This window comes from Aptenodytes patagonicus, chromosome Z (assembly GCF_965638725.1).
Source record: "Aptenodytes patagonicus chromosome Z, bAptPat1.pri.cur, whole genome shotgun sequence".
In the NCBI taxonomy this organism is placed as follows: domain Eukaryota; kingdom Metazoa; phylum Chordata; class Aves; order Sphenisciformes; family Spheniscidae; genus Aptenodytes; species Aptenodytes patagonicus.
In genome coordinates this window covers 24,341,261-24,544,965 of record NC_134982.1, presented here as the reverse complement: position 1 = coordinate 24,544,965, position 203,705 = coordinate 24,341,261, and the positions used below count along the sequence as shown (strand labels likewise).

General features: G+C 37.9%; 2 protein-coding genes across 2 annotated transcripts; one reads left to right on the top strand and one right to left on the bottom strand.

Moving 5' to 3' along the window:
* Positions 1–49,030: 49,030 nt before the first annotated feature.
* On the bottom strand, positions 49,031–172,230 carry CWC27 (CWC27 spliceosome associated cyclophilin). The gene is made up of 14 exons (XM_076363008.1): positions 171,934–172,230; positions 170,890–170,986; positions 169,159–169,271; positions 167,599–167,742; positions 166,764–166,862; positions 166,479–166,582; positions 165,347–165,416; positions 161,509–161,588; positions 158,354–158,387; positions 154,187–154,362; positions 85,977–86,074; positions 70,976–71,085; positions 68,040–68,143; positions 49,031–49,447 (listed from the first exon to the last, which is right to left on the bottom strand). The coding sequence occupies exons 1-14, from the start codon at positions 171,973–171,975 to the stop codon at positions 49,285–49,287; spliced, it is 1,434 nt and encodes a 477-aa protein (XP_076219123.1). The 5' UTR covers positions 171,976–172,230; the 3' UTR covers positions 49,031–49,284.
* Positions 172,231–172,313: 83 nt separating this feature from the next.
* Positions 172,314–189,106, top strand: SREK1IP1 (SREK1 interacting protein 1). Its single transcript, XM_076363009.1, has 5 exons — positions 172,314–172,395; positions 180,594–180,641; positions 182,250–182,390; positions 184,497–184,575; positions 186,054–189,106. The coding sequence occupies exons 1-5, from the start codon at positions 172,383–172,385 to the stop codon at positions 186,241–186,243; spliced, it is 471 nt and encodes a 156-aa protein (XP_076219124.1). The 5' UTR covers positions 172,314–172,382; the 3' UTR covers positions 186,244–189,106.
* Positions 189,107–203,705: the final 14,599 nt, after the last annotated feature.

The window sequence follows — 203,705 nt, the reverse complement described above, 5'->3', positions numbered from 1 at the left end:
TAGCCCACGTATTCATGACCATCAGATTCCTGTCATCTGCTACCTCTTGCCAGTATTTTCACTTCGTACGCCTGTGACCAGTGGAATTCATTTTCAGTTGGCTTGCGTGTATTCACATATGCTTATCTGCTGCTCTCATCACCATGTAAACAACTCCTGTTAAAACTGACACCAGTAGACAAAAAAACCCTAATCTTTGGGAGTTGCACATAGGGATTAAGGGCAGTATGTAGTCCTTCTCTGTTAAGTGAATCGATTTTCTGTATCCTTTTGACAAAACACCTTGGTGCTAGCATGCCCTGGCTAGGTCAAAAATACGATGAAAGGGAAAGGGATTGCTGTGGCATTCCTTAAGCAAGAGGCCTCTTTGTATCAGGGTCTGGTTTTCTCCAGGGCATGATTTTGTTTATCAGCTAATGTGTCTTTTCAGCTAACAAGAAAAGGGTTTTCTAGGTATTCAAAAGAAACCTTTTTTTTTTTACCTCACTTAGGACATGAAAATTGTAAGGAGCGTTTCCAAAGACACATTTTGCTCTCTTACTGGTGCTAGAACACTAGGGAGTCTGATGTTTACTCTGCAACATAACAGCACTGAGGTTGGGATTTAAAGAACTCCCTGGAGCAATGTTGAATTGTATTGTTAAAGGGAACAAAACACAGAATGTATGTGGATTTACAAACTAAGCAACGCTTCAGACTAAGACCGAAAAATGAAACCTAATATAAAGAAAAATAATTGGTTTCCACAGCACAGTTCATTGCTGCTGCTACACTGTAGCCATCTATATAATCTAAGCTAAATAGCGTTATATTCCTAAATAGTGACAAAAGGACTATTTGTATAGGCTATAAATACGACAGGCCTAGAATCAAACAGTAGAATACAAAATGCAGAAATCAATCTGGTGCCAGTACTTCCACTGAGCAATACTATCAGCTGAAGAAGATTAAAACAGAAAGAAAAATCTAGAGATTAACCCCTCAAGGTGTATACACCCAAAAATAGTCCATTTCGTTAGGAACTTTGTAATGGAGTGAATGTCACATAGGTATCCTTAATAATACAGACTGAAATTACCTTTGTATTATTGTGATTAGTTGCTTATTATTTTATACTCAGTATTAATGTGGTACACTGTTACTTTATTATTATTATTTTTGCTTTTGTAAATTATATTCTAATTTATTGTCATGTTTCTTAACACTCGTTCTACATGCATTCTCCTGCTTGTAATGAAAACAAAAATATTGTAACACTTGATGCAGTGAAATTCCACACCAGGCACAGATTTGTTTTTAACATAGATAATTTAGTAAAATAAAACTGCAGCTTTTAAGAATGATACCCATGGTACAGTTGTCTATTCCCTGACTTACAGTTACTGAATTCTGTATGCTTAACGTTTGCTTTGTCAGATGCATCAAAATATGTATAAGATGTTTTCTTTCAAGTAACATCTATATGTTACACTAGAATCCTGTCCTTGGCAGCAGTGGTTTGTCATATATAAGCAAAACAATAAGGAAAAGGACAAGTCAAGAACGTGGTCATGTACATTATTAGATAATACTTTAGCCTAAGCAATAATGTAGATCAAGAATGAAATTAATGGCAGCAAAAATATCCTGTACTTCTTGGAATGATTTCATTAACAGCCAGTCAATAATAACAATAACAATAAAATGTCCTTCTTGCATTGAGCTTTTAAGGTTTTATCTGAAGTTTATGTGAAGCCATGATGTTTTTAAAGATAAAGAAGAAAGTCATTTCAGCAGACTTGGTGCTTAGGTCACTGTTGCTGAGAGATGCTTCTTTTCTTACCTGGTACAGTAAAGATACCTTGTATGGAAATCTCTGATCCAGTCCTACGAAGTATTTCTTGTTTCTCAGTTAAAATCTAGTTTCTGGTTTAATGAAAATAATCACGCTGCTATTACGAGTAAGATGTTGAAGAAAGTACAGAGAACCTTAAATATTTTGATGAGGCGTTTACTAATTTTGGTTATTCTTTTTTATTCTATTTACAAATGAAGATTCAAAAAACAATTGCCTGTTTTAAAGGTATGGTTATTTCTACCTGTGTTCTATCACGAAGTTTTATTGCCCTACAGATCAGAAGTCAAAGATGGAATAGTCTTAGTAAATAACACAGTCTAATAACAGTTTTCTCTGTCATTCCAAAACTCTGTTGACTTTCCTCCCATACATTCACACTACAAGTTATTACCTGATAGGTTTCCCACTATTGTTCAGTTTTGAGTATTATTCTTCCTCCTTGGAGTGTTTGTGTTTTTGATTATAATGACAAACTGGGTACGCTGAAACAGATGCTCTTGTGTTTCCCTCTCTTTTTCTCCTCCTGCTCCCTTAAACCTAACATCACCCATACTGATTACAGAATTCCTGGCACACAAAATTCCCTTCAGTCTTCTTAAAATGCACTCTTCCTGCACCTCAACTTTCTTCTGGAGCCAACCCTGCTATTAGAATTCTCTGTTACACTTTTTCAGTTTATTTCTTGAGGAAATGGACACCATTTTTACCTGAGATACTTGCTTTTCCTTTCTCTGATTTCCCTTGCTATACCTCACAACTGTTCCTTCATCAGTAAACTCCCTATTCTCTCTGAAGCTCTCTGATCTACAAGGACTTTTAAATATCCTCTGTAGAATGCTGAGCAGGCCTTGGTTAATTTGCTGACTTTTTAATGATTTTTTTTTTTTTATTACTAGGAGCTAAGATCCAGGACTCTTCTGTGGAGGTTTACTGCAATAGACGTTGGGTGAGTCCTGAGCGCCTCATCTGGAGTCAGTCAGTCATCAATCTAAGAGTCTTAAGAGAAGACCATTACTAAGCTGAGGCTGTCACTCTGTGAGAAGTGGCACCCTATCTGGCCGTCTTCCCTTCCCCACAAACAACAATTGGGTGGAAGGGATGGATCATTGCTTCTGTGTGGTCCCTCTAATCTTTGTCCTAGACAAAATGGTGTAAGAGCATTTGCATGCAGTAATCAGGATGGAATCCCAAACAGATTTATAATGGCTCAGTCAGCCACAGAACAAGGTTCACTACAGCACTAGCAACTTGGTGGTTTCCCAAGTATATTTGGCCCAGCTAAAGGGGGAGTTCATGTCCAGTTTAGGAAACCGAGCCACTCAGACTGCGGTATGGTGTGCATTTAAGGATACTGCATCCCTTAAACTGGCATATCACCTAAGCACCACACATCATTTATTTTCTTCTATTTCTGCACAGGACTGACATTTTCATTCAGCTGGACAGGCTACAGGATACATAGTTTATGCTCAGAGGTCATATAGCTGCCAGTCAGAAAATTACTGAAATCTGACCTGGGAAGGATGTAAGTATGTATTTCTGCATTAAGAGTGAGAAGATGCCATTTCTATAAACAGGAAGACCTTTTCAGAGAAGACTTAGAAAGATCACTAGATAAACAATCTCACTTCTTTGTAATCCTGTTTGGAACAAATTCATTGGATCACAGCTTGACATAGAAAAGGAAGTGTTTTGGAAGCTGGAAGTGAAGGCTCAGCCAGATAATGCTCCAGGCTTTGGTTGCTATGACCACCCAGAGGGATCAGATTTGGCCTAGCTGATAAGGGATAAGCCATGGCTTTTGGAAATTGGATTTCTTCAATGCTAAGCACATCAAAATCAGTGTATTTGTTTACTCTTCTCCCCACCCACCCCTTGACATCAAAGCCTTTATAACAGTGCACACTCTTGCGATGTTTATGACATAACAAAATTATTGTTCACATTGTTTGAAAACCCATCTCACAATATGATTTATCTTTTGCAATGAATATCGGTCTTCTGTGTAGGATTCAAGATCTCCCTCCCCTTGGAAGCAGATTGGTACTAAGTAACGCTTCGTGTGCAAGTAAGCTGAGGTAACAGTTCTGCATGTGTGGGAAGGTCTTTCAGTTACATCTTTATGGAAAGACACGGACCCTCGAGTTAACTGGAATTCCAGGAGACAAACTTGAGTTCTTATTTTAAGTTCTTATTGCCACATTTGTTCTGAGGTCAGCTATGCTTTATAAAACAAATAATTTTACAGAAGTGCAGTGCACTTAATAGAGTCACTGCCTTCTAACGTCTTTCAGTACTGATCAGAGGCAGGGTGAGGGCTTCACACACACACAACGTGTGTTTGAAAAGTTTGCAGTCCATTTCCAGGACACTCTCTCATTCCTCAGAATCCACACACTGGGACAGGACTTCTCTTCTCTCCATCATCTTCTCCCCCCTGGTGACTGCTTCTCCTCTTTCTCACTGCTTTCACATGCCTGTGGATCTCATATTCGGTGTACAGTACTGCTGTCTTTGGTCTGATATTTTAATGTGAATGTTATTAAGAGTTTTCACATCTGTAACTTAACACTGTTGTATGTTAAAAATGCTAATTTTAGGCTGGTTTTGTGAATTATTTATTGAAGTGTAAAAATGAATATAAAATCTAAGTAAGAGTTTAAGGAAACAAATGCTAGATATGCATTAAATTTTTTTTTTCAAATATGATACCAGATAAAGATGATTTTTCACATTTTTTTCTACCGCAATAATTAAAGACCCCCTCAAGATGCTTTTTCCTATTATGAAAAACACTGACTTAGGAGCAAATATAAACACGGAACTGAGCCTCTCTTTTGGTCTCTCAGATTCTCTTTCACATTTAGCCTTTGCTATTGAAATGCACTATCAAAACAAGACCTTCTGCAGCAAAAAGGAATCTCAAACATCTCATTTGGCCTTTCTGGCTCAAAGTTTCCTTAGAAGTTTATTTACCTAAGATAAGATTACATTGTTGAAACCATCCTGTCAATTAGCAGATAACATTTGACTTCAGATGTATTATTCTTCACAAGCATTTTGTCAAGGATAGGACTGGTAACTGAGTTTCTAGGGAGGAGGGGAGGTGATGGCTGTAATTACACGTATGGATTAACTACATCTTGCTCAGAGTCCTTGTGAAACAGAGTGCAGAACAGCCTATTTAAATAAAAGGGGAAAAGAATTTAAGTTGCATTTTGTACCAGCCACAAAGGAAAAATACAAGGGAAGAATATTCCATCTCGGGATTATCAGTGAGGATTAAGAAGTTGGCTCAGCTTTGGTTGCTCACTGCAATCCTTGGTAAAATGTTTGTAAAGCTAAAGGATGGCCTGAATTCTATTAACATGGATTTTTTTTTTTTATTTTTCTTATCCTAATCAGCCTAAGAAAGGTCTCAAACATTAAGACAAACATCCTTCTGTAAAGTATCTGCCCCCCCAATTTGTGAAGTTGCTATGCTGTTTTTGCCACTTCTTGCAGTCGTGATGATCACAAATTTTAATGAAAGAAAAATTTCTGAGAACTATGGGTTTGGGGCCTTGGTTGCATGGCTCCGGATGTGTCCCCTCACTCCCTTTCTCCTCTAGATGGAAAACTCTGCCATGTGGCCCCTCTTTCCCCCAGTATGAGCAAAACACGTTTCTGGCACCACAGACTCGCCGGCTGCTCCTCGGCACTCCCAGGCTGTGGGCTGGGAGTACTGAGCTGTGGGCTCAGTAAAACGGATGGATGTGGCTTCAGACATTGCAGGTGCCTCTGCCTGTGGCACCTTGGACAGCACTGCATCAAATCAGTTTCCGTGGGACGTGGCCTTCCTGTCACCTGGCACACACGGCGGGGACAGGCTGCACTCAAGAAACACGCTCTTTCCAGGACATCTTTCAAATTCAGCCAGCAGCCTCCTCTTAGCCTTCCTGCATACAGCACTGGGTGTCCCTCAGCCCTTTTTAGGAGCCCAGCTGTGGCCCGTGGCAGCTCAGAGCTGTGGCCCGTGGCAGCTCAGAGCTGCAGCCAGGACAGGCTGCTGGTGTGCGCAAGCTTGTCACGGGGCCTGGCTGGGGCTGGGGGTTTCCCTGGTCCCTTGTGTGCGGTGTGGAGAGCTGCTGAGCTCCAAGCTGTGATGGGTCTCCTCCACTGGCAGCTGGCACCCGAGGGGAGGCTGAGAGCTGCACATGGGTCAGCTTCACATGGGGAAGCCCCGGGTCTGGGGAGCACCCTGGGTAAGGAGCGCTCCTGGCCCTTGCCGGCTGCCTGGGCCAGGCTGAGCAGCAACTGTCACCTGGCCTCCGGCTCACAGCAGCTGCCTCCTCACCTGGAGAAGTGAAGGGGATGCCGCAGTGAGCAGCCACACAGCTCCAAAGGGAGAAGTCCCCGCCTGTGAGCAGGAGGGCTCGAGCTGAGGTGGAAGGCTGATGGGCTGGGGGAGCCACGGTGGGGCCGTGGCTCTGGGGCAGGCGCATCGGTGGGCCCGCTCAGTGAGGGAGGGGTGCCGCCGGGCTGGGAAAGCTGCAGAGGGGCCAGGGGGTGGGGAGGGCGAGTGGGACCATGAGATGGAGTAGGGGAGCTGGGAGGGTGTGAGGGGCTGAGGAAATCTCAAGTAGCGGGGGGATCCCGGGGCAAGGGTTGGATGAATTGGTGGAGACCACAGGTCCCAGCCAGAGGTGCCCGTACAGCGGAGAGGAGATGGCTCCTGTGGGTAGATGGAGTGTGCAAGAAACTTGTAGAAAAGTCTTGAGCTCAGAGAGGCCAAGGGGACTTCCCTTGCAGAAGCTCAGTCCTCAGGATGGAGAGTAGAGGGCCCATGCAGGGACTGTAGAGACAGGGAGACCCTTGGTTAGTTTAATCCCTTCAGTGAACTCCTGAAATGCTATATATACTATTAAAAGAAAGAAGCCGTGACTCTCCCGGTGACTTGCAGCAGTGAGCTGAACTTTATGCCTCTTTGGATAGCCTGTTTTAATTGGCTATGCTGTATTTAGCAGATGAGTGAACTGCAAATGATCACGAAAAGTAGCGGTTGCAAAAATGATGTCCATAAATCTGCCTGCCGCAAAGACAGCAGCATTCTCGAATGCCAGATGCTCACTGGGTCCTGTGTAATTCTGCTGAGCTGATGAACAAATGCTTACAGCGTGTGTTGACTCTCAGCTGGTCATCAGGATAGTGAAGAGCTGCCAAGAGGTATGTTGCTTGTTAACAGTCTGAGACTTAAAGCCTTCAAAACAATGAACCTTGAATCTCCTTTAAAAATAAAAGGGTAAGAGAGTGGTAACATGTTTTGGTAAACTTTGGACTGAAATTTTGATCATTCCTCTGTGGCTTGAGCAACTTGATTGCAAAAGCAGTCACCTTGCATAGGGTGCCCAGAGTTGTGCAATGGAGTGCTGTGGTTACATGTAAAATGTCAGCTTGGTTTTGCTTGTGTTTTTCTTATCATACCGTGTGTGTCATTCAACAGTATATGTTTATCTTTATTTTGACCAAGTTCATGCTGTTCTTGGACGTTGCTTTTAATGGCCCGTACTTACCTGGACTTAGTCTATGGAAGTTTGAAAAAGGATGCACAGATGAATAGTCAGCCTACTGCTCAAAAATCTTGAGCTAGGATTTGAAAAAAATCATGAAACTGTCTTTGGGAAAAAAAACCCCACCAAACCAAAACCAAACTTCTGAGTTACTATTCTCTTATTAGCCTTTTTTTAAGCCTTGTGGTTTACTTGTTTCACATTTTTCCTGCTCTGTATGCTGAGGAAAGCTAGAAAATTACTTTTTTAAGGGTCAGAGGAAGGGTAGGAAACTCAACAGCTGGATTCATGTCATTGCAGTAGTCTTTCAGTAGAAAACAGAAATACTTTCAGACGTTATAAAATTACAAGGGCTAGCAGGATAAATATCTCATTCTGATTAAGAATGGAATGCTCACTACACTTTTTAGGAAGTATCAGTTATCTTTCTCATTGAAGGCAACTGTTTTATAAAATTTTAAACTTTGATCCCCATTTTATAAAAATAATGACCTGACTTAGTGAAATGCTGCTTCCTTCTGGGTCATTTCAAGGGATTGTCTTCCAGGTGGAAACTGCCAGAGCCCAGGGGTATTCTGCCCACATTCTCTTTGTCTCTAACATCTGTGATCTGCTAGGGAAGACAAGGATGCAATACCAGCTCTGTACTAATTAGTAAACCCTCAACAACAATCTAGCAGCATCCTGTCTTACTTACATTACTTTTTTCATGAAAGTGCCCAGTGAACCTGAACTTGCGGTCTGCCTAAGGACTCCTCAGAGAGTACGAAGGTAATGTTGTCTTCATCCTACAACAGCCTTGCTCTGCCAGAGAATGTGAATCTGGCACAAAGTCAGAAACCTGATAATTCATAACCAGCTTTGAGCGCACATACATAAAACCAGTGCCTTTGGCTTCCTGATGTTACCTCTCTATTGATACTAGCCAAAGCTGCTTGGACAGTCAATTGTACAAATTCCCATTTGGGCTGTCCTTTTTTCTTGTCCAGATACTTACTTTCTGAAATGAAGGATGCAAAAGGTGGCTGCCTTTGTCTTGGTACCACAGTATCAGAATATAGTACATCACAATATAATAATCCTCCTCAGAGACTCAGTCAAGGGCTCAGTTAATTACATCGTAGAAATTTGCCCAGTTGAGACTGTAGATGAATCTGCTATAAATACTTGCAGAGCAGCATGAAGCCGACATAGCATTGTTCCCGATCAATTTTTAATCTGAAAAATGTACTTTTTATTAAAAGATTGAGAAACAGTGAATTCTTGGACATCAGTAAATGTAATGAGTAAAGTATGTATAACTAATTATAGTAGAGTATTTATTACAATGCAACTGCTAAAAATCTTGAGAAAATAAAAAAAAAAAATCACAAAGGCACAATTTAAAATAATTTCTAGTAAATAAGCATGGAAAAAGCCCCTCAAACTAAAACATCTTTTGCTGTTTAGAGGCAGATAATCCATTCTTAGTCCAGTGCACAAATTTGATTTACAGTGCATTTCAAAATATTTATCTTCTTTTTAGGGTTTCCATCACTGCCTAAGCCAATAACCTGCTGTGTTTGAAAATGTCTGGGCAGTAATTGTCATTGTTTGCAAAGCTATTTTGGAAAATAGTGAGCTTCATGGCATTTTGTAGATTTAAGGAATGCAATTACCAACATTGTATACATAATCCAAGTGACCTTTTGGCTTCAGAAGCTCAAACCCTCAGAAAAAAAAGTTTCACAGCAAAACATTTGTTTAATTTTTCTTCTGTAGTTGGTCAGTCATAGGTGGATTATGTTACAGCCAGTTTGGCAAAAGTATGATTAGTTTAACAATTCCATATAAGTACATAGCAATGTTGAAGTAAACATACAAGGAAGAGTATGATTTTTCTTACAATTTCATATGTAAGTATTTGATGAAGGACTATGCTGATACAATGGTATCTGAGTGCTCCTGTGAATTTATATTTTTCTGAAAACTTAACAAAAAGGAATATGTTGAACTCTTTATCTTATATGTGAAAGTGTTAGATAAAGGACTGAGTTTCCTTCGGTGGTGTTAGTTACAAACTGACAGAGACCTCTCCCAAATTAAGTATTTTGTCTCCTTTTTCTTCTGCTTAAGATTCTTTTGCAACCTACCATGTGGTTACAGAGTGAATATACTTATCTGATAGGCAGCTGTTGAAGAAGTGATGGGGGTAAGGAGATTTGAAGAATGTCTTGGAATTTCCATTCAAATTTCAAAAAAAAAAAGAGCACAAACACCATTTCTGACTCAGAAGAAAGATTACAAGTAAGTCTTTAAAACCTATTAGCAGTCTTCTTTAAAAATGTATACATGCACTAGGAAAAATACTCACAAAACACTGTTTGGAGAAACAATTTTGAAATGAAAAATTTTTCACCATGACCCATATATTGCATAACTAACATGCAATTGCAGTTTATTGACAGTAGAAAAATGTAAAACACACTTACGGTCTCCCTTCAGTCCTCCCTTCTTTCCTCCTTGACTGATTTTACTCTTGGCTCACTCTGTTCTTTAGTGGATCTTGATGCATTTTACAGAAATCAGTTAATGTTTCAGAAAGTTCACCAGCGTTCTCAAGATCATGTGTAAATAAGCGTACCCAGGCAGCAAGGTATTTATTCACTGATGGTCACATAAGCATTGCATCCACGTTACAAACAACCTTTGGGAATTTCCAGCTGTATCTTATGCTACCTTGTCACAGGTATATTTTTCTGTTAAAGAGGAATTTTTTGAAAAGCAGCTTGGGAATGATTTTGTGCCAGAAGTTACCTCTCACTCCCTTTTTGAAAACTGGCCATTAGCAATCATATTTAAACCTTAAAAGCTATAAGCATTTTATTCCATTACTACTTGGAACCAAGTGCCAAATTATGTAAGTTGCATGTTATGACATCTATTTTAACATTCTCCTCTCTTCAGACTAGTTACAAGTTTCCTGGTGATTAGCAAGAACCAATACAGTGTCATAAGGTGCGTTTACACTGCTTTCTGGTTAATGTGAAATACATTTTTTTGGACAAATATTTTTTAATAGAACTACTTTGTCACAGAATGAGCTCATTTTAAAATAGTTCTTTAACTATTCTGGGCTTTGTGACACATGATGAATCTCAAGGTAGTCAAATCAATGAGTTCAGACTGGGTCACGCATGTGACTGCCTGTTCCTATGTCTGGACAGGTTTTTTTCTCTATACTTTCAAGTTCAACTCTGGATCATCCCTTCTCCCTAGAAAGAAACAAATCTCACTCCTGATGCAGCTTTAAAAGGTCTCTATCAGTATTGAGCTCACCTTCCTGTTCTGTGTAATCCACAGCAACTCCTCTGTTACCTTGATGATGAACCTGCTCTGGGCAAGGCGTAACTCTTACTTTTGTGCTGTGTTCCTTATGGTTAGAAGTTGGCAGGGGCAGACACAGGGGCAGTGATGCCACAGAAAGGAGGGAATGCACTTGCTGACTTGGCTTGCAGTGGAGGGGTTTCAGCACAAAACCGGTTGTGTGAAGCTCTGAGATAGTAATTCTATATGACTAACCCAAAAGGCATATGGGAAGTGAATTGATAATACATGTGAGATACAGTACCGTATTTGCTTAATTGACAAACACTTAAGATGTTGCACTGAAATAGTCTCTCTGATGTATTACTCTCCCTGGTTTGGTGCTGCCATTCCAGCTGTGAGAAATGCCATATACAGATAGATTTTGGACTGTATACAAACAAAGTCAAGTACTTGTACATTTGGGAATGAGAGACTCCAAAATGCTTGAGCAACAGAAGTAGAGTTAGAATTTCTTCCCCTTGAGGTCCTGTAGGTGCTTCCTCTGCTACTTCGGGTGTATTAGGGAACTGACTTCTTCATTGCCACTCATCCTCCAGCTAGGCACTGGAAACACAGAAACGTTTGAAAGAGTTTGGAAATTGCCTGTGAACCCTTTGCTGAGAGTTTTGAGAAACCGTTAGTCCTAGGTAACCCCAGGCACTTTCTAAAACTAACAGAAGTAGCTATCAGGCTGTGAAGTGGGCTGATCCACAGCTCTTACAGTTCCTCTCAAAACTGCCTTTAGGTGGCTGTCCCTGTTGGGAGGCTTCTGAAGAGGAGGTTAAGGAGGGTTGTCAATAGGCTCTTTGATGCTTCCTTTGTGGTTTGGAAGGGTGTTTCTGGAGTCGCCGCTGGAGCAATTCTGTCTGAAGGAAAGCTGAACCTCTTGGTGGTGTTCCTGTGACTTGGAGCTGGAGCATACAATTCTAGTGAATGGGAAGTTGCTCCCAAATCTTTTTCAGGAAGTCTTTGTGCTGCTCTCATGAGTTGACTTCTTGAAGTGATAAAGTGGTCCATAGGGATGCTTGGATTTCCCAGGGGATGCCTGATATCTGGAGCTGTGAAAAGCAGCAAATCCATGGAGCTGATGGGGCTTTGTGTGGAGCAAGTGACCACGTTTAGTCAATTCTAGGCATTCTGTGTTACTCAGTGAAGTTGCATGAGGGCAAATAGGAAGGCACACAGGCAGACCCCAGGCTGGGCATGGTGTTGCGGAGTCTTATAACCTATGATACATATATATTTTTTATATATATATACATAAAAATATATAAAATTTTAACAATCTCTTACCCTGTGGGGCATTCAATAAAGGGCTAAGATATAGGGGATGGTTGCTGTTTGTAATCCATTTCAAAGGTTAGAAGAAAAAGTTCTTTATCGCTGATGGAGAGTAACACTTTTTCCCTAGCAAGTTAATCGTTTCTTAGATCTCTGCTTAGAACAAAGACGTAGTAAAACAGGCCTGGTCTGATAATCCCCTAGTACTGGGAATTTGTTACTAAGCCTGCCAGCAGTCAGAACACCTTCAATACTGATGGTGCCAAAGCAGTCAGAGCCAACAACTCCTTTGGCGCTACAGTGATTAGAGCTGAGATACTTGTTTTTCAGGTAGTTAGTGCAGTTTTACTGATGTTGCTTTGCAGGGTGGCAAGGGAAGTCACTTCACTGCTGTGAGAGGCAGCAAGTATTTGGTATCTGGTAATTTGGTGAAAATGTACCTTTCAGAGGTTGTAGCTCATGCAGACACTAGCAGGGTAAGAATAAGCAGAGATTTGGTCTCTTGACCTGACTAACTAGGTCTGATGATGCATGCCTGCTTTCAGAAGATACAGTGTCAATCTGACTGAGTCTTTGCTTTGAAATCAAGCAGTGCTCTGGCATGTGTGCACATTAAGAGGCAATTCAAATGGTCATCACTGAGCTTTGTTACAGTCTAGGAGAGTTAGATTCTGCATTCATGTCATTAGCTATTTTGAGCCCTGTTAGCAGGGATAGACAGACAGAAACTCTTTAATACTCTGCCTTCATATAGGTATTAAATTACTTTTTTTTAAACAGCTGGTAATAAATTGAAGGAGCAACAGCTCGAATGTTGTTAGGTTTAATCTCAGTTACTGGATTCTTGGAGGTCAAAGAATTGTAGATGCTGCAAGCCCAGGTAGTAAAAAGAAACTGAGAAGTATTTAAAGCTGCTGCCTTGCCGAGTAGCTAATCACCTGAGGAGCAGGGCGTTATAAAAGAAAAAATCTAGTAAGCTTAATAACAAGCATTGCTACCAGTCAAGCTTATGCTGTGTTGGTTAGAAAAAAGCAATTATGGATTCTTTTTTCCCTATCTCAGGGAATCATAGGCCAAAGTCATTAAAGTGAGATTCCCCTCCTTGCCTGTTTATAATCTGTTCATTGGCCTCCCCATTAATATGAAGCCAAAAATCCTTTAGTATTATATTTACTGAATTTATACTATGTTACTGAACTTTGTCTTATTCTAAAAGCAGAGGTACCTGCTGTTTGTGCCAGAACTTATGACCTCTAGAAAAAAAATTAAACACTTGGCTCTAATCAGACTCTCTGTGTCCAAGTGTGGTTTCACAATGGCAGTATTTGAAACCCATGGTCAGAGTGTGTATTTATCCCATCTAATGCTAGTACTTATCACCATGTATCTGTCACTTGCTATGTGATGTTGAAACAGGCACAAATTTTATGAAAAGATGAAGCTAAGCATTAGATAAGCTCGGGAAAAATATAGCTCAGTGTGTTCAAAATATAAGTCTTCTAAGATCTGCTGAGCAAAGCAGAACTATGATGAGACAAAAAAAAAAAGGTGCAAAACCAGATGCAACTTTCATTTTTAAATACTACTTTATCTTCACGTTAGTTCCTTTGGTTCCACCAGTGCTTTTGTAACTGTCAGTCATTACAGCTTGAGACTGTAAGGATAAATGGAAAGCTTAAATCAGAAAGCTTAAATTATAAATAACCATTTTCTAGATGTCTTATGACTCTGAATAGCATCCTTAAAAATGATTTTTTTTTTCAAAATTATTTGCCTATTTCTTTATTTTTAAATCTAAGTGGTAGGTTATGTGATAAAACACCCAGAAGGGAGCTCAGAGAGACAATGGCAGGAGGGGTGGCCAAATAATATCCTGCCAAGCCCATCACAGGAGCCAGCAGCTCACTAAAGGCCCATCTGCACAAGCCCAGAGGAGCTCAGGGACGCACAAAGGCAGGCAGAAACCCAAATCAAGTACTCCTGAGGAATGACCACCTTGTCCGGTCCCCTCCCAAAAAATGGAAAAAATTAAGTGGAAGGGGAGGACCAGAACTATGTAAGGAGTAGTCTCACAGTGTGGTTTGGCTTGATTCAACTTTCCATGTAGACATGGCAGACAGAAAAACAGGACTTTTCTGGATTATTCCTGATGAAGTGGAAATCTGCACTCTTAATAAGCTCCTGCTAAACTGAAATTGTCTTATATTAGTTTAAACTGGAGGGAGAGTTTTTTATTTCAGAGCTGTGAAAATTAGGCAAAGTTGTGTTTTCATCAGCTGTCTCATAAAAAGGTGGCTCCTTTGCAAGATGAGATCTGTCTGAATATGAATCTTTGGTGCAGATTCATCTGGCCTCTACCTAAATACCTACATGCCTACGTTCTACCTAAGCGTTCCACCTAGATGCCTGTACCTGGTGCTTGTACAGCCTTTGATCAACTGCCGTGGCCTTGGTAGTCACCTACCTAGCCAGTAAGAAATATGTCACAAAAATTTAGATGGGATTTAATCTCTGTAAATCTGGGTCTATCATTGTCCCTTGATCTTTGGTTTCTAGTTTAGGGAGAAACAAGCTGTGCAGATATGCCCAGGATAAGAACAATGAAGCAGCAATATTATTACTTCATTTGTAAATGAGAGACCAAAACTTCATCAAAATTATTTTGATTTTATTTCTCTTTATCTTGTGATTCATATATGCAGATACTCTTAATCGGTGACATAGTGTACCTATTTTTTATTTCTTGTTTACCTTGGACCGAGGTGAATACTTCTATAACATACTACACTGTGTTATAAATCAAGACATATTTTGGGACTGAACATCTGTAAATGATCTGTCTACCATATATTTTAGAGCTGTTCTCCATACGTTAAAGCAGTAGCATTGCTGATTTTGCCAACACAGAGAAAGCTTCTGTTTAAGGAGCATTTACTGAAATACAGCTTTCTACATTCAGAACTAGCCACCTGGATTTTTACATATTTGTTTACTATGTTTTCTTCCTATGCCTTGAGGAAGGGAGGCAGCCCACTGGCAAACATGGATACGTAGGTTTTGAGGATTGGGAGGAAACAAAAAAGGAGTCCAGTACAACCCTGTTAGCCAGATGTTTACCTCCATGCTATGAAGTAACATCTGCAGATAAAACACTGTCCTGTGATTAAAACCAATTACCAAAGTATGCAAAACTGAGAGATGAAGAGCTATGTCTTAGTCAGGGATGTTTTGCACAGGTTTCTTATACCACCAAATTTGAAGAACTAGCCTGTACTTTAACCCACAGGCTTAAGGCACCAAAATAAAACACCCCAGTTTTTATATCTGTCTTTTGATATAAAGGTGAAATTTAAAATATACCAATATTGAATGACTTTTAAGCTCTGTGCAGATTAGAAAGCAATCTGATGGCTCTTAGTTTTTGAGGTGTAATCAATGTGCATTACATTTATTTAGCTCTTTACTGAAACCATTCGGTACCCCAGCTAACCAATCTCAATCACCTTGTTAGTGGAAAAACAATGTCAGCACCTAAAATGGCCAAGAACACCCCTTCCTCAAATGACCTTAAAGCTCTCCTATATATCCCACCTGGTCTGAGCAAACAACACCGTAGAGATTTCTCTGTTCCTCTTTAAACAGTTTTGACCCATCTCTTATCTTTCCTTGCTCTGGCTGCAGTATCCCAAAGTAACCTAATGGATAGAAAATAACTAGCACAATTAAGTTCTATTGTTATTCAAAATAGGGGCTTTATAACAGAGAGTCTTCTTTTCAGTATCTCACTAAAGTCTAGCCTGCAAGGTATGCTTCATCCTCCATCCTAGCCTGGCACAAGCGAAGTGTGTTCTTTGACTATGGTGATATATTTTTGATCATATATAACTATTCTAGCAATTTGAGGCTTTGACTAATAGAGAAAATAATACTCTGTAACTGTCAATGATCATAATGAGTCAGGAAGGGTCTTTGTAATTAAACAGCTTTTGAAGTTCTGTAAAGTGCAGTCATATAAAAATACTATTTTTGGAAGTACCTGCATTAAGCATGCATCAGGTTGCACAAGCTCTTTCAATGGTTATAGGAAATTTGAACTGTAAAGAGACTAAGAAAGAACAAACTTATCACTTGCTTTAATATTTTTGCTCAAAGTCTGCATCCAGACCGTATTCCATGCTGTGAGACTTGGCAATCTTCAGTTTTGGAATAGGTCTACCCTCCTGTTCATAAATTAGCACAGGATGTTGTAGTTGTGTGGCCAAACTTTCACATTTTAACAAAATTATTTAATCTATTGTGCCTTTTGTTTAAATAAAGCCTGAATTTCAGGTCTAATTTGGATAGTCAATGACTTTGCTATTTTTAAACGGAGAAAAAGTCCTGGATCCAGATTTGTTTATTGATATATGAATATCAATTGATATATCAATTGACTCTTACCATCATCTCTGAGATGATTAGATATCTCTTTAGTAAGAGGATTTAGGTAATAGTTAAGCTAAAACAGAAGAAAAAAAGAACAAGCTTTTTTATTATTACCTTCAGAGAGCTTGAGGGTATGGACAAAAATGTTTAACTGTTCATTTGCTAGATGCTGTCCTGTGTAAGCCACTGGAGATAACTGAATGTATGACAGACTTTTCCTATTCTACTTCTTTTATAAAAAAGCAGGAAAGGAAGGAGGAGTGGGAGTGGAAATAGTTGTACAACAATAACAGATCATTGCCTACACTTCCTCCTCCATTTGGTGGGCCTGTCTGTTCCGCTTAATTGCATCTTGTGGTCTGTATCTAATCTTTGATAAGCAGAGTCTTGGGGGCAGGAAGTTATAAAAACATTCGCTCTTGCTGTGGGATGTTTAGAAATCTCACTGTGTTCCATCATGTGGAAAAAGCCTCCTAAGATCCCTTGAAGACCTGGAAGATCTTGGTTACAACGGATCCTTAATGAAAAGGGGGACCCAACATCTCTAAGATTGTGAACAAACATCTGTAAGAAGGACCTTCCAGCTCCTCAGGCAACATGACCAGCCTTTATGTTTTGTTACTCCTGTAATTCTGGGATTTTGTTGGGACAAAAGCTATTTACATTATCCAAGCTGTGGGGCTAGACCAATATGGATACTTAACAAACAGCTAGGACCCACATTGGATAAATGGTCACCTGTGGACTTCTGAAGAAAAGGATGTGAAAGAAGGAAAAAGCAAGAATATGAATGTTCATAGTCTAGCTTGAGTGAATGGATATAATTTTGTATCACAAATTATTACAAAGTATTTATAGACTTTCTTTCCTTAGTCAGGATTTGGGTCTGCTACTTGAGACATAGAATCATAGAATCATAGAATAGTTTGGGTTGGAAGGGACCTCTAAAGGTCATCTAGTCCAAGCCCCCTGCCATGGGCAGGGACATCTTCAACTAGATCAGGTTGCTCAGAGCCCCGTCCAGCCTGACCTCAAATGTTTCCAGGGATGGGGCACCCACCACCTCTCTGGGCAACCTCTGCCAGTGCTTCACCACCCTCAGCATAAAAAATTTCTTCCTTATATCTAGTCTGAATCTACCCCCCTTTAGTTTAAAGCCATTCCCCCTTGTCCTGTCGCAACAGGCCCTACTAAAAGTCTGTCCCCATCTTTCTTGTAAGCCCCGTTTAAGTATTGAAATGCTGCAATAAGGTCTCCTGAAGCCTTCTCTTGTCCAGGCTGAACAACCCCAACGCTCTCAGCCTTTCCCCATAGGAGAGGTGTTCCATCCCCATGATCATTTTCGTGGCCCTCTTCTGGACCCGCTCCAACAGGTCCGTGTCTTTCCTGTACTGAGGGCTCCAGAGCTGGACGCAGTACTCCAGGTGGGGTCTCACCAGAGCAGAGCAGAGGGACAGAATCACCTCCCTCGACCTGCTGGCCACACTTCTTTGGATGCAGCCCAGGATACGGTTGGCCTTCTGGGCTGCGAGCGCATGTTGCTGGCTCATGTCCAGCTTTTCCTCCACCAGTACCCCCAAGTCCTTCTCGGCAGGGCTGCTCTCAATCCCTTCATCCCCCAGCCTGTATTGATACCGGGGGTTGCCCTGACCCAGGTGCAGGACCTTGCCCTTGGCCTTGTTGAACCTCATGAGGTTCAACATGGGCCCACTTCTCGAGCTTGTCCAGGTCCCTCTGGATGGCCTCCCATCCCTCAGGCTTATCAACCGCGCTGCTCAGCTTGGTGTCATCTGCAAACTTGCTGAGGGTGCACTCGATCCCACTGTCTATGGCATTGATGAAGATATTGAACAGTACCAGTCCCAATATGGACCCCTGCGGGACACCACTCGTCACCAATCTCCATCTGGATATTGAGCCATTGACCACTACCCTCTGGATGTGACCACCTAACAATTCCTCACCCACCGGACAGTCCACCCATCAAATCCACACCTCTCCAGTTGAGAGAGAAGGATGTTGTGGGGGACCGTGCCAAAGGCCTGACAGAGGTCCAGATAGATGACTTCCTTTGTCCACTGATGTAGTCACTCCATCATGGAAGGCCACTGGGTTAGTCAGGCAGGACTTGCCCTTGGTGAAGCCATGCTGGCATCACCTCCCTGTCCTCCGTGTGCCTTAGCATAGCTTCCAGGAGGATCTGTTCCATGATCTTCCCAGGCACAGAGGTGAGGCTGACAGGTCGGAAGTTCCCAGGGTCCTCCTTTCTACCCTTTGTAAAAATGGGTGCAATGTTTCACTTTTTCCTGTCACCGGGGACTGCACCTGACTGCCATGACTCTTCAAATATCATGGATAGTGGCTTGGCAACTACATCAGCCAATTCCCCCAGGACTCTGGGATGCATTTCGTCAGGTCCCATGCACTTATGTATGTTCAGGTTCCTCAGGTGGTCTCGAACCTGGCCTTCTCTTACAGTGGGAGGGACTTTGCCCCCCCAGTCCCTGTCTTGCTGTCCATCCACTCGAGAGGTGTGGGAAGTGAGGTTGCAATCTGTAGCTCTTCTAATCTTCCTTCACAAAGTGAACTCCTTTCAGGCTGTTTTTCTTTTATTTCATTTGATTTGTCAGTATTTTTTTTAAGGGATCAGTACTAATAACCAGGACAATGTTCTGACGAAGACATTAAAAATTGCATTTCCTTTCCATTTTCAACAGCCACAAAAGAACATGTGGGTGATCACCTGCTAGTCAATGAGAGACCCATCTCAACAGTTTACTTTAGGAAAAAGTAAGGGATTAAATAATACTTTATGGAAATTGTTAATATCCTTTTAGTGTGCAAAGTTATTCTATACAGTTGTTCATGCTGTGAGGAATTATCTGACTTTGAATTACTCTATATATTGCAGTGAAATAACGCTATAAACTTGATGCCCAGAGGGTTGCTCATTTCTTCTTCCTTTCAGTAACTTCTGCTGCTTTCTTTGACAGCCATGATGGCGATTACTTCAGCCAATAGATGACAACAAGGCATTTGTTTCCTTTCTGTTAATGACTTATGGAATTGCAGCCTCAAGGTATGTCCATCAAAATATGCCACACAGGTTACATTCTCGAATTCCTGACGACATTTGCTACACAGTAAATGGGAAGAGGTTTGAAGAAGCTGAGAATCTCTTATTATGTAATGGTAGGAATCCTCTCCTGACAACACATTTGGACAAAACCTAAAAAGATTATACAAAATCTTAGATGTGACAGAATGTTATTTTTCTTAATATTAATTTGCTTGAATTTTTAATGGGATCTTTCCAACAGTTAAACTATTCCATTATACTTCATTCTCAGCACCTGCAAAATATTTCCATGCTATGGTTAAAATCTCTCCTTTTGCTGGCATGAAACAGGATTAAAGATCTGTGCATAGTTTATCTGTACAGATACAATGGATTTGCTTTTTCAAGGCAAATTTATATGTAACATGGAATTTGTAATCGATTTTTCTGGAAATAATAAAAAAAAATTGGTACGCATTGTCATTTGCCTAGAAAGTCAAATCTAACCTCAGATATTCAAAAGAAGATTAAAAATAAGATACTTTCAAATATGAAATATGGATATATATGCCCGTTAAATACTATCATGCTAAATGTCATATTCCAGCATATGCTTAAAAGCTTCTGAGTATATGATAATAACTTCTGAGCAATGAAGAAACATACTAAATAGTAAATAATCTCATAAACCTTGGAACAAGTTTGCCATTATGTGCAGTCTAAAAGAACTTTTTTCTCTTAATCTAAGCCATAACAATGATATTTGCCCAGAAAAAATAATTTATGTACCTTATATGTATCAAATTGTTCCTCTTGACCATGGGTATGGGGGCTTGATTTTTTTACTGCCTGATACAATTATGGTAATTAGGATGTACTTCAGTCTAGACTCAGCAAGAAGCTTCTCAGAATCTTTAGTGTTACCACTACCAGGCATAGTAACAAAAACAAACAAGACACACTTCACTTTCTCTCAATTTTTAGGGAGAGTTTTCTGAATTATGGGCAACCTGGAGTTTAGTGTTAGAGCAGAAACTTTCTTTCTCCCAGATCTAGTCCAAAAAAGAAAGCAAGGAAGGTATGAAGTGTCAAGTAAGCATAACATTGCAGGAGAAGAAACCAATTCATTTTAAGATTAATCCATGTAGAAAAACCACAATTTGTCTGTGAAGAGGAGTAAAATCACAAGTTAATTGTTTAGTATTTTGCAATGATTTTGGAATATATCTAGCCTGAAGTCCTGTGGTCTAACCAGTATCAGCTGAAGGCAGTTTATAACAAAGAAAAAGGGAAAAAAAAAAATCTTTTTTTGACCTTGTAATTACTTGTCAATTTTTGTAATAGCGTTCTCTGTATTTTACAGGCCACAAAGAAGGAATTCAGTCCTGAGAAATAAGCTTTACTGCAGACTGCTGAGTTCCTTCTATTTAACATTACTTTTCTAAAAAGTTTTACATTTTAGAAAGATTTAAAGACTTCTTCTGTGAATCCTTGGAAAAGGAGCAGGCCTCTAAGTAGTATTTCCTTAGTTTGAGCAACTTCATTAATGAAGTTCTATAACAAAGTGTAAAAATGTAAATTTAGTTTTCTGTGTTTAAGATGAAGAAGATCATCTTAGATGCTTTAGAGTTTCAGAAGCTTTGCACAGAATAAGAGAAAGTGGTCTCTTTCTCATCTTCCTCTAACACTTTTTGTGTTAATGATGGTATAAAAAATAAGACCTTCCTCCCCAGATCTGCTGTTGCTTTTCTATTTTTGAAATTTAATCATACCTAACCAGGGTGACTGTGGCAACAGCAAAACTGTTCAGAATTCTGGATTGTTGTTAACAAAACTCAACATTTTTAAACAGGTTCTTAATGCAATGTGTAGTAGTTTTGCATATAGGGTCAAATATATTATGCTACCTTTATTTGCTGTGCTACTTCTGTATACCATAACTGATCATGAAATAACAAGCAATTCAATGTCTAAATTTGACCATATTCACTGTGCTTTCTTAAAATTATACTAACTAAGCAGATTTATTAACTTCCTGATGCTTTCTTATGTGGAAGTTGCTACAATGGTATCTAAGCATTCTCAAATACTAATCAGGTATGACTAATATTTTCAGAACACTTTTAGCAGGTTAAAAGGCCTCATATTTCACAATTTAATAGATTAGAATTAAATCTTGCAATTCAATGCTATAACCCACTTTGGGTGTCCAGCTTCAGAAGCCTTGGAATGATTTTTTTCTATGGGTTTTTTTTCCCCCATGTACTTGGCATTGTATAGCACTAACTAAAATTAAAAGAAAAGTGTTATGCAGGGACAGGTCCAGAGAGAAATGCTCCAAGTTATCACTTATCAGCCTTGACTATGAAACAAGACTCTTCTTTCTGCAGTTCTGGCTTCATTCAAATTTTTCTTCCAGCTTTTTGGCCAAACTGAGTACTTGCAGAAGACAGCCTTTTGTACTGCATGTGCAACCTTGACTCATCCTCCAAGCCTGGAACATACAGAATGGGGCAGAGGTCATTCAAGAAAAATTGTTTTGTGATCATTAAAGTATGCAACATAACATCATGGACAGATGAGGGGAGTGAGGGAGTGTTGCAGACTCATAGGGAGTGTCCTGAGGTTCAGGCTCTCCCTGCTGAAATGCTGTACTTCCCTCAGTTTTAGGAATTGCCACGTTCACAGGAAAGGAATGCAGTGGTGTTTGGTCTCTTAGACTGGAATCAACATTTACACAAGAAAATGTTAGACAAGTAAGTAAATAGCTATTTACCCAACCTCAGTATTAACTCAGTATTAACTCCATAGTTACAAAGTTAACTTAGATGAATCCCTGAAGGATTTTTTCCTCTTTCATCTGGTGAGGACTTTCATACTTCACATCAAAACTAAGATTCAATCCTTTTGCAAAACCTGTCTTGGATATAAAATGATACATGTAATACTGAACTTCTCCTGAGGTTTTGTTCGGATTCTGCCTCCTCTCTTACTAATACAAGCACATTCAGAATTTAATGTTAGGCTTCACACTTCTGCTGGTGGATTGTTCACAACCCCTACCTGCCTTAAACTAGAAGGACCCTTGGGCAAGGCTCAGACTCCCAACAGTAAGCAGAAATTTTTAATGACTGCCCTGCTCCTGAAATATATACAAACTGCTACCCTGTTGTGAGGGGAATGTCAGACTGGTGGTTTGGGATTTGGCTCTAAGTGCACATATAATTGCTTTACACACCAACACCTATTTTTCATATAGGCAAACTGAAAATTCCAAAAGCATGCACAAACCATTGCTACTTCTTAACTGAAACTAGACAGGATGGTCGTAAGTAACTTTCTGGATGGTAATCATTTTGCAGTGAATATTACTAGCTCTGGCTTTGAGAATTGTCTTTGTAGAAGGCTGGTGTCCTTGTAGCTCCCTTCCCTGTTAGATCTGACCTGACCATATATAAACAGGTAGTTGAATTAATGTTGCATAAGCAGGTCTTAGTTTCAATCCTTTATTACTCGAGTGCTTGATTTTAGAAATCATACTACTTTTTTTAGGGTGCTTTTTTGGTTCTAAATAGACTGAAATCTTTGGTCTATCATACAGAAGCAAATCCTTTGAAGTAAGCAAGTAATTGGCAGTGAGAGTAGGTTGCTGTTCTCTGTGTGAATCTTGGATGTTTTAGCAGTGGTTTTCATAGATCTTGTTGTTAGCAAGGGAACAGGAAAGTTAAAGATGATAAATATTTTCATTAAGATCATGACTTTTTTTTAAGCTTTGCGTTTTTTCTAACCTTTTTCTCAGAAACATCTAGATCATTTTGACTGGCACATTAACCATGGCCTGCTTGTCTGCAGAACTGCTCCTCCCAGATCTCAGATTGCATTACTGTCTTGCAAAAAGCTGTAAAACAAATTGGCAAGGTGTGTGTCTTTTCCCCCTGCAGATAGGGACACAAAATGAAAGCCAGTCCTTTATTACTACCATTAGCTCAAGTCCTAGGGAAGTGCTACAGAGGAAAATTCCTAATCTTGCTATTTAATATATTGCAAGTAGGCATTTTTGGTTTTAATATAGTTAAACAGTGAAAAGTTAAGAAATGCCAGCATTTAAAGTTGCATACTGCTGAGCAGAGTTTATCATTGGAGGCTCAATGATGTGCTAAATGCAACAGTATGGCTTTTCATTCAGAGCTGGCATGTATCCTGCTGGCTCAGTTTGAGTGGAATTCTCATGTGCCTGCCTGCAAAAATGCCATGTAAACAAACGCTGTGGGGGGAATTTCCAAGAGTGTGTAATGGCTAGATGCACAAGAGGATGTTGTGTCAGTGTAATGGGCTATCTCCCGTTAGGCACATGTCTTCACCCCTTGCTTAAGGTATCCCATAGCTTGGTGTTTGGGAGGCGAGGGGTGGGGGGGGTGGGGGGAAAGCATAGGTGAGGTCTGGATTCTAATCCCCAAGGAAGATAAGGGCACTAAACCCTGATCTCCCACATCCTAGACGACAGTCTTAATCACAGGGTAGGAGATAATGATGATATTTCCTTTGTCTTGTTTGGACATATATGTGGTCTGAGCACATATACCCACAAGTGAGAAAGATTCAACATCTCTATTCTGTGAATAAGGAATAACTTAGCCCCCCTCTGCCTAATGCATCTAAAGTGGTATGCATTTAGGTACGTACAAAAACCTAAGTGTAGTTCCTTAGTAACTTTGCTAACTAGTTATTTACAGGCATAGGTGGGGGGGTTCAGGAACTAGGTTTTGATGAGCATCTAAATGGATGCAAGTCTTGAGCTTCCTTATGAGCCTAATATATTGACTTCCCCTGCCCTGATAGTAGCCATAAAATACTTCTGTTTGTTTGCCTGAAGGTCAGCCTTATAGCATTTTCCTGTGCTTATGCTAATTAAATGAGATCATGAATGAGAAAAAAAATCTGTTTTACTGTATTGGAGAGGTGAATGTTCTTGGAAAACTTATGCTGCATTCGAATAATGCCAGAAATGTTTTAACAGGGATAAATCCTGAGGATAAGCATTGTTTTGTATAGTTTTTGACTAGCCGGAATATAGTAGCTGGGTTTTTTTTCTTCTGCTTCTTTTGTTTTATTTTGGTTTGTTTGTTTGTTATGATCTTCCAAGTGTCTCTCAGCCTCTCTCCCCTCTGGGGTAAGCTATGCACTTTGGAAGCTTGGAGAGGAACAGTAAGATTTGATGCATGTTTATACAAAACAATTCATTTAATAGCTGAAGAGGATAGTTCTGTAGAAGTAGCATGATTTATAAAGCACAGGGTCAGCTTTGGAGTTTTTGAAGCCTTAAGCAATGGATGATTACAGTGCACCAAAGGGGATCAGAGATAGCATAGTTTGCACCTGCAGTTGCTTTTTCAACCTTTGTACTCTGTGCCATTAATTGCTCAGAGGCCCCTGAGGCTGTCCAAGATTATACGGTCTGACCTGGTAAAATGAAAAGTCATTTTGTTTTACCTGATGGTAAAAACAAAAGAGCAAAGAAAAATTGTCTGGGCAGAGAAGGTGTGTCAGAAGTTGAATTAGCAGCTAGCTATACTCTGTTGAGTCAAAAAACATTACTGCTCTTATTTGTTTTTCATCTTACTGTATATAACCAGCAAGTGTGCTCCTGACTGTTGTATAGCACTTTCAATGCCAGCTGTGTTAATTTCTTTGTCCAATTGATGCTTTGAAAGGCAGTGAGAAAATGGTATGAATAAAGAGTGGAGAGCCAGTCCTTAGATTCTTAGCTTCTAGTAAGGTTAACTGTCTAGTTGTGAATACACAGATACTAAATGACAGATGATGACTGTTCAGAATGGAGCTACAAAGAGCTGTCCTTATAAAATATTGGAGATGCTAATATGGCTATTTTTTTGTTTCTCTTCTCACAGCCTTTACATTTAAAAATCAGTTATTTTGAACTTCCAGTATTCCTCTTACCTATGTGTCCCAACTTTCCTAATTCAGTGCACTTAATCCTTTTTCCATTGCTGCTTTTGCTATCCTATATTTCAAGAATTCTTTTTGGTAAATGTAGTTCTGCTGATTTTGTGTGTTATTTGATATGTGACCTTATTATGAAATCTCTTGCTGTGATCTTGGTACATGGATTTAGTACACAAATACTTTAAGCACTTTTTAGAAGACAAATAAAACATGAGGTCTGACTCTAGTGTGGTACCAGCTTCTAATTTGTTGGTGCTTGTATAAGCATTTTGAGCTGCATGGCAAACCTTTCTTCAGTTTTGGATTTTCTTTTCCTCAGTGAATCCAGCCATTTCTCATCCCTGTTGTTACTCTTGGGATAATGTATATGTTGCAAGCTTATTTTAGTTTTCTGGTGACCAGAAATGTTGGCCATAAGAAGAGGTAGACATGTTGATTAGGACAGCTAGAAGTGCCACTTAATGAACTAATAATCTCACCAAAACTAAAAATAGTAGTATTTCTTTAAATTGTTTCACACTGATGAAGTGTGACAGTCTTTTAACAGCACTTCCCACAGAAACTCTTTCGCTCCTTAGAAAAGATAAATTGTGTGACAAACCCTGGACAAGAGTGTGCACAGGCTTGCTGATAAGAAAGATGAAGGCCTTTGAAGATTGTACATTTATTTAAGTATAAAGGCTGCCTTGTGGCTCTGCCTCTTCCCATAACCATGGTTATGCTTTTATAAGCTTGATTTTGTTGGAAATGTTCATACTTCTGGTTTTGAAAAATATCCTCAGTGTATTGATTGTATAGTACTTTTCTCAACTTGTAATGTGAAGTGGTACGTGTGAAGAATTTTAAAGGAGTTAGTGGGCTAACTGACTAGCTGACTCTCAGCTCCATGTGCCAAATCACATTATGGCAAGAAAATTAGTATTTGGAGTATTTTTAAATTTGGCAGTTCTAATTTTGCCCTCAAGAATCTAAGTGCACAAATAGAAAGGATTAAGTAGGCATTTTTGACCTTCTGATCCTAGAGATTTTGCTTTTTCTGAAGCTAGTAATTCTTTATGAATAGAAAGTACAAATTAAAAGTACAAATTAATGTCCAGAGTAAATTAACAGCTTAATTTAGAGGGATGAATTTGGCAGAGTGTTTGGAGGAGAAAGGGAAGGGATTACAAGCATCCACTTACTGCTTTTCGTGTTTTGACTTAAATCAAATTAATCTTTTTAATGTTTTCCCCTTATATCTTGCCTTGACCATGCAAATAATTTCAAATTGTGCTGTCTGCACTTATAAAAGCACTTACTTATTAAGGGCACTTCTGAAAGTGTCCCTTCAGTGTTGAGTTGTGACTCATATGTCTTTCAGTGCTGTTCTGCTGCCACTCTGTAGTCTCTGAAAGATTATTTACATGTCTTCATGCCTTGTGGCACTTTTGAAATTGCTCTTAAGTGGTCAAATATGTCTGCCAGGTTATTCAATTAACTTCTGTTTCTGTGAGGTTGGAGCCTGCTGCTGGAATGAACACGTTTATGCTCCACTGACTGATGCAGCTGCCTGTGCTGGATCCTTTATCAGGAAGAACTGCTCTCTTTGACTAACAACCATGAATGCAGATCTGGGGGAGACTGTCTCTGGCTGCACACTACATTCTTGCCTCAAACCCAGATAAATGGCCATTACTACATATGCCCTTTCCTAGTGCTAGGTGATCAATACTGAAGGTGAACAGATATCCGAAGAAACCAAAAATAATGAGTTTTGCAAATGTGTCTTCCCTGTCCTCACTTTCTCCTCATTATTTCCATATCTCATCTCAGCCTCATACAATTTTTTTTGTCTTTCCTAGTGAGTATTTCCTATATCTGTGCTTATGGCTGAACACATTTGTTCCCTGGCTCCTTTCCTCTACTAAATGTGGTAACTGCATCAATTCTTTCTCCAGCCTGTTAGTAAAACCCTGTTCTCAGTAAGCTGTCATAAATCTTTTCTATAAGGTTTCCAGTTCCCCTTTCTTCCGCTTTCATAATTTGGGGATTTAAGTCATCTGGGTCTAGTGCTTTGTTGGCTTTCAGTAGTTCTAATTGCCTTCTTATCTGCTTTATGAAGAGGGTAAAGCCTTTCAACGATTCACTCCCCCAAGCCTAGAAAAACATGCCTCAGTCCCTAGGATGTTATCTTCTTTCCTTTTGTGTGTACTGTCATGAAAAAATAATTTAGACCTGCAGGATATTAACCATCTATCACTAGTTTTCTTCTTTGATCCTCTAGTATTCTTCTTGTATCTTTTCTTTTTCTTTTGATAGCATGCTTCCCCCCCCCCCCCCCCCCCCCTTCTGTTGTTTTTCCATTTAGGCACTTTTATTTACATGTTTCATTGTTTTGGTTTTATCCTGTATCTATTTATTTATTCATTTCCTTCTCTGGGAAATACGAATTTCTGACAACCTGCTCCCCTTCTCCCTTGCTCATCCTGCAGATTCTGCTTTTTTCCAGAATTTTATGTTTCACTGCTGCATGTTTTTTTGCAAAATAACACACATAAAGGCAACTTCTCCTCATGCAACTAAATGGGGATCTATAAAATTCCACCTGTAGCTATTTCAGTAATTCTAAATATGCATTTCCTTGCCAAGTGAATATTGTTGCTATGTTTTAAAATCTCTCTTTACTAACTGCCTCGAACTGTAGGGCTTAGCCAAAAATCCTATTGTTCCTATCACTATCCAAACAAAAAGGCAATCGCATTGCTTGCAATTTTAAAAGCTCTTACTGCATGCTCTAAAATTGGTGTGTGGTGTGGTTTGTTTGATTTTGGTTTTTTGGAGTTGTTTTTTTTTAATTTTACAATGGCACTGGTGCTTTTCCTTGGTGTATGGTAGCTCATTACTCGGTCTGGGAGGGGGAATGGAATGAAAATTGGCTGAGTACAAATGAATCCCACAGGAGAGTGGGAAATGTGAAATCAATCTAAATGATCAGATCCGATTTAGGCATATGAAAATGAACTCTAGGTAAAAGCATGAATTGTAAAAGGTTTAGTTATACTTGCTGTTTCCCTCTGAGTTCTATCAAATGATGAATAGAAATCTGCCACTTGCAGGTGAAACAAAACGATTTGATTTCCAGACACTTTCAGTAACATATCCCCTTCCATAAGTGCTTAGCATCTACATAGATTCTGCACCCTTTCAGAGTTTGCTTTTCCAGCCTCTACTGCAATTTTTTTGTAATCATACTCTTTGGACTGACATCCTAAAATCCCTCTACTCTTCCTCAAGAGAGACATAAGTTTGACCATGGGTGAGCTGTCCTGTGAAGGCACTGACATGGCCTCCCAGAGGTTTAATCTTTCTGTCTGTTTATCCTGTCCCAACCTTAGGACACTGTGAGAGCACCCGTATGCTTACATGGAGCAAGGATGAAGCTGTGGCAACCGAACTGTGCTTACCGAGTCTACCCACATGCAGTTTGTGCAGCCTTCACTGGAGAGCTCCCTGTATTCACAGTGTACAGCAGGTGTGGCTGGTTGCACCAGCACACTCACATGTTGTGTTGCCAGCACTTCATAAAACACCTCTTCAAAGTCAGTGGCACAGACATAACGCAGAAGCCTCTTCTTTGGTTCATATGGTACTGAAGTGCCCATCCTATTGTGTTCATGCACTTACCGCTTGGTGAGGAGAAAAGAGAGGCACAGCATGGCCCCATACAAAGCAAGTATACAATTTCAGGAAGGCATGTAGACCACTGCCCAGAGGGCCCAGCTGGGATTGGAGACCACTTTGTTGGAAAAAAAAGTCTAAAATGAACTGCTGAAGAACAGTCTCTCCAAGGTAGAGAATAGTAACCTCTTATTGCCCTTCTCCTAGACTTGAGATGGCATCAGGAGGGCTGGAGGAAAAATGTCACTGCTCACCCTGTGACTCCGAAAAACACCATCTTTGTAGGGTGAGAAAAATCCCTTGTCACCTGCTGGGGAGGGGAGGAAAAGCATCCTCATGCTGCCTGCAGCATGGATGATGGTGAGACTCGCTGCTGCCTCTTAGCCATGCTGGTTGTGTGTTAAGATTACTCTGTGGTGGTGGTAGGATGGCCTCTCTTCCAACTAGGTGTGTTTGGTATGGGTTACTGCCCACCAGGTACTAGAAAGACTCACAGGCACCTCCTTTAAGGCTGTCTGGCAGCATGCATAACTCGCTCCGTGAGCACTCAGACTCCTACTGGATTTGCCAGGTGTCTGCCATGGGGCATTTGGGGAGTTTCAGTGGGGAGTCCAAGGATCCTACCATAGCCCACACAGGGGAGATGCTGTTTTGAGGTTAGGCCTGGAATTGAACTTCACAGTGACCTTCATCGTCCGCTGGGCATTAGGGTAGGGACAAAATATAGGACAGGGCCACCACCATGGGAACTGCTGTCCATCTATACATTTCAGCAAACTACCTTTCCCAGCAACTGCATGTACATGCAGAAAGGTCCTTTGGCCAGAAGGGCACAGTAGTAAAAATCAGCAAGGCAGATTCTATGTTTTCTTGAGAGAGTCATCTTGCAGACCACTCCAAGGAGCTTGTGTCAGCTGGGTTGTGGTTGATGATGTCTCTCTGAGGGAGAAAATCTGTGCTAAGTGTTACATCTAGGAATGCTGCTGCTTCTGCAAAGACTGTGGGGAATGCAAGAACTACCCAGGATTGGGAGCAGAGGGTCAAACACAAGCATTCTTTTTTGGGAGAGCTGTCCCACCCTCCCATTTTTGGGTTCATGCTCCTGTGAACAGCTGAAAGGGTGAGTTGTCCTACCAGTGTCAGCACTTAGAAACCCAGTGACGCTACCTGAGAAAAAGGCACCTACTGGGTGAAGTCACTGGACTGGTACCTGCAGATGGTGGGAGTGAGTAGCTGCTTGTTGTTGGAACCTGCAGAAACACTCAGGGACATGAGGTTGCATCTCCTTTTTTTGTTGCTTTCTATTGTTCAAAAGAACTTGTCCCCTCCCCAAAGGTGGAACACCTTGTTTATATCACTCTGGAGACCGTGATAATGAATGGGTTTCATTTGAGATTCCTAGTTAAAAAGCAAAAAGGGCTTTTGGCCCTGACTGGTTTATTGTACTTCTGTAGCAGATTTGGTGTTAAAGGGGCATCTTTTATTTCTCAGATGTGTCTAATGGTCCTTGTTTATGTTCTGTGTCCTTTCTGAGTTATGTCCCACTGCCCAAATCCATTAGGGGGGCTGTAGAGGTCCTTTATTCTGGATGGATGATGAAGGATTGTAGATGATTCCATAAAAAGGGTCCTTTATCTCAGTGTTTGCGACTAGACTGTACCTAACCTGAGCTGGTCCTCATAAGCCAAGGTGATCCTCCTAGGAATAATGACTAGCTGTGAATTCTTCCCATTTTGAAATGGCTTAACTAGAAGGAAACTGGCCCATCCCTATGCATTTTGGTGCTACTCTGACCAGTGTGAACTAGTCTCAATGAGGAGGTGGGGCTGTAAATAATACAAAATCTCCCGATTTGGCTGTTTTACAAACAAAATGTATAGAATTATATTATATCTCACTTCACAGCAGCTGCTGTATGTGAAGCCTTTGCCATTAGCTTGCACTAAACAATATGGAAAAAGGCACATACTGAAATGCAAACGTGTGTCTGATTTCTTGTCTTAATTCTCTTACAGGAAAGCTGAATATGCTTGTACCCTGACATGGGTATCATCCAACTCATCTTGTCCCCAAATTGGCAGCAAGCCTGGAGCCTCCCACAGAAGAGAAGCCAGCTGAGGCTGTATGCCAAGGAGGCAGGGGAAGGGTAACTGTTTGGAGGCCTTTACTTGGCCTTTTCAGTAATGTGTGGTGTATGGGCTGGCTTGTCCTTAAACAGCCCCTGGCCAGGAGCTACAGTGGTGATATAACTAAGGGAGAAGGTCTGACAGATGGTGAGGTGGGATATGAGAATGCAGTTATGATTAGCAAAGGGTTGTTGCTTGCCCCAGCAGTGTCCTGGGATTTTTTTACCTTTTTTTTTTTTTTTGTGAGGAAGAAAGAGGTTTTCTACCTTTGTAGCCAGATGTAAAAGACTTAGCAAAGAGGCAGAGGGGAAAGTACACAGGAGTCACAGAAGTCAGCTGGAGTCAGGCTGCTATGTTTAACTGCAGCAAGAGAAGACAAGCATGTGGCTTGCCATGAGAAAGGATAGAATCATAGAATCATAGAATCATTTAGGTTGGAAAGTACCATTCAGTTCATTGAGTCCAACCATTAACCTAACACTACCAAGTCCACCACTAAACCATGGCCCTAAGTGCCTCATCTCCATGTTTCTTAAATACTTCCAGGGATGGGGACTCCACCACTTCCCTGGGCAGCCTGTTCCAATGCTTGACAACCCTTTCGGTGAAGGAATCTTTCCTCACATCCAATCTAAACCTCCCCTGGTGCAACTTGAAGCCATTTCCTCTCGTCCTATCACTTGTTACTTGGGAGAAGAGACCGGCACCCACCTCGCTACAACCTCCTTTCAGGTAGTTGCAGAGAGTGATAAGGTCTCCCCTCAGCCTCCTTTTCTCCAGGCTAAACAATCCCAGTTCCCTCAGCTGTTCCTCATAAAACTTGTGCTCTAGACCCTTCACCAGCTTTGTTGCTCTTCTTTGGACACACTCCAGCACCTCAGTATCTTTCTTGTAGTGAGGGGCCCAAAACTGAACACAGTATTTGAGGTGCGGCCTCACCAGTGCTGAGTACAGGGGCACGATCACTTCCCTACTCCTGCTGGCCACACTAGTTCTGATACAAGCCAGGATGCCATTGGCCTTCTTGGCCACCTGGGCACACTGCTGGCTCGTATTCAGCTGGTTGTCAACCAACATGCCCAGGTCCTTTTCCACCAGGCAGCTTTCCAGCCACTCTTCCCCAAGCCTGTAGCATTGCACGGGGTTGTTATGACCCAAGAGCAGCACCCAGCACTTAGTATTGTTGAACCTCATACAGTTGACCTCGGCCCATTGATCCAGCCTGTCCAGATCCCTCCTTTCTACCCTCAAGCAGATCAACACTCCCGCCCAACTTGGTGTCGTCTGCAAACTTACTGAGTGTGCACTCGATTCCCTCATCCAGATCGTTGATAAAGTTATTAAACAGAACTGGCCCCAAAACTGAGCCCTGGGGAACACCACTTGTGACGGGCCACCAACTGGATTTAACTCCATTCACCACAACTCTTTGGGCCAGGCCATCCAGCCAGTTTTTTGCACAGGGAAGAGTACGCCCATCCAAGCCATGAGCAGCCAGTTTCTCCAAAAGAATGCTGTGGGAAATGGTGTCAAAGGCTTTACTAAAGTCCAGGTAGACCACATCCACAGCCTTTCCCTCATCCACTAAGCAGGTCATCTTGTCATAGAAAGAGATCAAGTTGGTCAAGCAGGACCTGCCTTTCATAAACCCGTGCTGGCTGGGCCTGATCACCTGGTTGTCCTGTACATGCTGCGTGATGGCACTCAAGATGATCTGCTCCATAACCTTCCCTGGCACTGAGGTCAGACTGACAGGCCTGTAGTTCCCTGGATCCTCCTTCTGGCCCTTCTTGTAGATGGGCATCATATTTGCTAACCTCCAGTCAACTGGGACCTCCCCAGTTAGCCAGGACTGCTGATAAATGATTGAAAGTGGCTGAAAAAAGAAATAGAAGCAACCTATTTTAAAATAAGGAAGACTGAGGGGAAAGGGGCTTTTAAAGAAACTCCAGAAAGGTGGAAGGAGAGAGAGAAAATGAGGGAGAAACTGAGCTGTGTAATGTATTTGGTTTTTTTCCCCTCATATTGGTTCCTTTTCTTGCTTCTGAGTGCTATATATAACTCTAAATAGACCTTTTATACCATAAAGAAATCCAGTAATGACTCCAGAATTGAGAGTATGATGAAAATTATTTTGAAAGAATGACTAAGACTTATTTCATAACGTAATTTTTTTATCTCATGCAGTAATTATGTTTAAAGGCTAGGAATGAAGTTTGTTCCTCAGTGACTCCTTGGAGGGGAGCTGACTTTCCATTCAACAATTTCTAATAAGATAGAGAGAGAGAATGACTCTTCTACAGAAGCAATACTTTTTTTTAGCACAAATGTAGCTGGAAGGTTGATTTACATGAGGACACATTGTGTAAGCCCTTAGTGGGATTTTTCTGTACCACTAGGTTTTAAACATGTTTTTATTTTATTAAACATGCTTTTATTTCACTTCAGAGAGAAAACATTCATCTGCCTTACAGTTCAAAACTAATTTTTATGCAACACTGAGTACTAAATCTGTGATCTTGCTGTAATATGTTGATTGTGGAGAGGAGGGGAAAGCTTTCTGTAATCTGCCCAGGGACTGTTTCTTCAGCAATCTCCAAGCTTGCTGTTTGATGATACTTTTCAGATAGTTCGTGAATGAAGCAAATCCATCTTAATCTATTTTAATGGTATTTGCATTCAATCCATTTTATGAAATGGATTGAATCACATCAAATTTAAGTCAAATGGGTTTGCTCCATAAAAATCTTCCCAGAACTCTGTTGAAAGGGAATTCAGAAAACAGCCTCTAAACACTGCCATAATGCATGATTTTTTTTTTTCTCAAGGTTAAAAAGTGTAGTTAAATGTTTACAGTTTTCAAGACTCTGTCAGTTTTGAAAATCCTATGATGTACTTTAGAATGGCTTTTATGTCTCTAACTAGTCTAAAACTAAAGTCCTGAGCTTGAGAGCTGGTCTCCTTGAAATACCGGGTCAGTACTCAATATCTGAGACTTCCCATAGTTCTACATGGAAGTGAAAAACAACCAGGGTCCAAGTACTGAGCAGGGATATGTTCTCTTTGGATTCCAGGGGAATGAAATGCTGTCTTCAAGCACTTCATTTAATTTTTGTTTGTGAGCACAGGCCAATGTAGCAAGAGACTACAGCTGCATTATTTTGGAGGTGAGTTGAATTGCTTTCAAATAGCATTGTCACTGTCTGTCTTCTGCCTCCCCAGCCTAAGAGTAAGTTTGGCATGGGTGCTACGGAAAAACACTTGTAAAGTGAAAAATGTGACATTAGTAAAATCCATGCAATAAGACGGAAGGTCTAAAATATGCTTTTCTGTTTGGTCTTCCTCCAAGACAGTTTTTGGCCAAAAAAGAAACCCCAAACCAAATGTAGCTACTTGGTAACAGTAACTTCTAATATCAAGTAAGTAAAAATAATATCATATTAGGTAAAAGAGAAGCAACTGTGCTGGTGCAACCAGTGTATAAAGAAGTAGTGCTCTCTATTTCTGACACCTAGTGTTTTGCTCTAACAAGAAAACAATTTTTTTTTTCAATGCACAGCATCAAAGCAGAAATGAGGTGCAAGCAGACAGAGGAGATAAGTTAGCACTGTGTTTGAAGCAGCATGCAAGTGTTTCCAGCTGAGACAGACTGAGCTTCCCTAATGTGTTTCTCAGAAGCACAGCCCAGACTGCAGTGCTTGGTCATGGCCATGTTTTGCCCAATAGGTTCTAAGCTCTGCTTGGGAGGGGAGAGGCTGGTGGTACAGTCTGACTCCAGCTCAACCCTGATGCAGGACTGCTTTCATTCATTATGAAAAGATGAATATTTAATCTTTCGCTTTAGACCTGAAAAGAGGTTGTTTTCTGTGGATCCTACTGTGGAGAGCTTCAGCCTTGCTTGTCATGTTAAAAATCTTCTCATTTCAGAAAAAAGAGTCTAGTGTGTGCCTTTTGTAGGGGGTGTATCCCTGACTGTTGTTTGACCAGCTGTTTCTTACTGTCCTGGGAACAAAAATTTGGAGATCTAAGGCACAAACTACTCTTATCATAGCCACATCTGTTCTGATTAGATAATGCCCACTGAAAAGGAGTTGTTGAAGAAATGCAGAAGTGTTCATTTAGTCAGATGATATCGTATTTGGGTCTGAGGAAAGCAGTGGCTCTGTTCAAGAAGTACCTGTTTTAAGAATGCTCAACATTTTGTGCATGGGATGGGATAGTCCTACAGAAAACATCAACAGCAGAGCACTAAGGACTGTGTTGATACCAACAAGTAACCACGTTCTAGTACCAGTATCTCCCAGGAAACAACTGTCACTCTTTTTCACTTGTACCTTGTAATGGATCACTCTACTAATTCCCCGGATTAGAGCAGTATATGGAAACACTACTCCCCTAAACTGTACTGGTATGCCAGCAGGAACAAGAAAAGGCAATTGCTTTGCAGTTCAACAGACTTTTCAAGACAATATGTATTGTTTTTCTTGGATTCTGTTTAATGAACTATCAGGCCCCATTCACAAAAATATGTTCTTTGATCCTGAGAAGATAGCCAAATCAAGCTACCTAAGGTCTCACTAATACGCAGAGGAAAATCAAGATGCCAGAATCAAGGGCTAGATGATAGCAAAGACTGCACTGCACAAGACAGATATATTTGGACCTGCTTAGTTACAACAATTCAAATAGAAGATGCATCTTGATTATGTGTCCAATATTTCAGAAGATAAAGACAAGATGTTCACCCTCAGCCTGACCACTGACAGATTCTGTTTTCACATGCAAGGCTGGGGGTCTTCTCAGAGAACAACCCATTATCTCACCCTAAGCCCAGTTGGCTTTCACAATGTGAAATGCTGTTTTACATTCACAGTCACCACTAAGTATTTCACACACTTAACATCTCCCTTATCTTCCTTCTCTGTAGCATGTGGGCTTCCTCTCAGTGGCAGTACACTTGACTAAAGTGTAAAGAACCATGTGGAAATCAGTCTAAAAACAATTGCTGGAGGTGTTTCACTTCCTTTGTGCAGACATGGCAAATCAGTTATCAAATGACAGATGAGAACAGTTGTCCTGACACTTTAATTCTTTGCCATGTCACCTTTTTCCTCCGTAAGAAGAATTATAACCATTCATATGATGACATATAGGAAATGAAATTGTTTTAGTTACTGTGTCTAGATGACACAATTTGCCATGTCAACACAAGGAAGAAGGCTCTACAAATTCCTTTTTTTCAGAAGGAGCTCCGTACCTTTGCTGGCATAAAAAGAATAAGAAAACTTGGTAGTGCTTACCTCCATCATTCCATCTGTTCAGACTCAGAGCTGGGTTTTGGTTCAGTTTCGCACATTCATCCAGTCTAAAGGACTTGAGACTTGGGGTATGCATATTCTTGCAATTTGCAGCCAGAGGTTATATTGCTACTGTTCGTGACACACCTGGAGAAAAGAAATACCTGTGACTGAATGGCTAATCAGGCTTTAAGCCTCAACTCTGTGTTAACTTGGTTCATGCTGCTGGATGTAGTGAACTATGAAAAGCATTCTTTGTCTTACACTGACTATATCATATTAAGGATAAATTGCATTTCAACAAATATTTTTGTTCCAAGGAGTAGATTTTTTCACTTCATATTGTCCTTCAGAACATGATGGAATTCCACTTAGCTTTGGTAGCATGAATTTACTTTGATTACCTAATTCCCTTCTAGTGTATGGTAACAGAGCTTGCAGATAGCAGAGAAGTAATGTAAGTTTAATCGTTTGATAGTTTGACCTGTCTCATTTGGCATTCTGATAAGTAATCTAGGAAGTATTGCCTTAGGCAAAACTACAGCTAGAAGGGCCTGCAAGCATGCTGGAGAATAAAACTAGAATTCATAATGATTACAACTAATTGAAAAAACATCCCCCCAAAAACAGTGTGCAGTTCAATTCAGATGAATACAAAATACCACTCTTGTGAATAATCAATTGCTAAAATAAAAAGTAACTGCTAACCAGTAGGTTACTAGCAAAGGATTTGAGAATTATAATGGTTCAGAAGATGAACATCATTAAAAAAATTGGAGAAGGGGAAGCAAAGCCCATGCTTGCGTGAATAGACAGGGGTATTGTAAGTTAAGATTCATTCCTCTCTTCTTAGCACTAGGAAGGCTTTAGCTAGACTGCTGTGTCCAGCCTTCTTTAGGTACCACAGGTAGAGAAGAATGCAGGCCAGCAGGGAGAAAAGCTGGAGAAGATCAGTAGGAATGATTTAGAGACATACGAAACATGACTGTTAAGGAAAGAACTAAAAATTTGGGATTGTTTATTCTAGAGAAGAAAAAGTTGAGAGGAGACATGAGAAATCTTCCAATACATAAAATATTGCTGCAGAGAGGAAAAGGTTATTCGTTCAGAGTGGTACAAGAAGTTATAGGCTTAACTACAGCAAGGGAGATTTAGGTAAGATTCTAGGAAAATATTTCTGAAGACAAGAATGGCCATGCTTTGGAAAAGACCATGTTGGAAAGTGTGGAGTATTGAGGGAGAGAGGTTAAACAAACCTCTCTCTTAAATTATGCAGGTACATTTGACTATGTCCTGTCTGTTCTGACCTGAAATCATGCTTAGTGGCTATGTAACTGTTATTTGGAAAACTCAGTAAAAAGAGGGTGCTCTGTGTAAGCACAGAGCCAAGAAATCATGAAAAGAGAACCTTCAGGAATATTTGTGTCATACAAAGCCCCACTCGCTGTGGGTGTAGCTCTGGTACTAAAGGTTCTTGATTAATTCACTACTGTTAAATGCGTTTAGACTTAACTTTTGTTCAGTAAGGTTTGACCTTTGTACAATATCATCCTTTTTTCCCATGATTAGAGTTGCTGCCTGTATTCTCCCTTCCTAATGTTGCCTATATTTCTAGAGGAGTATAGTGCATATTTATTCACTAGTCTGTGACTAATACCACCTCAGCCTCCAAGCTCTCTTTTTAGATGCATTCATACCATTCAGAAAATGTGTACTTTAGGTATTCAAGATAGAAATCAATAGATAACTTGAGGCACTGAGTCTTTGTGCGAGATGTCTTTGGACTTGCCCTTCAGCTGAGTACTCTGACATATTTTTCTTCTAAAACTACATTCCACACAGGGTGACCAGGAGCCACACGCTGTCTGTCCATAGCTGTGTGATATTATACTGGCTTGCGCAAATAGATCTGAATGCTTGCAGTTTTCTGTGGTCACAGGGGGCCACTACTCCAAAAGCCACATGGTATTATTGTGGAAATAGCAAATAATCTGTCACTATCAAAGCTTTTTCCTTGCCTCTTTCCCTCCTGTTTGGAACCTGAACTAAACCTGTGATCTGACAACTGAAAGGCCAGCTGGTATTTGTGAAATATAGATCAGACCTTAACACTAGAATGGCCAGATGTGGAGAGCAACACCTCACTGTCTGCTGCCAGTCTTGGTAATGTAGCTGCTTTGACTAACAGTTCACAAAAAGCATTCTCAAAATAAAAAAAATGGTTGCTTACACTTCTGTAGTTTTTCTCATACGGTAAAAAGTCCCAAATTTCTGCATGTTTTGATGCTGTCAAAAAGCATGGACTTAAATGGCACCGTAACAGAGTATTGTGGTTTAACCTCAGCTGGCAACTGAGCACCACACAGCCGCTCGCTCACTTCCCCCCCCCCCCGCCCCCCGGTGGGATGGGGGAGAGAATAGGAAGGGTAAAAGTCAGAAAACTCATGGGTTGAGATAAAAACAGTTTAATAATTGAAATAAAATAATAACAATAAAAGAATATACAAAGCAAGTGATGCACAATGCAATTGCTCACCACCCACCGACCGATGCCCAGCCACTCCCCGAGCAGTGATCACCCCCTGCCCCGGCCAGCTTTCCCCCAGTTTATATACTGAGCATGACATCACATGGTATGGAATGTCCCTTTGGCCAGTTTGGCTGTGCCCCCTCCCAGCTTCTTGTGCACCTCCAGCCTTCTCAGTCAATAGAGCATGGGAAACCAAAAGTCCTTGGCTAGTGTAAGCACTACCTAGCAACAACTGAAACATCGGTGTGTTACCAACATTGTTCTCATCCTAAATCCAAAACACAGCACTGTACCAGATGCTAGGAAGAAAATTAACTCTATCCCAGCCGAAACCAGGACACGGAGGAAGAATGGCAGCTATTCCACAGTTCTGTAGGGTAAAGAAACATTAATTTTCTATATTGAAAGCAGAACTATCATAGAATATTACGTAGTGGATGTATTATGTGTCGTGAAGCCTCTTATGCCAAGCACTTTTACACAAAATGCCTGGGTTTTCCCATGCCTATGAACCACGGTTGCCCTGCTAAGATCCTTACACAGTTGTAGTACTTTTCCAGCTCCTTCCTCCACCTGTGGGGTCTCCTCTCATGCTTCTGTTCCTCCAAATCTTACTTATGCTATCCTAATGAGTCTGATGCACTGGTATTGTTTGTATGCCAGCTGATTTTCCAGTGCTGTAATATTCTGGTGCATATGGCAGTGCTTGTCTGGTATGAATTTTGTAATCTCAGTCACTCACAGCATGAGAATCAGGATCCTTCTTGGCACACTGAAGAGATTCTGACAGCGGGCAAGTGGCTTTCTTTAAGGAATAATGCCAGTGTCCTTGATAAGAATGATAGAGTCACAGGAACAAACACTTTTTCCAGTTTTTAAGTGTTGAGCTTCATGAATAGATAAGTATTCAATGAGAACTCCTGTTATTGCCATATAATGCCATACTTCCTGAATGAATTAGCCTTTTAAACAGCACAGGTTACAAGAATCAGTACTTATATCTAGACAGATTTCATACCATTAAAATATATTGCATTCTCACCATAATTTTAGTCAGTAACAATGATGAATTTGCAGTGCAGGTTTCAGCCCCTGAAGTGTAGTTTACCAGAAAAACTGTTACAAATTGACTAGAAATAAAGTCCATGGATGAAGCCTGTCTTCTAAGAACAGAGCTTGAGAAGAAACGTGCTTGTTTTACTTTACCTTCTAATTGCCTTCTGAAACACTTGGTCTGGTACTAATTTGGCTATGAAGACTGTATTGTCTTCACCTCAGTATTTCTAAAAAGCTTTTTATCAGAGTTCCTGACACTCCTCTCTTGTCCATTCCCTGTTCTAAGACTGTAGCTGAGAATATGCTGTCTTGTCTGCTTGTAAAAAGTCATATGCCTGTGTTACAAACTCTCTTTTGAAAAATGTCTTTTGCATTTTGAATGTCCAGGTAGCTACTGAATTCAGATGTATTTCTCACTTCTGCATTCGTATTTCTGGTTAAGCTCAGGAATTCCAAAAATAATATCAGAGAGGAAAACTCAAAAGCTCATTGCTTTTGTGGCTTTTTCCACTGAGGCCAGTTTTAGGCCTTATTGCCAATGATCAGTCTGTACTCTTTAGTTCTGTATTATATACATAAGCTGTGTGTGCAACAAATGATGTTTTCTTAGCCTTTCCATATAGCCTATTAAACAGTAGTTGGAATAATTCCATCCCTAAAGCGAAACCTTTGGCATAAATAATATTGTCATTTGGATAGGCTAGACATACTTTTGCAAAGTGACCTTGTAAAAATATTGTCTGAGGTATGACAGAGCCTAAATTATATGACAGTGAGGTAGTATATTCTGGTCCCTCTGGTATACGAGGTCTCATCTTGTAGTAGTGAAACCACCTGAAATTAAACAAAAAACAGTAGTGTGTGTCAGATTTAGAGGCTGAAGTAAGCTGGTTTTGTTTGTTTTTTTTTTTTTTTAGTAGCAGACATTTATCTTTGTTTGGCAGAGGCAAACATTGCTTACTGTGGTTTTTCTGTCTGATGATTTTTGTCTTCCTAAAATAAAATATGAAACACTGGAAGGAGACTCTTCTACCTACTTTATGAACACAAGTAAGTCTGGAATAGTTGGGTCAGAATTATTTTTTCTCTTTTATAGCTCTCAAATGTTTTTCTGTGTCATTCAGGGACAACATGATTGTTTGGGTGCTCTAGATGACAACATCCTGCTCTCTATTAAAACATGCGTATTTCTGTTTCCCCTCAAGGGTCAATCATCTTAAAAACTGTCTTCCTAGTCTGTAGGGCAGGGATGGATATTATAGTTGACTATCCCATTTACCAGCTCATCCCCCTGAATCGTTACTCAGGTGTTCATGCTTACTATACCATGTTGCCAAGTCTATTCCAGTTCATAAGAACAAATGGGACCAACCCATACTCCATCATTAGAAATAATTCTTGTGCTTAATGTGTAAACTTTTTGGTTTGTATATTCTGTAAATGTAAGGGAGAATATGGTGTAGCTGTAATGGAAATCTTTTTTAAAATGACTATACATATACTGACTGTTATTCTCTGCCATTCCAGTGAAATAACTTTAGAGATGGAAGGGTGCAATACCCGATAATACAGGTCAGATCATAGAGGCTGTTCACACAGTGAACCTGCAAAAAATGGGAAAAATACAAGGTCACTTGTGAATCGGTGTCTCTCACTGCTTGCCAAGAACGTAGAGAGGCACTCAGTCCAAGCAGGTGAAAGAAGTATCCTTCGAGTGCAATGTTGTATTAAAATGTTTGACTCAGAAGTTACTTCTGAAGAAGAGCGTACATGATTTTTGGAGCCAAGTTTTCAATAGCTGCTGCAAAATGTGATCTTGCAGTCTGTGTTCAACATAAAGAGCTTCAGCTTTTAATGCTTTATTGCTGCCAGAATGAAGCTGCCAAAGCTAAAGGCTATCCTAGGGCTGTTCTGTAACTGTGCCCTTTTACTACTACAAACAAATCATAAAGGGGAACAAGTGTACAGCTTAAATAACCTTATGAATATTGGACTGGACTTTCAAGTTCGTGACTCCTATTGACTGAGGAATATGACTGTTGTATCTTGCTTTGTTCCTCAGCCAGTGCATTTCATAAATTAAAAATAGGAACCATAGTAGAAGCTCTTTATACCAGGAGCTGTTTTCTCCTCCATGTGATCTTCTAAGTCAAGAACAGTAGATTTTCCCCTTTACCTTCCCCATACTGCAAAATTCCTTCATTTAGATTTGGAGAGTTTATTCATAAAAATGCAACTTCTTTTCTGATGCATTGAGGTTTAAGAACTGATTTTTTTTTTTTTAGAAGGTGCTGTCTTGTTTGTAGTCTCCTTTCATGTCTGTAACTTTAGAGTTGTAAACGTAGGGTCCTTGTGCTTTTTTTTAACAGTGCTTTAGGAGTAGAAGGTTACTATCAACCAATTTCTATTTAAAAAAACGGAAAAGGATAGGGTTGAATTTTTCTCCCCAAAATTAGCTTTCAGACTTTTGTACTGCTTTGGAGGAGTACCAGATACCAGTTGTAGGTTACAGTCAAAGTTCCTCATTCTGTGGTCAGATTTTTCTGAGTAGCAGACACTTCTTACTTAGTCAAGTAATGTCAGTTTAGTGTAATAGTCTGGCATATTAGGTATTTGTAGCAGCTTCCAGCTTTTATCCTTTATGTATGACTTAAAGGTAGGAGCAAGAGTGAACAGAGAAGGCACTTTTGTTACAATGCTATTTCGGTATGTGTTTCAGGAATTAAAAAAGAGAGATATACAGAGAAAGTGTTTTAAACATAATAAGTTAAAATATCAATATGTGTACTCACTGAAGCTTTGACTTTAGGTTTTCTGCATTTGTGGTATGTACAGAAACTACACATGCACATCATAAAATAAAATGCAGCTTCAGCTTAAGTGGCTTTTCTAAGGGTGTACAGTTTCTCCAGCTCTGCATTGGGAAGCCAAGCACACAGAGACATACAGATAGTTTGAAAGGACAGTGGGGCAGACCCTGGCTATAAATGTAATAATAGCTATCAATTTCAAAATGGGGGGGAGGAGGAGGGTATAAATCCTTCCTCTGGCTCTTCATTAATAGTGGCTGACAGGGAAGGCATGATGACAAGAGAGTGTGGTGATGAAGTCTGGGTAGGCAAAAAGCAATTCTTACACATCTGTGTGAGGACCTGCATAAGTGTGCAGTAGCTTTTTAAACATACCCATCCAATCTGTGTCTTATAAATGAAACCTGTGCCGTGTGAGAGGGTTCTAATAAAAAAAAAAAAAAAGGTATGAAATCAAATGGAAAACCCCATCTGTGATGGATACTGAAGTGGAAGAGAAATCCTGTCAACAAAACCAAGTATTTGTTTCACAGTACTGTGAAAGAGCAAATGAATTCAGAAAGTTATTCTGTTGTGACAGCAGCTGAGGTGCACAGGCTGTTGGCCACTGACCTACTGGGTGCCACCTGCACTGGATGCCTTGTAGATTTTGTGACCAAAGGTTATTGATCAGAGAGCTCCATCGTGGGTATGAGGTTTCTGCCTGTCTGCATGAGGAATTTGTGACTAGCAAGCTGGAATGTGGCATCTCTGACCAGGATAACTGAAGGGGAATCACTTTATGGCATTAGACTGAGATATGACGAGCTTATGGTACTGGCAGGGCAGGACTGTGTTATCAAAGGATGATCATCTACATTCAAAAATGAGATGAGAGTTGATGGACATGAGCATGCACTCACCAGGGGACTTTTTGGTCCAAGGTGCTGCCTGAGAAGGAAGGTAAATTAGCTGTTGAGCTGAGCCTGGGTAATGTAGCTGCTGGAAGAGGAGGCCACAGGAGCAGCAACAGCACTGCAGTAAGGCAGTTCCTCCTACCCAGCCTGAACGACTTCACATGTATGCTGAATAGCAGGGAGAAGCAGGGAGCTGGAGGCTGCACTTCAGGGCAGTGATGGATATTTGTCACCAGTGCTCCCAGTCCTCCTCAAGGAACTTCAGTGTCATCTCTTCCCAATGTATGTCCTGGCTATATAATGCACTCAGCCTCTTGTGTTTAATTGGTGACATTTGGTAGATATTCGTGCTTGGTCTAACACTACACCAGGATAAGAAACATCAGGAGACGTGGTCTCACTTTTCAGTTTACATCCTCCGTGCTGTATATACTTCAGCAGGAACCTTATAAGTGTAGCCACTGTATGATCCGCTCATGTTTTGTTACAGTGAAAGATGTAAGCAAATATCTACATCTTTTATTAAGAATACACACATATGAGTCCCCTCATCTTCTAAAGGCCCAAGTCTGTCATCATTTAAGTAATGACAGACGCACGTCTCTGCCAGAATGAGGCAGAGTCTGGAGCTATCCATTCTGTCTGAGGCTAGTTTTATGTTGCCAAAACATAACTGTGTCTCCTGCAAACTTGAGATCCTTTAGACAAAAGCAGACAACATTGGTGTGCAGTTATTTTAACCCTTAGAGTTCAGATGCCCTTCTACTGGGGAAGGGAGACAGTACGGGAACAACCTCTTCCCAAACCTGCTCATGCTGTAAGGAGCTCAGGGAAAGCTACGTAATGTGGCATTGCAGACTACACCCCTAGCAGCCTATGTGTAGTGGCTATTTGGCAGAAATAAACCAGCTTCAGTTGTACTTCAGGGTTTTTTTAGCTCCAAAGCAGAAAGGGCACATTGTACTCGCTGTTGGCATCACCGTCAGGATTCGTGAGGCAAGCCTTTAAGCTGTTCTTGAGGATCTTGCTATTACCAGATGTGGCCTAGAAGGACCTTATCTACTTGAAATCCAGTTGGTCTGGAGACAAAAATGTCAACTTTACCAACAAAATGCTCTGTGCAGGAACGTAAGACTTTCCCCCCACCCTTTCTTTTCATTTAGGAAAGTTAAATTCCCTCTAATGAAATGAAAAGCCCCATTACATGGAAGGCAGGCATGACTGGAAGGACTCTTTGTCTCACAGACTGTTTGTTGACACTGGCCCACTGTGTTGGCAGCAAAGATAACGTATTGAAATTGCAATTTAGGGGCCACTAAAAATAGGTAGCCCTGACATTTGTGCTCTAACTCAAAATTCAGTCATAGTTTGGACTTACACCATTTTTAGCTTATTGAAATGAGTAATCAAAAAAGCAGGTGGAGGTGGTGGGGAAGTGGAGCATACGCTGCAATTTTAAACAGTGACTTTTTCACAAAAATTTACATACCAGCACTGCGGTGTGCATCTTCACGCTGGGTGATCTGTGCATATAATTAGCATCTTTTAGGAAGGAAAACTTCACAAGTGTCAAAACACTGGTTTTGTATTAGTAGTGCAGAGACGAATGTTCCTAGCTATATGTTACAACTATGTAGAAATTATGCTCACGTTTATATAGATAGGTGAGGTCCTAGCCACCAGGGTGGAACATGGGAGCTGCTTAATAAGATTCAAGAAAATATATTCAGTGAAAAATCTCACTGCCACAGAGCAAATTCTTTCTTTAGCCACAAAACCAATTGTTCTTTCAGTTTTCAGCCACCAAACTAGCACAAGACTTCTGCTTCATCGAGAGGGGGACACCTGCCCACATTGCATTTCCCACTTGCTTTTCAGTATTGACAAATAAAAGGTGTAACTCTGAGCATATGTATTTCATGGTCTATAAAAAATACTGCAATCCTGTAGCATTCAACATTTCATGTAACTATAGCAACCTTAAATGATGAATGAAATAGGTCTGAGTTAAAAGATGCTTCTGCCAGCTTAGCACTATGGGAACCAGGCAGGATTGTTACTGGCAGCATGGGAACTAGCTGTGACATTGCAAACTAGTTGCTTCAGAGATCTGTCATCATTTCAACCTCTTTCTTCGAGGTTCTTACTTTTTGGTGTTGGGTTTAAGGACAGTTACTTGAGTGTGCTTCTGACATCAGCTTTTCATAACTTTGCTCCAGACGTCTCCTAAATGAAATGCAGAACTACTTTTGCCTTAGTGAAATGAATAAAATTTAGACACTTTAGCCCATTTCTAAGTCATTCTTGATTGATCAGCTGAGATCATCTGTCTGCTAGTTTCAAAACGTTTCTAATGTTCTCATCGTGTAGTGTATGTCAGTCCGTAGTGCTAGGAAAGTTTTGTCACTGGGTTGAATGAAGACAAAATAAGAACAGGGATGCCTATTAAAATTGCCTTCCTTAAAAATGGAAGGTAACTTTACTGCATAGGTGTGGTTTCTTTCCTACAAGCATAGTTTTGCTCTTTCCCTAGGGAAGGAATAAAGGCAGATCCTTTCTTTTCTTGAAGAAATACTGATTAATTAATACAGATGAACTGAGAACTCTGAGAGCTTATTCAATGAACACTGTGAAATACTGTGCAAGGCTGATTAGCCCTGAAGACTAGTATCACTTGTAACAATCACTTGCAATTATTAAAAACTGTTTAAAGGCTCTATGTTTCTGGGAAATAAGTATTATAAAATATTTTTATCACATAGAATTGACAACCAAAAAATGCTTGAATTCATTTATTTGTAGCATTTCTCATCCATGCTCCCTCATGGCGAGTTCTGCCTGCACAAGGCTCCGTGCCAAGCTCCTGTGGCACAGGACTGATTTTAGACAGAAGTAGTCCAAGTATCTTCACAAAGCATCCAGGGCCTGGCACTTCCAGCTGTCCCCATCAAGGTAAAGTGGATTTTCTATTCACAATCACAATAAAACTGAATGATTTTAATCCAAATATCCTTAGCCTTATGTATGGGTTTGGTACAGAGCAAAATGCAAACTGCCAGGGAAGTTGGTCGCAACTCTCATTAAAAAAAAAAAACCCTGAAACCAAACCCCACTTCCTTTCCAAAAGCCTGTCCTCTTTTGTACCCAGATAACCAGCCTTAGTGCAAAGCGCATGCCAGCTTACTACTGGGAACCTGGGCTTAATGCAGTAAATGTCCATTACACCCGAAGTGATATTCATTAGACATAGGAAAGACAGCTGCTTGGGGTAAGCATCCTTCCACTGGGGCCAACCCTTGCGCTCTCCGAGCACAAAGCGTTAACAGTGTAGTATTTAGAATTAGCTTAAACAGGCAACACATTTGGTTTCAAGTGTAGCATTAATTACATATTATCTCTGAAAAATGTTTATTGATTTTCAATACACACTTCACTTATCAAGAAAATGTCAGCATTGTTCTTGTGATATTATCAGTCCTGTGTATGCAAGGTCCAGCCTTTCAGACCTCTTCCCACTGAGCAGAGCCCTAAACCCCGAGTTAAGCTTTTCTCCCTGTGCTTGTCCAGTGCTTAAAAATGGGAATGATCTAATACAGCACACACAGAGTTGCTGCAGGTAGTCGGCAAAAAGATTCAGCTAAAAGGGGTGTTAGTCAATTTGCCCATTCATTGACTCATGCATCCTACTTTAGCTTACAGGAAAAATATGTAATTAGAACATTTTTCTATTACAGAAGCAGTAGCTGTCTCCCGGAATTGACGCTCAAGTTTCTTTCTAGATCTAGCCCTCACTTTTCCCATGCTGACCTCCTCTGCCAACACGCACACACACACTTACTGTCTTTTCCGCCCTCCTGTCCCCATCAGAATGGGGGTTTGATATGCTCATTTCCTGTAATGACTGTTTTAAAATTTTCTCCACAAACTAAGCAATGAATAAAGATAACAGCATGTGACATTAGATGTTCTTGATTTTGCCAATAGCAGCCTGACAGTTAAATGACTTAATGATTAAAAAAATTTGACTCACTAGTTTATGAATGGCCACGTTTAAGAATGTAACCCCTCTTAACTTCTTTACACCATGGTACAGCATAATTCACTCAGCCTAAGAGGAGGATAATGACAGTTTTATACAGGATCTCACATCACACCTCCAAGTTTTCTTCTTATCTCAAAGGTTGCACCGCGCATTAAAGCAATAGTCTGCATTAATCTAACCTCTGACATTTGGGCCATATTAACCCACCGATGCAGGTTTATGTATCTCACACCTCAGACCCTATCAAGAAATTTGGCAGTGGCAGCTTGATAAGGACACCATACCTTACTGAACTTGTTCTAAAAACAACATCAGCAAAACACTCCTCTGGTTGCACTTTTTAATGACCTTGCTCACTTGTGCTCACTCTTCTTTAGCTATTGTCCATATGGGTAGTCCATGCTTCTGCGGCATCAGAAATGCTGTAAGGAAGGAGCACTGAATATTCCCATTTTTCTGTAAAAATATTAGCAGCTGGGCGGAAAAAATCTGTTGAAAGTCTATAAACTGGAAACTTGAGCTGTTCATTTTTTAGATGGTAAAGTAATTGTTAAAAACAGGGTTATGTTTTTAATGAGACTGATCACATTTTTTTCATTTCTGTACTGGACTAATTAACAAACCAGTCTTCATTACCTGCTACTTTACAGTGAAAATTCTACCACAGGGATGTTTTTGGTATTGCAACAGTTTAAGCAACCACTACAGTACGTTCAGATTCTTTTTTTGCTCATGTGGTACAGATAGTGAAATATCACTCCCCAAATTGTGTATTATCCCAGCTTCCCAAGCTGGGATCTGCAGTGGAATAAGTATTTCTAAAGAAGGAGAAAATAACGAAATTCTCAAATTAAACTTAGTTTGTTTCAAGAAAGCTGGGATCATTCTAAGGAGTTCTGCAAGTGCATCATCTTAATTCTGCAACGGAGTGGTTCAGGCAGGCAGCGTTTACTGCTGGAATGTTTATATACCTTTTCAAAAAATAAAAATAATTAAAACTACACTTTCAGAAAATCTTAAAGCCTGCAGATGGGGTTTCTATCTTCTAATTTCACCCTTAGACAAATTCTCATTCGTTTTGTTGAAAACTTTTTGATTACCATATGTTGATTAAACAATGATGGCGACTATCGTAATTAAAGTACAGACAAAAGTCAAGTCAGCTGTTTTATTAAATACGTAATTCTAAAAACCTTTAGAGAAGTTGGATAATGAATGCACTGAAGAGCACTTGACTGCACAACTTAAGAAACAAATGATAGCTCTGCTTCAAAACTGCACAACAGGTTCTTGAGAGATTCCTTTTCACACTTGCCCAGTGATATTTTTAGGAACTACAGTTTACAAAAGAGCCAGCACTTTATTGCAGTCACTTTTCAAGGCAGCTCTGGCTAGCCTTACATTCGTTTTATCTCCTTTCCTTTTTTTCTCTCATTATCTTCTTGCTTTCTTCTCTTCTCCTCTTAGTTACAGGATTCCGTGGATCATAGATCTCAAAAGTGTCTTCATCCTGCATGCTTGCATCTTTCACCTTTCTGCTTCTATCTTCAAATTGGAGTACATGTGACATCCTACAAAAATAAAACATAGCTCAAACTCAGTGAAAGAACAGAAAGTTATGATTTGTAATTATGATATGCATGGCAAGATTTTAGCACTGTGACTTATCTTTGTGCATAACAAAAAAGATCCAAGTTTTGTTGGTTTTTTTTTGTTGTTGTTTTTGTTTGCTTGTTTTTTTCTTTCCTAGTAGACCCTAACATTATAGGGTAACCACTTTTGTGAAGACCCATTTTGAAAAATACAGCCAGAGTTTGCTCTGCTGGATTTTATTTCACGTACTGAACTCTCTTGTCTTGCCTTTTTCTATTTAACATATCTTCCCAAATGTACTGAATAATTTTCCCAGGAACAGGGAGTGTTTCTCAAGTTTTCCTATTAGTCACTTTGGACTTCCTTTCACTGTTAGGGTTTTACAAAAGGGGGGAAGGGCTTGCATGGAAAACGCTTGAAGTAGGTACACAGAAGATCAAAAAGGGAATGCTTCACATCCTGCTGCTCCATCTTACGGTTCAGACCATGCTTTTTAATTCTTTGAATAGCAGACTAAACTAATGTTTTGTTCAATCCAATGTTTTTTCTACTTTTGATTAGAAATTTCCCCCCCCATTAGATATTTCCCCATTTCAGCAAATTCCCAGTAATCTGAAGACATCACCATTACAAGCTGGAGAAGTGGGCCCGTGTGAACCTCAGGAGGTTTAACAAGGCCAAGTGCAAGGTCCTGCACCTGGGTTGGGGCAACCCCCGGTATCAATACAGGCTGGGGGATGAAGGGATTGAGAGAAGCCCTGCCGAGAAGGACTTGGGGGTACTGGTGGAGGAAAAGCTGGACATGAGCCAGCCCAGAAGGCCAATCGTGTCCTGGGCTGCATCCAAAGAAGCGTGGCCAGCAGGTCGAGGGAGGTGATTCTGCCCCTCTGCTCTGCTCTGGTGAGACCCCACCTGGAGTACTGTGTCCAGCTCTGGAGCCCTCAGCACAGGAAAGACACGGACCTGTTGGAGCATGTCCAGAAGAGGGCCATGAAAATGATCATGGGGATGGAACACCTCTCCTGTGAGGAAAGGCTGAGAGCGTTGGTGTTGTTCAGCCTGGACAAGAGAAGGCTTCGGGAGACCTTATTGCAGCATTTCAGTACTTAAATGGGACGTACAAGAAAGATGGGGACAGACTTTTAGTAGGGCCTGTTGCGACAGGACAAGGGGGAATGGCTTTAAACTAAAGGGGGGTAGATTGAGTCTCGATATAAGGAAGAAATTTTTTATGCTGAGGGTGGTGAAGCACTGGCAGAGGTTGCCCAGAGAGGTGGTGGATGCCCCATCCCTGGAAACATTCAAGGTCAGGTTGGACGGGGCTCTGAGCAACCTGACGTAGTTGAAGATGTCCCTGCTCACGGCAGGGGGGTTGGACTAGATGACCTTTAGAGGTCCTTTCCAACCCAAACAATCTATGATTCCATGATAACCTGGAGTCAAAAGTAGTTTGTTAGCTGTAGTCAGTGGCAGGAAAGCCTGGAGCTTATCAACTATAGCCTTATTAGCAGGTGTCACTGAGGTGAGAATTAATACAGAAGCTGTCAGAAAACTATGAGTTCTAGCTTGGACAAACAAAATCTTAAACAAAAAGATAAATTATTTACTCGAAGAAAAAGAGAGGTGGGAGGAAAAGAAGAAAACCAAACCAAAGACGTTTCCAAGTTGATCGATTGTAAACCTATAGATCTTTTGAATATACAGTCATAGTAAAGCTGCTACTTATGAACCAGGAGAACAAGTATAAAGTTCATATGTTCAATTAAAAAAAAACCCCAAAACAGAATTAAAAGATTTTTCAGTGCAAACAAACATGCCTAGGCAAAAATCCCACTTATGTTTGGATTCTGTATTAATCAATTGCAAAAATGTCTTTGATCGGACAACTTAAAATAATAACTATACAGAACTGAATCTAAGCATTTCAATCTTTATAGCATTAGATGTCTTTGTCTACAGTCTTTGTGACAGAAAATCCAAGAAAAACAAGTTGGTATCAGAATGAAAGTGTAGTGGCCAATGAAATACTGCTTTATCAGTCTCTTGCAACATGTAAAAGGTCCTGAATTAAACAGGTTTTTCAAAGAGCTCTAGTGCAAATCTCCATACATAAAGGGAGGGAGGGAGAACCAGCTCAGTTACTGTAGATTACAATATAGTACTATTAAAGAAACCAGACAAAATTCAAAGCTATAGACTATATGAGATCTGTTTGAATGCTTTAGAAAAATCTTAACAACAAAAATTGAGACTTTTCATCACAATTGATTCTTGACATGTGGGTTTCAAAAATCTCTTATTATACATCATTGTCAGCATGCCTGCATATTACCCTGTCCTATGGAAATACTTAAGAGTTGTTTCCAGTGTATAAAACTTCAGTAGTTTATAACCCTGTACACACTAGTAACACCAAAACTTATTTTTTTTTAGTCATATCTACAATTCAGAATAACATAATGTACCATCAGAATGACTCATGATTGCGTATTTGTAGTTTAATTATAAAAACATTGTCTCACAGTGGAGGGACTGAAGTAATTTATTTTAGTTAACATGCTTTCTGCATTTGTCATATTCTTCTCAACTTATTAAAGATGAGCATTTGAATATTTTTTTAAGAACACATACCAGATCACACTATCCTAGTCTGAATTAAAATATAGGCCTAAAGAGATGGAGTCATCCCTTGGAGAGTGGTTTTAGAGTGTGTTACATCAGTGTATGTAGAAGTGTAGTCACACTTAGCCATTTCATCAACTTGGGTTTTCAAAGAATGCCTCATCACACTTGCAGGATACAACTAATAGGAATTAAAAATAAATACATCTCCAATTCTTGGGTCAGGCCATACTGCGTCCCAGGTAGTTTGCAAATTAGATGCAGTAGACTCAGACTAAGCAATGTTTACTTCTCTCCAAGAGCTGAAAGAAGTCATAGTCTCTGACTCCTATTCATAACTTTCCACTGAGGTGTTCCCAGCTGTGATTAAAAATAAGCCAATATTAAGAAACTTTTTGATATTCCCAGAATCAATTTCAGATGCAGCATCTCATAGGTAAAGCAAAATAAACACAGACTGCGGTGGAGATTTTAAAAAATATTTTCCTGATGTAAACTTAAGCTTATTTTTTGCAAGTCACACAGGTAGACCTGTTTTGCATCTATGTAAATGGTAAATCACACTTACTACTATTTTCTAAAAACAATTCAAATAGTTTTCTTTTTTAAGGAACATAGGAAGTATTTAATAATTATTTCCATATGAATTATTTGAATTTACAGTAATCTTACTCAAGCTCCTCCAACAAAAGTTGTACTTGAACAGTTTTCCAAGTGCGGAGTTAGGGCTGCAATTCCACAAACACAGGCTGCATGAGACTTTTCCTTGTTCGGTTTATATCTCTCTTCCCTTCTGCCTGCTCCTGGGTTCAGCGGGGAGCTGGCTGCCCAGTCATGCTTCTGCAGTCACTGTGCTGAAAGCTCTAACTTCATCTCTTCATCTCTGGTCTTTGGGATCTACTAACTTGTGCTTATCACTGCTAGCTGACAGTTCATTTTAAACAAGTGAGACATACAACTTTAAAACATACATTTTCTTCCAAATTTAAAGGATGAAAGTTTCTCAGCTGTCCTATGCAAAACTCAACAGAAAAAAAGTTTTGCCACTTAGGTTTTTTTTCTCAAAACTAGTTTTAACAAAATAGCTTGCTAAAACTGATGATTCTGGGTTTAAAGAATCTAGGTGTACAAATTGTTGACTTTGTTTAGAAGAAGTAACCACAAAATTATTTTCTTAATCTCTTCTATCAAGATAGTGATGCAAATCAGAACCAGCTATCTTAGCATGGATTTATTTCTGGAAAGGGCTGATTTTTACGCCGGCCAGATGACAGCACCCTACAGTTTAACTATTGTCCTATCCCATGTAATGGGGGAGCAGCTGTTCTGCACTTCTTTCCTTCAGTGTCACTAAAGGACATTCAGTACTTGGCTCTCTTCTGTATTCCAAAACCGAAATGTCTTGAAACATTAGACTGAAGTACCTGAATTAATTTAAGACTGTGTCAGAGACAGCAAAGGATTTCAAAGGTACGTGGATATTCTCCTGGCCTACTGATATTCTCAGATAACGATTTTTGCAACATTCAGCAAACAAGACTGCTTCTTCACAGTTACTAGCAGAGGAGCTCCTATATGTCCTTAAGCTGTGGTAACTAATACATTACCTTGGTGATCAGTTTGAGTACTTTCTAAGAGATAACAAGTGGGAGAATGTTGGCTGCAACTGAAGCTAAAGAAGAAACTTCAGCACACCAGAAAGCATTCAAGAACTATTGCAGTACAATTAAGCTGTGTCCAATAGTCTAGCATAGGCAACACCATATTTGCCAACCGTGCACCAATGAACGAACCCCACCTACACAGTGCTCTCCAGGCAGACTCAACCAAGTTTATTCAGGAGACAGATCATGTTCTTTTGAACTACTCTAGAGAGATGGTACTTGTAAGAAAAGATATGATATGCCGTAATCCCTCTGATTTTGAGATGTGTGACCCAGACACTGGATCTGAACCATATGCCAGCTGCTGACAGGTGGCAGTCATGTTAAGTGTAGCATATACAGAAGTCTGGTATTACAACAGCTCTGGCCTTTCCAGAACCGCTCTTTGGGAGAAACCGAAGTGGCAGTCAGTGAACTGAATCATTTTGAATCTCAGCAAGAGCAAGGAAGCACTATGCTTTTGCACTAGTGATGAAGCTCAGATCTCCAGGTACAAATGCGCTGCATGCATCAGTGACTTTTATACTAAGTGAATGAAAGTGCAAAGCTGCATTGCTTAATTCCACACTTGCTTATCAAACTGACACAGCTGTTGGCTGTTACCAGCTCACCTGCTGGCCATTCAACCTTCCTTGCACCCGTGACTCTACACAGCATGCCCTCTGGTGCCTCCGTCACTTCAGTGGAGAGCCTGGGACATTATCTTGCACTCACCTATGTCAGCATTTTAAACAGCTGAGCTTTGCAGTAAATCATCAACAGGTGTGGACAAAAGTTATGTTCTGCCGACTCTGTTTTGAGGGTAGTAGCTTTTGGCAGAGAGGCAGTAACTTCTTAAGCAGTTTTAGCCAGGATTCATTTGGAGGTGCCTGCATAAAACGTGGCAGCTGGTGATATATCCTTTGTTTCTGCAATCAATAGGCACCAAGAAAAAGTAACACACAGCTTTTCACTTTCGAGCTGCAGAACAGTATGTTACTAAAAATGCACTACTTACAGACAGTACATCTAAACTGGTGCTCAGAACATCAGCAAAAATTACATACCGCTTCTAAATGCAGATTAAATGAATTAAGCAACTAATCACACTGCTATAAAATTTATAATATTAGAATTTTGCAAATTATTGCTACATTTTATGAAAATTATTGGTTCTCTCCATCAGGATGCTTAAAATGAACAAAGCAGGAGTAAGCATGTACGTCAAGAAATTCAGTGCTGCTTCTTGCGTTGTACAGGCTGTCTAAAGAAAGAAAGAGAGACCAATATGGACCATAACTACTACCATTCATTTCTGAGTTTAACATTGCTTCCAAGTCACGTGCTACCTACTTTTCTCAATTATCACCAATGCACCATATATTGAAAAGAAAAATAATGAGAGGTACTCAAGCACTACTGCTTTCCTTAAATTATATTCTATTTGCCACTAACATTTTCTCTCAAATATTGTAAATGTGTTTGTTAAGCTATAAGCATTAACGTAGGAAACATTGTAACACTTTCCTCCCATCACCCTCATGATACGCGGGCAGTGGATAGAAACGTAGCTCATGTGAACAGATGAGGAAACAGATGAGTGAATCCACAGATCAAAGCAACTGAGATCTCTCTCCCAAGGAAAAAAAATTTTGGCTGTTCTGGAAGAATGAACTCACTGGCACTCTTTTCACTTCCAGCAGAGTAGCGGGTGGCACAGGAAGAGGAGAGACAGTTGAGAAACACTGAGAGACAGTTGAGAGACCAAAAAGAAAAATAAATTGAGGAAGGTAAAGACTAAAAAAAGGATAGGCATAAGAAACAAAAACAGAGAAAAAGAGACTGACCAAAATGTAAATAAAATTAAGAAAAATGTCAGATGACAATTGAAAACAAGCAAAAATTTTGAATCAAGGCAAGAGAACAAGAGTATGAACAAGACAAAAAGAATGTCAAAACCATGAAACAATGGGTATTTTGAAGGAGGAAATACATTAATAACATGTAATCTTGTTTCCACTTTTTTTCAGAATTGAGATGCTACAACCAAAACAAGCCTTTTGGCTCAGGCTGCTGTCACCATTCCTTGCATAAGAATGTCCAACAGCTATACAAGTAATTTTGTAAACACAATGCAGCAGGAGAGAGGAAACATGTTTATGTCTCTAATGAAACCTGCAACCATCACTAAGTGCTTTGTGCAACACAACTCTTGCAGGCAAGTTCCCTGGTTTCTGTCTGCCCTATCTCACCATCCAGCTTTGTTTATCTTTTTGTGTAAGAGATAACCCATCATCCCTTTTTTCACGCAAAGGAGTCCTGTAATCCAAGTTTCTCTCTTACAGATCATAGAATAGTTTGGCTTGGAAGGGACCTCTAAAGTTCATCTAGTCCAACCCCCCTGCCGTGGGCAGGGACATCTTCAACTAGATCAGGTTGCTCAGAGCCCCCTCCAGCCTGACCTCAAATGTTTCCAGGGATGGGGCATCCACCACCTCTCTGGGCAACCTCTGCCAGTGCTTCACCACCCTCAGCATAAAAAATTTCTTCCTTATATCTAGTCTAAATCTACCCCCCTTTAGTTTAAATCATGAAAAGAAAAATTTTTTTGCCAAGCATTTGAAGTAGGTTCTGATTCTTACAGCAATGAGGGTTGATAGCATAAGTACTGCTATAGACCCAGTCTCAAACCTGGATTCACCTCTTTAATTCACACTGTTTCACACAGCCACTGGTATCACAAAAAAGATGTGTGCAGGAAACAAGCTTCCTTGAGTATGTTTTGTCTCATTACCTCATAGTATCGGAGCTGTGCTAAATTACCTGTGAAAGCCCATACTGTTCTGTAGCACTTGGTATTTAAACCTTTCACGGCATCACACACTGTTCCTGTTTGAGCCTAATTTTGCTAAACTGGGTTTGATTTCACTTCAACGAAGTTTATAATGTCTCCTAGTAATAAACTGTAGTCATTGGTTTCTGCTGTGATTGTTATCACTAGGAGATTTCACTCTGTCTTGTTTCACGGCTTGTTTCCACCATTCCACATTCCTTTGTTCCTCTTTCCCCATCTCCTTTCCTAATGATCAGACCGCTTGTCCCTCCAATTTTTTGTGCTTTCATAAAACCTTATATTTTTCAAATTTATTGACTTGCTATTTAAAAAGAGAAATAAGATTTACTATTCAGGTCTAGCCAAATTAAAATCATTAGTTATTCCATAGAAGTTTCTAATACAAAAAAATTCTTAGAAGAGTATTGAGAAAATTGCTATAAATACAGATATTTGCCATATTGCACTCAACTTCACAGGTTAAGTATTTAATTCTACATCAAAATAATACTGTTTCAATCCATATTAGTGAACATGGTACAGAGCATAGATTTTAGACTGAAATTTAAGATTTCACTATTGCTATAAATACCCCCACCCCAAGCACTCTCCTGAGGTTAATTTCATATCTGCAAGACCCAAAATTGGTATTTTCTAGCTTTCGGATGAACGGAGTACTATTAGCCTACAATATTTCAGCATTCGGATGTTAACAATGGCGGTAACCTATTATTGCTGCTCTTGCACAGAGCAAAAATCTCCCCAATTCTAAGAAAGCAAAACTGATAAAAATGTGCTTTAAAAAATATTATACAAAGTCAGACTGTACACTTCTGTTAACTTTGACTAGCCCTTTGAAATTGTTTTGCAAGTACTGGAGGATGAAGAAATTGGTTCAACCTCTTCAGAATAGCCAGCAAGTTTTGGGTCCTCCATAGGCCAAAGAAAGAATTGTTTGTATTTTCTCCTGGTGTAGGCCTACAGCATAAAATGATCAGAACAGAAATTTTGCAGATATTTCTAACATAATACTTTTTTGAGATATTCTATCTGAATGCTATATGCTCAGTTTTACCCCAAAATATTCACTGCAAAAATAATAAGAAATTAATAGTTTCACTAAGTATGGGATATCCAGGTTAAAAACCCCCAAAAGATACTTCAGTTTTTGCAAAGCTAACAACAAAATAAACTATTCTTGGTGAAGACTAATGTAATAGAGTATCCTCCCATTGTTCAGGATAGTACTAAGCATTTTTTTTTTCTCTTGGAAGAAGATTTAGTTGTAAGTAACATTCTAAGAGAAAGGGAAAATCAGCTTAACTATGAAAAAGCTCATCCAATTCAAAAGATAATCAAAGCACTGGGGGAAAATGTGATCAGTTCTCATAGTATCAGAATTAGAAATATGTAAAACCATGATGACTTATGATTTAAGCAATAAATATTTTTCTATAAAAAATTCAGTTATCCTATTTTTATATTGCATCTGTTTGGCAAAAATTCATATATAGTATATTTACACTATATCCTTGTCCTCTTCACAAAAATGTTAAGTAGTTTGATGAAAGAAGCTGGGCGCTTTAAATAGACAACTGCTCCTGGTAGAGTAGATTGGTATAGAAGACTATAATGCAAATTCCAGATGTTGTTCCAGACAGTGTACCAGTGCAGAAAAACTTTACACAGCATTTACTATAAGGACATGGGAACCGCCATACCAGAACAGACCAATGATCCATCCAGTCTAGCATCCTGTCTCTGGCAATAGCTTGTACAGTATCTGATACTCTAAAAGTCAGCAAATTGCCTCCCCAAGTTAACACAAACAGTCAGGCAGTATTGTATCCTCCAGAGCACAGAGCTGGAGTGAGGGGGAAGGAGAGGAGAGCATTTCTAGCACAAAAATACTCAGGTTTTCATAACATTCAACATTCTCTGGACACCCCCCCTTCTCTTTTGTCCCTCCCTCTTCCCATTCTGAGTATGTCCAAATCCTTACTGTTTAAACAAGTCATCAAATGAGATGAAGCTGGGGTGCCTGAAAAGGTGTGTAAATACGCAGGAAGCTTAAGCTAGGCTATTAAAGATTTAGAAGATTATTTCTTCATTCTTTACTAGGTTTGCTGGCAATAAATAAAATGTGAGATTTCCAGACAGTAAATGTAATACTAGATATCCCTTGAGTAAAGCATGGATCATCTCTGAATTTAAGTCAAACAGTAGTTGATTCCAGGCCCAGATGCCTAGTCCAAATAAACTTAGACATGCAGGAATTAACAAAAAATAAACAAACAAAAAACCCACCCCAAATGCTCTAAGTTTCTCAGGCATGCCAAACAGCTACAAGCAATAAATATACAACTTCAGCAGAACAATTTGTTAATACAAAATTATGTGGGCTAGGAGCTAGCATTTACTTATCAAGTTTTGACCACATTCTAGCAGTAGAGGGGTGAAGGTGGAGAGAAAATTAGAGGGAAAAAAAAGATTTACAGCAGAAGGTTTTTTTTTTTTTCCTGTCTTCCTTTAAATGTTAGTGGCAATACTAAAACCCAAACAAACAGTTTTTTGCCAAACAGAAAAGAAACCCCTCTTTCCAATGTGTTTCTAATACAGACCTCTGGCATTCATTTATCCTTTGTAACAATCAAGTAAGTATTTTGTCAACTTTTTAAAAACGTAGTTGAGTAAATCAATGGCCTTAGAGGAGAGACCTAGTATAGAGCCAGTTTTTCCAGACTAGTGGAGGAACGTTGGCTCAAGTCTGGATGGGAGGAGGGGAGCAAACATGGCTTTAATCCATCTTTGTGCCTCACTGGCATAAATTACAGCAGCACTTTTTCTTTCGTTCCCCAAACTAGCATCGGCATGTGAAAAAGACTGCTGCTTAGTTTTCAGGAGCTTACTGTGTTTGTCACAGTTAAGCTTCTGCAACTGAATCTGCAGAGGCTGGTGCTAATCTTGAGGAAGCCATATTTCATAATCCTCAGTCTGAGGTATTACAGCAAAGAAAAGAGACTGCATTTTAGAAAATGTGTATAAAGGTAGGTTTATGAAAGAAATATAACCAATATTTTTAGGTGTTTATCCAGAAGAATTTCACTATGCAAAGTTTAATACTAGATGCTGTATTAAATAGGAAATCCTGGAAATAAAATGTGGAAGACCTTATCAAATTTATATGGAGTAGATACTAACAGTGTGCATTGTGATTTAGTTCTTAATATAAATTAAATCTTGTAATATAAAAACAGTCTGGCTAACTTCAACATTTACCTGTTTCTGAAATTGCTATTTCAATTAAAAAAAAAAAACCCAAACCCAAACCAATTCTAGCCTACTCTCTACAACACACATTGGAAAGGTGGTGCCTTGATAGTGTTTTTTAGACCCAAATCTCTCTCTCTCAGCCACAAAGCCTTTTACTGGGAAAATACAATAAAAAAAAAGAAATACTGTGTGTTCCCACTCATAATTGCACCAAATTTCTCACTGAAACCAATGCTAAATATTCCAAGAGAAGCTTTCCTTTTATTATCAACAAAACATTTTTTAAAGAAGATAAAGGATATAACTATTGATGCTGGATAGAGAATACCTTCATTGAATATACAGATTTATTTTTTGTTTGTTCTGGAGTAAAATACAACTGTCTCTACAAACTGGGTAAAAAATTATACAATCAAATTGCAATGAATATCCTGGCAGAAAGGGCTTAGCATTAGCACCCAATGTTATCAAAATATTTAACTGGCCTCAGTGGTAATTTTGCAAAATTCAGAACTGGGAACAGATTACAGTATTTGACATATATAAACCAGGCTGCGCTTTAAATGGTTAGCACTGAAGTTCAGTGAGGGTTTTGTCCACAGAAGCAATAAATAATAAAACCTGACCCATTCCCTTTATTTTTTGCTATAATCAGGTGATCAGATCTATGCAAAGCATCACTGTGCAAATCAAAATAATATTTTGTCACCAAGAAGGTACCTTTAAAAGCCTAAGAGCCACAAGATTTTAAACAGTCTATTTAAGTGAACAGTGCCATTAAATTCCCACTTGAATTGTTTTTAATCTTTGCTACCTTAAATGAGATAACAACTAAGATGACAATAGTCACGCCAACATTAGTAATTACACAACATGCACATGAAACAATCTATTAAGCAAGATCTGAAATGCCACTTTGTTTGAGATGGAAGAAGTTTACTCTCACATAATTTTCACAACAAACTTTGACTGGAAGTTGAAAGGTATTTTCAGGCATTGACTTATTCACTTTGATTTAAAAAAATGCCTATTTTTCCTATCCCTCAAATTAATCAACATTTAGAATAGCTCAGACTCAACAAAGGTAACTAACCACAAGAATTTTAAACTGAAAAACCATGTGAAAAACCACCACCTCATCCCAAATTCCCATTTTACTCGCTCTTTCTTGTCCCACAGTATATCTGAAAGCTGAATGGATTTGTTATTTCATATCAAAAGAAAGAGTAAGTTTCAGAGTCTAGACATCCTCTCAAAAATACTTAAGTGACTGTATCATTTACATTTGTCACTTAGTTATAGCTATGACAGCATTCCATGGGGAAGGAAAAAGTTGATCTCTTCTAAAGATTAAGATGCTTTGTAGTTCACATCCAACACCTTACATTTCACCCAGGAAACGCTGCAGTAGTTCAAGTTATGAAGCACTGGCATCACATGCTATTAATTAAATGAGCTATGTAGCATGCTGGCAGTCACAGTCAAATTCTAAATGGCTGTAGAGTACATTACTGAGAGCTGATAGAGGCCAGTGATGACATCTGAATCCAGAAGAAGAAATCCTAAACTTCTAGCCGGGTACAGAATGAAGGAAAAATTACTGGGCTCCACTGTAACACAAACGCTAAAATGAACTGGAGGTCTACTTGCAGCCCTGACTTGTGAACTGATGGGATCAATAACAGACCAAACCCCTCTACTGAGGATGATACAAACTTTGGCTACTTCCCTAGTGGCAACAATAGTTTAAATGCACTTCACATAATCATGTTCATCTGGTAAGGAACAACTTTCACATGTTAATATTCCAGTTTCTACACTGAATATTGAAGGTCCAGCAGGATGTATCGGGCATCTTCCATCAAATCCAAACTGAAGAAGTAACAATAATGTAAAGCCATACTTATCAGGACTCAGATTACCACCGTGGAAACAGTTTTCAAGCAAGAACAGAATATTGCCTCAATGCAATGTTCATATACCAATACCTTCTGGTGCTCTTCTAGTATCTGCTGCCTATTAGCTATTACGTACTTCAACTAAGAACTTAGTTTGTTTAGAATTGAATGGATGGGCATATCTTTTCAATCAACCCACAAAAAAAAATCACCATGATTTGCTAGCCTATGTGTCTTCCAGGTTTTATAAGGTACTGTAAACTTGATTGGTTTAGTGTGCAATGTATTTGTTTTTTCAGCGGTATGGAGTGCTGCTCCTTTTGAATTTTGGCTTACTTGATCATGACAATTAAGCTTTAAATTCAAGAATGGTACCAGAGTTGGTTCATAAAACTTCCTGTGCATTTTATCTGTGAGAATGCACAAACAATGGGGACCCTTCGTAGAAATATGGTAAATTGTCTTGGCAACCAGGTGAGCTTTAAAGAAGGAAAACAGTGGGTTCTTTTCTGCAGAAAATTCCCTCAGCTCAAAAATTGTCAGGATTGTAAAATTTCTCATAGGAATAGAAATACTTCAGTATGTCAATAAATCTAGCAGTTTCAGGAAGCCTCTGCTTATGTTCAAAGATCAGAGAGAGAGAAGAGCGGAAGATAGTCCAGAATTTTGGTTAAGGATATGACAGGTGGATTTTCATAGCAGAGAATCTGTTCCTTCCACAAAGACCAGTATTCCATCTGGAAAAGTGTAGATATATATTTCTTACGTTTCATAAGGATGAAAGGCTGGTAAAAATAGAGTTGGAGAGCCCTACTTTTAGGAGTAGATAGCCATAGTTTAATGTCAAAGTTAAAAGGTTAATGTGGTAGGGTTGGTTAGTTCACTTCCACTTATGACTTTACTGGAAAAGAATATAATTACAGAACGTATGTATAATATGAAGTTTTGTGAAGAAGTGTTTTGAAAGTTTACTGGAGTATTTAGAATTTATGTGATTTTGGCAAACAGCAGTAGTAGTATGAAAAATAGGATATAATTCAGACAGTGCAATGGCTGAATTTCAGTAAGAGCAATCAACAGCATGGGTACAGGACAGAGCTAGGTTAGGCAACCATTCAGTAGGAAAAGATTTGTGGCTTAGAAGGGACTGAAAATGAAGCATGAAAGAAACAATGACAAATAAAGTAATCCTTCTACTCAACACTGACAAAGACTTAGCTGAGTGTTGTATCTAGTCTTGGATTTCATGCTTTGAAAGAGAGATGAACCACTCAGAACTCTCAGAGTTACTTGATGGGAGGGTGTTTCAGAGTAGTAAGTATCACTCTTATCCTATTTGAAGAGGAATATTTTGCACAGATTAACTAAAGTAATCAATCTTTGAATATATTTGATGGCCTCTGAATTTTTTTGTCCCATAGCTGGATTCTCTCTACGGAAAATATCTTATGTTGTGTTCACAGGATCTGCATCATCAGTTTCATTATCTGCAGTTGCCATAACACTTTCTGGACTGAAATTTGCATTTTACTATAGCTGTAACTATTTGATATTATAATCAGAGCCCTGAAGTGGCACTACAACCTGACTGGGTGTCACATGCATGCAACTATACGCACACAGCAGTCCAAGTCCTAAAGAAGATGAGGAGCAGCAGTGTTCTCTATGAAGTGTAGCCTGTGCAGTGTTTTCACTTTCAAATTCAGGCCTATCCAGTAATCCAGATGGGAAGTATCAAGTAGATGAATTATTCCAGCTGGGTCTTCTGCTGTGATGTATTTGGTTTTCATACTATTAGTCTTTAAGCAGATGATACCTCACAGCCGCTGTGATGGAGCTCATCTACATTTTGGGGAAAAGTATTCTTGGGTAAGACTTTAAGCACAGAATGAGTGACTCATTTCTGCCAGATCATCTCTACCTACCTCTGCTACATTCTGTACAACCCTTGTGAAAGAGAAGAATGAAGTCATGCATCTGACTCTTTCTTATTTGGACTGTAAGCAAATAAAGAACAACTAATGATTAAATAGTACTGAAGGCATCTGGCAAATCATTAAAAGAAAAGCATAAGCAATAGTTCTCAATATGGAGGCATAGGGATAAAAATGCTTGTGCCTGGAAGAACTAGGATCAAGCATGTCTTCCTGAGGTACCCAGATGCTGTAAAAATGTGTCTGTCTACTTGTTTGCAGACATTTTTATTGTTACGAGTACCCTTTCTGGCAGTACATACCATGTTTATTTTGATACTTTTGAATTCTGTAGGGGAAATTGGTTTTTGATTGCTGCAGACAGATCTATATAATTGTTCTCACATAGCAATAGAGTTTGCAACAGAATGCCTCAGCAAAGATTCTGGTATTTCATGTTAAAACTTAGTATTACACATTTCTCTTCAGCTCTCTTCACAACACTTCCTCAGATGCCTTCTTAGACAGTAAAATCTGGTAATAATTATCAAACACCATACACACTGTTTACAATAGAGTCATATTTCTTCTTTTTTTCTTGCACAAAAAGTAGAATGCTGCTGAAAAGTGCCCAAACGTCTGCTATGCTCCATGCCAATACAGCAGCTCAGCCAAATATGCAGAGAGAAGTTTGCCAAATAAAAGAAAACATAACAAATTGGTAATGGTTTCTATCTTGACAGAAAATGAAAATTATACCTCAATGTGTGGCCACTCGTGTGGACACATAAAAATGTCTTAGAGGCAATCATTTTACCTCAGATACCACACCCTGACAGTAGAGCAAAGCATACTGGCAGGCTTTCACTTCCCATAAAAACAGCAACCATGACCTACAAAACGGCCTGGAGGAATCACGTAATTTGTGCATATCATATATGCATATGCCATACACTAATTGTATTTAATAAAAATCAAACCAAATAGAATTATTGTCTTTTGAGTAGTAGATTGGAATTAAGAAATAATTTTAAAATGTAAAGTCATTATAGTTATCTCAAATATTCCAATACAACAAAGACACAGAAAACAAACTCTTATCCCAAAATATGAAATTTAACTTTCCAAGCGATTCTAACAATCATTAATAGCTTTTAGAAGACTTCATTGCTTTGTTAATGTTGTATGTGATTATAACCAATTTGTGTAACATGTACATTTTACAATTTATTTAGCTTCAAAGTAAATTCTTTGAAAACAGACTGTCTCATCTGTCTGTAATGTTAGTAAGTACATTTACCGTGCTGCAAAATTAATATGATGTTAATTATTAGTCTATTATGTAGACTATTTCATATTATTATAAGTCTTTGTTTTAGTGCAATTCTGAATGCAATATGATTTTCTGAGCAAAAATACAACTTCATAATCTGAAATTGCAACACTCCATTCAGTATGAATTACTTACAGAGAAAAGAATTATCGCCAATTATATGTCAGTAGTTACTCAGAAAGGAATAGGAAAGATAGCGATTGGACTCTATAAAAGTCGTTAAAAGACTGGTTATATTACTGTGACAAGAAAATATCAGACATGAAGACCAGTCCTTCAGGTTCATGGAAATGCTGCATAAGGGAGGTTTAGACTGGACATGAGGAAGCATTTCTTTATCGAGAGGGTGGTCAAACACTGGAACAGGCTTCCTAGAGAGGTGGTCAGTGGCCAAGGCTGTTTAAGAGGCATTTGGATAACGCCCTTAAGAACATGCTTTAGCTTGGTCAGTCCTGAACTGATCAGGCAGTTGGACTAGATGATAGTTGTAGGTCCCTTCCAACTGAAATAGTCTATTTATAATTCTTGGAGAACTTAGAAGCAAATTGGTAGCTCAGAAGGATCTCAAAATAGCAGTGAAATCCAAGGACCTCAAAATTCATGCTGTATGTTATCCCTCACCCTCAAAGAGCCTGCGATAGGAAAAGACATAATGAAGGAAGACTACATGATTTGAAGAAGCAACCAAACAGATGGTGACAAGAGAAAACTTAAAATAATAGCAAGATAGTAATAAGAGTTATCCTGAAAGGGGCAAGATTTACGAAATTATTTTCTCTATTGTTTCAAAAGCAATAAACCAAAGCCAAGATGTGTGTGTTTTGATTTATCTGTTAAAATAGCCAAAGAACATAAGCAAAGAAAGCAAGGCTGTATTTCCAGATAATGGAATTAACATTAAAAGTAGAAAGAAAACTTACACTTTGCAAACCTAACCTCCATTTATATTTTAAAATACCATGTTCCGTTCTTCTTACGTACAATAAATAAATAAATAAATAAATAAATAAATAAATAAATAAATAAATAAATAAAGAGGGGGGTGTGTGGTTAGATTCTAAAGCTATGAGAAATGCTCAGTTCTTTGGGGGGGGGGAATGAAATAAAGAATATAACCAATAAAATGCTATTGTTTTGAAAGAATCACAGGATTTTTAATAGCCTACTTAGTAACACTTATATGCATTTTCAGTGATGAAAATGCCAAGATATCTGTTAAGATGAAAGCAGGCTACACTAATGCTCACAAAGAAACACTGAAAAATTAAATGTACTCATTACACACTACGTATGTAAAAATAGTTTTATAAACTGCAAGAATTCTACGCTAAGTGCTATACTTCTAGTGTTAGTCTTTCTGCCAGTACACGTGTCTGAAGTTTTCTGCAAATCCTAGAATTTCCCTTATAAGGTCTTAGCTCAATTCAGTGAAAAGCAAGAAGGTGCGAAGGTAAAGTTGCAGAATCTGTGTAGCTTTATCTTACTAAATTAAAATATATGCAATGATTCATTATGTATATGATACAAACAAGAAAGGAAAAGTTATCTAAGAGTGATCTAAAATTTCAGTTTCATCAACACAATTGGCCTCAGAATTTGCAATTCAGCTTACCTTTCACGACCTACGGTTTTTTAATTTTTTAAAAATTTTTATGGAATGTATCTTTAAATAGTCTTAAGATATTCTGATTCACTATATAAAAAAATAAACATTTTTATAACATATCTTACTGTAACTTGATGTGTAACTTACAGATAGTTGAAGAATTTATCAAAATGTGAAAGAAAAAAAAGTGAATTAAGATGTAAAAAAACATTTTTCCTTCCATATATTATCTTCCCTCACAGTCTTTTTTATAGTGTCTTTTCTCACTTCAGCCTTTTCTCACTTTTTCATTTGTAGAATGACAGTAAAAATAACTAAGTTATTTAGACAGTCTGCATTTCCTACCAATGCTGACTGTCTTCTCATCTGAGAAAAACAACTTTGTTAACATGGTTATCTTACAGTTTTGTAGGAGTCCTCTCAAAACAGATGCAGGATGCTTTAATCACATTTAGTTACATCATTTATTTTCTATTTAAAAAGGGTGTCTAATGTACATGTTTGTACATTTTAGTTTTTCTCCTTATTGTAATTAAATTTTTTTCAGGTCTAGTTCCTGGTGCTAGTTTGGAGATTTTGGGGCAGGTAGTATCCTATTAGTTTCCCTCTCCCAGGAAGGCAGCCTTTAGGACGATCATAAGGGTACACCTGACGTATTTTCACTTAATAATTTTAAGTTATCTGAGATACAGAAATATTGGTTGTCTTAAAACACTTGCCAAGAACTTTGTTAAGGTTTCTATTTTAGTGGTAGTTTTGCTTGTAGCTTTGATGGCTTATGCATACAACTAAGGAAAAAGTTGTAGGCAGAGACAACCTATTTTATTAGACCAGCTATATTGCTTGCCTTATAAAAAAGGATGACCTGTCCTTACAAAACATTTTTGTTATGTTTTTTTTTGCTTTTTTCTTAGTCATTTTATGCAGATATTTTTATTATCATCTAGCAGCTTGCAGTCTAGGACTTCAGGATCACAATTCCAATCATACTGATTTTTATCCCCATCCCTACCTAAGGTGGGTTCTTCGGATGGGAGATGAACATGAGACAACATGGTACAAGTTACTTCCTTGACTGGGAGGTGTTGAGGTCGTAAGTTCTGCAGTGCTTTATCAATTCCAGTCCTACCCCACTTCCTTGCGGTCACCCTACACTTCAGGTGAGTCTATCAGTCTATCTTAATCTCATCCATCAGTCTTTAAAATACTTACCACCTCCAACACAGAGTTTTAGTAGGACTTATAACTACACAAAGCAAAATGTCTTCTACTCGCCCGCCTTATTTTCCAGAGTGCTAAACCAGTACGTTTTAGCTGACTCTTGCTGCAGCAGCTGTCTTCACACTTGGTGTTTCTGCTACTCCTTAAATTTATGCTTAACAGTGAGAATATGTTAGTGCAGTAGGATTTCCAGGAGTAAACACAGAAATCCAAATCCAAAAAACTCACCATCCTTCGTCATTATCTACTTCAGGTTCAGATACCTCATTTTCAGGAGTTTCTTCAATTGCCTGGGTTAACTTTGATTTGAATCGGTCCAACAGTGCCAGTGTCTGAAATTAAATACATGGTTTTAGAGAAGTTACATATATTTATACACAACAGGTGTATACAACATCTTTAAACTATTATTATTTTAAGAAATAGTGCAATAAGACGGAAGAGAGATCTTTCATATGAATTTGGAAAAAAAACTGTAGAGAGGCAAGTGAGAGAGCAAGAGGCAGTGGGGAGGGGCAGGGCGAGAGAGCGAGAATGCATTGAGAGTGCTCATCAAGAGAACAAGCAAAAGCAAGCAAGCAATATTGAGGCAGCAAGAGCAAGCAGGGAAGGCGCCCCGCAGGTGTGAGAGAGCACTTGTCTGGCCATCTAGTGAAACCAAAATGCGTATTTAAGGAACAAAACCTTGTGGCTACTTACAGAATAAAATAGCTGATTAAACGACACTGACTGCTGACAATGAGTTTTACTGTTTGAACCTGCTATTTTCTTCTTGTAAAGCAATCCGTTGTGTAAATTACAGATCATTCAAGCTTTGAAGACCCAGTTTGATTGATATTTATATACTTTACATTGCTGATCTTTTAAATTATGTACTGACATTGAAAAAAATTCAAAGCTTTTGACTCCAATAAAATGAACCTCCTTAACTAATTCTACAGATACAGGTTCTTATGCTGCATACATTAAGCTCATACTGATTTATATTTGGTATTTTATTCTCCAGCTGACATTGCCCGGTCTTTCAGCTACAATGAAGTCGTCACCAAATCTCAGGTGACACCTGAAGATCATACCGCAGATCTTGTTTCTGATCACCTGGAATGCAATTTTGATTATACAAGAATTGCATGCCTGAGCCTTGTGATGGGAGAGGGGGCTCTTCAAAAAAAGGGCAGACCATAAGAATAATTTGCACAGCCTACAGCTTATTTCTTGCTGATATTTGAGACGTTCCTGGAAAGGAAAGCATCAGGGAATAAGTGCTTGACTGAATTTATCTGGCAGGCTACATTTAATATGTAGGTGATAGGTTGGCCACCTATGTTGTAAAACATGCCCGTATGGCTGTTTAGTTTTGTTTAGTCAAGTTTTTCAAATTTAAAAGAATAAAAACTAAACAAGAATAGAAAACAGAAATAGGAAATACCAGAAGTGTTCACTGGAATCAAGTTTCTTTCTGGGAGCAATCTTAACTTTAGGAGTTTCCTGGCTTTTGAATTCTTTCAAAAACATTTTTTAGCACTGCCAAAGGCAGGTTCTGGAGGGCTTTTTGCATTTATTTTCTTTATTTTCTGTTTAATCTTCTGTTTAAGATGGGAGAGAGGAAAATCTCAAAGATATCTGGGCCTGCAAATCATTCAAGTTCTATAGCTTTCTGTATTATTGCAAACACATCCTGATCTCGCAACATCTGAGACAGCAAATCTCTGCCTAGGCAATCAGAAGAAAACAAACTAACACTTTTTACATGAAATTGTGACCAACCAAAGTCACATTCCTTGTTTCTTGTCTAATTTTCTCTAGTGCCAGCATTCCTGTGAATAGACCTGATGACAGAAATAATTTTGAAATATCTTAGCAGGCATTTTTGCAGTGAGTGATTAGATGCCATACTTTGGATCAAATGACTTTATAAATTGACCCTTGTAGAATTATAAGGTTGGGACTTCCAATATCTAGTATTGTAAGGAAACACATACCTTTCCCCCTCTTCTTTAACTCTTCTACAGAGGACGGAAAATGGTATTGTGCTGTAGGACCAGGTAGGAGGGATGCAAGGATAGAAGAGGATCTCCACAAGTGAAATGGATTACAAAGAATTTGATTAATTATTAACCCTGTTACCAGCAGGGTTACATAAATAAAAATTAAGATCTACTAAAATATACATCCCTGTCATCTCATCTTGTTTTCCTATGATGTCCAGCACAGGGCTGATATAAATTCATTAGAAGTGGTTTCAAGTCCCTTGATCCACATTGCCAACAGAGCTTTAGTACTCTTTGATTCAAAGTTAATGGGCTTTTGAACGTACAAAGTTTCCATAAACTTCTTAGTTTAGAGCTAAATCAGCTTGCCGCATATATAAAGGTTTGCCAACCGCTGCTTTGAAGTTACTAAGCCTCAAGTTTCCAATCTCTTCAACAGTTGAATATGAACATCTTCGTAGCTGAATTGATAAACCAATGCATTTGATGTACTGCACAGATTTTAAGTTAATGGTATTTTCCACTTCACAGGCAGTTTCATATATTTAAGTTTCAAACTTTCCTATTTCAGAAAAAAAAATATTTACGTCAAACTTTACTTTGCTTGTATTTGTATACTAAAGTCTACATACATCCCAACTCATTCTGAAAAATAATTTTCATTATATTTAAAAAGGATTCTCTTTCTACAGCACAGTTAAAAACTATTTCTGTTCATTTCACAACACCAAAAGGTATGGATGAATTTAATCTCTTTAAAACATAAGTTAAAATGTTAAAAAACCCAGCTTGGACAGATGCCAAGTATGCAAACTTCTGTCCCAATACTATCCTGTGGCAAGCTGCAGAGCCAAGGAAAGCACTGTACAGAAATGCAAAATCTTGTAAACGTAATCAAGGATACCTCTGTGTGGGTAGCATTTCCCTTCAGAAGATTTTATTGACTAAACTGATAGCACTTTCAAATACACATTGAAACTTCACTTACCTGTCTGTCTGGGTAATCAAAATAGGGGATTGAAGAGTACATATTTATTTTTACAAATAAGAAGATTATTTTAATAGAAAATGAAACATAATGGATTTTAAAACTTTTATTTTTACACAAATATAGAAAGAAACATTTTCAGAACTTTTACTGGAATTTTTTTCCCCAGGTTGTGTAACTATTACCTGATCTTCGCGAGAAACCCCTTTCTTTGGCTGCTGCTTACGCTTGTCTTCATATTTTCTCTTCTCCTGAAGGTATTCTTCAACAACACTGTTTGGAGCAGGTTCCTCCTCTGAATAAGTAAACATACTTGATTAAACAAATTAAATTTGGTTTTATGATTTAGTATCATTTTGGAGATCATTTGTGACTTCTGAAATACCAAGCAAAACACTTCCATAAAATGTTTCAGTTGTATTGCTTTCTCAGAAAGTAGAATGATTTGCTACTTGCTGAAATGAAAAACACAACACTGTACTGGGCAGATGAACCCCAAAAATTTTTGTTTCAATTTTATTTTACTATGGAGCCAGGGAAAGCAGGGTAACAGAAATAAAAACTCTGATGTTAAAATGAGAAATGAAAACTGTTGAAATTCCTTTAACAAGTTTACCTTAATTTCTGAAGATCTTTCTTGGAGCAGCCAAACTGTTATGCGTATGAATATTTTGTGACCATTTGTTACAGAGTAGACAAATATTGCCTATAGACAAATTCACAGTTTTCCTGTTTTGTAGGATGAAGTAGCCACAAATCAAATCCTTGATCTTGCAATAGGGAATAAACCCATAACATTTTTACTTTAAACAGAGCCCATCTTGTCAATCAGGAAAAAAATGTGTGTAGTAACAAACTAGTATCTGGACTAGTCAACAGCTACTCTCCTTTGCCTTTTTTTAACAGTTTCTTCTCTGCAGACTATCCACTGCCATGACAAATTATTTAACAGGACAAAAACTCAAGTCGAAAATTGATCAACACCATCTTTTCACATTTTCTTCTTCTTGAAGAAGAAGACATTAAGCATTAAGACATTTCACATATTGATTTAGTATACTTGACATTTATTTACACATATTTACAGGATTGTTATTCCTGATAAAGAACAGAAGAATAAAACCTCCAGATGTCCATTGCAAATGATGAACAGAAAATATTTATGGAGAAAATTGTTTCAATAAATTTCAGGAAATACAGCCTGATGAACTGTAAATCTATATCAAAGCCTGTATCAGGTTTTTTTAGGTGACTGCTGACAGCTATACAGAGATAATTTCTGATTCCAAACTAAATTGATCTCTCGCCTGAAGTTTTCTATAAAGTTTATTAACATAGCATTCCATAATAAGATGAAATAAATTTGTAATGGCATATCTACATATAAAAATATTTGTTTATATATTTCTACAAATAAAAGCTCTTACTTCCTTTTTATCCTAATATATACATTGCATGTATGTATTTAAAACAAACATACACAATACCATTCAGAGCTGGGTTTTTTCCTGTTTTCCAGTTGACATGTTGGATATAATGAAGAATAGAGGATTACAGGTACCAGCAAGATAAAGAAAGAAAAAGCCATCTTCTAGAATGACCAGAAAAGATAAATGCATAAACACAGACATTTAGGGATGATTAAACAGCTGAATGAATGAAATCAAATCTGCCATAAAATCTCATGCAGCATAATATCAGATGAATTGACCAGAATAACAAAGTACACGTCCTGGTTTCGGCAGGGATAGAGTTAATTTCCTTCCTAGTAGCTGGTACAGTGCTGTGTTTTGGATTTAGGATGAGAACAATGTTGATAACACACCGATGTTTCAGTTGTTGCTGAGCAGTGCTTACACTAGCCAAGGACTTTTCAGCTTCCCATGCTCTACCGACTGAGAAGGCTGGAGGTGCACAAGAAGCTGGGAGAGGGCACAGCCAAACTGGCCAAAGGGACATTCCATACCATGTGACGTCATGCTCAGTACATCAACTGGGGAAAGCTGGCCGGGGGGGGCCGCTGCTCGGGGACTGGCTGGGCATCGGTCAGTGGGTGGTGAGCAATTGCACTGTGCATCACTTGCTTTGTCTATTATCATTATTATTATTACATTATTATTATTATTATTTTATTTCAATTATTAAACTGTTTTTATCTCAACCCATGAGTTTTTCTCACTTCTATTCTTCCAATTCTCTCCCCCATCCCACGGGGGCTGGGGGGTGGGGAGGGAGGAGTGAGCAAGCGGCTGTGTGGTACTCAGTTGCTGACTGAGGTTAAACCACAACAGTACAGTATAAAACTACAAATCATAATGGCTCAGCTCCATCTTTCCCCCTATTACCTCAGCCTCTTCTACTAATAAAAAACCCCATTCTTAATTAAAGACCAACCCCTTGTGAAGACAAAACACTAGTTTTTGCATAAATGCATGTATCCAATCAAACTTTTTGACTGTGTGGAAACAACATACTGCCTTGTTTTACTAACATTTAGCCTCTAGCCTTTTGAACTACAAAAACACCTGCTATTTTATAGAAAACAACCTTTCAGGTGACACTTACCTAAAGGGGTGCTTTAAAATGAATCCCATTTACCTGATGATAAGTATAATTGCCCATCTATGACAAGCAAAAGAACTGAGAAGAGTGTTCTTGAAAACTTAAGAAAATGACAGTCTCAAGCTGGCCATAAACATTTAAACTTGTGATCCAAACTTCGATATACATATGCTAAATTTAAAGATGTGATCCTTAGTCATACATGTCTTTTGACTAAGATTTTAGTTTAATCTAGTGCAGCTCAAATATAATTCTCATACAAATAGGTTGAATTCCCCTGCAATTGTGTGTTTGTGTATTTTTATCACACTCATATGGTTGTCACTCACTGTTAACACAAATAATTTAAATTTCAGTTTAAGCCTTCTCTTGAGATTATTGTTTTCTCGGGTCTTTGCCTGTCAGAGTTTTTCTAATCCTCAACTTCATTCTCTCTGCCTCCTAGGAAACCCTTTTCATAAGCCAGACAAAAGATAATCAGATCCACCTGAACTAACTTCAGAGTAAATCAACCAAAACTGTTATGCACTTGTATGCATCATATTTCTGCACCTTTCATTAAAATGACTTAAAGACATGCTTGGTTTTCTCCATGAGGTCTTACAACGTATTACTCCACCTTAAAAGCAAGTAATACAACAGGAAGGATTTTCAAGAGTCCCTAAGTCAATGGGTTTCTAACACATTTTAAAACTTTTGAAAACTCCAAACAATCATTTCAAAACCACAGTGTTTATTTTTTAATATAAATAAAATACTCAGTTTTGATAACTGCCAATTCTTTGATAAATTTATTTCATGTCTGCATGAATAAACTCAGGTAATTAGCAAGAAAAAGACAACATCTGGAAGAGAGATTTGTTTGTGGGAAGAACCCTTTTAAAATGCAAAACCCCTTTTAAAATGTAAAAATAGATTGCTGGCTACTACTTCATACCTCCCAGTCAGCATCCCAGAGCCCCTCCAAATGTTGTGCAATGGAGTTGGAAAAAAGAGGAGCCACAGCACTGTATGATGGACTTGACCTTCACATCAAGCTTGACAAACTTAGGTCCTGCTTGCTGATCCAGCAAAAGCATAAGGATCATTACGTCAGTATCAAAATATTTAAGCTCCAAAGTCCTTAATCTAAGAGGATTTATTCAGACAAAAATGAATGAAACATGACATGGATGCACAGCAGTGAAATAACAATTAAATGCCTTATTTAAGTATTGCAGGAAGCAGAAAATGCTAGTTTAAGTTCCAGGGATCTTGCACACTTGTGCCCTAGAGGCATCCCATCACAAAGTGTAAATAGGATCAGACAAAGAAAGATTTTTTTTCCTTAGTTTGAACAAGTTGCTGTGTACATTCTGTCAGTAAGGAAGGTGAGGGGGGGAAAAAAAAAAAAGAAAAAGACAACCTCCTTACTGAAAATACACTTTATCCTACTTCTAACAGAATTTTTAAGTACATTGCTACTTACCTCAGTTAACTTGAGTTACTGCCAAGAGATTCTTCATCTTACTGTGACAAAAACTTTAGCATTTAAGTAATTTATTTTCTTTCAGATATTCTTCTATCCTGAAATATTCCTTTAAGGAGTAACAGATGCCAACCTGATGGTGTAATCTAACCTAAAACTTTGGTTTTGGGACACGGTTTCCAATGATAGCCTGAAACTAAGGAGGAGATTCAGAAGTCTTTAAACCAGAAAGGAAGAAATTGATGTAAAAAAAACCCCAAAAAACCCAGAAGGGTTTATTTTGCTCACACTTAAATTAGGAACAGTTCAAATGATGTCAGTTTTTAACTACAATATTGCAAAAGTATAATAAAGACATGAGAACTTGATCCATGGGTGTTGAACTGAACTGAATGGCAGTCTGGATGGTTTTGGATCAATCCCTAAATAGGAAGTGGTGCAGAAGAGAAAGCTTGATAAAGTAGTTTTAAGCTTAATTCCTAAAGCACCTGGTAAATTTAACAGCATAATAAACACTCAACAAAAGTTGCATCAGACATGCTCAATTTCAGAAACTGCAACTGAATTTTATCTTCCACTTTATGAAAACCAAGAAGTATGAGTTCTAGCCCTGCTGACTGCGGTAGATCAGAAAAGTACGATCACTGCTTATGCTGACATTCATATTGGCCTTAATGACCAGGCTTCATTTTTAGCATTGCAGGTGGGGTAACTTTGGCTTAGCACGTACACTAATTGTGGCACAGATAAGGTACAATTTGAGACAAATGTATTTCTGTCAGTATGCATACAATTTTCCACAGTATGAACTTTGTTATTTTATCATTTTGTTATTTGTATCAGTCATGACAAACCTTGTAATAATGACTGTCCTTGTAATAAAGGAGGTAGAATCTGTATAAAATTTAGATATTTTGTTTCCTTTTTAAGAAAGAGATAATGAAGCTGCACGTAAAACATTTGTTGGAAAAAGAAGCGGTGTGGTTTGCTGAAAGTATTACCAGAAACACACTAACTTTCAGAAAGGCAGAAACAATATATATTGTGACAGAGAAAAATACATGCTGTTTCTGAAGGTTTAATGTCACCATAAAAAAGAAAGAGCCCACAGTGCTGACAAGGATCAATGAAAGAACTTTGGTTTATGGTTTTTCTTTGATGAAGTACAGCTAGCATGAAGATTTTTACACAAATAGACTTAAATATCTTACATTGCAAAACATTCCTGATATGCTGAACTTCACAAAAGTAATCCCATTAACTCTTGTAATGCACTTTGCATATATAATCATGAGTTCATGCAGAACCGAGGTAAGATAACAAAGAGAGTGTACAAAGAAATCTGTATTAAAAGGCAGCCTACTTTATTTAGCAGGGTTTGTATATCTTTTAAATGTGGTGGACCCATTAACTTTCGTCAGTATCTTAAATGCATTCTTTAGCAATTCAGGTGACACATTTCATATGATAGAAGACCTACTGGACAGAAATGTCAAGAAATGCATGGTATAGCTAGACGAACTACCAAAGGGGCAAACAAAAAACTGAAAAATCCTGGACAACTCCTTGTTTGAAATGAAAGAAGTTATGACGGAAAGTTTCTGTGCATTAAAATAAGAGGCCTAAAACACATTCCTGTATTTGTGCAGTACATTCCACTTTCAGCTATTCATCAATATTCAGTTTATATTGCATTCTTCTGGAATTATAGAGATATGCAGTATTGATTTTAAAAACCTTAATGAGATTCAAATCTTGAAAAGAAAAACTATTTTTGTTCCAAAACAAACAAAACCCTTATGAATTACAAAAGGAATTCTGATATGCCTTAATATTTCATGAATTAAAATGGAATTCCTATCAGAAGTGACAGATGGAGAACATAAAGCCACTTTCTGTAATTAAGATCCAAAACAGATAACACACTTCTTCCAGAATCCAGGAAAAAAATTTCTTCCACCATTAAATACTATGTCTATGAAAATAAAAACATTAATTTACTGTAAAGTAGTATAAAAATGAATATACCAGAAAATACAATATGAAATAATGTTATGCTTGAAAGAATTTATAACATACTCTCCAGTATATTTTTGTTTAGGACTAATTCTACTTGTGGTTTTCTTTGCACCTTTAACTACTTTTCAGTTACTGTTACTATAGCTCTGGCCTGCCTAAATTCCTGAAAAGCCACTGTTTGCTTACAAGTTAGGTAAGAGTCAGGAAATATTTACTAACCATGAATAACTGAATAGGTTTGCTTACAGAATGAGCTTCCAGGGTTGGACTGATTACTGGATTTTCAGTTTGCTACAGTGAAAAAAGCAACAGTTCTAGAACAAACTTACTAGTTCATTTAGCCAACTCAAATATAAAATCTTAGAAGTAATTCCCAGAGCTTCAAAACATTTCTTTGAAAGAGCAGAGCCCACTGATTTGTAAAACAGTGTAAACTTTAATATGCAACAGTGGAAGTTTCTAGTGAATCTTTTCAGAACTTGGTAGCTTTTAGGCACACAGTCACAGTCTAAAACATGGTTAATTTTCTAATGTCAGTTGATTTTGAGCATATGCTTAAGTTTACTACTAAAATCAAAGCTGGCTTACAGTGAGGTTTTTGTCCTCTTTTCTTTTGCAGAGAGAGACAAGAGGAAAAAGCATTCACTTTAGCAGGAAAGAGACTGAATAGAGTTGCTGGATATTATTTTATGAGATTAAATGAGAAAGAAAAATGTAAATAGTGGAAGAAAACAAAGGTTTGCGAAAGTGACACATTCAAGATGCATACTTTGATACAATGCAGCTATACTGTATATACTGCAAAATCTTCATACTTAATGTATTTATGCTGCATAATTACCAAACCACCAAAATTTTGATTTTGCTGTTTTCGTGATGTTCTCAAGTGTGAACAATTCTGTTAAAGTCTCAGACTTCAAGAAAGCATCTTTCTGTGTAAGACAGGACTTAAATCTTTAAGTGCCACTGAAATTACCCAAACTTAATAATAAAACAGAAATAAAACATAATCTTAAATGGGCATCCTTGCTAGATTTTGAGAGTTTTCTAAACACTTCAATCATTTGATTCCCATGTCACAATTAAAAACAAAGCAGAAAATACTTCATGCCTCAATAGAATTCTTACACTTGAATGTTGGTTTTTACATTAGTTGTGAGGTTTCTCTGCTCAGATAGTATTTTATAGCTTTTCTGTTTTCTCATGTGTGACAATTAAATTTCATCATCAACAGATTATCAGACAGTTTACAAAAATGTTCTAACAAGAAAAACTAAAATACTACTTCTTAAATACTACTATTATTTAAAACCAACGTATAGTTAAACAACTGAGCAGATGGTATTTGTCTAAAGCAAATTTCATTGAAGTATATTCACAGGTTTACACTATAGAACTTTGAAAAGTGTATCCTTTTCAAATATTTGATTAAGTACTTCAAAATGCTGAAGTAATTCAGCACTCAAATTATAGTGTTTGATGTAATTTCTGGCATCATTACAGCAAATGTCGCATAAAAGAAAAACATCTTATTTAAAGTAAGGTCTTGACAGCAGTCTGGCATAGTCAACAATCTTATTCACAAATTGGAAGGCTGGTTATAATCAAACATGTACAGAGGGAATTAGTTTTTTTCTCTGTCCTCTTGAAACAATGCTAACACTTAAATTTTCACTCCCCAATCTTCCTTAATTACTTTAATCTCTGAATACAGAAAAAAAATAGGTAGGCATAATATGTAACATGAACAATTTGAAGTAGTTGTACATCACATATAAACGTGATACCAATACTAATAAAGATTTCCCAATGGATGTAAAATAGATGTGTCGTGCCGCCACCTGTTCATTAGCGTCCACTCAGAAATAACCCTGATCCTGCAGAAAGTCCAGTATGACCTAAGCCTTATTCTCACAGTTCTGTGGTCTTCAGTGAATTTCTCCTGCTACAGTTGCAAGTTTTGGCTGAGATGCAGTGTTTATTAATCAAGCACAGAATCATATCAATGCAGTTATGTAGCCTCTGAACTAGCATTTTTTCCTAATGCAGCCAGCTCAGAGCATAGGCAGACACTGTGAAAGTGTCTGTGCCATCTGCATAGACATACCTGATAGAGCATGACACAACTCACTCTCTATCCCACATTCCCCAAGTGGATAGGCAAAGAACAATGGAAAAATCTCCTGCTACATACACATTCATTTCCTGATAGTAGTCTGTTTTAAATATATGCAATTTCTTATATGTAAAATAATCTGGAATAGGTAAACTCTTACACATTTAGCAGACTGTCTTGCATGTTGATGGCTCTATTGCATTGATGAAAATTCAGGTCAATAAACAAAAAACGACCAAGTGAGATATAATTAATGCTTTTAACTTTGGGGCAAAATTACTTGCTCAGGTACAACACTTTTACTGCTGTTAGATTTCATTATATTCAAACTAAAGTGTTTCTAAAGTCTCTCCTGTTATTCTTCAGTTGTAAATGGCTGTTTCACAGTAAAGGTATCCTTCATTCCTTTCACTTACCATCTTTAAATACTTAAGATTCCAGCCTTCCATCCTACTCCCTACCTAAACTAGGCATATCTTCAAGTATCTCCTAATAAATTAGTTCACCTAGTCTTCTGCTAGTTTTGGGGTTTTTTTGTCCATTCATATCCAATTGTTCAGTGTCTTTTTTGGTGGTACAATACTTGGAACCGAGTGCAATAATACAACCGTGCTTTTACAGTTAATGCCTTTGTAGCAATGACCACGCAATCACAGCCACATCACAATGTAAATTCATGTTCAGTTCGTTTTATAGTACAAACCTGAAATATCTTTCACTATTGTGGCTTTCCCAATTTCTTTATTTTACGAGTCTGTGTGTGAAATTATTTTTCTTTAATACTAAGGCTTTTAACATCCCAACATGACTCTCAATTTATTTTCAATGACATTTTCCACACCTTTTCCTCCCTCCCCCAATCTAGTATTCCTGTACTAGAATCTAGTATTTAGTGACATTTGCTTTTGTTTCTTGATGATTAATAAATTCATAGTCTTCTAACAATGTTTTTCCATGGTCATAAGATCCAGTGTAAATCTCAGTCCTGTTTCAATTTTGGTAACAGAACAACTATAAAGTACAATATAGTGAGGTGACATTACACAGACCAAAGTGAAGTTTAAGACACACCACCATGCTAATTTTATAAAAACTTACAAATATTTACAACTCTAAGTGTTTTCACAATTAATATTATTAAGGAAGCTTAGAGGCCTTTGCTCAATGAAATTATGCTTCTTAAATTACTATTCCAACATGGCTACAAGACAGCAGTATTATTAGGTGAGCAGTCACAAGCTGCTACTTAATCTAACATATATTCTAAATTTTAATCTGTATCATCTACAAAGCTGATGCTTCAGAACTGAAATGTTCCAACAGACTTTAGAGAAAAAATATGAGTATCTGGCTAGAGTGAAAAAGGGAAACTTCAGAAAACTGCTTTTAGCTCCATACAAACCATGATGAAAATAAAAGCTTTGTCATAAATGCAAACAGACTCAAACATTTTAAAAATTTAGGCAGTTAGCTCTGGATCACTTTTTTGTCTTTGGGTCACCTCTAGTTATAAGGCTGAAATTCATAAAAGTCAGGAAAACTTTGGCTACTTCAACATTACCCAACACCACCATGAAACAGGACCAAAACTGTTATGCTGACGCCCTGATACGCTCACTATATATTTTGGGGGCTGTTCTATTTCAGACTATCAGTTGGAGCTCATCAGCTGTGCTTCTGGAATGCATCTTCCAGCGTGGCTTCCTCCAAAAGTGCACATCTGGTCTGTGGTAAAACACTAATGTAGGTGTAACCCTTTACTTAAAATTTCTATTAAAATTTCAACTTTCCCCAGGTACTCTTGAAGTCTGCAAGTTCTTTCATCCTTTACCAGAAACATACCTATCATGCAACTGTACTTATTCTTTCCATACAGACAAGAAATTTTGTACAATTCAAATGACAACAAACTGATAGGCTTGTGAGGACATCTGGAGAATGACTTTTAAAATGCAGTGGGTAGAATCCAGAAGTGAAAATTGAACATTTTAAACTTCATACTAGCAAACTTAATATAAATCATAGTAACTAATCAGAAAGACAGCATTATAGGAAGAGATATTTAGCAAGTGCTAGTTGATGCTGCCAGCATTTTAACAATTTTTGACATCAGTCGAGACAAAGGCAGCCAACAGGAAAACATTAGATAGTTTCATCACCTAATTATTTTTGTATTACAAATAATTTAAGCATGTTATTTGATCATCAAGTGTTAATGTTTGAGAACTTTAGGTGGATTCTGGTGTAGCTGATACTTTGATACATTTTATTTACTTTTAAATAAGAAAAACAAAACACTTTCTTTTTCCCCTGAAAATTCGAAAATGTATTTCTAGAATCTTAGTTTTTCCTGTATGTTACAAATGCGGACCCAGCATCCCAAGGCACAGAATATGCTATTGTTATTCTTGCTTCCGTAAAGACAGAAAGCTTCCTTACTAAACAAATTTAGACAGTAAATTCATTTACTAAATAAATATACTTCCTTACTAAATAATCTACTTACTAAAGACAGTAAATGATACTTCAAATGACATACACAATGTGACCTGTAAAATGCTGCAAAAGACACTTACTCTACATTTTAAAATCTCTCCTTTATTTAAAAGCTCAGTTCCTCCCTCTTAGTTTGAATTTTGGCAATAATGACAAGTGAGCTATTGTCCTGATAAATTAGCAAAGATAATCTGACTCCTGAACTTTTAAGTACAGATTAAAAAAATTTACTTAAGCTTGAATCTCTACCTTGTTCTGTTTTGATTGCTGCTGGCTCTGAAAAATATCCAAACTGAGAGCTGAAAAAGGATTTAGAGGTAGAAGAAATATTAAAGCATGGATGAAGAAAACCAAAAAAGTAAATTTTGATTATTTACCTACCTGCTAGTATATGGATTTTATTAGACACCACAGAAATCCCTTAGAAGCAGGAATGGGAGATTACAAACTTTATTTGTTTATAAACAAAACCTTTTCCCAAAGACTATTTGTGTTTATCCTACAGGGCCATCCTTTTTGGCAAAACTAGCTATTCACAGAAGAGAATATGATCACAACTACATATTTTGTTTACATGCTTTCTCTCAAATGATTAACATTTTAAAATTTGTTATATTGGTTTTACTAAATTCTGGTGTCAAAATACATGGTATTTATGGCAACTTTATGGCTAATTTATGCTACCAGTGTCAATATGCCTCCACAGCTAGACAGAGGACCATGAATGTATTTTTCAATTAAATGTCTAATGAAAAGCCCGTGTGGTAATGCTCAGTAAATTTTGACATTTCACAATGATGTTTTGATCAATTTTAAATGTCTGGTGTCATAAACTCATCTCTTAATTAAAGCTGTTCTTATGTTTAATCTAGAATCCTTTATAATCCAAATTATATAACAGCTACACAGTAAATCTCCCATCTGCTTTTCAGTCATCACCTTTAAGCACTACATGTTCATTCTAGCTAAATGTAGGAACAGTTTCCTCTCCTTCAAGACCATATTACGTTTAATAAGTTTTTTACATTTATTCTTTGGGTGTGGATTTTGTAATGGTAGATTCTCTACCACCAGAAAACTTTTTACTTCCTTTGATCATTCGGTGAATTACATTTCTTTGTGCAAGACTTCCTCAAAAAGAGAAACATCATTAGGATATTGACTTTCTCTTTTCAGGGTATAGACAAAATAACTCACTAGATAACCAGAATAAGTTATTTAAAGAGAAAGCAAAATGTAAAGAGAGTACTGCCTTACTGAAATATTTTGGCAGACCTACAACCAAACCTTTATTTTAACTGCTTGATTTTAAGACTCACAGTGATAGTAAATACAACACTTTTAGTAATACTTCCACCTAACTACTATCACCATTACAAGATGCTTAGTTTCTCCTCCCCATCAAAACCTTCTTTCAGGTCACATCTTACCTTTCTTTTGATTAAGTTGTGCTTCACAGAATCTTGAAAAACAGAATATCTAAGCCCATCCCTCCCAAAAGGCAGGATCAATCTCTTCTACATCAATCCTAAGAAGTATTTGCCTAATCTGCTATTGAAAAGTTCCACTTTGTAGGTCATCTATTCCAATACTTATCTTTAGGAAGTTTTCCCTAACATTTAACCTAAATCTCTTTAGCTGCAATTGAACCCTATTATCTCCTGTCCTCTCCACAGGGATTACACAGAATAATTCCCTCTCCAAGGTAGCCTTTAACATTCTTGATGATGATTAATATGTCTCCTTTTACAAAGTCATCTCTTCTCTAAACTGAACAGCCCCAATTCTTACAGTCTTCAAACATTATGCTTTCCAGATCATCAACCACCTTTGTTGCTCTCCTCTGTGCTCCCTTAAGATGTCTCGTATGTTTTTTTCAAGTGCAACCGCCAAAACTGGGCAAAGGATTCAGGCTGAAGACCTGCTCAGGCTCAATAGAAAATGAATGTCTTGCATACAACAGTCCATTTTATATATTTTACAGTACACTATAGTCTTTTTCAATAGCATGGCACTATCAACTTGCTCTCAGCTTTCTACTTACTATGTTTCCTAGATTTTAAGCTGCCTAAGTACAACCTAACATCTTGTGCTTGTGCAACTCAATTTGTGAGCGATACGCAAACCACTTACTATAATAATCGTTTCCCCCGAGATCTCCCAAGGTAAACATACTTTGTTTACCTTGACCTGGCTTTTAACTTCTATGAACTGACTCAATCTACCAAACCAGCACAAAACTATCCTACCAAAGAAAAAAAGGAACATTTTTCTTCCAACTTAAACTGAGTCAGATCAGTAAAAGCTCCAACATGGACTAGTGGAAGGGAAGAGAGTGAACCACTCACCTCTTCACTTTAACAACTGCATCTGAAAATGCAACCTTAGCACATAAGTTTGCATTTCTCTTTATTTTTTTCTTTCATCTTCCCCTTCCCTGCCCCATATATTTTTTTTAGTCTGCCAATTTAATAAAGGTAATCTGTTGTTTTCTCCAGATCACTAATAAACAGATTCCCAGAATCCCACTGTCCAGTTTGATTACAAACAATTCTCTTAAAGCATTTTGTTAACGTTTTGTTAATATTAATGTCTCTGGGACTGCTTTAGCCAGCTCCCTAATACGCTTCAGTGAATGCCATCAAGTTCAAATTATTTTAATGCACCTAATTTATCTAAGTAGTCTCTATATGCTTGTTCTGTACCTGAATGCTTCCTTCTATGTCACTGATCATATGCAACCATATGATCAAAGTTGACCACTATGCTAAAGACAGAGTGAAAACAAGCATTCAAGCTTATTTCCTCTTTGTTTAGCCAAAGACAACCAACTCTCTTCTTGCTCATTTGTCTCCTGTTACTGTATTTTCATTAATCATTTTGCCCTTCACCATTTGCATCTCACTTAATGTCTTTTTAATTTTGTCTTAAATTTTAGAACATGTTTATTTTTAGAATTTTTAATTAGGTACTCCAAGAACTTGTTGAATAGGTTCTTTCCTGCCATATATCTTTCTCAACAGGTACTGGAACAGACCCCTTCCTGTGCTCTGACAGTAATCACAAAAAGCAAACCCAAGATTATTCAAGATCATTTTCACCATTAGCTGTTACCTACAGACTTTCAAAAGGTTTATCTCCTACCTGCTATTTATTTCAAAGAAAGTAAAAAAACAAACCACCCTGGTATATAAGCTCCCTTTCCTTGAATAAAAGGTATCCTTCAAAACTGTACCATAGTAGTAACTGAGTATTGCCCAAGTATTACTTTAGTCTGTCACTGTAAAGGTGGATTTATTCAAATTACTCCACAATAAGTCCTCTGACTTAACTGGCACCAGAACAGGGATAATGTTTATGTGATAGTATTACAACTGCCATACACGGCACTATTCAATATCATTTATCATATAATGTACATAAGGACTACTCTTTACCTTTTCTACACTTCTACTTGCAGTTCTTTTTTTACATGGCCAGTGACAGCATTCATTATCTTGCCAATGAGAGCTTATATTCATTCAGTGATTGAGCACGATTCCTAGAACATTTTCAGAGCCACTACTTTGTAAAATTTGGTGCCAGATTTCATATACAAGTTCAAGATACTGTATGCTTTATTTTGCCCAACTGGTTGCTGATCAAGCTCACCTGTTATTCAAGAGAGTCCACGAGTTTTTCTAAAAATGATGTTATACTTTCTATCACTCTTCTAAATTGTGTGTCATCTGGAAATTTTTATTAATCATTTTGTATTTTTTTCCAGATTTCTTACGGTATTGAGAACCGGACCAAGAATCCACTCCAGAAATGTGTCTAGCAACTCCAGAGTGCTTAAAAACCAGTCCTTTTTTTTTCTTCAGTTCAGCTAATAAAGGGTGTTACATCCACCTGCACTAAAACACACACCTTACATACTATTATAAACTTAGCAATTTATGCACATTTAGAAAGAAATAGAATATAAAATTTGTCTGACAAAGAAGTGGGCATCTGAAGATCCCATTTTGCTATGGTTTATGGAAAATAAACATGGAACTGACTTTCTGAATTTGAGTTCCACTGGTGTCATAAGACGCATAAAAATTTGAAGACAGTAGCTTTGAGTTCAAAGTTAACCATTTGCATTTAAGTACCTTTCAAAGTCGGAATGTCAAGAAGACTTTCAAAGTCAGAGGTCAGAACAGGTATGTCACCACCAAAGAACTCAATCATATGCCATGACATTTCAAATCCAGAAGCTTGCCCAACTACACAGATGTAACTAAAGAATGTTTGGAAGGACAAATACTACCTCATTTGAAAGAACAAATGCTACCTGCATAATTTATTTACATACTGGCATCCTTACATTACTACCATTCTTAAGGAAAACTAATTTTCTTGGGGGGGGAGGGGGGGGGAATCTACATTTTAACAATATAGTGTCCACATTTATCCACATGAAACACAAAACTGCTAAAAACCTTTAAAACTGGAATGTTAACTGGAGATCTACACAACACCTACTATAATATACTCTTACCTTCCTTTTCTTTGGGTTTTAAAGCTCTTTCTTCTTTTTTCTGCTTGGCTTCCAGCAGTTCACGTTTCAGCTGTCGCGCTTCTTTCCGTAGCTCCTCGCTGCAAAGAGAAAAATAATTACAAGAATTTAATCTTCCGGGAATGTAAAGTCAGTCAGGAGAAACAGAATCAAAGTTAATGGGCAGTAAATCTCTGATATAAACAAAAAGAACTCACTGATGCTAGGAACATGGCTTAAAAATAAATTAGAACCTAAGAAAGTTCATATTTTCATTAGCAGAGACAACAAAAGAACATAACAGATGACTTATTTTAAGACCCCATTAGAAATATGTCAAGGACGTGAATAATAAAATGAAAAAAACCTATTTGTATTTTTAATTTAACATTGTAATGTTTAACCATGAGAACCACACAAAGAGCATTTGAAACAGAGGCACTGCCAAATAAATATTACATGTGTTCTAAAATTCCATTTACTGAAGTAACAAATCTTAGCATTTTGGATTTCTTAGACGGACAGGCAATGTGGTTGTTAAGTGACAAAGACATGATATGTATGTAAGCATAAATTATTAGATATGACAATTCATTTTTCATTTTACAAAGTTTACAAAAAAATAATTAGGCGATAATACTAGAAAGAAGAAACCAAAATTTGCAAGTCATTGTGCCAATATCAAATGAAATATCTGTCTTCATAGAATCACAGGTTGGAAGAGACCTCTGAAGATCAGCCAGTCCAGCTCCCCTGCTCAAAGCAGGGCCAAACCGAGTAGGTTGCTGAGAGCATTGTCCAGTCAGGTTTTGAATATCCAAAGATGGAGACTCCACCACCTCTCCAGACAACCACTGCTTGACCTCCCTCAATGCAAAAAAGCTCTTTTGTATGTTTAAAAGGAATTTCTTGAATTTCAGCTCATGCCTATTTGTGCCAGTCTAATGGTTACCAGTGGAAAAGAACTGATAACTGCTTCAAGTTTTTCTGGTGTTAGAATCTGTATTTCCCACTTTTTTTTCCAAAAAAATTAAGTTCTCATTCATTTAGTATTCATCAGAGTCAATGAATAGCAGAAATTATTACAATGCAGGAATCTGGCATGCATGCATCTCCCTGCAGCTGTTTTATGTACCTCAGTTCTCATCTGTAATACCATTACTCACAACACAACAGCCGTTTTTAAGCAAAGACTTGGAATTGTGGGGTGATGACTTCTTTTGAACTTCATTTTCATTTGTGTGTATGCACATATACAGAGCTTGTGAAAAGCACTAGAAAAAGAAGACTGCCATTGTAAAGGTACTCAATCAATCAATTACAGCAGTAGGTCTTAATTTTCAGCAGCATGGCAGAAGGTACACTAAGCCAGATTAACAGGTTTTACATAAGACTACGGTTCTACTTTTCTGTCCTGAGAAGAAAATCATAGGGGAGGGATAAAGAAACATGTTTAACCCAAGTAACTCCATTGCTTTTATATAAATTGGGGATAGTATGGTAAGCAAGCCGCAGTACAACACTAATCTAGTATACTGCAACATTTTCTTATAGAAGTTGTACAGCAGGAACAACATACATGTCAATAAAAGTTATACATTTAAAATATTAGAGTGCCAGAACGTAGTGACAGCAACACAGGAAGAGGGGGTTACAAATGGCACTTAGGAGTAACAGAGCCAAGCACATCAGAAGTTTTCCTGTAAGAAGGACACACTTACTTTTTCTCTTAGTTATCTTAAGCTATTGTGGAATGAAGAACAAACTAGCTAGTGACAACCATTCAGTGCCCCCCCCCCCAATGGAAAGAGGTTTTTGTACAGAACACAGAAGGTCCTAATTCCTAGACAGCTTAATTCTAAAATGGTTTTTCAAGCACCTTCTATGATCAGCACTAGGTCAATAAAGGACTTTGATACTTGGTTCCTTATAGAGTCAACACTTCCTATATTTATTCCTAGGCTCACTTTACCAAGTTAGGTTGACGAGAAAGGTAATCCAGAAAGCCTGCATGCTAAAGAGGAAGCCACAAGAACTGACTGATAGGAAAGCCAGGCTATACTCGCAAGCCAGATTTACTGGAACAGAACTTTTTTTATAACTGACTTTTTGTAAACAGGAAAATGTCAAATTGATGAGGAAAAACAGAATCAAAATAAGGGACTACAAATCAGTCTGTACCTGCCCCCTACATCTTTGAAACACAGGTCTTTGCATGCAGTAGATCTGCACTCAGGTTTCATATAACTTAGCTGTTGGTTTGTAGCCAATTATGCAGTTGCCTCCTGTCCCTGGAACGTTTCTGTTGCTACAGAGGCATAGCTCTATCTGCTCCATGCTTTTCTCACTGCTCTCAGTCCCGCTGCTATGCTGCAGGCTCTCCTCTTGCTCTTGCTCCCTCCTCCTTCCTCTTCTTGCCATTTCCTGCAGCCCGGAAGATGTCCCCCCTCCCTCAATGCAGAGAGGTACTTCCAGAGCAGGTGTAATCTCCTCCCCTGCCTACTTACCACCATTTTGAAGGGCCAAAATGCACAAATGGAAAACAAACAAGTGACACGCAACTGCTTTTTCTCTTCCTGAAATCGCATTGCCAATATTGCATACAAAACCAAAAAGTATTTCCTTGCTAAATTTCATATTTTGAAAACAGAGAAATAGCTCATTCTTTAAGATACTAATTTTTTATCTCCACAGTTTGTGAAGAACGTTTCAGTGAAATTGCTTAAGTACCAAGCTGGATTCCACCTTGCAGAAATTTCTTCTAAAACTAGACAATATGGACCAAATTTCTTACTCCCAGTGATTTTTTTTAATAGCTTTTGAAAGTTAAATACATTTTATAGTAAATGAAAGCCATAACTTTCCAAATACTGGCTAGCACTAGCTTATACGTAAACAACAGCTTTTAACCTTTTATCTGAGGTAGCTTAGCCTAATTATTTTTTCTATAATTACTACAATCTCTTAACTACATAACCCTCAGTATCTTTTTCTGACTGCAGTTGGAACATCCTTAAAGATAACAGCTGTTAAACAACTTTACCTATAGGCTTAAACTATTCTAGGGCCAAGCACAATGGTTGTAACTGTCTCAACCATCTGTTCCGTATTCAAGATCAAGCAAAGAAATAACTGTGTATATGTGTGTGTATATGCATGCATGCATACAATAAATTATATATTGAATGTTTCTGAAGACAAGAATTATAGATCATATTCTTTTTCTCTAAGTAACATTGCCAAAACTCTCTAGGAGACTTAGCTCCAAGAAGCACTATGAGAAAAAAGAAAAACCCAAAAATTGTCCATTTAAGCCTAAAACTAGAATGAAACAGGAATATCAAAAGAATTATTCATTTTTCCTACTCATATCAGAGTTGACTGAAATCTGAATATTCATTCTGCAGAAAATTGAAAAGAATCTAGCCAAATGGTTTCAGAACAAACTGTGTAACTCCAGAATTTTCAGATTACTTCTTGAGAACAAATAAAAATGTTTTATCTAGAAATTTTCTAGTGAAATGAAGTCTAGGAATCCCTTTGAATTTCTGGTTCAACTGTGGCTCAGTTTGATAGGATTGTGCATCAGTTTGATAGGACTGACAGGAACTCCAGAATCTAGGAGCTACGAGAACTTGGGTAACTTCAGGCTGAAATCTAGTTACACCCTAAAGACACCATGCATGGTGAAGGCATCAGCTTTCCTAGTAAACTATTTGAATGCATGATCAACAAACACCTCCACACTGTTATCTTGGTCACCACTCCGGCTTCTCTTTAGCAGACTAAGTAATTTATACTTTTTAAAGAGTTCTTTTTAAAGGAAAGGATGTTCTCCTAGCTTTAATCGCTTCTGTCTACTTCAGAACTCCCTGCAGTATTTCCACAATCCTTTTGAATGTGGACTTCAGAATCAGACATACTGATGGGTTCCTACATTCCTGTAGGGCTTTGCTGATGGTGTACTTGGTACCTTAGTTTTAACTCACCAAGGAACACAGGGTCATCACTGCACTGAGCACTCACATTATTTTCCACAATGACTCTAAACCCACCTCTTAGTCACTTCTCTCCAAAATGTGATTCAGCAGTTGTACTATCCTGCAGCTACAACTTGCATCTCTGATTTCCAATTGTATTTTTTTTATTGCATTGTGACCACTTCGGTATTAAATTCAAATTATTTGTAATGGTCTGTTCTCATGTACTATATTATTTTCTTATAAAGACTTTTTAAAAATAAAAATAAGAATGTCAGTGGCTTTTAAACAAATGTTTGATACAAATCTACCTGTACTATCAACACTGTACCAACTCAGTTATTTTTATAAATCAAAAAAGTCAACCCTTTTTAAACCTGTATCATCCCCTCCCTCCAGTTTCCCCAAAAGGCAACATAGTTATCTACTACCTACAAAAATCACACTAACCAGCATTAGTTACAACTTTAGTCTTTTTTTTTGCTGAAGCGTGTACCAAACAAAGCATTCTGTTATATCTGATTAGGAGTGAAGAAAGTCTAACCTGTCTTTGTTTCTCTACATCATAACTTTTGCCACAATTAGACGCTGAAATAGTAGTTCTATTCTTTGGAATTCTCGTAGTTTTCCAGTTTTTTTAAAAATGAATGCTAGTACAGGAAAAAGCATTGCATTTTCACCAAAGTTCTCAGACTTAAGTCAGCTAGGCCTGTTATTTGAAAAGGCTTAATCTTAAAAGATGCTGCCCAACTTCCCGCTTTTTAATGGATGTGAACGTTTTATTCCACTCTTCCACACATAGAACATAAGTACCTATTAAATAATTTTTCATTTTATATATAATTATTTTACCATCTTATTATAGCAGATGACTTAACATATAAGCTATCTTGGCATTTTTTTCCTCCCTCCTTTTTAATCTAAACTGTTTAAGAAATGCCTCCTTGCTTACTTTACGCATCATGGTAATGTCATCAATATTTCATTGACTCTTTTGGCTTTTCTTGTCAGTATCTGTATCTTAATTTGACACATTCTTAGCCATATCCTTTTTCTTTTTCACTGATTTCATATTTCTTTTAAACCAGAATGTTTCATTCCCAGTGTGACTTTATTCCACATCCAATTTGGATATCCCTGAACAATTCTTATATTTTGATAATACTTCATTCTGTCTTTAATTTTCCAATTCAGTTATACAAATTAAATGAAATGCCACATCCAGAGAGTAGTGGTCAACAGCTCAATGTCCACATGGAGATCAGTGACGAGTGGTGTTCCTCAGGGGTCCATACTGGGACCAGTACTGTTTAGTATCTTCATCAATGACATAGACAGTGGGATCGAATGCACGCTCAGCAAGTTTGCAGATGACACCAAGCTGAGTGGTGCAGTCGACACGCCAGAGGGATGGGATGCCATCCAGAGGGACCTGGACAAGCTCGAGAAGTGGGCCCGTGTGAACCTCACGAGGTTCAACAAGGCCAAGTGCAAGGTCCTGCACCTGGGTCAGGGCAACCCCCAGTATCAATACAGGCTGGGGGGTGAAGGGATTGAGAGAAGCCCTGCCGAGAAGGACTTGGGGGTACTGGTGGAGGAAAAGCTGGACATGAGCCAGCAATGTGCGCTCGCAGCCCAGAAGGCCAACCGTACCCTGGGCTGCATCAAAAGAAGCGTGGCCAGCAGGTCAAGGGAGGTGATTCTGCCCCTCTACTCTGCTCTGGTGAGACCCCACCTGGAGTACTGCGTCCAGCTCTGGAGCCCTCAGTACAGGAAAGACACGGACCTGTTGGAGCGGGTCCAGAAGAGGGCCCCCAAAAATATCAGAGGGCTGGAACACCTCTCCTATGAGGAAAGGCTGAGAGACTTGGGGTTGTTCAGTGTGGAGACTGCTCCGGGGAGACCTTATTGCGGCCTTTCAATACTTAAACGGGGCTTACAAGAAAGATGGGGACAAAGTTTTTAGTAGGGCCTCTTGTGATAGGACAAGGGGGAATGGTTTTAAATTAAAGGAAGGTAGATTCAGGCTAGTTATAAGGAATAAATTTTTTATGGTGAGGGTGGGTGAAACACTGGAACAGGTTGCCCAGAGAGGTGGTGGATGCCCCATCCCTGGAAACATTCAAGGTCAGGTTGGACGGGGCTCTGAGCAACCTGATGTAGTTGAAGATGTCCCTGCTGGTTGAATGGGGGGTTGGACTAGATGACCTTTAGAGGTCCCTTCCAACCCAAACTATTCTATGATTCTATGATTCAATCATGAACACTATTTGACTGCTAATCTCTAAGCCAGCAATAAAGTGGATCAACATCTCTCAAATAATTCAGCTTGCACCTAATGACTGAGAAGTACCTTTTCTTAACTTCAACACAGCAGAAGTACCTTCATGATTTATTTGCAGTTTTACGTACTTCATGGCGAAGCAGGCCTCAGACATGCAGAAGTATTGGTCTGGAAAATCTTCCTCTCTTTTCTATGATCCCAAGGTTAAAGGATTATTTTCATTGATTGTTTCAATACGTAAGCTGCAAAAGTTTCTTGACACCAAGTCTAAGACTGTTTCGGAGATTAATGTCAAAAGTCATCTAAAGTTAGAATACTCTAGAAGTTAGAATACTCTAGAAGCCTAGAGACATTCATATGGCTGGACAGACTCCACACACAATCTGATGGAGATTGCTTGACCTTAATCTTCCCACTGAATTTGGAAGAAAGTAGATTTTGGCGGATCAAGATTCCGTCCCTATGAAATGCAATGGGAAGCAGTGGCTTGAACACAAGACTAAAGGTTAATAATATAACTCTTATCTTGGGTCTGTCACTAAGGATCTAACCCACAAGTGAGCAAGCACACACTTGCTACACTGTGCCCTTAGCTGATGAGCTGCGAGCAAGCATAGACCCAAAGACTCATGACGGTATTGTTATGGTATGGAGTTTCAGTACCTTAGCCATTTTACTGATTCAAGCTCAGTTGTTTTTTGGCTTGGTTAAAGTGCTGCAAAACCCGCTTGAAGTGCTTGTTTACTACAGGAGATCTTCCATCTCTCAGCTTTTAGCTGTACCAGTATCAAAGCTTTATATTTCAATATATTTTTATCTTAATAGTAGGGTTTTCTGCAGTTATCTTTATAATATCATGTAATCCATGCTTCAGCTTTCTAATAAATCTATTTTATTTTTCTTTTGTTTTTTTAAATCAGAAATTAATACTTAGTTAATAAGGAATAAAATAAGTTTGTAATTTAGCCAAATATTCTAAGTTAAATGGATAAACTTGTTTCTAAGTGCCATGTACTGAAAGTGTCTTGCTGCAAGTAATAGGGGATCTTCTGAATTTGCAAAGTAACTTCTTAATTCAAAAAGGACAAGTTCTATATTCGACTTCACTTTGGCAGAAGAAAAGAGAACTGATTACAGAAATAAACACTAATTGTGACTTTGGTGTAAGCGACCATAGGATTATACTTGCTATGCGCAAACACAAAACCACATCTCTTTCTCTATATAAATATACATGTCTCTTTGTACTTGTATGCTCATGCACACATGTATATAAATCATAACTGCCAGTATTTATTTAAGCATATAAAATCTGTAACTAATAAAATATATATGATACACAAACACAAATAAGACCTAGAGAGGCACAGTACCTTATTCAACTGTGATTTAGGGAAAAGGTGGTTGCATATATTCAAAACTGTAATTTAGATATTCCCCATCCGGTGATGACAAAGATCAGTAGATGCTAAAATTCATTTGATGCTTATATTTCAATCACAAAACACCTGAAAACTTTGCCTTCTATGCATTTCCAAATTTATCCCAACTCCAGTCTAAACTTCACTACAATTCAGAGTATTCATCACTCCCCCTCAAAACTCCACCTAAGCCCCTAGAAGGGCCCAAACTGTCTGAGGTTACCCTAGCACACCGTCATTCACTGATCCTGGTACAAACAATATTAAACAAGGCCACATTCTTTCAAAAGTTAAGTACTTAGGTGGTGCCAAAACCATACATATAGCCTTAAAGTCAGAGGATTCACTCAGATAAATGTGAATTTATAATGGAGGAACTATTCAGTGACTGAACAACTGAAAGATTATAGTGTATTCTGCATCACTGGACCTGGTGTTTTTCTAAAAGGTATGTTGTAGTTGAAACAAGAATTAGTTCAGGGAAGAGCTGTTTTCCGTAATAATGAGTATTAGATTAAATTATTATTTTTGATGGCATAGCATGTTATTTCCCTTCCTCTTTTTATGGTATTATAATTACGTTTTGGTTTTGTTTGTTTTTGTTTTTTTTTTTTTTTTTTTTAAAGGCCATTTCCTTTCATTTACTTTTGCTGTCTTCTCATTCATCAGCATCAGTGGAAAATTGCGAACTGGCTATCCTTAAGTGGTAACATTATTTAGTAAGTGTTGTTCAAAGTAAACATACCAGAATAAGAAAAAAGAAGAAATACTCTTATTCATTTTACAAAGTCATTTTAAAAATCTTATAAATAATAAAAGCACGTAAAGACTGTCACATAAGTTTAATTTTTACATAAGCAGCATCCTTTAACGTCTTAACAAAATAGATTTAATACTGAAGTACTTCAACACTGCTCATGTTAATTTCATAGCAGAATAGGTTATTCTAATTTAGTTTAGAGAAACCGAATAAAAATCAAGCTGTAGTACAATATTATCCTTTCATAATGTAAGCTAATAGCTTACAGTCCTGGATTCAATCCCCTCCCATCACAGGCAGTCACATTTCTTTTCCCAAATTTATTAATTCTGTAAAAAGCACATTCCATATTCTCTTTTTAAAATTTATTAATGATATTTTCAATGCCTACTATATCATTAGCACCCATGATTTATACGGAAAGGTCATTCTAGAACTGACGAATGGACACCTTAATAATATCAGGGACAATGAGGAAAAATCCCTATTCAGATGACAGCTTTCAGTTTCTGCTAGATAGTCTTGAAAAATGTGTAACATTCTGTGTGCGAATTCCAATTCTAAGTTAAAATATAAATAGTATTTCCAAATACAGAACTCTAATGATAAAACGAAACAATATAAAATGTCATGTTTGTACAACTAACTGAGTTGCAGAATGCGTGGAAGAATCAAGGCAAATGTCTGCTCTACAATGTCAGTTTTGAAGCCTTTTCTGCTATTCCCCCTTCTGCCCCTTGGGGTACCTGCAGAACATACAATTCTTGGAATGGATAGCAAATTCCCCCCTTTGGCATGTAGATCTAAGACTTTTCTAGGGTTCAAGAATCTTATTTTTGTCTGGATTACATTACTGTTCATCTCTGGCACTGCAAGAATTTTACAACTGTAGAAATGAGAACGAAAATTATGGGTTTGGAATATGCACTGTCTTTTTGCCAGCCTGGTTTTGCTGTAGGAGTCAGACATATGTCATCTGTCTTTTGCAAATGGTACATCACAGTCGTATCTCAAATAAGATGATGATATAAAAATGGTGGAAGACCTATTCAACAGGTCTTGATATTGGAAGCTTGTAAACGAAATATTTTAATATAGCTCCTGGGCCCTGTACAGACACCTGTGCTAATGCTAATGCCAACAGTTACTGCTGTTTTTGACTTTAACAGTACTTGGTATATTACAGTTTGCAATTAGTACTGTAACTCTTTGTTTAAAAAACTTGTGCACTGAAAGAGTTTATGGATGAATTGCCAGTATTTATATATTTTATCTAGGACTACTGAAAGATTACAATGCTGAAATCTAATAGGACTGGCATGCTTGTTAAAGACTACATGGGCAACCATTACTGTCTTTCCATTTCCATAAACCTGAATGTAAATAAGCAGATCACATAATTAAAGCATCAGATAATTGGCACTCTATTTTAATGTAATTATGCATACTGGACTATAAACTACACTGTATGTCAGCAGTCTCAGTACTGAGCAATGAACTCTCACAAGCTGAGACTGATGAAGAATGTTACCATTTTACTCTGTTGAGAGAAGCTTAGCAAAACAGCAGGGCCCGCAGACTGAGCATGAAGTATAAACTTGTGCAAGAAGAATAAAGATATTAAGGGAGAAGCAATATATTTCATTACGGCAACTAAGACAGATGGAGAGGGAGGAAAACCCTACAGGTTTCAGGGCACATGAGCTCTTCTTCAGATAGTTTATTTTTCTTCCACAGTTTGCTTAATAAAAGGTATTAGCTTTCCCTACAAACTTTCTTCACTTACATTGTTCAGCCACCAGTTACACTGCCAGAAACTGCAGATGTATGCATTAAGGCATCTATAGAAGCATATATCATAGTTTTAGCTTAAGGCTGATTTTATGCACTATCTGTACTTCTATGCTCACAGCAGATTCTGGAACAGACAGGAGAACCTAAATTTTCCCAATATAAGAGAAGAACTTAACTTTGGCTAATGTAAGATAGGCAACACTGTTAAACTAAAACAAGTTAACAGAAAAACTGGAGACTGCCAGCATCTCTCATCCAGGTCAATGGTGTATCTATCTGGATTACAAATGCCTAGTTCAATTCTTGACAGAAATGCATTTGCCTTCTTTCTTTTTTGTAATAGTGCACCACATTGGTCATTCACAGCTGTTGTAATTAAGAGGTTTTCCTCCTCCTCTGTCACTTCCAAATGATGGCTTGCACGATGAATTGTTGTTTTAGTTCCTTACTGCATGATCGTATGACTTAAGTTTTACCCTATTTTTACCATTCAAGCTTTTGAGATCATCCAATTTTCCATTAGGATATTCCTATCTAAGTTATTCCTATCTCATTAACATTACTTTCCAACTTTGTACTATCTACAAGCTTCTTTTAACAAACTTTGGTTTTTTTTTTTTCATTTAAAGTATTACTGAAAACCTGAAATAAGAACTATTCTAATAAATTTGACCCAAAACAATAGCTGCTCTTTCAACATAGTTTATGTTCTCCTTTAACCAACTTCTTACCTATTTTACAGTTCTTGTTCTCTATTTACCTCTCCTTCATTTTAACCATTTCCTCCAGATTAATCCAGAGTAAGTTTTATCATATACATCTAGCCTAGAAAAAAAAAATGTTACTTTTGCTCAGGAAATACCTAAAGGCAGGTTAGCTTAGCAGAATCTCTTTTAGTAAACCAATTCAACACATTTTTCTATTAGCCACTAATCGTTGTATTCAATTATTCTCACTTTCAAATCTAGACCATTGTATTATATTGTTCTACCATCTTAGAGGAAGCAAACAAAATCCGTAAGTCATTCTGAAAATTTAGAAGGGTGGTTTCACCAGGTAAGTCAGGCAAGTTCTAGTGTCTTAGATAAAAGTACTAAATGCTTTAGAAGTAACATGGATACTTCCTGTAAAACAAAAAAAAGTATTAGATGCAATGCAAAGCTCATAAAAAAGGGACCAGAAAGGCAAGGAATTAAACAGTGTGACTGAACAACAAGGTTTAAGAGGTTATTCAAACCAAATAATTTTGTACTGTAAACCTAAAGCTAGGGTGGTCAGAATAGATTGTAGAAGGTCGTATGTTAGAAGATGTATAAAAGGGGCTATGATGAGTTTTAAAGAGGAAACAGCTGGAGGTATTAATGCTAAAATGATTAAAACAAGAAAACAAAAGAAGGAAGAGGTCACTAGATCACATGGAATTAAAGGGAATAATAAAGTAAAACAAAACCACTGCTGATAAGATAAATGATTGATTTGTATCAGCTTTCTCAAAAGAAGATGCTAGGGAGATAACTCTCTAAGAACCTGATCTGATTTGGACATAAAGATGAGACAAGACCAAAGACAGAGGGGTCAGAAGAAGAGATACCAAGCAATTAAAGTGTGATAAAGCTCCAGATTACATTCTCTAGAAGGAACTCAGGAATAGCTGTTCCACTAACTCACCTTAAAAACAACGTTGTATTGGATGACCAGATAGTAACAAACACTGTACCTTTAGAACAAAAAGGATGACCATGGGAAACACAGTAAACCTCACGGCAGCTTTTGGTGAGTAGTTTTAAGTAATAAAATAAACACCATCTTGAACAGTGAGCCTCTATGTTGTCTCACTAATCTAGTAAGTTTCATTCCAATGTGTTGGTGAAGGTGTGGATGAACAAAGTAATGCACAACAAGGTGAACCGCCTTAGATATTCAAAAAGCCTTTACGATGAGCCTTTTAAAAAAGAGAAAGCAAATAGTGAGAAATAGATTGAAAACAAAGCATACAGTAAAAAAAATTAGCCAAACTGAGACAAGAATAAGCAATTACCTTTCGATATGACAAAGTTAATACTTCAAGTTAAATACTCTGAAAAAACTGAGTGAGGTACATGATGGTAACATTTCCGGAAGATCCAAAATCAGGAGCTCAGTCAAGCCCAGACTTGATTTTAACTCAGGAATGGAGAATGGCCACAGTCAGGTTCTCAGAAATTCTGATTAAATTCTCTTACAAAATTGAAGGAGACTCTGCAGAGGGAAATCCTTGTACACCTTACACAGCTCTAAAATAACAGAATGAGTTCATGAAAAGCCTCTGAACTTTACTAGTGACAGCTCAATGAAGACCTCTACTAATATGTAGTTGTGGAAAACAACAACATAAAATGTACACTTATTAAGGAGAATAATACAAGAAGTGGCACTACAAGAGACAGCCAATATTGCTCAATTTAGAATACTATAAATGAAACTGGATATCCCATGTCAAAATGACCAACACAGTAATACAGGAAACTCCAGAAACGATGACAAAGATTATGCCCACCATGAAAAATTGCCCCTGATATGAAGGTGGAGAAAAATGGAATTATTCATTTCAGAAAGAAAATGAGACAGAGGAAACATTTCCTATGAAAAGGGTAGGAAAACCACAAATACTTCAGACTTCTAATATCTGAGTCAAGGAGACACTCAGTAAAATCTCAGTAATTTAGAAAAAAAAAAAAGATAAAATATTTTTCAGTCTTCAGATGAGACCACACAATTCTTTTGTGGACAATTTCTTTGGAGTAAAAACCTTCACATTATTAAAAGTATCTCAGACATTTACATGAAAACCAGGAACACCTATTTAAAACAATTAACGCTAAAAACGAATTTCAGAAGAAATATAAGATTTCATTCCTTGGGACCATCTAATTATAAATCAGCTTATGTGTATTGCTGATGGATTCCTCTCCCACTTCTCTGAGGCAAATGGCACTGGCCAGCCAATTCCACTTGCAGATTCCTACATCATCAATGGAGGCAAAGACACTTAGGACAGCAGCATATGCCTAATGGAGATTTTCCTCTCCAAGTCTCACTCTGACTCTCCATTCTATGAAAAGTGTCATCAGTGCTCATGATTACTAAGTACCAAAATATTTGTATCAGCATCAGAGCCTTCAAAAGAAAATAACATGAGGAATGATGGAAATAGCTTTCTATATACTCTATTAATACTGGTATACCGTAGAACATTTTAAATACCTAAATGGACAGATTAAACTAAAAGCATAATATATGCCATTACATATCACTGTTTCTTGGAAATTGGATAAAACACTTGCTCTGAGTTTTGCCTGCTGTTTCCCAACATCTGACAAAAATCTGTAACAGATGGAAATGATCGCAAAGTGAACAGCACTCCCTTCATGTTCTCCATTCTGCTGATTTAATCACAAACACACTGAATCTGATAGTAATGAAACAATAGACTTGTTGTTGATGAGATCACCAAATGGCTTCCATAAAAACCTATCAGACACTGTAAAATATAGTCACCACAGACATACGGAATTCTTTTCTGACCTGCCACATCACCTGTCTATACAAAATAGTAAATTCTGTCATAGGAGCAGCCTTAAATAAAACAAATAGTCCACTTTACTTGATTTGTAATTATATTGAAAAGCCAGATTAAAAAAAGACAATTTTGCCACAAATGTTTCAGTTAGCTGGCCTAGACATTTCTAGATTTTAGCATCCTTCCCTATTATGAAATGGCAACATTATTCCCAAGTGAGTCTGCTCTGCAGTCTCTATATAATACATACTTTAGACAAACAAATCATATTCAAATGCTCTGCTACTGCAAACTATAACTGAGAACTCTGTTTGATTACACAGTAGTTAGTAGTTCTAATAACGTAAAAAAAGGCTCAAAGTTCAGCATGTGCTGAGGTGTTTGCAGGATCAATGCCAAATTGTCTGAAAGATCAGCTAAACATTCTACTCAATCTACCTATTGTATTCCTCTGCAAGTACAGATTCTCTTTTTTACTAAGACTCAAAATGAGCAGATCTCTGAAGAGAAACAAAATAACTTAATTCTTCTAAAACCTCAACACTATATAGAATTGCTTTTCTATACATAAAAATGTCATCAACTTAACGTCAGTTTAAAGATGGATTTGCAGAATGTTTCAAGTCTAGAAGCAATCACTGAGCCTCACTCAAAGCTAACAAAACCCTCCTCTTTCCAATAGTACTATTTGAGCCTCAAAGGATCCAACAGGGTGATTCATCCAGCCTGAGGATCCTTCCTGGCTGCCCCCTCTTCTAGGGGCTACTCTGATCCAGACAAGAGAGAGCAGACTGGAAAGAATTTTTCTGGCAGCAAGAAGAAAACCTAGCTGGAGCACTGCCTTTCCCAAGCCCTCTTTTGTCACATGAAGGGATCACATGTACATGATGCGACAGGGGAGGGATGCAGGACTTTCTGGGAAAGACAAAAGCCAGGATTTCCACTGTCAGAACAATTTCTCTGGTTTACATCATACTTCTTGTCCAGGTATGAGCGGCTCCTGAAGACAAGAGAGCGCTAGGTAGGGGCTGGATGAGATGCTCTGGTAGCAGCATCCCGCTCCTTGTTTCCCTTTTCCTGTTTAAGGCAGAAAACACAGGCATACACAGTAAATACAGCACTTCAGGGAACTGATCTTCAGAGATGCACTATACAACGCATTCACAATAGGCCAAGTAATTTTTCGGGAATTCTCTGTCTCTGGAAAAACTACGTAGCTCGCTCACCAGTCAAGCACCATAGCTCAGTCTACAACTGCTTCTGTATCAGAACACAAGGGTGGTTAAGAGGACCTTTTAAGAACCCCTTGCCTTATTTTTATGATCCCCTCTATCTAAATATGCTGACAGAAGGAGCAGACCACTTTCAATCGGGATTTCAGTGAGAATGGGCCATCAAGTCCGTCTTTCTGTCCATTGAAAGAAAAGGTCCCTCATGTCTCACAACTTCCAAAGTTTCTTCATGATTCAGAATCCAGACATTAGAGACAGGATGCAATTAGAGATGCTGGATATGGACACCTCGTATGGAAGGTGAACTAGAATGTAAATAGAGGTTTGAATGAGCCTGAAAATGATATCCAGACAAATACGGGACAGAAATGTCTTCAACGTAATGTAAGCTACAGGTGTTATTTACTATTTTTCATATGACACGGACTTAAGGGTATAAAATGAAACTGCAAGACAGCAGATTTAAAAATAAACAAAAGGAAATATTGTCCACACTGCTAACAATTAAATTGAAGAATGTATTGCCACAAGACATCATACAGACCAAAAGCATGAACAAGTTCAAAGCAGCTAGATCTATTCACAGAAGAAAAATACACCAAAGAGCATTAAACATAACAGGCCAAATGAACCTTCTGACTAAATAAGCCTTAAGCTTGAGATTGTTGGAGACAGGAAAAGTTCCCCAGTAGTATTTTAGAACTACCCTGCTTCTGGCCACTGTCAGAGACAGGATATTTGGCTAAATGGATCTTTGATCTAATCCAGCATAGTTTATTCTTAAATCAATTATGACTTCTAAAAAACCTGAAATTTATTATTTTGACTTAGCAGCACATAAGCGTGGAGTGATATTTTCCACACTGGAGAGATCCATGTCTAAAGATGCACAAATATATTTGTTTTTTTGCTTGATTTTTGGATGAAATATCTCTTATGTAAAAATATTCCTCAGAGAAAGCAATCTGTCATTTTCTGTTTTTGAATGGAGGGAAAGTAAGCTTTTTCACAGCTCTAAGAAAGATCATCCTCTTTTTTATGCAACTGGAAAAGCTTGATATATCTTCAAAAGCAACAACTGTGAGATATGTAAAGGTAAAAGAAAAAGGAAAAAAAAGTTTCTAATTTTTATGTAGTGCATGAATGGTTAAATAAGGAAGGAGTTTAATAATTATTAGATGGATTTTGAAATACAATCAAAGCCCAACTCAGTATTTAGGACCTGTGTGAACTTCTTCCATACTGAACAGTTAACGCATGATCATTATGCCACAGCTGATGTAGTTATCCAGCAAATGCCTGAAGACTATAGAATTAATTACAGACTGATGTATGCACAATCAGAAAAACTCCCCAAGCTTCCCACAGTGTGATCAAGCATGTATTACAGTGTGCCCAGTATATTCTGTGCATCTGATTTTATTTCAACTATAAAATTAGTCACAAAAATCACAAACATATTAGCTTCACAGTAAGACTACTAAAAAAGTATTCAGCTAATTAAAGTGATAGTTCCCATAGCACTATTAAAATCTGTGAAGTCTGTGAAGAACAAAAAGTGAGGTCCATTAACTCAGAGTTATAGAAGCACAATCTGAGCATTCCGTTATTTTACAGCAGAGTATTTGAGCTGAACTGCTCCTTACCCCAGATGGATTTCACATTCTTATGAAGCAGCTCCATCTCTAATCTCTTCCCTTCACCCATTCCCTTCTCACATGAAGAAAGAATGGCTCCAAAATGCCTCTTACATTATTATCCCACATCTGTACATCAATTAAGCATGGACTCTGTGTGAGCCAGAAAAAACATTTTGAGACGTCTTTAGACTGAATACAAAGTATTTTTAAATTGAGCTAAAGCAAGTCTCAAAAATTCAAATCAAATAGCAAAGATGTTTTATTTTTGCAGTAGATCTCAAACTGGACCTGAATCATATGATGTAATAAAAGTCCACTTCAGATGATCATCTCACCCCGAGATGTAATTGAAAACTTTTATTCTGATTTAAAAAGGCAGGTAATTGAATAATAAGGAATATTATTTGTATCAAATCTATTTTATGATGCTCAACATTATTTTTTATTCTAGTAGCCATAACACAGAGATAACAGATTGGCAAAATTAACCAAGTTAATTATTTCTGTTTTAAGTACAGTCTCCAGTCCTGCACTTTTGTACTTTGCTTTACATGTAAATAATTCCACTGTGGTATTCAAAGTATAGTTTAATTTATTATACCTGTATCTCAAAATAAAATAAAATGCTAAAAAAAATTTGGAAGACAATTAATTGTGTATTACATAGACCTAAAATGTTGAGGCTGAAGCGCTTCTAAACAATTAGCTGTAAGCATGCAAGTAAACTTAAACTTATATTTGAGCATTTGTAAGACAAGTGTAAGTTGACATGCATTTTACCCTATGTACAACTGCTTCAATCAACAAGTATCCTGCAATTTTCATCTTTTTACGTTTCAGTCAGTTAAATTTTTGTCCTTACTAGTCTAATTTATTATAAAACAGTTGCCTAAATTTTATATTTAAGAGGATAGAGATAATATGTTTACATTTAGTATCACAAGAACAGTTCTTATAACAATGCCAGCATTGACATTAATTTGATCAGTGCTGTAGAAGGCACTTATTTGTGAAATACAAACATTTTATTACATAAGTAATATTTTTATCATGTGTAAATTAGTACTTGATTAAAAAAATATCTTCTGAATAATGCAACTGCTTTACTATTGCTTAAATAATATACTACATAATACACCTCATATACTATCAATATCCTACATAATACTCCTCAAACAGTATCAACTTTTTAACATGTTTTACACTCCATAAAGTAACGCAAATTGTTCTTAGTACAGACAAGAAAACCAGTTCAGCTGTAACACTAATGAAATATTTCTATGATCTGCTGAAGACAGTGCTCATTTGGATTAAGAAGCAAAATTTAGTAACTGGACTAGTGCATCCCTACCTGTGGAACACAATAGGTGCGTGGCATCATGAACAATGCTTTCAATGTTTTTAATTAAATACATAATGTTAAAGGTGAATTTTGTTTTGTGAGAAATTCTCAGAGTTGATAGGAGTCTATTTGTCCAAAAAGCTCTCAGCATCAAACTATATGTTATCTCTAAGCTGCTTTGAATTTACATCTATTTAATCAGCCAGAAGTATTAAAGCCTACCAGTAAACCAATAAAACTCAGTGCTTAAGAAGTCAGAAAGACAGTTGAAATAATGATGATATCTGCACTTAGAAATCAAAGGATGCCCTTTCCTTTTTAAAAGTTTTCATTTTCTTACTGGCAAAGAACATTTATTGCCAGTCAAGATCAATGAAGAAAAAGAATACTATAAAGAAGAAGACAAAGAGATCATAGCAAGAAGTAGTCTTAGTGGAACAATATAAAATTAAAAATTTTGCCAATAATCTTTTTACAGGGGTGCATCTTCTGTTTTAGTTTTTACATTGCACGTGTTATTCACTGCTAGAATAACAAAGGTCACTGGAACATAGAGAATGGATCCCATAGTCTTCAACACTACTTCTCCCTTACATATATATATATAAAAAAAGTATTTCTCCTTTCTATCATAAAGTGCATGCATAATAAAATAAAAAATGATACATGTGCAGTAATTTAGGGTTTTTTACTTAAAAATTCATAGCTACTAACAGGAGTATTAGTTACTTCTTTTTTATCACTATCAGCATTTTGGGATCTGGTTTTCATTTGTTGATTAGTCAGTAAAATCCTATTCCTGTTTTCACTGAACTACTAATGATTATCACTAAATATTCTCAAATCAGGAATGCAAATTGAAATGGTTTTTATATATATTTTTATATATACATATAAAAAAAATATTAAAAAACTCTCTCATGGCTCTTAAGTTACCACAAATCAAATTCTCACAACAGTACTGAGAGTTCATCTGATTTTTACTTTTTAAAACTAAAAATACTTGATGGTTGTAAACTAAAATCGATAGTCACTCCTCATCCAAACTATCTGTACCAAAATTTTATCCTAAACATATTTTATATCTGTAATATCCTTGCATTTTCCCAAAACCACTTAATCTCATTCTTCTTAAAAAAGATGTCAGATATAAATGGAAGGATCCAGCAGTATGCTCAAGTGTTCATATTCTAAAGAGTTAAATGCAGACAAAGAAAGTGGATAAGACTAAGTTGAGGGATGGCAATCATATGACTTGAAGAAAACGAAATCACGGACTTAAATACTTCAGAGTTAATAGACTATTGAGAAGAATAGAAATTTATTCTTGAAGTTAACAAGTAACTATTAGGTGATATTCAAAGAGGGAGTTTGTTGTTGCTTTTTTTTTTAATAAAAAGAAAAACTTAAAACATATGTGGCAGACGGCCCCAGTTAGGAGGCTGCAAAGGAGAGCAGGGGATTCAGCACATATTTTATTAACTCAATTTTCTTTTCAGCTTTGCAGTTCACCTTTAAAATAAGAGCCTAGATTCTGCTGAAAACAGCAAAATTTGTGGAAAATCCATAGGGAGGCTCCAAATCCTTGGGATTTGTGGATTTTCTGTTTGAACAGATTTTTATTGTTCCTGTTGATTGCCCTAACACTCACTTTCAGGCACCAGGCAGCTTGAGTTATGTTATCTGTGGGCATTTAAACAGTACCAGCAGGTAGCTTAACTTTCCAAACTCATTTTTCCTAGAAGGTAGAATGCCAAATAACTGTTTGGAGAGACATGAAAATGTAAGAAGAATGATCTTATCAGTTCTGTTAATTTAACTTGGTTTAATAATTGCCACTGACTTGTTAGATATATTAAGTTATAAAAATATTTTTATATGGACTGACACCTCTATTTTCATTCTTTTTGTTATTGCCTGGTCACATACTATAGGAAAAATGGCTCTGTCTGGGCTAAATGCCCAGAACATTTGAAGCATCTCACACTGAAACAATAGTGGTCTTTGTTGGACACCATCTGCTAGCAGATTTTTTTTTTTTTGTTAAAATCATTGTGTGTCTGCTAATACAGATGCGTTGCACTTCCACAAACTGAATTACATTTATGCTCAGACTAAATACTACTCATGTAAAAAGTGTTTCATTTCACATTATGACTGAGCTGGAGTTACACTGATGCAACATACACGAGATAAGCTTGTTCCATGTGGCCAGATTACTTCAGAAATATTTGATTTTGCTCTTTTGGTTTTTACACAGTCTGCCATGCTTTTAGTACCACAAATCTTACTTCTCAGTGATCATCTATGTTTTGAGTTTGTTGGTATTGCTCATCACTCTGTGTTTCTTCACTAGCTATTACAGATGGGTGAACTGACTTGGCTAAATTATGAATCAGACAGTAAACAGCACATTAATAAAATCTGCAAACACTAAACAATCTCCAGTAAGAAAACAGAAATGCATTTACAGACTTACAAAAATTAGAACATATGCAGAAATGAACTCTGTCTTGAAAAGTGCAAGAAAAAACATCTAGGAAAAATAGTTAAAACTACAGATAGTCAGTGGGAAGAACTAAGTAGTAACATGAAACTCACAGCAATGCAAACAAACCTAATTAAAGCCAGTGTTGTGGCTACATTCACAGTTCCCTTTAAAAAATTTTGTGGAATTAATATTCTGGTCATAACAGTCCTGGCTGAAATTTCACTATGAAGAATGACATGACAAATGTTAAATTGATTTTTGGAACAGCTAAAAAGGGATACTTCAAAATTTGTAGCAAAAAATTTTTAAAACTGGAGGAAGAAAATGCAAAAGATCTACTAGGTTACTTAGTTCATCTGCTTCCTCATTTCTACAAGACATACCACTTTTTGATACTCTCAGTTTAAATATCTGAAACAATAATTTCCTTATGTTTCATAATTTGGAAAATATTTCTGATATCCAGTTCAAATATTCTGATTCCCCCTTCCTTTCAGCATCCTAAATCTTTTCTGTTCTTGTTCTTTTAAAACTCCCATAAGTAACATGCTATTTTACACCCTCAGACATGAGTAGATACCAAAGCTTCAGAAGTGACCTTGTGTCCACTGACCAGTTATAACTGTATATACACTCAGGCAATCACAAATACAAAATAAAGCATATTAGTTTAAAATTAAATTAAAATGTCAATTACAGCTACTGGAGGTAATTAATCTTGTAGTCACACCATATCAATTCAATTCTTAACATTTTTGGTAAGCCAAGCCATACAGAATGTGCTTGGTTAAGAATATATTCAATTGTACTTCTAAACTGAATGGAATCCAAGAGATACCAAAAGATGCACAGGTACTTTCCAAACAGATTTTTAGACAGATTAGTACTCAAATGCATTAAAAAATTCAAATGAATAACTGGCTGCTTTTGTGATTTCCTTATCCCTTAGTAGGTACTATACTTTTCAAAGAAGAAAAAAAACCAGAAATAATGCAGTTTGTAAAGAACAGCTAGACAGCTATTTTCATGAGGTTGTAAAGCAATTAATATTTCTAGTGAATAAAAAGAGAAGTTTCATGACCTACAATTTGGGGTGGTTATGGCCATTGGAAGACAAAACCAGTAACAAAACAGTATTACATATCTGTAAGTTTAGTACTCTGCGAGTAGCTGACTAATATTCTATATAAATGCCTTCCAAAAGATACTCCTAAATGAGTTTACTATTTATACTGTCATATCCTTAAAATTCTGACTTCCAAGACAAGGCTGGTGTTCATATTTCATATAATTTAGGTAAGGAAAAGAATCAGTGTTCATGGTATTCTGAAGTAATGTATTAATAAACAGACTACAAGCCTATAATTGTTTTACCAGAAAATATTATACATATTTTTGAAGTGCCCTGTATAAAAGAATAATCTCACTTGCATATCTGTTCTCCGAAATGACCAAACAGTCATGAACCATAGCACATTTTGTTTAAAATAAGTCTTACAAGAACAGAACATAGAAAGGAAAGATAAATAATGATTTGTATTACTGACATTTATATTGCAGGAAATTTCACAATTAGTAAAACCAAACTCTGTTAACCAAAATTTTAATAACAAAGCAAGCAATACATGCAGAAACTTTCTTGTAACTCATTACTTTCTAAAGTATTTCCCTACTTCAGAATCTTGCTCAACAAGGGATTTGCGTAACAGCCAATACTGTTTGCAAGTGATACAGCAAAGCGATTACTGTAACAGAAAGCACTAATAGGAAAATTCCAAGTTAAAAGCTGGCAAGTATTTTTTTTAAACTGTGTATAATACAAGCCCTTAAAAACCAACAATAGATTATTGGACTTTGGTATGCATAACATCAAAGTAGTTCCAAAACCATAAAACATAGAACTATTAATTGCATGTTCAAAGCATTTTTAAAGTACACTCCATGTAAAAAGTGTATATAGAAAATAAAGAAAAATTGAACTGCACAGTTACATGGAAGCTGCTGTGCTGATGTGTTTATGTCCCACAGCTGCATAAATCCATCTTTTACATAGGCTGCCTCCACCTGCTCTCAGGTTTTTGTTTTGTTTTTGTTTTTAAAGTTTGTTCACAGGTGATTTTGCAGGCTTTCTTTCCTCAAAAATGTATTTTTTCCTGATAATGAACCCTGCACTAGGCTGGCTACTAGGTAGGTACTTAACATCAGCTTTTTGTAGCTCAGATGCAGAAATAGAACTATCCTGTTTTCCTCACAAGAGTAACATTGATTGTCTTGTCTTTAACAGTCTGTCTTCTGCGTCAGTGCCAACTGCAAGAATCTGCCCAACTTTTCTGTCTCACTGTGTTACTAGATAAGAAAAACATCAACCAGACCATTTTTTACATTCATATTTAAGAGCCTAAAAAAACCAGGAAAAAATTAAATATTGAGTCAATCTAGTTCTAGTGTTTATTTTAGGTACAAAAGTGCTCGATACTTACTTGGTTATTCATTACAGTCAAGCATTAATGTGTTTGACACCAGTTTTGGCTTGTGGCTTATTAGTTTTCCAGTAGTTACTCTTGCAACAGTTTCTCCTGTATTTCTATCAGTTATTTTTCTTTTCGGACTGTTCTACTATTTATTTTTTCCTGTTAACAATTCACCCTTACGCAAACTATTGCCAAATACTGTCTTTTGTATATTTGCCTTATCTTTCTTGCAAGAAGATTAAGCACTTATTACAAAGAATGGTGCAATCTTAAATTTACAAATTATTACATAATTTGTGGTGTGGTATAAAATATAAGAAAAAAGAGAATGCATTCATTTAACATTTATGATTGGTATATGAGATATCGATGAGCAGTATTGCTTATATTTTTATCAATGCCTTTAATAAAACTACTTTAAAGGTTAAAAAGAAGGGTTAATTCATTAAGAACATTTTTTTCCACAACTAGTTTAAGGTATGCGGAAGACTGAAAACAGCAGGATCAGTAGTGAGTCCTACTGAAGTACAGCCATGCCTTTCTCTTGCCAGGCTTCACAACTGCCCTTCCTACCCACCCCTGACACTAAGCAGATATGACAGAACCCTATGACAAATCAAAGTAATCTCTTTAACATTCTGGAAAAAGCAGTAAAACTGTTTAAGAAGCCAAGGCAAAATTAATAAATACTTTTTATAGAGGGATATATAAATATCATTTCTTAGCTACATTTTATAAAGTATAGAATTAGAAGAAGAAGCAGTCTTCTGATTACTTCTGTATTTTCCTGCAGTTTATGATATTCAGCATTTTCTACATAAAGGATTTGATACTAACAGAGAACACTGCCTTAAAAATTTACGTGGTAAGCTTCTCTAGCAAGCAAAGGAAGGTAGTGAGGGCTAAACCAGGAACAGATGTCATATAAATCCCACTAAAATAAAGTATCAGATCTATCAAAAACCCAAACAAACTAGAGAATGAATGCATTTGGAAAGAAGCATAAGTATTAACTGCATCTCACACCTCTGACAGTATATGGTAAAGTGCTACCTTCAGGTTCAGTAGACTATTTATTTATAATCTGCTGCAGAAATAAGGCCTAGGTTCATAGCTCTCCAGAAACACATTCTGGAACACTTAGGAAAGCAAAGATGAGCAGGTATATTCAAATCTGAATATATTTTTTTTTAAACCTAAGTTTTAGAGATGCTTCCTTAAAACAGAAAATTGATTACAATTGTATCCTCAAGGTAATGAAATTACTGCTTCTGGAGAGGACTGATGCCTTGAAGTTACAGAGGTATACAGAAACATTGTATTAGATTTGAGAGAAGTAAAAGAATTGCAAAATTAAGTTTACACTAAGCGATGATTAAAAACTTGTCCTCCTTTGTGTTAAAAAGGACAACATATGAAATGAGAAAATAATGCCAGTTCTTACTGTTTTTCTTCCCAAGGATGTGCTAACTGATATTACAGAAACATACAGAGACTGCCTTGGGTACAGGTAATACAAACTACTAGCTCAAAATGCTGCCCTGGCAGTTTTTCAGTAGTCATAAATTGAATATGGCAACAGCACGTGTTCACTGCTGATTACATTTGTACAACAGGAGATCAATCCTACAAAACTGCTGTGTTTTGACTCCAATCAGACTATATGAGCACCAGGAATATGAAAATTTGGGTTTACTACAGACAAGTAAAAAGACTTCAGGCAACTGCCTTTCATGTATCTACTATGGTGTAAAGTGATACAGTTAACCTCTTTCTCACAGGGTTCCTGTAATAGCTGTATCTAGCTCTGTTCATAAATACTTGTCAGCTCCTCCTCTAAATATTATTTTGCTTTCTCTTTTACTGCCTCTTTGGTCTGGGTTGAAATTCCGTGATAAAATCCAGACAGAGACTAACACTTCTTCCTCAAAAGCCTCCTGTTACTCATCCTCTGCCAAAATATCCACAAAACCCCAACTGATACCACAGGTAAACAGATGTCAGTCTATAGCCACCTTCTGTCCTCTTTACTTTTCCCCCACTGTCTTTCTCTACTCGCACTTATCAAAATAGTAAACAAGAAGAGAGGAACTATGTTACTTTCTAAAGACAATCTTATGATTTGGTGCTCAGTATTCGTATGTTGTATCTATAACCCCTAATCCCCATTTTTCTGTTTGCCCATGGTTTGGAAGTACCCTAGTGAAGATTGTATCCTTTCTGTGCTAACACAGAATCCAGTCTGAAATTACCTAAATCCAGTTACATATGGTGGCATCAATACCCTCACTGTCAATAATCATCAAGACTATCAAAAGTAATGGAGAATAAATTACTTTTTTTTTAAATAGCAACTTTGCTGAGCGCTTCAAGATCAGCAGAAATATTTAAACATTATTTTAAAAATCATTATCATTAGACCACCTTCCAAATGGGCAACACCATCCAGTGGCAACAAGGAATAGCAATTTACAGTTTTATTGTTAAAAATAAGCATAATTTACCACCAGATTGGATTTTTATCTGTAAATATATACATATAAAAAGTAACATTTTTTTCTCTCCAGTATTTAATTGCCAAATGCATTCATATATGAATACAAATAAAGACTTATTTCTACACAGTTGACTGTGTAAATGGAAGAAAACCCCTGTAGTTCAAATACGCATCACAAAAGTAAGAATATTACAGGGACCAAATTAAGTGCAGTGTCGAGCTCATACTTAACAAACCTTTATGTTGGAACATTAACTGAATACAGCTCATGGTGTTAGTCTGCATGAAACTACTTTTGGGATAACTGGCAATCTTGCTTTCCGTGCCAGTGCAAACCAAACTGGTTTATGCAGGCAAGGGATGGTTTTAGGAGTCCTATAAAATTATTCTAGTTGAGGAAAAAAAAAAAAAGTAATTTTGAAAAAACCTGCATAGCAGATTATTATACTGATTATTTTTAAGAATGAAGCCACCACATTTTAAAGAGTGGTAAATACATACAGAACGTCTAAGTCGCAGTACTCAGGGCCTCTTGAGCCCTTGAACCTTCTTCACTTGAATCACAAGAACCAGGTTTCAGCCATGGCAATTTTGGCATGCAATCGCAACCAGTAATTAAATAGCAAAGCCTGTAAACACTGATTATTGGTTTGAAACTGTGAATGCTATCATATATATCATCTCAATTCTTATGTTTCCCCTCCCCCTCTACTCTTCTGACTGTTTTTTCCAGCCTTGGTAAGCTACTCCACCCACCCATCCAACCCGTGTGCATCCTGCCTTGCCTAAAATCCAGCCAAACCAAATTGATGGTACTCTTTTTTTAGTTATTCCCTCCTATTCTGCTGTATACATCCTGATCTGATCAGATCCATGACACTGCCAGAGACCTGGAGCACGGGAAACATTCTGCAAGTGCAGTAAGGGTGGAGATGGTGCACAACTGCAGCACCCTTGCTAAAAGATACACTCCATTTAATCTTAAAATACTTACTGATTTCCTTCAGAAATTTTTTCTGAGCCCCTAAGAGAGTTAGGGGTGGAGACACACTTGCTATGTTGAGAAATTCAGTAATCATTTCGTTTGCGAAACTATCAGTTGCAAGGGTGGTTAGTTAACAGCTCGACATCCAACCAGACAGGCTAGTAGCCAGAACAACAAGAGAGGATGGTATATACACTCTCTCATACATACTTAACACTTGCAAATATTCACATATTAAGTGATGGGCAGAGGGAAATTAAGGAGAAAAGGTGGTAATTAATTAAACAGTACTTCCTAACTGAATAGTCTGAGTTTTAAATATTCGTGGAGAAGATTCCATGAAATATTTTGAGAATATTGCTACACATGCATTTTGACTCATGTTTCAGGGCTTTATTTGGGTGGATTTTGTTTTGGGTGTTTTTTTTACATTTGGTAGCACTATTATTACAGGTATTACATATTTGTTCCTGAGTAATTAATGATCCATGATATCCCTTGCAGGTGATTTTTACTGCTTGGTGTCTTCTCTGTTCCTGAACTCAGAAATTAAACCTTAAACTGAATTAAACTGCTGTTACATATTCAATATTTTTAAGTATAGAAACAACAAAACAAAACATTTGCTGTTCTGTTGTTCATTATATTTTGAAGTCCCAGAAAGACACACTGGGAACAGATTAGTAGTGTGTGAAGTGCTGGGATCAAAGGAAGAGTCATCTGCTGGATGTAAAGGCGATTCTTTTCATCCCCACTAAAAAAAAAAAAAAATTTAAAAAATCAAATCTCAAACTCAGAAATATTTCAGTGTGATACCAGAGATGGAAATTTGTGCTGCTCTGAACATTTTTAACATTGCATGAATGGGCTAGGGATGTTAAATCATTTAGAACTGAACAATCTGATTTTATGGCCTGAGAAACAATGACATAACTTAAAAGCATTTTGACATGAAAATAAAATTCCATGTTGTTCTGTGTCAGCTGGTTGGGGTTTATAGGAATGATCTTCTCAATGCAACTTCTAAGTTTTACTCTTAGGATAGCAAGTTTTGCAGGAAGTTTGGGGTTTTTTTTTGTATTTTTACCTGCTTCATGCATGAATTAATATAATTTTTAAGTATCTGGAAAGAAAAATCAGAAGGAAAGAACTTTGTCAAAAAGGTATGCCTATCCCCTGCTCTACACCCAAAAATACAGGGTTTCCCGATAGCTACCATTTTTCTTAATAAGAAGGTTAAGAAGGAAGAAGAATAAATAAAAGGCTGATCTCAGTGATATTTTAACGTACTACTTGACAATTCTTCTATTCTCCCATAGAAAAGAATAATCTTGTACAGTTGAAATAGTTTGATCTACTGACAAAAAAGTTTATTATATTTGTAGCTCTGTATATTTTGTGCATTTTTTTCTTCCTATAACATTAATAGGCTTATGAGAACATGGTAATTTAGCCAAGTAAGCTTAATGCAAGTACTTTAGGACTCTTTATATTGAAGACATGCCTGTCCTTGTATTTGATGCAAAAGTAGCCTACCCTTTGTATGTTAAATATATATGCTAACTGAAAAAAATAGGTAATATATACTGTATGACCACAGAATTAAAGACATAACATTCAACTGTCATTGTACTGTCCCACAGAATAATATATGTAAATCACTATTACATTAGAGACATACACTTCACTGTGCTCAACAACCCATGTGCAATTCTGAAATACTTATTTTCTTGGTCATAGAATAAATATACCTTTGCCTCTCTTGGTGATCAAACCACTTCTAATCAGTAATTTCTGGGTTGTCCATGTTCCTTTTCATGCCAGTGTTAGATTAACTCAGTATCACATACTTTTTTCATGCTATCTTTCAATACAGGTAGGCAAGAATTATATACAAAGAACTTCAAGTCAATAACCTAAAACATAGCAAGCCTAAAAATCTGACTAATTCTGGTCTGTTTTTTTTTTAAATAAAAAGGGAAAATACAAAAAACATCATGTTCACTGTTTAAGTAAGCTTTATAAAAAATGGTCTGGAAATGCATACAAAAACTTGTTACAGAACAGTGAATGTTAACTGTCTCAAAGCATTGCTCACTCAGACTCCCTCCCTTCAGACAGCGTTAGCAGTCTTTTTCTGACCACACCTGTCCCACAGGAGTCTCCAGTGGAGTAGTGATGTTATGTTTTGGTCTTAATTCATGAAAAGAAAAAAGCACCCTTTCATCTGCTTGGGGGGCATATAAAAGACATTTCCAGCATGCATAGTGAGTTTTCATTAAAATGCATCCTTTCCCTATAACTTCATTTCCTTGAGATACCTCCAAACTCCTTCTCCCACCTCCATTCTGTGCTACATGTTTATGTGTTTTGTAAGAAGTTCTAAGACTTGGACACTGTTTTGTCTGTCTCCTGTTTCACAGTCTTTAAGAAGCCTTTCCTCTTACCCCATAACCCAGAGCCTAGCCTCTTGAATTCAATGAGTCAGCAGCTTTTACCTTCCAGCGAAATGTTTGCAGAGCATTCTAGGTCTCCACCAAAAGGCAAACTGTATACACTACACATAGAAACAACTATTAAAATAAAAAATGCAAATAGAGTCATTATCTGCTTCCATTTAAGCTTACTGAACATTTAAAACAATTTTGTGAGCCTTCTCCTCATTTTTAGAACTCAGATTACTACAGCTGTACCGCTGCAATTTTTTACCTGCTGCCACGGTATAAGCTAGTGATAAACCATGCACAGAAACTGCCAACTTTAAGCAAACTCGATGCCTAGCACCAAAGGAGAGAAACAGATAATGACCTACTATGTAACTTCTCATTACAAGATGCCAAGGGTTTGCACTGAACTATTTATGATTAATCCATAATAATTTTTAACAACAAAAATTGTAATTGTTTAGGTATTTTAAATATATAAAAACAATTTGGATCAACAACTAAGTGAAGAAATTATGATTTGACTGCAGGGAAAAGGGAGAGGAAAAAACATTCCGAAGATGGGTATATGAAACAACTTTTATCCACACACATATAGGGATTAAAAAAATTTTTTTCAAAAAACCACACCACATTAAAACCCCGACTTCTTAATGAAATGGTATTTCTGATAGGTACATGATGACCCACTCCTTCCTCTCCAGAAGTATGATTACATACTGATGTAAGAAGTCAGTACACTAAGGAGAATTAAGTATCAACAGTGACAGACTCAATGAAATTAGTACAGTTTGACATTCTATGGAAAATATAGTGGCTAAGACACATGAACTCACTTACGGAAGTGCTCTTCATAAAACTAGAAAAAGCTATCAGAATTGCACAAAAGATTCCCATTTAAAAGAATCCATATAAGCTGGATTTTGGGAAAGGGCACACCAATTAAAGAATAGGGCACAAAAATAACAAATACACAACTATACTGCTGAAACAGTTCTGCTTGACCAAGACAATTGCTAGTACCTTAAAGTTCAGCTGCTTAATAATCTAGTAGGAAACACAAAAAAGAAAGGAATTTTGCTGCTGGAAAACATACTTGCCTGTAGAATAATTAAGAGAAGCGATGGAAGTACCATTACTTCAAACATTTTGTCCTCAACACAATTTTAGAAAAGTATGAAAGAGTAGAATCCCCCACTGATGAGATGACAGACTAGATGACCTAATATATCCCTTCTGCTTTTAGTTTACATGAGTTTACTATAGTGCCCTTATTTCTAGTAGGAATGATCCCACATTCCAAGTACTTAGTAAGATGACACTAATTGGTATAATTGGCTAACAGATATAATTGACATTACTGAAACCTACTGGGTCAATATGCACTGTTGGAGTGTTGAAAACTCTGGGTAGAAATTAGCGACCAGAATTCTAGTTAAGAAAGATAGTGCAGAGTAAAAGAAGGTTAGGAAGGTGAAATTAGTTTAAAATACTTTTGGAGCTGAAGAAATCTTCAGGCCTGCAGACCAGTCTAATAGCTAATAAAAAACAAACATCCTGAAAAAATAATATTTATAGATGTTGCCTACAAAACAAAACCAAAAAACAAACAAAACCCCCAAAATACTTTAAAATTACCTGTTAATAAGACACTGAGGAAAAAACAGAAATTGTATTGGGAGTTCCAACGCAAGCAAAGTTTAAGAGTATCATATGACCTTTTAACATCACTGATATTGCATCCAACACAAAATAAGTATTTTGGACTTCACTATGAGAGATGAAGGTAAGCTGGCTACTGAATTGTGAGCGACTGCTTAGAGACCACTGATTACAAAACAAAATAAAAGAGAAAATAAGAGCAAACTGGCTCACAACCACATGAAAACAGTGTGACATTTGAGCTAGTTTTTCAATAGTGATAAAAATTATAGAAAGATTGTAGAATTATTACAAAACTGAGAATATTAAAATGTAAAGAAATTGTGACTGCAATTGAAAGTCCTTAAAGACAGCAATTTAGTTGGCCAAAAATCACATTCTGCAACACAGAAAAAGGACAATATTGGTAGAAAACCCAGGCAGGTTCACTGTCAAAGTGAAGGCAGCAACTAGAATTGAAAAACACTACGTATAACAATGAAACAGATGAACGCATAAATAAATAGTTCTCTCTCTTTGGCAAAACCCAAAATCGCCTTATCATATCACATAAAAATGCTGCAGTATTGTTCAGGCCATCAGTTGTAAAGGAAGTTGTTAGACCTCATCTAATAGAATAATAAATACATTTTAATCTGTCAACTTCTATTTAAATTTCTAAAAGGCTTAGTTGAGAGACTCTTTCAAATTATCATATGAATATTAGAAGACTGAGAATATCATGCCAATCTTTGCAAAGTGAATTTAGGATTATCCAGGGGTTTTATTGGCCAATTAGCTTGGTATCAACAAAGTACTAAATACAAGAAAAAATGAGAGGAGGAAAAAAAAAAGGTATTTTGTAAATAGTAAGTGGTAAAGTTGCAATTATTAAAGACATTTATGGAAAATAGGTCTTATCTAACAAGTGCAATTTCATAGGTAGCACAGAAGTGAGCCAAAAAAATGCTCAGCTACTGGAGACAATACCTTGTATGAAGAGTGCAAGACTGCCTCAAAAAAAATTGAGAAGACAGACAGTATAAGTCTACAAATGAAATCAGAGGAAATAATACTGAGAATCAAGAAGGACCTAACCATAGCAGAGAAAAGCAAAAAGACATATTTGCTGGACTGAATTGGACACAAATGTTTCACAGGAGGTATACCCAATCACTAGAAGAAACTACCAAAAGAAGCAGTACATTCTCCACATTTTCTTGTCTTTGCATCAAGATAGCCACATCTCCAAAATATATTCTGCAACTGAACACAAATTCTGCCTTCAAAAAACACAGACTACTGGGCTTACAATAAGGGTAAGTGGGACAAACCATGGTATACAGAAGGTTAGACTAGATGATCTAATAGCTCCAAAAATCCATGCTACTTTTTTCTATTTCTAGTTTACATGATGGGAAAAAGGGAAGTTTCACATGTTTCCACACTCTTAGCCAAAATAAATACACTTCCTTGCCAAGCATTCAAAAATCTATAGTGCCCAAAGTTAACTAAGATTCCTAGACCAGAACACAGATCTTTGTATTAAAAATGAAATGTGTAAATTGTAGATTTCTGACCAAAGTCTCCATCATGTACTATTCTCTTTGATCAATCATTAGTATGAAGGTGACAGAATCAGGCACTATTTACTCACTTATACACAGAGACAGCATGGTCTACTCTAACATTGTAATTTTGGATAGTTACCTACAAAGAACTGGAAAGAAAATATGGTGCAAATCCTTTGGATCTGCTGTACTTTCCAAAGCTGTTTTAGAATATTTGAGCTCAAGTATTTGGGCAAATTTAATAAACCCCCTGTCTACTTGAGTTAATGCCAGAATCATGCAGACCAACAAGGAAATACTCTCTTCCCGGTCTCTTCCAGGCTCTGCGTAATCTATAGAGGATATGTGAAAAATATTTGGCTTTATAACAATGACTGCAAGTAAATTTCATTTTCTTAAATTAACTGGTTAGATCTCACTCCTGATGTACACATTTTATGAATGCATGGTAGACTTTTAAAAAGACAGATACAATCTTTTTAATAAAGAGATAAAACTCCTTCTAACCTCTTTTGCACAAATCTGACGTATTTGATAGCAGAAATGTTCCTGTGTCTAATCATAACTCTGAGTCAAAGAGGACTGCTGGACTTTATGAAAACAAACAGTCATTGTATTTGTAAAACAAAAGAATGAAGATAATCAACCTGTAAGCAGCAAATTAAGAAGAAAATATCTCTGCTTTTATTTTTCTTCTTTTTGTTCTGGTATCTCTAGTCTAGTTCATGGATGTCAGTCATATAGATGAAGGATATAATGACAAGGATGGAATAAAACCCTAGTCTATTTTTTCTATAGAACCATACAGATACTCTGCAGACTTCTAGGCAGCATGGTAGTAAAGGATGTATTTAGAAAAGCATGTATGGTAAAGAAGTCAAGAGAGAAGCAGCAGAATAAAAGACAGCTTTGTAAGCCATTAGGGAAAGGAAATGTAGCCAGTTGTCACACTTCTAGATGAAAAACTCTGAAAAAGCCTAATTATATATAAATAACTAGGTTCTGAGAGTAGTCTAACATTTCTCCAGAAAATCATGTCCAGGTAAAATTTTGACATGACAAAAAGAAAAATATCCAAATATAACAGTGAAAATATATGTACATGGTAGTACCTATCTAAATTAAGGAGAAAACCAGCACACTCTTTCTTAAAATAAATCTTTATAAATTCATGAAAGGGATTGTATAATTCGGTACCTGCGATAGCAGGGCCCTATTCTGAGTACCCTCGAAGGTCCCTTTTATACCCCTCTTCCTAGATTCCTAAATGCTCCTCTGCAAGCAGAATAGAATCGGCCTTTGTTTACTCAATAATTTCCTGGCAGTAAGCATATATTTATTAAAATCACTTCCCATGTGACAAAAGAATAAGCATTCTTTGCTTACTTTGCTGCCTTAAGAATATAACATTTGCTGCCTTAAGAATATAACATTTGCCTCTGATCTATTTGTATTACTCATTAACAAACAAATGGCCCCGCTTTCCCTGCACATACTTTACAGTCTATGGTGAAAAGCATAAGGTTTGCAGTTCTTCTAACATGGTCACGACATTAGCAATTCTGAATTAAGACAGTAATGATAATCATATATGATACTACACAAACAAGGACAAGAAAGATTTTTATCCCACTTTTATACAATTTGTTGGAGTTCTTTTCTTTCCTTTACAGAAAAGAATGGGGATAAAGTATCAGAGGGGCTACATCACTCTTCTCAGGTAGTTAAAAAAAAATCCTGTAAAATATTGAGATAAAGATTCAAAATGCCTAACTGGGTATCACAAGAGACTTCCTCCACAGGTCCAGCTGACATGAAATTTTGGGAGTTCACCTTCTTGCTACAGATTGCCCACTAATATGGGCAAACCTTAATACTTTCTCTAGTATACTATGTGTTTGAGTACTGGTGATATATCTTTCACTAGAACCTTCTGGCTGTGGCATATAACAATTTAGAGATATAACAATTTACTAACAATAACTGCTTAATGACTAAAACATGAAATAATTAGTTTCAGTATTGGGTAACTGTGAAAGTGAATGAGTGGTATGACAGAAGTCAGATTACACAATCTAATAATGCTTTCTGGCCTTCAAAAACTAAGAACAAAAATGTTAATTCATATCCCTTTATAACAAGTCACTAGTATCTGAAGATCCCACATTTTTCTGACACTAACACAATACAGTCCCATATGTTATCTGTATGTGCTGTATTGATAGAAAATTGAAAAAAAATCCCATTAATTTAATACATTGAACAGAAAAAGATAGACTTCCAAAATTAAAATTTGAAAACAGTGGTCTTCTGTGAATGGACATGGTGCCTCAATGATATTGGGTCTATTCATCAAGTAGAAGCTTGCCTGGCCTAAGCTCCCTATACTCTACTTGCAACACAGTTGCAAAACTCAGTTTACCTGGGACAAAAACCCAAAACGGTCCCCTTCATTATGAGAAAGCATGCATGGGTTAAAATATTTCCCGATTAAGCGTAACTGGTTTTGCATCTCTCTTCAATCATAAGGTTAGACCATTTGAGACAGATTACAAAGTGCCACTGGTTATCAAGAGCAAACAGCATTTAACCTAAGCAATTCATACATGAATGTAAATATCTTTCTTCAAGACCAATCTGTAATACAAAGCTTAGTTGCATATTATTGTTGTGTGCTTTTGAAAGCCAATCTGTCATCCAAAAATCTGTTAGGTATCAAATTATGAGGCACTGATACATGTATATAGACAAGTGGGAAAGACGGAGGCATTTAAGGTAAAAACAGATTAAATTTCTAAACCATTATTTAATCCAATGCAGTTTAATTTATGTCCCTGAAGTTATTTGCAAACCTTAGTCCCAGCCAAATTCAGGAACCACAAAACCCACAAACTGCGTGTTTTTGCTATTTTAATTTATCATATTTTCAAAGAAAAACAGAAAATAGCATTTATTGAAATTGATTCAAGTGTTTATAATCAACAACCATGTGTAAGAGCTCTTAGATTTTTTTTTAAAAGCTAAGAGCATGAGCTGAAGTAAAAGGTTAAAGATTATAGAAATGCAGTGCAAAGTGTCATAAGCCATGGTTTCTTATACCAAGAAGTTCAAGTACTCGACTCCACCAAAAAAGGCAAAAACCGCTCAAAACCAGAGTGGAGTTTGCCGAGAACCACAGCGTGATCTCAAACAGGAATCACTATATACTTATTGACCTTTCTAAGTAACAGTATTAAAAAAACTCCACCCTCCTGAGGAAGTGGAAGCATAACTACCTCTGGAAGAATTAGAAGTTCTCACTGAGAGTTCACATGCCTAATCCTGTGTGTCACTGCAAAAATGCTGCTGAGCTCCTGTTCTCCACTTGCTTCCCATGGAGCTCAAAGCTTAACTTGGCAGCTCTGAAAGTTCTCACTGAAAATGGTTCAAACTGTTTACCCTCATATCCTCCCACACACATGCAAAAAGCCACAATGTCAAAAGTCATAGACATTTTTTAAAAAACATGAAAATAATGGAATCCATAACTCTTATGACAGCCATGACAAAAATCCAGTTTTATTGATGGGTCAGCAAAAAGTTTATGTAACCCTAGACTCTTCTCTGGAGGGTGAGTTGGAGGGCATAATATGGTTCATTTTGCATTATGGAAATTTTTTCCTGTTTTATTAGTTAGAAGCACTTAAAGCCTGAAAAGAGCATCGGGTGCACATGAATTCCATTTTGGCATATTTTTCAAGAAATCAGTATGAAATAAATCAGGTTTTAAAATGTCCTGCTATAAAAAATAAAGCTTTAAATTTAAAACAATGAAAATATTTAGAATTTGTGGTAGCATACATTTAAAATCTTAAATCAGTCTAGGCAGTGGATAATATAACATCACCAACTGGAGAGAAGCAGGAGGAAACAGAAGAAAAAAAAATCAATCTAATTTGTGAGAATGCTCAACATGAGGTCAAAGTAAATCAGACAGAAAAATTAAATAGGAAAGAGAAAAAACTGGGAGAGAGAAATGAACTATGCAGATATGAAAAACAGGATAACAAAGATCTCACAGTGGCAGATTGCTACAGCAGTAGATATGCCACAGAAAAGACAACATAACTTTCAAGTAATCAGTAATTTCTCTATCTTTCTGTTAAAAAACTCAGAGAGAGAGAGGGAAATTAAAAAAAAATTTCCTCCTCTTCAATTAATTTTGAGTCCACCTGAACCCAACAAAGTGAGCAGAAACAATACCATCTAAGCCCTAGAAAACACACTTGAAGGAGAGACAGCATCTGATGATGTATTTGAATGCAGCAAGTCAGATTCATCAAGTAAAGTAAGTTCCCAAGGAAACACTGGGAAGAAACTTGCTGTTCTTTATCAGGCTACCCTCCTCACAATTGGAAGAATAGTACTAATGGAAGTAGGGGTAAAACGTTGACCATATAAGCTTCACTGATGTACTCTTTCATTTGTATTTAAGTAAAAAAACTTTGTTATCGGCAACATGCTACAAGAGAATATAAGGCCTTTCAGGTTCTGTCCTGGTTTCGGGTTAAACCACGACAGGTTCTTACAAGTATGTCCCTCAATTTCTAATGGCAATAAGGAAATAATTTTTAAAAGAATTGCAAGATATTATTTCCACACACACCTTCTTTCTATTAATAAACTGAAGTCTCCTGTCTTTCCCAGGACATACTATTATATCCTACTACTCAGGACTGGCAGACAGTCAGTAGGGAGAGAAAACTATACATCTCATCTTAAATTAGGGGTTTCCGTCTGGCATTTACTTGTCTGGCATTCCTCTTCTTTTCCACGGTAAGTGCGCCGATAGTACCAATTCTACAGAAATCACACTATTTCATATTTTTTCAATATTTACCATAACATCACAACAGTCCACATTTCTCATCCACATTTTTTTTTATGGCCTTTGCTCAGTTAATTTTCTTACAGGAAACTGAAATAAGTTAGTGGGATTCTGATGAGAGCTGGAACAGGTGTGCACAGTAAACAGTAAAAATGCGCAAGCAGAAGCTGGGGGTATAGGGAAAAGATAGTCATTAAAAAGAGATAGGTAAATTAATCCTGTCTACAACACTGGAGACCTGCTCATTATTATTTGGAATTGCCAAATAAATTTTCATTTTCATTAAGTAATCTGGTCACCTCTCGTTTAGGTTTTTACGTAATTCTTTAAATACTCATCATCAGTAAGCTAGTTTATGGCATTTGCCAGGTTTGTTACCTGTTCTGCTTCTGTGTACCTACATTGAGGGAACATACCCTTTAGCACACAACCACAAGACTCAAAGATAAGAAATATGTGTGATTAATACTTAATATAATGAATTTATGCTATTGGGAAGTTCACTTAATTGCATGTATTTTACATCTTTACTTTGTGAAAAATAAGTTTATTTCTGAAAAAATCCTCTCTTTTCTTTTTCAAAAATAGAAATGATCTCTCATGTAAATGGAAAACCTATTTCCTTTAATTTTAGATCCCTAAGAATGCAAGAATAAGAATCTTTTGCTCTTTACATCAATGCTGGCACAAAATATATTTCTTGGCTGATTTATGAGGAAAAAAAGGACAGATTGTAGGAAGAGACCTGAAGATATGAAATACATTATTATACTGTGAAATATGAACCCCAGAAGCTAAAACTTTTACTTCTGTTGAGAGCTCCTTAACACACACTTCCAACAACAATAGTCCTCCATAACTCCATTTAAGTACCCATTTTGAACACGAGTTTATTCTTTCCTTGGCAACTATAAGGCTTCAAACAGTAAACTAATACAACCATGACTGAAATTAAGCATGAAAACAAAGTGCAAGGGAGCATAGTTACAAATGGGAGAAAAGGGCTTGGAAATGATAGTACTAAATCTCTTGTCTAGTATTAGAATGACCAATTAAAGATCCCACGGTATGACACCGGATCTTTTGTCCTAGAGGGGAATGGAGCCTGCGTATGGCAAAAATTTTGACTGGTATGGACAGCATGTATTGCTGAGCTTGCAAAGCTTGATTGACCCTGCCCTTGCAGAGGATGCTTCATACAAAGAATCTCAGCTGGTATGCAAAGGTTTTCACAACTCTAAGTCTCATCCTCTGGCAATGCAAGAGCCTACAGATCTGAGGAAAACAGGTCAGAGTTCCCATAACTGCGGTTTTTGAGAGATTCTCTTGGCAGATCATAGAATCATTTAAATTGGAAAGGACCTTTAAGATCATCGTGCTCAACCGTTAACCTAACACTGCCAAGTCCACCACTAAACAATGGCCATAAGTGTGCCATCTACGTGTCTTTAAATACCTCCAGGGATAGTGACTCCACCACTTCCCTGGGCAGCCTGTTCCAATGGTTGAGAACCCTGTCGGTGAAGGAATTTTTCCTAATATCCAGTCTAAACCTCCCCTGGTGCAACTTGAGGCCATTTCCTCTTGTCCTATCACTTGTTACTTGGGAGAAGAGACTGACACCCACCTTGCTACAATCTCCTTCCAGGTAGTTGTAGAGAGCGATAAGGTCTCCCCTGAGCCTCCTTTTCTCCAGGTTAAACAACGCCAGTTCCCTCAGCTGCCCCTCGTCAGACTTGTGCTCTAGACCCTTCACCAGCAGATCGAGTGCGCCCTCAGTAAGTTTGCAGATGACACCAAGTTGGGTGGGAGTGTTGATCTGCTTGAGGGTGGGAAGGCTCTACAGAGGGACCTGGACAGGCTGGATCAATGGGCCGAGGCCAACTGTATGAGATTCCACAAGGCCAAGTGCCGGGTCCTGCACTTCGGCCACAACAACCCCATGCAGCACTACAGGCTTGGGGAAGAGTGGCTGGAAAGCTGCCTGTCAGAAAAGGACCTGGGGATGTTGGTCAACAACCGGCTGAACATGAGCCGGCAGTGTGCCCAGGTGGCCAAGAAGGCCAATAGCATCCTGGCCTGTATCAGAAATAGTGTGGCCAGCAGGAGTAGCGAAGTGATTGTCCCCCTGTACTCGGCACTGGTGAGGCTGCACCTTGAATACTGTGTTCAGTTTTGGGCCATGGAACAGACCTCCTCCATTCTTTGGGGAAAGAAGGAATGGGTGATGTCATTTTGGTCACATACATGAGAGAATAGCAGAAAGTATTTTACTCAGTACTGCATTCAGATTAGTCTTAAAAGTCAAAGACAGACTGTATTAGAGCTTCTTTCTGCATAGCTAGAAAAAGGGAATTAAAAGATTATGCACAGAACAGGAGCTTAGTCTACAACTGACCACTACTATTACAACAATGTATATTCTCCATGTGGATGCACTCATTTTTCAGAAAATAAAAAAAAAATTTGTCATGGCAAGGATCAAATAAGTTTCAAGGAACTTAAGTTAAGCCAGAAAAAACAGTTTTACTAGAGTGAGAGTAACCACACAGGAATTACAGATCCCTTTATATTTATACTCTGTTTTACACTTACCTGTTTAGCCCGACCCTCAGGCAGAAGACTTAAGAATGACTTGAACCTTCAGGTGCAAGTCTGAACAATTTTTAGTATTTAATACAATAAACGTATGCAACCCATGCACTTTAAGAGCGGGTCCTGAGATTCCGGTAAGACTGTAAGTTATCCAGGAACCCAGCATATTTACAACAATGGAAGCTCTAAAACACATTCACCTGCAAGTACTCTAAAGAGTAATTTTCATTCCACTTATTTAGATTACAATACACATTATTTGGATGTCAAAGTAAGGGATAGCCTCACAAACTTGATGGAGTTTCACAAATGTAACCAAATACATGGCTATGAAACTGACTGTACAACCACAGTAGGAACTTAAATGTAAGAGATTAATTGTTATTCATTCCATGTGACAACAATTTCACTCTTGAAAAACTGTCCAGCCACAAAGGGAACATCTGTACTTCACCAATTTCAGTACAATATACATTTAAAGTTTATGATGATAGAAATGAATGAACAACAATTACAAGTGATGATTTTGCATAAGAAATATCACTAGAGACAAAAAAAGCAGGGAAAAAAGGATATTTACCATATTTTCTTCTTCAAATACATATGAATCCTAGAAATACATCTTTAAGAATTATGTTAAAATCTTCCTAAGAGTTTGGATTTTTTACCTCATGCCGATTGTGCATCATTATATTTATGGACAAGACATGTAGATGTGGCACTTAGGGACATGGTTTAGCGGTGGACTTGGCAGTATTAGGTTTATGATTGGACTCGATGATCTTAAAGGTCTTTCCCAACATAAATGATTCTGTGATTCTAAGTTAACAGTTTCAACATTTGTTACAAAATTTCTAAAAGCATACATTACTGTAAAGACGAAATATCAGTCTTTGAGAATTCAAATCTTCAGTACATCCTAAAACATTTCAAGAACCACAGAATATTTTAATTCCAGAGGGATTTTTGAGCATGGAGTTTTATAACACTATATTAATCACAAGTAATACTTGTTATAAATTATTTAAATCAAGCTGAGTATCTTTTGGAGTATTCTAGCGGAGCCTGGTGAAACAATGATGGCAGCAATCCTTATCTACAGTTAGCCTGAATTTAAGAATTACTCAAAGATTTGGAGGTATGAGAGGGGAACTTATTACTTAGCCTTTTGGCATATATGTTTGAGTAACAGTACTGGAAATATACTTATTTAATAAATATTACATAACTCCTTGCCCTGTAAGGATTAGATGATGCCTTAAATGTTCTGGCATCAAAAAAATAACATGAAAGCAGAAAGACAGAAACAGAACCTCATGATTGTTTCAAGAACTATTTTATAAACCATAATAGTATAAATAAGTAAGGTTTATTGTGCAAGATGCACTTAGAAATCATACTTCCTAATAGATACTAATGGATGAATTAGCTTGTAAGTAAGAATTCTGCTGAGCAATACATGAAGTTTAATATAGCTTTTCCCACCCTCAGCCCTTAGGGCTTTTTGTACTGTCATAGTTTACCAGCAAGTTATTCCCATGAACAGGACACAACATTGTCACTTTATCTTAGCACGCATTCTTGCTGATCCTCTAGCCAGAGGGCTCTAACGTTAATAGAACAATAGCCACCATTCAAAACCGTCCTTTTCTGCCAACAGGCTGCAACTACCATTTCAGCAGTCAGTGAAAAAAACAACACAGTGAGCCTAAAGGTTACTGGGCAGTGAATTTGTGGAGGAAGTGCTTGAATGAAAACACAGACACCCATGAATGCATTTTTCCCCCACCAATATTCTACAACCTTATTAATTACACAGCTATGAAAACAGCTGCTTAATCCTTTAAACTTCCCATCAGAAAATGGCTACAACTACAACTCTAAAGCTTTGCTAGAATCTTGTATTAATACATCTGCAATGGACAGACTGCAGATACAATTTTGCAGATGCAAAATAGAACTATTTTGTATGCCTTTGAACAAGTTAAACTATTTATGTAACAGTCAGTAACTGTTCCTCTTTTGTCTGGCCACTGGAAATTTCACAGGAGAAACTTCTAATCATACAAATTACAGACAGGATTTGAGGGATGGTCCATAAAACTGACCTGGAGAGCAATATATATTATGTGACTAAAAAACCATCTCCGATTAAGGATGATCAGATTATTCTGATCACCTTTGTTGAAGAATCGCCAAACAAAAATAAGAAGATTATAACAGTTTTAATAGTAATAATAATCCTTTAAAAGTATCATTGGATTTTGATTCATACATAAAGCAGCATAAATACTGTTTTCTTGGTAGGCATAAGATTTTTTTCCAAAGAGGTTTGAATTCAGTTGTACAGGAAGGGTGTAAGATAGTGTCTCAATGTTGCTTTAAAATCCTGATAAAATTCCACCAACTACAACTCTCTCTTTCTGGGCAGGGGTGGTATTAAAAAGCCAACAGCTTCAATTAAAAAGATTGTTTTCACTGGATCATGCACTTGTTTTTAAAAATAATAATTTGCTTTAAATTCAATTTCTATACTTTTACAGCATATGAAGATCACTGCACATTTAATTCAATGACATTTTCCATTTAAAATATTTATCAAAGATATTTTCCTCAGCATGAAATACAAGAGAGGCCATGACATAAAAAAATACAGCTATTTTAAGCAGCCAAAGATTTATTTTTCATTTAAGCAGTTACTTCTGCAAATGAGAAAAACATACTTTGTTGATGAAAGGTTACTTTAACTTCCAACATATTATAACCCTGATATATAAATTCGCATTTTAGAGGGCTGAAGTGATTTGTTTGTTTGTTTTAAATCTTACAATCTGTTTTTCTTTGGGCAATTTAACAAAATGGCTAGTTTTAGATACCTTATCTTGTAATCAAAACAGCTAGCAACCTGAACATACCTAAGAAATAGTTTAGTAACTATTTGTCTTAGGCTACTGTGAATGAACAGTAAATTGCTCAATGTTGAATTGTAAGGAAAAAAAAAAGAGTACATAAAGCATCTATGAAACAATCTGAAACCAGGATCACATCTTCATTATAAAATAAAACATCAGAATACTCAAAAGTAAATTGTAATTAACTTGTAACTTAATTAGACAGCCTTACCAGAGGGGATGCATTACTGGACCTGCTGGTCACCAATGCAAGTGAGCTAATTGGTGATGTCAAGACTGGAGGCAGCCTGGGCCGCAGTGATCATGCACAGGTGGAGTTCACAGTCCAGAGGGATAAGGGTCAGGCGAAGAGTAAAGTCAGGACTTTTAGGAAAGCAAAATTCCATCTGTTCAAGGAGTTAGTCAATAGGACCCCCTGGGAAACTGCCCTCAGCGACAAGGGAGCAGAACAGAGCTGGCAGATCTTTAAGGACATTTTCCATAGAGCGCAAGAGCTCTTAATCCCCATGTGTAACAAATCAGGAAAGAAAGGCAAGAGACTGGCATGGATGAGTCAAGACCTGCTGGTCAAACTTAAAGGGCAAGAAGGAAATGCACAGGCAGTGGAAGCAGGGACGGGTATCCTGGGAAGAGTACAGGGACGCTGCCCGGTTGTGTAGGAATGGGGTCATGAAGGCCAAGGCACGGCTGGAGCTGAACTTGGCAAGGGACACAAAGAATAATAAGAAAGGCTTCTACAGGTATGTCAGCCAGAAAAGGCAGGTCAAAGAAAGCGTACACCCCATGATGAACATGACTGGCAAACTGGTAACAACAGACAAGGAGAAGGCTGAGGTACTCAACAAGAATTTTGCCTCAGTCTTCACTGGCAACCTCTCTTCCCACACCTCTCAAGTGGATGAACCTCAAGGCCAGGACTCAGGGAGCAAGTCCCTCCCACTGTAAGAGAAGGCCAGGTTCGTGACCACCTGAGGAACCTGAACATACGTAAGTCCATGGGACCTGACGAAATGCATCCCAGAGTCCTGAGGGAAGTGGCTGATGTAGTTGCCAAGCCACTATCCATGATATTTGAAGAGTCATGGCAGTCAGGTGAAGTCTCCGGTGACAGGAAAAAGGGAAACATTGCACTCATTTTTACAAAGGGTAGAAAGAAGGACCCTGGGAACTACCGACCTGTCAGCCTCACCTCTGTGCCTGTGAAGATTATGGAACAGGTCCTCCTGTCCTAAGGCACATGGAGGACAGGGAGGTGATTCGAGACAGCCAGCATGGCTTCACCGAGGGCAAGTCTTGCCTGACCAACCTAGTGGCCTTCTATGATGGAGTGACTACATCAGTGGACAAGGGAAGAGCTACGGATGGCATCTATTTGGACTTGTGTAAGGCCTTTGACACGGTCCCCCGTGTCAAATCCATATCCCGAGATATGGATTTGATGGATGGACTGTTTGGTGGATAAGGAATTGCCTGGGTGGTCAATCCAGAGGGTAGTAGTCAATGGCTAAATGTCCAGATGGAGATCTGTGACAAGTGGTGTTCCTCAGGGGTCTGTATTGGGACCAGTACTGTTTAGTATCTTCATCAATGACATAGACAGTGGGATCGAATGCACGCTCAGCAAGTTTGCAGATGATACCAAGCTGAGTGGTGCGGTTGACCTGCCAGAGGGACGGGATGCCATCCAGAGGGACCTGGACAAGCTCGAGAAGTGGGCCCATGTTGAACCTCAGGAGGTTCAACAAGGCCAAGGGCAAGGTCCTGCACCTGGGTCGGGGCAACCCCTGGTATCAATACAGGCTGGGGGATGAAGGGATTGAGAGCAGCCCTGCTGAGAAGGACTTGGGGGGTAGTGGTGGATGAAAAGCTAGACATGAGCTGGTAATGTGCGCTCGTATCTCAGAAGGCCAACCGTACCCTGGGCTGCATCAAAAGAAGAGTGGCCAGCAGGTTGAGGGAGGGGATTCTGCCCCTCTACTCCGCTCTGGTGAGGCCCCACCTGGAGTACTGTCTCCACCTCTGGAGCCCTCAGTACACAACAGACATGGGCCTGTTGGAGTGGGTCCAGAGGAAGGCCACAAAAATGATCAGAAGGCTGGAACACCTCTCCTATGAGGAAAGGCTGAGAGACTTGGGGGTGTTCCGTGTGGAGACGGCTCCGGGGAGACCTTATTGCGGCCTTTCAATACTTAAACGGGGCTTACAAGAAAGATGGGGACAGACTTTTAGTAGGGCCTGTAGCCATAGGACAGGGGGGTAATTGTTTTAAACTAGAAGAGGGTAGATTCAGACTAGATGGAAGGAAGAAATTTTTTACGATGAGGGTGGTGAAACACTGGAACAGGTTGCCCAGAGAGGTGGTAGATGCCTCATCCCTGGAAACATTCAAGGTCAAGTTGGATGGGGCTCTGAGCAACCTGATCTAGTTGAAGATGTCCCTGCTCGTTGAATGGGGGGTTGGACTAGATGACCTTTAGAGGTCCCTTCCAACCCAAACCACTCTATGATATCATAATTTTTACCAAGAACATTCCTATTTGATGAATGATTCTCTTGTAACATTCTTTAAGTAATGCAAAATACCACTTGTTAAACTTGCCTAATTTCTTAGCAACAACCATCAATACCAGAATCCTGTTTTATCACATCTTCTGTGTAAGTGTAGTCTTCTGAAATTTACAACAGAATAAAAAGCAAAATACTTATAACACAAAATGTTATGAAATTCTAAACTTAGAACATTTCTAAATTTCTAAGCTCCATTTAATGGTCTGAGAATTGCTCCTCTGAAGCAAAGGGGGATAATGCACCAGTATTCTGCACTTATGTGCAGAGTAAGCTAATTAGCTCATTCAAATTGTCTAAACAAATTTAGCAACTTGCTCATTATAAAATGTACAAAAACTGCAAAGCATACGAGTTATCTCAAATTCTAGTGCCCAATATACTCAGATGTACTTTCAAAATTCATATACAATATGAACATGTGTAGAAAGCAAGTATTTTCAAGGTGTATTGAAGAACTCCAACTATTTAACTAGCTGAAAAACACACTAGAATTAAAAGGTAAGTTTAAGGATATAAATAGCAGGAAATACCAACATAATTACTCATATACACTAACTGTACTGAAAATTCAATCCCCCAAATAGGATTAAGTGATAAAAGGCAGCACAATGACAAGCACCTGAGACAGCTGAGGACTCAAACTGTGCATATATATAGATATCTAGATATATTTTCCCTGGCTACATTGAATTTTATATTAATATTTTTTAATTACACTCCGACTTCAAGGAGAACAAAGTTGTAAAGAATTTTTCATTACAAAAGACAAACCCACAAATTAATACATTCTATAAAAAAAATTGTGTTCTTAAGTTAATTAAGCATTGCCTTGAAGGAAAAGAACCACGTACTTTACTTTCAAGTTATCTGCAACTTTCTCATTTTGAGAAGCTCATGTCATGAGCTGAAAAGTGACAATTTGAATTTAACAAGCACAACAGGTTGCCAAACTAAGATTACATCTAACAATGTTTCCCAGTGCACCAGGCTCTTTCCTGCTCCTGCTGACCTTTCAACACGTGGTTCAGAGACTACTGGATTAGAACTGTTAACAAGTGACAGGTGCAGCCAATTAACCAAGCAATGACGTAACTGTGACTTCCAGTCTTAAGCATGAGGCTTGTTCAGCAAATGATGCTTTTCCATCAATGAGCTCAGTATGGCTGCTTATCAGCCAAACTTAGAAGAACTTCAAAAGCTCTGTACTGCTGATATACTTCTCATTAAAAAGTGATTTTGCTGTGAAATTATCCAACTGTGACTATGGTATGCTTTGCTGTTCTCCAACTTGGGAAGTTTTCAAACAATGTGCATTAACCCTTTTAACTGAAAGGATCACAAATTTTCAAGTACACAATGAGTCAAAATGAGAACTAATGAAAATGGTGGTAAGAATTGCATGTCAGTTTAAATGTCTCAGAAAAGGATACAAGAAACCAAGTAGTTGCAACATAGCCAAGCAATGAGTATCAACAAAATATTTTGATATCACAATTTGGAATAGTGTTTGCTCAACTTCAGTCTTCATGATGGTCCAAACCATTTTTAGAAATAGTTCAAAACTAAATCAATATATAAACCTATCAATAGTCCTCTCCTAATGTTAGCTACCACATAATCTATAGCGATTAAAATTTGTCTTTTCTGTTACCATTTGAGGCAGAATGCGTAGGAAAGCATTGAAGGTCTGCTTGCCTGAGGATGTATTCCACTATCAAATTGGCCCGTCCAGATCATGACTGTTTTCATGTTTTAACCTCTGTCTTATATCTTATGAATGGATGAGTATATATTAAACTGTAACTTCTCTGAGATTGATACTTACTTTATTTATCCATTATTTTTCACAAAAAAAAGAATACTGCCCTATAAAATGCCTAGGTAGCAGTTACCACATTTTCTGGACTACGAACAACCCCTCAGGTTAATTGTAGACTACAAATACATCATCACACATCTAACTGAATATCCTAAAAAAAGTATGTAGAACCATAAACTACTTATAATAATAAGACCTCATAGCAGTCAATGGATGACAGCTTGGAACAACTCAGTTATAACGCAGAGTGGTACAATCAGTTCAGTAAAGAGGGATAGATGGTGTTTTGGGATCTCCCTCAAAGTCACAGTAGCAGCAAGCTGCAGATATGTACTCTTTGTGTCCAGGCTTAGGAAGAGACATGCCACAAAATCCACCCCTACCTATCACACAGATGCAACAGAAGACCATATAGACACTCAACACTGAGTGAGCTGGGGGCATGGAGTGACTTGCTAGTCCAACCCAGCATCAGCCACTGTTGACCTGAAGAACCATATGAATCCAGCAGCAGATCACAAAGCATCTAGCCAGATGTACATGTGTGAAGACAGCAGGCTGACAAGCCTCACCTGTAACAGTCATCTCCAGAGACAGATGAAGTCTGAAAAGGGCAAAGATTGCTTTAATGAGACATAAAACCAGAAACAAACTCTAACAATAACTAGTTCTTTCCCAGGCCAGGTCTGTCATCCCTCCCTTGTGTTCCAAGCACACAAACTTGGTGCAAAAACTGCTAACTTCATGGTTATCAACTAAGGTCCAACATGATCTACCACTTTATCTCAGCATCAGATATATTGGACCAAGGATGGCTCCCAATGAGACACTTGCATACCTTTCGATTACATTCCCCAGTATTCTGGGAGGGCTTCTTATGGATTTTGGTTTTGTTGGGTTTTTTTTTCCCCCAGGTAAATACATAAATCCCACTTTGGCTCAGTATGTTCCAATAAAGTCTCCACATTCTGGAGGGTTCTGAGCACTATGCAGAAATATCCAGTAATTTTCTAGAAGTTGGATTGGGTGCAGCCTAGATGTTGCACCTAGATGAAACAGACTCAATAAGCCATGTTGACCCCACACACCACCATATGGTCCAAAATGGTCAACTCCATTGCTCTAAGAACATGTGCAAGAATACACAAGCTGTTTCCACATGTCACCTGATAGGCTGGGCAGGGCTTACTAACTTCGATTCCACATTGCAGTAACATGGTTTATACAACTTTTAAAACTGAGTTCTCTTTGCAGATGGTTAAGCCACATTTCTGTAGCACTACACAAAATCCACTAAAACTCAGATTGCCTTCTCACCTACTCTTGCAGAAATACTTCTTTCTTTTGTAACGTCCCTTAGCTAGAAATAGGCAGATAAGAATAATGCAGCATAGCAGCATGCTACATTATTCTCTTCTGCCCACTTTTATGACCCCTCTCTCTGATACTTCAAAGTGATTTCCCTAATTTATTGGAAAGGGAAGAGGTAGTGCCACCAATTGTCTGAGCTCTGGGACCCAAGAGAACTAGAAAACATACTACAGGGAAAGAAGCTAATGGTAAGAGAAATGAAAACTCACAGGCTAGAGCCAGCTCTGTGAAATTGTGTATTTTGTACTGCTGTTCCCACTGCAACAGATAGTACTATCTGTTTTACTAGTCCTTCCCTTGTGTGAGATGCTCCAATATCCTAATATCCCTGAGAGCAACAAACTGACTGGATAGCCATCCTGTAGCATTAGTCCAGCCTTTCAACACCTTTTTGGTAATAAAGGCAGTCTCTACAAAATGCCATCCTCTATAGAAGATGGCAATACCTGGCCTAGTTATTAGTAAAGGTAGCTTGGGACAAAGGCCATTTTATCATGGTATTCTCCAGCAAAACAAGAAGAAACTACATGAATTCACCAGATCAGTTTTCTGTCAGGCGTTCATTCATAGAGACCTATTTTCAACTTTTAACATATTAGAATACAAAAGAAACATTACTTTCTAATAACAATTTTATTTAAAAAGATGGCCTAAACATATGATATTTGGCCTTGATACTTTGATTTTACCAGCATCTTTAATTTTATATTCAAGGTCCAGGGAAATACAAAGAATAAACAGCTGTACCGAGAAAAGGGTGAAGCTGGTTATTCATAATTTGCTGCCAAATGCCTGAATAAAAAAATGGTACTAAACAGGAAAGAAATGTTTTTTCTTAACTTGTCCTCAGATATTATTTTAACAAGGTGAAAATACTTTAAACAGAAAAGTGATCATAACATAACCATTGTCCATTTATTTATGACAATAGACACACCTAAAGTTATATAGACATGCATCTTTGAGCACATACAGGGAAAAACTAATTTCTGTATTTTCTTTTTATGTTAGGGATTAAAGCCTGAAAAATGGAAAAGGACTAACAATGTAGGGGAAAAAAAAAAAAGGATTCAATAGCTCTTTCTGTTCTCTGAGAAAGCCAGATATGATGTCTGAAGATGATATATTTTTCTGTCTTCTTGAGTTACCCCAAAATAGAAAGAACAGCTACCAAAAATTAAGCAGTACAAAAAAAAGCAACAGGGCCATGCAATTTGCATCCAAGTGTTTTTTAAAAGACGCTTAAAGAGATTTCTGGGCCCTGGGGAACGCTGGTTGTGAATAACACAGGAGGGAAATTCTAGAGAAGTAGGGGGAGAAGAAGGGGGGGAAACTGTGATGTTATATCACTATTTATAAACAGAAAACATAACTCACATAATTATAAGCCTGACATTGATAAACTGTTCTTGAGCAAAAATAACAGAACCATTAACTTAGAACCATGAACAAATTACTTTATTTCTACTACTTGTGGACATAAAAAAAAAAGAGACTGTCAAACTACTTTGTGTGAAGGAAGAAAACACAGCATAATTTCTGACCAAGTTTACACATGACAAATACTGGGGAAACAGTAAAATGCCACAAAAGGAAGGTTAATGCTCAATCTACTTAATTTATCAAAGTTCATGGGTGATTTGGTCATAATTTGCAAATGAAGACGAATGCACTAACAGAAGCCTAGCAGATGAGTGAAAAAGGGTCTAATGGCTCTAAGATGAGCCAAAAGGCAGACCGAAAAGAAGCAGCATTTTTATTTATTTAACAAGAAAGCACTTACCAAAGAAAATTTTAGTGGGGTATCTTTCAGCATAAATCTCTACATTAAAATGGGATTTTTTTTCCCCACCAAAAGATAAGGTATGATAAAAGAATTTAAGAGAGTCTTGTGTGCTCTATTAGGTAAAACACTGGATTAAATGATCATAGCAGACTCTTCTGCCTTATCCTGTCAAAGTCCAGGCTTTTTGGACGTTTTCCATTTTCATTAGATAAACAGCTTCTTCTCATTAGAAGCACATATACCCTTATAAGGACTCAAGTTGGGTTTTCTTTATTCCTGCTGACACAAATTCTGTTCAGAATCTTGATTAATACATCTTAGACCTTTTTGCAGAAATAATCAGTGCAAGTTCTTGTGATGATAATTTTCATGAAGCACATTTCTGATAAAACATCTAAAATAGTTTTTCATGCTTATAATCATTAGGAAACTTTACTATGTTCTCCATGCTTAAACTTACTTTAAAGTCAAGTGATCATAAGAAACAGAAGTCAGTTTGTATACACTTTTTATGGAACACATGCAGTGAAATTCATTAAAGTTACAGTTGCTGAATAAAACACCACAGTGTTTTTTCACAAAAACAATTAATTTTATTTACATAGCTTTGCCTTAATTATGTGCAAAGGATTCTGATCAAAAAGGGAGTATTTCAGCCTGTACATATTCTTGACTCTTGACCAATAAAAAGTCTGCCCAGCAATGAACCTCAAAAATTTGTTCCTCAAAACATAATTCCTAAAATTTATTGTACTACTTATTACCATGTTTAGTCAGTTTTACTGAATTCAGACTCAGTGAACTAGTAAGACTATTAATTACAGAAATCATGACACTTGCAGCAAAAGGTTGGAGGATCTAGCTTAAGTGCCATGTTTTACTCCCTTGTTCTCAAAAACTCCTGTATCCTCAGAGACAAAAATTCAAGCTGCAAGAAATTATCCAACTTACCACTCATTTCAAGCAAGTAACCTCACAGAAAGAAAATGGAGGGGAAAAGAAAACAAATTCCAAATTCCATAGTAAAATGTAGCAGTAAAGATACATTCACACACACAAAAAAATCTTAAAATTGTTGATACCTGATTATGAAAATATTTTGCATAAATATCTATGACAAATATAGATTACACTTACAAGCACACAGGGCACTGAAGTGTGTTTATGAGCATGTAATTCATAAATGTAAAAATATCACTTTACAAGACTATAGCAGAATATTAGTCATACTTACCATCCTATCAACATTCTCAGTAAGGCTGCCTTTCAGTACAATACAGGCATGTTTTCAAAAGGAGATAACAATTTTTGTTGTCTCTGTGACCATAAGCTCCATGTACAGTGCCGTATGTTGAGATCTATTACTATTTACACTAGTGTCATTCAATATAAAATTCAGAGATCAGCACAAAGAGGCAGAAACCAATACATATCATCACTGGCTGCATGCCTATGTTAAAAATACAGTTGATCAACTAATAAAAAAAAATTAAGTTACACATGCTTTGCAAGTAAAATGCTTCACTGCTCAAGTGAAGTATGTGTAATCTTAACTGAGACAGTATGCAACCAGAGAGTTATCATTTATATCCAAAATAAATTTGAAACCGTGAAGTTTAACAAATAATGGTAAAAAGATTGAATCTGAAGGATATTATTAATAGTATTACTATTTCTTAGCTACCTATATAAAGATTTAAATTGTTCATGTGGAAAGCAAAACACCATGTCATATAATCACATTCACCCTTTACAAAAAAAACCAATGCAAAAAAAACCCCAAACAAAACTAAATTGAGTAACTTGAATTTCTTTATGAGAGGTTTTGCAGAAGCAGCACATAAATATTTAACAATATATTTGCAAAAATCCATCAACCAGTAATAAAATATCAACAAAACAGAGACTGAAATTGCAACTACTACCATTTATAACAAAAATTAGGCCACTTATGGGAGAAACAGAACACACACATATTGCTTTAACTTCCATAGAATCTGCTATATAATTTCAACTTAAAACACACCTATAGCCTTCTCATTGTGGGAGTTCACAACTGTGAGGAAACAGTACTATTATCACGCAAGAAATCAGAAAGAACAACGGAAAGACTTTTGCAAGACTGGATTTGTAAAGTTCACTGCAGAACTTAGTCCAGGAATGCTGACCTATAAATATAGTCCACAATGATCCATTCAGGAACACTTGACAGTGTTAAAGATTAAGACCAAAAGAACAGTGCAATGCTCCGGGTTTGGTTTGTTCCTTCCCCCTCCTCTCCCCCCCCCACTGAAATATTAACCATAGAGAATAGATTTCCAAGAGTAAAAATGCGTATTTTACAAAGCATCTGCTCGGAAAAGCAAGGGTCAATGTAGCATATTCTGGTCTTCAGTTCTAGAAAATACCACTGCTTTTTTGCTTTTAAATGTAAATATCAAGTTGTCTATTAAGCTAGAAAAATAAATGCCTTCAATGAAATTCTGAATTAGACTGCTAGAAACATTGAAGAAAGATTTATGAATAATCATTTAATCTGAAATAGCATTCCTGAAATCACATCTGTAACATTCATACAATATCCACCAAAAGCATGCAGGCAGCAATGCAGCTAACAAGCTATAATTAATATAAAAGTATCTGTGAAAAACCTTGAAAATGCTCCCTTAAAATAGAAGAAGCAGACTAAACACAACCACCATCATTAGCTATTGAAGTTCCTCTCAAATTATTTCCTTTACCATTTTCAAAGAAAACAGATTTAAACATCAGCATGCTGGCAAAAGAATTCTTCAAAATTTCTTCAAATATTCTAAGCTTACATTCAGAAGAAATATGAGAAAAACATAAAACTAAGAAGGTAAATTATCTAGATACAAATGTATTCACAAAAAGTAAACATTTTTATACAGAAAAATCAAATTATTGTTGTACTTAAGGACAGACACCATTTAACTTAAAAATTTCAAAGTGATTTGTAATACATCAACTTTTTAAAATGAAATAACCACCGTTTTTCCTATGCAAAAATCTTTTAATCAGAGTAGATATTCTCCAGTGGAATTAAACTCCGATTTAATAACAGACTACCAGCAGCAATCGCCCCCTCAAATAATGTAAACTGCTGCGAGGAATAGCTAGCAAAGAAAACTGAAAATGAAAAATTTACGAAGGAAATGGGAATGTAAGTGATCTTCAATAGGCCCAACTGTTAAAGCAAAGTGACAGTGGAATGAAAACAGAGTAGAAACCTAACAACAGTAGGGAAAGGACTAAAAATTTGGTTGATCAGAATTCAGCTAGTGGCAAAGAATCAGAAAATGGTATTGCTGTACGTATACAGCAGTAAAGGAAACGTCCTCCCAGAAAAGGTCCTGTACAGTGACTTGCCTTGGAAAGGTTGCTTATATACCTGTGGAAGAAGAACACAGGAAAGGGGAAGAGTACTTTCAGCAGAAAACCCCTAAAACAACAAAGATAAAAGATGCAAAAGAAAAAGTTAATTACCCTACACTGCACAGCTCTCAGAGAGAGCTGAGCTTCCCTGTTGACCAAAGTGGAAGAAAAAAGAAACCTTGAATACAACTGTTTATTATATAGGAATTTACATCAAGCTCATCACTAAGATAACACTGTAATGCTGATGATGGTTTGATTAGAAATTGAATATTTCAGGCTGAAGAGAAAAAGGGGTTAGAAAGGCAACAGTTTGTTAAGATTCTTCAAAAAAAACATGATGGAAAATCTCTTATCCCACTTGACAGCAAAGATGATAGGTGGACTTGCAGACAACTCAGTGAAGACCTGTACTCAAAAAATTACCAGTGTGTTAAGTGTTATAAAACAGGATGGAGAATAACATGAAATATGGTTTTTTATCTAAGACAGTGTAGCAGCTACAATCTTGGAGGTAAAAAAAAAGAAATTAGTACTCAATTTAGTAGCAGTTATCTTTACCATCTGAAAGATTTCCAAATCAAATCTGCTCAGCTCACAAAGTTTGTAATTTATTTTCTTTTGTTATTACCAAACTACCAACTACTACTATTAACTACTATCAAAAACGTAACAACTTTTTAGGCAAGAATTGAATTTCACTTCTTATTGACGAAACGTTATTAATTATAAAGATTCCACAACCAGAATCTGACAACCAACATGACTTGTTCTACACTATATTAAAAATACCTATTACCTAATTTGGCTCTGTAGTAAGGCACATAAAGTAATAAAAATATTGAATTATACCATGAATTGACTGTCTAGAGACAAACAGCAGATGTGATGAATAAAGAGTTTGAACATACTGTAGTCATCCTTCACTGTAGTACCACTTTAAGATGTACTGCTCATATTTACAAAAAAAGTATTCTATAATAGAAACAAAAACCTCAAAATGTCTCTTCCCATGCTACTCAACTCTGTTGAAACAAAGAAAGGAAATGGAGCATGAACATTCAGCAATTAAAAAGTACATGGCTATACCACTGTTTAATCCGTCTTGTTATGTTACCCCCCCAAAAAAAAGTCACATGTGCAGCTAAACAACTGAGAACACTCCAGCCCTTTGAAATGATATCTTACCCACAATATAGTGCTAACAATTCACTGTATAATAAGGATTACACATTCTCACCTTCCATCATGCTAACTGCATTTTCACGGGTCATCTACGCATCCTTTTTTCCAGGTGACTAGACAAATGCACACACAAACTTCACCTAAAAATACACTGACTCTTGCCAAGTAGCAGCAGGATGAAATATACCACAGTAACAATCCTGTCTTTGTCGCAGGCTAACACTATACCTATTAACACGCTTTGATGCTTAGCCAAGAAAAATCTCAGTGCTGGGATTCTGGGTTTTGTGCCCAAACAATCTCGGTTTGTGTGTAATATAGTATAGTCTGCTTTTAAGTTACTGCCAATCATTAACTGTACAAAGAGTATGTCTGGGATTATTTTTTCTTTACAATGAATGTTATTAAGGTAAAGAATACAGAAAAATCTACATTATTTTGAAAAGAATAAATGAATCATACAATCCTTAGCATTAAGTAAATGGCCTTATTCAGAAAAATAAAGTATTTCTAAAACCAATTCTGAACTAATCTCTTTCCTGTATGTCAGTTATACATGTCTGAAATATTGAATTTCTTCAACAAAATATAAAAACGCAAATGAAAAGGAACACACTAGCTTCTTAAACTTATGAATAACTTCAGGATTCATTTTTACCAAAGGAAAAGAAGATCGTTCTTTTCATTTTCTGAGATAATTAAAAAGAGAACCTCATCAGTCAAAAAGTAACTGATCAACAGTTTTAAAGAAGAATGGATAAAATTTAAAACATTACACTTAGCTAAATCATATATTATTGCTCTCCTTAAAGAAAATTAGTCAGACTGAAGTGAGTGATCCCTCATGCATTGAGGAAAAGAAGTAAGTAAAGCAAAAGAAAGTATCAATTAAGTGTACTTTAAAAGCATTACGACCATGATACTACTTGAAAAGATGAGAAAAATCCTAATAACCGAATGACTTGGTAAAATATATATAAGGATTAAAACAAAAGTGAGTATCATTCAAGGTTCTAGTCCCAGCAAGATGCCGTCCCCCATTTCTCTCTAAGATTGATGTCTGTATCTTTTATGCAGTGTGCTGTGGGCAGAAGGTCATGCACACTTTCTACAGCACTAAAACTTGCGTAAAAGTCTCTTGTCTTTGACAGCTTACTTCTGGCCCTGGCTTTGTAGCTGATTTTGTAAAATTTGATTTACTGGGATTGTATAAGGGATCTATTTTACAAGGAACTCCATAAGCAACTGTAACACTCTAATTGAGGAAAAAATGGCAAGAAAAAGTGGCCAATGGGACAGGAAAGGAAGGATCTCTTGAGACAGCCTTACGACAAAAAAAAAAAGTTACTCAATCCCAAGGGTAAGGACTTTTTCTGTCATTTTAGCCAAAATATTCCTTCCTCTTCTTTATCCTTCATACCATACAATGATTGTCAAATTCCAGTACAAAGGCATTGCAGTGGTTCTCATGCTTATTTCTATGAACTTTTACTTACATTAATACTTTCACTGGAATCATTGAGTCATGTAAACATTTGCAGAAGTGAGCAATTTCCATATGACTGTGGATAAATGGCAATTTATAAATTAGCACTTTGGTTTCAAATCCATATTGAATTTATGTGCCGTGGTAAGTCACTCAAAGCATACAACACACAGACAAATTAATGTGGAAGCCTATCAAAACAAACATCTGACATGTAGGTAGGTATGACTGTAAGATATTATATGGCCTGTGGGTGAATCTGTGTATGGTATCATTACAAAGTTAGGATATCAATACCAAAACAAAAGATTCAGAAATAATTTCCCTTCTTTCAGACACTCTTGAAATATATAGGACTAAATCTCTTTCCTTCTTTTTCCTCTTATATCTAAAGTGAATTTTTGTGTGTGCAATTTTCTAATTTAACATTAGCCATAGTCAAGATCAAGCAAGGCACCATAAAAATACCTAACATTCTTTTCTGGGGATCTAATTTATAAAGACACCTTCACAAACAGACACAAAAAAAAAAGTTCCGTTTATAAATTACAAAGATGTGGAAGTTTATATGTTTATACTTTTCAAAAGGCAGAAGATTAAAACAGCTATGACATTAATCATACACACACTAACAAAACTGGAATTTAAAAGAATTAATTCTTTTAAGCATTAATTTAAATCAATACATCAAAATAAGTTCACATTTCAGATTTCTTCATGAAAGTCACATTGACTTAGCTTACACCAACAGCATTCCCACTGTTTTTTGATACCTAGAAAATGAATTCCCACCAATTTGTGTCTGTGCTTTTTCTCAACACCACAGGTGAAAAAAAAAAGTTTTCCCTTTTCTATCAGGTAGCTCCAGCTCTCACACACCTGCTTACCATAGCTGTGGCAATAAAGCACAACAGACATGTTCTCTCAGGTAACACAGACTTAAAAGTATTTAAGATTCAAGAGAGTTCCACCTGCAAACCACAGGAGGCATGCATAAATCAGAACCAGTACAATGCACTTTCAGTGTCAACTAGGTATTATGCTGTATAATAATATTTCATAGACCATTATTTTGTCTACTTAGTTTCTGACATAATCTCTAAATTCTTCAAAGGTAGTGCCCCACTTAAAGCATGTCACAACTCTGAGTTTGAGCGGAGTTTGGGGTATGTGTGGCAAGGACTGTAGGTAGAAGCACCTACACTTACAGAGTAAAAACAGGAAAATGTGTTGATCTTGACATGTGGCAGCAGCTTTCTGTAGTCTTATGCTGTAAAGTCAATTCATAATTAATGGAATAACTTAATCCCTCCCTCACAGCTGATACTCCAAACTCTTTACCTCTTTATTCGGGCTGAGTCTTGTCCAGATTCCCACAAAATGCTCCTCTAGTGAAAGAACACTGTCTTCATGTGTACTGAAAATATTTAGGCAGGTACTACCTGCATAATACAGAAATTATATCTGCTATGTCCTTGCCAGGTCTTCACAGCCAAGTTCGCATGCTTGAATTAATACCTTCTCAAGAATTCATATGATGAACAAGTAAAATTGTCTAATTCAGCTAGTGTTCATGATGTACTTGTATTGAAGGCAAATGACTAACCTAATGAAATTCTGCTTGGACACAGATCAATCAAGATACAGAAAAATAGGAAGACTGAAATACTGCCATACTGCTCTGTATGTATATCACAATATTTCATATGCCTAATACTTTCCATCAGAGAGGTACTGCTTCTCCAAAGAGCTTTTCAAATGACATTTCAAGCCAAAGAGCAGAAATAGAAATCCAAATCTATTAACTACTGAAGAACAACCAGTAGAACACTTAGAGCAGTCCTAAGTATGTTTAGTGTAATAAAAGCTGCTACAGGTTAGGATTTAAGAGAAACATTTTGATACCCTGCATTGAAACAGGACTAGTAGGAAAGATTTGCTACTTACATGTTCCCTTGAAATTCAGCAGTATATGAGCTTTTGCACTTTTCCAGAAATACTGGTTAGAATTTTATGGATTATGAAATAGGTGCTGCATCCTACTTGAGAAAAGCTGTGGGGCAGTTCTGAAGAGCAAAATAACTTCCTTGGGAAGTTTATAGGCTCTGTTTTCCAGACAATAATTTCAGACCTTTCTGTCAGCATATTATGGGACAAAACTACATAAAAGGAGGTGAGATTACAGAAGATAACACATAACTTCTTTGACCTCTAATTGCAAAAATTTCAGTATATAGGATTCTCCCATAACACTTTTCAGTCTCTTGCAAGCCACAAGAGCTATAAGGTCAAGAAAGTATAGGTGGCCTCTCAGCAACTAGCTTCCACTCTAATATTATACATTAAAATATTTTATATATGACTATATTTTAATATACAACATACAGTTGTAACAGATGGAGCTCTGGGGACGCTGATGGTAAACTCTAGCTAAGTACCCAGCAAAATTTCTAAAATGTTATGCTGACTACCCTATACCTAAAAATTAGAACTCAGAGTTCTATGTTTAATGTAGTTTTGCAAAGCACAGCACAGAGTATCTTAATACAAGGAATCACTGAAGAACAAATTAGAAGTATTCAGAAGGGAAGTTGGGGTTTTTTTGGTCATAAAATACTTTCTCCCCCCACCCTGAGAAAAGATTACAGATCTCTAGTTACCACCCTATTTGAAATACAGGCTACATAGAGCACAATGAAGTCAAACGAAAAATGTTGTAACTCTACAGCTGCCGTTTTATAGCAGTACATTAAACAAATATATCTAACTTCGTCATGTCTTATGTAATCATCATTACCCACTCTGTTTTCAAATCAAGACAATGTACTTTGAATACACTCCTCTATCTAGCAAAGGAGAGATATAAAAAAGTCTAATTTCATGTCATCACTCACTTAGTAATTGTTCTATTTCAGTACGTGATTAAATAGTTACTTTTGCATAAAATTGGAATTTCTCAATTTAATCTATTAAATTGTTTAAAATAGCTTTGGGCACTTATTTTAGGGTGGAGCACGAAATGGTCCACTTCAAGGAAGTTAAAATGAAACAACATAAGCTAGTTTGCTGGTTTAAAACTATTGATGGTTCTTAGTTTTAAAAGAATACCCGTACAAATGGAGCATAATAATCACACAGTGAACATGTCTTTTTTGAAGTACAGAATGAATGATTTTGAATAAAATACAAATATTTACAATAAGGTTCCACTGTTGGATGAAAAACAAGCATTACTCTTAACACTTACAAAAATGTAATAATTCAAAAGTTCTAAGAAAATTAAATTCAAAATGCAGGCAGCATAGTAACAAAGATCTGAAGGTACCATAATATGAAAAAATACAAGAGCAGGAGAGACTGAAAATGTCAAGGCAATCTCATGCAATAATCTTTTGTAGTAGTACAGTATATCTAGCGATAGATTTTAACCTCTGTTTGGTTCCACTTGACAGTTTTGTTTTATTTTTTCTTTTATTCTTTTAACACCTAACAGATGTTTTTCATTATTCTAAAACCTGACACTTTACGGACTTCAGCAAAGATTTCTGGATCCAAAGTTAAGAGGTCATGATAAAAGGGCAATAGGTTTTTCTGTATTATAATGAGCTGCAGCTAAAGCTATTAGCTTCATTACACATCCAAAACCGAAAACTAATCAGTTTATATGTGCTCATCTCAACAGTTAAATGAATTTTACATCAATTTTATTGGCAATGTCTCTTTAAAAAAATCCGGTACTGGATTACATACACACAAAAAAGTACTTCTTGAATCAAACTAGAATACAATAATCCAATAAAACTTTCCCACAGAAAAAGCACACTAGTCAAAACCAAAAAGGTTTCAGAGCAGCATATCAATTCTGACATAATGCTATCAGAGAGTTTTTTAGTAGAATTCAACATGAGTTCCTGACTGGGTGCTAACTTGGCTAATTTTAGAGTCAACCCAAATAACCCCTCCTATTATATGAAATCAGGAAAACTTGCTTCCCAGTACTTTCAAGTAAAGAAGTCCTTAAAAAAAATCAGCAACATAAAACAGGCTAAAAGAACATCTTTATTAAGAATTAGGTTACAAAGTTATTGCTTAAAATAGTTGCCAATGAGACATTAAACACTGACTGGAAATATATCTATTCACTCCAGGGAATTCGATACTAAATCCACTAATAGTGAATCACACAAGCTGCCACAGTAGCAAATTCTCCTATCAGGATTGCTGGGCAACCTGGGCTTGCTAAATAAAACAAAAGCTGAAGACAACAAGTTGCCAAAATCTAGGAAGTAAAAAAACAGAGTAAGTGTACAAAATGGGAAACTAGGTCTTGGAGAGTGATGACTGAAAATAATCTGGAAAGCCGTAGCAACATAAGCAATCTCAGTGGAATATTGGTAAAAAGGGCTAGTGTGGGCACTGTATGAATAAACAGGGAGGTGGAAGTAAGAAAAAAAGTTTTTACTCTCTGTATACAGCAGTAGTAAGGCTAATAAGAGATTACTGATGAAAGCTCAAAAAATGTTGAAAAATTGGAGAAGGAACAAAAAAAGTCATAAAGTGATTTGAGGACTGGAAAAAATGTCTTACTGTGAAAGACTGAAAGAACTCAATGGGTACAGCTTATCAAAAAGACAGAAAGGACTCAATTAGAATTTACATAGTTAAAGTAAGAGAAAATACAGCATACTGCAGTGAACTTCAGAAAAAGGCACAGCAAAAAAATTCATTGGCTACAAGCTGAACCCAGACAAATTAAAATGGGAAACTGGATGAGGTACTGTTGGGGTGAGTTATCTAAATACTGGAATAGATTAAACTCACTGACTAAATATGGATCAAACTACACTCTCTTGATATCTACAAATTACGTTTGAATGCCTTTCCTGTTCAGCTGTAGCCAAACAGTAAGCTCAATACAGGGGTAACTGGCAGTAAATTATGGCATCAGACACACAGTTTATCTAACGGTCTCCTTTGGCTTAAAACAGAATACCTGAATTTGCTATACGAAAACAGCAGCAGTTCTTTAGGTATAGTGAAGTTTGAAGTCAGTTGCAATGGGAGTGTATTCAAGAACTCAGAAGCCAGTCTTATTAACGTGCAATTTATATTTCCTGGTGCTAAACTGAAAAGCAAGGAGACAAGCTGTACTGTTGGACAAGGCCTGATAGTAACAGTTATACCTGGTTGCACATACATGCACAGAAATGTAACTGTTATAAATAACAAAGAAGTTACAGATTTTCAACAATTACAAGAATGACAAGAATTCTTCCACTGTAGAATTATTTGAGTCTCTCAAATTATTTTTATTTCTTTTCATTATAATGCTTGCATTATAAGCACAAGGTAACAAGTGCACAGTAAATGCATTTAGAACAAAATATTCTACCATACATTATTCATTTATGAACAAAAGATATCCAATTCTTCATTTATAACAACTGTGGATTTACAAAGAGAAAAAGAAGGTTTGATTTAAAGGTCTTTTAAAAGACTCCATGAGATCACACATAAAATTACCTTTGGCTGGTCTACACTACAGTACTTTGAGAGCACTTTAGGAAAGCAAAGCAATCTTGCATGCTCAGTGTGTCAATGTTTATTCAGATGCTAAGAAAATGTTATGGTGTCTTAACTATATGCAATTTTTACTGCATGGTCTGAAATGGACTTAGCATGAACTTGAGCATGTCTGCCTAGCATTATTAACTATTTTTATTACTATGTGCCTCGATGACAAAATGACAGTGGGGATGCAAGTCATTTGACCAAGTGCAGATATCTGTAAGGAAACTAGTTATTTCATCTTGTCTTTTAACAAATGGAGAAAAAGAAGTCAGAGGAATTACACCTTAAAAAGTGTTATACACTTCTGGTTTGAGGATGAAGCAAGTAATTTCTTATATATACACACAGTAAATATCTAAAGCTTCATGAGATTATTTATTTTACCCATGACAAGAAACATGCATATAAGAAAAACTAGGAATGCAAAGGAGTGGCAATACACCTACTTTTAATTACAATAGTAGTTAATAGCAACTACTACTATTCATCTCCTTATGATAGTCAGCGATGGCTTATAAGCCAAAAAAATGTGATTACTTAGTTCAACTGCAATTCATAGGATTATTAGGAGAAAAATATACAACAGGAAATACAAACACAGCATCACTTGAATTTAACTCTAACTACTCAAAAAGAAAAGTCAGCTTTCTTCCTCAGTAGTTCAGCTATTCTAGACACCAATTTCATAGAATCATAAAATTATAGAATAGTTTGGGCTGGAAGGGACCTTTAAAGGTCATCTAGTCCAACCCCCCATTCAACCAGCAGGGACATCTTCAACTAGATCAGGTTGCTCAGAGCCCCGTCCAATCTGACCTTGAATGTTTCCAGGGATGGGGCATCTACCACCTCTCTGGGCAACCTGTGCCAGTGTTTCACCACCTCAGCGTAAAAAATTTGTTCCTTATATCTAGTCTCAATCTATCCCCCTTTAGTTTAAAGCCATTCCCCCTTGTCCTGTCGCAACAGGCCCTGCTAGAAAGTTTGCCGCCATCTTTTTTATAAGCCCCCTTTAAGAACTGATAGGGTGCAAGAAGGTCTCCCCAGAGCCTTCTCTTCTCTAGGCTGAACAACCCCAACTCTCTCAGCCTTTCTTCATAGGAGAGGTGTTCCATCCCAAGAGCAGAGTAGAGGGGCAGAATCCCCTCCCTCGACCTGCTGGCCACCCTTCCTTGGATGCAGCCCAGGACACGGTTGGCCTTCTGGGCTGCGAGCGCACATTGCTGGCTCATGTCCAGCTTTTCATCCACCAGTACCTCCAAGTCCCTCTCGGCAGGGCTGCTCTCAATTCCTTCATTCCCCAGCCTGTATTGATACCAGGGGTTGCCCTGACCCAGGTGCAGGACCTTGCACTTGGCCTTGTTGAACCTCCTGAGGTTCACACAGGCCCACTTCTCGAGCTTGTCCAGGTCCCTCTGGATGGCATCCCGTCCCTCTGGCATGTCGACTGCACCACTCAGCTTGGTGTCATCTGCAAACTTGCTGAGGGTGCACTCGATTCCACTGTCTATGTCATTGGTGAAGATATTCAACAGTACCAGTCCCAATACAGACCCCTGCGGGACACCAATTGCATATTGCTATTTAATAGCACATCCATTATAAGGACTCAACTGAAATTATTGACTGTACAGTGAATAACTGTACAATCACCTGTACTCTACTTGCACACTGCATGTCTTGCAAAGAAGCAGCAGTGAAAATTTTTAAAAGCTGGTAACCAGAAATGTGTAGCACCCGAGCTCCACCTACAGGATGAAAACAAGTGTAAACCCAGTATTTATAATTACCAAACTAGAAGAGGACTGTTTACTCTGAAGCCTTCAGATGATCATCTCAAGCCACTGCCATTTTACAAATGCAATGTAATGCTGATAAATTTGATTACTATTGCAATGATGGCAAACACTTCTCTATCTGTATACATTCCTTCATGTAAACAGCTGTTCTATACTTTGAAGTTTAGGTTTAAGCTTTCGAATAAAAAAACAACAGACCTGTGGAATTTCTCTAACAACGTGACAGAATGAATGGGAAATTCTTTTTCCCCAAGGTTTCCTATCTAATACAAAATTGGAAAGGGTCTCAAATTATTTTTTAAAACATACACAAAAGGTTCAAATGCATACTGAAATGGCTAAAATTAACATCACCATTTGAGCACTCCAAGTTTGATTGCATTTAGAAGTGGTATTGGGTTTCAGTACCTTCTTAAATTCATGGTGTCTATTGTTTCCATATTGTTTCTCTGAAACAGATGTGCAAACTTATGACTTCACAAATGGATTTGTGTTAAAAGAAACAGAACTAATACAAATGAATACAGATTTGTAGAAAAAGTCATGCATGTTAAAAGACAGTACTCTGCAAAAATATTTTTAGAAGTTCAATTATTCTATTAGCACATTTAAATATCTGATGAGATGAACAATTCTAATAGATACGAGATGTTTCTTGGCCCTCTGATATGTTAGTAGACTTTATCCTTCAAGCTATGTATGGTGGATTCAACTTTTTGATATTTGCACCTCCCACATCTCTGCCTGCTCTGATCAACACACACTTGGACTACAGTGGGTGGTGAAGTCCCATGAGACTATTATCAAACATCTCCAGCACACTTACAAAAAAGTCACTATTCCAGACAATGAAACTTGATAATGTTTATCTTACTTTATGTCATCAGACCTCAAAGTTAAACACCTTAATTATAACAAACAATACCATGCCTTTGATTTTCATGCCAGACAATTATTTGGAAAACAGTAAGTCTAGAAATTGATGTTACTTGTGGTACTAAGCAGTATCTCCCAAGGCTATGGGTCCGAACTGCTAAAAACACATCCAATAAAACCCTCTTCTGAGTTAAGATAACCCATTTGGCTATAATACTACTGCTACTACCCTGAAAGAGTGGAATAGCCACAAACACAACACATTGACGGTCCACATGCAGAGCCAGCAGCTTACAGAATGCCTACACAAATGTCTCTGAAAATGTGATAAAACATCATGCAAGCTTGGGCATAGAGTATCGCATTCCTAAGGATATGTTATAGCTTTATGTTCCCTTCATGCTACAAACTTGCTATTATACCTTAGGCAAATTTGTTTCTAGCAGCCATCCCTGTAAACCCAACAGACAGTTAAACAGATTGGTGGATAGGTTGTTGGGCAGATTGTATGTACTTACTACCTACCTGAGTCCAATGCATTTTATTATTCTAAAGATGTTATTTGGCTGCCATGTACTTGAAGGTACTTTTTCAGAAAAAGCTTTTCTTGGAGAACTTCTAAATTTCTGAATCCTCACCTCCACTGGCTATTTAACACTAATCTGTATTTGTCCAATCTCCATGAGCAGGAACAGTTCATTGACTCTGAGAAGCTTATGCTTATTCTGTATTGGGGAATATTATAGGTAATATCAAAAACATTATTAGGGTGCAGGATTTATCAATCTCTGAAGGCAGAGTACTGAAAACTAGGAACTTCTTTCTGCAGCCAGGAAACTGCTTCAGCACAATGTTTCTGCAAGATTTGAGACAGAAGACTATCTCATGTACTCTTGTTCCACATACTGACATATAACCATTTTAATAGACACAAGATAAATATTCATGTAATTTACCACTGGGATTATGCATTGATCTCAACCGTAGGACTAGTAATCAGATTTTGGGATCCAAGTTACCCATCATCCTCCTTGATCTCAGTATACTTCCTGTGGACCAGTTGTCTACAGCAGAGATATTACAGCCACCAATTTCCAAAGCAGCCACACAGCACAACTTCAAAGATGGCAGTAAGGAAAAACAGGGGATGGGTTTTTAGAAGATGTCTTGTATAAGTCCTCTGAAAGAATACCTAGTTATATGCAGCACAGCCATGAAAAACATGACACTAAATTTCATATACTGTGATTTAGGTGCTCTTATAGAGAGAAAAGAAGAATGAAAAACAGAAAGCCAGTGCTCATGAAATAGTTTTATGTATATGTACATAACACTACATGGTTCTACAAAGAGATCAGATTTATGTACGGTTCCAAAAGAAATGGATTAACATCAATTTACAGATCTGACCACACAAATCTTGTTGAGTACATAAAGTTTGCCACAGCATGAAAGTTAGTTGTCCTGCCTCTAACTAAAAGTAAAATCCTATGACAGGAAAAACTAATGCCCATTTAAATTAAAAATTTTGTTTACTATATCCTTTTATGTTATTGTGTTGAATTTTTGATGTAAAATGCACGATATCTTATTTATCTCCAGCTATTAAGTACATTGGGTCTTCTTTTCAGCAAACACAAAATTACGAGGAACTTTGGAAGTAACATCATCTGGGCCAGAAAAAGAACTGACTGGAACCTACTCAGTTTTGCTCAAATTACAAAGGCTCCTGTACTGTACCTGGTGTGCTTCTCAGATTCAAGTCAATACTGGAGAAGACGTAGAAAAGGACACTGAATTTCCTGCTTAAATCCCATGAATATTTTATTTTCTGGAGCTATTCAAAATTATTAAAGTGGTTAATAAAAAATATTTTCTTGGCAACGTTGTCACTGGGTTTTTCACTGCTCCAAAAAAGGCAGACAAACAGCAACACTTACAGTTGGTATATTTTAATATACCAATATTAAAAGATTATCCAATACAATGCAAGTGCTCCTACCACTCTAAAAGCACAGCCTGCTTCTAAATATATAGGCCACACAGAGTAAAATAAAAAATTCTACCTCATCTGGAATGCTCAAAACTTACTAATCTTGTTTTTAAAATCATACCAAATTCTTTCAGTAAAAAATAATCAGATCGATATCCACCAAAGTTGCAAATGTCAGGGTGTGATTTCCCTTTTCTCTTAATAATTAGTTTTGTTTTACAATTAAGACAATGATTGAATGCCCACCATAACTGACAACAGCCCCTTGTTCAATAAGATATAGTTGTTTTTATTTTTAGCAGGTATATATAGTCATATAAAGCCAGAATAACCTGCAGAGGGTGCAAGTCAGATATGTGAATTTCTGATGACTGTAAAACAACTGATTTTGTTTCAGTTATTCCTTCTGTTTTCCAACCAAAGTTTCAATACATATAATACACCTTAAAGTGTATTATTATTACAACAAATGTATCGTCCTGTGTCTTGACCCAAAGCCTTTACTTCCCAGTTATTAACAGAGACGGTAATTGCTATGGAACTTGTGAAGCTTTTATATTGACTACCAGGTATTCTTTTGTCACAGACTGTCCTGGATTCTTCTGTGTTGGCAATATGCCTTGGCCATTACATAAAAAACCATATCTGCAGTGAGGGTAAACAGGGGGAAGAAAAAAACCAAACAAACCAACAAACCAAAACCCAAAACACAGAGGGGGAATGGTTCAGTTCAGAGGAAACTGTTGTGGGAGAGAATCTGAGACAGCCACTACATACACAGAATTTAGTATAGGCAAAGCCTGAATAATTTCATCAGGCAGTTATTTATGACAACTGTGCAGAGTTAGAGTACAAAAACTAAACTATCTTTTTGATGCTTCCTCCCCTTACCCCCCCAGTAAGTTTCACTGAATAAGTAAATTTCCACATTGAACTTTATAACTGCAAAGACTTAATTGTTCAGTAACTTCTGGAGCCCACGTTTATTGAAATACTGGACAATCATTCCTAGTAAGTTTGCCATCAGGTCCACTACACATCACTTGCATACATGATGAATGTTTTTATGCAATATAAATATCATTAGGCAGAAATTCCCAAACCAGCTCTGGAAGAAAGACTGCCAAGACACAAGGTTCCAAGAAAACAAACTAACTCACTGAAAATTGAGTGCTAATCAATACAGATGTTCACGAAGGCTGGCACAGCTATAATACATGACTGGAACCCATGCTTTTATGTCTGTAAAGAGCAGAATATTGCTACAGAAACATAACAATTTGTCTAGAGCTAGTTTAATAATTTGAATACAGTGTTACACGACTAAACATAGACATATTCCAACCCTCTGAGAACAGCCCTAGATGGTATTTAAAAACTGATCTATCAATTGCATTATTGAAAAACTGGTACACTGTAAGAATGACTACTGTGTTAAACCAGACTTTAATGGATGACTAGGAAGCCTTTACTTTCTGTAAGTCTCAGTGGTGGATGACCACCATGTGTTATCACAGATAAAGCTACAAAACTCAATCTTAGAACTGTGTAGAAAGACAGAGTAAAGCATGATAAACACATATAAATACTCTTAATTTATAACTCACAGGGAAAAATAAAACTCCCATACAAGTGCTCAGTGTAACAAAATTTAACTTAACGCTTTGTCTCAAATTGCCAAATGAAACTAAAAAATGAGAAAGCAATAGGCAATTTCATCTTCCACAGTTGGAGGTGAGCAGGGGGGAATAATTTTAATGTAATACTAACCTATCAATGTAGTAACCGCAAAACTGGAATTGGGCAGAAAATCTAACTGAAACAAGCTGAAGGGGGGGTGGGTGGGGGTGGGGGAGGAAAAAAAGCACAATACTTACCTGCGACTAGTTGTTTTCTTTTCTGTCTTAGTTTCTTCCTCTTGAAGTTGCTGTTTAGCATTTTCACTTGTATCAATTTTCAACTTCTTGGCAATGCGTTCTTTTATTTGAAATCTCTCATTGCTAGCAGCTTCACCTTCTACACTATCAGCATCTTCATCATGTTCTTCTTCCTCCTTTATTGATTTAAAATGATAAAACTTCTCCTTTAGCTTTTTTTTTTTTTAACTACAGAATGTTGAATATGGAAAGTTTTTCTTACAAAGATAAGTCCTTACAAAAAAAAAAAAAAAGAAAAATATTTCATTTCAAAGCAAACATCTCCTTATTTGCTTCAGAGGGAAAAATTAAAAATATGATAATTAAATATTTTTTCATACACAAATCTTTTTTGTATGGCTTAAAAAACTAAAACAGTCCATTCTAGACTGTAAACCCTTACAGGTCTGCAGAAGACCTCATAGCAATGTGGTATTAGTCTGGTCATTGTTCATGAATCCAAAATTTGATCAAGGCAATACATAAAACATTTCTTTCATTTTCCACTAAAAGAAACACACAAAAAAAACCTTACTAAGAACTTCCTGCCACATCATGGGTCATTGGTCATTCCTACAGTCATAATGGGTTGGAAGAGGTTTGCCCATCAGTCTCCGTGAAGGAATTTACAAATACCACATTGATCAAAAGAGGCTGTGAAAACCTGTGGAATCAGTCATGCTGACTTGCTACAGAGGTACTATGCTTCCAGGCCTAGCAGAGGAAAGCAAAAGGGGATAAGCCACCTTGGTTCAAAAACATTTGGAGGGAGAAGTAAGTCATTCCTCTCAGCAATTAAGAAGAAGCTTGACTAGACCGAGGGATCTAAGTTTGACTACTTCCTTCGTTGAAGAAGGAAGCCTGCATGAATCTTCATTGAAGGATGCCAGCTCAAAGACTAGGTGGCTCATCTTTTTATATTTATTTTGGAGTGATGCTAATTAGCTAAAGAAAAAGCATAAGATGCTACGTGATTGTAATTTTAACCACACAGAGAGAAAGGACAGACTTAGAAATGATATTCCAGAGGACTGTACTGTATCAAGGAGACTGCCGGGATGTCAGCACTTGGAGAGGAACACTCTAAAGACAATGTACATGTCCTGGGTGTGACTAACAGGTAGAAGGAAGAGTAGCATGAAGACCATGTCCATAAACATGGAGGCAGAAAGGGGAGGAAAATAAAAACAGTAAGAGGCACTACTTTTGGAATACAAGAGAAAAATCAAGAGCTGGATTTCAGATGTTTTATTTGAGTCATTGTTTAGGAATCTTCAGACTACCATGCTTAGATTTTAGATTTAGACAAGAGAAGACCAGTCAGGAATAAGAAACAAAATCTGTGCATATTCAGCACAGTAAAATAACTGAATATTTTGTCAATAAAATAACTGAAAGGTTGTTGTGGAGGTTTTGTCTGTTCTTTTTAAATAGGGAAAAGAGAAAAGTGGAACAGGATCAGCATTTCACTTAATTTCCCAGGAAGTGACTGTTTGACAGAGGAGATAATGAAACTTTCTGAAGGATTTGCTTACTTGATAAATTATCAGGGAGATGGGATGACAACAGACCTCAATGGCAGGGGGCAGAATCCAGAAAAGGAACATGACAGGACTGTGTTCAAGGTGTTTAACTGTCAAGGATAGAGACAGACTCCTGGTGGAGATTTGGCTAGGGCTGAGGTAAGAGCATTTCACTGAAACACAGAGAGTTGCATAGAAGAATTTCTAGAATAAAAATGGACAACTTGAGACAAATTGCAGTTGCTAAGTAGTAAGCTAATTACAAATTACAGAAGTCTGAGTAACAGGAGGGGGCTTCCACGGATGGTATTTTAAAATGGGAGAGACAAAATGGTTCAACTTGTCCAACTCAGCTGAATCCCCTACTTCCCAAACCTTCCATTCCCCTCACTCTGCACAGGATTTCACCAGTTTTCTTCTAGAAAAACACTGACAAAATAGGATATAACCTTCCTCCTCAACGCATTCCTTCCTGCAACTCTACTCTTTTCTCCTGCCCAGTCTCCTCCTTCAGTCCCTTTTCTGTCTCATTAACTCCATCTGATTTCCTATCTTTTAGACTCTCATTTTTCTGAAGTCTCATTACCAACTAGATTTAACACATTTCCACCCAGAGTGGGCTACATGACAACTCAGGAGAGAAGCGGCTGTTCAGTTGGATGATGTGTTCCCCTAGCAACACAGAAATGCAAAACTGCCTGCCTGGAAGCTGTACTAGTTTTTGCTGCTGCTGTTAGCTGGGTGGAGTTGCCCTATTCTTCTCTTTGCTCTGGAAATAAAAATGTAATTGGAGATTTTGTGTCAGAATGACTAACGGCTACAGCATGTAGTATGATTTAGCCATTTGAGAAGATCATTGAATTGGGGTGCGGATATCAAGCTTTATCTATGCATAGTACTACATGAAACTTACTGTTCAGTAACGAACTGACAAACAGGGAGAAGAAAACAAGTTGTGCAGAAAGGGGAAATGGAGGAATGTCACTGGTGGGAAAACAAATTTCAGTCTTGTGAACATATTTCGTATAATGTTTTCATTAATGACACAGAAAAAAGAGGTTTAACAAATAGTGATGAGGTACTGTTAATACAAAGGATGAGACTCTCAAAGCATGAAATGTATGACCTTGAGGACTGCAGTAAGAGAAACAGGATGATATTTAATAGCATGAACAGCAAGGTCAGGCGCTTAGGGAATAGTAACAAGAGTTTCTCTGACACACTAGGGACTTGTTATTTGGGGGAGGTAGGGAGATCTGGAAGAATTATTTGCTCATAGGATGGCTATAAAACTACCACTGTTGCAGTCATGTAAATGCGAAAGTGATCCTGTGATGTGTTAACTGATATAAATCCAAGAAAGATGATAAAATACTAGTACCACTTTACAAGGCTCAGGTAACTGCCTGAAATGCTAGATTCTAGCTAAGATCTTTCAATGAAATGAAAGGAGAGCACCTGCAGGAAAAAAAAAAAAGCCTTCCTATTTCCTACTTCATGACATTATTCTAACAGCATTCAGATTAATTAGGCTGAAAAATAAAAATGTAAATAAATATACCTAACATGTCCCTGTTCTACATTCCCCAAATCTAGTTCACTTAAATGGCTATTTGGACATCTGAAGACTTATTAATTAAATACTATTCTCAGAACCCTTCTAACACTTAAATACGCCTGCACAGCAGGAATTACAAAGGAGAAGAGTCCAAGAACCTGAACTTATACTATGCTTTGTGGAAAAAAAACCAGGAAAACAGGGTGGAAGCAGACTGTTTTCTTCTTTTTTAGGCACAAGAATGGGATAGATTGGGTCTTTCCTTCACTTCTACAATGCATCAACTAACTGTGTAGTACCTGTGCATGGTGGGTAGATATAGAAAACAGTACTTTTCAGGATTCACTCTGGGGAATGGGAGATTACATTCCTAGTCAAATATTACATCCTTGTCTCAACAGCAACTCAAAGCGGTAATGACCTATGGCTGGAGGCAAAGACATACTTCAGCTAGCAACTTTACTCTGCACCATGTATGACAATCTCCTTGTAATTAAAACAGCCTCTATGTTTCGTTGAATGTTACTGCTTGGTTATTCAGATTTCCCGTCTTTCAGAGATGACAGTCTTCATAGATACAATTTAAGTGATAAATATTCACTGAAATTTTGTTTCCTCGAAGAAATCTTTCCAACAGGACTCTCACTCATACACAAATTTCCCCTCAGATGTTGGAGTTACATCACTATTCATGACAAACTTAATTTTAACCTTTTTTTTTTTTTTAGAAGCAATTTCAGGGCTTTTATTAATGGTTTATCACTCTGTGGTACATAGCCTCCCATACACCTAATCTACTGACCAAAATATCTGGTAAGCAGTTTTTATAAAATGCAGTAGGTAGCATGCAGTAGTAACTCTATCCTGCTGTGAATGTTCACAATGGCCAAACCTTAGATCTCTAAAAGGGCCTCCAGCCTTTTGCTGGAAATCTGACTCGAGCTAGTTTTCAAAAACCTCTAAAGTAGCATTTGTTCCCCTAAGAAAATGTAATTCACACACTGTAAAAAACAAAGACTTATTTGTAAAAAAAAAAAAGTTACTTACCTCACTCAAATCCCTTTCTTCACTCGCTGCTTCACTAGAAGAAGAAAAATAATCATAACTACTTTGAAGTACCAGAGGAGATTTAAAATACAGTTCTTAAATAAAAAATTTTGTTTGGTTAGCTACTTGAAATTTTAGTCAACCTAGTCATTTATATCATCGTCACATTCATCTTAAAAGTATCAATTAATAGTATTTTCCATCATTTGACTGTCATAATCCTTTCTAATTAGAAGTGTTTAAAAAACACAGGATAAAACCACAGACATACAATGGATAAATTCTAACCATACCTTGAGCTATCCAGACAAAACACTAATGTATACAGTTAAAAAAAAAAACAACAAAACTCACTTAAGATGGACATTTTTGATCTTGTATATCAAACAATTTTTAGCATTTCATTGCAAAGTCTATATTTTGGAAAGCCTTCTTTATATAGGCATGTTCAACACGCACTATACTGATAATTAAGCTTAACATCAAAATTTTCATTTGTTATACAGCTACCGTTTAGTGGACAAAAAGGAATCTATTTGAGTATATCCACTGTCAATTGTCACAAACTAATAATAAAGACCCTTGAAGATTTTTCCATCCCACAATTTAAAAAAGAATTTATGTTAGAGAAACAAAGCGAGAAATATTAAGGGAGTCCCCAAAGTCAAGGCTTTGAGGTGCGCTCTAAGCCATCAATAAGAAATCAAGGTCAAAGAAACCGTAGATTTGTTGGAATCAATGACGTTAATTTCATTAAAAAAATTAATCCAGAAAACTCTCTGCAGAAGTATTTCTTAATAGAAGATTATAATAAAAAAAACCCCAAACACGCATTTATAAGTATTAAAGAAAATATTTAGAATGCATCCAGGTCTGTAATTCTGATGTCTGTCCTGAACAAGTAGAAGCCACCGGAAGAGGTAAAATGACCTACTTGGGATTTGTGACATGGCTATAAAGGTAACTGCCTTACCAACCTCTGGGAGTGTTTTGAAGGGGTTACACGTGGTTGTGGATGATCTCTTTGATATATTTGGACTTACATAGAATCTCTAACGAAAGGTTTTTAAAGAAACTAAGTAGTCCTGGGGTGATGGGAAAGTCCACGCATGAATAAATAGATGGTTAAAAGACAGGAAACAAAAGTTAGAAGCAAAGAATCATTTCTTGCAATGGAGATCACTAGTGTGTATCCACAGTAGTCTCTGTTGGGGCTTGAGCTGTTCAGTGAGCTCAGTAACAAAGCAGGCAAACAGCTAGATCACTGAGGTTTTTTGATAATACTAAGTTACTCAGGATAGTAAAGCCAAGAGCAGATTGAAGAACTGCAGATGGACCCGAATAACGAGACAATAAAATGATAGATGAAATTTGAAGTAGATAAAAGTAAAGCTATGCACGTGAGGAAAAGGAGTCCCACACAGAGAACAAGGAGCTCTCAGCGGACCATCATCAATCATGATGTGTCCCTCAGGGGTCTGGACTGGGACTAGTACCATTTAATATCTTCATCAATGACACAGTGGGATCGAGTGCACCCTCAGCAAAAAAAGGAGGTTCACAAGCTCAAATGCAAGGTCCTGTACCCAGGTTGGGGCAACCCCCAGTATCAATACAGGCTGGGGGATGAAGGGATTGAGAGAAGCCCTGCTGAGAAAGACTTGGGGGTACTGGTGGGTGAAAAGCTGGACATGAGCCAGCAACGTGCGCTCGCAGCTCAGAAAGCAAACCATATCCTGGGCTGCATCCAAAGAAGCGTGGCCAGCAGGTCGAGGGAGGGGATTCTGTCCCTCTACTCTGCTCTGGTGAGACTCCACCTGGAGTACTGCGTCCACTCTGGAGCCCTCAGTACAGGAAAGACACGGACCTGTTGGAGTGGGTCCAGAAGAGGGCCACGAAAATGATCAGGGGGATGGAACACCTCTCCTATGAAGAAAGGATGAGAGACTTGGGGTTGTTCAGTGTGGAGAAGGCTCCGGGGAGACCTTATTGCGGCCTTTCAATACTTAAACGGGGCTTACAAGAAAGATGGGGACAGACTTTTAGTAGGGCCTGTAGCCATAGGACAGGGGGGGTAATGGTTTTAAACTAAAGGGGGGTAGATTCAGACTAGATATAAGGAATAAATTTTTTATGCTGAGGGTGGTGAAGCACTGGAACAGGTTGCCCAGAGAGGTGGTGGATGCCTCGTCCCTGGAAACATTCAAGGTCAGGTTGGACGGGGCTCTGAGCAACCTGATGTAGTTGAAGATGTCCCTGCTGGTTGAATGGGGGGTTGGACTAGATGACCTTTAGAGGTCCCTTCCAACCCAAACTGTTCTATGATAAGCAAATTCTTAGAGCTGGTACATTTTCATGGAATTGTCTCAGCTCAATACTCAACAGTGGTTAAAAAAAAAATCTGAAGTTAAGAAGTATTAAAAAGAAATAGAGAAGAAAACAGAGACCATTTTTATGCAAGCATACAGAGTTGTGATTCACCTAATTTTTAATATGTTGTTTAGATTTGCGGGGGGGGGGGGAGCGGGGAGGTATTCTAGAACAGAACCAGGGTTGGGAAGAGCAACAAGAATAACCACAGGTACAGAACTGTGTGAAAAAAAGTTGAGTAAGTCTTTAAAAGTTTAGGCTAGAAAAGAGATGGCCTAAGAAGGGATTGTAGTAAAGAGAGGTATAAAGGGACTGACTGCTCACTGTCTCTTCCAGCATAAGAGTTAGAATTTATCAAATGACGCCAGTAGCAGCCAGGTTCAGAACAAAAAGGGGAGGTTCTTCTTCCTGCAGCAGACAGGAGGGTGTGAATGTAAGCAGTATTACAAGAGACTGAATAAGTACTTTGACGAGAGCTCTATTAAGGATTACTAAATAGATGAAACACATCAAACTCTGACAGTCCGCTGAGTTGAAAGTAGATGGAGGCTGCGAGACTACTCAGGTAAACATTACACTTGCCCTGCTTTTATTTTTTGTTGGGTGTCCACTGATGGTCAATGTTAGTGACAGCATAGTGAGTTAGAGGAACATTTGGTCTGATCCCGCATGGCCATTCTTAATTTCTTAAAGAGTAACAGACAAACAATGAGTATACGTGATGCTAATCAGGTCTAACATCCTGAAAGTAAATCTGTTCTGGAAATTGGAAATCACATATTCACCTTTTGACAGCAGGAACTGAGCTTAGATGTGGATCATCCTTTAGTAGATCATGACTACTTTTACTTTTTCCCTTCATGCTCTGTTAAAAAAAAAAGAAAAGAAAAAAGGTATTATAAATTTCAGTGTTTGAGAGAACAGATGGTGAAAAAGGAGAATGGTAAGAACAAGATAACTTGTTTCTTGTTAGCTTTAGCCTAACCAGTAAGCATAAACACTTTTAATAGCAGATGAACAGAGAAGGCGTTCCAGAAAGAGGAGCACCAATCTGACCCCATGGATTTAAAAAGTATTTTTGCAACAGTAATGCACTTAATTTTAAAGGAAAGAGGGGAAAAAAAAAAAAAAAGATTGTTTAATCATCACAATCATTACACATCATAAAGATACATGGCCTAGCACATATATACTTGAGTGAATGAAGAGGTAAGAACATGACTTTCCAGTAATGGCATGTGACAACTCAAAGAACTAGCATGTACAAAGCAGTACTTATCAATTGGTAGAACACTAATTAGACCCCTAGGAAAAAAAAAAAAAGAAATTAACAACCTGCAATACATGAACCTGCAATACACCATGCAGGAATCATCTACTGAAGTAAGCAGTCAAATAAATCTAACAACACATAAGATCTTCAGGCAGAAAGACTGCAGTAAGAAAGCTGCTAATCCAAAAAGTACACTTAAATTTCAGACTGAAATCAGACTGAAAATCTCTGTTACAGGAACAGTCTGCATTGTGACCTGAATGTCTCTATTTCAGTGGCATTTTATAATCCTTTCAGGAAGGCAGTAGTTGTGTGGATAATAAAATCTTACTCATTTAAAACACAACTTCGATTTTTTATTATGTAGAACAAAAGACTAACACGTTCAACAACATGAAAAATTACTTCCTAAAACAAGTAATTTGTGTGTGTGTTCAAGAGCCAGATGAAACATAAGACAAGTGCTGTAAACTGCTCCAAGCATGTACAGACAATTAAATGAGCTCTTTGGACACTGAAAGCTTCAGTTTAAACACTAATCAACAACCAGTGGGAGTCCCACTGTCAGGTCCCCAAGTGCAATAATAGCCTTGGTGGCCCTGAAGAGTTTTACCTGGAGCTCCTCTGCCCATTAGCACCATTTCAGCTCAGGCCTGAGAATCCACTGTCTGCCTGAGCTATGTCAGAGGTGTACCTGTGTCTAATCCCACCTTCTAGATGGGCCTGTTGGACCCACATTGTAGACTTGTCTCCAGCCCTGTCTCCTGCCCCATCTCTTGCTGGCTCCTGACTGGACTGCCTGGATGAGGACCTTGGTCTTGGTTATTGCTTGCCGTGTCCAGGACTGTTGATGGACCCTGTTACCAGCAACCAACTCTGCCTGCTGTATCCAGACCCTGTGGGATTGTGCCCCTGTTGGTAAGCACACTGCCTGTACTGGAATCACTCCTGCCTCTGCACTTGCCTTCCCTCATGCAGCCATTCCGCTCTTGCCACTCCTTGACACAAAATTCCCTAATCCTGTGATCTCTGCCTTCTATAACCTCCTGGGGTAAACAAATTTTCTTTCTAAGATTCATACTCTCTGTAATATAACCATTTAGAGACTCTCCTGATACAAAGACACAATTTGACCTGTAACATTTAAAAGAAACCAATAGTCCTAATCCTTTGCTTAATCTTGTTTTGAAGTATTTCTACTTCTCACTTTAATCATGTCCTGCCCATAAATGTTCACAGCTTAAATTCCAAGAGGGAAAAATACTTTTTCTTTGTATACTTATTTGCTCATTTATCTTTGTGTCTCAACTTTCATATTGTAAGAAATAGGGAATAATCATTCTCATCTTTCCCTCCCTCTCTCCCTTTTTAAAAAATTTATTTTAAAGTTACTATGATCCATATCCCCAGTTATCCTTCTTGCCCTTCTTTGTACAGTCTCAGGAACAAGAATCTGGTGATGCATTGCAGCAAAGGCAAAATATATTCACTTACTTAGACTAAGTGTAGTGCAGGCTGAACAAATCCAGAGTAGAAAATTGTTCATAATGGGGAAGATGGAGAAAAGACTTAGGGAGGCATTCTTAAATTCAGTACTTACTTGGTTAATATGATGTGACGAAGACAAGAATTCTTATTTTTCACATGTAAACACGAAACCATTAAATACCATAAAAATTTCATCCTGATACATGGTGTTTTCATTTACTCTTTAGATAATTTTAGCCTCAGCCTCACTGCACTAAAAATTAATAGAAAATGTTCCCTTTTCCCCGATCTGTTAGAGGATTCCTCAGTTACTTGCAGACTTTCCTCTCAACCTCAGTCCTTGAAAGTATACCCTCTTATGTTGAAACAATCAAGTCTTACTGCATCTAGCAACCAAAAAAAAGTTCACAGAAGGATTCTGAATTTGTAGATGTCAGAGAATCCCATTATTAACTTTGACCTTCAATTTTTCTTATCAAAAACAGAGAATGAAAGTTGGTGCTGAAGTTCACATACTTGAACTTAACCAAGATTAACATAATGTCCAGAACTATACAGATACTGATCTAGACCTATTAGAAACAAGCAATGAGGTTCGGAAAAAAAGATTTCATTCTGTTGTAAAGAATGAATAGAAATTCTTCATTAACAGTTGATTTGGCTATTTTCCCACCTAGAGCTAGTCCAGAATTTAGTCAGGACAAATATGAGGATGAGATTTTAAGACTGAGTTGAAGACACCATGACAACACTGAAACTGGACTTGTCATGAAAGAGGGGTTCTATTTAGATCATTTTAAACTGAAAAGCAAGTATTTGGCATGAAAGGGGAAAACATCAAAGCAACCAAGTTAAATGAAGTATTAAATACCAGACATATACCAAGAGCAGAACTGCAGATGAGCATGTTAAGGTAAACAAGTATAGTTAGTCTGACTGGCAAGTTGAAACAAGAAAGAATATTTTTCTTAGTTAAAAATTAAAACTACCGTTGTGATAAACCTCTACTATCATTCTGACTGATACCACCTCACTGTAATATTCTCCATTATTATTCACTGTTGTCTTTTGTATTTTAACTAAATCCTGAGGACTGAGGACCATTTTTTCACTTATGTGGTACAGGACTCAGCAGCATGTAGTCTGATCGCTAACTGAAGCGGGTAGGTACCCGAATCGTACAAATAAGTAAGAAAGCCTAGGGCTCTAGAGAAATAATTTGGTCAGCAGTAGAAATGAGAATGACAACTTGTTAAAGAAATTTTTAGACTAAACTTATTTAAGTGGCAAAGTCAGATAAGGAAATGTTAGATCAAAGACTACCTATGCAACCCTAGTTCTGTGAACATGGGCAATTCACAACAGTGCAATATTTAATTATGATAATGCACTATTTTCCCCACAATAACCGCACTTGATTTTGCACACAGAATGGATATACATAAGAAAATGGAGCTAGGAATGCACTGGCAGTGAACAAATTGATTTATTTCAAACCAAGTATTTTACCATCAAATCACACACTTACAATTAAGGAGGTGAAAGAGAGTAAAGTACCTATCACCTCCATGAATTTTAAAGAGCAGACACAGATCTACACTAAAAGTATGAAACTTTATGTTTATGGAAATGTAAAAATATCACACAGTAACTTAAGGCATTTTCAAAGTTAGAAAAGTTAAAAATGTCTGGTTTTTTCAACATGTTAAAATAGTAGAATCATAAAAACTGAAGTAATTTCTAGTATTATTGTTCAACACTCAAACATAAGAACAAGATTAAGAACTTTAAAGCTTTTCACAAACATGCAAAAAAGGTAATTTTAAGTTTAAAAGAAAAATGGGGATGATTTGGTACAGTACCTGACTAACTCTATTGACTTCCTCCTCTTCTTCTTCAGCTTCCTCCCCAAAGGAAAGCAGGTTAAAATTTCTTTAAGAAAGAAAACACATTTTCTAGTAAAACATTACATACTGTCTTATTAACATTCCATAAAATTTAAACACATTACTTTCATATTGTATGCAATTTTTTAAAAAACTTTGTCCTGCTAAATGTATCAATTTCAAACATATTGTTTTGCAATAAACCATGAATATTTAGAGAAGCATGTTCTATTCTATTCCTGAGACAAAACAATCAAGAAAGTTAAGCATCACTTAGAAAATGGTAAGACAGAATTTAAAAAATTCTGCCTTGACTAACTTTTACAGACTCTTAAATGCTGACAGCTCTGAAAACAGAGCAGTTGCATTTTTTTCCAATCTTTTTTTTCCCCACAGAGCAACATTCAAGTACCAAACACAAAACTTTCAAGGTATGACTGCTCACAAAGGCATCAAATGCACCCACATTCACAGAATGTAATTAAAAGAAATAATGATCTTTACTTTTGGGAAAAAAAAAAAAAAATTGTTTTCATTATGTTAGAACCAGTCAATCGCAACATGTTGTATGTCTGTCCAACAGAACTGACAGCATACACACAGTCTAGATTTCCTATTACTTTTCATTGCATGTTTATGACTACCAAATTTCATTCACAGAAACTGAAATTTCCCATGTTAAAATGCCTGCTTTTTGCTAAGTATTTTAGTGGGAGAGAAGTGGTAGCTGATAAAGTTCAAAAACCTCAAACAACTGAGCTATGACCTAGTTACTAGTACATACTAACTTCAGTGTCATCTCAGTCACAAGAATGATTGCACATTCTTGCCCATGGGAAAGGCTTAATGCTACCTTTTACCTCTCTTTTGCAACAAACTGTCAGCATGCATGAAACAGTTACAGCTCAGCACAGTAACCACTTCAGTCAGAGCAACTAGATTTGTATGATCTCTTCAGAAACAAGGAAGTAGGTTTGGCTAAGATTAGAGAACATTCCTCTGTGCACTTTGGTAAAGCCCTGTGTTTCAAAAGCAGAAATACAAAATTACCAAGCTGGAAATTAAAGGTGAAAGAAAATTAACCATCACTTATGTTGCATATATTTACTTTGTGCCTTTTACTTTGGACTTTTTAGGTTCTTCTTCTGGTTTATCCTTCTTCAGCTTTCTATTTGGTCTTGGAACAATGTCATCAAAAGGATTAAACAAAACCTGTTAAAAAAGTAGTATTTTAGACACATCTTTAGTAAGTATTTTGTTATAATTAAATGATTCAATATTTTAAAACAGTATCTAAAAAGACATGCCAAGTTTTCATACTAGGACACAGTTTTCTGAATGCTATGAACAAAAGAATTTTAAAATTTCAAGTTTCAAACCAGAACATACTCACCTCACTACTTCTTATTTTATGTGGACTGAGAGGTCTCTCTTCCTTGTCAACTTCTACTTCAGCCAGGCGCAACATGTTATATATTGTATCCCCTGTAACCTGTCAAATTTATAAAAAAGGTTTAAAGTCCTTGCCTATAATTTTTGTTAATTATTGTGCAAAATGCAAGGCAATTATTATGTAAAGAATTTTGAAAATACAAATGATATGGGAAATACTGTAAGCATGTCTTCTAAAAGACAGCAAGTACAATGTACAAAGGTTTGTTTTTTTAAACAGCAAAAGTTGAAGGAATACAGGTAACTAAACCTGCATTTTTGAGAGCATATGCAGGGGAAGATGTCAAATTCTTACTGTGAGCTGTGAAACAGGAAAATAAAAGACACTGAAATAAAGAAATAGTTGGTTTATTTTCTTTCAAATAAATCTTACATTTAGTGTTTACGGTTAGGGTCAGGGTTACGTTTTTCCTTTTCCTGATTCTTCTCGGGTAATTAGAATTTAGAAACAGAATTTTCTAAAATGTCACTAGTATTAGATGAACTGATTGATAAGACAGAGCCATTATAATACTAGTAAGATTATTCCAAGGAAGCACAACACAAAAATATAATTTAGAAGAGTAACAACAGCAAAACAGATAATTACGAGAACAACCCATAGAAACATTTCTACCAGACATGGGAAACAAAAAGAACAGAGACAGCTTAGAAAGCAGTGAAATAAATTTCAAATGTACGTAGCAGCAAACAACACTAAAATAGCCTTTGAATACAGAGAAACTTATAGTAGCTTCTGTCAAACTCAAACTGGGACTCTAGTTTGTGTAGCAGACCTTTCCAAAGATTGTGTGCTTGTTATTAAGTTCATCTGCACGACCCAACGTAAAGAAAAATTGACTCCCATTATCATGGGGCCCAGCATTTGCCATAGCAACAAGTCCTCTTCGATTAAATCGCAATCGTGAGTGGAACTCATCCTGGCAAAGACAGAAAAGAACATAATTTAAGTATGTAATTATTTTTTCCACTTCTTTAGCTATGGCTTACTTACATCAATATGCACAAACAGAAAATATGCTGTTGATTTTCTTTTGAATTCAGACAATAATAAAACCAAAGTCTTTTGAAACTTAATGCCACAATTCTATTTAAAAGCTTCTGTTTTCAGCAGAAAAGATTATTTTTAGTCAATGTTTTTTCTTCTTAGAGCCTATATAATGCAAACAAGTGAACAATCTTCTTTCAAAAGAAACCATAAACACATAACCAACAAACACCAAAGAAAAAAATTAGAAACTAGTATATCAATAATAGAAAGACACATGATTTAATAAAAACTCTAAGTTCTACCTTGTTAACTTTCTCTTTTTCCAATTATTGCCTAATAATCAACTGTTATTCATTATTTTTGTTGGCATTTATTACCCCCCCAATATTAAAAAAATCCAAAGCATTTCTAAAGGTAACTGATAGTTTTACAAGTGTATGAAATGCGTTCTTGTTAACCACTGTATTTAGGGGAAAAAATCCTAATTCATGTAAAATAACTGGAAGCTCAATAACAGGTTGTAATAGTACAGTATTGCAAAAACCCATAGGAAGAACATTTTCTGGACCATAAGGAGACAGAATAGGACTACTTTCAAAGCAAGGTGAAAGCTATGAGTAATATATTAATACCATGGTAGTATCACAAATCTAAACACTGCAATATTGAGATACCACTAATTTTAAGCAGCAATGCTACTACAATATTGGTAACATTTGTTTTGTTCCCTGCTCAGGTACCAATCCTTTCCACAAACTTGATGTTCGTGTTACATGTGTGAGTCTACTTTAGCAGCAGGGAGATGGAGGGCCCAAAGTCAGGCTATGCAGCTTCAGTCATGAGTTAAAGGTGCCCACCCCATCTGAAGTGAAACAATCAGGCCAAACAGAACACAGCTGCTGTGCGTGTGTAGCTTCACTCAGGATCTGAGCCTCCTGGTTAAGAGATGAGCCATGCTGGTATCAATAATACCAATGAACACATATACAACATTCAGAGACGTTTGCTAAATGAGATACAATGTGTGTAAACTGTACATTTCTGCATCTGAGTTTGCCACATACCAACACCTACTCTTTACTCTTCCCCCTCCCTATTTTTCCTTGTGAAGTTCATGCTAGTAAGGTTATATATTTATCATAATATCAGAACAGCCAGATTTAAGAACTCTCAATTCAAAAAGGCATATTTAAAAATACTGAAGCAACATGTGAAAGCAACTACTGTTGCATGTATAATGTTGCATTTCTAATATAAGGTTTGTTTTCTCACAACCTAACACAGTAGGACTAACAACTGGTAGAGAATAACCAAAAATAAATGCATAACATATACGGATATGTACCTTGAAGGGAGCTCCATAGATTGAATCTCCACCTGATCCAGTACCAGTGGGATCACCTCCCTGAACTATAAAGCCAGGCACTACTCTGTGAAATATTGTGTTGTTGTAATACTCTAAAAAAAAAAAAGATATTAAGTACGTGTAAGTGGTCTCAAAATCAAACTTTCATATAGATCATGCAGAGATGTCTAGAGACTGAAGTTCCAGAAAGCAAGCACTGTAACTGGATTCTGCTATTTCCACTGCGTTCCCTCCTCTTCCACTGTCTTGTTCAGTGTGACTGTATCTCAGCTACAAAGTATTGCTGATGACATTTATGAAAAAAAGGTGCTGTCATATGTTTCTGTTGCAAAATACACTGCACATCACCAATAAGATGACACTGATGAATTATTTTCTTTTCAGCTTTTAAGTTTTATCACTGGAATGATACTACCAACCTACATCAATTTAAAAGGAGAGCTAAAACTACTATGCTCTGTCCCAGCCAACACCTCACATACATCGTTAGCCACATTCATACACCAAATTATTAGCATTTTCACTCACCAGCATGGAACACAGGTGTCACCCCTTCCGCCACCTACACTGTACCCAAACTGATCATTTTCACAGGATGAAATATGTGGTACACTTTGCTCCCTAAGTCATCCTCTTTTATCTATCTATCAGATAAGGTTTATGAGATCATAAGAAAACAAAAGGAATGCAAACTTAACTTTACTTGACATGTATTTTGGGTTGATTTTTTTTCTTAAATAAATAAAAATAAATCTGCAGCATGCTTCAAGACAAAGCAGGATCTGCAAATCCTGCAGCATAGCTAGATATATTCACAGATGGTTATATGCTAGGATACTCACAAGAGAAATACTCAAATTTATTATACAAAGCATAGGATCCTACACAGCAGTCAGACAAATTCAGAAAGGAAATAAAGCCCAGTTCTTTAACACTGAAGATAACTGAACTCTTAGGACTTAGCAAGGGCTAAGAAATTGATTTACCATCGCAAAAAATCTCTACATCTCCACATTAGGTGTGTTCTGGAGAACACAGAACAGGCTGGATCCATGCTGAAGGCACAAATCCTAGACTGCTATTTTTCCTTAACAGAGAAAAGCTAAAAGAACTCTTAACCACTCTATAAACACATAAAAGGGATAATAGCAGCAGCTAGAAAACACAAAGGCACCAGGTCCTTCACAAACTCTTGTTACAGTTTTCCCAATAGGGAGCTTTTCATTCTGGTACTCACTACTTCAGTTAACAGTGTTACAGAGCTTCCATCAACAAAAAACTACAGCAAATGAAACATTAGAAGCACTCATGAAAAAAATTAAAAGGTAGTAAAGATGGTGATACAGAAGTGAGAATTTTGGAGGATGTCCAATATTGCATCATTGCCATTTCATACATACATTAAAGAATTAGTTATACTTTGTAGAGACTTGCTGAAAATAAGCCTTCCCAAGCCTCTGACATACTTTTCAGTAATACTACATCATCTGCTACATTTGAGAAAACCATCTAAAATGTTTTGGTTTTTTTCCCACCGGGTTCCTTAATAACCTTGAAAAACATTGTCTGAGTTAGCTAATATTTTCTAAATACAAATAAATTCATTAACATACTAGAGTTAAGACATAGTTATGACCTCTATTTTACAAAAAAGGGACAAAGATTGCATATGGAATAATTTCAACAATTCCTATCCCATTCAGTCATTACCTTCCATACAAAGCTGGATGAAATTTCGACATGCTTTTGGTGCTTCTTTTGACCATAATTCTATATCTATATCTCCTGCTGTTGTTCTCAGCAAAACCTATAAAAATGTAGATAAATACACCATTATTTTTATTGTAACTTAGTCACTGATCTAAGAATATAATCGCTGAATTAAAAAAATACTTCTGAATTCATTATATCAGTAACAGCAGTAGACATTCACATGTGCCAGGTAGCCACTGTTAGTTCTAGGTAGTATTACTGGAACTTAAGGTACAATTTTGAACTGAAATGTATAATGAGGCTTCAAGGCCAATGACGTGGTACCCGACACATGACAGAAACTTACATATCCTTTATCACTTCCATAATGAAACAACATGGAAAAAAAATATAGTTATGCCATAAATCTCCAAAGGCATATACCTCTCTTACAAGTAATACCGTTAAATTCAGTGAGAGATCATAATAAAATCAAGAACCTAGTAGAGGAATAGAGGAAATGAAATGTTTCAAGGACTGCTCTGTGTTATGTATCCACACAGCACACGTCGTGCTTTGACTCGGGTAATGTCTTTACGGGCTATATCACCTCAAACCAGCACCACAACACGGAAACCACCAACACACACATATAGCCCTCATCCTCCTCACCTGTCGTTCCCCCCCCCCCCCCCCCCCGCAACATACAATTTCTTCACACACCCCATTTCAAATGGAACCGCAGTGCACAACCCCCACCCCCCCCGCAGAGTGCGCACCCCCCCTCACCCGAATACCCCCGCACTCACGTAGCGCAGCCTCCTCAGCCGCGCTCCCCACGCACAACGCGCACCCCCCTCGCCTGCAAAGCTCCCACCGAGCAGAGTTTTCTCACCCGCACCCCCCCGAGGGGCGCACACCCCCCTCAGCAGCAGCTCCCCGCCCGCACACCACGCCCAGCCCCCTCACCTACGCTGCAGTACAGCTCTCCTCCACCCCACGGCCCGGCCTGGCCTGGCCTGCCCCTCGCCCACCGCAGCCCCTGCCCCCAGCGAGCCTCACCTTGCCGTTGGTGGGGGGCTCCTGGATGTAGATGTTGCTCATGGTCGGGAAAGGAGCGTCCCGGCAGGTGACCAACCGCCCGAGCTCGACGCTCGGCTACGCTTCACCTCTAACGCTTCCTACCACCCCGAACCTCCCGCCATCTTAGGCGCCTCTATGCAGCCCAGGGAGGTGGGGAGAAGATTGCCCAAGGCGGGAGGAAGGACGAAGGGATGAGTCCCCGATCGGAGTCTCTACGGGAGTCACTGAGGAAGGAAGTCCTTTCGTAAAGACCTGGAGGCTTCTCCAGACACCTGCAGTCCCTCCCCGTGGCTCCCGCTTGGTACTGAGGTCCCCCGTCCTCCCTGTGAGTGGCACGGTCCGAGAGTGCGCCGCGCAAAGCCTTCCGGCGGTGAGAGGGGCCGGTGCAGGCCTGGGCCGGGCCGGCGAGGACGGCGGCGGGAGGCGCCATGGCTCTGCCGGGTAAGGGGCTCTCAGCCGGGTCTGCGGGGAGAGAACGGGCAATAGCCGGCTGACCCCGGGGCTGGCATGTTGGGAAGGGGAAATAAGCGGCGGGTTGACGGAAAATTACGCGGGGAGGGCGCGCGACTGCGCGTCGCGGTGGGAAGCGTGAGGCGGGGAGGGCGGCGGGGTGGTGCATCTCCCTAAGGCCGCAGGGGCTGCCGGTGGAGAAACGTTGCTCAGGTCTGCACAGCCGGTCTTCTAAACCAGCTGGCGTTGGGGCAGCGGGAGAGAGGGAGAGAAGGAGATGGCCGGGGGAGGTGGGGAGGTGTGGTCAGGCCAGCCATTGATGAGCGCAGCGATGCAGTCGCTTCCTTCTAGGCCTGTGGGGCGCCTCCCCAACGTTTTGGATGAGTGATGACCACGTGCTACGTTCCTGTCATCTGTTAGTATAAGCCACCTTCTTTAAACTTAGATCCGAAGAATGGTTGTTGCCAGACTTGGTTTTTCTCCTCGTCTTTTGTTCTGGATTAACGTTTGTGCCCCACTAGATTATTGTTCAAATAGACCCCTTGAAAACGATGGTGAGACAGGACAGGCAGAAATGCTTGCACTATTTGCAAGGTATTTAGATCTATGTTAGCCAAACATACAGCCGTTGCTTCATAATTTTTTCTTGATCCTGAGACATGAGGAGTGTTTCGTTGGAGAACAGCTGAACAAGCCTGAGCTTTGGTAAGCTTCTTCTCTTAAGAAAAGAGAAGACTTTAATAAGCTTGCTCCCATTCTAGAAGTGGTTCTTGAGAAAGACATCTCATGTTTGCGTTCAAAGGTTTCCAAAACTTTTTTTGCAACCTTGTGCTCCACTGAATGAATGAAGTCCTTAGTAATGGTTGCTGCTGTGTCAGTTGTTAGTTTTCTTGAGGATTAACACCTGGGAAGAAGGGAGTGAGAAAAGGAAGCTTCTAGTAATTTGTTTGCTTTTAATTGTCTAGAACGTCATCTAGTCTAAAACCCTGCTTCTAACGTTATTATTTAAAACCAAAAATAATAATGAAATTTCAGTCTCAGGAATTTGGTGGGAGTATTTGTTGACAATATTCTTGTCATCTGCTGGGTGTTTCTATTGGAATTCCTGACAAATGGCACCTGCTCATATTACAGGAGATTTTGTAGCATGTGCATGACTGTACTGACCTCCCTTGCATGGAATACCAAATCTTTCTTTACCTACAGGTCAGTTATGCTGTTGGGCTGAAGTTTACTGAGTATTTCAGAAAGCTGAGACAAAGTAGGTAGCTTGGGTGATCTTGCTTTTCTAGTCCCAAGGTGTAGCGAACAAGCAGATGCTGTTTTGAGTATTTCTTTGACATGACATTGCAAGATACAGGTATACTTTTGTTCCTTGCTTCTTGACACTTTCTTCCATGTTCCCTACCTCCTTACCTCTTGTGGGTTTCCCTCAAAAGATAGTCATAAAACAGGCACCTAAACACTGCTGAGCTTATAGACCTCGAAGGGGATATGTAATACTAAGGTTTTGGCATCCGTAGAAAACCATGTGTCATAATGGAATGTATGTATCTTTATTGCTTAGCTTTCCAGTACTCTTCAGGGCATAGACCAGTGAGTTGTCCAAGTTTCCAAGTTAGTTTTTCAACCGGGGGTTTGACGGTTTCTCTGTTATTTTGCGTAGAATTTTCTAAAGACAGTGCTTGTCTCAGTAAATCAAAGTTTAAATTCATGGAGCCGATGTACCCCCTTTCTGGATCTCTAATTTCTGTCATGGATTTCTTGTTATGTTTGCTTAATTATTTGTTTAAATAAATGAGCTCGTTTATTCAGAAAACTGTATATGACTGTTTAAGTTGCTGGTTTTTTCATACTGTATTCAGTTGGAAGATAGAAGGGCACCCTTTGATTTTGGAAATTCGGTTGTGACTTTCATTATGAATAGGCTCAGGTGATTAAAAATAAGACCTTATTCTATGATGTTTCCTCCTCCATTATAGTAACTTTTCAGTATCTTGAACATCCTTGGGTAGTTAAGATACTTCTATTGGTATTTCTTGGAAATATTGTTTCAGTTTTGTCTAAGGTTAATAAGCAATTTAAGAATATCATCCAGAGATCTGCCCCAAGACTGGATAGTTATGAGTGGCAGGATGTGTGGGATAGCATGGGCAAGTACCTAAGCCAATGGGCACCCCCAGTGTTTTGGAACTTCACCCCTGAACAAGTGCAGAATCCGGAAAAATTAGTAGTATATTTGGAAGAAGTATGCTGTCACTCAGGCAGGTCCAGAGACGCAAATCACTGCAACGTGCTGGGGCCTGAACCATGTTGACCGAGCCCTGTTCAACACTATTCAGTACCCTCAAGGGGAAGAGAAGGTCTCTGGATCTGACGACAAAATGACAGGCCCTGCGGCCACTCTAACCCCGGTGACAGGCACTGCAGCTACTCCAACCCCAGCGACAGGCCCTGTGGCCACTCTAACCCTGGCAACAGGCCCTGCAGCTGAATCAAAAAAACAACTTGTGCCAGTATCAGTTGCCCCTATACACAAGAAGAAGTGTTGGAAGCAGAAGTCGGCTCATTCAGTAAGGGATGAAGAAACCTCTTCTAAAAGGGAGCTGGAGGAAGAAGTGGATGAGGCAGACTATCCCAGAGTAGGGCTATCACGAAAACAGGAGGAGGAGAGCCAGCCGCTGCCCAGGGAGGAAGAAGAGGAAGAACTCATAAACGAGGCGGTAACCACCCGATCTCCATCCCTGAGTGAGCTGCAAGATATGTGAAAAGATTTCAGCTGTCGTCCAGGCGACATATTGTTACCTGGCTGCTCTGATGCTGGGATAATGGGGCCAGTAGCCTGGAATTAGAGGGTAAAGAAGCCAAGCAGCTGGGATCCCTTTCTAGGGAAGGGGGCATTGACAAAGTGATTGGAAAAGGGACACAAGTCCTCAGCCTTTGGAGGTGACTCCTGTCAAGCATGAAGGAAAGGTATCCCTTCAAGGAAGATGTTATACATCACCCAGGCAAGTGGACCACCATGGACAGAGGTTTCCAGTACCTGAGGGAATTAGCCATGCTGGAGGTGATTTACGATGACCTGAACAATGAGCAGTTATCCAAAGATCCAAACGAAGTCAAGTGCACATGACCCATGTGGCAGAAGTTTGTATGGAGCGCACCATTGTCATATGCCAACTCATTGGCAGTGATGACCTGGAAAGACAGAGAGGGACAAACAGTGGATGAATTGGCTGGTCAACTCCGGCAATATGAAGAAAGTCTCTCTTCCTCCCTCATCTCGGCTGTGGAGAAACTGTCCTGGAAGGTCCAGCAACTCGAAGAGAATAGGTCATACCCCCCACCTGTATGGACCAGTATCTCAGCCATTAGGAGTAAGTGTCCCTCTGCTCAAGAGAGAGGATATAGTGGATACACACCACGGGGCACCCTGTGGTTTTACCTGCGTGACCACGGAGAGGACATGAGGAAGTGGGATGGAAAACCTACCTCAGCCCTAGAGGCATGGGTACGTGAGTTGCAAGGAAAAACAATCACAAAAGGGGGTTCCTCCAGGAAAATTGCTGCTCCAGTTTCCAGCGGGCAGTTCCCCAGACAGAGTAGAAGGGCTGATCTTACTCCTAATCTTAATGAAGAGACTTCTGACTTATATTTACAAGAAATGAGAAATGAATACTATGACCAGGACTAGAGAGGCCCTGCCTCCCACCAGGTGGAGAAAAGGGACAACTGGTTTTACTGGACTGTGTGGATTCAGTGGCCTGGCACATCAGACCCACAGGAGTATAAGGCTCTAGTGGACACCGGTGCACAGTGTACCCTAATGCCATCAAGCTATAAAGGGGCAGAACCCATCTGTATTTCTGGAGCTATGGGGGGATCCCAACAGCTAACTGTATTGGAAGCCAAAGTAAGTCTAACTGGGAATGGGTGGCAGAAGCACCCCATTGTGACTGGCCCAGAGGCTCTGTGCATCCTTGGCATAGACTACCTCAGGAGAGGGTATTTCAAGGACCCAAAAGGGTACCGATGGGCTTTTGGTATAGCTGCCTTGGAGACGGAAGAAATTAAACAGCTGTCCACCTTGCCTGGTCTCTCGGAGGACCCCTCTGTTGTGGGGTTGCTGAAGGTTGAAGACCAACAGGTGCCAATTGCTACCACCACGGTGCACCGGCAGCAAAACATCACCAACCGAGACTCCCTGATTCCCATCCATAAGCTGATTCATCAACTGGAGAGCCAAGGAGTGATCAGCAAGACCCGCTCACCCTTTAACAGTCCCATATGGCCAGTGCGGAAGTCTAATGGAGAGTGGAGACTAACAGTAGACTATTGTGGCCTGAATGAAGTCACGTCACCGCTGAGTGCTGCCGTGCTGCACATGCTAGAACTTCAATACGAACTGGAGTCAAAGGCAGCCAAGTGGTATGCCACAACTGATATCGCTAATGCGTTCTTCTCAATCCCTTTGGCAGCGGAGTGCAGGCCACAGTTTGCTTTCACTTGGAGGGGTGTCCAGTACACCTGGAACCGACTGCCCCAGGGGTGGAAACACAGCCCCACCATTTGCCATGGACTAATCCAGACTGCACTGTAACAGGGTGAAGCTCCAGAACACCTGCAATACATTGATGACATCATAGTGTGGGGCAACACAGCAGGAAAGGTTTTTGAAAAAGGGAAGAAAATAGACCAAATCCTTCTGAAAGCCGGTTTTGCCATAAAACAAAGTAAGGTCAAGGGACCTGCACAGGAGATCCAGTTTTTAGAAATAAAATGGCAAGATGGACGTTGTCAGGCCCCAATGGATGTGATCAACAAAATAACAGCCATGTCTCCACTAACTAGCAAAAAGGAAACACAAGCTTTCTTAGGCATTGTGGGTTTTTGGAGAATGCATATTCCAAATTACAGTCTGATTGTAAACCCTCTCTACCAAGTGACCCAGAAGAAGAACGATTTCAAATGGGGCACTGAGCAATGACAAGCTTTCGAACAAATTAAAGAGGAGATAGTTCATGCAGTATCCCTTGGGCCAGTCCGGGCAGGGCAAGAGGTAAAAAATGTGCTCTACACCGCAGCCGGGGAGAATGGCCCTACCTGGAGCCTCTGGCAGAAAGCACCAGGCAAGACTCGAGGTCGACCCCTAGGGTTTTGGAGTTGGGGATATAGGGCATCTGAGGCCCACTGTACTCCAACTGAAGAAAGAGATATTGGCAGCATATGAAGGGGTTCGAGCTGCTTCAGAAGTGATCGTCACTGAAGCACAGCTCCTCTTGGCACCCCGACTGCCGGTGCTAGGCTGGATGTTCAGAGGGAGGGTCCCCTGTACATATCATGCAACTGATGCTACGTGGAGTAAGTGGGTCGCACTGATCACACAACGGGCTCAAATAGGAAACCCCAGTCACCCAGGAATCTTGGAAGTGATCCTGGATTGGCCAGAAGGCAAAGATTTTGGAATATCGCCAGAGGAGGAGGTGACACGTGCTGAGGAGGCCCCACTGTAATGAACTACCAGAAAATGAGAAGCAATATGCCCTGTTCACTGATGGGTCCTGTCAGCTTGTGGGAAAGCATCGGAGATGGAAGGCTGCTGTATGGAGTCCTATGCAACTAGTTGCAGAAACTGCTGAAGGAATAGGTGAATCAGGTCAGTTTGCAGAGGTGAAAGCCATCCAGCTGGCTTTAGACATTGCTGACTGAGAAAAGTGGCCAGTGCTCTATCTCTGTACTGACTCATGGATGGTGGCAAATGCCCTGTGGGGGTGGTTGCAGCAATGGAAGCAGAGCAACTGGCAGCACAGAGGCAAACCCATCTGGGCTGCCGCATTGTGGCAAGATATTGCTGCCCGGGTAGAGGACCTGGTTGTAAAAGTCCATCAAGTAGATGCTCACGTAGCCAAGAGTCGGGCCACTGAAGGACATCAAAACAACCAGCAGGTGGATCAGGCTGCTGTGATTGAAGTGGCTCAGGTGGATCTGGACTGGCAACATAAGGGTGAATTATTTCTAGCTCAGTGGGCCCATGACACCTCAGGCCATCAAGGAAGAGATGCAACATACAGATGGGCTCGTGATCAAGGGGTGGACTTGACCATGGACACTATTGCACAGGTGTTCCATGAATGCGAAACATGCACTGCAATCAAGCAAGCCAAGCGGTTAAAGCCTCTTTGGTATGGAGGACGATGGCTGAAATATAAATATGGGGAGGCCTGGCAGATCGATTATATCACACTCCCACAAACCCACCAAGGCAAGCGCCATATGCTTACAATGGTCGAAGCAACCACTGGATGGCTGGAAACTTATCCCGTGCCCCATGCCACTGCCCAGAACACTCTCCTGGGCCTTGAAAAGCAAGTCCTGTGGTGACATGGCACCCCAGAAAGAATTGAGTCAGACAATGGGACTCATTTCCGAAACAACCTCATAGACACCTGGGCCAAAGAGCATGGCATTGAGTGGGTGTATCACATCCCCTGTCATGCACCAGCCTCCAGGAAAATTGAATGATACGCTGGACTGTTAAAGACTACACTGAGAGCAATGGGTGGTGGGATGTTCAAACATTGGGATACACATTTAGCAAAGGCCACCTGGTTAGTCAACACGAGGGATCTGCCAATCGAGCAGGCCCTGCCCAGTCAGAACTTTTACGTGCTGTAGAAGGGGATAAAGCCCCTGTAGCGCACATAAAAAATATGCTGGGGAAAACAGTTTGGGTTATTCCTGCCTCGGGCAAAGGCAGACCCATCCATGGGATTGCTTTTGCTCAAGGACCTGGGTGCACTTTGTGGGTGATGTGGGAGGATGGGGAATTCCGATGTGTACCTCAAGGAGATTTGATTTTGGGTGAGAATAGCCAATGATCTGAACTGTATGATGTTAATTGCTATGTAATATTATATGCCATATCAATGATGTTACAATTAATGAAGAATGAACTTTGATGAAACTGAGCGAAGTGCAGTGATGATGGAACCAGAACTGACTTCAACATGAAACACCGCATACCATCTTCATCTTTCCTGCCCTGAAAGATTATTATGATAGATGGAGCCCAAAGTCATGGACTAAATGAACTCAATGGACATTTTATAGGGACAGCCCATAGACTAAGGGAATGCTATCTGTGTGTATATATATCAAAAGACAGGAAAAGGGGTGGTGATTAATGGGAATATATTGGAAAGCATGGGACCTGGGCATGACGTAGATGGTATAGAATAAGGGGTGGACACTGTCCTGGTTTCGGCTGGGACAGAGTTAATTTTCTTCCTAGTAGCTGGTACAGTGCTGTGTTTTGGATTTAGCATGAGAACAATGTTGATAACACACCGATGTTTCAGTTGTTGCTAAGTAGTGCTTACACTAGTCAAGGACTTTTCAGCTTCCCATGCTCTACCGACTGAGAAGGCTGGAGGTGCACAAGAAGCTGGGAGGGGGCACAGCCAGGAAACTGGCCAAAGGGACATTCCATACCATGTGACATCATGCTCAGTACCTAAACTGGGAAAAGCTGGCTGGGAGGGGGGGTGACTGCTGCTCGGGGACTGGCTGGGCATCAGTTGGCAGGTGGTGAGCAATTGCATTGTGCATCACTTGCTTTGTATATTTTTATTTTTATTACTATTATTATTATTTATTTTATTTTATTTCAATTATTAAACTGTTCTTATCTCAACCCATGAGTTTTCTCACTTTTACTCATCCGATTGTCTCTTCCATCCCACCTGGGGCGGGGGGAGAGTGAGCGAGCGGCTGTGTGGTGCTCAGTTGCTGGCAGAGGTTAAACCATGACATCTGGAATGTCAGATAGCTCTTACCGTGTTCACACTGTAACTAAACAAATGCATAAGCTTTCAGAGAAGTGCAATAATTATTGAAATTATAATGGAAAGGTGATAATAAATCAAATGAGGGTTTGGCAATAAGTTATGTGAAACTAAATGATCCGCAGCAGTTTATACTAGCCAAATTTGTTCTGATAGATTACTGTACAGAAAAGTGACCTTAGAAATGCACTGTTTTGCTTTTAAGTTTTTTTAAGAGATCTTAGTGTACTTAATTCTCTGAGGAGTGATCACTCCTGTCTGTGTATTGACATTATCAAGCCAGATTTAAAAGAAACTTGAAAGTTCTGTTTAGTAACACCTAATTGATGAAATTTTCTCTTTCAGGTGGAAATAAGGATAACATCAGAGCAGGATGCAAGAAGTGCGGCTACCGTAAGTCTGTATTGAGCTATATGAAGATACAGTGTTTTCTTCAATTTATGATGTTAGAACTGCCTTTTGAGGAGGGGGGGAAATAAAAAAGATGTGTTCTCCGTTGTTGCCCAGACGTTTGTCAGTTTAAATTACCATAATTTTTAAAATGTATTTATTTCTTATTCATGCTCTGGCTCCTCACGCCTATTGCTGCTTTTGAAAACCCTTGAGTTTCTCAGAAACAAAAAAAAATGTATGCTATTGTATTCATATATACTATATTTGCAATGCAATTACTTGAGAAACTTTGAATGGAAAGCATAGTCTTTGATATCTACTGAGATTAGCATTTGTGCTTCTGAGTCTCACTGCAAACTTAGGCAGGCATTTCAGCTCAAGTCCAATCTGTTTTAACAGAAAAAATAATTTAGAATCTGTATGATCTTCTTCGCTAAGAAAACATACTTCTTTGTGCATTCTGTATTTCAAGAAACAGTTAATTTTGTTGCTTACAAGTTCTGTAGTTAGCATTTAGCTCATGCTTTGCATTATGCTCTGATCATATGAGCATGTCTGTGGCTACTCTCCTGATAAATGGAGACAGGTCTTAGTGAAGATTTTAATTTGTTAATCACTAACTCTCATTTTTAGAACAATGGAGGGGTGGACACTGTTTTGCAGTGAATTGTGTTGAACTTTTAACAGTGATTTAATCTTTTTTATGAGCATTATGTGGGTTGAAGGGGAAAAAAGCTTGCTTCATTCTTTCACTGTAGACTTTGTCTCCAACAAATTTTGTCAATGTGTATCTGTATCTTTGTGTATCTGTTCTTCCAAAGGAACATGGATATCAATATAGATTTAGTGCTTCATTTCTACATGCAGTAAGTATCAGAAGCTTTCTGGAAGAGAAGGAAACTTGTAGTGAAATTACACAACCTGTATTTATGTTCCTAAAAGCTCTGTCTTCAAAATGTAGGTACTTTGATATGAAAAAGATGAGTTTATTTCAATTGCTACTTGAATTCCTGTGTCTTTAGCTTAGCTTCTCCCAAACCATATCTTCAATTTGTTTTATTTCTCTTTATTATTCCGAAAGGTGTATTCAGCACAGGGTTTCTAACGCTGGTCATGATTATTGAGATGTAACTTAGAACGCTAAAAATACTAGTCAAGTAGTAGCTTAGTCAGTATTATGTACTGGTTGTTAAAGATTATGTCTCATAAGCAAATAGGATTCTTCTATTTCACTAGAGGGAGACAAAAAGAGTGATATAACACACTTGCTGTAGTTTTTTAAATATTTCACTTCATGCTTTTAGGTAATTTCTTCAGGAAGGATCTGAGACCATTAAAAAATAGAAAGTAAAGGTTGGACAAAATCTTTACATTAACAGAAATAAGAGACAGGTCATAAAGCACTATTAAATGGAATAACATTGCACAAGAATTTGTCAAAATTCTTTGAGGCTTTTTCAAAGTAAGCCTTCTCCCTCCTTGTTCACAGATTGCAGCCTAGCCTTTTTTCACTTCTCAAAACTGAGTAGTACTAAAATGGATGTTCTTTATTTTCTGGTATTTTTTGGTAAATTGTAATTTTTCTTTCTGAATATTTGTTTTGTTCAGCTGGCCATCTAACATTTGAATGTCGAAACTTCCTCCGAGTAGATCCTCAAAGAGATATTGTTTTAGACGTTAGCAGCACTAGCAGTGAAGACAGTGAAGAAGAAGAACTACAGAGATTGCAAGCCATGCGTGAAAAAAAGAGTAAGGTGGTTTTTTTTTCTTAAAGAGTAAATTGGTTAATGGTCGTCTGAAGTACTGGAACGCTCATTTTATCCTTTTTGATAACTACTATTACTTCTTTTAGCCTGTGCTTTAAAAGTAGGTCTTTTACTTCATGTGTTCAGACTTCAGAGATTTGATACACCCACATCTTTTTTTTAAATTATTAATTCCTGTCATAGGAAATTAATAACGTACCCATTTGGAACATCTCAAAAAGGGCTCCTAAATACAAGAGATAAGAAGGCTGTTACTAAGAAGCTGCTTAGGAGAAAATGACATGGATGTTCTGAGTTAATCTTTTGAATATAGCATGTAGTTTAAACATCTTAAAGTTGATAGTAACTCTTAAAACTAATGACAAATTATGACAGCTGAATTTCTCTCCAGTTTCTAAGTAGTCTTTTGACTGGAAGAGCTACTGAATTGAATTTCAACATTCATATTTGGAGGAGTACTGTTCTGTGTTTTGAAGGTCTGAGCACCAACTGTTTGTCAGAGAGAGAATAGATGGGTTATTTAGCAGATACTTGAGTTCATTTGAATTTGGACTCCAAAGAGGCTGTTTCCCTAAGTAAGAAGGGGAGGTTGTTCCACCATAGCATGTTTTAAATGAATGAATGAATATTCTTCCCCTCTGCCCCTTGAAACGTCATGTTTTGTTCTATTGCTCTCGTATTCCAGACTCTACATTCAGTTCCTACTAAAAATGCTATTTAGGAAGGAGAAAGGATAGATAGAACCCTGTAATTTGCTGGAACACTTCAAAAGAAATGGATAGTCTGCTTGTCAGGAGTGCTGAATTGGTACTGCAACAGTTCTGTCTTGGAACAAGTCTCTTTGGAAAAACTTGTCCCCACTTATTGTGTACTTTTGGATGTAAGGGGTTTTTTTGGCCCTAAACTGATTGAAGATGGATATCTGCAGGAAAAACAGCTGTTTACTTGATCTTGTAATATCCCTGTTTATTATATATTCTTTCTCAAACTGTGGCAGCTATGTGTACTGTAAGGAGATATGTACCTCCAACTGTCAATAACCCAGGCAGGACTTTGCCATTTTCAAGTGGCTTCACCTTCTCAAGATTTTTGCACTGTTTGCACTTAGAGTTTTGCACGGTTTTCTTAAAAAAATACTGTGCTTGTTCACACATTGTTGTTCCTGGTTTTTAATTGCTCCAAAAGCAATTTGCTTTTTGTAACTCATACTGAATTCTTTCAAATTTCTCTCCAGAACATACAGACCAGTAATTTCTATTTGTGGTAGCAAATAAATAATTGCACTGGCATACAGACTCTACGAAAAGTTATTTGTATGATAGAAATAAGATTAAATGCTCAAAATTAGCTATCTGTTTTAAGGATAAATTGTAAAGCCAGTATTTTCCTGTTAGCTGACATTGTAATGTGTATTTATGTATTGGATTGGCATTTCAGAGAATTCAGAAATACTTTTTGAAATGGTATAGAAAAGTCTAAGGTTAGAAATTTCATCTAGTGTGATAAAAATATCGCTTGTTAAGTGAAATTTGAAGATGCTATACAATACTATACAGTGTTAGGGCAGGAAACAAACATGACCAGATGAGGGGTGACTCTTCTGCCAATTTTTGTAGACAGTATATTGATAGTCAAATTTACCTTAGTTATGGCATAGCTATTTGTGAAGTGTGAAATGAGGATGTGTGAAAGTAATTCAGGTAAGCCTAAGAGAACACTCTTTTTTTTGTACGTTCTAGTTAAATGTTTTCAGACTTTGGCAAGTCTTTTAAAATACAGAAGAATGGATATGAAAACCTAAAGCAGATGTAAACATATAGGAAAAGTCACAACTTTTTACTATGTTTTACAGGCGTTCCTTCATTCTTAGTGCTTAGATCAAAGCCATTAGAATGTAAGTTGTATAAAAAGTTCTGCTACTCTGCAAAATATATCTGAAATTACTATACAAGACCAGAGTTTGGAGGAAGGAAAAGAAAAACTTTTAACAAGAATTTTGTAGTAACTTCACATTGCTATTGAAGCCACTCTTTTAATGCTGATCTTAATTCAGACAAGCGTTTTGTAAACTGTAACTTTTTATCCATAGATTTAAATGAGGAGGAAGAAAAAAAGAAACAAAGAAGAAAAAGCAAAGAAAAAACAAAATTAAAGAGACCAAGAAAAAGGTAATTTTAATTTCAAAACAGAGCTTTAAAATTTTTTCTGATGTTTGGGTTGTTTCTCAGAAAACATTGCATCTTTTGATGCAACTTTATTTGCAAGTACATCTTTGGTTTGAAAAGCTTCCTGTTTTCCAGTGAGAACTTGGTTTTTTTAGTAATGGTAAAGCCACAGGCTTTCTGCTGAGTTAGGACCATGGAAGTCTAGAAAGTTCTATCAAGCTGGAGGACTGCAGGTCTGAGAAAGCAATGCTCCCTCTGACTATCCAACACTAGGCAAGATGTGGTAGGAAAAGAACAAGGAGTCAGGAGGATTATGGGGTTGGTCCCCAGCTTAGCTCGCATGGAGGAGCCTCCCTGCAGTTCAGAGACCCTAAGATTCCCTGCGTGCACACATGCTTGTGTAGAGACACACACACATGCATACAGATGCTCTGAGTAACATGTAACTATCAAAAGGAAAACTTCTGCAGTTTTACTTAGCTTAGCATGTGTTGAGTTTTAATGTTCCTGTTATTGTAGAATCCTAAAAAAACTGTTACTCCAGTTTCAAAGAAAAATGTCATAATACCCAAATTTATTGTGAATCTGAGTTTTGGCCTGATGACTGATTTTTTTAGATGAGACTATAGGATGGTTAGTCATTAGGACTGTTGATGAGACAATATCCCAGGAACTGCGCTGAGAGCTAGGAAATGTATAATGTATTTGGAGGCCACAATAAGATGTTTTTCAGAAATAAAGAAACAGGATTTAACACTGGTTGTATTGGCATTTTTCCCCCTATTTATGTAGTGTAGTTCTAACTTACACTTACGAAGACAGTAGAAAAGAGTCCGTCCACTGGCTGTAGTCTTTACATGCAAGTAATTAATAGTTAATCATGTAAATAATAGCACAAAACTGCCCTCTTAAGTGTAATAATCAGGACTTTTCTTTTATTGTCATCTTAATTCTTGTATGTTTGTATTTACTCATCACTGCTGGTTAGACCAATATTACCAGCTGCAAGAGCATCCAAATTTGTCATACCTGTTTCTCTTAGATTTTTGCATGAGAGAAATACATTAAGATTTGTCTGAAGGCATTTCTGTAGCATCGTTATTGATTATGTGGTATTTTAAAAGCTGGAAGCTCTATCTTAATGTCATACTTTCAGTTTTCTGTCAGTCTGTACTCTTAGTCCTTTTCTTATTGAAGGTTGAAAAACACACAAGTTGCCTATTCCATTGTTAATTAATCTGTATTGTAAACATAACTGCTTTTCTGGCACAATAGTCTAATTAGAAAAGTCATTGTTCAGTTGAACATGCAGACTGAGATATCATAAGCTTTCCAGTGGATGCCACTGTACGAATTCTACACCAAATTTGATTTGTGACATTATATAAATACTGAAATTAAAACCCCCACATTATTCTTGTGGCATTTTCCTTCTTTAATTGCATATCAATCTGTGTGTATATATTTTTTTTTTTTACTAGATCTTCCTCACCAAGTGCAGCTGAAGAGGATGGGCCAAAGTCAAAAAAACAAAAATCACACAAAAAAGAAAGGGAAAAGGAAAAAAAGAATAAATCTAAGAAAGGAAAACATCATAAAAAGGAGAAAAAGAAGAGACGAAAGGAAAAAAGTTCATCTTCTGATAGTTCAGACAGTTCTAGTAGTGACTGAGGTGCTGGCCTATTTTTGTGTTCAATTCTGCAGAGAAGATGATTTTCCTTTCAAATCAAATTTATTTATGCTTTGCAATGCTGTTGTTTTAAAATGAGATAGATATATATTTTTAAGAAATCTATTTGCAAATATCAGTGCTTCAAATTATTAAATGGACCATTTGGGAAAAAATTCGCTCTTCTATTTCAAGTTTATTAGTACTAAACCATGCAAGTTTAACTAGTTCTTCAGTCTTATTCTTAGTTCAGTTGTGATTAGTTGTGTTTGGAGACCTTTACACTAGGATATGGTAAACTTCAGTTTGTAAGTCTTTGTGTAGAAAGATTTGGACTTAAATATGCTTAATGTAAGAATGGTTAAATCAAATTTTGAAATTCAAGTGAGATTTTCTATTATGTTATCCTTTAAATAAATGTATGTTTTGCATAACATTTTCTACGTACATACATTAATCAGTAAGTGCAAATATGAAATAGTGTTTGGGTCTGGAGAAGGGAAAGAATGGGCAATGAGAAGCTAAAAGAGATTGCTCCTTCAAAATTATCTTCTAAAATTGATCTAGTCATAGACTGTGAAACACCATTACACATTCTTTTGGCAGGATCACAGTGAGCAAGCTGAAAAGAAACAAAAGTGAACAAAAGCTATTAATTTTTCAAAATCCTTTCTTTCTGCCTAGGTTTTGTTCTTTTACAATTACAGCCATTTCACTTTTGACACAGATGTAAAGTGCCACTTCCTAACACTAGATGACTGTCCAGCAAGATTGTTTACAAAGTTCTAAGAACCATGTTAATACAGTATGCAGCGATTAATGCCTACACTAACTGAAACAGGAAATTCAAAGACTGACAATTGACAAGAATCGTGAAGCCTCCATTCATTCTAATAAAACTCCCATTGAAAAGTTAAAAACCGAACAAACAAACCAACCTCTTGTGGAATGTACGCAATCTATCATGTTGAAGTTGGTAGCAAAATTTACCATTTGCTATTGGGAGCAACATTAAGTATGTCAAAATTTTATGACTGGATTCTGGGGTATCCAATTCATATCTTGTACTGTGGTAGGGTATGGGTTCAAGACAGACTGATGCTTTTGAGTTGAGCAGATTTTAGCTGTACAATCCTACCCCAGAAATGCCTAAATCTCAAAATGCCTATGTTTACAGCTTCTTGAAAATGCTCTTCCTGCCTGCGGTTTCGTTTCTTTCTGCTTAGACACAGAACTGCTTCCACCTGAGCTGCCTGGCATACAGCTGCAGTGTAAGTCTCACGGGAGTCAAAATATGAGGAAGAGCAACACCTAAGCTTTCTTAACAATAATAACCATTGCCTATGTTTTCTACAGTGGTTTAGAGCATTGAGTCAGTACAAAATGTTTTACGGTATTTTAAAGGTTACTGCATTTGACCTGGAAGTGAGATACCTAGATCTAACTCTGTCTTTCAAACTTTTATGTCTCAGACCAGTACCCTTATTATTGGGCAGCTTGTGCTGTAGACGCTGTGCTAGGGAACATAAAGATCAAAATACTCATGGAAGCCACAAAGAGAAATGATCTGCAACCTTCTATGTAGGTCTCTCAGTAAAGGATGGCAAAGAGCCCTTGCATCTGCTCTTTTTTCTTACTGGCTTTGGTCCAATCTAATTTTTCATGTCATATATCATGATTTCTGGGATGGGCTTGGATAATATAACTGAAGAAAGACTGGACTCCTTAAGTAGCGGATACCTGTGCATAGTATAAGGAATATTTCTTTCATAAGTACTAATCTAACACATTCTGCCACCCTGTTCACTCTAGTCTCCTTAGTGTTGCTGTGGCTGTTAGAGCTTATTTTTGACTGGGTTAATTCTCTAAGCCAGTCATTCTGTAGAGAGCAACGGGGGACTTGTGGGCTAGTTAAGCCAGTACTGTTGCCAAAGGAAATATTTAATCAAGCCACAGCTTAAGACAGAACTCATTGTGATTTTTTTCCCCTAAAATGTTCCTTACTTAATGAGATTGGAAAGGTTATTGGAGTTAGGGTAATTCAGAACTCGTATGTAATTCTCCCATGATCTTCTCATGATCTCCCAATGATCCCGTGATGCCAACTCTGGGGAATGGGAGTTTGTACCTTATTTGTTTCTTGATGTTTGAAAGCTTCATCTGAAGACAAGGAACTGAAGGGAAATTTTACTGAGCTTTCTATACCAGAATGGCTGAAGAGTTTATTAAACAACCCTTATTAGAGTTACTATATCTCTATGCATAAGTATAATTTATTCATCAAACTATATTTAATGACAAATCAGAGAATGGATAGAGGCTTAAAGTTCAGAAAAGCAACTGGTATGTATTTTAGTAGTGTTCCTTATACTTTTGTGTAGTTTCAAATAGCCATTTTAGATTTGAGTTCTAATTGTTGAAATCAAAAGATTACCTATCTAAATAATAGTGCAATTACCTTCCATGTAGCATTACAGCAGCTGTTTATGGTAGTTACAAAGGTATTTTGTATAAGAGTTTAAGGCATGAATTTCAATGTTCATGTTTTGCCACTTGTTACTAGCGTACGTAGATTTTCGTATTGGAAAAAGTCTTTTCTAATTTGAACAATTTAAATATCATTATTCTCTCAATTCATGCATTTATGTAACAGAATATCATGTGTCAGCTTATTTCTCAGGCCATATTCCCATTTTATTTACAAAGATGTACATTAAAGTCAATAGATTTTGCCACAGAAGTGGTCAAGATTTCAGGTATATTAACTGATATATCAAGGAGATGCTGCAATGAACAGTTCTCTGCCAAGTTAATATTTGCTAATCTTTAAAAGTGATATAAAAATAAATAATACTGTTTTTCTTATTTGATTTAGCCATAATTTTTGTGAGTCTGATGTGTTGTAACATGTTTCACTTGAGTCTCAGCCTGAACCAAAACGCCTACATTGGTTCCAGAAAAAGAATCACAGAATCATAGAATCATTAAGGTTGGAAAAGACCTCTAAGATCGAGTCCAACCGTCAACCCAACACCACCATGCCCACTAAACCATGTCCCTAAGTGCCGCATCTACATGTTTTCTAAATACTTCCAGGGATGGTGACTCAACCACTTCCCTGGGCAGCCTGTTCCAATGTTTAACCACTCTTTCAGTAAAGAAATTTTTACTCACGTCCAATCTAAACCTCCCCTGGCGCAACCTGAGGCCATTTCCTCTCGTCCTATCGCTAGTTACTTGGGAGAAGAGACCGACACCCACCTCGCTACAACCTGCTTTCAGGTAGTAGTAGAGAGCGATGAGGTCTCCCCTCAGCCTCCTTTTCTCCAGGCTAAACAACCCCTGTTCCCTCAGCCGCTCCTCATAAGACTTGTTCTCCAGACCCCTCACCAGCCTCGTTGCCCTTCTCTGGACACGCTCCAGCACCTCAACGTCCTTCTTGTAGTGAGGGGCCCAAAACTGAACACAGTATTCGAGGTGCGGCCTCACCAGTGCCGAGTACAGGGGCACAATCACTTCCCTACTCCTGCTGGCCACACTATTTCTGATACAGGCCAGGATGCCATTGGCCTTCTTGGCCGCCTGGGCACACTGCCGGCTCATGTTCAGCCGGCTGTCAACCAGCACCCCCAGGTCCTTCTCTGCTGGGCAGCTTTCCAGCCACTCTTCCCCAAGCCTGTAGCGCTGCATGGGGTTGTTGTGACCCAAGTGCAGGACCCGGCACTTGGCCTTGTGGAATCTCATACAGTTGGCCTCGGCCCATCAGTCCAGCCTGTCCAGGTCCCTCTGCAGAGCCTTCCTACCCTCGAGCAGATCAACACTCCCGCCCAACTTGGTGTCGTCTGCAAACTTACTGAGGGTGCACTCAATCCCCTCATCCAGATCATCAATAAAGATATTGAACAAGACCGGCCCCAAAACTGAGCCCTGGGGAACACCGCTCGTGACTGGCCGCCAACTGGATTTAACTCCATTCACCACAGCTCTCTGGGCCTGACCGTCCAGCCAGTATTTTACCCAGCGCAGAGTACACCTGTCTAAGCCCTGAGCCACCAGCTTCTCCAGGAGAATGCTGTGGGAGACAGTGTCAAAGGCCTTGCTGAAGTCCAGGTAGACCACATCCACAGCCTTTCCCTCATCCACTAGGCGGGTCACCTGGTCATAGAAGGAGATCAGGTTGGTCAAGCAGGACCTGCCTCTCATGAACCCGTGCTGGCTGGGCCTGATCCCCTGGTTGTCCCACACATGCCTTGTGAGTGCCCTCAAGATGAACCGCTCCATAATCTTCCCCGGCACCGAGGTCAGGCTGACAGGCCTGTAGTTCCCCGGATCCTCCTTCCGGCCCTTCTTGTAGATGGGCGTCACATTGGCAAGCCTCCAGTCATCCGGGACCTCCCCCGTTAACCAGGACTGCTGATAAATGATGGAGAGTGGCTTGGCGAGCTCCTCCGCCAGCTCCCTCAGCACTCTCAGGTGGATCCCATCTGGCCCCATAGACTTGTGAGCATCCAGGTGGCATAGCAGGTCGTTGACTGCTTCCTCTTGGATTATGGGGGGTTCATCCTGCTCGCTGTCCCTGTCTTCCAGCTCAGGGGGCCGAGTACCCTGAGGATAACTGGTCTGCCTGTTAAAGACTGAGGCAAAGAAGGCATTGAGTACCTCAGCCTTTTCCTCATCCTCGGTGACAATGTTCCCCCCTGCATCCAATAAAGGATGGAGATTCTCCTTGGCTCTCTTCTTGTCGTTAATATATTTGTAAAAACATTTTTTGTTGTCTTTAACAACAGCGGCCAGATTGCGTTCTAGCTGGGCTTTTGCCTTTCTCATTTCTTCTCTGCACGACCTAACAAGATCCCTGTACTCTTCTTGAGTTGCCTGCCCCTTCTTCCACAAGCGGTAAACTCTCCTTTTTTTCCTGAGTCCCAGCAAGAGGTCCCCATTCAGCCAGGCCGGTCGTCTTCCCCACCCATTCTTCTTATGGCATATGGGGACAACCTGCTCCTGCGCCTTTAAGACTTCCTTCTTGAAGAACGTCCAGCCTTCCTGGACCCCTTTGCCCTTCAGGACTGTCTCCCAAGGGACTCTCTCAACCAGTGTCCTGAACAGGCCAAAGTCCGCCCTCCGGAAGTCCATCGTTGCGGTTTTGCTGCCCCCCCTCCTTACTTCACCAAGAATCGAGAATTCTACCATTTCATGGTCGCTAAGCCCAAGACAGCCTCCGACCACCACATCTCCCACCAGTCCTTCTCTGTTAGTAAACAGCAGGTCGAGCGCGGCACCTCCCCTGGTAGGCTCCCTTACCAGCTGTGTCAGGAAGTTGTCTTCCACACACTCCAGGAACCTCCTACACTGTTTCCTCTCTGCCGTGTTGTACTTCCAGCGGACGTCCAGGAAGTTGAAGTCCCCCACGAGAACAAGGGCTAGCAATTGAGAGACTTCCGCTTGTAGAACGCTTCATCCGCTCCTTCATCCTGGTTGGGTGGTCTATAACAGACTCCCAGCAGGACATCTGCCTCGTTGGCCTTCCCCCTCATCCTTACCCATAAACACGCGACCGTATCATCATCATCACAATCATTGAGCTCTAGACAATCGAAACACTCCCTAACATACAGGGCCACCCCACCACCTCTCCTTCCTCGCCTGTCCCTTCTGAAGAGTTTATAGCCATCCATGGCAGCACTCCAATCGTGAGAGTCACCCCACCATGTTTCTGTGATGGCAACTAAGTCATATCTCTCCCGCTGCACAATGGCTTCCAGCTCCTCCTGTTTGCCGCCCATGCTGCGTGCATTGGTGTAGATGCACTTGAGCTGGGCTATCGATTTCGCCCCCAGCATTGGCACGCCACCCCTCGGCTCATCTCTAGTGAGCCTGGTTTTATCCCCTTCCCCCTTCAAACCTAGTTTAAAGCCCTCTCAATGAGCCCTGCCAATTCATTAGTGATATGAAGTGACATTCAGCAGGTTTAGGTATCAAAGCAAGACTTCTAATATTAAAACTCAGCTATTTCTTCCCTCCTATCAATTGTTACTAGCTTCGGTTTTCATGAATCACATTTTCAAGGGCAATGCCTGATGTAACTGCTGCTGTTGTACAGGCCCAAGATATTGGTTGTATGCCTGCTACTCAACAAGCACCAAAGATCTTATAATATGAAGGTGATGCCAGTACAAACAAGGACTCTCATTCCCTGTCAACTTATCTCAGTTACAGAATTAAATGCCTGTTTTCAGAAAGAAAGACAAAAATAATGCATGTGAGTAGTATATGGCGTAGGATGAAGAAAAGAAATGAAGGCAAGGGCATGTGAAATGGATAGAATAATGAAGGGTCAACAACCTCCATACGCCTTACAATAAGCTCTGAAATGCAAATCAACCTCTATCAATAGGCATCAGTAAACAAAGTAGATACCTAGTGTTTCCTTCAGTCTTCTTTCCCAGATAGCGGAAGAAAAACGTGCACATCTGCAATCCACCCACTAGCTGGGGAACAGACTGTGCTATAAAATGCACCAAAGGCTGGAATCATTGAATCAAAGCTGAATTAAGCTATTGTTTTACAAATAGCTAAAGGAAATACACATTCACAGCTCAAAAATTACAGCTTCACCATTCTCTGCAGTGTGTGAGACACCATGGAAAACCCTTTAGTCTCTTTCATGATGTAGACTATATATACACTTTTTTATGTACCTAGAGTAAAGGAAAGTTATTTTCAGCACAATCGAATAAGTTTGTATAAGATGTTTTAACTTAATTTGAATACATATCAGATTGGAAGGGGGGTTCAACAACAATGCAATAATCTTTTTCTTTTTAGACTTTGCTAAAGTTACATTTCCATGCTTAGTAGTTTTCACGATCTTTAGAGGCATTTTATCAATATGAACATACTTGCTATCTTCATGATCTCTTAAACTTCTGAAGTATTTTGGTTGCTACTAGCATCAGTTTGCAGCGTGAGAAAAGTAATGTGTACATCACTGATCATTTAACAATTTAATACTAGTTTTCTGTTTTACCATTACATGCTCTTTTACCATCAAAATTTGTATGAATATTACACCATCACTTGTTAAGTTTACATTGTTTAGATTATGGCATTCAGTAGTGTCAGCTTGTGTTGTTTCCAGGAGTTTTTCCTGAGTATTTTCTTCAGGCTAGTCACATAGTTACTTTCTTGTATTCTGAGCTCTCTTCAATGGTCTGCGTTGGTTCTTGTGCAGCCTGCAAGGGAACATAAATGAAGGACAAACAGAAGTGTTAGCCATAGGTACCTGAGAGGTGGAACTAAAACAAGAAAAATAAATTCTGAATGATACAGTATTGTTACACAGCTCTGCAACTGAAGGGTTTTGTCTTCTTCTTACTTTCAGCAATAAATCATACTGAAGAATCATAATATAGCTAAGAATTGCAACAAGGCAATTATAGCTAGAAAAAATTGCAGTGTCTAACTATGAACTTGGAACAGACTGAGTAACTTTACAGGTTTGATCTTTAAGGAAATCAAAGCTGCTGAGATAATCAATGCATATTGAACTCTCTATTTACTCAGTGCTTTTATAGTTGACAACAACAAAGCAAGTCATAGCTTCAGGTCACTCCAAGGAATATCATGAGTACTGAATCTGACACGGTGCTTGTTGTCTGTTTCATACAATAATCAGTTCCAGGAACTTCTGAGCTGCACTTTCAGCAGTTCATCTTTTGCAGTTCCTCACATCTTCTCTCCCCAGTCAAAAAGGGTCCAATCTGCATGTATGCAGAACAGAATGTCAAACATCACAAACCTTTTAACTCAACTGATTATTCAGTAGTGCCCTGCAGTGTCCACAGTAGAGCCAGCATTGAAGCTGTTAGAAAGTAGTTCTGACATTGCCATGTCCTGGGGACTCACCTATCTTAATTTGTCAAAATTACTGTACATCAAAGACTTTTAGGCAAAACACACACTTGGTGCCTCTTACCACAATTCCTCAGCGTTAGTACCTGAGAAGGGCATTCATGGAGATTCTAAGCTGCAAATCACAATAAAAAAGACCAAGGATGGGTAGAAAAATATGCCAAAATGCTTCTATAATAAAAATGCCAGAACACTGAAACTGTTCACAAGAAATTCTAGTATAACAATCATGAAGATGAATTTAGGGGATAAAGAAGAATATGAGATGATGTGGTGGTAGCAGAAGATAAGCAATTGTATTGTCCCACTAGTGGGGTCCTGTACCCAGTGTGCAATAAGCCGATCTTGCACACAGAGTCGAGGTATTTATTTATCTCATGTTTGCGCAAAGATGGGTGCTAGGTGGTAATTCCACAAAGCTAGCACACCACACAAAAGAACTACACCATATTTATATTGTTACATGATTAGTAAAAGCCTGCCTAAGTTCATGCGCCTTTGTTAGTTATGTTCAAATTAGCCTCGCTTGCCATGTAAATTAGCATGCATGCTCCTTGCAGGTGTGGGGGGGCAAGTCTTTCCAGTCTTGAATTGAGTTGGTGGTCGTGATCTCCCCCTGCTGCCTTTACCTTTCCCCTAGTTACCACAGTTTTTTTCTGACTTCTTGTTTCTTTGGCAATCATCTAGCCTCCGACGCCTTCTAGGGCAGGATGTTCCCCTTTTATCAGTCTTTTAGTTCTTCTTCAAGGGCATAGCCATTGTAAGGCATGCATTGTTTATACAAGGTAATCAGTCTAGTACAATGAAGACTACAGTCTAGGTATTAATCCAAACATATGGATACTATTGCAGAAGAGGTACAAGAATGAAGAAACCAAAGGGATTAGAGAAATGCAAGTACAAGGATGGAAAAGATACAAGCAGTCTAAACCACGATTATCCAGTACAGGAAAATCCTTTCCTGTCAAGAATATGATATATTTTTATGTTAAAAAAAATTGATAAATGATTTGAGAAAGAAGATCAGAGGGAAATGTTTGTCTAGAAATGCAAATATTCTCCTAAAATGTTGTAGTTTGAATAACAGCAATAAAGGAGAAAAGTCGGTAATAGAAACAGGCTATTTAGTAGAGTTCATTTAAACTATAGCATAGTATTAAAAATGTGACTAACTATTGTTTACAATTTTCTGTGTAAGCTAAATATTTGTCCCACTAAGAAAGTATACAGTGAAGAATAATGAATAATCCTTATTTATCTGTATTGTATATAAATATTCCTGAGGCTTTAACTTAGTGTAATAGTTTGTAAAATATCCTGGCAGAATTTTGACCATCAGAGAATTTCATCAAAGAATTAAGTTGAGCTGTAAGAAACACGCTGTATAATAACAATATATGAATATTGCCTTAGCATCCTTTCGTCCCAGTGCACTTTAAAGCTTAGTAGTTATACGCCACCTTTACGGATCCTCTATTCCAAACTGCCATGACAATAGTATGCAGTGATATTCTGAAGATATAGTTCGCAAATTACAATGTTCATCTATATAGAACTCCTACACTTCATTAAAAACCCCCAAACTATAGCTTATTTTGGGGACAACTCCACTACAGTAATTTAAAACTGAAGACAGGTGGTCCTATGACAATGCAAACAAGAACGGCTGATCAACTTCAGCAACCAATTTTTATATGTACACCTATTTCAAAATATTTGATCAAAGATTATTTAGTATCCAGCCCAGATCTGAGGATAAGGGAGTTTCAAGACTGTTTTAAATATACAGAAATGCTATTTTAAGCTATGCTCCATGCTTGTAGTGTTTATTTTAAATTCCTGCTGATTACTCATTTTGCTCTATTTTAAGTCATTTGTCCTCTTACATGAACTTCAGCAAAGTCCATAAAAACCAGCTGTTTCTTCAGCCAAACCAAGTGTGAACAACTTTTCAGACTTGAACCTAATGGAAATTATTTTCGTGCTTGAAGCAACTAATCTTTTAAATGAACAAAATATTGGTGCTCTAGTTTGCAGGAAAATTTAGTCAGTTCATGAAGAGACAATTTCTCCTGTTTCTCTCTCTTTACTTTATCACTCTTTTCACTCTTATCTCTCTTTTCTTCCATTTGCAGGGTAAGCATCTATTCCAAAACAGTTGACCTGTATTAGTCTGAAAAGTATGAGTTTTCTGTGATTTGCAGGTTAATTCTACTTGTTAGGAAAAAAAGATTAAGCTCAAAGTTAATTATTTGTTCCAAATAAATTATTTTTTAAATTTTACATTAACAAACAGTAATTTAATTCTGAAATATTACAGAAAAAAAAAGGGAGTCAGCAATACAACGACAAACCCCCCAAACTTATAAAAACTAGTGCAGTAAGGCAAAGTTTTCCTTTTCCATATATGTAAAAAATGCGGGTATATGGGACTCCATGGTATATGAAATTCACTGCGCAGGCTTCAGTTTTTCACATTATGTTTAGAAAGGAATGGGTTAAACTCTTGACTTGGGCTTATGCAAGGAGTCTGGGGATATTTATGCTTGTAAACCCCCGTTTTTTACAAATAATTAAATGAGGTAACCATTACAGGGAAAATAATCTATTTTTGAAGACAACAGGAAGCCTCCAATACTGGACACTAAAAATGAGCTGTCTCAAATAGGCTTCAGATAATATGTAACAGAAACCTTTTAAAACAAAATGTAAGAAACTCAGATGCTGGTAGGTGTTTCACAGACCTCAGAACTATCTGGGCATTTATCTTAAAAACTTTAATACGACACTTGACTCAAGAACTGTATTTCTGTATTTAGATAGCCAGTACATGATGGTTTGCTATAGAAAGGCTAACTTGCCAAACAATTACTACAGGATGCTTAAGTCTCCCTTTGAGGTTCTTCCTCAATTGACATCAGCTCTCTAGGGAGGTATTGAAATTAAAGAAGTTTCTGTGGTATTAAGCCCAACTTCAGAATAAAAGAAGTAGGGAAGATGAGGAGGATGAAGTTTTCTTTCTAAGAGACTAGGTTGCTTGTGCCAGGAATGCAAGGTACTGGGAGAAGGATGAAAGCTTGGGATCTAACAAAGAAAGTCCTTTTGTGGATTTGTACTGATGAGAACTTGAGTATTTCTTTCAAAGGAGAAAAAGCAGACTCTTAATCCTTTGAACGATATAATTTTTTTAGATATATAACCTTGACTTCCTTAAGGAAATACCTTCTGTTACATTTAAATTCTACACCAAACCTTTCCAAATCTCTGAAGTGTTCTGAATCTTAAATAACACCCTCTTTCTAGAACATCTGCCAGATCTGTTTCATGTGCAATTGCTGTTTCTGCTGTTACTGTATCTTCTCCTGACTGAAAGAGATTAATAGTTTGAATCTGGAAAAAGGCAGCCAAAAGAGTGTTGCTCTTGGGATCAGCAACTTTCTGTCCCGCCCCGCAGCCCAGCTTCAGAAGTTTTATTATTTTTCTTCTAAGTTGCAGCACACAAAAGATTAAAAAGCCTCTTTTCAATGCTGACAGTACAAATTATTTCTTTAAATTTTTGCAGATGTCTAAAAAATAATTTTCTAAGTTAACACAGAGAACACAGGAGCTAAGTAAATTAAAGGAAGAAAAAGCAGAGAGGAATAAATGTTTATCTTCTGTTGTGAAATGAGTATATGTGTAGATTACTTTTCCTTTGATGGCTAAAAATGAATAAGCTATTCCTAATATGAGTGAAAAAAATCACACTTCATATTATTAAATTAAAGGATGTTTTTGCTCTTTTCTGGATGCTTTAAATAGATCTTTTGTATTCCTAAACAAAGCCTTCATTTACTAAGTTTTTCCCCTCTTAAATTTGATAAATGCATTGTACTAAGCCTTGTTTCAGTAAACTGTTACTGAAGGAACTTAGAACCAGTAGAAAATTGGTTTTACTTGGTCTTTGAGGGGGAAGGCATTTTCACTCTAAAGATATTGCTATAGGAATGTTTACAGGAAACTAGAAAAACTTGATTTTTTAATCAGCAAAATGCAAGTTGGTAAGGGTATAGTCCTCCCTAAATACTAGGCGATAAGATGTAAATAACAGCAAAGAAAGCACTTAAAAGATAATGTAAGTATACAAACAAATTGGTATTAGTTGTCCAGGAGTAGATTTAGGCTGGAAATTGGCAGAAACTTTCTATACATCAAAGAACCACAGTCCCAGAAGAGCAAGAAATACAACTTCTGAAAGCGGGAGCTTGGTACATATAATGGCTCAAACGAAGATGAGGTTGCATGAGACAGCAACAGACTGGACAAATAGAACCGGGTGCTCTTTTGGACTCCAGAATTCCCATTACTACTGGTACTTAAATATATTTAAAAAGAATGGAAGGGATATAAATATCACACCAAGAAAATTTACAGATAATAGGAAAGAAGGTGAAGTCTCCAGTGCTAGTGAGGAAGAAACCGATAGTTCAAAGCTAGATGAGTTCAGACAGGAAAACAAAATAGATCTGAGACTGGCAACATGAGGCTAGATCTGGACAGCAGATTATGCATACGCTGGGAGGCGGTTAAGTTGAAAAAAACCACAAAGGGTACAACCACCAACTAAGGAGTAAAGGTATACCTCTTACTTGAGATATGACTGGGGCAGTAATTGAGATTTTAAAAATACTACAAGGAAATAGAATCTCAGGAAAAAGATTTCTAGATTTTTTATAAATGATTCAGCTGTGGAACAGTTTAAAGTCAGTGTTTCAACCTTCACCACACTGTGATCCCTAGAAAATGTCTCCTATCCATCTGCATTCAGCCTGGCTCAGCTCTTTGAAGCAGAAAAGTAAGGTTCTGCTGGTAAAGGATAAGTTTTGCTGCCTGTCAGTCAGCACCTTCAAGGTCCCGGAACCTAAACAAAACCACAAAACTTCCCAAAATAATGCTACAAATCTCTTCAGTGACTGAAGCAACTCAGGACTGAGCGGGAGCAGAAATAGATGTCTCTTCAGCTTCTCTTCACTCTTGTCCATGAAGCTGGACAATAGGTAGAATACCTCTTACATAGATAATAAGGCATCTTACCTTTACACTGACATAAGACCAGTAGGCATTTTAAAAAAAGACATCAGTGCATCACTGTGCATTTATTCCTGAAATGGGATAAAAGTTGATCATTGTATTTTCCCCATTTTCTGACACAAATTTTCTAAGTTGAACATCAAATCAAGATAAAAGTGTAATTTAAAATTGTAATTTTAAACTTGCCTTACGATGGCATGATGTACTGGTTTTGGCTGGGATAGAGTTAATTTTCTTCATAGTAGCTCATATGCTGCAGTGTTTTAGATTTGTGAGCACAGCAGTCTTGTTTGGCGCCCAACGTGGGGCTTGAAGGGTTCAAGACAACAAAAGGTGTGACTGGATATACAACAAATACCACACGTAGTTCAGGGTTAACTACACCCGTGTTTTTAAATCTGAACACAAAAAGCCCAAAGAGCAGTAATACAATAGCGCTGAAGTCCCGAACAGCAGTATGTGAAGCACTTCAACGAAGAGGCCTGCTCCCGGCTGGGCCGAAGGCAGCGCTCTGGTTCTGCCTGCGAAGAGCACCTCGGTAAGTTACAGAAGTAGCGTCTGCATAGAGGCAGTTGCTGAAAGACCGCAGACTGGCAGGCAAAAACTGAAGCGAAGGAGCGTACGACCTGCAGAATGAATACTAACAGCACGTGAAGTTTCCAGTTCCACGCCTTCTCCAGCCTGCGGTGAGCTTGCCAACACACACGCTGCCTTCAGCTCCTGCGTGCCTCACAACACGCAAGTCTGCCAAGGCCCGTAAATTCAGTCACTACGGAAACCTATTCCTGTTGCGTTTCCCTAATCACGTTAAGTTTGTTACAGCCTCTCCAACGCCGTAAAGGGCTACGCACACCAAATGTGGGGAGGGAAAAGCAGCGGGCAGGGGCGGGGAGAGGGAGGGGAGGCTCCGCGGGGGGAGGCCGGCTGCCGCGGCGCCAGCCCGCCCTTCCCGCCTGCTGTTCTTCGCCTCCTCCCGCGCGCCGTGCAGGGGGCGGGGGAGGTGGCCGTACTGAGGGGATCTCGGCGTGTTTCTCGCTAAGGGAGGCATCTCTTCTCTTGCTGTTAATCGTGAGGGGGTTTATTCGTGGGGAAGCTGTGACTGGGGGAAAACTTGTCTTGTATTGAGCCTCTGAGCATTTTGCTGGCTTGCTTTAGGATCCACCTTTATCATAGGGTGCAATCACAAGTTACTTACATTGCTATCATAGTTGGTTAGGGATGCTGTCCCTCTTTATAAGGAAGCTGGTGGAGCAGCTGGTTGCTGTTCTGGTGCCAAAGCTCCTCTTGGCTGTGCCTGAGCAGTGTGGTGATTCTCAGTGCAATGAAAGTCCCTCAGGTATCCAAAGACGGGTTCAAATCCTGACCGTGGACAAGATTTTGCCCATTGGCTCATTTTATAGGACTCTGGAGTTACTCAGGCTTCTGCAGTGTGATTGTTGAAACAAAGTATTTCACCAATAGTTTTTACTACTCACTCTTCCTCATAATGTGCGCTACTTTCCTTATTATTAGGATTTTCTCTTCCACAAAAATGCATTTGTAATAGTTTTTATTTTAAAGCTTTTTCAAGCTCACACAAAACAGCATTCCGTATCATTCTGAAAGGACGTATCACGGTGGCAGTGAGGTTGGTCAATAATATGTCTGTTCTCATTCCTTCTGTGATCCAAGAAAAATGTATACATGGTGGAACAGTGATGTGATCTGGACTGGATAAAAAAAGAGTATCACACCTGAATTTTTTCTGTTCTATGCAAGAGAAGATCTAATCCCAGATATCAAAGATGATACATTATGTTATATGTGTTTGGAGTTTTTTTTTTAAACCGAAATAGCTAGCCAAATTCTGTATCCAGCTGGTTGTCTTGATCACAAGAAAAGAATGCTAGAACAGAAAAACTTTATAGAGAATGTATAAAAATCCTTGGGTTTTGGAACACAGAAATACTCAAATGGCAGAAGACTGCCACACCAACCAGCATCTACATCAAATGTTATGATTCCTCTTACACCAGGAACAGAAATTTTGAAGAAGTCATCAGTAGACATGATTTCTGTAGTCTTTCTTAATAGAACGTGTTAAAATGTTTCATCTATAGGGAGTCAGATGGTAGCCTTCCTTAGAAATTACCCCCCAAAAAAGTTGGTAGGAAATTTATTCAGAAATACCTCTCAATTCTCCAATACCCTGTTGTCTTCTTTCAGAAGTTGTATGAAAGTCAAGTGGAAAGACCTTCCTTCAATCACAGAAATGCTTAAATTGTAAAATAGAAATGAAATATGGGAAACCAGCAATAAGGAGTATAGTATCATTTACTAACATCTATGAGGGTTTTTTTGTGTTGTGGCTACCTATTACCAACCACTTGCACTGAAAGAAGAGTTTTCATCTGGGTTTTTTTGCACAAAAACTGATGAGGTTAAAAGTATTGATAAATAATATACTAGACTTAAAATTAGATTTTTTTCTTGAGAGATAACACAACATTAGAAATCTGTTATATTTGACAGTTCTTCACTAGGGAAGTAGTGCAGCGCTAGGGCAGGTTGTCCAGGGAAGCTCTGGAATTTCCATCTTCAGAGGTTTTCAGGACTTAGCTAGAAAAAGCCACTTGGAATGGGAGGACAGATTAGGTGATTAGGCTCTACAAACACCCCGCTGCAACCTTTAGTTAATCTCTCTTTCCATCTCTGAAAGGCAGCAGTGTTTGTGTTTCACAGTAACACTGAAAAATTATTGATTGATGCCAATTTGCATACTTATTCTATTCAGACCAGAAGATTTAGGACTAAGAGAGAGGGCAATTTTTTTTTTTTTTTTTTTTAAATTCAGGTAAACTGATCTGTTACATTTGGGTGGTATTCTCTTTGTAATGAATTTACACGTCAACAGTATATTCCAGCTTTCAATAGTTAGGATCCCTGCAACATTAGTAAAGGGTTAAGCTGTCTCTCCTGGTCAGTGAATCAAATCCTTCAGTAAAATTCAATGTGCTGCTGTCATGACCAGGAAAGACTAATACCATTCTCTTGCTTGGGACTTGACAAAGATCTAGAGTCTGTTGCAGTTATATTTCCCCATTCTTAAGCTCAGTACGGGTTAAGATGCCACTTTCTGGAGGTTTTTTTTGTAATACTTTGATCAATGTCAACTGGGATATGGATAATCATATATCAAATGGCTGAGATGAGCACTGCTTACAGAGGAAGTCACAGTCTGGCAGTTGCTTTGCAAATTATATCTAATTCAGAAGTGGCTAAGAGTCCCAAATCAGAGTGTAAGACATTTGCCCCATTCTCTCATGTCTAGACCAGATCGAAAATAAAATTTAGTGGGTCTCAGGCAAATTTAGGTGCCACAGACCAAAACTTTAATTCTGAAAATGATCACTGATCAGGCACTTGAGTTTGCAGTCTTAAACCACTTCCCCATGTGTCTCATGTTCTGCTTCTGTCCATGCCTGTAAGTGATAGGATTAAGCAGCCCAGCTCCTGTTTCATGTTACCTTCAGGCTTTGAAGATCAGAATATTTTATAGGGCACCTAAGTACTTTTTTCTAGGATTCCAGATTCTACTTTGGGACCCAAATGTCTTGAGTTGGGCATTGCAATACTCAGTGCTGTGAGAAACCCATCTCTTTTTGTCTCTAGTCCCATGGAAGAAAGTCAGGTTAATTGCTTTTGAAAAGGAAGCAAATGAAGGTTTCACTGACTCCTTTTGAAAACACTGTCACTTGCTCTTAGCTTTCTTAAAGGCCTCAATTCACCTTCCCTTGAAGTCAATGGTTTCTTTCCATTTCCATTTACTGCAGTTGGAGTTTGAGTAGACGTATACAGAACTGTCAGTGGTTCCCTATCAGCTGCTCTTGCACTAACAATAGTAAATCAATTGAAATCAGTTTGGTGATAAAATTGTTTTATCATTAAGAATTGAAGAATGCTGCTGTTCTCTCAGCCATCTGAGTAAGTAACCCCAGGCTGTTAACAGAAGAATCTGGCCAACATTCCCTAACTGCGTCTTCTCCTCTTTGCCATTCCCCAGTCTGTAGCTGGGATTCCACCACTCTTCATATTCCAAGAGCCCATGTATAGGCACTTGTGTATTAGCACAGTGTTTTTAATGAATTACTAATACCAATAAATGCTGGGACATTTAGCTGATTGTGGTTCTAGTTATAATGTAAAACATATCAATACTTTAAAATTGATTTAGGGGTTTATTAAGCCAATATGCACTTGACACAGACTTTATGTACCATTTTAAAAGCATCTATACATTTTATGCTTTCAATCATGAATAATTCTGCAAAGTGTTTCTGGAGTATATGTCCCCCTCATAAATGACATGTAAATAAATTTAGACTCAACTGTACCTGCATTTATAGAATACTGATATAAAAGGTAGTATAGTTCTACTTATAGTGATACCTACCAGGTTGCATAAAAAATGTGGTATTGTCAATATTTGCAGAACATCACTAGG

Bases quoted from the DNA above. Each gene is read 5' to 3' on its own strand.
- SREK1IP1 (XM_076363009.1), top strand. The intron at 182,391-184,496 runs GTAAGGTGGTTT...TTTTATCCATAG, and splicing joins AGCCATGCGTGAAAAAAAGA to ATTTAAATGAGGAGGAAGAA. The intron at 184,576-186,053 runs GTAATTTTAATT...TTTTTTTACTAG, and splicing joins TTAAAGAGACCAAGAAAAAG to ATCTTCCTCACCAAGTGCAG.
- CWC27 (XM_076363008.1), bottom strand. From the start codon at position 171,975: ATGAGCAACATCTACATCCAGGAGCCCCCCACCAACGGCAAG. The intron at 166,583-166,763 runs GTGAGTATGTTC...CTTTTTTAACAG, and splicing joins ATAAAATAAGAAGTAGTGAG to GTTTTGTTTAATCCTTTTGA. The intron at 154,363-158,353 runs GTAAGTAACTTT...AAATCAATAAAG, and splicing joins AAGAAAGGGATTTGAGTGAG to GAGGAAGAAGAACATGATGA.